The sequence below is a fragment of the Tyto alba genome, unplaced genomic scaffold, assembly GCF_018691265.1.
Source record: "Tyto alba isolate M040663 unplaced genomic scaffold, T.alba_DEE_v4.0 Super-Scaffold_26, whole genome shotgun sequence".
Taxonomy (NCBI): Eukaryota; Metazoa; Chordata; class Aves; order Strigiformes; family Tytonidae; genus Tyto; species Tyto alba.
Window position 1 is genome coordinate 12,152,872 of NW_024881300.1, and position 243,793 is coordinate 12,396,664.

The window sequence follows — 243,793 nt, forward strand, 5'->3', positions numbered from 1 at the left end:
TCTTGAGGTTGTAATTATCTCCCATGAGTAGTGCTGTCCTGTTTTGTCTATCAAGGCTGGCATTACCAGAATGGGTCTCCATTTTTTCCAAGAATACTGTGTCGCTTTTTAAAAATAAGTATCTCCCAAGGAGGTGAAGATACTGTTAGAAACTCCTGATAGCTGCACTCACCTTCTTTTTCCTTTCTGCTTTTCCTTATTTATTCATTTCCACAGTGAGAATGGCAATATTTCTATCTATTAACAGGTAGGAAGTAGGGGAGTCTGCTTCCAGAATCAATGGGAGGACAAGGAGGGTCACAGGGTCAGAGCAATATTTATACATATTTACAGTAATTTCTTGCTCTGTGTATGCATGAGTATGCATGTGAACTACATATATAAACAGTACATTTTTTCTCAGGTCAATGTTTTTCTCTACAAAGCCCAGACCCCACTTAGGGGAGAAACAAGCCTTGCCAATAACTGGATCCAATTTATAAGAAACTAGGTGGAAATAATGATGAGGAAATGAGAAAAATAAGCTTTTGATGAAATAATTAATGACTAGTTGTGACACAATCTCACAGCAGCAATCCAAGGCTCAGGGAGATCAGAGGAGCCCATCCGCTGCCAGACAATGCTTACCATGCAAAGCCAAGTAGACTCCTGTTTGCAATTTAAAATCATAACCATATACATGGACTGCAGTTGGTGGCGGCTTGTTTGTTTTAAGTTCTCTCCTAACAAAGTAAGAGCACTCCCTTTGCATTGGATCTGAAGGAGGAATGGATCAGTGGGTTCCAAGAAGTTATGTAGCATGTAAGACAGGTCCAGCTCTAAAGCAGCTAAAGCCAGGAAAGGAGCGTTTCAGCATGTGCGAGTATTCTACTGCCACCAAACTGAACAGAGCTCTGCTGCTCACAGATCTGGTCCAAAAGGCTTCTAAAGAGTCTACAAAAGGTACAAAGGAAAAACAAACTTTTGTCAGCAGGCTTGCATTTGCTATCACTAAGTACTCATCCCCATCTGCATTATTTTTATGAACCCACAAGCGGACAAAGTTGAAAAACACTTGGTGCGAAATATTTTTTGCAGAAGGCTCAATTCTACCCTCAGAGCCAGTGTTGCTTACATCATGCAGAGCTGCAGGTGAGCCTGCGCCAGTGGGTTGGTTCAGCTCAGGAGTCACTTTTGAAGGAAATATCCCCATTGTCCTCACTCACCTGATTCTGCTTGCACGGCAGTGTGGTCACAGCTGTGCAAACTGGATTGCTCTGCCTGAACACAGACGGGCAGAGTTGCTCCAGGAGTGCACCAAATGGGCTCCAGCTGCTAGTGGGGATGTTCAGTCCACACAGCCAGGCTACAGCTACCCCTGAAATCACTGCAATACAGACATGAGGATGGTCACACCATGTATTTCGCAGCACAGTCTGCTTCTTTGCAAGGCATTACCTGTCAGTGCCAGCAGAGCCACTGCCACCGTCTTTCACTCTGCTCCCGAGTTAAAGGCAGGCTGATTGCAGAGGTGCAGAGCCACCGTCTCCCTGCTTGGCTTTGGGGTTAGTTCTTTTCACTGGGGTGCTCTTCACATCTACCATCCCAAGCAGATTAGTGAGGGAAAGCATGATGGGAGACAGTCCACTCCTAATCACTTCCAGAGGTCCTGTTTCCAGCTTGGTCAAGGCACTGCTGAGTCATTTTCATGCGGAATGAGTTATGGCTGTGTTTAAAACCTTTTTATTACCCTTCAGTAATCCAGAGCTCAATCTTGCGTTTTTAATGTTGCTCTTCTAAGGGGCAGATTTTTATGTAAAACACTTTACACTTTGGTTTCCTCCTAAATAATAACTAACGTTGTTGTTCTGAGTGCTTTATGACATTAACTAACTAGTCCTGACAACACCCTGGTTTTCCATATGCACAGCAGAAAGCTTGGATGAGCTTCTTAAGTCTGGTGTTTTCAATTCTCATGATTTTATTGTGAGTCTGGGGTGGGCTTTTTCTTCAAGTCTCAGCTCCTGGAAGCACATGATCACATGACTCTCTCACTTTTCATTTTTTTTTAACAATAAATTTCTAATTCTTCCAGTTGCAAGGAAAGCCCAAAAATGTGATCCAAATGAATCCAAAAAAAGCAAGGCTCAGAAACCAGATGCCAAACAAGAAGCCAAATTGTGTTGCCATTTTTAAATCTCTGAAGTTTTAAGGCAATCTAAGTATGCTATGGGTTTTCACTCATGTTTTCTGAGTGTGGAGGGGCTTGGCAGTAAATAAAGCTTCACATTACAAAGAGGAAAAGGCAAATAAATTCTTCAGGGATGCTAATATTCTCCATCTCCCCTTTCTTTCTTGCTTGTTTCTGATTCTTGTCCTGCATGTCCTTTGCTTTCCACATTGTGAGTAGTCACGTTCTTCACAGTGGTAAGGAAAAGAACACAAGTAAATCTTTGCTGGAACAGAGCAAATTTTAAATCAAATCAAAATTTTACAAACAAATAAGATCAAGTTTTTAAACTCTTCCATCTGTTATTGTGTGCTTGTAGAGTGCAATGTGCAGCAGGCCAGGGCATACAGTTTGTCACTGTTAAGGCTACAACCACCATTACCGCTGCTGATGCAGCTACTACTACTACTAATAAAATAAAATTGTTAATTGTTAAGTAGAACTTGTAATTGTGATCATCCACTTAGAAAAATGCAAGAAAGTGTGCAGTAGACTTTTCTTGTACTGTGGCACTGTAAACCAGGTATTCCCATGTTGTAAAGGGAGCTGGACAACAAAAAAGTGATCAACATATTGATTTTGTGTCACAGATTTTGTGTTTCTTCTACTTCCTTATTGGTTTTACACTGGCCCATTTAATTTCTTCCATTATTTCCTGCTGACATGGTCTTAGACAGTAACTGGCTCACTATGGGACCGCAGTTTAGATTTGTCTCACTAGGTTTTTAGTCCTGAATAATACTTGCTGCTCTAAAAGTGCTGTTGCTATTTCATTTATACATTATGTATGGAAAACTAATACTATTTTATTTACTCTATGCATGTATTTTAGCTTTTAGAAAATCTCTTTTAGACTTCAAAGTCTAGAGCTTCCCTGAAGGAAATATTTCCCAGCCTGCTAGATCTTAGTGATACAAGATCATCTTGATATTTATTATAAAACATACTTTTCTTTGTTTTCCCCCATGGCGTCCAGACAAATATTTCTGTGGGTCCCTGAGCAAATCCCTTGTCCCTCCAAGTTGGATAGTTGCCTCCCTCTCACTTCTGCTTGGCTGAACAATATCTTCTTCTGCTTTAAGCATTTTAATCATGCTTTCTGCTTTTTAAACAATTCTCCCTGTTTGCTCACATGTTTACATGCTGGGTAGGAAGAAAAGTATTCCAGGTAGAATCAAAAGAAGCAATGGTTTCCATCTTGCGGCACACAGTTAATATATTACCGCACCTTTACATGTCAGACTGCCAGTAGAAGCCACAGAGGAGCTCTCCATGCCAGCCGCATGGAGCTCTGCCATAATCGGTCTGTTGTAAGAGCTGATGTGAGGGCCAATTGCTTGTTTCAAGGGTTGACCACAAACTCATTTAGACAGGTTTTGTCGAGGAATCTAGGGATTCCTGTATTGCGATCTTCCTGGGACCAATTCTCTGCCCACTTCCCCTAGAATAATTCTGCATGAGTAAGGTTGCTTTTATTTTGCAAATCTTTATTTTTGTTTCAGCTTGGAGTGTTCAGAGGCAGACAACTCTTGTTTATGTTTGCTCTTGTCAAAGGCAGTCCATGCTACAGGCAGAGCAGAGCAAGACCAACAGAGAGTGCTTCTGACAGTCCCTTTTAGAAATGCTAACAGAGAGCAACAATGTAAGAAAGCAACCACAAGATCTAAAGGGAACTTTTCCAAACACCAGAGCAGAGGCATACTAGGAAGAGAAGATCCTTAATATGTGAGTGTGACCTGGTCATGGTGTGATGCAGTGCCTTGGCAGTGTCTTTGCAAAGTTAGCCTCTGAGCAGGAAGCAGGCTAACATGTTTCTTGGACAATACAAGGCAAGGAGGGAGTAAATTTATATAGGGATTGTTTAACATTAAAATTAGGTATCTAATCAGATGGGCATTTTTTTTACGTGCATTCTAGTGTAGAAGGAAAGATGGGATATTAAGTCAAAAGAGTATGATGGTTATATCATATGGGCTGATAACAAATTTATAAACTGATAGATACATGTTGATATGCATCAGATGACTGATTGCTCATCTTTATGCTTTTATGTTCAGTAAGGGGTAAACAGTTTGAAAGACCAGTGGATGGAAATGTTCTTCTCCAGACCCAGACAAGCATTAAGTCTTTCAATAAGGAAATATAAAGGGGAAGACTCAGCTGGAGACAGGGCTGATGTTTAGCTGCCTATTATTTTGTTAACTTCTTAACTTTAGGCCTCAGTTGACTATATAAAATGGGGGATAATGTCAGTTCTGTATGTCACAAGGTTTCTAAAGAGAACCACATTAAGGGGTATGAGATGTATGAGCAGTCTAGTAGAGGAGGTGGTTTGCATATACAAAGTAAATAGCTAATGCAATAAGGTAATTATTCCAGCTGAACTGAGGCATGGGAAAGGGACACATACAGTACTGATTCAACTGGCTGTGTTCTTCTGTGACATTCCTTGATAGATTTATCATGCAATTTTGGTTTGTTTTCCCCTCTCCAGTACTTCAGAGAGTGATTCCTGTTGTGATGATTTAACACACACAATATAGCAACTCAGGACAGTGGATAGAAAGATTTATGTTGCCAATTCTGCAACAAATGCATCAAGTGCCAAAAGTGCTTTCAATAACTTCCTGCATTATGCTGAGATTAGTGAAAGACAAGGACAGCTCAGAGTCATACCTGGGCAACAGTTTGATCCACTGTGTTTCATGCACTTTTATTTTCTGCAGAGGCTGTTTGTTTCACTTACATCTTTGCTTCTCTGACAGCTATGAAGCAGTTTAAATGAGTTGCACTCCAGTATTTGGACATTGACCTGCTTTTTACTTGTTTGTTTAGTGAAACTGCCGCATAACTGACCCAGCAGAGTCAGGAGTTATAAACAAACTTTGACTGCAGAGTGTGTGTTTAGTTCAGCTTTCACCTTGACACAAAGCCTTTGCTTTCTGGAGGAGCACAGACACTATTCACAGAACATCAGCACAGTGCACACCAACTCCCCTCCAGTAAAACACAACTAGAAAAAGGCAGCAAAACCCCCCATGTAATGCAGGGTTTTTCAAAATAGAGTATGTGATTAACTTACAATCTATTTATGTTAATTCATTTCAGTATTAGGCTTCTTCACACTTTGGTGATATATAAAGCTGCTTTATAGATTGGTCTATGATCAATCTCAACAGATTGGCCTATGATCTCATTCATGTCACTGTAAATCCAAAGTAACTCACTTGAAAACAGCACTTATAGTAGGTCTCCATCAGCATCCCGAATAATTAATTTGTCCTGTGGTAGGCTTTTGTTCTTTACATATGAAAGTGCAAATCATCTTGTTTGTAATGTGTGATTTTTTTTTTTTTTTTGAGGCAGGATTATTTGCTAAGTCTGTAAATATTTATTTAAGTCCATCTAATTATTCTAGTATATAATTTCTGTTCTATTGAATATTTTAATCTGAACAGACACCACTTACCTTGAAAATGTAATATAAACTTTATAATCTCTAGTTTAAACTGCTAAAAGCAGTTAAACTAAAGTTTGACAAGAAATAGTTATGGTATCAATTCTGTGGTCTATGGCAAATAAGTGGCAGCTGTAATTGAATGGCTAATATCAATACCAGGAAATGACCACCATCAACTGCACAAAGTTAGCAATGCCTTTCAGAACTAAGTCTTTCAGGAACTTGTGGAGGCTTCTGGTAACTTGGAGGAGCTTTCAGCGGTGAGATGTCTGCTTGGACAAATAGACAAATCTTTAACACTGTATGTTTGCAGTAGTAAATTCATTCAGAGACATTTTTCCTAAAGGGATTCCCTGCAGGGGAGCTATTATACGTGTTCTAGCCTGAAACTTGAGCTGGCCAGAGAATGGAAATTGTGTTTCACAGACAATTTTGAGATTTTGAAATTTGTTTTCATTCCAATTCAGAACAAAACCTCAAAATGTTGAAATTCTCCACAAAGGAAAATTCCACAAAAATAAATAGTTTTGGCTTATTTGGATCAGTATAACTTTTAGAAACACATATATAAAATTTAAAAATCTGAATGTTTTATTCCAAAAATTGTTGACATTTTTTTCCTCAAAAAAAAAAAAAGGTAAAAATAAGTTTCACAAAGCATTTTGATTGTGACAGAATGACATTTTTGAAGGAAAGCTACTCCATTAAATAATTTTCCATCTGAAGTTCATTACAGTTCCTCTTGTTAATGTTATTCAGACCTTTTGCTGTAATGCAAAACCTCTACAAATAATCTAGCGCCAGAACCATAGTCTAGAATGCTGCTGCTTCTGGGCTTCTTATTGCATGTTTGTGGTATGGCAAGACCTAGAAGGTCTGCATAGATATCTCCTCGGCAAGGTGTAAGCAGGAAGAAAAGAGCACTCTTTCTGAAGAGAGCTCTCAAGGTGTGAGAGAATTGGCTTGAGGTTACTCTTGCTGTCACCAAGCCCCCTGACACAATAAATCCTCTCCCTGGCAAGGGAGCAAGCAAAAAACCCGGCAATCAGCACCAGCACTGGATCCTTCCAATTGAGAAGAAATGACCCACAGAAGGAAATGTGCTTCTTCTCCATCACTAACAGAGCAAAGTCCATCATGAACAGACTCTAGGACACTTAACAAATAGCAGTGTCAACAGCCTGCATCCCAGAGCTCAAAAGAGACAGTGGTGATGTGCTTTCAATGCCTCTGCTGAATTTTGGAAAACCTGTGCAGTTCCAAGACTATCTGAACAGAAGGGAGTTTCATTTTTCATCCATGTCCAAGTATGAACTATTTGACACTGTGAACACATGGAGGATATATCTCTAACTGAAGACTACCCAAAGAGGAGCTTTAGATAGTATGATAAACACTGGCCATACTGCATCGCATCAGTACAGCAGTAAGGGAAAGAGAAGTAATGAGGATTGCACTGTATTCAGTGCAAAGTCAGTGAAGGCAAATACTCCCCCTGTACTGGCTGCCCTCCCACATCTCCTTAGGGGCCTGGACAAAATGGATGGAGCTAAAAATCTTTACAGTTGTGGCTGCTGCTTTGCTCCCGATAAGCAAAACATAGTTGGTGTGTGTCACAGGCAATGACAGTGGTGGCTGATGAGGTTATTGGATGACAAACCTGGTCACACAGGTCTAGTGAGATTCTTGCCCTGCATGCTGTGCCCAACAAGGAAGAGCAGCATTTGGGTCCCTATTGTATGTACACAAAGCCAGCATGTTGTCTGCAAGTGGGACGTTTGGGCTTGGAGTGTAATTCTGGAATATGTTTTTCTCCTTGGGATATTTCTGAACTGCAGTCAGCATGCTCCCCACTAGAAAGTGACATGTAGGAGCCACCCTCTCTTGTTGAAAACTTGGTAGAACGTCTGTACAATATTATGGTCACCAAGCTATGTCTAAACCTAATTGGTTGCATGTGGGATTGACTGCTTTAATATAAAGAACTGAATGCATTGAAGACCTGCCAGAGGTTGTGGAAAAGATCAAAGAAGGTCAGATAAAAGGCCAAAAGTAGCTTTAGTGAGAGCAATTGTAATTGCAGCACTTCAGTGGAAGGCTCCTTCCAGCTCTGAGCTGTAGCTATGATCTTTTGTTGGGTGCGTGGAGATAGGCCTGAACAGGACCCACACTTGACAGCCATGTCCATCCTCTCATGGAAACATTATGGTCCAGGCAGCTGCATGGTTTAATCTTCAGCTGGAGCCAATAATTCAGTGTAAAGAGCTCAAAATGTTTCGGTCCTCTGGGATCTAAAAATCTGTCTTGAGAAATTTATAAATTAAATGCCTTAAACAATTGTCAGAAACTCCATAAAAGCATCAGGAGAGGCACCAACCTTCCTGGTAACACAGCCACCCTCCCATTTCCCCAAAGACTGTAACCACTGCAGAGCTGTTATAATCACGTTGTGCCCCCACACAGCGGCCCCATTGGAAGGCCAGGAATTCACTGTATTGCAAAGAGAAACCATTTCAGTTCAAAAACAAGCCCCCAGGGTGCAGAGCCCTCAGGCCTTGCACAGGACCTCGCTTACCTTCAGAGCCTGCTAGCATATAACCGCATGACAAGCTCCGCAGCACTGCTCTGTCAGGTGTAGATCCATCTGGGGAACAGACTCAGTGGAATCCTGATAGAATATTTGCATTAATGTGAGATAGGTTTCTAGGCCAAAAAAAAATGCCATGAATTTATTTTTCTATCAGCTAATTGTATCAGCTGTTCTTTGTTGGTTTGCTGCCATCTCGAAGTATGTAAAATAGTATAGCTTGGTGTTCAAAAGCAGTACGTTGCTGAGTCTGGAACAAGGATGGTTTCAGTGTTTCAGTACAGAACTTCAGCAGATGTCATGAAGGAAGAGAGAAATGTCAGCCCCTGCTGGGGGCACAGCCGGGAGAAGGTGTCCTCTCTGCAAGGCCACACATTACCTGGCCAATGGCTTACACAAGATCCAGTAAGCTTTTACCAGGCTCAATCTGTGTGACGAGAGATGCAAGATAGAGTTTATTAGGCAACATAAGATGTTGCCATTAGGCACACAAAATGCAAAGGATCAATTCCCACACTTGGGCTTGGTCTCCATTTAAATTTTTGTGGCCATAGCTACAATGGCCAGGAAGGAGAAAGGTAGCACACCTCTAAGCAACATAGCTATGCTGGCAAGAAGCCTTGTATAAATAGCTGAGACTCCTTTGTGTTGTGCACCCCTCTAGCAGACTGGGGACGGTCGCACAGGAGCCCTCTCCAGCGTGGCTGACTAAGCCTGTCCTTTCCAGGTTGGCATCTTCAAGCTTGCCAGGATGTCCCTAGCTGGAGCAAGGCAAGAGAGGGGAGTGTGGGGAGGTGCCACACTGAAAACTGGAGTGGCACTGGGCACCCTCGTGAGGGAGCTTGCCTGCATCTCTACTCCCACCTGGTCAGCAGTCACCAGTGAGGTTGCGAAGAGGCAAGGTCAAGATGCAAAAGCAGAATCTTGCCAGATGTCAGGTCTGCACCAGATTTCTGAAGGCTTTCGTGGCTGTCCTGGTTTTGGCAGGGATAGAGTTAATTTTTCTTCTTAGTAGCTAGAATGGTGCTGTGTTTTGGATTCAGTATGGGATTTGGTATGAGAAGAATGCTGATAATACACTGATGTTTTCAGTTGTTGCTAAGAGATCAAGGACCTTCAACTCCCCATGTCCTGCCCATGCACAGGTATACAAGAAGCTGGGAATGAGCACAGCCAGAGCACTGGACCCAAACTAGCCAGTGAAATATTCCGTATCATGTAACATCATGCTCAATACAGAAAGGAGTGTCAGCAGGGAAGGAGAGGGTTCTCTCTTGCTTCCCAGCTTCCCATCTGTACAAAAGGCTCTGTGCCTGGCCCTGGACAGTTTAGAGCTGGTCTTCCCTCATGGGTTCTGGGTGAATTATCCTCTCCTATTACATGTACAAGGAACTCTTGAGATATGCCTAAACACAAGCCCTGTAATTATGGTGCGTGTGTTAGCAAATTAGGCCAAACTGAGCCAAAAGGCCTTACCAAGGTATTAGATGACGCTATGTTGCATGCTTGATTTCTGCAGCTGCCTGGTCAGAGAGGACGCTGCCACAAAGTGAAAAGCTTGGCAGCATGTGGGGAGGACAACTGGCTTGTTGCAGTGTCTACATCTATGCCCAAAGCCCCTAGAAGTCCAGGGGAGATAAAGGTTGGATGGACTAAGGTCATTTAGACACAAGCACCCCTGACTGAATTCATGAGTACATTTTAAAGCCTTTTATTTTCTCAAATAACACTGTGTATTTAGACACCTGTAAAAGGGCTATGCCCAACTGGCACTTGCCAGCCTGCTGCAGCTCATTAAGGGCCTGCCTGGACTCCTGGCAGAGGTCAGGGTTGGTGCTGAACACTCCAGAAATTCCTCTCTAGCTCCAATTCTATTTGTTTTATCTACTCTGCAGAGCAAGCCATCTAAAAGCCACCTTCTGAAGGACCCTGTATTAAAAACCACCAAACACTCCATGGCGCTAAGTGGTGACTCAAACCAGTGTTATTTTTCCCCCATGAGGCACTTGGGGAAGCCAAGGCAGTGGGGCTGGAGTGTCCCTGTGTTCTGTGCTTGTGACTTTGAGTGGCTTTGACTTTCTCAGCACAGGGTAGAGATGCCAGTCCCTCTGAAGTGCTGAGAGAGAAGTCGATTATAAACAGCAGACATGAATTTGTTAGCCCTTTTTTAAATTGGTGTTTCATTAATTAGTACTAATTTAGCAAATGACTGCCATGATTAGATTTATTAGGAGTACAATGAAGAGGAAGGTTTGGGATATTGAGGGGTCTGCTCTGGTTTAATTGGAGCTGGGGATCTGCTGTCCTGCAGGGAAGGAAGATGCAGCCATGGGGCTGGCCTGGACAGGTGGGCAGGCTGCTGCTGTCTCTGCGGAAAGTAGCCATTCTTACCAAATCCCCAATGCAGTGCACTTCAGGTTGCCAGTCCTTTGCTGCAAGTAGAGAGGTCATGACAGATTGGTGTTTATGCAGAGCATGTTGAAGAGGCTGGCAGAAACCTGCTGGAGGGGATGAGATTCCTGCTTTTTACGGTGGGGCTAGGGGAGCCTGAGCCACTATCATGAAACTTTTGACTGTGGTGTCCCCTTGCAAAGAGGCAGTGTGCAAGACAGACACTTTCAGAGACTGTCATGGCAGCTGCAGAGTGTCCCAGTGGCATTCCTTGTCCCCGGTTTCTACATGCTGCCATCAAATCCCTGCACCCAGCCTGTTTGTGCCCTTGACGCAAACACCGGGATCCCCCCTAAATTCCCAGAGTAGAAATTTAAGTACAATAAGCAATTTTGCAATGGCCTCTTCCCACTGTGGTGCTTCCTGATTAGAAAAGAGGGCAAAATCTCTGCGCAGGAGCTTGGACACATCCGCTCCAAAATTTGGCCATGGAAACCTGCCGCTGTGGCTGGCGTGCTCCAGGCACCAAGTGAGGTAGCTGAGCACTGAGCTGGCACCCTGGTACTGCTGCCCGAGGGTGGCCCAGGCCCCTCCAAGAGATACAGCTCTTCCAGTGACACTAAACCAAGTCAACTCCCCTTGAGTAAATTTTCCTGTTTTCATCACAAAATGTTATTGCAGCTAAGAGCTGCTCGGTTGATGCTGCATGTATCTTGTGGACTGCTGCAAAGTCCAGTTAAACTAAGAAATTGCTAGCTGAGGTAGTGGTCCAGAGGAATCAGCAATTATGTATCTATTGTCTGATTGCTGCTTTTTTGCAGCAGGGATGACTCCTTGACATTAGGCCTATGGAGTCTGCCCCTTAATAGTAGTTTTAAATGGTCAAGAGGTTACAGCAGTAAGGAATGTTAGTAAAAAATGTCTCTGTGGAGTTTAAACAACCAGTATTTTAGGCAGGGCTTGGTGGGTTACTGTCCCTGCACAAACAACTAGAATGTGAGAGTCTGGGCTGGGAAATACTTAAACTGTTTGGAAAAACTTGTTTTGTGCAGCTTGAGAGTGTCCCTGGAGGCTGTGGCCCAATGCCATGACTCCTGGTAAAGGCTGGGCTGCAGTAACAATGAAGCTTTTATGGGGAAGCTGGAGTACAATCAGAAACTTTTTGGTCCCAAGGGATTATGGGGAGGGGAGTTCCTGGGTTCAAGATGTCTGGCACATTATGCACATTTCCACCAGGATTTGGGGGTGTTCTATGGCATGCAAGGTATGCAAATTGCTAAATGTGTTTTCAATTTTGCTGTGTTGTGCTGTCTTTGTTGGGTGATCATTTTCTCTTCAGTGTAGCCAGAAGACAAGATGGGTTCATAGCACGAGAGGAGAAGGGTAGTTGTCTCACAAGCAGTACTGACCTATGAAGAGCTTATATTTTTGATTCTTCAGCATGCTCCTAACTAGGTGGCAGCGGATTATTCACTGATTAAACTTCCTTTAGTAAGGAGAGTCCTGAACTGAAAGGCATCTTTGATGGACCACTCCTTACCAAAGTGATCAGAAGCATGCACATAGAAACTATCTCGTTCCTTTACTGTTACTTAACCTTAATCATTTGCATGCTGTAGATAGCAGGAGGTCTAGCAAGTTACCACAGTATCCACTCAGTCAGCGCTATAGTGCTTATTCATATTTTCTTCAAAGGCATCACACTGCTGCTAATTAATCTGAGGGCTTTGCTACAGGAGAGAAGGCATTTCCTGTTAGACATAGACTTCCATTCCTGATGGTGTTAACTGCTAGAGAAAACAGGTCAGGATGGGCCCTACAAACCAAAGGAGAAGATAAGGAGCCATTCCTGAGCTCTGAACTATCGCTGCCACCATACATCTGTTCCAGCATCTGGTTTGGGAACATTGATCTGAACCAATGCCCACTGAAATCAGTGAAAAGATTCCTGCATATTTTGGTAGACTGTGGAAGGGACCATCCAGAGGCTGAAGAGCAGCTAACCCAGCATCGCACGAACAGTTGGCTCCTCATCAGCCCGCAGTGTGGGATGGTGGCCATGCCCTGTGCCCTGCACACACGGCACATGTGCCACACACGCCCGGGCAGCGCAGGGCTGGCCAAACCCTTGTTCGCCTGGGCAAGGGAAATGGGCCTCACAAGCAGAGCCCAGGAGTGGAGAGGTTGGAAGTAAATGGTTTTTTTAGCTTACTGAAATGTAGTTACCAAGCTGAGACTGCCCAAAGATTGGATTCTAAGGTCTTTATTGCTGCTGTCTTTCTTTTCTCTGGAGTCTCAAGGAAGCAAACCAGTGATGAGGGGGCTGGCTTGCTGATGGGGTCCCCCTGCCAGGACCTTCTTGTCCCCCATTTTGTCTATCATCCCCCTTCATTTGCTGAGGTTTAACCTTGGGCCTGCCTCCAGTTTGGAAACACTGAATGGCCCTTAATGACACCAGCACAAACAAAACCCCATAAAGGCAGGATTTGTGATTTACATGGGGTTAATTACCACAACAAGCATGTTTATTCACTTCTCTAATAAATCCTTAAGACAGGAACAAGTACAAGCTTGACCAGATTCATCCTGTGCGTATATTTTTCCTGTAGCCATTTTTGCAAATCTCTATGTGCAGGATAGAAAGAGACAAAATATCTCCCATTACATAGTCAATAACTCATGAGCTGTGTGCTTTTCTGCCTGTAATGCCATCAGCATTTTCTTCAGATCTGGTACAAAATAGACTTTATCATGACTTTTGCTGTCTTGTCTTTTTTTTTGAAGGAAATGAGTAGATCATAAACGTATATTAACTAGCGCAGTGTGATCTATTGCTCTGACACCTGCTTGCCACAGGAGGAATGTGAGGTCTGCGTTTGTTTCTGCTAAACTAATAAGACCTGATCATTATATTCATGAGGTTAGAAACCTGCAGTGACAGGTACTGATGCATGTCCAGGCCCTGCAGTGCGGAGCTGTGCTTCTGTGAGGGTCCTACAAAGTCCATCATTTGCTTAAATATTACTGATGATGTCAAGGTGGAGTTTCACACCATTGAATAGAATGAATAGCTTGGTATCACCACTCTGATTTACAGAAGAGGTAACTGATGCTGAGAGGTGACCAGCGGCTTTGGGAGCCTCTGGTTTTAGGTGATAGATCACTTGAATGACTTCATGGGGACCAATATTATTAAACACTGCCCCCAATTCAATTGCATTCTGATATACACAGGTTGCAAAAAGGTTTTCTTCAGCTGCTGATTCAGCTTAGCTTTAGGCGTCTTCTAGGTTTTCAGTGGCTACACATGTATAGGGTTGACGGAGTGTCCCTGATTTGCTAGATGAGTATTTACAATGGCTCAGCGCTGTACCGGACAGGACCCCTGCCATTCCTTAGGAATTTGTGTCAGACAGAACATTTCGTAGAATGCAGAAGATTTGTCACCTTGATTCAAAGGAAGTGGTTTGTGTTAATGCTTAAAGGTAATGTGAGACAAGGCAAGCTCTTTACTTTAGAACACACGTTCTGCCATTGATGTACACAGTACAGTAAATATAACAAACAAAGAGTCCACTGTGGTATTTACACTGACCACAAATGTATTTTCAAAATAGGATTATTTTCAATCCAATAAAATAGTTCTGCTTTTAGGCAGAAACCCTGTGTGTTCAGTGAAGTACGCTCCTCAACTTTTCTTGCCATTTATCAACCCAACACGTTCCTCCCCATTTTTTTTAATGCCTTCCATTAATAGTTAAGAAAAAGCTAGGGAAAACAAACACTCTATTCCTGATTGTTTATTCACCAGTCTCTTAGGAACCATAATTACGTCTCGCAGGAATTGTGTGTTTTATCATACTGTATATCTTAAAGAGCCACTTTAGGTAAAATAACAAGGAGTGCCTTATGAAGGAAAATTGGATTCATTTTAAGACTTTTTTTAACCCTCCAAAGAATGGCTCTTTGTTTACTTCTTTAGTGCATGTGGCAACTTGCCCAAGTAAATACTATGCTGCATAAATACCAGAGATTGGTATTTATGATATTACATAAACATACTCTGAATAATGACTCATTGTTGCAGTGAAGAAGAACACAAGCAATATACATTGCAGTCAATGCACTATTTCTTGTCACAGTATTAAGTGGCACTGAATTGTTGTAGTACAAAATGATACTGAGATTGGAGAGGAAAAGTCCTATAGCATTCTTTAGCACATCTGAGTTTACTAAACAAAACAGAAAACATCCAAAACAGGAATGTGATGAGGATAAGAAACACAGCAGGTTAGTCATCAATATGCAGGAATCAGTACTTAGGTATATTTTGGGGTTGATCAGCAAAAGGTTTATTGCTCTTTAAACTAAAAACTCATCCAGCACATTCATACCACTGTTACAATAAGGAGCTCAGGCCTCAGGGTTCATACTCCTGGCTTGCAGTGATACTTAGGCCCACTTAATGGCAATAGGATGTTGATACCAGTTTTCTCTCATGGAGCCACGCTTTCAGGTGGCTTTGTTTCTCAGAGTCTTAGTTTATCTATCTACAGTTTCATTAAACATTTACCTGCATCTCAGCAGAATTATGTGTGTGCAAGGATTTGTGTGAACAAAAACGTCACCATGCCACACTTTGCATTACTGCCGGATTATGGCTTCTCTGCTTCATGGGGTTCAGATCTGAGAAATCAAAATCCCAAAGGGAAGATGTGTATGCCAGACCTTCTCTTTTAAAGCTAGTGGGATATTAACAAACTTTATTTTTCAAATCCATGGTTATAGTCTGTCTCATCCAAACAGCAAAAATAAAATAAACCCAAATCCTAAAAGGGTCACTGAACCACCCCTTTAAAAAGGATGATGAAAATTCTCACCCATAATAATGCACTAGCCTAAAAGTGTGACTTTTTAAATTCTTCTTTCCCTAAAGCAGCCACAGCCCTTCAGGAACAGCAGAAAAATCCCAAAGGCAGAGCACACTCACAAAGCTTTTATGTTGATCCTCCTAAAATGCAAAAGTTGGGGGGTGCTCTGTGCTGGGTGCACCCTACTTCATGAATGCAGGTTTGTGCATTGTGACAGAGGGGTGGCTTCTTGTGTTTGCTGTAGTTTATCGTCAGCAGACATTTCCTCCCTACATGTGAATAAAGGGATGAATTGCGGAGTACCCCTTCTTTCCTCCAGCTCTCTCACCTGAGAAGATAGCACTGGATGTTCCCACCAGCCTCGCGAAGTTCATGGGTTTATGGAAACCTTTGTACTACCACATGGTTAGTAGCTGTTTATTGTGGTTATTAAACTGTACCTTATTCCTCTAATTTTCACTAGTTCCTGGTTTTACTTCTTTAGTCAAAACCCACTGTGTTTAAGCAGAGCTGTGTTTTGATGTTGTCCTGGGTGACATGTGCTATTCCATCTCGTATGCAGGCTCTTACTGGATAAATGGAACACTCATTGGCTTTTTATTCCTTAAGCTTCACAGTTTTTGTACTGAACAGGAGAGAACACAGATGATAGGAAAATAGAAGATTGCTGGTCTGCAAGGAGTAATGTTTAGAGGATTTGTCCTGGGCCATGACCCAAATGCATGGCAATAGTTTTCTGAGGCCCTGCTAGCAAGCCTGGGAATGACTGTGATGTCCCCTGTGCCATTCTGGATGACAGAGGACTTTATGTCTGGGCCACCTGTGGGCAGCTGCCTGAAGTGCTGCAGGTCCAGGCAGAAAGCTACACCTTTGGGGTTTGTCCTTATTTCCTATTTTCCCAGACAAAAAATAGAGCAGTAATGTATATCAGCAAAGTTGAGAGAGCAAGAAATACGGTCAAATTTCAATCACAGTTCTTTTTTTTAATTATTTTTTTTGTTATTAAATCAACAGTACTGCCTAAAGCCTCCAGTTTTGTCATGTTTGGTGTTCTTCAAACATGTGCTGGGATATCATGCTGAGACATCACTCCTTTATTTGGATTTTGAAGCCATGCCTCACTACCACTTATCTCAAAACACGTACTGAAACCTGTCCCAGGCAGCTATAACCTGCATTCTTTCCTCATGTTGTTTGGGGTCTGCTATTCTCTCTTCCTGGGAGCCTGGGAGGTGAAATGACAGACTAAGGTCAGCACCAAAGCTTGGTAACAAGCAAGCCCCATCCAAGCCCCATGGAAGTCAGTGGGAAGGCTTGGGTGGACAGCTGTGGTTTTGACTCAGGCCCAGAGATACTAGAAAATAACAAAGGAGACAGAAGGAAATAGCTTGGTCAGCTTTGGGGATTATTCCTCCTGTCTTTTAAAAGGAATAAATATATGGTTTTAGTTATGAATTTCCCTGAGAGGTTTGTGCTTCTGGTCAGCCGTGCCATAGCAATGTGCCTGTGTGATGAAGGCAGAATGATTCTGAGCTTACAGGTTTAAACATCCTTTTTTCAGTATAGTTCATTGCAAGGAACTGTGAGTCACCAATCTCCTCTCTAACATGCTGGTCTGCTCTGCATAAAAGCCTACATACACTTTGCATAACCAGGAGGATCACACTGACAAAGAATGATAGCACTGCTTAAGTAGTTAAGTCAGTTATTTATTCATTTAAATGTATGTGGATCAAGACATTTTTCTGTGATCTAAAGCGGCTGCCAAACCTCTGATTAGTTTGTAACTCTTATTGTGTCTTGTCTCATTCTTTTGTTTCACACAAAAGGATGCAGACACAATTTCACTGACAATTGCTTTGAAAACGGCAGCCCTCTGTAGCACCTCCCAAAGAAGAAAACAGGCAAGAGACTGCAACTGCATTTCATTACTTTATTTCTGCATGAGTAAACTCGCTCACTGTGCCTGTAGAAATGCACAAGGAAAATATCGTTCTAGGTAAAATGTACATCTGTGTACCTAGTCCACAGGCAGCACTTAAAAATCAGGCTAGGTTTTGTGCTTTTCAGAAGTTCAGGCAATTATGTTTTGGCTCCTTCCCCTAACTATTGCTGCACAAGTGAGTACTCACATGATTGCAGGTGGTAGAGAAGGATGAGGCAAACTCAGCACATAGCATTTGTTGAAATTACTTAGAAAAGGATTTTATAAATTGAAGATGATATCACAGCCATTCAGTGGTAGTGCTTCCTTCTGCCACTCCCCACATATGCAAACAAAGCAATTTTTATCTCCCAATTTCACCCATTTTCGTTTGTGCAATGATTGGCATTTTTCAGGTATCTATTATTTTTCAAAGACCTTTTCTATTATTTTTGTTGATCAGAAAGAAAAAAAGTTAAATAAATCTTCAAACCAGACAAGGTCAAGTGTTAATTAAAGTTGTCTGACAGTCAGAAAGTTGTCATCCAGTTACCATGGCCAGTTCACTGACAGATTTTGGGGGGTCCTGAAAAATATAACTGCTTTGCAGAAGATATGTCTCCCCTGCACCTCAGCTATCCTGAGGGGTAAGAACGATTCAGGGTAAGGATTTTCTACTCCACAGATAATATTTGTTTGTAAATGTTTTAAGATTCTCAAGTCAAAGGGATATATGGACCACATCCACAAATATATTACATTAAGACACACAGCTATAGATGTATGTAGACAGGAAAATAACGCAAAATTATTTCATTGAACTTTGTACATTTCTGCACAGTGTTAAACCTCATTAAAATTTAAAACTGCATTTTAATTCTACAGTTCAGTATATCACCAGCAAGGCACACTTTGCCAGCACTGTAGTGTCACTAGGGGAGCTGAGAGTTATCTCAGACAGAAAGTGGTGGCTGCATAGGCAGTGCTGGTAAGTCAGATGGCACTGAGACTGGAAAGCGTACATGTATAAAAATGGGCTCAATAGGATCCTTACCCAAACACATGGGAACTATGCCTTTCTTGCCTCCTGCCTCAGGAGTCAGAGGACAGGAGAGTCACCATTCCTGCCACCCACTGCCTGAGAGAAAGGAGGGGCAGGGATGGCACCCGTCAGTATTCAGGTTTTGCAGTGGCATCACCCAGTTGTCACCTGCCCTGTTCCAGCTGGGACAGGACCCATTGAACCACGAGCACTTTCATGCTCAGCACACCCCGGTTCTAGCCGGTCCCCTCCATCTCTCAGTTCAGGGTGCCCCATCCACCACATCCCCCACAGCTCACTGAAAACACTTGGCCTTGGCTTCACATCTCCATGGTCTCTTGGCCCCTTTTATTTCAGCCAGATGTCTGCTTGGATGTAGGGATCAAAGTGTCTTAAACTGACCGTAGGTGAAAGAAAAAATTCACAAGAGAAGCTCCCTGAGGAAAGGCAGACTGCTGACTATTTTGTCTGTTGTATGTGTGTATACATATATATATATATATAGCTTTTCCTGACGTTCCTTCTAACTGCTGGGTTGTGGTAGGATTGTGCTCTTGAATTTCTCAACAGAAATATGCTGAAAAAGTTGCTTTTTTCACTCAATGCTGTGCAGCCTGTCTTTTCTGATGCAGATGTCTGTGAAATGACTTATGTACGTTTTAGCATAAGACCAGATAAAAGTATATGATTGTATACTTTCCCACTCTACAGAAGCTTCTGTTGCTCTGCACCATTCAGGATTTGCCCCACCTCTATGATGCAGCTCACCTGTCCAACTTCAATCCATGATAAGGAATTTACTGGAGATTATCTGAAGAAACTCTTAGTATCAGCACAAAAGATACTCAGTAGCTCTACAAGAGATGTGGTGTCAGAGATGTCTAAGAGCAGTCACAGCTCGATAAAGCTGGATAATAAACTACAACAATGTCCTGGGTTCCCCTTTGTTGACACAGTTGATATTGCTGAAAATACCAGAACCTACAGCCTTTGGGCAGCTGTACTCAGCAGTTAGATGCTACATCATGCATCAGTGGATTTAAGGGTAATGTGTTTAGTGTACTTAGGTGTGCTATCCACAGGATATTTTCTTTAAAATCAATAGTATAGAAGAGTTTATCTTAGAAAATAAATAAATCTCAAAGTTCTTGTCAGATACCTCCAAGTAAATCACTAGTTATTCCTGCTCACTGAAGAAGTCAACTGATTTTTTTTCCTATCTGCAAATGCTCTAAACTCAACCTGTGATCTGAATAAAATGGGCAGTGTACTTTCTTTCGTTTGCATCAGTGTGTTAATAAAGATTCTGCAATCGGATTTTATCTGACAAGATGATTAATTGCATTGCTGCACAACTGCAAGTGGAATTCAGGTCTATTTTCCATCCCTGCATTTGGCTCTCCATATAATGAAGGGGGTTTAGCTTGGTTGGTTGGTTGGTTGGTTTTTTTAAAAATGCTTGGCTTTTGTCAAGCATGAAGCTTTGACTTGAAACTGGGTCTGTTGATCGAGTTCCATTTTTTTACCACTTCCCTCCTGTAACCTTAACTACCTTTTTTTAAGAAAACTGTGATCAGCCTCATTGATGATATTATGTGAGTCAGAGACGTGTCAGAGACTAGAAGTGTGATAGCTGTTCTCCGGCAACCACAGGCATCCAACTGTTATTATTTATGTACCATCGACAATGGGACGTGCTCAGACTTGAAGGACTAGTGCTGACCTTCCCTTGCTAATCATTTATACACTCCTTGTTTTGAGTGCTCCACCTTAAGGTTTCTCATGACTCACTTTCTCTCTGGAGTGAACAAATAAATCCTGAAGGACTCTGTACACTTCCAAGTGTGTAACCTGTCCCCTCGTACTCACCTTGTTCTCAGCAACAGAAGCTCTCCAGGTGGCAGTGCTATTTGTTATGGTGTGACCTCAGAGCTGTAGGACTTAGTTGAGAGGATGGAGGATGGTGGTGTTCAGGTTGTTTTAAGCTCCTTCTGCTGAATGTCAACCCAACAGGTTGCTGCAAGGAAGGGATAAAGTGAGGCAGGGAAGTTGGACATTTATAATTCACCCTCCAAACAGGGAACCTCAAATCATATCATAGCATCATAGAATGGTTTGCATTGGAAGTGGGTCTTATGAGAGCAGAGTAGAGGGGGACAATCCCCTCCCTCAACCTGCTGGCCACACTTCTCTTGATGCAGCCTGGGCCACAGTTGGCTTTCTGGGCTGCGAGCACTTGTTGCTGGCTCACAGTCAGTTTTCCATCCACTAATACCCCCGAGTCCTTCTCTGCAGGGCTGTTCAGATAGGTATCTTGACCATAGTCAAAGGATTATTGAAACAAAATGAAGATTATATCTCATAGGGGTGTATATATATTATAATATGTAACATATGATACATGTAATATCTACAATATAATATACATTATGTTATTATGTATTTGCCCTTCTATCTTAGATATACATTATTCATTGCATGGGTATATATGTATGTATACCCATATATAGGCATGCATATCCATGTGCATATATACATATATATATGCATATGTATATACATATATCTGTGTGTATTTATAAACACACATGCATTTTTTAAACCATTTTCATTCATTGTACATGGTTGAGAGCTCTTAAGGTGACTTGCTGAATGAGCACTTGCAGACTTTTTTTTTTTTTATCTGAAGGGAACAGCAAATTGAGGAGACCTATTTCTGGGTTGTTCAGACCAACAGACCTCATGCTGGACACTCATAATGCTGAGGCTGCTGCTGCTAACTCCTGTCTTTTCTGTATTGACCGGTCCATGGGCTTAAGTGGGACTGCTAGTGCTTCTGGAAGAAATAAGCAGTAAGTAGTTGCAAATGCTTTGAACCTACGAAGTGTGTGCAAGGTTGAATATTATAAATGGTACAAATATTATGGAATATAACAACAATGGAAAAGCACCAATATTGTCATTATTGAGACATGCAGCAGTTCTCAAACAAGACAATGAGCTTGAGAAACTTCGCAGAGGCAGAGATGAGAGGAGAGGACATAGGTACAAGAGGGTGTAAGGAAATACCATCTTGCCTTTGTCTTTTTCTTGTGTTCCCCAAGAGGCATTGCAGGGAAGTGGGGTGGGTGGGAAGGGCCTCCCCAATGCAGGTTTGTGGGGAGCTTTGGAGTGAGCTAGTCTGCCTGGGGCAGGATTGGCGTGGCTGAGGGGTCAGAGGTGGAGGGAGGGGAGGAACATCTTTTGGCTTATGTTCAGCAGAGGCTGTGAGGCTGGAGCTTAATTGCAGGGGCTTGGGATAGGCCAGAAAGGGTGGGGGACACATCAGAATGTCATTGGAAAGAAGGAGGGAGGCTTGATCTAACACACTAAGAGCATTGTTGCCCTAATGGTCCCTGGTCGAGACACTTGTAATGGGATGGAGCTTCACCACAGCAGTCACAGGGGAGCAATGTTAGAAGTAGGGCACTATGGGTTGGTCCAGCGTGAGGGAGTAACTTAAACTGCAGGGCTATGATGCAGAGGAGGATGTGGTTCTTTTAATTCCTTCCCCTTGTCCCATTGTTTCCTTCCCAGACGCACACAAAATCTTCCCCTGCCCCTCCCTCCCAGCTCAGCTTTTCTCCTCTCTTTGGCTTTTTGTCCTTTCCCTGTTGTAGAGCCAAGCTCACCAGTATATACCCACACCCAGTGCAGTAGAGACTTTCCCACATTGAGTTAAATTTGTCGTCTTTTGACTATTTCTCCCTATCTGGGACCCATATGTTGAGCAAAACAATTGTAAATGGGGTTAGTTCATTACTTTGGCATGGGGTGGCAGGAGGCAAGGCCAGGAATGGGTTCTTCAGAAAAGGTTGTATTTCACATCTGTGTCCATTAGTTGTGCTGTGGGGACTAATTTTTTGTGAATTTACAGAGCCCAGTCACACCACAAAGCCCAGGTTATGAGTCTCCTCCCTATCAGGAAGGTGCTAAGACAGTCTGAGAGTCATTGGCGTGCAGGCAGATCTTGCCTGCCTGGGACATAAAGGACATGACCTGTCCTGCCATTAGCTTTTAGAGCTAAACTCTCCCTTGGCTTCGGAGGATGCTTTATGTGTGTGTAAGGAACCATGGCAAGGTCAGGGCTAGATTGCTTCACATCACCAAAATACGAATTCATACATTCATCCTAGAGCAAGGCTTGAGCAACAAGATGGAATAACATAAAAGCTGGGAGCCAGAGCACGCTGCAACATCACCAGAGAAAATACCCCAACAGCCCCACAGGAAAGCGACGCTGAATCTGCTGTCAGATTAATCAGGGCTTTTTTCTTTTTACCACAGACATGACCTTAAAGCTTTCCTGTGCATGCTAAAGGTGCCACCTTTGACACTGAGAGGTGCAATGCGGTAGAACTACTTCTTTTAATGGAAGTTCCCAGGCAACATGCCAGTACTCCACAAACATATAAATTCATGGTCTTTCAGGTACAAACAGGCATGATTTGTGATCCAGAGGAAGATGTGGTTCTTTCCATTCGTTCTCCCTGTCCCCTTCTTAGCCTTCCAAAGCACACGTGGGGAATGGCACAGCAATGTAATCTTCCCAGGGCTGGTAAACAATGTTCCTATTCTAAATTACATGAGTAACTTCACCAAAAATTAGTAAAATACCGACAAGTGCAGGCTATTAATCATTCTGCAGAAGACTACACTAGCTTCAGTAGGATAACTCAAAAGCCCAGCAACTGTAAGGTTTAGCCAAATCTCTGCTGCTGAATCTGTGTTCTTTTATTGCTAACTCCAATTTAAAACTTTGTAAACATTGAACAGTTTGTAATCTGGGAAAAATTCCTCCCTCCAAATTTGAAATGCATTTTGCCATACTGTTCTTGCACCAAAATAGGCAGTATTCACACTGGAAAAGGACCTCATTCTAAGTTCTTGTGCTGTGCTGAAAAAATACATCTCCGTAGACAGGTGCAGACAGCCCTGAACTTGCTTTGCTCATGCTCTGCGATGTTTGGATGCGTGCCGGCCCTACAGCCGTGTTACGCAGCACAGCGCCCGAGCCTTGCCATGTGCTCTCAGTAAGACCAGGCAACCGGAGAACAACATTTTTCAGAAACCTCCTTAGGTCTGAAACAACATTTTTCAGAAACCTCCTTAGGTCAGACAGTGAAGAGCATGACTGCTCTGTGGTCTTGTGGTACATGTGACAATATGACCATGCTCACATGTACAAAGCCAGCTGCCATACGGGTTGCAATAGTAAAAATAAAAATAAAAAAATTAAAGGCACATTATGTCCAGCAACAGATCCAAGGTGTGCTGGAACAGGTGTGCCAAATGCAGTGATTTATAATGAAGCAGCAAGTTATAGCCTTGTTCTTTTGACTGTTTTCTGTCAGGTAGCTCAGAGAGAAGTATTTGTGGCATTCTCCTTGAGCCCAAAGTTCCTGGCATTATTTCTCAGGGACTGTAAGTATGGGAGTGCTTTTCATATGGGTTTGGCTACTGTCTAAGTTCTTTTTTTCTGTAGTAATAATATAAAATCTCTGTGCATCAGGGACGGAGAGAGGAAGATGCAGAAACTGCTATATGCACAACAATATTTATGAAGTCTTGTGCTTAGCTATTTCTCTACCTGCCTGGTAAGATACTGTATGGTGTTGTTTGCTTCCTTCAATCAAGGATCTTAAAATGCCTAGTAGACCAAATTGGTGGGGAGCAGTAATATTTTTATTAGATCAACTGATAAACAAATAAATTGATAGATAAACAAACAAACATATTTTGGAACACAAAGGTCTGTTTCCATTCTAAAGTAATCTTCAACTGAAGCAGCAATTTTCAATGGTGAATACAGGCTAAGAGTTGCTGTGAGTTCAGGTAACCAGTGCAACATCCTTTGGTCTCCCAGGCTAGTGGGGAGGCAGCCAGTGTTGCACTGCTGCTACAGACTGAAGCACTTAGAGGTGGGTTGGCTTTCTCACGGCTCTGTGCCAGTCCTGGGAGATTGAGAAAGTCCTGATCCAGGACTCCCAGTCTTTACTGTCCGTAAAACCACATTCTCTCCTCTTGTGGCCAGTATTGTCTCAATAATATTTTTGATTCTGCTCATATAAAGCCACTTTTTCCCCTGGGATGTTAATGTTGGCACATAGGTGTTTTTTATCAACCTTCTACAGAAAATTTAAATTGTTCTGAAAAGGGAATTAAGTCAGGAAGATTTACTACAATTTAAAAAAGCCAGCACTTCAACGCACATCCCCGAAGGAATACTTTGTGATCCAAAGTATCATTGCATTGGCAATTCTTCCTCGGTCAAAGCCTTCCTATGTTTCTTCCTAGAATATTAACATGGATTTAATCATCAGTTAAAAATATCTAGTGAGATAAAACTTGCTTCTAAAGAAATGGACTGAGTGGAAGAGACATCACGTTATTTATCTTGCATTTTTAGTGGTATTTTTTTGAGTACTGATAGTTATGCAGGTTATTGGTTTTGCCTCCCCTTCAAAAATAAGGACAAAGTTTGCAAGTGTTTCATACTGGTCTTGGGTGAAGAAGAACAGGATGTGTTATTCCCTGTGTAGGATCAATTCTAAATTCATTGTTATTTCCAGGGAACCTCTTCATCTGGCTGTTTGTCCTGCTGTCTCCCTGGCTGTATGTTGTTAACCTAAAGATCATCAGAGATAGTTGCAAGGTGGCTCAAACTTTACCATCCTAAAACTGAGTTAATGGAAGTAAATGACACTTTTTCCAACTTTCTCAGCAGGAGTGCCGCTTGCCGTTACCACAGCTGGCTGTGTCCTTAAACCACAAACCAAAATATTTTGAGAGTCTGGCATCCTTCTTCAGGGTCTCCAGAGCCATGGCTGTGATGGCGAGGGCTGTTGCTCAGTGCTACCAAGCTGATGAAAAGCTGCCGATTGTTATCCCCCTGTACAGATGCACCAGAAGTTGGCTGTGAACGTGAGTGACTATCTCCGTGAACCCAACGAGAAATGTGAGTGAGTTTTGTGCAGGTGCACACCTCAGCAATAGCTGCACATCAGAGGTCTGCGGCCCCCCTTCCTAGTGGGGCATGGGATGCCCTCTAAATTCAGGGAACTCTTGCAATCCTGGCCAAGATAAGGCTTCAGAGTGGCAGATGTATTTTAGAAATATGTGTTTCAAATTATCGGTGAGCACAAATTTATTGCCTACTACCGACAGCCTCCTCTGTCACTGCCCGCTCTGAGTGCACAGAGCATTAACCTGGCAGGAGCAAGCTTGGGTCACGCAGGGCACTGTCACTGTCACAGTGTCCAAAGCTCTCCCAGATGATGGAGCAGGGCTCCTCTGCCCGCACTTACACTGAAGCTGTGGAGCAGGGTGGGCTCAAACATCATTTCAAGGGACATTTTTGATTCTAAGCGACCTGCTGTGGCGGCAGCTGTTCCTTCCAAAGCAAGCTTTTTCTGTTATGGATTTTTTTTCCTTTCCTTGTAGTCTAGTTAAAGTAACTGTGAATGTAAGTGCACAGCTGGCTTCTGTATAAGAAAAAACCACTCATTGCTGCAAGCAGGAGGCTGCCCTGTCCATGCTGCTACCCAGTGCAGCCGGGGCTGGCTCACCCACAGACTGGCACGTCCCCATGCTCAGCCTCGCAGCGGTGGAGCAGTCTGGGGTGCTTTGTGTCAACCCCAACTCCCTTCAGCCACTGTCAAAACCCTTGAAGGCCCAGTGCTGCCCTCGTGTCACGGCGAGAGCCCTCGGGGAGGTGGTCTCGGGCTGCCGGCGAGCGTCCCGGCTGAGGTGGCATCACCTGGCCGCCCGCCGTGGCCGCTGGGCGATTCCTGGCAGCGGTGACTCACAGGCAGGGAACCCTGCGAGGGCCCTGGCACATGCCTGCACTGAAACACTGCCTACAGCCTCCTGCCTCTGCCCAGCTCGCCCTTCCTGCCGCCTTTCCCCCGGGGTCCTAACTCCTGACTTTGTTGCTCTATAAACATAATAACAATAATTATTCTCTCATTGGACACATAGCCATATTCTTTGTTTGCAGGCTTAGATAAATATCATTCAAATCATGGAGTCTGATTCATGAGTCAGGACGATGGCAGCCCTCCAAAACCTCCTTGCCCATGGAGAGTGTGTTTGTGTGAGAGAGATAGAGAGTTTCACTGTATGAAGAGTAAGAAACTGGAAGCCAAGTGAATTAAATACAAAGCAGATAATTATGTGTAATTCATTTACTGACTAATGATTGCACCTGGTACGGAGGTTTATGAATTCATTTGACTCTGCATAGATTCTCAAAAACAATCTCCTTGCTACAAGATAAAAATGAGGCTGACATTTCTTAAGAGCCCAGTGTTTACATTAGTGTTACTGTAAGATTCTGCCTTTTTGGCTCATTTCGTATTTTATCTCATGAAATTTCACTTTTCCCGGGTTCATCTGGTGTTTTTTTGACAGTGACGATTGCTCAGTGCTGGTCAAGGATGGGTGTCACTACAGCATGAAGCCATCACGCTGCTCCTGAAAGCTTCGCAGTGCAAATAGACATGGTACTTATCTCCCATCTGCTGCAGCCAAACCTTGCCACAGGGACTGTGCCTTTGGCAGGGGAACGGCAGGTCAAGGCTCCCCTTCCCCCTCTCCTGGGCTCACCAGCAGGTTGGCACTCTTTCCATGGTGTCACCCAGTTGTCACCGCAGCCTGATGCCATCAGCTCCTTCCAGCTGAACACCAGCAGACAGTACCGACCTTCACCTGCTAAGGCCTGGGTTGGTTTCAGGTTGAAGAATCAAAGGCAAAGCCTTTAATGGGATGAAGAAGCTTGTGCTAACCCAGCGAAACCCGGCAGCGATGTCTCAGTGTTGATGGCAGCCTGAAGGCCGCAGCCTGTGTGCCACCGCTCACGCCCGGCACGCTCAGCCCCCGGAGACCTGGGCGAGCAGGGCCTGGGCGCTGCAGCTGCACTTGCAGAGCGGAGCTCCTGCCCTGCTGGGCACAGCGACGTGCCCGAGGCTGCGCTCAGCGCTTGCAGCAGCTGCGCTGCTACCCAAGGTGATGTTTGTACCAAGCAGTGCAAAGAGAAGAGCTTTTCCAGTTGTGTTCCCTGTGCAATCAACTGGGCGTAAGCTGGAGCCCCTCTCCCAGCCTGTTAATGTGCTAATGGCAGCTCACCTTAATCACCCCCTCTGCTCCCCCCAGATAAAACCATACACTCAGTTAATTGCTCAGGTCCTCTGTGATGGTGGTTCATCAAATCAACAATTACCTGTGTTTCCTGCTGAGACTGTCTGGACTATCATATGACCAGGATCCATTTTTTTATCAGTTTAAGCATAGGGTGCACGAGAGGTGAATGTACGGTGTTTGTGCATGGGGGGAGAGGGCTACATCTGCAGGCCCTGGGTGAACATGCATTTCTATGAATTGCCTTTTAAGACTGACTTTGAGAACTGACATATAAGGGAAAGGGGAAGGTATCTGCCAGTTTGAATGGAGACCATTTAATAAATCATGAGGTGATCACACTGAAGGAAGGAAACCTAATAAGCTGATTGCACTTACATACACTTTCTAGCATTATTTGCCATTGAGTGTTTACCGACGTGTGACACAGTGAAACTGAGCCCATGGCTGCCAGTAGAATAGCTGTAGTGACTGATATAACTCCCACTGCTGCAAGAGCACACACTCGGAGGTGTCTCCTTGGAGCTGTCCCCAGCCTCGGTGCGTGGTGACAGGAGAGAGCGACCTGCACTCACAGCGCAGCCAGCAATCCCTCTGCACGGCGCCGAGGCGGCCGGCCCCGCGCCTCGCAGTGCTCCTGGGCAAGCAGTGGAGCTGCTGCTTCCTCCATCCGTGGCAGCCAGGTAATGGAAACACCAGCAACAAAAAAAAAGCACCCCTATGCTCTGCTATTTTTGATTTGAGCAATTTGTAATTAGAAAAGCCCAAACCAGCTCATCTTGTTCACATGAGTATTCCCATTGACTAAAGTGCAGTCAGCGTGCGCTTTAATTTTGAACCTATGCAATCCTTTTCCGATGAAGATCTGGCAAGCCAGAACAGATTGCAGTCTGTGAGATACTTGCAGTATGATAGTATTTTACCTGTAGGTGGATCCTCATTTTCGATAGTGAGATGCAGAGCCAACAAGCCTGATTCACTGCTGCGTTACTCCAGTTTTTCAGCAGAATAACACCACTGAATCATCAGCAAAGTTGAAATAGCAAACGATAAAATGGGAGCATTGTATCCAAGTTTGAAGAGTGTGTACGGAAATGACTAGCTCCTTCTTGGAGAACCATTAACCTATATGGATTTTTTTCAGCTCAAAATGGATCAAGAATATGATAATGTGTCTAGGCTAGTTTTACATGTCAAAAAAAAAACAATTAAAATCTAATAAAACAGCTAGCATGGGATTCCCCCAGTATGTTGATGTGGTGATCCTTTTTTTTTTTTTTTTATTCAGGAAAAGAGGACTTTTGAGAAAAGAGCTTAAGCAGCTTCTGAAAAGACGCATTTCTGATGCAGTTCATTTCTGTGCACCAGAGAGGCACCATGTAAAGCTCAGAAATAGGGTAAGTTAAAAACCTAGTCCTGGTTTCTTTTCAATTTATTAAAATACTCACCAAGCAATTGAAAAGAACTGAGTAATTGTGATCTTTTTGCAAGTAATGCTCTAGAGAAGCCAACGAAAGGCAGTAAGCAAGCTTGCAATTAGTAGTTCTAATTATAAAGTGTATACATAAAACAATGTAGCATCATAAAGGCCAAATTCAAATGATGCAATAGGAACAGCAGAACATCATATAAAGATGGGCAAATGATCCAGCAAGAGAAATACTTCTAAATTGTCCATATTTTTCCAAAAATAGCAACAACAACAAAAAAAAGATAATAGTAGTGCTTTGTTTTATTGTGTGTAACTGTTACAATAACCCTGTCTCGGTGGCACCTGACGCTTGTGCTTGTCGCAGGCCAGAGCCTCCCTTGGGTGACGTTCAGCGTGCTGGTGTCAGACTGGCTGATGAGAGCCCGTCACAAGCACAGGCTGGTGCGGGAGCCTGTGGCCCACGGCGGGCTCAGATCACCTCAGATCACCTCTGTCATTTCTCTGTCGGGGACCACCTCATGACTCACTCCCACTTCCCTCACTGAAAGCAGCTAGTAGCTATCAAATGCCACAGCTTTTTTTTTTTTTGCCTTTTTTTTTTTTTTTTTTTTTTTTAATTTATTTGAGCTTGAGCCCTTATGCTTTCTAGGTAAGCCAGCTTTATGGCAATCGCAGGCTATGGAGCTTGAACATGGGCTGACCTAAGTACAAGGCAGGGGACTGCGCTCAGTGGCCTGTGGTACGTTCTGGTGGGTGCACACCCCCAGCTCCACCAAACCGACACCGCTTTCTGTACGACACGGGAAATGTGAAACTCCAGCAGTACGGAGCAGCATCACTTGTAGCTCTCCTCTGAACAAAGCATGTGCAATAGCAGAGCAGGATTACATGCTGCACTCCTTACAGACCTGCTCTCAAAATAAAGTCCTGGACGCAACTAGAGAAGGTGAAGAGACATAATACCTTAGGGAAATGTTTTTATTTATTCTCCTTGGGTGCATACATGGCAATCACCCATGCAGCATGATCCAGGATGTTGAAAACCATTTCATTATGTTCTATAAATAAAGGTCTGATGTGGTTCAATTGTATCAATTATGCAACTCTTCTAAGTGGTGTAGTCAAGGGTAAATGCAGGCGAAGGGCACTCTGGGTACCTCTAGTATTTACCTGCTCCTTATATACCACAGACAGATGAATCTACTCACTTTTATTTACTGCTGTACCACTGACGACTCTTTGATCGAGAGCTTTTCCTATGCACAGATGACACAATGAAATAGAAAATGTAAGTCAAGACACTGCTATGTGTTAGTCTGTTGTGCAAGATGTAAGTGTGGCTGTAGAGTAATTTCGAGCAAAGCATCGGTTTTAAACAATGTTTAAACTGACACCATTATTATGCAATATACTTAATTATGGCTAGAAGGGCATTTGAGGTTAGTTGGCGCTACCTTTGTCCATTTTATAATTACATCAAGAAGAAGATGACTAAGTTGTGCCTAAGCTAATTGTATCCATTTGGTTTTATCCCTCCTCTTCACCATTGTAAGCCACTTGCATTCTGAAGTGTAAGTTTTTTTGAGGGGTTTGGGTGCATTTGTGCTGAATACAATGGAGCTGAGCGCTGACTGGGCAGCCTCAGGTAATATTGCAATAATCACACCAACAATAGCAATAATAATTACAGCTAGTCAAAGCGATAAGTACAAAACAAATGTCACTTTTTTCCTGCCGCTGTTACAGTTACCTGCAAGAGATCTATCCTTATCTGCTCCTGCTCTCTGTGTTCTAGGATGTGTTTGTGCAGCTAGAAGGTAAAGCTTCGCAGCACGACGTGACGTCCTCCAGCCGCGCTGTGACCCCGGGGACACCTCCAGAGCGCAGCTGGGGACCCGCGGCAGAGCGGCGGGGCAGCACAGGCTGGGCCAACCCTCTTGCCGAAGGCGGGGCGGGTTCGGTATTGCAGGGATGCGCAGCGCAGCGCAGCTGCCCGGGCTGAGGGCGCTGGGCACCCCCGAGGGCCGGCAGCCTCCTGCTCCGCAGCCCTGCGGGGCCAGCTCGGCGCTTTCCACGGCGGGGCTGCCAGCAGGCCCCGGCCGGGGCTGCGGCGCTGAGGGGCACTGTGCGCAGCTGCTCCTCTGCGCTCAGGTCGGTGCCGGTGCCGGTGCCAGAGCCGCGCCGCGGACACCAGGATTCCCGGGCTCCAGAGCCCGGCTGGCTGCCACAAGAGCCGGCCGCCTCCGCAGAGTGCCGCGGTTGAGCCGGGGAGCTGCCCTGGCCCGGAGCTGGCAGGCCTTCGCGCACCAGCCAGACGAGCTGCCCAGAGGTAGTGGCGCGTAAACGGTCTCTTTTGAATGTTACCTGACAGTGTCGGGATTAAAAACAAACAAACAAACAACCACCACCAAAAAACCCCAAAGATTTATCCCAAAAGGAATTTGGTAACTCATGGTCTTGTTTGGCTACGACAAAAGGTTAAAGTCTTCAGCTGATGGCTGGAAACTGGATTGCACTTATGTAAAATAGAACTGCCTGCAAGGGTTGAATGCCGTAATTAACAGGCAGTTTTAGAAATTATTGGCTAATGCCCTTTAACAGAAACACTGCCAACTATTGTTGTAAAAACTTGGTTTGTTCCTTCAGTGGTAATATGACTCAACACAGCTTCACTGGGAAGAGATACCTTTGCCTGTTACATGTCATTACCTACATTTCTAGAGTGTTTTAATATGACAATACAAATTTTGAAATTTGAATATATTTCCCAAAACTAACTAGGTGGCCAACTGCCTCCTGAGCAATCGCAATATTGGTGATACAGCCTGGCCCATTTATTGTACCATGGCATTACTGACCCAGTCCCACTTCCGCGGCAGCCAGGGTAGCTTTTGCCACTGACCACGTTCAAGCAGTAGGACGTTTAAAGGTTTCTGTAACAGGTAAATATGTTCATGTAAGCTTGAGCAGCTCCATCTGGAGCATTTCCCTTGCAGTGTGCACAGTATCACTCAGAATTAATCCACATTTTTAGTAACAAACTCTCTGAACCCTACTGGAGAATACAGGTAGCTCTGAGGTAATGTGCTCTGCTCACGTGATGCAGCTTTTATATCACCTAAAATCATTTTCACACTGCTGCAATGGTGACTGAAAGGTTATTTCTCAAACCTTGTCACCCAGAAGGTACCACCTGAAGTGTTTCTGTTTGATTGCTAAAGAGTAGAAAGCAACAAATGAATATTGACAAATCTTAGCTGAGGCATGATGTGGATGTTGCACACCTCAGCCTAACGCCCACCTTCACTTCAGGGAAAGGAGAAACCAGACCTGCAGACATGCTAATCGCCTCCTGGTCTGAGAGTTCCCACTCACCTGTTTGGAAATGAACTCCAGAACCTCACTGCTTTCTATTTACAGCACTGAGAGCCAGTAATCACGTACTGCTTCCAAAGAGTCATTAATTGCACCCCTATTACAGCATTTTGTGATGCCTTTTAATGCACAGATTAAAAGAAAAGGCAGTCCGTGCAGAGATTGACCTTCCTGATACAAGAAGGGGAGGTAAAACCCTCTCTCTGTTCAGCTGGAAGTAGCACAAAGGTGAGGCGCCGCTTCTCTTTGGGAGGCTTGGCAGCGTGGGTGTCTGACCCACCAAACCAGGGTCGCCCCACGCCAGCGGCCGCGCTGGGCTCCCAAGGGCAAGGCTCAGGCAGTCAGACGGCGTCAGACCAACACAGCTCCCAAAGCCGGGTTTTGGGCTGCAGCCACTGCCGAGTTTAAGTGCACAGACTCTGAATCCTTTCAAGGGCGAGAGGCAATGCCCTTCCTGCGTGTCTCAAGGCGAGCATTTCAGGGCACGTGGGCATGGGCATGCAGTGGTGGTCAACACCTCCCGGACGCGGTGACGTGAGCAAGCCAGGGATGTTGCCAGCACCAAAGGGCTGTGGGTACCCCAGCCCACTGGCTTGCAGTAGTGCTGACCATGAGAAGCTCTCGGAGAACCCTGTGAAACCCATCCCGCTGTCCAATGCAGTTCCAGTCCCCTAAGCCGGAGTGCTGGCTAACACATATGTAACCTGCACTGCACCTGGAGCAGCTGTTCCACAGCAATCCCAGTCAGCAGAGCACAGTAACCTCCCCAATCCCCTTTTGCAGACCCACATACTGGCCTGCATACGGTCTCAGTGGGGAGCAGAGCCTCCCAAAAGGAAGGCTGGCCCCAAAACACACACACGGGTCTGGAGGGTGGGTAGTCCTAGCGCCAGGGTTGGAAATGAAACCGCTGCTGCAGTAAACACGCCAGTGTACAGCGTGGCTGTTGCCAACCTTACCCGCAAGCCTCCTCGTCAGCAATTGCCCCCTCAGTTGACATGGCACATGCCTCTATCGGATGACCCCGTGCTTACAGAGGTGGTGAAGCTGGTATATTAACAAGTAATATTGCATGAATTGATTTCCCCTTCCTGCATTGCTGTCTCTGCTCTGTTCCCTCCATTGATCTAGGAATAAAAGACAATTTATTCCCTTGTCTAGACCCCCATGTAGCATTGCATCAGGAGAATTCTTGTCCACCGGCTAGAAACACTGAAGATGCAAATTCACCTTTTCTTTTGAAATGTTACTCCATGCTCCCAGACCTCCTTCTCCTTTGCTAACGCCAGTCAGCCCAGGACCGACGCCCACTCTGATCCCAACTCACTGATGAACATACATGAAAACAGACCTTGCTAAATAGCTTGCTGCTCCTGTGCCATTGCTGTGTTTACAGGACTGCTTGGATATGACATCTGACCCGTAAATGAGAGCCCCCTGTGTGGGTAAGGGCTCTGGGGTGTAGCACTCGCTCCACGGAAGAGGCTCCTCACCACCACACTCAGCACCGCAGCTTTGCGGTGCTCCAGGACCTCAGGACTGAGCACGTGGAGGCTGCAGCTGGTCCTGCTGAGGCGTCTGAGACCACGCAAGGAGGTGAGCACAAGGATGTGCTCCTGAATGAGGAGGAGGCTGAACTCCCCCGGGGACCCCTGATGCCTCCCAGAAGGGGCCGCCTGGCAGCCGGCGTTAGGGCTGGAGCACCCAGCTGGGCGACTGATGGTGCGCAAGCCCCTCGCCTCCCCCCGCCTGCCCTCCCTCCCTCCCAGGGGAAGCCCTGCACGCCGCGGGCTGGGGCCCTACAGGCTTGGCCTCACTTCTCTTAAAAGCTTTCCACTTTGTACCAACAACCTCTTGCGAAGATGGAGGATGCTGAGCAAACAGGAAGCTTGGCATGGGACACTGGTGCAAAAGAGGTTTCAAAAGGTGAAGCAAGGAAAAGCTACTGAGCGCTGGTACTATAATGGCTCAGCACTGATGCCATAAATAAGAAGTGTGTTGGACATTTTATTTTGCTTGTTTGGTAAACTGTACAGTTAGAGTCTGAATAAATCTCTTTTGTCAATTTTATTACCTTTCTGATATAAAAATAAATAAACTTAAACAAAGAAGGAGTGGAGACCTGCCAAGCCAGCCTGGTTCACTAAGAACTGCACTGACAAGGCAATAATTTTGCCCTGAAGCTGAGGGGATAAAATGATAAGCTTTCAGGCGGGCAAAGCCCCTCCAAAAGAAGCTGTGTTTTACACAGGAGGATCTAGAATAAAATAATTAAAAAGGGGACTTCCAAAAGTAAAGGAAAATCCAAAATGCCATAACAGTTTTGCTACCAGAACCGCTTTCTAGTCTGATGGGAAGGCTGCATGCAAATAGCTGCTGAGAAATAGGAGCGTGGCAGGGTGATAGCAATTAGAAGCATTTTAATGATCATTAAAAAAAAAAAATCACAAGTAAATGATACAGTGTATTAAGTGTATTGCTAGGCTGAATATAAAACAGACATCAAGAAATCATTCTTTTACTTTGCAATTAATCTCAGAAGTGAGTTCTAGGCTTACCTCCTATGCCAACATTGGACCTTCCAGTAGGCAGCGATACATGATTACTGCTGGGCGGAGGCGGATCGACCCCCTTCCCTCATGAAGCCAAGGAGAGACCCTCAGACCATCTGCCAGAGGTGGGTGGTGGGTGAATAAGAGTGTTACTTTCTGCTAGACTCCAATCAGGGCACCACACCTTGTGATAGTATCTCTGTAATAAGCAAACAACTTTAAATGATATTGTGTCACTGCAGGAGGGTGACCCAGCAAGTCAGGTTTCAGTAACGCACGAGGGACTGCAGCGCACAGGTACTCACACTCTCCCCGGGGCCCTGGAGACCCCAGCCCGCCGCGCAGAGGAATCGAAACTCTGAGATTGCGTCTCCCTCACTGGAGACACACGCGGCTCCACAGCAGTGCTGCCACTACACAAACATCCTATTTGCTTTTCTGTGCATCACTGCTAGAAGTCTTCTAAAGTGCTAGTAGGGCGATTACAAACCTCAGTCCATCACAGAAACACAATCACATTAGTACAAGTACAACAAAAGATGATGGGATTACATATGTTTCTTCTAACTAGCAAGACATGCCCGACACTGCATGCCCATGTGCCCACAGAGCCGTTACCTCCCACCACCGCCGTGCCTGCCTCTCTCCTCCACTGCAAGCCCATGGTCCCGCTCCGGCCCCTGGGGACACGTCTGCCCTGCTGAGCCGTTCCAAAGCAGAGGCCCCGGTGAGCCCTGCGAGCCCCTGGGTGAGGCTGGCCCCCCGCCGGACCGGCCAGCACTCCCACGAGTCGGGGCGATGCCGGGGATGCACAGACGCCTCCCCGGCTGGGAGCAGGCGCCGTGGCTGCAGCCAGGCCCCCGCGGGAGAAATGAGCCCCGAGCCACCCAGGGCACCCCAGCTTGGCAAAGCGGCATTCGCCCTGCCCTGGCTCCACAGTCAGCTCTGGTGGCTTTCCAGCCACCTTCTATGGCAGTCTTGTACTTCAGACCCCAGTGAACCAAAGTTATACCTAATGAAACTCAGCTGTCTTCTGTGAATTCAAACTACTATAGGCCATTGTGCAAATGTGTATTTTGGCACGTGCCGAGTCCTTCCTGCTGACTGAACTACTCATGCTCTCTAGAAATGACCATGCCTGTCCCTAGCACTCCATGCAGTTGACCCTACCCCTTCATCTTCCTTATTTTTTCCTTTTACACAAAATAGTTGAATCCTTGCCAGTATCTGACAGTACCATACCCTACTGTCCATTGGCCTGGCAGCCTCATTCCTCCTCTTCTCCCATTTCCTCCCCTTATGGCTCCTGCCCTGAGGTAACACAAAGACCATGGCATAATGGCAAGAAGATTGTCCTTGGCAGTGAGGCTGTGAAGAAAGGGATCCCCAGTGGAGAAGAAATAGGTTTGTCCTGGTTAGGTTGCTTCTGGTCTGGTCTGCTCAGCCACTCCTTACCAAAAATTCCCTCAACCAACACTGCAGACTCATGCTGAAGGTCTCACAAACTCAAGACATGTAACCAACAGGCTGCTTCTGAAAAGGATTAGCCAAAGCATTAGCAAAGATAAAGATGGCTTATGTTATCCGTACCTTTTCCTGGGACTATTATGGAGCACGGCCACACAGAATCCACGTCCAGACACAAGAATGTTGCTAGGAACAGCCAGCATGGATCTACTACAGACAAAGGGTACCCAGCCAATGTGGTTGTCATCTGTGCTGGCATGATGGGCTGGATGGACGAGGTGGGGGAAGCAATGGATGTCACTTACTTTGGTTTTAGCGTGGCCTTTGACATCATCTCCCATATGGGTCAAACTGGGGTGGTATTGCCTGAATGGATGGACCACAACATGGCTCAGAAAAGCTCAAGGCTGGGCCATGAAGCTCAAAGGATAATAACGGTCAACAACTAGACACTGAATTGGTGTTAACAGATGGCATTCCTCATGTGACAACGCTAGGGCCAGACTTCACCAGCAACCTGGATGACAGAGCAGAATGGCTCCTCAGCAAGCTTGCGCATAACATCATTGAATTGAGGCTGTAAATCATTATGCCGCAGGACAAGGCAGCGTTCAGGTGGTCTTCAGCAACCTGTAAGAAATCTTCTGAAATTCAGCAAGGACAAATGTAAAGGCTGCACCTGACACAGAATAAACCTGTGCAACAGCACAGGCTGGGAACCGAGTGGCTACAAAGCAACTTTGCTAAAAAAAGGACCTGGGGTCCTGCTGGACAAAAAGCTGATGCGGAGTCGGCAGCGTGCCTTTGCAGTCGTGACAATTAATTGCACCCTGGGCTGTGTGAGCGAGAACAGAGCCATGCTCTCCACAGAGGTGCACAGCACAAGAACAATGACCACAAGTTGTGGCAGGAGAAATTCTGTGTGACATTGTAGAAGAAATTTTTCAAAATAGGAGTGGCTAAACTGGAGCAGGTGCCCAACGAAATCCTCATGCTTGGAGATTTCAAAAATTTAATGGACGAAGCCCTGAGCAACCTAAGCTAATGTTGAAATTAGCCCTGCTTTGAGAATGTTGGAGTGCAGTCCTCCAGATCTCCCTTCCAACTGATATTATTCTGTGGGTTGTTTTGTTGTTTGTTTGTTTGTTTGTTTTTTTAATAGCTGTTGATCAGGGAGATCTGGCTGGAGTTAATGATTCCTCAAAAAGAAGGGAAGCTGTTAGCTCTATAGCATCATCTGCCAATTATTTACGTATAATATGAATGAATTCTGAGTATGCATCACAAGTCCAGAAAGTCAAGAGACTTCACTTCAGAGGTTTTGACGTTTAAGGATCAAAGAACCAAGTTTTCTCTCTCAGATCTTCAAATTAAGCAGAAAAAGACGTCCTGCCATTAGCACACAGGAGTCAAATTTGCAAACAGTCCACAGTTCAGAACTAGCACGAGAAAGACTGTTTCTCAGCTTTGTTTTGGATATATGCAGCTCACACATTCTTGTGGTGGCAACTTAACGTGTTGAGAGGCTTTCTGATGAAACCATTGTTTTGGCCTGAAATGTGAAAGCAGTGCCTGAGATCCGGCCACCAAACTCAACCCCTGCCTCAGTATTTGCCTCCCACCATGATCTGTTTAGTTCAGATAGAAAACCACAGCCCATCTCAAGTCCCGGATCTACCCTGGCATAGGGGCACGAAGCAGCCTGTGTACTCAGGTACACAGGGGACAACCTTCCAGAGTCTGACACAATGCTGGGGGGGGAGTCTATAGACCAGGACACATAAAGAGTGCGTATGTGTGCAGTGCAACCCCACAGCACACACGGGTTGCTACAGCACAAGTGGCTGAGTCCCATCCAACACGCTGTGCTGTGCACTATTTATGTGCAGCCATTTGTCCAGCAGCCCAGGCTGCCAAAAATTCAGAAAACTAGTTAGCTGCCATGAAAAAAAGAAATCAAAGTAGGTTGCTCAGTCTCAGCAGAACCACACTGCAAATGTGGGGCCTGGGTCCATGAGACCATGGCTCCCAGCAGCGCTGGCTGCAGCAGCGGGTGTGTCAGCACAGCAGAAGCCAAGGACACAGCACTCCCTGAGACGGGCCAGGATATTTTTACCTGCCAGTCTCTGGAGAGACACAGGTCACTCCTGTGAGTCACAGCCCCCCACCCCCAAAGCTCTCCCAAAGCCCCCAGCCTCAGAACAACAATGGATGTTCAGAAAAGGCACGAGATTTATCCCTTATCTCTGCATCAGTTAGGTTCTGTGACACCAACAAAAAACCTGGGCCAAGAAGGAAAAAATAAACAAATATAATTTAAAACCCAAATGTATTTGAAAGCGTGCTCAGAAACAAACAAGCAAAACCTCTTATCCAAACAAATCATAGTTAGATCTTGGGTGAGACTGTGTTTATGAAGGTTTAGCCAAGAAGCTTGCTTGGAGATACCTCTCCAGCCTTAACATAACACTACCAGCCTGGACAAGTGCTACTAGAAAACACCTCATTAAAATGCTGTTGTGGTATTTATTTATAGATAGTAATTTATATCACACCCATCATACACACCGATCTGGCAGCTATGATCGGCAAATTGGACTGCTTCTCCCACAGCACTCCCTGTCCCAAATCCACTCCCTAATGCCCCTCACTCCCTTACCAACACAACTGCTTCCCACTTGGTACCTGGCACGTATTCAGCATGACAGCAGTGTTACTCTCAATAAGCCTCTCTTTGTCTGTATTTATCCAGCCCTGCAGCACTCTCCAAACAGGCAGGTGGGGTATCAAAGATGCAACAGCCCCATCAAGAGCCAGACACGCATCTGTGGTGCTTTGTAGCTAGGTATTCTTGGGTGCAGTCACCAGCCACTACAGAGCTCATCCCCAAAGTGGACAGGCAGCTGGCATCTGCATTTGCTGGAGGGTCCAAGCGGCTTTGGAGTGCACCAAGGATAATACCAGAGACGCTCATCTGCAGGTTGTAGACACCAGTGCAACAGGCAGTGTGATAAAACACCTTATAAGAAAGCATAGGATGTGCCTTCAGTGTTGGGGGGGTGTGTGTGTGTGGAAATAAAGAAAAAAAGGCTGGCAAAAAAAAGAGGTTAGATGAGGTAGCTGGGACTGCCGGGGGCAATCTGAAATCAGTTTACATTAGAGCAGGTTGCTCTTGATTTTGCTACAGCAGTTGTCACGCTTGGTAAGAATAACAAGCTATTCATACGGCAGCCACCATTGTGCAGCTCAGCACATGCAGCCTAGTGGAAACAAATTCAAGCAAATGCAGTGGCTAGGATGGGACTTCTTTTTTTAAAAAGCACATAAAATGGTTATGTAAATAAGTTTCCACTTCAAGAATCTGTGAGAACAATTGTTTCCCTGTAAGAGGTCTTTGTTACTGAAGCACCTGATGTTTTACCCTAAATCTGCACTTTAGATTGAAATGCTGGTATATACATCCCACTGCAACTCCTAGGTCCTTCCCACTGTCTGGCCCCTTCAATCTCCAACATTTTTTAATACTTTCAAGCTCATCAGCTATCTACAGTTCCACCTTCGTGCATGCCCAGAACTGCCCCAGTCCTGACAGGGCCAAGCAGCTCAGCCCAATTCACACCTAAATCTGATCAGGATCCAGAAACTGGGCGTTGCTTTGCCTAAATCCCCTGAGGGCTTTGATCGGGGATTATATGTTACCTGGTGACTGTTCCATGTAAAATGCATAAACAGTCCTGGGAGCAGAGTCCAGAATCTCAAACTCCCATGTGAATGCTCGAACCAGTAGGTAAGACAGCCATGCTCCCCCACGTGCACTTGCTTTCCAGCCCAATGATTCAACAGCACGTTGACGAAGAGCAGCAGATTCTCAGCAGAGAGAGGGCGAGGAGTGTCCAGCTCCCTGCCTCGTGGTTTGGGTGCTCTGCCTGAGGTGGCAGATGGGAACAAACAGCCTGGGGAGAACAGTGACCCTGTCTGCCACTTCCTGGTTGCTGGTAATCTGTGTTTCAGATTAGGCATCTTTGATGTGACAGCAAGGCTATCTGTACTCACCTTCCAGAGGAGCTGCTGGGCTGGGTCACTGCAGCAGCAGCATTTAAGACTTAAAATCTCCCTATTAGTCTCTCTGGCCACCACGCTGAATGTTTTGGTCCTTGTGTGAAAGTGAGAGGCTTGCCTTGGGCACGCTGTAGGGATTGCTGGCTCTGAAGTCAGAAACTGGACACTAGAAATGAAGAAACAGAGTTTAATACTGAGACATGAAAGTACTCTTGCGTATTACTTCAAAAAATTGTAGTTGCATCTGCAAATGGCTACACCACATACTTACTCAGCCTGGGCACTCAGGTCTACACAGCATGAGGAGTTTCATGAATTACCATGTGCTAAGGAAAGAAGCCATTGGGAAAATCCGTACTGCTGCTATCGCTACAAAGACACAAAGACTTCCCCTACCCCAGGAGCACACTGACTCCCTCTCTGATAATGCTCTCTCCCTAACATGCACTGATGCATTTGTCTCATCCAGTACCATTTGGGGCAGAAAGCTTTGTTTCTTTTAAAAAAGGGGAAAATTGTATTTAGATCATTAAATAGCAGAATGCTTTCTGTATCTATTTGCATTGCTCATAGATATCAGAAACATTATTTCATAAGCAGAATAATTGTTTTACCATACAAATGCACAAATGATGACATTTCTCTAAGGAAACATCCAACTGGACAAGCTTCCATTGGGACCAAATTAATGACAGCGTGCAGCTTGGTCTGGTTGTTTTCCATTTTTACTACACAAATTATATTTGTGATGGTAGAAATTGATAATTCTGTCCGTGACCAAATACACAAAAATGCTTTGGAAAATGCCATATTTTGCTCACAAATGCAAAGCAAAAATTGTTTCTAAATTTCACTTACTGCTGCAACTGTTCCACAGTGAATTTCCCTATTTGCTGCAGTGCTCAGAAAGTTCCTTCGGAGAGCACTCCGCAGATCCAGTACACACACAGAAAACGTCAGGAGAGAGTCACAGGCCAAGTCACTTCTAATAAATGCTCTCAGGCTTCCTCCTGTCAGATATGCCAGGATAAAGAGCAAAGCTGTTCACATTGCCCCCATGCCACAATCTGGGGGCAATACCTCCTTCTGATACCTCAGAAGAACGAATAAAGAAAGAGAAAGCTGGGAAAATGCTTCTGAATTATATACTTCAGCCGAAACAAGCCCTACTAGGTTTTTACCACTATTGCCACAGCTCATCTTTGGATTTCCATTGCATTCACCATCACAGACAACATTAGGGACTCTCCAGCTAAAAGCAGGGGCAGCTACCAACCAAGCTGTAAGGCATTACAGCTGCTGCTCTGAGACTTGTCTCCTCCACAGCTCAGCACAAAGCAGAAGCAGCAACACAGTCACTGGTGGGTCCAACCCCAAGATGACCATTAGCTGCAGAGGGCTATGGATACCGCAGGGCATGTATAAAAGGCTGACACTCATTGCCAGGAAGGTTGGTTGGTGTTTTTATTGTGTCACATGTGTGTGTGCATCGATCAAATTGTAAAGGTCAAAGAGGACAGCAGACAAGGAGCAGTGTTAGCACTTGACCCCTCAAATAGCATAGTCTTCGTGTGTTGATCTTGGGTTACTCCTGAAGTATAGCTAGATACCTGAGTATCTCTAAATGTATCCAAATATGACAGCTGATGAGCAAGACCTCTCTCTATTAGAAGGGCTATGGGCTATACAAACTATACAGAAGGCAGCCAGTGGGTAAACAAGAGGGGCTTACCTCTGCCACAGGCTGAGGTGCAGCAAACCACAGTGTTTGTGGGAAAACAGAAGAACTATCTCTGAGGCTGATGATCGCCAGATGCATGAAGCTCCGAGGTACAAGTTGAGGAAGCAGGTCACCACTCTATTTCCCATCAGTGAGGCTTGCTTGGTCCGGCAACAGCAGTGCAGAGCTCTGATTCACAGCACTGTTTGCAGGGCAATAGTGTGCCACCCAGCGCAAATCAATAATGGCTTCAGGGGAAAATTAACAGATGGTTGGGGGGAAAACTCCCAAGAGGTTTTTTTCCCCTCTCCTCTGTGATAATAGGCTACTTACAATTTTCTGAAACCACCTGCATATTTTCCCAGGCATCCTAGCTACTGGTTAGAACAGAATGTATGTCTCCACAGTGGTGTTGCAGCACTGGGCTTGCTTTTCATTATATGCCTCTCGTTTGTGTGCAAGAGACTGTACAGTCCAGAAGTTCACTGTCATGATGCCACTGAGGGGTGGCATAGCAGTGATGACTAATGCTCAGACTTGGGTTCACTGAATACTTAACATTTCCTAGCTAATCTCACTGCTTCAGGAGAATCACCTGAGATCCTGGTCCCCCAGTTTTCCCACTCCTGTAAGAGGAAGAAGTAAATCCTCACTGGTCTTCAGAGGAAGGATGAAGTGTATCAGTGTTAAAGACTCCTGCAACCCACTAGGCAACTCAGAAACAACAGATGTTACCCAGAACAAAGCGCAACAAGAGGAAATAGCACAACATCTAGGGACAGGAGCAGAAAGCTCCACCACCCTGGGTGTATACTACTGTAGAAAGGTGGAGATGGGCGGTAAATGTGTATCTCATGAGTAACAAACGTGCCTTTTCATGTGGCATCATTACTACGCTGCAAAGGCTGACAGCTAGTAACACTAACTGCTCTCCCTGACACAACGTGTGATGCATGGCATGGCCACATGCTCCTTCAGAGTAGCATAGAGGCACAGGAGCTAGGACTTTATGCTTCCATCCTCTTAACCTTGCTTAAGCTACAGGATATGTGCCCAGATCCCCAGCTCAGCCAGATTTCATAAAAGTGACCATCAATTCCACTGTACTCCCTGCTGCCCACACCAGGTGTTCTGGGATGAACACCCTGCACACACCAGATCAGTTCAAGGATCGGTGTGAACTGTACTGCTGGCCAACCACCCAGCTGCCACCCATCGTGCAGGTACAGACGCGGAGGGCAGCACCAGCCATGCCTGCTTCCCCAGGACACCATGTGTCCTCCCCTCCTCCCCACCCCTCCTCCTCTGGGCTTGTGTCAATAACAGAACAGTAAGGCAAACACAAGGGCTCTGGGGCATCCAAACTACCCCTTTCCTGGCAGCTAGGCACCACTGGTGCTGCCTTCTGATGTGTGTGAGCACTCAGCTGGATGAATCCTCTTTCCATCCCACTACAAAGACCCTACAACAGCTCCCACGTGTTCTTCCCTGTATACTACACTGTTTCCTCACATCAGGGTCTGCTGCTCAGCCTGTCTTCTGCCTGATGCCAGAAGGACAGCTCAGTAGAAAGCCATTCCTCCCCTTCCCTGCTCAAGTGGCCCTGCCTTGGATGGAGGCAGGCCCTGGTACCCTCTAAAACTACAGAGCTCAAGCAGACTCTTTGTTAGGGCTCTGGCACTGGAAAGGTTCTCTGAGCTCACAGCCAAACATGACCTGCTCTGCAGGGAAAATCTTTCTTCACCAACCTCTTTCTCTGCCCCTGGGTTAACAGGCAGTTGGGACTGCCAGAGCAGGGGTTGTTCATGTGTTAAAGGATCATTGCCTTCCAAAATTGCATTTCAGGAAGCTAGGAACTGTAGCTTGCAGTCTGCATGGTTTCTATTTCCAAAGGTGACCTCATGTATATGTGTGTACGTGTGTGCCCCTGCTACCTTCCTTCACGAAATAAGGCAAAGCACCCTCACAAACCGGAGCTGCGGGTGCCTGCCAACAGCGCCATGCTGTCTGCGCTTCGGCTACATCTGCTCTAGCACTCTGTACAGCACAGTCCCTATCTTGAGGATTAGATGTGTGCCTCAGACCAGTACAGTTGAAGGATGTGAGTACCAAGGGTTACAAATGAGAAGCTGTGGTTAGCTGGCAGCTGGCACAAGTATTGGTTTTTTGATAAGTATTTGAAGTGGGTCATTGATGGCAAAACCTTTTCTAGTGAATCCTACCTGCAGCCAGGAGGTGAAGCACGGAAAGACTCCAGCATTTTTCCAGAATACTGCTCACTGGCTAAAGACAAGCATTGCTTGGAAAATGACCTTTTTTTTTTTTTTTGCAAAAGACAATGACAGGGCAGGGGTCGCAATGCATAAAGTGTGCATGTGCTCAGTCACTTGGAAGAAGGATGTTCTCTAGCACCAATGTTTGAATTTTAACTATTGACTGTGAGCCAGATTCAGAGATGACGTAGGTGGTTTTGAAAGTTACACCAGTAACTTAGTGGGGTGGCTGTAAGCAGGCCAGCTACACCACAGCTCTTGACTGGCACAGTTCCACAGGGAAGATGCACAGGTCTGAGCCTAAAGGAGCATTTCCCAGGAGATAAATAATTCCCTATCTGATATTTCAACCTCAGTTGCCTACAGTGTCCTGAGACAAACACTGGCAAAAATATGGAAAGGGTTTTTTTTTTTGGTTGTTGTTGCTGTTGTTCCCTAGTTACAAATCCTTCCCATAGATTTGGAGATGTTGAAAATAATCTATGAGAATGTGGATTATTTTTGAATTGGTATTTTAGTCCAGAACTGGATTGGAAATAATGGTGAAAGCTAAGCCAGGCTGATTTGCTACAGTAAAGCTGTGTTGTACTTTAGATTACTTATTAACAAACAGCAAATGGGCTTCTGCCTTGACCTTTTTTCATTTGAGCAAATACACTCTTCCTGCCCCTTGTAAACAGCAGTTACTGGTAACTGAGTCACGTACCCCCTCACATCACTGGAGTTCATTTTTTTTTCATCTGTGGCAAGGATTTTAGTCAAATTGAATTTTGCCAGGCTCAGTAATGTTATTAGCAGTATTATTAGTCTTAATAATACCAACAATAATAATACTCTGGATCACCATAAACCTGAAAACATCTAAGTACTTCACAAATATTAATTAACAAAACTCAATAGGAGGTCTGAGAAACCAGCAAAAATTGTCAGCCTCACTTCAGAGCTGAAGAGCTGAAAACAGAGACACAGCAAACAGAAGTGGCTGTTTGCTTGATGAGTTTCAATTAATGGCTGTTCCATTGGTGTCATGAAATGCCAGGTGCCCAGGGCCTCTGACAACACTGCCAGGTTAAAAGCAGCAGCCCGCAGGACATATCTGGGGCAGCAGAAGTCAGTAGTAGGTTTGGGAAGTGGAGTCAAAAGGATAGGTTCTTCCACTGAAAGCTGGGCTGTCAGTAGCTGTGCTGCTTAGAATAAGACTATCAGATGTGCTCCAGGTGTCTTGTGCCTTGGGATCCATGACCAATGGTTCCTTGGGCATCTTGGAAAATCCCACTCCTGCCTATCTTCAGTGAAGTTGAAGACCAAGAACATGCCTAGAATCTGCACATGTCCCAACATACTATGGACACCCACTCCTATTTCAGCCTTTATATTAAACCCTTTTGAGTTGGGGACACAAATTCTGACAACCACAAGGAACCTCTCTGCAATAGCTGATGACTACTTTTCCTACCTAATTATTTCCCTGACTCTCCCTACTGGTATTAAAGCCCCAGTAGTGGCCAAATCATGACAGTGGCACCAAGGAGTTTGCAGCATTCATCTTGGTTGCAAGTTAATTTATCCTGCATATATCACCAAAATCCATTCTGAATCGCACAACATCAGGCACTCAGTAAACAAGGTGAACGTTTCATCTAGATTCTAAACCAGTCTAAAAGTCTTTGCAGCAAGGGGTAATTACTTGTACTAATTGCAGACTCCTCTAAGGTGCATTATGACACAGCATACAGAGGATTGGATGTATAAATTGGAGGAGTAACTTTTTTGTTTCTTTGATTTGTGAAAAAATCTTACCATTTGTAGGCAGAGAGAAGACACAGGCAAAGTCATGTGAGTTGTTTACAGTCAGGAGGATACAGCACCAAGAGCAACAGCCTCACAACTGAAAGATCCAGGTGAAGTTTCTCACTCTGACACAGACTGCTCACGTGATCTTGAGCATGTCACATAACTTGTCTGTCTCCATCTGTAAAACAGGGATAATAGTAGCTAGTTCATGTTAAACCCTGAAAGATGTCAAAACAGTAAGAATAAGGGAGGCTGTCTACACTGAGTCTTCATCCATCCGTGTCTTCTAAGAGTTACAGAAAGCACTGTGACCAGACTGACTCCATTTCCCTGCAGACTGATTCCGTTTCCCTGCCTATGATACAATCTTTGCCTGGTGGGCAATTGTTCACTCTGTGACTGTGCTCGCTCCCTGTGTTCTATGCCTTGTGAAGACATTCTCTGAGAACCTCTTCTCTTCTCTGGAAAGGTGGATGGCAATCAGATGCTCTAACTTCATACATATTCACCCAATTTACTCCACTTAACTCCTTCAAGTTCTTTACAGTGTTAGGTTAGATGTTCTCCAACTTCACACTGAATTTGAAGCATCTCATTTGCTGACAATAAATCCCAATGTCTCACATGTTCCTTTACATTTCCTGTGATATCTACTATAATTGCTCCTTACAAAAAAAAGACACGAGCCCTACTGCTTAAATTTTGTGAGGTGTTGCTTTTGGGGGCATGGTGGAGTTCATTTCCCTTCACTTCCCTTTGTCTTGGCATCCCCAGCACCAGCCATTGCTTTGCAGAAACACACTGGTGTCACAGAAGTTTTCAGTCATGTGATGCCTAGTAACTGTAACGAGAGTCCCATAGCTGCCATCCCACACAGTGCTTTGAAGATCCGGGCTCTGTGTTTCATCCCAGATAGACAGTCTATAAAAGTCTCGCAAACAATTCAGGCGCAGTCTCTGGCTTGGCCAGCTCTCACCACTGACATGTTATCCTACACCAGAAGCAGCCCCTGGGCTTACATTCAGGCAGGAATGGAAGTGATGCTGTGTCTCTTTGGGAGCCCTCCTAGCCAGCAGATCCTAGAATACACAACACAAGTGAAACAAGGCAGGGGTCCTCTGAGCAGCCCTCTGGTGTTGCACTCTCCAGGCATAACATTTGGCGAACATCAAAGAGTGGCAGGAAGAATTCCCCCACACCAGCTCCACAGGAGTTTTGGGGGTTTCCACAGAGTAAGGCACGCTCCGACGAGGCACACACCCTTGGCCTGCAGTTGTTCACAGAGCCATGGAATTATACAGTGCTTTCTGAAGAGCTTTTTCGACTGTGATGGGGGGGGGGGGGGGGGGGGGGAAAAAAAGCCAAAATGAAGGGAAGGCTGCTTGAGTCTGCTGAGAGCCTGAAAGGACACCTTTGCACAGGAAAGCTTCCTGTCCACAGGCTGGGGAGAGCTGTGTGGTGTAGCCTCCGCTTGCCACAGGCACAGTCACACTGGGTTTGAGCTGACCCGCCTTTCTCCTAACTGTCTCATCCAGCTGTGAGCTCCGTGCTCCACATGCAGGGCAGCCTTCACTGCCAGCCCCATTTCTCTCATACAGCAATCCCACAAGCAAGCGGGGAACAGGACCACAGTGCGGGACTACAATAAGGAAATCAGTACCCTGATGGGTTGCTGAGGTCCCAGATTCATGGGCACATGGATCCAATGCAGGTATCAAAGAGCAGGATCATGTCACCACGGCTTGCTGCATCCCTCTGCCTCACCTCCACGCATCCAGTTGCTGCCGAGAGTAGCTGCCCTGTGGGACAGGCCTGCTCCACGCCACCCAGCTGTACAGGAGCTGTTCTGCACCTGCAGCAGTGCAATGGTGAAACAGCTTGTGTCCTCACCTAACCCTTCCTACCTTGCCTTTATCTCAGACACCGGGCTTGTCCGTAGCTGTCTCCTTTACTGAAGAGCACACCCAGGTGTGCTGTCAGGTGAACAGGGACACAGGGAACAGCGTCTCACCATCACCTTGTTCTCCAGCTCCTGCACAGCTGCAGCAGAGGGTGTAGGATGACCATCCCTGGGACGAGCTCAGTGCGCAGCACCTCAGCCCTCTCCTTGTCTGTGGCTCCTCTGTGGAGGTCCCCCTCAGCAGTGCAAAGGGAACAGGAAGGATCTGGAAAGCTCTGTGGCTCTGTGCTGTTTTCATGTCTGTTTACACACATTACTCTCTGAATGGGCAGAGGTCTGTGAAACTGCTGATTCATTAACATCTTTGCCATCTGTGGCCTCTTCAAATGAGAGTTCACCCTGACCCAAGGATGATTTACTTTTCTTGGCTGTTCATCTCAAACTGATGCTGTCTCCAGTCCCTCAGACTTCGAGGGATTTGGGTAAAAATAAATATTATTGAATCTTTTGTGAAGCTGTTGAGTTAACTCTGAGCAGTGAAGCATTTGAGTCTCTGACAGAGAAGCGAAAAAAAAAGTTTATCCAAGAGTTAGTGCTGGGGGATGACTTCTCATCAACTTCATACCCCGCCATCACCTTCAAACCTACCAGTATCGGCATATTTGCAAAGTCTCAGTTTGGAGACCACTGAAGGATGAGCGAGAGCCTCTAACACTCAGTGGCCCTGAGCTGGGCCTGAGCATGGATTGAAAACAGAGGTTAAGCTGCCAAATATCGCACACATCCATCCCAGACAGGCTACAGTCACCTCCTGTCCCATCACCAAAAAAGCTTCATTTCCTTCTTCCTCATCCCAGCTATCATCAGCACCTGGTTTTTGCAGATGATTTCAGCTTTAGCCCCACTGCCTTTCCCTCATTTCTTTTCTCACTATGTTCTACCAATCTGTTGTTGCCGATCTACTTTCCCATGAATGGTCACAGTCTCATCAAACAGTGCAAAGCTGTGGTCAGTAAGATCTCCTGCCAGGGCATGTTATATGACACAACTGTGGCCAAGCAGCTGCCCCCTTCCTCCCCCCCAGCTACATCTTCCTACTTGTGAAACCATCCCCTCAGAACCAGAAGAACCCGCTCCAGGGTAAGGTGGCTGAATAGGGCTAGCAGGAATTGGCCCTGAAAGTTTGCTACTAGAGCTGACACCAGAGTCCAGAGAGGTGCTGCTCAGCTGCACCTCCCACCAACGTCACCAGCATGGAAGGTGTTTTGCATGCTTCAGTATTAGCCCCAGCGTTATCACAGGCCAAATCATAACCACCATAATAAAATTTTGCAATAACCTCAGTTTAATTAATAGTAAGGAGAAAAAAGTCTTGCCAGGCCAGATGGCAAATTCTTAGTTTCTCACGTGATGACTGTCAAATTACTGGCTCCACAAAAGAACGTCACAGAGCACATTTAATAAACCTTGGAAATGTTTATCAAAGCAGCAGTAAAGGTCCTAGCTGATCTGCCAGGATCTGTCTACATGAAGAAACCAAAAGCAGAGTTGGGTTTTAAGGAGTTACTGCCAATAAAGGACTTGAATGCATAAAACTAGACTTTAACTGAACTCAGGCACTGAAGTCCAGAGTCACAGGGGTCACTGTCTCTCAGCCACCTGCACTCTGTTGTCTCTCTTTGGTTCACACTCAAGTTTTCTGCTTCTGCACCTGCCCAGAACAGCATCTCCAAGGAGATAAAAGTTTACACTATCCTCCACAGGCATCTAGAGATGAGGCGCCCCTTCTCTGAATGCCCTAAGGCATGGGGTCTTGCAAAACAGCTCCGAGAACATCAAATGCAGCCTGAGGCTCCTCACACCATGAAGCTCTGATCACTTCACTCTAAAAGAGAACAGCAGGATGGGGAGAGCAAACATCCCATTAGTGGAAGGTATGGTTTCACTCCGAAGAGCTCCACCCAGAACAGCTGATCAGCCAGCAGTTAGACACTCTCATGGGAAGTGAGAGATGAGCACCCTCAGATTGAGGAACGCATTGAACCCAGGTCTCCCACTTCCTCAGTGAATGCTCTAAAATAAAAGACAGTCACTTAGAAGACAGACACCAGTGAGATGGAAGGAGCACTACTCTCTTACTTCCAAGGTTCTGCTGGCACTGCCCTTGGGGAGAAGCATGCCACCAGAGTCCTTACAGGACTCAAGCATGAAGTCCTGAATAACAATTCTGTGCTCTGATGGGATGGCAGGAACGTGAGAGTGGAAGAAGATTTCAGAAACACCTGTATTTTCAGTCTGCCCTCTAGACATCAAACATGCTCTCTGCTTGGGAGGAAGATGTCTCAAGTGTCTAGGTTAGGTCTGGATGCAGCCCTGATGTGAACAGGGAGAAAGAGGAGGAGGAAAGGGCTCTGCCATTGTACAGCATTTCTGCCCGGTCCCTGGGAACACACACTCAGCCGGACTGCCGTCTCCTCAGCCCGTCCCAGCAGCCTGGCCTGCTGACTCCTCCCCGTGCCTTGGCACAACGCTGCTTTTGGCTCCAGGGTCTGGCTCTTGAGGCTAGGGACGGCCGCACCTCCTGTTTGGATACCTGCGCCCTGTACTGAGCCTCATGCACCCTGACCCGCAGTCGGTTCACACTTCTACAACTTCAGGGGACCGGGGTGCCCGGGGGGCACTATTAGCACAAGGGTCTTTCATTTTACCTGCGCTCTTCGGATGATGTGGTTCACTGAAGCTTTATATGTCTTTTGCCTAGTGAATGGACATGTTCTGTGGGAATTTGCTTTGACTCTTCCATGGTTTTTGTCTTCTAGTGGGACAGAACACTTTGAAAATTGCTTGTCCCTGTTCTGTAGACAAACAACAGGAGGAAAAAATGACTTGATACTTCCACACTGCAGTAAAACACTCCTTGAAGTGTATTAAGTAAGTTCTGCCTCATCTGGGTGAAAGTGCATTGTACTTTCATGGCTTTATGTGTTATCTTGCAATAATAATAACAAGAAAACAAACCTTCCATATAAAACAAAGCAATTAAAGTGCATCAGTTTCAAGTGTTGGCTGTTAATTCCACGTAGAGTATTGTTAGGCCTGTCATGAAAAAAGGCAACATAACACAATTTTTGCAAGCTGTTTCTCTTGGCAGATGGCATTTCCATTTTCAGTGTAATTCAGAAGGCTGAAGTTACTGACACCACTCTTTAGTTAAACCCTACCATAGCTGCTGCAGCCACTGCAGAGTTCTGCTTTCATGTTGCTGCTAGTGCAGGGAGTTTCAGAAGAATTTTGGATTGGCTTGGATACAAGTCTAGCAGGGTGCTACAAATAGAAATAGCAGAAGAAGGTAGTAGAGTAAAAATATGCAGTGTTAGATCATGGGTAGAGAAGTAGCACAGACAGGAAGTTAATGAAAGGGATAGTCATGCTGTTGCTCTCTGGCACTTGCTACGATTTTGAATGCACTCCACTTCCAAATCCCCAACAAAATTCCCACTTGTATTAACCTTACCTCCCTCCATCTAATCAACATTAGTAGCCATTATGGATAAAAAGACAGCCACACTAGGAAGGAGAATGGATGCTTTTAAACCTGCCCGTTGAAAGCCGCCCTGTGCATTGCATAATAGTTCACGTGGTCACCACACTATAAAGTTTCATCTCAAAACAGGTACAGTGGGGCTGAACAAAGAACCCTGCACTTGAACCTTTCTGACCTTTGGGAATACATGTTTGTAGTCTAGGCTCAATCCATTCATATGGTGGCCCACATCTGCAAATCTGGGTGCCTGCAGCCAGGCTTTGTTGATGCACCTAATGGCCTGGCTTGTTCTCCAAGGTGCATCATGTCCAGTCCATGTCCAGTTCCTACTGACTCCCGCAGGATTCATCAGTCACATTATGGAATCTGAATATGGATTTAGGAGCCTAACTTTTGGCACTTGGGGTGGAAAACTTTAGCCAATAAGACTGCACAATCCTATTACCATGACAGCTCGGGAATGTGAGAACTCAGCAGTTTGGAATAAGGCGCCACATTAAAAATAGATTAAACTGAAAACAGCCCTTACGGCCTACGGCGCCTAGGACAAGTGTCTGCCAGCTGAAATGCCTCGTAGGTAACTGTTTGCTAGTGAATCAGGTGCTGGCTGAAGGTGCCCGCAGTTGCCTCAAGACACAGACAGATTTTTATTCCAGAGACACTGTATTATTTTTTTTTTAGCACCATATGAAACTCAGCAGCTCCAACCCTAAGGGGATCCATGCAAACCTCCTGCTTGTTCTGGTTCCCATGGCACTCACATCCACTGAGTTTCACTGAATTTCAGCCTCACAAATCTCCAAACTCAGCCTAGAGTAATAAACTGTGCCAAGCCTGGGCTTCAGCTATGGAGCAGGACTGCTCCCCTTTCTTATAACACTACTGTATGAAACAATGGAGAAACCAAGTTGCCCTACTGTGACACAGGAAAAATATGATTAGCATCCAATGCAAGGTGTTGGGAGGACTTACTTCCTGGTCCATTTGCAGCCTGAGGGTGAAACAAAGGGTGAGCTTGTTTCCCTGGCTGGCGCCTTCCTGCTAGCCAGAGACAAAAGTCACTTGTCCCTTTGGTTCTCTTAGATCTGTCCAGCAATGACCACAGAGATTTGCTGACCTGCTGGTGGGCACTTCTGACAGTTGATGGGGTTGCATTTCAGTGGCTCTGCGTTTTCTTCTCCAACAGCTCCCAGAGGACAGTGATTCTTTTATACTTAATATATGCTGTTATTTTGTATTATATCTTTTCTTTGGAAGCAACTTCATACATGACCAAAACAAAACACAGTCCCAAACCCCAAAATCCAAACACCAAAGAAAGCTGAGGAGTGCTGCAGACATCACAAATTAATTACTGTTCCTTCAGCTGACATGGAGTCAAAAGAAGCCATAGCCCTGCCTGCTTTACAAGAGTGATCTGCCATAGAGTGGTGGTTACTGGTCACTAACATTACTTCCCTGGATTTCTGCACTTTTTCTTCTCCAGTCCCATGATGTGGTGAGGCCCTTGATAGAGGCTTTTGCTGCTGTATCAGCATTTGTGGCATAAAAAAAAAATGTGACAATAGAGCAAACCTTTGGTTCTGCAGCTGGGTTGCTTAAAGACATAAATGACCACGCACAACCCCAGTGCCTAACTGTCCTCCTCCTCCTCCTCAATCCATCCTCCCATGCCTGACTCATGCAGCAGTCACAGAGTGACAGCAAGAGTTACAGTCTTGCATAAAGAACTGACAAATGAGTTGCTCAAAGCAAACTGAATGTATTCACATGTAATGGCTCAATGTGCTGGAATAATATTACAAGCACACTCTGTCCAATTTCATCTTCAACTGAGTATAGTAACTCACTGAATATTGCAATACACTTGACAGATTAAGAAACCTTTTTATTTTATTAGGTTTAATTCCCTGCATATCTCTATTTTCCCTGCAGGATTGTTTGGGAATGACTTACAGTAACAGGATTAAGAAAAGAACAGTATATACCAGGTATGTGAACAACTAACTCTGCCCTGTGATAAAAACAGTGCCAAAACTTTGGGGGGGATTTCAGAGTAATTCTATTTCTGTAGATACAAGTTGTCTGAAAACTTCATTGACTAGGTTCTGGTGTAATAAATAAAACCAGGTAAACAATAGACGGAAATATATCTCTCCCAAGCTCTGTGTTTTTCAAAGACTTCCCCTGCTCTCTACGCTTTACACACACTATACATTTTAAGATCCAGAAGGCACCTTTTTTCATATGTAACTTCAAAAATTTACACCAGGCTTTATAATCCTAAAATACTTCTGTGGCACAAAGCCACACATGCAATACGTGGGTGGAAAAGCTGTCAGCATAGCGGAAAAAATATTCTGCTGAAACTCAAAACTTTGCAGAAACAGCTGAGTCACTCTTTCACAGTTAAGGTAGTCTGGGCTTGTTACCCTCTTATATGCCTCTGGATGGTGTCTGGCACACACCCCCATCCTCTGACTGCCAGTGACTCCAGTACACCTCTAAACAAGACCTGCCTTGGAAGTATCGGGCTGACTTTCCTCACACAGGTGTATCTTGTCATCCACGCACGCAAACTGAATGCATGCTGACCGTCCAGGAGGCTCAAAGCCCTTGGGTACTACAGCAATGCAGGTAGATTTGCATTGGCCAATTCATATACCTCAGCTCTACTCTGGTATGCAAGACGATACTCAGCAATATTGCTAACTTACAATTTGATCAGAGTTCTCAAGGCAAACAATGGCTTCCTGACCTCCTGAGAATAATGATTTTTATTAAAAAGCATCAATCCAGTGAAAGTTTGAGAACCTAGCTCAAGTGCATTAAGCTAAAGGAGATAAAAAATTAAAAAAAAAAAAAATCTCCTCATTTACCGTTCTTTTCTTTTCCTTCTTCTTCTTTTTTTTTTTTTTTTTTTGTCTGTTTAAGTCTCCTGATCCTTCAGTCAGCATTATTGTTTTGGCTGGGAAGAGGGAGCTGCCTATGAGCCATTTATTAGCACATAAAATTACTGAAATTGCAAAGGTCCAGAAGTCGTAACTGCCAACAGATTATAGACTGTACTAAAGCAATCACATATGAAATCTATAAATCTCATTTTAAAATGAACTCTAGTACAGCCTATACATTTTGATCCCCAGAAAATATAATTTGGCTTGAAATCTTTTGATTCTTTGACCTGCATTTTAATCAGAATGCCAGATTTTCCTGAAAACTTGTATTTGTGTGTCTAAATCAGAAAAGTCTACATACGTGTGAACAACAGCTTAATTTATATATGTAACAATATGCCAGATTTCCAGCATGTAAGAATAATTTACATAGGAACTGCATCAATAATATATACTAATTAGCTGCACCACATGCACACAGACATGCTAATGCTCTCACTGGGATTCACAGTTGCTTATGGGGTAAGTCTGCCACTGTAAAATGGCATTATCAGAAGGTAACTTCTGCGTTTTAAGTCCTGTGATGACTAGAACACTCTAACTGACAAATCTTCCACAAAAGCCTGTTGCTCAGATTGGTGTTACATGCTAATATGATAGCTGCTAGCCAGTTTAACTTGCGTCCATGTGTCTCCTCCTCCAGTGGGAGGATATATTCCATATTGTACATCATAAAAGGGTGCCCAGGATGTACATGTACCCCAAACTTGAATTGTTCCCTTACCCTGCTCTCCCATCACACTGGAATTATGGGTGGGTCACTTGTGATAGAAGAAATGCACGGAAGGATTCCCCTATGTTTCAAAATCTTCTGAAACTTTTCTTGTTGTTCTCATATTTCACAAAACCCAGCACTCCTCCAGCAAGAGCACTTTTCTTTTCACGGGAAATGACTCTGACTGGGGCAAAAATATGCTTTTCTAAATAAACAGATTATGTTATATAGCATGAAATCTAAAAAAATAAAGTAGCCTCAGCACACCTACAACCTGCCTGCCATCACCAAGCACGCACACATGCCCAAGCTTTGGCTGGATACCATTTCAAGTGCTAGGTCATCCAAAAGCAGATGTCGGATTCTCTCTCTGGCCCTCTCTCCTTTTCCTGGATTCTTCTCCTTGAACATTTGCTCCCAATCCAGTTAAACACAACAACAGCCTTGTCTCCAACAGCCTTGTTTATGCTTCTGCTCATTGGTGGCTGCCCGTAGCTGGCCTGCAATGACCTGTGTTGTAGCACCCTCCTGAAGAAGGGAAACCTGCTCCCTTGGTCACATATGTTTTACACGCACAGCAGCACTGGAGACAGCATTGCTAAACTCATGTTAGAGTCTTGCAGTGCTCACTTGCTCAGCTCCGTTTCCGGTTAGTCCAGAGCACAGTGCCTGCTGCAGTGTGAACAAGCAGAGCTAGGACACTAGATGAGCTTGTCACCATCAACTGTGTGATTTGCAAAGGGAAAAGCAGACACACTGATACATAAACTTTCTATTAGCAGTTTACCCAAGAAAGAAAAGGTAGACACAACTCAGTGTCCTCCCAGGAAGCTCCCTTCGAGCCAACCAGTAATGCCCAGCAAAACCAATGAAGACACCTGTAATCCATACCGGACATGGAGCAGGCACCTTGCAGAGAAGTATGTAAGCCTTTAAAAACTATTGCTCGGTTATCAGCACGAAATACAAACATCAAAAGATATACTGTTCAGCTGAGCCCTAAAATGTTTTCATTACTTTAAATTTTCTTCTATTGGCTACTGATAGGGGAAGAGGAAATTTCACTCAGTTAAGTGAATACATGAAAACTCTCTGAGGCAATTGCTCATGAGCTCTTGCAGGGATGATCCAGACCACTGACATAACACTGAGGAATATATCCAGCTACTGAAAAAACGTCATGATGAACACCAGTCAAGTCAAGAAACACCTGTCACTGTTTAAAATTCTAAGTAAATCATCCATATATCAATTAGCTAATAAAAGTTAAAATTATATTAGATAGCTAAAAAATCAGATTTCCTACACCACATGGTAATCAAATTACAAAATAAATTACATGAGCTACATTAAAAATGTGAATTACATTCTTCACATATTATATAATGACCTATATATTGTTATGGGTGTCATGATATATCCACTTGGAATTTGCCTTAGCAAAGGCCACCTTTAAATTGGTTTTATCAACTCAGAATTCTTGATATGATATTTGCAAATGTTATTGCTCATAATGCAAACATAAAGGAGTATACCTAGAGCTTTATTTATTTACACTACCTACCTGCTCACTTAAAATCAGAACCTTATGCTTTCATGTGGTAATCATATACTGACTCTTTCAAATAAATATTGCCAATAGAGTTATTAGATACATTCCTCACTTAGCAAGCTAAATAACGCAGTGCTATTCTTAAAACTGCAGTCTAGGGGATCAAATCCTAGTTTTACTGCAGTCAATGCCAACCCCCTTCGCCTCCAGAAACAATTGGAATAAGCCAATTCTGTAACCAATAACAAGATAGGTCAAGAAATTTTTGGTATGAAAACTCTGACAATCCCATTCTTTTGATATTTAACATGAGTTCCAGTAAACACAGGAGGGTTGCTGACTGGAATGAAGCAAGCAGCACTGGCACATAGCCTTCCAAATTTTATACTATTTTATGAGAAGTCTAAATGCTAATTTGCACAATTATGAATCAACAACAGACACTCATTTCAGCCCCACTCTGTCATCAGTGTTTTAACTGAACTGGCATGTCAATAAAAAATGTGAAAATAACTTTTAAAAAGTCAGTGAGTATACATTCCCAGTCCACCAAACTGAACTTGGTTTCACCAGAGCAAATTAAACCCTAATGTATAAATAACAACATAACGAAAGTAGAATGTCCATGTGACAGAGATGACTATAAGCTTGTATATAAAAGCTAGAATACATGACACTTAGTGACCAAAGGCAGGTTTGGCATTCAGCCCTGATCTCACACTTGCTGGTTTATCTGTACTTACCGGTAGTTGTTTGTACCATCTCCTCTCCCTGAGGGACTTCAGTACAAATCACACGACGGAGCCAGTACATAGCAGCAGCCCAAGATTTGTTTAGTTCTTGAGGCAGGTCTACAGCCTGATGCATTAGAAGCTGTGGAGGAAATACCCAGAGTGAGAAAACCGAGGTACAAGAGTTCCCCAGTATTCAAGAAAGTTCTGAAATATTTTGAGGCATTTGTTCAGCCAAGACTTTCCCTGACTCCAATGGAATTTTGCCAGAGTGGTTTGAATGCCTAAAGTGGGGTTAATTCCTAAATGTGGTTCTTTATTTTAAATGCAAATCATTAGAAATCACAAAACCCCACTCAGAAAAGGTGCTGTGCTAATCCCTCTCTACAGTCGCTTGTCACTGACTCTCAGTGAAGCTGCACTCTGAAAAGCATCCATTCCTGCCTTACCACTGAGCATCCTCACATTTCAAAGAAGTCAAGTCATCAAACTAATAAAGGAAGGAGTAATGCCTAAAACTAGGGGAGGTCTTGAATCTGTCTGTTGACTAGGAACTGTTGTTAAAATGTAAGTTGCCCTGCTGCACAGAAAATACAGTCAGTGCAGGTAACTGGTGCCAGCTTCCACTGCTGGGCCCAATCCTGTTCCCACTGAAGTCAGTGGCAGAACTCCAACCTGTTTAATGGGAACAGCAACAAGCTTTCTATCTACTTAATATAAATGAAGATACACATCTCCTCTTTGACATATTTTGGGCTCAAAGCCATTGGCTGACACTTGTTTGGTTCTCTGCATGTATGTGACTCATGGGATAATATAATGCCTGATTTCCATTCTGCCAGACCTGTCTTTCTCCGTGGTTAACTATTAATTTCAGGGGCAAGATGCAATACTGCAGTAAAATAGGATGGTGTTAAACTAAGATAATTGCACTTAAATATTTTGAAAAAATGAATCGGATTCCCTTTCATGAGGATTCACTTCCAATTACAGAAGTATACCCACGTAGTCCTTAAGACATCAGCCCATTGCTCCTGCATAGAGAGGAAGTTTGTGGAAGTCTCTAGCAAAGTACTTGGCAGGCAAGGTAGTGTAAACACACTGCCTTTACCCAGCCAGAACAGCTTGAGAGGAAACCCGATAATGGAAATTACATTAAAAAAATCTGTATTCTAAATAGTTTATTTTTGTTTCAGACTACCTACACAGAACTGGGTTACTCTGGATATACAGGTGCTCGATAAACTATAAGCACATGCTGATTTTCCACCAAAGCTGTAAACTCTTTGGGATGAGGGCTGACTTTCTCTCTTTGGATCCATAGCCCAAGTTTGAGGTACTAAGTAGTACAATTAAAAAGGAAAAAAAAAATATTATTTATTATGGGCTGGAAGGAATTACCGGAACAGATTTTCTGATTCTTCTGAAGTTTCTTGTGATATGTTTATTACTAAGTGTTAGCTCAGCTTTAAAATGCAGTTACATCAGATATGATACAGCAAATCACACTGAAATAGATATTTCTGTGCAAAGTGTGTGTTTATATGCAATTTCACTTGTATAAACATGTATTTCACTACAGGGGAAGAAAGATGCCCAGAACCAGAGATGTCAATGTATAAAACATTATCTTTTACTTAATCTATTATACCAAGAGAGGGCAGTGGGCCTTTTCCTCCACCCTTTACTCAGCTAGACATTTGACATTCTTCTCACCACTGAATTGGGTCAAACCCAAATCAAACAGTAGATTCAAATCATAAGTGAAAAGCACTGAGAAGCATCTGCTTTCTCCTAACAGTGAAGTATCTTCCATTTCTTCCCTTCAGTGTGGAAATTCACATGGAGCACTCCAAAAACTGTTCCTATCCTCCAATCCCTAAAGCAGGTGGATGAGGCAAGCTCTGCAGGGGCAATTTGTTCGTCACAGAGGAAAAAAAAAAAAAAATCACTAAGAAATCTTGACATTCCTCTGCCACCCCCAACCTGCTGCAGGACTTTGCTATGGTTGTGAGCAATCTCTCAACTCTGTACACAGTGTTAGCAGACAACTACTCCCTTCCTCCCCAACATGTGATTACTCGCTTGGCCTCTCAGTCACTGCCCATCGCCATGTCTCACCCCACTGTGTCCCCAACCCCATGTCTGGGACTGGCGAGGGTGAGGGGTGGAGAAGGAGGAACTGCACAGCCACACTTGTGTGGCAGGACAGGCAGAGGCTGGCAGCATCACAGCAGTGCTGCGTATAAAGGGAACAGGCTCGGTGGGAAACTTCCAAAAAGCCACCCCGCGGTCGTGAAGACAAATGCTGCTGAATATATACACACCCACAGCACCCCACCCAGCACTGGAGCTGCTCAAGCCCTTGCCCAAGCCAGGCAAAATAGTCTTGGTGTGGGGTGCGTGTGTGCGGGGAAATGAGTGGGAATGCCACCGCCCACAGTCCTGCCACACTTACCTGCCCCATCTGCGGCAGCCTCTGCCCGCCCTCCTCTTCTGCAGCAGTGTGGACTGGCAGCTGTTTTCACGTGAGCGTGCTGGACTAGGTGGTCCACAGAGGTCCCTTCCAGCTCCAACTGTCCTGTGATATTTGGAGTAGACAGTGCATAAAAATCCCTTCCACCACCCAGCATTTATAATGCATGCCTAAATACTGCTGAAACAGGCAAGGCATGGGGTCACACATGAGACTGGAGAGTGGCGGTATTGCTCACATTGACCCTGGTGTTAAGGCAAACATCCCTGAACATGCTTCTGTGAGAACTGTTTCATCTGGGCAATGACTTATGGACTTGTTGAAGGCTCAGCTGTGTGCCTGGGTAAGGGTTCAGGTTGAGAGGAAGAGAAAATGCAGAGCTGCAGCTGGGAAGGGTTGGGAGGGGGCTGCCAAAGCAAAACACAGGCTGCAATGAGCACAAAGAGGCTGCAGAGAGCCCTGTGATGGGAGAACTTTTTTGTCTAGGTCACGGCTGGGGGCCTTGTCGAAGGCTCAGCCTACAGTTAGGGTTAGGATTAGAGAAAGCTGCTCACTTTGGCACTGTGTTTAAGGCATGTGTCTCTAAACACTTTTCTGCTATCAATAATTTACCCTTCGTAATATTCCAGGGCATGCTGTGTTTATATAACTATTGAAACACCTATGTGGTAGATAGGGGATCTTAATTTTGAATCATAGAATGGTTGATTCTTCTGCCACTGAAGACCTGTTTAATCTACAGTTCATTTAAATTAAAGGAAAAATCTGCTTTGTGAGGCCATAAATGATTTGCTGAAACCACACACACACATATAGTGAGTCACAGTTCAGAACATAACTCAAACGACCAGGACTGTATTCCCATGCTCTAACCACTAGATTACAGTCCCTCCCACATATACCCTGCAATAATCTTTGCTCAAATGATAACAGCGTTTCCCCACTTTACACGTTGGACAGCATTACTCAGTGAGGCACATCATACCCAACAGGAATACAGCTCGGCAGGGCTGGGGGAGGAAGGAAACACAAGTAAAAGTCATTATTTTTGCTCGACACCACTAGAACTTAACTCTTCCCTTGGAAAATTACCTGCTCTGAATTGCCTGCTTTACACCTAACTCAAAACCAAAAGTCTTAGTCGTGATCCACACTCATCTTTTACCTGTCCTGAGCAGTGAGTGCTTGCAGACCGACTGTCGTGGTGCATTTTGGAGGAGCGGCCTTACCTTTCCTCCATTCCGCAGACCAGCAGAGCCTGCCCGGGGGGGGGGGGGGGGGGGGGGGGGGGCAAAGCCCCTCGGCACCCTCAGAGCTGCCCCCACCGACCCTGTGACAGGGCCTCGCAGGCTGCACCTGCGCCGGGCCGAGTCGCCCGGGGAGTCCTTGCGAGGACACGGCCTGCCCCACGGCCTGGGCATCACCAGGTGAGGCACCCGTGGGTCCAAATCTCTCTCTTTGGGGCGTTTAATTTTTGCTGTTGATGTGCCACGCTGGACACGCCACGGGGCCAGGGAGCGATGGGGAGCTCGGTTCTGCCGGGTGGATTGCCCTTCGAGGGAAACGGCGAGCACAGGTGCTGCTGAAGGGAACGGGACTCGGGGCAGTTTTTCCTCACACGCCCGCGGCACAGGCCGCCGACCCGGCGGGCAGGCGGCGCGCAGCCCCGAAGCCCCGGCGGAGTGGGGGGAACCGGGCGGCGCCCGGGGCGCCCCCGCTGACCTCCCCACACGACGCCCGGGAACTCCGCCATAGGCCGGGCCGGGCCGGGCACCGCCTCGCGTCGAGGCCGGCCCGTCCCCCCCTCACGGCCGCCCCTTCCCGCCTCACGGCGCGGGGCCCTATCGCCGCCGGGCCTCGCGCCACCTCCCCTCCTCGAGCCGCCGGCCCCGGGGAGGGCGGGGCGGGGCGGGGCGGGGCCGGTCTCCCGCGCGCGCTGCTCCGGGCCGCGCCGCTGTCCCCGCCGAGGGGGCCGGCCGCCGCCGCCGGTCCCCCCCCGCGCCCTGCTGCGCGTCCCCACACCCCGCGGCGGCGTCCCCGGGCCCGACCCGACCCGGCCGGGGCGAAACTCCCCGGGGGAGGGGAGGGGCCCGGGCAGCGGCGGCGCTGGCGGGCGAGCGGGGCCTGGCCCTGCCCGCGGCCTCTTTTCGCAAGACACACACACATACACACCCCCCACCCCCCCACCCCCCCACACACACACCCCCACCCGCCGTGCCCCGGGTGAGTTTGTCGCCTGCGCCCCGCTGGAGACCCACAGCGGCCCCGGGACGGGGCGGCAGGCAGCCAGGCCGGACAGGGCCCGGCCCCGGGACCGCGGGCTGCGTGTCCTCGTCGGCCGGACGCCTCCCTTGTCCCTCCCGGCTGCCCCTCACCGCGTCCCCAGGCCCGCCGGGGACAGGCGGCAGGGCCCTCGCAGGCTGGACGAGCCCCCGGCCCAGCCGCGGCGCGGGTGGAAGGGTGAAGCGAAGGGTGACTCACAGGCACACATCTGACACCACAAGTATTTAGGAAATTGCCGTTCCCTTAAAGGCAACCGTGTATTTATTTCTCTGGGGCGAAAACGAGGGAGTTGTGCTCCACAAAGGCTTTTCGGTCACCGGTCCTGGCAGGGGAAGCGGGTGCCAGCGGGGAGAGGGATGCGTGGTCTGGAGGCAGAGGAGGGCTTTTGCACTCCTGCTGCAGGAAAAGCACTGGAAACATACAGAGAGGCAGATGGTTATGGTAGAATATATGCTGTTTATTTATGAACGTAACCAGGACTTCCGACAAACTTTATATGCTGTTCCCCCCATTCAAAAAAACCCCACCAATGTGTGTGCATATACATACATGTATACATACCCATACACACACACTGCATACACACATGGCACATGCGCGCACACACACACACGCACAGCACTGTGCTCCTTCTGTCACGCTTGCAAACTGCTTCACGTCTCCACCTTGGTCTCCTCTCCTGTCATGACTATTTCAACTGGACGAATTCTTGTGCAGCTACGACATGAGGAAGAAATGTTCTGCGTGGCTACCAGCGCTCCCTGGAAGGGGGCCTGTTTGTTTGTTTATTTTTCTCTCACCCTGGGTGAAGCTCCAGAGTCCAAAGGTGCCACAGCACCAAGGATGAGCCTCCTCACGCTACCGCAGGCGTCCTGCAGCTCCATGGTCTGCGCCCCCCCTGGCACCCCTGCCTTGGGGTGGGGAGGCAGCAGCCAGCCCAGGACAACGTGAAGAAGACAACACATGCTCACACTCATTCACCCACACAAATAATAAAATAACATTGCAGCACAAGGGCATAGTCTCTGTCACCAGATAAGAAAGTCGTGTGATGGCAAGGATCTAAGTAATGCAATAAAAATAAAGTGTAGCTAGTATACACAGAAAGGCTTTCACATTACATGAGGCACAGCTTGGACAGACAGAGACTTGGAGAGGAGCTCAATGTCCTGGAATAAAGCAAAATACACTGAAAGTTCATAGTAAATACCCGCATCAATAGGTATTTATTCATTTGTGCTTCGCCACGTCGTGACATACAGTACAAGACACTACTGCTCTTCCTTTTGATGGAGGGAGCTCACCACTCTCCCTCGCAAGCTGCTGCTCCGTCAGTCCCAGGCTGTTCATCGGCCCCGCAGCGGCAGCAGCCCCTGCCCCGCTCCCAGCCAAGGCAGGGGCCAGGGCTGGGCAGAGGCAGCCCAGCCAGGCTGGGACAGTCCTGGCAGCAGTCCGGCAGCTGCCCCACACCTCAGTGCTCCAAACGGGCATCAGGCACTGCACGTCTCAGCCTCAGCCCTCTTCTCCTCACCAGCCTCCCCGCAGCCGCCCCTGCCTGCTGCACCGCAGGCCAGCGGGGGGGGCCTGTCCAGCACCCCCAGACGCCCCATCACTCAAGCCTGCATGTCCTTCACCCTTTTCCCTCACACTCTGCGAGGCTGGGGGAAACAGAGAGCCCCAGAGCTCTTGCAGCCAGCTTTTAAGGCACATCTGGATCGCTACGTGTACTTTATTACTTTTATTATTACTGTTATTTACCCTGTGTAGACATGTGGGCTTTCTAATTTCTTCCTTCCCCTCACCTTTCTCCTTATAAAACCCACCATGTTTTCAGCTTATTCGTGTGTCATCCCTAAGGCACAAACCCTTTAATACTACAGCTGCCTGGCTTCTTGTATTGGTCGTTAATTTTTTAAAAAACGAAACGAAACAAAAAAAATAAAACAAAAAACCCCCAGCCCCTCCCCTCTCCCCCCCTCAAACAATCTGAGATCGCTGCGCTCTGGAACGCATAGTATCTGTAGGTGAGCGGGAGCAGCCCGGCAGCGGGCGCGGCGGCCCCGCCAGTCCCTGCGCGGCGCGGCGCTAGGCGCAGCTGCCCATGGCCTTCACCAGCGAGCTCTCGGGCAGCTGCCTGAAGATGCCCCGCAGAGTCTCCAGCTCCCGGGTGAGCTGCTCCACCCGCTTGCGCAGCCGCTCGTTGTCGGTGGTGAGCTCCAGCACCTTCTGCTGCGTCTCCACGTTGCGCTGCTTGGCCTTGTCCCGGCTCTTGCGCACCGCGATGTTGTTGCGCTCCCGGCGCACCCGGTACTCGTTGCTGTTCTTGTCCACTGTCTTTTTCGATTTGCTCCGGTGGTCCGCGGGCATCATCTTGAGGGCGCCGGCGGCGGGCAAGCCGCCGGGGGGGTGGGGGTGGTGCGGGTGGTGCGGGCTGGGAACGGGCGTGGGGGGCGGCGTGGGGTGCCCGGGCTGGAGGTGCATGGTGGTCTGGGCGCAGTGGGCGATCTGGTACTGCAGGTGGGACGGGTGCTGCTGCGGAGCGTGGTGGGGGTAGAGGGCCGACAGGGCCGCCGACTTGACCTCCTCCTCCTCGCGGGGCTCCTGCTTAATCACCAGCGGCCGCAAGCCGGGCGCGGCGATGCGCTCGTAGAGCGGGTCGAGCTTGCCGTCCATGTAGCCGGCCACGCAGCCGAAGAGCGGCTGCTGGTGGTGCTGCTGCTGGTGCCCCGGCGCCGAGGCGGCGGCGCCGGCCCCATGCATGCTGTGGAAGTCGAAATCCCCGGCCAGGATGGCCTTGGCTTTCTCCTGCTGCTTGCTGTGCTGGAAGAGGTCGGCCAGGAACTCGTCGTTGAAGGCGGCGGGGTCGATGTAGGCGCTGATGTCGATGGAGTTCTCGTTCTCGCAGATGTCGCCGAGCTCCGCGCCACCCGCAGCAGGTGCCGCCGCCGAGGGAGCCTCTCTGTAGCTGTAAGCGCTGCCGGGCAGGGGAGTCTGGAGCTGGTGGTGCTGGCCGCTGCTCATCGGGGGCCGGGAATCGACCTCGTAGAAGTTGGCTTGCTCCATGAAGCACCTACAGTCTGCCGGGCATGGTGAAGGGCTCCTGCAATCCAGGTTTCGGACGGGGCGGCGGCAGCGGCGGCGGCTCTACCAAGCCCGCGGCACCCCGGCCTTCGGTGGCGAACGGCGGCACGGCACGGCGCGGCGCGGCACGGCACGGCGCGCCCGGAGCCCGTCCCCCGCCCCAGCCCGCCCGAGCCCCGCTCGCTGCCTGCCTGCCCTGTTGCTAGTGGGTTGCCGCGGTCCTGCGTGCCGTATATATACACACCCCCCCCGCGGCAGGGCCGGGGATCGCCCTCTAGTGTCCAACCCCTGCTGGGAACCTTTGACCACCGCGCAGCCGGGTCTTAGCGCCCCGGCCCCGCCGAGCCGCCCGCCCGCCCTCCCCAGGACCCGCCGCGGGCAGAGCGGCCCGCACGCCCTGGGCCCCCGCCGCCCCGAGCTCGGCCCGGCCCCTGAGCGCTGGGCTCTGCCCCCCGATGAGGCTCCGCGCTGGTAAGAGGCCCGGGGAAACGGCGCGGGGGACTTTGCGCCTTCCGTGCCGGGGCAGAGCGGCCAAAGGCGGCCGGTACATTTCCACCGCCCGCTCCCACCCCTGCGCCGAGCGCTCCGACCCAGCGACTCCCCCCGGCCGCGCTACGGAGAAAGTTTCAAAGTTCACCATCACCCGCGCGGACTTGCAACTATTTGGCCAGTCGGGAATATTCGCCCCGCCGTGTTTGCCTGCGGGACGCAAGGCGCCGCTTCACCGGCGGCGGTTACCTGCCGGCAGCGCCCTGTCGCCGGGCGGGCTCGGAGCGGGGCGGGCTGCGCCGCGTCCCACCGCGGCCCGGCTTCACCGGCGGGACCCGCGGGGCTCGCCCGGCCACGGCTGGACCCGCGGAACCCGGTCCCGAGCGGCGCTAGGACCCGTCCGAGGATGGCTCCCGGCGGGCAGGGGCGAAGACCTTGGGGGGCAGCGGCGGCTCCCCGGCTCCGCTCAGCTCGGGGGTGAGCGGCCGGGGGGCCGCGCTCCCCCCTCCCGCGCTTGTTCTTGGTCCGTCAAGCCCGGAGGAGCTGCCCGCCCGGGACGGGACGGGACGGGCCTCCTGCGGGCCAGCGGCCCCGGGGCCGAGAGCCCGGCGCGGTGCGTCCCGGTGCGATGCGGTCCCGGCGCAGACAGCCCCGCGGCTTTCGCCCTACGCTACAAGGGTGGGCTAAACGCGCGGGTCACCCCTCTTGCCCCCCGCACGAATCAAGCAAGTACATTTAATTACAGATTTCCCAAAATGCACACACAGCGATCTCGACCAGTGTCGGGTGCGGACCGACGCCCGGCCTTTCCCGAGATACAGCCGGGCCCCGCTCCCCGCGGCGCGGCAGTAGCCAGGTAACCCGGGCGTGTGCCCGGCCGCCGGCGGCAACCTCCCCGGAGACGCTGTTTGCCTGCCCAGCCTCCGCTTCCTGGCGGCTTCGCGACGGGCGATCGGTGCTCCCGCACCGCGGGACGGGAGAGAAGAGCCGCCCGTCTCGGCCGCCGCGACTCCTCTCCCAGGGCAGCAGGGTAGGATCCTACAGCAGCTCCTGTGTAAAGCCACAGCCCTCCTCGGAGCCCCCGTTTCAAGCTTCAGCTCGGGAGGGGTGAGGATGCGCATAATTTCCATAGCTGCGATCCCTCGCAGTCTGCAGAGCAGAGGTAGCTGTCCTCCCTTGCACACCTCCCGGGCGCGCCTTAGGAAGCCCCACGGGCATTTAGCTCTGCTGGACCAGAAGGTCCCTTTGAAACCGGCATAGAGAGAGAGAGGACAAGTCAAGGCGCTGGAGCAGATACAGGCTTAAAATTGGTACGGGAAGATTTTCAGAGAAAATGATTCAAACAAAGTGATGGCTGGAGAAAAAAAAAAAAAACAACAAAAAAAAAAAAAACAAAAACCCCAAACAAACAAACAAAACAAAACAAAACAAAAAACACCAAACCCCAAACAAACATAAGTGCTGCAATTCTTAGTTCTGGATGTTCTAGTAAAACAGAAACTTGTGACAGGAAATTCTTCGCTTAGAAAGGGTTTGACAGATTCCTTGCAATTAAGAATCATTGACAAAGCCTTAAACAGGGAACAAAATTACAATGTACCAGGAACCCATGGCTTTGTATCGCATGATGCACAGGTGAACCTCTGTTTCACGAAAAAAGGCAAAGCCAGCAGAGTCAGTTGGCTTTTGCACTCTAGTATCCTCTTAGGAGAATGGATTCTGTAATTACAGCAGGGAAACATATTAATTTACAGAATACAGAATATACCTTTTACTTTTCACTATCAACAGAAGAAAAAAAAAAAAAGAGCAATCAATTCTTTTTATATACAGTATTTTCTAAAATTATATGTGTTGGCTTCAACGCAGCGGCAGTGCCACTCAGAGGTGCCTCAGTGGCCCACGGGGAGTTGCAGCACTGTCTAAATAACCAAAACGCTAGTGAGAACTCTGAACAAAGTCATGATATAGAGGAAAAGCCTCAAGTATGTGACAGGAGCGAGTTTTGGATGATTCAGAGCAGAGAGTAAAATGTCCCCAACAGTACCCAACTGTCCAAATTCTGCTTGTTCTATTCAAGTGAACCCGTTCCCAGAAAAGGGACAAACCCAGAGCTGGACTTTTTGCCTGCGGGGAGAAATATCGTCTGGAATAGTAGCTGGTAAGCAGTTTATACTCGGAGTTTTCGAAAGGCCTTATCCGATTCTGAAGTCAGCAGAAACAGGAATAGGCCATGGACATTTAAAATAAAAGGTCAGTGCTGCATAAAACAGCAGAAGCATATAACTAAGTTTGTCATTTAATAACAATACCTACGCCTCTGTAGTCTTAAAACGCTCTCACATTTTATAATCATTCTGAAATTAAGGCCTAACCACATATTAAAAGAAATTCAAAGTAAATCAGAAAGTTTAGGATCAGATTCCATTCCTAATTACTGTAATTAACGAACAAGTCCCCACAACTGAAGGACTGGTTTGCTCAGCATTTTTTTTTTTTACATAGACCCCTTTTATCTAAGTAAAGAACTTTTAAATAATCTCTTTTTACACAAAGACATAAATTCCTGTTCAGATTGTTTTAATATGGCATAAAATGAGTTAGACAAAGAAGGCAGTTCTTCATTTTTTTATTGTCCCTCCTTCTTTGAAGGCAAATGAAATGTTTAGAACCTGATCATCCCTCATACAAGCACAAATGCATATTTCCACATTCATAACAACACTGACTGATACCAAATATTTCAAATCTTATGTCAAGAGAAAGCTTTTGTTCTCATTGCTTCAGTTACATGTGTCAGGGAGTTAATTTAACTAAAAGAGGAAGGATGTGTGTTACATACTATGGATCCATGAAGCAGCGTTGTCAACTCTTGAGGGTGCTATTCTTCCATCTCAAAGCAGATCTGGCTGTCTAGAAGCTAGGGGAGGACAAGGCAAGTGCTACACAATTCAAAACAGCACCAAAAGTAATTTATACAAAGTCAGCTGCACTGGTTTCTGCTAGTAGGGAAGGACACTGAAGAGAAAAACATAATTGTGGAGGCACAGGAGTACCTATCTGCTTTGTATAAGTGAATTTTGTGACTGCTAAGAGTTTTTAATTGCAGTGGAACACTGAAGTCTCTTCATTTCACCTGACCTCATCTCCTGGCTGTTCAGGCCTTTGATTCCCATGGGCTGCAAAACAGGTTACCTGGCTACAGGATCCAGGCTGGCTTTATAGGCTGCATGGGCAGCAGAACGCTCTGCTTGCTGATCCAACAGCTCACCAGTATGTACAGATCACAGCATGCGGTTTCCCCATTAAGAATCAGAGTGCTATTACACATTTATTTTACTACCTTGTTAAACTACAATATTTCATTGCTACTGACAAAGCTCCAAAATGTCCTGTCTGTATGGAAAACTTCTTGGGGTGAATACCAGCATGGCCCAACCTCTCCTTTCTCCCACCTGCAGAAGGAGTGTGGGGGGGAAAGGAGACAGATTTGGCTAGGGTGGGGATGGGCACTGTGGAGCAGAAGGGACAGTACAGCTGTCCTGGGAGTGATAAGGGGACATTATCCTCAGCTGGGTGTAGTGTTGTGCCCAGGTGCACCTGGAGAGTAGGCAGGGATGGGGCAGCAGTAGTTTCCTATGCGAATAAAGAGCTGGCAATCTACCATCTTACTTGTGGTGTAATGAAACACAAACTTCTCCCCTCTCCTGTGTTTTCTGCCCCAGGGAGAGGAAACATGATACTGCACATAAAAGTTGCCACACGTGACAATTTTCAAAGGAAAAGGCTTTATGTGCCGAAGTCTTGGAGGCTGGTAGATCAGTATGCAGCATGGTATGACAAGTCAACCAGGACCTTCCCTTCAGCTGGGAAAGGCAGCTGGTGACTGATTACCATTTTTGATGTGCAGTTTGGTCCAACAACAGATGATTTACATACTTATCATTACAGCTTTTCTCCTTTGGAGAAAACACTGTTTACAACTCCAAGGTGAACCAACTCAGATCCATGCTATCTTCCTCTTCCCTTTTTGTACCACTCCCCTTGTCTTCAGGGTCGCTATGACCATGTCCTCAGCCCTTGTTGTCCTTGTGCTCTACTGACTTCTGGCTCCTCTCCTGAGAGCTCAGTCATTTGCAATTACCAAGCTAGCTGACTGGGAGCGAGCATTTTTTCACTTCCATTTGCCTGATTACAGCTCATCTCCATTTAAATGGTGCTCATAACCCAATCTGTTTCCAACTTGTCACCTGTAATAATGTGCAATCAGTCTGTGAACTTGTAAGTACCTTATGTGTTCACAACTTTTGCATGGTTAATGAGCCACTACATACATAGTTCCTCCCTCATAGTTAGGACCATATGTCACTGACCGTATTCATGGTGTCCAGAATATTCTGAATGCTTTTCAGATACAGGCTTAAGTTCTGTTCCAAGGAACATACAGTTGAAATACCACACACACACAAAAAGTGATGTGATAGTATTGCTCCTCACCTCTCATCGTACTGTTTTCTTCTGCAGTATTAGGCCATCATCTCTGTCTCAAGACTTCCCCGAATGATGTTTACAGTTCTCCTACTGGTATGCATCAGTTATCCCCTTGCTCAATATTTGGCCTATCCACAAATCATCCATTCTCTCTCTAGCCTTTTACCTCAGTCTAAACAATAACCTCCCTTCTTTCCCACCTGAATTTCCTTCCCAATCTTCTGTCTACCTTACAAACTTCAGTGGTTTCTCTCATCATGAATAGTTCATGATCTTTAATTCATTCATAGTTACTTCTCACTGGGAGGTGGAGCAGTGTTGTTCCTCTATTTCACAGCTATAGAGCTGGGAGATGGAATGACTTGTCAAGGCCACACAAGAAATAAGTAGCAAAGCTGAGAATTTAATCTCTCCTATGTCCCAACCTAATATCACAGCCAATGATCATGCAAAAGTTTGACTACTGCTTCCCTACAAATGAAACACTTTATTTTTCATATACTGCCCTGCATTTTTTAAGGGAAAAGTTAAATTAATTTTTACCTTGAAATGAATTTATTTCTGAAGTGAACTGCCAAGAAAATATAATTATTTTCTGTATGATTTTTTCCCTATACCCTAGCCCATGTCTATTGAATTGAAGACTCTTACTGATCTGAGTAGCAACTGCTGCAGACCCTTAGCTGGCATACATATCACATAGCAGAATAGTAACAGGGTAGTTACCATACTCCAAACTCAGTATCCCAACTCTGCTTTTAGGGGCAGAGTGTTCTCAAAATACTCTCTGAAGATTATAATTTAGAATATGACTGGCTACTTCTCATGGCATCATCCAAGATGTAATCCAAAACCAGAGATTTAACTACCTTGTAAATACAGAAAACTGGAACATAGCTTGCACCTGTGTTTGCACACAGGTGACACCAACTTCAGGCCTTTAATTTAGATGCTCTCAAAGTGCCTACACGAGCTATGCAGGGAGCTTAGGCTCACAAATCTCAATGTCCTGAACTACACCTAAAACTTCATACAGAAATAACAAGGTCTCGATAGTCTTATCATGCATACAGTCAGCTGGACTGCACATCTGGGTTAGCATCACTATTTAACTGAATCCTCATAGTTAGAGCAATAGCATCTCCTCACTTGTACGAGTAAATCACTCTGATACTCAAAGTGTATTGTGATTATCCTCCCCTTCTAAAAATACTAATTTGCAATACTAACTGAAGTAGCAGCTAAGGCTGAACATATATATTGGTAACTGTTCCAGAGCACACCTGTGTGAACATTGCAATGTAATACTGAATCACACAAGAAGAAAATAGCCTTGTTTATCTGTTATATATGTGTTCTGACTTTTCATTAATCCTTTGAAAATATTCATGTAGTCATCCTGTAACATTATTCACACCTGATATTTTAATGCAAACAGTAGTTGATTGGGGTAGGCAATGTGCGAGGAGGCCATGTATAGCCAATCTCAAATCATCTGGTTTTCAGAAGGTACATTTACAAAGATGGGATAATGCATTTTGAGAAGGCTACTTAAGTAATGAGGAACCTTGCCACTGACTTACATGTTACTTTTTGCTCATCTCAAAAGACTTTCAAAAAGAAAATGGTACAGCATGGCTCAGGCTTCATCACTCTTTTTAAGTAGTTCTTGTTTGCACTGTGAACATTACTGTGGGAGTATCTGCAAAAATATAAAAAAAATACTTATATTATGGAAATACCAAAAAAATGTTAGGTACTTTCCTGAAGTATAGAAAAAGACCCTTTGCTACACAAAGAATTTACAATCAGAAGAACAAGATATGAAAAGTGAGAGCGATGGGACTGGAAAGGAAGAGGAAGACCAGCTTATAAAAACAGTGTCATGCCATTTCTTAACTATGTATTTTAGTACGTGATACATCCTGTCACAAAACATAGTCCCTGACATGGACTAAGTTCAATGTTCTCATCCTCTTTAAATCAACTTATATCTAAATCAACGTAAATCCTCTCTAAATCTCCTCTTTAGCGGAGATTGTTACAAGGATCAAAATTAAACTAAAGAAGAAAAATGTGGTAAAAAGTTATGTTCTGTAGTATAGTATGGCTATGAAAGCCTCCTGCTGTCATTCCACAGCAGAACACATTGCCGAATCCATGGCAGACTTCAGTGGGACGAGAACTACACGAGGCCTTTCAGAGAACCCAAGGATCTGGTGGACTTGTGCACTTTTCTTACATCGAAGCTATTGTGTGATTCACAAGTCAGACAATGGGATAACCTCACTACCCAGGAGCTTAGAGTTTTTAATTTCTAGCCTACAAATATTCGCTGCTCAAAGTATCTATGGAATTAACAACTAAGACCTGGAAATATGAAGATAATACACCTTTGGTGCAACCCTTCTTTTATTAATGTCATAAAGCATTTGACTTCAGTGGCAGAAAGGTTTGGGGCCACAGTTGACTCATATTTTAAAATGTCAGGTTTTATAAGTATTGACTCTATACTAATAGAAAGCACTTTTACTGTTCAATGTGGATGCCATCTTGTATCTGAAAATTTGACCTCCCTGTTGAGCTAAACTCAGCTTTCTCTAATTATCCCACTGCCAGCCCAGGGATTAGTGGTATGAGTAATCTAAGCAGGAGTTGGCCTACTAAATGAAAAATGTCAAAGGCAGTAAGAGGGAAGGGAGTCACAAGGAAGCTCTGCAAAGTTCTCAGAGTCACTCGGTGACATCACCAATGAATCCAAACCGTGATCAAAGCAGCCGCCAGCACTGGGGAACAACAGACACACAGAGGAAGGAAGTAAGTCAGAGGCAATCTCAGTTTCAAAATGATTGCAGTTTTGTTATCAGTTTCAAGCTAATAGTGATACTTCTGGCATCCGAATTTCCCTGACTCTCCTAAGAATAATTGCTGCACAAAGATGAGACTTAAGAGGCAGCTTACACTTATGAGCTGGCATACAGTGCTGAAGTTCCCATGTACAGCTTGTTGACCCTGCCACAGAGTGATTTCACCTGAAGACTGACCATGCAGCAGGCTGAGGGGATAGCACCAGCTCTCCTGAAACCACTGGCAGGTGGAGTGAGACACAGCCCTTCACTCCCTGCAGACATTCCAAAGGTCATTTGAAAACATCCAGAAAAAGGACTTGCCACTCCTGCCTGCTGAGATAACACCCATTCTGCCTTCTAAGCCTTCACAGAAAGAGAAATTGCACACATTAACATTCAGCATGCCAGTCCTGTTCATGAAAAGGAGACATTATTCACTTCTGCATGAGTTTTACAAGACCTTCATCTTTAAATTTTTCTGTTCAAAGTGGAATCATATGCTTTACGTAAAACAAGTCGTAATCTTAAGTGCAATAAGAGTTAATCACAAACCAGCTGAGTCTAATGATCAGTAGATTTTTCCTGAAATGATCACAGTCCCATAAAAATCTACAAACTAACGTTGGGAGGTTACGAGGACATTTCAAAGTTTTAGAGGAAAACAGGACTGGCTACCTCATGATGCTTGGAACAAACCATTCCTTCTGCTTAGTTTTTAAAGGCAGCTGATAGCTGAACTACAGAGTGCTTTAAATAAATATCATCAAAATTCACATGAATAAAATAAGAAGACATCTTTTGATTGAAGCCATCATCTTTTTCATTCATTTTATGGAAGCATAAAAATTACATTTTGTTTGCAATAATATTTCAGAAAGTAAAAAGCCAGTGACAGCGCTAGGCTGTTTGCAAGATGTTTTGGTATTTAAATCTTCACAAAGCAGTGCTGAAAAGGCACTGCCCTTCAGCTAGGAGGTAGCAACAATGTCATGTGATTTACATGGCCATATAGTTAATAGTGGAGCCAAGTATAATCAAAGCTAATCATTCAGCAAGAGCCCAGGGCTGAGAAGTTTCTAACTCCAAACAAAAAGTCCTTGCAAACTACTTGTGTTTCTAAGTAAAAAACGAACCCGCTATCAATTGTGTTCCCATACAGCAAAAATATCTATTTTTTTCCTTCTACTGCTGTAATTAAAGATAGGAAATGGGAATAAGTTTTTGGAGTCTAAATTATTCACTTTGAATAATTCTTTCAGGCCTAAACAATTAAACTAGATGCTAATTTTATGCAAATCACATGTAATATATTAATATGAGCATAAATCCTACATTCCGTAACAAACCCCAACATTCTATTAATGAGGAATATGAGCAGTACAAACTGCTCACATTTATGACATAAATGTGGTAAACATAACATACAGTGGAATTTAACATGGCAAAGTAAAACTTAACTTTAGAAAAATAACCCATATATTATTTAAAAGCAGGCAAAAATTCCAGATTTTTAATTACATGAGTTGCACAGCTCTAAAAAGAATTCATGCAACATATTTTAGTGTTGGCTGCTACAGTACTGGATTTTATTTTAATAAAATATATGATTTTTAAATGATGATTCTGTGCTGGTTGCCTGCAATCTGACACTCAGCTGCCAAAAGAGAAGGACAGAAAAGTGTAACACATCACAGAACCCTGTTGCTCCCTGTCAGAGAAACAGTTGCTGACAGTTACCACAGCCAACACAGCTAGTATTTAGGTCGAATAAGACAGTACAGTTGATAATGGGTCAGTATTTTCCATTAAAAAAGGGGCTATTCCACACCAGCATGAATGTTCTGGGGCCTTTTAGAAAGGCTTGGTAGATGGAAGTATTTATATAACTAAGAGCAGGGCTAATGGATCATTTACATTCAACTTAAGTCATCAACAGATCATTTGCATCTATGGTAGGCTGTAGACCACATGGGAATTACTTTTCTCCTCTATTAATAAACTGGAATAAATATCACTTACCCAGCTCAGGATGTCATCAATAAAAGTCTGAGGCTCCCATTTCCTTCTCTTTTATGGAAGTGCAAGACACTGTGGGTCTCCTAACTACAGCTGTCTCTTATGCATAGCTGTACAAGCTCAGCTTCTGATTCCACTGGACGTGTAAAAATTGGTGCCTGTATTTTATGGAAGACAATCAAACCCTAAATATCTGTATTATGAGAAAATGCTAAATATTCAAAGTGTGGGAAATGCTGCAGGTAGACCTCGGATCTTCAGACACATCAACTCAAACTCAAGTCTTCAGGAAGCCAGACTTTGCCCCAGTGCCACTTGCCTATTTGTTTCAGTGGGCTCAGAGCTATTCAGCCAAATCTCCCTTACAGCACAGAAATACTTCTAAGTCCTTGGATCTACATATTTTGGTCAGGGCTAAAAAAAAATCCACCTGGTAGTAGAGTATCAGAACATGTGACATGTAGAAAAGTTTAAGCCTACTGAAAATCTTTCCAGAAATCTATTTAAAAATACTCAGAAAGAAAGAAAAAGCATGCAAACTCTTTAGTTTTCCCATACTTCAGCTACCAATGCTGTTATAGCATGAAGTATCTGAGGGCTGTGAACTCTCACTAAACCTGTGGCCACAGGTAGTGTGCCTTCACATGATGAAAGCCAAAGACATAAAGGCTGTTTCAGAATATGCTGCAGTATTCTCTCCTGATGCCATACACTAGTGCTGAATAAATGTCCCTACATTAAGACAGTGTTCACACAAATGAAATACTACAAACCTTTTCTGCTTAAGGCATTGTCATTTGTGCCCAAGGTTTTCCAGTTATTTATGGCACCAGCAAAGCACAGCATCCTGTGTTAGCTTGTTAGTGGTAAGGTAGTCTCTCATAGCTGGAGTTCTTTGGGACTGGCTACCTATGTGCATATTCCTGTGAGGAGTACACATATACCTGTGTGCACTCATCCTGTATTCACGTTGTTCGTAGGAAGGAAAAGACCACCATGTGCATTACACTCCTCTTTTTTGTCCCACCTGCCGAGTCCCTTAACTTTACACAAGAGGAAAAAGAGGATGTGAGGTAAAAGTGCATGTAAAAAACGTACCTCAAAGGATTTCATTTCCTGGTAAGCAAAGTCCTTTTCTCCAGCTGCCAAACCACATTTCCACCAGGATTGTGGGTGACTTCAAAGCAGTGCCTGTACTCCCTGGAGCAGGGCCTCAAAAACATGGACAAATGATTGTGACTTTTACCACATTCATTGTGAGCTTTGAAGGTTTCTACAGTTGTGTACACCTTGGTAAAGTCCTCTTTGGAAAATGTATGTTCAGCAAATATTGGGTACGCAGAGAAAGTTTTCAGGGAAGGCAGCAGGCTTTAGTAGAGAAAGTCTCAGTCTCTGCAAAGTGGCTGCTGGCATATTGATTGCAGTGCATGTGCAGCACTGGGAGTCCGTAAGAGCAGGTTCCACATGGTTTGAAGTGTTCTGTGTTCCCATCAACATATCCTTTGCATGTTACTCTTTTTTGTCCCGTATTTTTGCAGACAGACTTTTTCCCCTGTAAGTCACTGACATCAACCTTGTTGTAATATTGCTGATCCTGACTTCTTTCCTTGGGCAAAATTCCTGATAATTTCAGTTGGTGTATTAATTGTGTAAGAACTTCTGACCAAACTAATCATGCCTGATGCAGGAAAACCCCACATGACAGCTAAACATCTCAGAACAAGGAGAGTTTCCTCTGCATAGAGATTTGCTGAGTTGGCTTTTAAGGCCAGTGAGGTACAGAAGCATGACCTCAAAGGACATGCTAGTGATGGAGCACGCATAAAACTTCTGACTATCAGAAGGAAATCTGATCTAGTTACTGCCTAGAGGAGAGAAAATCAGATGAGCCCTTCTACGGTGACACTGCTGGCCCTGGGACATAGTATGAAAGTGGCTTTTTCCTATAAATTTGACTGCAGTGTTTATATTCAATAGAAATCTAACCCTAGATTGTGTCTGGTAAGTTCCCTCTGACAGAGATATTCAGGTGCCTGCAAGTGCAAATGTAATCGTTTTCTTCTTCTGGGAGTCTATAGCATGTTAGAAGGCATGCAGGGCCAAAAAGCAGAGAGCTGTGTCCCACTGTTTCTTTGGAATTTACTTCCATTTCAGGAGGCAAAAAAAAACCCAAAACAACCAGTTAACTCACCAAATGCAGAGAATCAACTTCCTGGAAGGAGGAAGGCACTGTTAAAATAAGTACTTATTTTCTGCTGGGGACAAGAGATAGACTATACTTGCCTGACGAAAGTATCACTATCACTGATTATCTAGCACAAAATTCTCCTAGATGTTAGCAGGACGTCAATGACAGACATGCTGTAGTTGCCAATACACCTTCTCAAATTGTCCTCCCACATATTTTGTATGATCCAGGCATAACTAACTAATTTTCTATTCACTTCTATGAACAGAAGGGAGGCAGAGGAAACAATCCAGTGGACTATCCCCTGCCAGGTGACAAGCTCTTGGTTTCTTTTTTCTTTTCAAGTGGCTGTTCACTGAGCTTTTAATGGTATTTCAGAGGTCCTATAGGTTGCAGGGAATAATAAAGACATTGATAAGAAAGAAGTTTGTGTCCTCATCCTCCCAACACTGTAAGACTGAAGAAGAAACAGAGCTGTGCCTCTCCAATTTAATTGCTTTTCTGGAAGGGTATTTATTTTAGGCTTCTGTTCTGAAGAACCATTTTGAAATCTGGATAAAATTCATGCCTAAAACTATTTACTCTTCTTGATATCATATGAATAAGGCAAAGTTCTTCAGCAGAGTATACCCCGTGACAAATAATGCACTGGTAATTATGGGTGGGGATTTTCATGTGGTGACTGATGATGCCTTGGAAAAGAGCCATGGCACTGTGCATTCAGAAGCTAAGCTATCTAAATCATTGCAGACCTCATTTATGCTTTTGGGAATATAGGACAGGTGTGGCAGTTACTAAACCTGGATACTTGAGAATTCACCTCTTATTCCCAGGTGTGGGCCATTAATTCTCGCTCAGACTTGTTCAGTCCTAACAAGCCTCTTTTGAACCAGATTTTATATGTGCACATATACACATACAATACATAGCATTTTCCTTTCAATCCATTTATCTACTTTGTTTTTACTCATCTGTAGCTATGCAGCCTCACCTCACCTAACATTTCACATAAACATGGCAGCAAACTCCAATACTGATCAGTGGCAGTCTACAAATCCTTGTCAAATTCTGTAAGAAGCTGTAAATCACAACCTCAATCACAGGTTGATAAAAACCGTCAAATCCCGTAAGAAGCTGTAAAGGAACATGGCACTCCTCCTTTTTGTTAGATGCTCCTCCAGAAATCTGAACACTTTGGGGTAATGTGACACACTTAGTCTCCTCCCAGACCAGGCATTCTTCAGGTATACATTTGATATTTTCAAACTCAAATTCCTCCAAGAAAGCTTCTAATTCCATATTCTGATATATCTATAGAAGGTCACAGACAGTAACCCAGCTGCTTTTCTCAATTAGAAAGGACCTGGGGCTACCGAACACTGATGTGTATCTGGTCATCTTTACTTAAAATATGCTGGTCATCTTCCAAGAAGTCCTCTGCAATACCATGAAGAGAGGGGATGATATAGTTTTATGTTACATTTTGAAAAAGCACACATTTTTGTGACAGTATTTTTATGTGCAGAGAATTGTCACAAGATGGCAAAGGACTTCTCGGGGTAATGAGATGGCCTTTTACCTTCATATCCCTCAAGAGGCCACTGCTGTAGCAGTATGCTTCTCAGATCAGAGTACCATCTTGTGAAATGAAACATCGGTCCTGGGGAACCTGAGCTGGTTTGGCTCAGCACAAATTCCTGATACCATGAGGGATAAGCATAGGCTGGGTAAGAGTTTCCCTAAAAAATAAATTTATCAAGTATTTTGTAGCTATGAAACAGAAGCCTCTGATATGTGACTGTTGAAGAACCCAATCTACTAGCCAGAATAACGTACAAAAAAGTGAAACTTGCCAAAATGGGCACATCTTTACCTATGCAGCTGGCTAATTCTAAAAGTGCTAGCTAAAAGTTTCTCATTAAAAAGATTAATTTCCTGATAACGGCATGAAACAAAAATATGGCAATTAAAGAATTAAATATCAGGACAAAACTAATGCAGATTCTATTTAGATGAAACCAGTCTATCAGGCATGAAGTACCAATCCTCCACTTAAAACTGCAGAGGAAATGGAAACATCTGTAGCTGGACATAAGTATGGCATGTAACACCTATAAAAGTGACAACTTGGGTTTCTAGTAAAAGCAATCATCGCCATAGTAATTTTTTCAGACACTAAGATTTCTGTGTTAGTCTGGTTCATTTTGCTGTCACCCAATAGCAAAAGAAGATGTGGGGGAAGGAACAGCTGTTTTTTTTTTTTTTTTTTTTGTTCTCCTCCATTTGAGAAACATTCCCTTTATTCTGCCTATGTAATTGAGTATGTAATCTCTTTTCAGAAACCAGTGTGAGTAACTCTAGATATCAGGGTAGCTATAATATTTTGGTAACTGCAAATAAGAGATGGAAGATGCAGAACTAGAAACTGGAAATAGTTGCAAGACTTAGCTGCATAAAGAGAAAGAACAAAGGCATTGGATTTTTCTTGTAAATGAACTCCAGGCAGTGTTACAATAAAATGAATGTTTGCTATTAGAACAGAATGGCTCCTTTCTTTACTTAGTATTTTCTAGAACAAAAGCACTGTAACTTTCCAAGGCTATAGTGAGTCAGTGCTAGAATTAGAAGTACGATCCTGAAATAACGGTCACCACTAAGCAATGTTTCCTCTCCTTTCTTTTCACCTATTCAAAAAGGCTACCTCTGACAAATCATCTATTAATAGTGAAGAGGGAAGACATATGGAAAACTACAGATTGTCAATAGAATACCTGCTTAATAACAAAAGAATACCTGCTTAATAGCTACTACGGCTATCAAAACTGAAATTCTCAGCTTCAATTGACAAGTTTCTATTATTTAAATTATTAAATTGGATTGAAAAAACACTCAAATTCTGTGCTTAACAAGCATAAGCTTTTTCAAACAAACAGAGGTATTCATACTGCTTTTTTTGAATTTTTATTTTTTTTTAAGTATAGTCAGATTCCTGAAACATGAAACTCAGCAATCCTTATACTTTCTGAAGCTTTTATAACCTCAGATCTGCAAAATTTAGATTTCTAACAATAAGATTTTGGTCCTGGTGCAGGTCAGTCCTGAATGCGAAAAGTAATTCCTGTAATACCAAAATGCAAGGAGTATTAAGAGAAGGGAGGTTTGCAATAATAAGATTAGGGAAAACCTCTATTACAGGCTTTGTATTTCTGGGATATTCTTGAATGGATGTCATCTGCTTGGTGATTGTAAGGAATGCAATCATATTCAGAGTCTATTCGGTTTTGGATAAATCTAGGTTGAGAGAATAGGGGTAGCAGTTACCAAGAAAATCTTTTATTTTATTATAATTCAGTGCATTTGTCCTCAAATACATTAACACATTGTTCATCTCAGCCTGAAATGGTGTGTGTTTACCTAAGGGGCCTATTTACTTCCACTTGTAAAATATATTTACAAATACATTTATTTTTCTCTCTTCTAAATCACTGGAAAGGAAATGACTGACTTCTCATCTAGAAGAATTCAAAGGCACAGATGTTAGACCATAGGGAAAAACCACACAGTAGCATCATGTGTGAAAAGTAAACCTTTAACATAAATGTGCAAGTCTGAAGTAAAAAATCCAGTGAAGCCTTATCCATGAGGGAAATAGAGGCAAAGAACTGAATGCTTACAGAAATTTTTTTTTAAAGTGTAGGTTGTAGTCCAGGGTGTTTGCATGATTTTTATTTTAACGGAAAGAAATAAATGCCCATGAAGACAGAGGTAACACACATAAACAGTGGAATCAGACACAACAGAAATGATTCAGTGACAAAATAGTTTTTACCCTGTAAGTGGAAGGCTGCAGAGAACTTCCTACATGTTTTTGTAACTAGTAAGGGAACATACTGAGTGGGTAATAAACACGGTCATTTACCCCAACAGGCTCCTTTCCCCTTTACACCTTCTGCCTCCAATTCCCACGGTTTCTATTTCCTCAATAGCCTTTCTGCCTCTAATTGTGATTTGCTGTAGAATACTTGAAGATGCTGAATACCTGTATAATTTTTTTCAAAGACTAAAGTCTTTAAAGAATCACGAGACTGGATCATGCACATGAAAATAAGATACTATTACAATATTATCTATAGTCATATAGGTAGACTGTTGCTATAGGAACACATCCAGAATCTGAATGAAAAGGACTCCATCTCAGCAGAGACCAGCCTGCTTGCGACACCTGACTCCAGAGCTACTGCACAGCTCACGTAACTTGTAAATAAGCAGGTGAAGTGTGTATTTCAATGTCACATCTCAAGAGCAGTTGCCCATATATTTCTGTGATTACTTTTTAGATCACTTCCATCACATTCTATTTTTATTGTAACACTGTGGGAAAAAAAAAATAATATCCTGCAAACACTAAAGTAGACTGTGTAATGGTTTTCTGTAATAGGATACAATGCCAACCAAGCACTGGAGTGCCTTATGTGCATGGAATTATGTTTGAGCTTTAATGTTTAAAATAATCAGACTCTATGAGAATAAGCTGGTCTGCATTTTATTTTCTTCAGCTTTCTTTGATGAGGATTAATGAATGAAAGGCCATGAAGTGCTCTAAAATCCTAGGAAAGCACTCTAAGAGCACACACTTACTTAATTATTGTGAGCAAATGATAATGTTTAATGCTTACCTGGATTTTAGCTCTAGCTATAGATGGATGAGTCATTGTCACAGAAAATGTAACAGTTTCAACTAAGAAACAGAAAAACATTAGAGATGTTAAAGTAAATACTTGATGACTGACAAGGAAAAGTGTCTTCATGGTAACGAGCTGAGTAAAACTGTTTGCCCAGACTAATCCTCAGAATTCTTCCGCAAATGTGGTTTATTTTCCACAAGGCTTTACAAAGACAACAACAAAACTCCCACACAACATCAGACAGCCATAAAAATGGCAAATACAAATAATTATATCTACATTACTGAGCTCTGCAACTGTTTACAAATCTGAATCTTCTCGCTTCTTTCACACATAGAAAACATTTCCCAAGCAGGTCGATGTGCTAAACTGGAGTAGCATACATGTTAGTACTACTTCTCTCTGCATTTAAACAAAACCTACTTTTTCTGCACTACAGTTTTCACTGTCTGTACACCTAAACTTGTTCAAAACTTGCTTACCCAATAAACTGATGATTTTCAGAACTGCCTACTGCAAATATGCACACCTATGTATTGAAGTCTTTCTCATTCAAAAAGCTATCAACACAGCCAGGACGTATACAATTTAAGAGATGCAAGCGTATCTATTTTCACACTGTGCTCATTTAGGCAGAACTCAGATGATGTGAACCAAAGTGTCTGGAAAATATTAAGGGCAAAAAAAATTATTCTCTACAAAAAGTTAAGTCTAATAACAAACATATCCCAGTGAATCAGTGCATAATCTTATGACATTTAACTTCATGATCTAGATGTTTCCTCATCTGCCACCATTCAGCTTTTTAAGAGCAAAATTAACTATTAATCTATGAAATTTAGGAATTTGCCATAATTTGTCAAGTGAACAGTTAACATTTTTATTTTATGCCTTTGGTATTCCTTCCACCCTATCTCAGAACATCCTAGAGAGGCAATCCGCACAACAGCTAGACCGAGATGGAAATACACTGCCAGGTGTTAATTAACTGCCCAGGAACAATTAAGAGACGCCAATCATTAGAGAAACCCAACACGACCTACTCAGATGCCCGTGGGGCACGGGCCAATTTCGTGCCAGCTACCCCCAAGAACGCACCCAGCCTGGCCCCGGCCGGCGGGAAGGCGGCAGCAGCCTCGGGGGGGGAGGGGGGGTCGAGACTGCCTTCTCCCTCACGCGTGGCCCGTGGGTGAGCGGTGAGCTCCCCGCGCTGCCTGCGAGGGGAAGTCGGCGCGGGTTCGGCTCCTTCCTCGGAGGCTGAGGGACGCGCGGGGCCCGGCCGCGGGGTCCACCGCGCTGCTGGGCCCGGAGGGCAGGGCTGGGCCCCCGAGGAGGCAAGGGAAGCCTCTCCGCGCCTCCTGCACCCTCTCTCCCTTTGGAGAGGGGAACATGGCGCCCGCAGGCAGGGCCGGGGCGCAGCCAGCCGCTCCGGGTACACGCGTGGCCGTGCTGCGCGTTTCCCTCCGCGCCAGCTGCAGCGGCACGGGAGCGCAAACCCCAGGAACGGCCGCCACACCCCTCCGGGCTCCCGGCACGGCGGGCAGAGCCAGCACCGCCCCGCGGGACGTGAACGTCCCCCGGTAGAAAAAAAAAAAAAACCCAAACAAAAAACAAAACACAAACCAACACCCCACCACACCACGGCCTCGCCCTTTAAGAGAGCCTTCGGCCTGATTGGCCGCGCCAGCTGCCAATCCGGGAGGCTATTGCATCATCCCGGCGGCCGGCGGGGTGGCGATTGGCGAGGGGGCGGGTGCAGCGGGAGGGTGTCGCAATCGCCGCCCGCCCGCCCGCCGCACGTTAAAGAAAGAGGCTCGGGCCGGCCCGGCCCCTCCCGCCGCCGCCACCGTCGCCGCCCGCTCGCTGCCACAGGTAAGCGCGGCCGCGCGGGGGGCGGCGGGCCGGGGGGCCCGCGCTGGGCTGGGCCGGGCCGGGCCTGGCCTCGCCTCTCTCCCGCCGTGTCGCGGCGGGCGCCGCGCATGGGAGCGCATGATGCAATCGGCGGGCGGCCCTGGCTCCCCTCCCCTCTCCTCCCCCGGTGAAGTCACGGCTTGGCAGCGCCGGGCACCCCCGCGCCCCGCACGGGCGGGGGAGGCGGAGCAGCGCGGCCGCGGACGGGCGGCCCCCGCGCCCGGGCCCGCCGGGGAGGGCGGTGGCGTCGCCACCGGAGGCCCACGGGAGGAGGGGGGGGCGGGGCGGGGCAGGCCCGGTCCCCGCGGTGGCTCCGGCCCCGTCGCCGGGGGAGCAGAGCGGGGCCGGGCCGCCCCCAGGTGCTGTTGACAGCGGGGCCGGGCGGCCGTTTCGCCTCGTCCTCCGTTAACGAGCGTGCCTGGGCTGAGGGAAAGGTCTGGAGCGGGGCTTCAACCCCGCCGGTGCCGTCCGGCCCGCTCCCGGGAGCGCGCCAGGCCGCAGGGGTCCCGGGGGCTGCCCCGGACCACGATAAAATGCCGTGCTTTAACAACTGGTATTCTTTTCTAGCTCCTCAAAGGAGTTTTGAGTATCTTTACAAATCTTTATGGGTCCCAACAAATTTTTGTAGCTCCAGATGCAACTTTTAAAGCAGACAGATCGAAGAAAGCTTGACGTTGGTTTTAGCTCTGACATCTGGTGGGAAATAGAAGTCATTAAGACAACTCAATACTCCTCTCAGTATTAGTGCTGTGCTGGTTATAATGCCTCTTCAGAATGTATAAAAATTTTCGGATTTAAGGAATTAGTTCATCTTTAGAAATCGCTACCTTCATTATAATTCAAAAGACAGAGTCAAATCGATACCTCCTTCCCTCCTGGCATATGGGATTGTTTGAGATTCTGTCATCAACGCTGCTAGTGCACAATTAAAATACATATTTTACATATTATGAGAACATTTTTCTTAAGGATGTTGGAGTGCATTTTTCTTGTAAGGTGACAGGAAGAATAGATTCTGAGAAAAATAAGACAAAGTGATGTATTCAGCTATAGCAACAGATGATAGGTTTGAGCTACCTAGTCCCCAAAAAGTTGTTGCCTAGCCCTCCGTACGTGAGAGTTACCATCAGCTCTTACTAACTTGCCTGTGAGAGTGTGCAGAAATCCACGCAGGAGTGGGCTCTCCCTTCGCACTGTTCAGCAAACATATGCCTGGAGTTTTAATCTGTCATCATTTGTACGGGGTCATCTGCATTTAGTCAGATATTACCGAGGTATTCCTACTGAAATCAAAGAGAAGGCAGGCCACCTATTGCTGTTCAGACTGGGACTGCTTTTGCATTAGACAAGACAGCTGGGTGAATTTGTGCATCCCGACTACCGATCAGAATCAACACAGTCACATCTCAGAAAAGGAGCAGAGAGAAGCGCTTTGTATTTTTTGCTGCTAAGTAAAGAAAATACTGATTTAATTAACAAAAGACATATTTTTTTTTTTTTGACAAAACAAACATTTAGAAATTTAAGTTTTTGATTTTTTTTTTTTTTTTGTGAAAGCAAAGATAATAAAGGCCTTGATTTGCTTGGTTGGGAGTCTCTGTGGTCCCCGAGGAGTGCTGTCAGTCAGTAAGAAACATCTCTCTGCTTGAGAAGACACCTCTGTGTTAGCAGCTGTTATGCTGTAGTGGGTGGTCAGTTGGTGTCCTGGGTGGCCAGTTGGTGGCCCATGGAGGAAACAAGGCAGTTCTAACTGGCCACTAGAAACACTACCATGTGCTGGGTGGAACCAGCCTAGGGCTGTCACTGAGCTCAAGCTAATGAGCAGCTTTATGGGAACAAGATGCTCGGAAACTCAGCTGGCTCTCCGAGGAGCTGGCTCTTGCTGGGCCGGGGCTATCGCCCATTCACAGGAAACCAACCTGTTTGCGGAGAGGAGCAGAGCTGCTGCGTTTGTGTGGCATGGTGTCTGAGAAACAAACTCTGAGACTCATCTGCCTCCCCACCCTCATGGCCTCATCCAATTACTGTGTCCTTTACCTCACCCTTCTTGAGAGCCCTTTCCATATGTCTCATACATGTTGCCTTTAAATCTCCTTGCAGTATTCCCTGAAGGATGCCCCATAGCACCTGTCACTATCCAGGATATCCTTCCTTCTCATCATTCTGTTGAAAAACTGACAATTGGTAATAGGGATCCAGCCTCCAAATAACCGGGGGGAAAAGTTAGTTTCAGGCCTCAACTGTTACCACTCCAGGGTTATCCGTGATGTAGTACGGTTAGTACTACTTGCTTTGCATAAATATTAGTTGGAACAGGACAAGAATCCAGGTATCATCTCTCTCAGATAAGGCTTCTGATCATCAGGCCAGATAAGAGCATATCTCACTCAAGAAACAGTTATTTCATACAAAATGGGTCAGTCCCAGTGGGAAGGAATTGAGGGAGATCTGTTCTAGCAGGGCTAGAACGCTTGCTTGAGGTGTGACACTAGTTCCTCTGCTCTGCTCATATCTCTGTACTGTCCAACTAAAATCCATTAAAATTCTGTTTAATGGAACAAATAATTTTTCCTGTGAATTACAGGGGAATTTGATAGAGATCTGAAGGGAATGTTAAATATGAAAATAGTTTCGATAGCATAGAGAGAAATAGCACATGGAAGCTGGTGATGTGAAGAAACTTGTTATATGTCGGGTGGGGTGCCTTCAGGGGCAGGAGCCACCCCTTCCTCTGTAGTATCTCATGAAGCACAAAAGGCAGATGGTAAAAATGGTATGGGTTATTTAACTAGGCTGTCCAGGTGAAGTTAGCAAGAACTGTAATGTGTTGAAATAGAGGGGACAGGAAAGCATTCTGTCTAACTTTGAAAAAATGCCAAAAATTCAGTTGTCAGAGGCAATCTAACAGAGCTGTGTAGTCTTTAAGGGCTACAGAAATCCTGTATTTGAACATAAAGCTGAAGACAAAGCCAGTATATGTTCCAAGAGGAGCATATACTTGCATCTTGACTAAAAATGTCTGTGCAGTCACACATGCACAGCTACAACTGGTCCTGCCTGTTTGGTATTTGTGCACAGGGACATCTTGTTAGCTGTATAATCATTTTAACTGCTAAACCAAATTGCTAATTCACTCAGTATCTTAAGATTTAATGTGATTTTCAAAAATCGCTTTAAGAGTTGAAATCGGGAGAATACTAGATACACAGGTTAGGCATGTAAGTATATAGATTCAGCTATATAGATGTCAAAAAGAGTTGATGGTCTCCTTCTGCCTTGAAATACGAAAATGAAAATATTCGTTGATAGGAGGAATGTGGGTGTACTCACACATCTTCACTTATTTTAAGTGAGAAGACTTGGTGACAGAGAATGTTAATTTTGAATAACATTCAAGCTAAACTTACTAGGCTTTTCGGTGAATTTTACTGAACCACACTCTGCAGCTGGATCTTGTTTTGGCTCCCTCATTATGGAAGATTTGCAATTGATTTAGACAGTAGAATTTTAACTTTCTAAATGATGCCCTAGAAGAAGGTAAACCAGCAACTTGGACTTCTGAGAAAAACAAACAAGAACAGTAAACGTCTGATGAACCTGTGAGTTTGGAATGACCGGTGACACAGAGCAGTTCATTTACAAACATCTCACCACATCCATTCATCAGCTAGACAGATGTACTCACCCACCTCTTGTGCTGTCACTGATGCAAGCCATAATCCCTGCCTTGGACACTGCTGGTACGGGGTGGTTAGCACTGCCCACTGCTACCTTCAACAGCGTGCTTCAACAGCAGGTCCTCCTGAGGACGGGCGAGGAGGAAGTTGAACACTAGTGGTGTGATACTGCATGGGTGCGTGTGGCAGAGCATAGGGCTGCACCACTGCACTGCAGTCTGTCTTGGATTAGGATTGTTTTATGCCAGTTAGATAGTTTAACACAAGAAGAAATCAACACTTGTTTCACTGATCTCTGGGCACTTCTGGAGCCTTAGGTAGGTGTTTTAGAACAACCCTGTTGCCCTTCCCCTCTCCCCTCCCAAACTTCCCTCCCAGATATTTAGGAAGTCATCCTGTGAGATGGGAAGAGAAGTGGAGCAGCTGCTAGCCTTGCCAGGGCCATGTCGGCGCAGCAGCTGTGGTGGAGTCCTCCTTGCACCACCAGTAGGGTCAGGAGCAGGCTGACCCCAGCAGCAGGAGAACGTGAGTCAGGTGTGAGGGTGTCCTGCTTGTCAGGCCTGTTTGTCTGCTGGAGAGTGGACAGTGACCAGTGCAGGACCTACAGCAGGGCAACATATCTTGTGGATGAGTCAGCTGTGGCTGCTGTCTTCCTATGGGTGGCAACAGTCCCCTGTCTTTGCCATGTAGTGCTTCACCCCACGTTCCTGTCCCACCTGCTCGTTACAGTACTGTTACAGGCTTAGCCTGTCTTACCTTGCTTGTGGTTGAAGAGGTTCCTTTGATGACGCTCAGTCACAGCCTTCTCAGCACATGACCTTTTCCCACTCAGTACTAGTGAGACCTTAAAACAGTCAACAGTTGTGACATCAAAAGCAAGTACTGTAAGATGATCAAGGAAAGGTGGACAGTCTGAGCACCCTCACTCCAGAGAAAAGAAACTAGGGAGGAATTTCTCTGTGCCTACACCCAGAGGGATGGTCTGAAGAGGACAAGGATCAACTATTCCTGTTGGTCAAGAGTCAGGCTGTTAATAGGTTTAAGCTGCAGAAGGAAAACTCCGGTCTGAAAATTAAGAAAATTATATAACTGGAGGAAAAGTTAGACAGTGGAACCTGTTGCCAAGACAGAGGTTGTGAAACTGGAGATATTCGAGGCTAGGCTAGACATCCATCCATCAGGGATGGCTATGGAATAACTGAATAAAGCCAGTGAACAATGCAAACAGCTTGACTAGATGACCCAGTAACAGTCCTTTCCAATCCAAATACGTTTGAGAGGCTTCTGAAATGTAGTTGGCAGCTTGTCCACTTCCAGTACAGTTGTGATGTGTTCTTGCCAGATGTACCATCAGTACCTTATGCTAAAGCCAGTGATGTATAAGACAGTAGATGAAGTTGGTGCCTTTAATAACATTTTTTTTTCTTACTAGGTTCACCTTGCCCTTAATTCATGTGAAGACCTGTTGGAAACACCTTCTAGAAACGTTAACAGTTTTCAGTCTCCTAATAAATTCTCTTGTGTCCAAGAAGAGCCTGTCCAAATGAGCAAGACATCCCAACAGAACACCGCTACAGATGCGAATGGAGTAAGCGTGATTCACACCCAAGCACACACCAGTGGTTTGCAGCAGGTTCCCCAGCTGGTGCCCGTTAGTCCTGGTGGTGGAGGCAAAGCTGTGCCTCCGAGCAAACAGGGAAAGAAAAATTCCTTTGTGGATAGAAACAGTGATGAGTATCGTCAGCGCAGAGAACGAAACAACATGGCAGTGAAAAAGAGCCGGTTAAAAAGTAAGCAGAAAGCCCAAGACACGCTGCAAAGGGTGAACCAGCTCAAAGAAGAAAATGAACGTTTAGAGGCAAAAATTAAGCTCCTGACCAAGGAACTGAGTGTACTGAAAGACTTGTTCCTCGAGCACGCGCACAATCTTGCAGACAATGTGCAACCTGTTGGCACTGAAACCACCACAACAAATCCAGAAAACAGTGGACAGTAGACACTGCTGCAGCCTTACGAAATGAACTCTCGAGGTGCAGCTTGTCTGCAATGCCCATGCAGTAACCAAGCAAAAAACTGTTCTTCTAACCATCATTTTGTGGAGATTTTCTTCTTTTTAGGTTTAACACTGAGATTTGATACAATTAAACCAGAAACTGCTTAGGGTATTTGTTTTAAATATTTTTCTCCTCTAAAAGATTTACCGAATAAATGCAGATCTAAATTCATAGTTAACAAGGAGCTTAGTATTGAGGAAATAGCATTTTCACAGAAATGTTCAGTTTGCATACTGGGAGGAATCCAACAGGATGGTTCACTGTAGTGTCAGAAATTTGTAATGGGATAAAGTGTCTTTTAAAATAAGACCTTTTAGTATATTTAAGCCCTATGTTTTCTCCATTACATATTACAAAACTGTAAAGGCTCTGTAGGGTGTTGGCTTTCCTGTTTGGTGGACTACTTTAAATCCGTAGAGCAAGTCCTATAAAGCACCATTTAAGTCTTTCCTGTCCAGTTATAGTTAATGGGGAGGGTGTAGTAATAGTGAGCTGGGATACTTACTGATGTTTTCTAGAAAAATAGCAATACACTATGATGCTATATACAGGCAGTTGCCTTGCAAACAGTAAGTCTGAAGCATCATGTACAAGAGGTAAAGCGGCACATTGACAAAGCCTTTTAAGCCTGTGTTCACATTGCTCACATAGTGACAGGGCCTTACAAGAAGAAGATTTTGGTTTTCAGAAAATGTCAAAATACTACAAAAAATCTGTGCTCTGCAAAATTGCATTCTTGCTGGGGTGCAGGTATCAAGGAGAACAAAATGTGCAGCTCGGCTAAGCAACAAAAGGGGTGTTCAGCCAGAATGTATGACTCACTGCTTGTTGACATTCATTTTCATGGCTGTTCAGATTTGCAACCAAGATCTTACAGAAATTCAGTGATTTTAAAAACTAATGGCCCTCATTTAAATAACTGATTCAGTGGAATTTCTATAGCCATCATACAGTTGTGTGAAGGAGTATCTTTAGCCTTGTTTTCTTTTCAGAAAAGTTTTTCTATAGCAACTTTTTAAATGCTAGTGCTAAGTCTTTGCAATGATCCATAATGCAGTTGTATGTACTATATTGAGGATTTAAACAATAAAAGTAAAGCAGGAACTTTGATGTAACCTTAATTTATTTTCATTTTAAAATATTTCATTGACAGTATGGTTGTGTTACATTTAACCTGTGTGTCTGGCTAGTGGATTATTACACTGTCTTAATTTCCCTCCCACACTACTTTTTTCCGTAGATTATTTTGTAGGAAGCTTGTTTGCCTTGTATCTGTACCTAGGAAGAGAACTTGGATATTATCTCTATGAAGATGCTGTTAGAAAATGAAATCTTGAAAAGTTCTTTTTGAATTTAAAACTTTTAATACATGTGGAAAACTTTTATGGATTCTTTTGGATTATGGTAGTCTTTTTACAAAGATATGTTTTTTGGTTCTAGCTGCAGCTTAAGTAGGTAGGGTTGAAATACCAGAAGCTAATAAAAACCTTTTGCTTCTAGTGCTGGCGTCATTCTTCCTCTCCCTTTTCTATTTTCCCTCAAATGCAGAGGTGCCCACCTCAAGCTGTTATCTTTGAGAAATCAGTGCAACAGTCTCCATTCCTGTCTTCCACTCAGGTTTTTACTCATTGGAAAGAATCAGAAACTCATTACAGTTTTGCCTGAAATCCTAATGTAACAACAACAACAACAAAAAGACTGAAAAGGTATTGCAATTGGAGGAGGGGAGGGGCAAGGAGGAGGAACAGAACACCAAAAACAACAAGGAAAAAGATGACCTGAAAGCATCTCATTTGTTACCTGTGCACCTACTCTGGTGCAAAAGGCAGGAACTAGTCTCCTTCCTGGTTGTCTGCTCTGTGAACTGGGACTGTATGGCCCTGTTGTCCTGCAGCTGGTTTGATAGGTTGATGCGGTGTCCTTCCCTCATAACCAGAACAGGGGGCTCCAAATCTATGGTATTTGTTTCTGGTTTTGGTGAATGTGTCTTCTTAAATCTCTTTGAGTGGGAATAATACCCTTTCTGATGCCCTGGAGGGTGACTTCTCCACCTGTTACTCCTGACAGCTGATTCCACTTCTTGTTTAAAACAAAATCATTGAGTTATGAAAAGTGATTTGTTTGCACGGTGAAATTTCTGGCTTAGCAGTCTCTGCACTTGCTTTCTTTGCCTAGGGAAGCACGTAGACTGTGTGCAGCACATCACTTTAATATGTGAAGCCATGGACCCAAGATTGTAACAAATTATTATTTTAAATCTACCCTCAGTGAGAATTTAGTTCCAAGAAAGGCATTAGTCTATCATTCTAAGCCCCCTCCTGCCAAAATAGCTGTTTTTAACCCAGGAGGAGCAAAGGCAGGGTGAGGCTTTCCCTTTCTGCCCCAGGGTGGAACAGCCCCTGGTGTGTGACAACAAAATGTCTCAATCTTACCCTCCACTGCAAGGCACAGGAGCACACCTAGGTGACTTGGACGATTCTCCTTCCTAAAGAAAGGCTGGAATAAATATGCACCTATACAAGAAAATTTCAGCATAGGCCTATAAAAGTAAAGGTTTTATTTTTGACACATTTTTCTTAACAATTATAGTCTGTGACAGAATACCGTGCCTGTCACTAGGAGAAGGAGCATTACAGCACTATACATTTCAGCAGGAAACCTTATGCCCATGTTCTCACTGTAGCACTAAGAGAACAGCTCTACTCTAGCCTCCACGAGCACCAGGAGGCTCTACCGCTCTAACTATACCCTGTAGCTGCAGCAGCGTAATTGGCGTGGCAGATAAATCCAGAGTGCATCCAATCCCAGGGAGCTGAAGCAATTTCAATTATATCAGTTCAGAAGTGCTTGGACCCTCCTGAGCACACAAGCTTGCTCAACATAACACTGTTTTTCTGTTATTTTGGTGCCACTCTATTCGAGTCTGTCTGCACCAAGGGGAAAAGGCATTTGGGAAAACATGATAGCTAACATTCTAAAATACCTTAACGCAGTCAAAAATAAAGTTTGCTGTAACCTGTGTTTTACCCCCATTAATACATTTAAAGTGTATTAAATAACATTTTGCCTTTTTTTTAAAGGCTTACTTCCCTACCCCCTCTGCTAATTTAGAGAAAAAGTTCTAATTCACTTTTTGCCTAAGTGGAAAAAAATTATTATAATTACAGAACAGACTTCTGGAAGGAAGGATGAAATTTATATTCACCAAGTTCATGGGCCTGATTACGAAGGAAAATAGGAGATGGTGCACCATCCCAGACCGAAATGCATCCATGTCTCAGGCAAGCAAAACAACAGAAGCTGGTTACGTGAGCAAGCACTTTCCCCGGAGAACTCTCGGTAGGGTTCGTTTGCTGGTACGTGTCGAAGCAGAACCAGTTCTGCCTCCTGCAGCACGCCAGATTGCTCGACCTGTTCTGCAGCAGCAGAGCCTGGTATTTGCCAAGATTATTCATAGGCAGGGAAAGGCCTATTAACTAGATTGGGGTTACAGCTTAGTTGAAACAATTCCAAAACTCTCTTTTTTTTTGAAAATCTGTGAAGTGTTACTTTAAAATAGTAACTGCTACTGAACCCAAGCAACAGCAGGTTTCAGAGTGCCCAAAGCAGTGAGCGATCCCATGGGTGTGTTCAGAGCATGCCACAGGAAAGCACTTGGACGTGGAAGGAACAAGACTGAGGCCACAAGCACTGTCATGCACTGAAAAAACCTCCCGAGTTTTAGGGGTAGATGAGTCTGGAGCAGTGCCAGCTTAGTTTCTGTGTTCACATATCTGCAGAGCCTCCAAAGCAAAGCCTGATGTCCTCTGCACAAGTACTACATTTCAGAGGTACAAGCCTTTTCACCACAGAAGGGAGCATTAGCACAGTCGCGCATACAAGCTGCTGATCTCACACCCTCCCCTCCTCACCCCTTTGCAGTCGAGACCTCCTGCCCTAGCCTCTTACAAACCAGTGCTGAGCAACCTTTAAAAAACATGTAAATAGGCTCATTTGTTAATAAAGTGACATTAAACATAAGGAGTGAAGTCCCCTGGATTATTTCACAATGTGTTTCTTTAGTCTCCAAGATGAAGTTTCCTATTTAGCAATGGGTCACCAAGCTGTTATGAATAAAGAGCAGGTTCTCGTCACCCAGATCAATCCAATTAGCCAAAAGAGCTCTCTGTAGAGCAACACATTTGACCACTTTTAAGGAAATTATCTCAGACCTAAATCCAGTCCCAGGTTGGGGGCACAAAGACAGCAACACAGTGGGTTTTGTCACCACCCCAGCCCCTGTTGTGTTGCATGCCCCATCTAAGACAGGCGCTTGCAGGCACTGAGAAGCTCACAGTTGGTCCCATTGCCTGCATGCCAGCTCCAGGATGTGAGCAACAGAACCGAGGTGATGAGATGATCAGGTCAGCCAATCCCTTCACAGTGGGAAAATCCTCATCTGGCAAGCAGTAAGACCCAGAAAGGCCCTGACATCTGCTGTGACTTCAGTTCCCCCTGACATGGCAGAGGGATGTTCTGAAGTGGCTTTGCAGTCACACTGTGCAATGGAGCCTGAAGACCAAACAAGAGTTTTGATGTGTTCATAAAGTGAGCAAGGTTATTTTTATGTAGTTACAGTAACTGGTGCTACTTTATGATGCAAGAAACGTATTTATTCTCCTGCAGGCTGATGAACACCTACAGTAAAGAAAGGCTTCTCTGGGTAATTTAAATCCTGCATGAATGGAAAATTATTTTATGATTATTATTAATATGTTTGTGGTGTATCCATATATAAAATTTACACTATGTCGCTCTGAACTGGCTAACACCGGACAGTTAAAAATAACTCTCATTCTGCATAGCATATGCTGCTGAATGACCCTGAGCCCTGCAGCAAAGATACTCCCTTCTTGCAATTTTTAAGAGTCGTGAATACCATAGCAATCTGTGTTTTTAAGGAACAAATAGATGGACAAATCTAATAAGCATCACAGGCTGTGTGTGAAGGATCAGTACACCCACTACCCAGAGCAGAAAAATCTGGCTAATGAAGGGTCAAAGTTTCCAGAGCACAAATTGGTAGAAAGGTCAGATAAAGAAGCAGGAATGGGAGCAAAAGAGCATAATGATCACGAAGTTGTGAGCATAAATGATGCCAAGGATTAATTTTAATAAAAATTTGATTCTGCTTACTCCATTGACACTGAAATAAGATCTGTAAGAAAAATGTAAGTGTAATTATGTCCACTGAGAACAGCTGATTTTTCATGTTTTTTGCAGTACTTGCGATGTTTAAAAAAAGTCTTGTATTGTTACAGTTGCGAACAGTATTCCGATAATCCATTTGGTTATTTTAAAGAGTCCCAATCATCAAAATTCATATTTAATTGCAAGATAGTCTGATCTGATATGTGACAGAAGTATAAGCCCCGCTGATAATGCAGCAGGGTTATTCAGGTTTACATTACTTGGTAACGTAAACTGCTGACTGCAAGCAGCAGCATTTGTGTTACCTGGACATCAAGTGCTGAAGCCTTCTACCTTAATTTTTAATGAATTAATCATTCCAGCTAATAGCCTGCCTGCTTCTCTTGCTATTAAGAATTGGATGCACTTTATTTTATATGCTGCAGCATTAAATCAGAACGATGACTGATTAGTGTGAGACAGTAAGTATCATCCTGAAGTTTACTGCTTTTGGCTGGAGAGGCAGTCAAATGACTTGGCACTGCTTTGGCCTTCTGCCATGAAAGCCTCTATTTCTTCAACAGTACGTGGGACACACGTTAGCAGCTCCATTCCACTGGCTGTCACTGCAATGTCGTCCTCGATCCGGACCTGTTACAGAGAACACGTGGTTACCGAGGTATTGCAGCTGGGGAGGAGAAGCACATTGGGCAGCGACAGCACAAAGCGCGTTTCAGTCTGGTCCTGATGCAACACCAGGCAGGGCAACATACTGGAAGCACCCAAATCGCCCAGCACCGCGGTGCTGAGCTCTGTAGGGCCCAATCCCCCTTGGGCCACCCGGCCCCTGCCAGCCTCCTGGGACCACGCGAGCCCCGTGGTGCCCCCTGGCAGAGCAGCCCCGCGGGAGGTGGTGGCTCTGCTGGTGACTCGGGTGCTGCCTCTGCTGCACCGGGTACAGCAGGGACAGGCTGAGCGAGATGCTGCATCAGTGAGCTCATGCTGCGTAATTACACGGGGCCAAAAAATGTCAAGCCCCTGTCATCACGAGCAGCAAAAGGAACATTCTCCCCTGAATTTGCCTCCAGCCTTGCTAGCACATGGCTTGCTAGGGACAGGTTCAACAGCAGTGCCTCCTGACGCCCAAAATGCTTGTTCTCGAAGTGGTCCTGCTGCTGAGCTGCAGTTAGCTGCTCTTTGCACTTAAATATCACATTCTCTTTTCTCTAAACTCAATACGTTTTCAAAAGGAGGAACTGCAACATGAAATAGCTTGTATAGCTGATATTCAAAACATTGAATTTTGAGCTGATGGAGAAAGTCCTAAGCAGGTCAGATATTCCTTTTAAAATACAATCACTGCATTTCAAATCATGCAAGGAGAAAACACATCATCTCAGTTTTCCAGCTCTTGTTCTGTTAAAATGAAAAGTATGCTTCATTTCTGTTTGACTCTAATCTCTTCTTACCAGGAAATATGTCTACACAGTCATTTCCTGTTATCTTATCAGAAAAATGTTAGTAAATTGCTAAGATGCAATAAAAGCGATTTTAGTAAGGTGTAAATCCAAGAGAACACAAACTCTGGGGACTCCCACCTTACAGTTGCTTTAATTGTTTCTGACCTCCTGACATTTTCAACTAAAAATAAAGCTGGTTAACATTTGTACTTCTGATTGCAAAATAATGCATTTGTTCAAACAAAATGAGTCATCCAGTCCTTATTAAATCGTTTAATGAGGTCTTTGCCAGATTATTTCTTTTACTTGGTATCAAGTTAAGTGTGTTATAAAGCAGAATTAAATAAACAAACTCCATTGAGTTCACACATTTGATTTGGACAGCTGTAAATTTGAAAGCCGTGAGGATCTTTACACTCAGTGTGCCTGAAAGGCTGGTGCCTTACTGCAGAAGAGGAAATCAGCAACACACTGAATTACTCTTATGCACTTGAACAGCTTTTACCAGTGTGGATTTTTTGATTCATTACTTCGAATTTGGCCAGCTGAGCAAAAAATCACCCAAGGATTCAGCAAGACAGTTGCATTGCATCTCAAGGTGAATCATGCTCTCTGCCTCACAGCAGCCCCCAGCATCTGTCCTGCTGGGTCTTGGGGCTGGGCACAGCCTACCTGGATGGACCAGCCCCTGCCAAAAACCTGCTGCTACCAGGAGAGCCCTGCAGAAGTGCCAGAATCCAGGGGACAGATCTGGTGACACAGTAGAAGCCAAAGCATCACATTGGCAAGCACACCAGTGTAAATGGAGATGGGCACAGCATTGATGTGGAAAGTAAAAATGTCAGTGCAAAAGTAAGTCCGAGAGCAGGGGGGAGGCCAGCCAAAGCTGGAGCTGACTCTGCCTAATGGAGGGAGCCTCTTCCCGAGCACTGCCAGCTTCACAAACCTTCACCTGCTTGAGCTGAAGTGTACATGCCTTCACCAATACCTCGACACTCTTTGAGAGGATAGACTGACTTGAAAGCAGAGCAGATGAAAGCCAGACTAAGAGGTGAGAGGAAGAACAAGTGGGGCAAGGTGTCTGTCAATGCTGTGCCCTATCTAGGCCACAAGAGAAAATCAGGATGGGGAAGGAGCTGGAAAATGGAGCTAGAGTGATGAAAGGAACCAGGTGAAGGAATATACAGTGAGGTGAGACAGGATTGGCAAATAATGGACAGAGAGATATGGAGCTGGCTAAGGAGTCCAGGAAGGGAGATCCTGGTGGAGATGAGATGTGAGACACTCTGAATGAGGAGAGCACAGGGGGTGCTGGAGCCCCCTAAGCCGGGGAACGGAGAGTTACCAAACAGGGGAGGATGGGGAAACCCATTTGCTCAGAGTGCCACACTCAGCAACTCATTGTATAAGAGAAACATCATTAGATCATCTAATCAATCCACAGCTGTAGATAGCTGTGGAAAGCAGGAGAGCCAGCACTGTCACACCAGCCTGCTCACCATCAGCAAGTCCAAACAGTCTTTGGGCTGTAGCTGGAGGTGCACAGACTCGGCGCTCCCCTGGGGCCTCACCCATCACTCCTAGGAAAGCTCCAGCTCTTCCTCCAGAATCTAACCATTTCTCTGCTTGGATGAATATCACCTAAAATGGGCGCTTGCTGTAACAGAGAAGGCAGACTTCTCACTCTCAATGCACACTCACATTTTTTCTTTGCCTAAAAGCAACACAAGTACAGAGGAACAGAGGTTCTCAAGGGGGAAGAAATGTTTGCATTCACTCTTTTCCTTCACACCCTCCATGCTTCACCCTGATCTTAAAGTCAGCAGCAGCAAGAAGCAGCTTTACAGGACCTGCAAAACCTTCCCTACAGGAGAACCCGGCATTTGGTCTTGTCTTCTGTCCAAATGGACAAAAGATGCTGGATCTGTCTGGCAAGGCTCACTGGCTTGGGACTGCCTTTTCCAGTGGGGGACAGTGGTTATGAAACTTGCTCTCAGAGCTGTCCCTGTTTGCAGGCTCTTTGTTCAACAGTGTTGCTTGTTTCAGGGCTACAGAGTGGTTTGGAATCAGACACAGCTTAAAGGAACAGCAAACTGAGGTGTGAGGTTCTCCGCACCAGCAGCTTTCAAGGTACTCTGCAAACACCACAGGGGAGGCTTTGCTCTTTTGGTGTGAAATGGCATGCTTCGAAAAGCACTCCTGCAAAGCTGAAGTGGCCAGGAATGCCAGGACTAGCCCTAAAATGCCTTTTTCTTATTAAGGGTAGTGGCATGATCTGTCTAGATAGACCTGATTGCACAACTGCCTAACGCCAGCAACAGGCCATCATATGGCTCGACTCAATGGACCCAACTCTGTCCCAAAGCAGGGCTGTGCAGGCATAGCAAGGACAGCACAGGAGTTAAATACCAGGGCTGCTGTCAGCTGTATATACAGCCTCGCACTTTGTCCTGACTTACTAATACAGTCATGCTCCCCAGAGCCTCCTGTGTTATCTTCCAAGGGAAGGGGGTTGTAGCACTCATTCATTTCTTTTGGATGATTATATATATATATATATATATGCATAAAAAGACTTCTGAGAATCAAGAAACGATTTTGGCCAATTAAATAGTCCAGATTTGCATGATGACAGATCCCAGATGTGATTAAAAAAGACCACTGGTGACATGTCTCCTTTTTTTCTAATCTATTGAGCATTCATTTGATTATGGCTGTGGAAAGCAGCAATACTATCACTGTAAGATCTTAAGAGTGGGAGACTCGCCTGGGAAATGATGACAGGACGTGGGCCACACATGCTACCCCACAAAGTAAATTAGCACATGTGCTTCTGTCTGGCTGAAGGATTCATGTGTCTGTTTTTATAGCTGGTATCCTACAGAGACAGATGCATGTAGCCAAGGGGACTTATTTTGACTCAGCCATCAATTCACCAATAATTTTTAAAAGAGCAAACTTAGCATGTGCAGGGTTTGACTTCTGTATTTCAGGGGGACTGGCTAGGAAATAGAGGTGTCCTTAGTCAAACCCAGGGACAGGTGGGTACGTTGCAGGGCTGGGGAAGGCACTTTCCTGTTACCATGTTTTACAAAGTGACAATGCCAAGATGTTTTCTATAGAGGCTAATAGGTTCTGTGCTACATGCTGACTCTCATCCCACCCTGCCAGTCTTCCCTCTTCTTATTCACAAGCAAGTCCTCATGGCAGGCACACTTTATTTTAAAGGTCCACATATAAACATTTTATAAAAGAGGATCAAGATTAGTAGGGTGAGGCCATGTATTTTATTAGATCAACTGATATGGCTGGAAAAAGAAGCTGCAGGCACACCCCTTCATCCAGGCTCACAGAGAAGCAATAAACTGTAAGCTAAATACAGGTTTGAAGCAACTGCTCTTACTTTAACCTAATTATGTTAATTAGACAACTTAAGAGAAAAGGGTTAAAGAAGGTTTATAAGCAACTAGTCGCTGGTTTTGGGTTGCCTACAACTATCACTTCTCTTACAAGAAGTTTAAAGAAATCTATATGTTTCATTAGGACAACTGCTTTTCTATGAAAGCTTTTTAAAAAATTGCTGTATAGCATTATTACTGCTGCATGATATGAAATGTTAAAAAGCACATGAGCATGTTTATTGCCTAATAAACTATTTCATTCTATAACACACATAGACCATAAACCCAGAAAGAGAGCTCAACGTTCTGAATATATAAAAATCAGGACAGACAAAACTGCATGGCTCCATGAACAAAAGGTACGCATAATTAAATATCCTGCTTTTTGTTTGGTTTAACATTTGTTTCTGAGTAAGGGAAGTACTATTGTTTTGAAAAAAAATGTAATATTAGCAGAGCTTCAAGGTCCTGGGCTTTGTAAATCTATTTAACTTTTAAATGAGAAAAATCTGCAAATGAAAGAAATTAATGTATTTAACATTTAACTGTCTTTCAGCATCTTCTTGAAGTTGCATAGCATTTTCACGTATTAAGTCTAGAGCTAGTTCTACAAATCCTAGGGAAAAATAAAGCCTGAACAGAGACTGAATATTTAAGGCCAAAAAAAGATTGAATGGTTTTACTGGGTCTTTGAGAAAACATCATATGAACTGCATGAATCAGTAATCAGCTTATGAAGAATGGAAATGTCAAACCCTAAAGGGCAGCATTTGGAGTCAGTATTTCCCCTTCCCTGAGGAATTGGTTGCTTTTCCTGAGCAACACGCACAACCATATACACATACCTCTACTTGCACATCTATGTTTATTTATGAGTGTGGCGTGGGCAGAGTCCAGGCAGAGCCGAGGTGCCCTGGGACGAGCACTGCGCCAGCGCCCGATGGCAGCCCTTGCCCCACAGAATTTATGACCTCGGTAAATTGGACCTTACTTTTGCAGAGGGAGAACTGAAATACATGTGACTGAGTGACTTCCCAAGACTAGCTGAGGAAACTTGTGAAGGACTGAACTCAATGGCCGTCAAGTAAAGAGTTTAGGGCTTCAGACAGGGCAGCCCGTGCTCTCAGAAGCAGAACCCCTAGCAAAACTTATTGTCCCCCTCCAGAGGGATCTATATTTAACCCAGAACAGCTCATGTTTGGTAAAAGCCCAAATGACGAGGTCCCTGAGCAACACTGAGTGGGTGAAGGGAAACCTCCTGTTGTCTCTCAGGCTTTCCTGCTCTTGCAGATTTTACAATCTCCTTATGGCTAATACCAGGCAGCATAAATTACAATAACTGGCTACCATCTTGCCCTTTTTGGCACAGGAAAAGAGCTTTCCTTCTCAGTGCAGAGACTTGTCACAGTCAAGAAAATTATCCAAAGTGCAAAAAAAGACATGAATTCAAGGTGAATTCATTAAAATCCACAAGCTTCCCTGTGTGGACAGTCTTACTCGGAATTACAGTGGCGTTACTTCAGTTAATGTAAGTTAATTTTTGAAGTGAATTAAGCTAAACCAAATTATGAACATTTTAATTAGTGCTGAGCTCTGCAGATGAAAATGGACTACTTATTTCCTTTTGTAGATTTTTTTTTTTTTTTTAAACTTAGAGGAAGATTGGACTGGCTGTAGTGAGCTCTTTAGCTAGAACTGACACCAATACTAACCCCTCTACTATTAATGTTTGTCAGTAAGAACACTGGACTTCACAAGATCTTTTTTAATCATGTAGAAAGAAAGTTTTCTGACATACTTTTGAGAGAAATACTCACTCATTCTGGATAAACTAGAATGAACCAGCATGTAGATAACTAAGCACTCTACAGAGCACAAACTGCACCTTCTATTTATGCAGAATCAAGTCAGAATTGTAAAGATGGAAAAATTAATTTTGATTGCATTATAATTCAGCTTTTGTGTAGATTTCAGAAATATTCAGATGTACTTCAGCCTCAGATTTTATTTTCATTCTTCTTCTGGACAAAATCAAGTGACAACATCTGGCTCAGAGTATGTGCGTAGTATTATTTTTTTTTTTCTCTAAGTAAAATGTATTGTTCACAGGGGGATCGGAGATTTAGATTTTTGCTCAATCGTTTTTGGGCAGCTCCCCCTTTTAGCAAAGTTTGCTGGCTAGCTCTCCTTACAAGTCATCATTACAGGAAGCTAAGCAAAAAACAGGGGAGAAAGTTAGACTTTGCTTGAAATCTCTGGAACAAAAGTGCCTGATCCAGCAACTTATTACCAAGGTAGAGATCCTGTGCTGTCACTCCTATTCCACACAAACACAGACATCAGGTGAGCCACATGCATGCCCCAAGCTGCAGAACTGGAGTGGGCATTCACAAGTCATTGAAAAATGTGGGCTTTGATGAGTGTTTCCAGAGAAAGCTCACCAGGAAACAACTCAACTGCTGAAAAACTCCCACAGAGTGTTTACAAGGAAAGTGAAGATAGTTAAACCTGTTTTCATTATGGTGTCAAGCTACACAAGTGCATTACAGCGTTCCTTTAAAATATGCTTCAACAACGCAGTGCCGTATACATCGTGCTCACAGTTGGAAAATGCAGTTAGCTACCTTTCATTTACCACTACTTCAGTTGGCTGGTGGCTGGCAAGTCTTGATAAAGAAACACCACAGAGACAGGTAACATCCCAAACCTCAGCAGTGGATTAAATACCAGCGAGGGTAAAGTCCTGTGTCTCTCAGTAAGGCTGCACACACATCGTATGGGGAGCACTCACGGGTGGCCCCCAGGAGCCCAGCTGGTTCAATCGACTGGTGATGGCGCACACAACTTTTCTGTTGGGGTTGGTGGTTCAAAGCCAGCTCAGACCAAAAGCATTACAGTAATTACCCTCTCATGGCTGGCATAGTGATAAATTAGTCGATGGCAGCAGCAGACAATTCCTAATGAGTGACTTTTCATACCAGAAAATCACCGCTGTTGCCAATGATTGTTAGCTTTGTTGAGACTTAGCAGAAAAGCTATGAGGAGGATGGGGCATTGCAGCTGCCTGCTCTATCTTCTCTGTGCATGAATACGGAAGCTCCGAGAACAATGCGGCACCCTTCAAATGCTCGCCCTGCTAAAATGAAAACCCACTGGAAGCCACTGCAACTGCTAAACACTCTGCAAGGGCGGTGGCTTTGAATGGGAAATATGCCCTGGAGAGCCTGGAGAAACAAGGCCCCTCTACTCGCACAGCAGCTGCCTGCATGGGAATGATCACCCAGATCACGGCTACCTCCCGAGCCAGCCAGCACTGCTGCCTGAGCCTGCGACGTGATACCTCGAGCTCAGGTGCTCACGAAGACCATTGGCCATTCCCTTGAAAAACCGGGGAGGCTTTAGATTCATAAATTTTGTGCTGTTCTGGCATTAGTCCAGAAGGGGGGATTATTGATGTTTTTCTCTACTGCCTCCTTGCCTTAAACAGTGTCAGGCTCTTCTGCCCTTGGAGGGAGCACCGGACTGTGCTGCTGTCAAGGAAGCTAACTCTAGAATATGGATCTCAGTCACGTATTTCATAACATCCATATTTCACACATTAGACAGAACACCTACCTGGTACAGTGTTGTACTACTGTACAGTGCTGACAGAAGGTATTTCGATCAATGGAAAAATACGGGTCCATTGTTAATCAGATATCACAAGTATAAAACTGCATTTAAAAATAAAGAAACCCCTCCGGTTTGTCTGCAGTGTCAAATGGCCCAAGGCACTGCTTCAGGAACAGCCCTATGTACAATACAACTTCCAAAAGACTTCTTCTCAAGTACATACTAAAGGCAAACAAACAGAAAACCAACTTCAGAAAACCATCTGGTTAAGAATTACTCACCCCACCAAATCCTCTAAAGCGCTGCAGGACATTGTTGTTGATGAAACAGGACTGTGCAGGATCACGGAGGGCTTGGTCCAGGAGGTGGTCGATGAAGTAGATGCCCGGCTCGATGGTCAGCACCATGCCCTGCTCCAGGCTGCGGGCAGTGCGCAGGCTCCTGAGCCCCGGCAGGTCAATGCGCTCCACTCCCTGTAGAAGAAACATTGGCTCTGACAGACAGAAAGGCAATCTGTGGTGACCTTTTATCAAGACCCTCCTAGGCTGACTGCTCCTTAAGAGATCCAAAATACAAAAGATAATCAGGAAGTAGAGGACTGAAACCATCCTGTGCAGTTACCTCTCTCTCGTCAGTCCCTCATTTAGCATTCGCATACAGCGATGACCAGCTTTCCCAAACTGTTTTCTGCACCACTGAAATCCTGGCTCTGGATATGCTTGGTACTGTCACTCTCTACCTTGGGAGAAGTACTACACTATGGATAAATAATAAGTACTTGCACTATTTCTTTATATACCCTCCCTTGTAAAGCACAGTATTTTAAGCGACGTGCAAATCTTGAAATGCCCCCTCCACGTCATGGCTGAAATAGCTGAACTATGCAGCACAGAACAATTTCTCCAAGGATATGCAAATACTTATTCTCACTGAATGTTATTAAAATTACACATTTATGATCTTGATTCAGGAGCAATGAGTCTACACATGACCTCATAAAAGCAGCCCATTTAAAACTAAACTTTTGTCAGATTCAGACTTTCAGGCAGCATGGTGCTGACTGATATTATTAAAAACTAAGTCAAAACAAGTCCTGACTAGCAAAATGTTCTCTTCTTCCCAAAAGCTGGTAAAGTAAAATGATATATGAGGACGTGCTTAGTCAAGGAATTAGAAACACTGCAAAGACTAGTTCAGGATATTAATTTTCCTCCCCCAAATGTGCCAGGTATTGCAACATCAGAATAAATATATCTCAATCCAATTAGCTTTTTGAAAATTCTTTGCAACTGTAGCAAAATTTCAGCAACAAAATATTGTGATGACCAGCAAACAGCTCACAGGCCCACTAGCTTGCAAACACGCACATACACCGTGCCCAGGATCACTCTCCCGCTTCAGCCAGTAAGTCAGAGGCCAACAGGTCTGCAAGACCAAGGCGTTATATAGCCACTCTCCACGCAGCATTCCCAAATCTTGATTCTGGCCAAAGTCATGGTAATTTTCCTTGCCAGCAGAAGGTGAGACTCCTGTCGGGATCACCAGCAGCGTGACTGGTCTGAGGAGGAGGAGCCACCCCCTTCCTCCCGGACGAAGCGTGCTGCCCAGCGTGACCCTTGGTGTGGGGCCGCAGGGCAGCACGTCCGGGCACGGCGGCGCCCGCGCTCTGCCAGACCGCTGCGGAGGGTGGCAGGAGCATACCCTGCACATTAGCCACATTTTTGTCTCACTGAATCATTTGCTCTGCAATCTGTGTACTGTGTACAGTACCACAGTACTGTTCGCTCCTGAGCTCCACTTTCAGTTCAGAGAAAGCCTATTTCACAGAAATCCTGCTTGCAACAGCCACTCAGCAGTGTTTGCTTTATTCTCACTGGTCACCCAAGCAATACTGGGGTTGTTTTTTTCCCTTTGCAGAGCTTCTGTCCCAGTGCACAGCATCTTACTTACAGCAGCCAAGATTTTCAGAGCTCACCAGCCTGGACATCCACAGGTAGGTATGCCCGTTTTTCAGAGATGTGGAGAAGTTGCTTGCCCTCACGAGCCAGCAAGTGTATCCTGACCATTTTCACTGTGTATCCAACACATTTTATTTCATGTTTGATCTGAATTTTGCACAGCAAATTCAAATTTTATATCACAGTAAAATAAGAAAGCCTGATTTTGTTTTACCGAGGCTAGGAAACAAGCATACCCTGATACTAAGTAAGGCACTTCACATTTATATTCTTATCAAAACCCAAAGAAAATCAATATAATTCTAAACTTGAAACAATAACTGCACTGAAATGGAGCCATTTTTCTTTCTGCTGCTGCCCCATGGGGTTTGGCATCTCACACATTCATTGTAATGCGTAAAGGAAATGAGGGCATCCAATCTTGTGGATTAATCTCTCCATGAGCTGTAAACAATTAGATTAGTGTCTGGACCTTTTGGTGTCTTGCCAACTATCTATCGGCTGCTTTACAACAAACAACCCATATTTGTTTTTTAAGTACACTTCTCTTCAATTCTACTTGTAAATGCCTTTTCTGAGGCAGTCAATCCAAGACAGATGCTAGAAAGATGAATGCACAGTGAGGAAAACAATGGCAAACATCCTCTGAAGGCAGTCCTGGCACAGCGTCTGCATTTTTTTGCCTTTTCTTAAAACAAATGAGGTTTACCACCAGGTGTGATGATCAAGCCTCGATGCCCACTTCAGATACCTCTGCACAGCCATTAAAGCAGTAAGTAGACATTTTGTGTTGACTGCTTGTAGTGTGATTCTGTTTTTAATACTTCCTCTGAGAAGCTAACAACATGATTAGAACCCAGGAGCAAGACCCCAGGATTCACGTTTGGAAACTTCCTTCACAGCGCAGGCTCCCCAGGCTGTCAACAATGCAGGGCGGGCCCCCACAGCACCTGAATACTCCCGCTCCCCCAAAAGTAAAATTTTAACTTCTGTAGAAGGAATTCACAAACTCTTTTTTCAATCTCAACTCTAGGTTGTGTAAGCTCTTGGTTTCATCTCCAGATCTTCTGATTTTGAAGGCACTGAAGTCCCTGTGTAAATGGCAGCGGCTACACCTCTACCATGAAAGCGTCTCTAACGGGCCTTCAGAGAAAGGGTAACACTGCTCAGCTTTTCCAAGACAGCAAGCAGGACACCAGTGGGTGGACTTATGGTGAGGAAGCCCTACACTCTCTTTTAATGAAGGCTAGAGGTGAGTGTAAATGGATGGAGAGAGAGACAGGTAGGTTCTGGCTATCGCGTGTACATGGCTACACATCCCCTGAGTGGAGGACAGCTCCAGTCCAACTGGCTGCAAGGCCGAAGGACAATGAGAGCTGGGAGAGGGAACGAGTGGGGTGGGGGAAGGTGGCCAAAATTTCTTCTTTGAGAACAGCACTCTGTTAAAATGTACATCGAACGATGGCTTCAGCACCCCAAAAGACATCTGATCTCTGGGCACTCGTGACCATCTTGGAAGCCATCACAGTTATCAGGCCCAGCAGCAGACTGCTTCCTCTGTTTATGAAAACTAGAACAAACTGAGGATTTTATTAATGACTGAAACACCACCACCCTGCAAACAGAAGGTGACAGGTCTGAAACAAGGACATCGCCATTTTCCACCAAGTCAAACCCTGTTGGGAGCAAAGCCTTGCACTGTCATCCATCAGTATGAATCTTCTGACATTAATGGATTTTCTTCTTTGTAAGGAGGAAGCTTCCCTGTATTTTGCAGCTAAACAACTAACGCCTTGTTTTCAACAATAACCATGATGTTGTTTTGTAGTTAGATGAAATGAAGAGTAAAAAATGTGAATGCTGGCACAGCAGCTGTGTGGGTATCTGTTTCTATTACTAGTATATCCTGGAGGCCTGGCCATGGAGCAGGACCGTCATACTCTGTGCTGTACAACTGTAAAGCAGAAGCTGGTAATTTGCCTCAGAAAAGTGTAGACAATAATCTAGAAAATATTAACACCTAGGCATCGAAAAGGAGACTGCCAGTGAATGTCTGGGAAAATTACTTTTCAAAGAACTGTTTATTTTCCTGTATATTGCAACAACAGACTATATCTGAAATTGTTTTCTGAGACTGATCTTATTTGGAGGTTCTGCTCACATTTTAAAATTGAGACACTCCCCCCACAGTAAGCACAGATGTATGACACTGTCATTTGCGACTGTACTCCTGCCAAGAACATCAGATTCCAATTAATGGTTCATGTAAGGTAACAAAAAACAGCATGTCTAGGCAATAAGGACTGTCAAGGGAACAAGAGAATTATTATGTAAACTGATTTCATTACTATGTAAGCAAAATAAAAGTTCAAATTAAGTTAAATGTGCAGTAATATAAAATATAGATCTATTTTTGGATTAAGCAGGGAATTAGGAAGTATGCAAATATGCCTATCCCCCAGAAAAGTAGCTGTGGAAGACTAGAAGCTGCAATATTCCCAGAATACCTCAGTATAAGGATGAATTACTGCCTGCTTCTAAGCAACTCAATGGTTAATGATGGTATACGTTGCTTTTTCCATGGAAGAACTGCAGTGTGTATCATGCTGGATCTTGCCCCACAGACACTGGCTACCAGGCAAAGCGATCAGAAGCAGGTCTTTAGTTCGTCCTTGGATCAGGACAGAAGAAAACCACAGGTAATGTCTCTGCTGGCTGGTCATTGCCCACAGGGCCATTACACCAGCTAGGGATGCACAAGCACAGAGATGCAAGGACACCCTCCCTCCTGAAACCAGGGGCTGCAAAGCTTAGCTGGCATCACCTTGAAGTTTCCTTGAGCCAGCGACAGCAGCAAAACAGGGCCACAGCAGAGATCATCAAAGCTACTCATAACTGCAAACACTGAACCACAGTAAAAGACTAATGTAGTGACACAAACTAGTCTTTGGTACTTTTTTCCAGTTAGATCATCACAGAACTTTTTTGAGCCTCACAAATGGACTGTCCCAGCTGGACCACATCCAGTACAGTGAAGTCCTAACCATTTTACAAAGCTAAGTTCAACTGAGTATTTAAATTAGTCAGAATACTAACATTATATTTAGATTATATGAAATCAACACTGAAGTAAAATTTCAGCTCTTTCACTCTTCACTATTTTCCCACCGTGTATACCCAACATCTAATTAGCTCATTTACTGTGAAAAGAATGGAGCCCTATGCAGCTAATAAAATAAAATGTCTCGAATTCCATTTTACTTGTCTCCTGGTCCCTTCTCTCTAAGCCCTTGTTTCTCTTGCTGAGTGCTACTAATGAAGATTAGTTTATTCAATCTATCCCACTTTTTCCCATCAGCTTGAGCTGCCTATAGTCACCTGAAGGAACTTGCCTTTGAAATCAGCAGCAGGTTACAGGATAACATGCCCCAAGCATCACATACCACTTGTGGCATTTGCAAGTCAAAGCTTCCACTTCTGCAGGAGAATCTAATTACTAGCTGGAGCTTTTGGGACACAGCTCAAAGTTAATACTGGGGGAATGGAGGGCACATGATGTTTAACTGGCTATTTTTATTTCAAACATTTTTGTCTTTTCCTAGGTATTAACTGTGGTATCAGGTTTAAGCTGACAAATAACTTTTCTGTTATTGCAAGGAATGAATAAGAATTGCCTGCCACTTATTTGAGGTACTGCTGCCTGCCCTGAGTCAGATGAAACTGAATTTCAATCCATCGCTGCAGTGTGATTCTGAGCATAGCCTCCCACGTTATTTTTGCTTCTTGATCCTCAGGTGTTACCAAGCTCCATTGTTATCATAATGGAAATAATAAAACATGCAGGCTATATTTTTTCTTAATACCTAACCACGAGGGAAAAAAAAAATAGCATGGAGCAAAAATCACTAGGTTGACAATTACAATGTAAACCTGGAAGATAAGGACAGTATTTAAATAGAGAATTTGTAAGACATGGGATAAAGAATTGCAAAAGCTACCAGAAACACTTTTAAAATGAAATCAATGACAACTGCTGTTTAAAATCTAATGGACAGGTTTTCTTGTGACACACAGAAAGCATACAGAAGTGATGGCCTTAAATCAAAGGGCTTTTTCTTTTGTGATCTTTTGATATTAATATTAGTGGAAATTTCATAGCAAAACCTCTAAAGTGTACCTGTGATACTTTTTATACCTTACTTTCACATATAATTGAAAGCAGAGCCATATTATTTTGTTTTTTCTCTCCTCCTGAGCCTAGAATGAATTGTTCAAAAACACACAAGCTCTGCTAGTCTCTGCTAAAATTTCAGAAAGATCTGGACAATAAATATTCAGATAAAAACCCTCTTAGCACACAAAGTCTTTTGCAACAAACTCAGCAAGTAAAATAATCATAAGCAAGTACCTCCTTCAAAAAATTAACCAGAACTAATGAAAGCCAAAACAAGCAACAAAAAGGAGGGGAGGCGGGAAACCCTGTGGGGTATGACAGGGAACGGTCTGCACCATGGCACTGCACTGACACAGCACCTGGAGCCATCCCTCCTCTTTTGCCTCTGCTCAGGTCCCGTAAACATCCAAACTCCAGTATCTGTCCTCACAGGGAAAAGCTGATGGGAACCAATCACAATTTTTCTGAGCACACGTAAGATGCTGCAGCAGGGTAAGATCTATTAACCTAACTCTGAGAGGGGTTTAAAATCCCACAGGAGAAGCTTACACTGAAGGAAACTCTCCTGGTTGGTGTTCGACTCAACAGGTAAGAATGAGCACTATGGATTTCAGTGCTGCTCTGCATGGAAATGCTGTAGAATTGAAAGTCTTCACCAATTTGTTTCTTGCCTGCACTCTGCCTGCTCAATGGCCCACACAACCTTATATTTCTGCTATACAGGAATTCAAATAATCAAAAAGAAAGTGACTCAAAGGGACCCCATGAAGTAGAAACTGCAGTTTTTTTCTCTTAATCTTTTCTCAACGTGTACAATCGCTTACAAGAACAAAATCTAGAGCTAAAACTGGTGAAAGGCCCCTTTACTATTTGCTCATAGCACCTACCATACAGGTTGTTTCATGTTTGCAGTTCCTGGCTATGCACAGCTAGGGCAAGGCTTTGCAAGGTTATGACCAAGTGAAGCAATTTGCATCACTGGGGCTCTACATACCAGCTTTAGGCTCCTTGGTAAATTCACCTCATTCTCTGTTTCTTAAAGGAAAAAGCATTAATGCATCATTTGCAATGCTAACCACAAAAAAATGAAATCTTCTGCTTCAGCATAAAGTAGGATACATAAGGAAAATAATTTTTGCCAGAACAAGAAAGGGAACAAGATTATTCCTGTATTCTCTAGTAGGTTTGGTGACCTAAATCCCCAGACAGTCATCTGGGAGCAAGATTTCTGTTAGAGCCAGACACAGCTTGTACACCTCTCTGAGCAGCAGAGATGTTCCCCAAGTGTGCACAGTAATGGAAGGACATGGATAACTCCAGGATCAAAACAAACCTCTAACCTTAATTTGCTGATGCGGAATAGTGATGAAAGGATCAGCTTTTCATGAGAATAGAGAACTGAATTAAAACTTTAAACTAAGGCAAATCTTGTAATTTTAAAAGACAAAACAAAATGAAACTCTTAATTCACAAGATGTTAAAATCACACTAGTTATTAACCTAACTTAAATTAACTGGCTTATTATTATAGAAAGTCATCAAATGTGCTTAGCATTCTTTAGAGCCTTACAGTCAATTAATATAACATGAAATTGAATCAACTCAAGCATCTAGAGACGCAGAACCTAGATTTAAAGCCCCATCTACCTCAGGGTCTGAAAATTTGGGATCACCTACCACATTTTCCCCACTGCAACAGGCACAAACCCTCATTTATATCCCATATCGAATTTACCCAGAAACAAATGAAAGAGTGTGGGAAAACCATCTCCATGATTAAATTTTACAGCTGAAGCTAAGCCCAGTGGAGTTTTCACCCTTTGAAGCTAGCTCTGCCTGACTAAGGGCCAGATTTTCTGAAGTGATTAGTACCACTGGGGCTGAATTTTCAGAACTGCTCAAGTTGTAGTTAGACCCTTAAAAGAAGCAGACAGATTTTCAAAGAAGTGTTCGATGCTTGGTTTCCCCACGAGGAATACCATGGTACACTGCAGGAGACCTGATTCCCAAAGGAGCTCTTGACTGCTGAGTACTTCTGAAAATCAGGATATATATTTACGTGCTTCAATGGGAAACACTGCTGGTTACGGTCTTTTAAAAATCTTGCCCTAAACACAGTTGTTAAGCTGCATTTATTGCTGGCCAAAACCAATTATTCTTTATCATGGCAAAAGAAAGGAACGAAAATTTTATATTTTTCTAATATCCCAGAGTATCCTTTTCAGAAAATGTGCAAATTTTTTACAGTGTTTGTCAAAGAGGAAGAAAGTGCTTGTTCAATGCTGCATGTGAAAGCAGCTTACTGGAAAAGATGAAAACTTATTATTGCCAATTTTGAAAAAAGAAATCTTTGGCTACTAATGAATAACTAATCTAAGCTAACAATGTCTGGAAATAGTTTTTTTGGAACACACAAGACTTTGTGACGGATAAAAATTAGGAAATTAAAGCTTATTGTATTATTCCAAATGTAACTGTTTACACTTGAGGAAAAATAATGGAATAATATCCACTTGGAAAGTTTTTATTTTTAAAAAATCCTTTGTAATACTCCCAGAAATTCCCTTGGCCAAAAGCAAGTAACTTGCTTCTTAACCAGATAGAAAAAAGCATGATACTACAGGCATGGGCTCAGTGTACAATAAACACACAAATGGCTTTATGAAATTCCTTGTGAAAACCTTCCTAGCCGTTAAACATTTAAAATGCACCAAAAATCTCTCCATAGCATACTAGATGTCTTCAAAATGTGTTTTCTCGTGAAACAACGAGGCACAGATGAAAAAAAACCTTCTCCCATTTAATACAGACATGTATCGCACTCACATGAGAGATGCCCAGTTGCTCGTGTTTAGGTTTACCTGGGGAAAGCCACGTCTCCCTGAAGCTTTCCAGTGCCTGCCCGGATGCCCACAGCCCTACGGCCCTCTCCTGCTGCGGGCAGGGACCGTGCCTCCCATGACAGCTTCAAGCCCGGAGAAACCTAATGAACTTCACCCTGTTGACAGACTTTGATGTGGGCTTTCCACCATCAGGTGCTTCAATGCTCAGGTACCTCACCTTAGTCAAACGGCACAATATAAAGAGCCTCATGCTTTGGGTCGGAGAGAAGTGATGGGTCTAACTGAGGTGGAATTCATGCTGCAGAAGGAGTTTAAAGGGGCTGCTCTTCTGCAGAACCCCGAATTAATTATTTTTCAAATTAAGCTGATGCCACACACCCATCTATATGCACATTTATATGCAAATACAGGACTTCAGCTATTTGTTTGTGAGCTCACATACGTGCTTCCCCCACATCCAGCAAATTTGTTATTTAGGATTGGATTTTGAAAGTAAATTAGCCATGCAAACATTCTTAATATAAGAATGCAGCTGCAGGTCTACACAAACAAATAATTTTAATATTTGCAAGTATTAAATTCTCTATCTGCACAGAGCTCTGGTATTTTTACATGTTAAGGATGAAAGTGGAGACCCTAACTGATTTGACAATACAATCCCTATATACATTTTTATCCATAACAGGTTGCTTTTTCAAAACTGTGGATAGATCAGGCTGCTTTCAGAAAAATGACCCTTAAATTATATAATATACTGGGTAATTAACAGTTACAAATTTGGTCATATGTAAATAAAAATTAGTTTAGAAATCTGATTCTGTAGCTCCTATCCACACTAATGAAACCTGCTGAGAGATATAGGGTTGGTTGCTCTGTACTCCCCCAAAATCAGTTCCAGAAATCTCCCTTGAAATTAAGGTACTTGCCCTAAGCTTCAAAGCATACAGTTTCTAAGTAAAAATCAAGCATGGTACTTTTAATTCTCACAATTCTCACTGTTCCTAAAATTTTGTTATCTCTTTACCCTACCAAGTCTTAAACATGTGCTCCAGTTTATGCAAGTCCACCAAATTCAGAAAGATTATTCACAACACAAGCAAAAACAATCTAAGCAAAGGCATGCAACATTGGGGTCCTGCATTTTTAAGACCAGGATCTCTCCAAGTAATCACATCCCTTGTGCTTTGCTGAATGCCTGTATTTGTACACAGAGAGAATGCACTTGGAAGAGAGAGAGGGGCAAACATCCATCCTTTCTGTATTAGCTAGTGAAGAAACCTTAAAATTGGAATAGGGTTGTTTTTGATTTTTGTTTCATTTTTATTACATATACGTTTATTAGCTGATGCCAATACACTGTCATCACAGTATTGTGTCTCAACAATAATTACATTGTGAACATAATGAGCACCCTCAAATATTATATAGTTTCTTCCCTGCCTGCTCACCCAACATAAACAAGCTCCAAAATATGCTTAAATCTTACCTAAAAAGTTCCGAGTTTCTTTTTCAGGTTCTTGTCAAAGAACATCATACATAACAGAGAAGGCAAATGATCCATTTTCATACTGTATTATTGAAAACCCTTAAACAGTTGGCATCAAATAGCCAACACCTAACCCACAGAAAATCCTTCTGAAATCTTTCTGAAGCTGCTGTAAACTTTCTTTCTTTATTCAAAACTTAAGTTCAATTTCCGTTAGAGGGTGTTTTAATTTTTTTCAGTATTATTGCAAACATCTTCCCATTCATTGGTTATAGAATTTTACCCATTCTGCTTTCAGACCACAGTCATGAACCATCATGTTAATTCAAGGAAGAAGGTAATCATTCTGTGTTTTCTGAAGAAACTTGGAATACAAGAGGTTATGCTTTCATATTTGCAGAGACTGGAAGACCCAATGGATTTTCTTTCTTTTATTCTCATTCCAGGACAACACTTCTACATTGATCTCCAGTGTCAACATGGGCACCAAAGTTCAAGACAGGAATATGAGCCAACTTGTTTCCATATGACACAGCCATTGGGAATTACTAGCCCAGGTGAAGCAGTGGACTCCCACAGCTGTCTCACATCTGGAATGGAGCAAGTGAGTCTTCCACTACAGGTCTCAGGTAGACAGAGATGCTCTCTGCCACAGCATAGGGTATGCTTGAGCGATATATGTTGCAGCAGTGACTCATGGAGAAATAACACAACGCATGCAGAAATTGAACAGATTTAAGCATGTCCCAAGGGTGACATCAGTTGACTTCTCCCCATAAGCAATTTCTGTTTTAATGAATTAATAGATTCCCTTAAAGTAAACTCCATAAAATATCACATCCAGAAAAAGACACACTTAAATGCACATCTGTTCCACCTCTGAGAAGATGTGACTGGCTACTCATGCATAAACTATGAGAAATGCTGATCGAATTGAGAGGGGTTAATCTGCAAGGCAGTTGAGGATGGACTAACACTAACCTCTGGGTAGCCTCCAACGTCATGCACATCGATTCCAAGTAGATGTCCAAGTCCGTGTGGCATAAATATTGCACCCAGATGAACCTTCACCATGTCATCCACATTGCCTTTCAGAATGCCAATTTTAGTCAACTCCTCCAGATGGACTCTGTCAGCCAGACGGTGCATATCAGGCCAGGAGACCCCTTAGAGAACAGAAACAAGCAGCTGAGTTAACTATTGCTAAAAGCTTTTAAAGACGACGTTCAAAAAGCAGATGTAACATACATGCCCTTTGTTTATATAAAAAACAAAGGTGAAAAGAGCAACTACATTGGCACAAAAATACTTTAAAGAAGACAAAATTACCTTAATATATACATGTGAAGCACAGAAAACTACAAACAAAAGAAACAACAGCATCTTATAATCCAGATCCTTGTGAAAAAATGTTAAGGCACTGTAAGAACGTCTATGCAAAGGCAAATCTATCAGTGAGTTTTCTAAAAGAATGTCAACTGTAAAAGGCAGTTACTTAAAATGGAGAGCACAAAATATTACTATCCCATTACTTTCAGTAATGATCATACCCATTTAAAACATGTGAGATGGACAGTACTTTTCTACGTATGTAGAAGATTTAAAGCCCACATCTTTCTGGCAAAGACGCTCTCCAGAAATTAATGATTCCCTTGTGTTAATGGGCTGTGTAAAACACAAGTCCTCTAATACACGTACTAAAACAGCATTACAAAATACCATTGGTTGACTAGAGACAGAGTGCCAGGATACATTAGATTTCTATTATTTTGGTATAGGATACAATTTTGTTTGACAAACTGCTGGGGGGAGGAGGGAGGAAGAAAGCAGCTCTTTTGTTAGTAACACAGTACTGTCTTAATTAGTTCACCATGGCTTTGAGTCATCATCAACAGAGTGGTTGCAGAGTCAAGACAACTAGGGCTAAGGTACAGTAAAAGAATATTTTCCTTGTTCAATTTTGGCATGACTAAACAAATAAAAAATGAGCAATTTTTAAGGCCAAAATCCCACCAAGTTCCATTTGCTTTAATCCAGTTAAACATGAAGCTCTAGGGTCCTGTGAACATGAATGTCCTATCATAATTACATTAGCACTTTTTGCTGAAAGTACTGAGGCTTCAAAGGCTGAAATAAAATCATCCTATGGGAGTGCTTAAATAAAATTAATTTGCCTTATATGTCTCTGATATAAAGGTCAGAAATAAACTGAAGAGCAAGTGGCTGCTCTGTCTTGCATGCTGTCCACACAGAAACACATGCACCTTTATGCTCCCATTAACACTGACTGGGAATCAGCTGTGTAAGTTAGTGAACAGGCAGACTCCTTTTCCCTACCAGATTACTCAGAGATCAAACTTTTTAGCCTGTTGAATGCATGTAGTTGAAGCAGCACCTTCGTTGCCCAAGCAAGACCACAAGACAGAGGTGTGCAGCACAATACGCTGGACAAACTCTCTGTTGTTGTTTCCTCACAAAAAGTAACAGTTCCCACCTACAAAATGTATGCAGTCTTCCTGTTCAAAATGTGCTATTTTTGTGTTTTCCCTCCTTTAAAAAGGAATTTAGATTTTTCTTCCAGTAAGAATTAATACAACTATAACTAGTAGTTCTCTAGATTCATCTGTGTTTCACAGCTATCTCACATTTGGCTCCAATCTACTGCATGATAAATTGAAATAGTTACAAACTATTGCACTGACATTACAGATATCAAACTGGAAGTATTACTGAATCACAATTGCTTTCCTGTTTTTTTGTTTTTTTTTTTTTTGTAGTAGTGGGAATACAGAATTTCTGTGTGTAACTCCCAGTTCAGCTTCTGCACTTTGCAGTCAACTCTAACTGCTCTGAAAATCTTTAATATTCTTTCTGGGGACACTAGATATTCTTTCGAGATCTCTACCATGATTTCTTAGCTGAGTATTACTATAAGTCTTCTATTTTCATCCCTGTGACTGCAAAGCCATATGTAACATCTGACCCTGGTCAACTATTTGAAGCCTCACCTTCTCTTGATATAAGCAAAGGTCAGAACTCCATTACTGTAAGACAGAACACAACCATATCCCGGATGCTCTGAATCAACTGAAGATGAGGTGCCTGAAAGAACTGAAGATGAGGTGTCTGTTGTTTGCAGCACAGCTTCCCTCTACAGCTGTGCTGGCACTATTTGTTTCAATCCAAACCCACAGTCTCCACTTAAAGAGATACAGCGACCTTTATCAAACTAAGGAAGAGATACAAAGATTAAACCGATCAGAAATAAAACCACCCAAAACACATATCCATTTGTCTGCACAAGTTTAACAGAGCAAATGAATGACTCTACTGCCCTAACAGAAAAGATTGCTGTGGTTGTAAATCCTGAGTACTTCTGGGCACTGAGCAAATCCATTAGAGCCCCTTCTTCCCTTGCCTCTACTTTTAAATTTTTCCCTCATTGAGAAAAAGCATGACTATTTCCCCTCTCTGCCTGCCCAGGGCTCTGCATTCTCCATCTGTTTTGGTTTTTATTCATCTTATCTGTTTCATTAGAGACTGAGAACAACAAAAAGCTCCACTGTGGAATAAATAATGAGGGCTGGATGGAAAATCTGTAGCTCTGGGCCCTCTCTTGGAACAAGGGCAGAGTTTCGGACAGAGCCCAGCAAAACGACTCTGGACCACTCTTTTATCATCTAGTCAGTGCCATCAGTTTTGCTGGAGTTGGGATGTACTTTAGCTCCAGCTCTCTCATGCATGTTGCAGAAGCTGCACATAGCACTACGACAGCTCTGGCTGGAGGGAAATTAAGCTACTGCTGAAGGTGACCCACTGAATAGTACAAATCTTGTTTTACAAGTAAACAGGTATTCAAATAGTCTTAATTTAAAAAAAGTGTTTATGAATAGACTCATTTTCTATTCTATTGTCTGGCCTCACATTTTATTCTACTATGACTACAGTGTGGTAGTATTTTGCACTATTAGGTCACCACCTTCCAAGCCACTTAACCTACACAATGTGTAATACAGTTAAACAGACACAGACTATTACTAGTGTGCTAAGACAAAATACGAGGATATTTCTGAGCTGACTAGAGACAGTGAACTAAGTGGAGTGACCTTACTGGTCTTTGCTTAAAAAAATGGTGATATCCTTGCCTTGTTTGATATGAGCTGATTCCCTTTATGCTAGGAATAAATTTTAATAATAAGGTACAATCAGGTTTCCCCCCTGTTTTTAAACAGGCAATTTGACAATCTTAAAAACATGAACTTTGTTAAGAGAAAGAACTACTGTACAGTAATAAGGCCCTTACTTAAAAGAACAGAACACAATCTATTTAAGAAAGGAAGCCATCCCAATTCAAGAAAGATCTCTTAGTCCATTTTTTACATAATGTATATTCATATGTTGTATACATTTAATATACAGTAAACAGAAGTATACAACTCTTCAAATTTACTTTTAACCTAGAAGTATATTAAGTTTATCTGGCAATTGGAATCTTTATAATACATTGGCCTCTGCAAACCCAGCTGTCTCTGGGACTGGCTGGCATGTCTGCACTCAACTGTCATTTAAGTTAACTAGTAAGTATACTTGAAGAGCAAAAGTCCTCAGATTATGCTAATCTAATTTTCCTATGTCCATACTCCAGTAATTGCAGAAAGCAGAGAAGGGATGAAAAATGAAATATCACAGCTAACTTGACTAGGAAAGCCACAAACCGAATTTTTCGGTACTCTCACATGATGTGCAATTCAACAATCTGGACGTGTCAGAAGGATTTGCAGTGAGAACATGTGAATCTTTGTGTTAAAGGACTGAGATATCTATATTCTGTTCAGATGTCTGTGCAAACATCTATGTGTGGATAGCTTTATCATGTTAAAACAAAGAAAATGATAATAAAGAAGCCTCTGTGCAGGCAGCCAGGGAACGATCTGCCCAACAGGACAGCATTTGCAGATGTGAAGAAAAAACACTAACTAAACAATGCTGAACGAATAATATGTTGTACAAACAATCCTTAATTCATGGAGGTTACTTGATGTTCAGGCACTTCAGATTTTTGGATTACCTGTGGTCCGGTGAGGAGCTCTGTCACCTGCTGCAAGCTGACACAGCAGAAGTCAAACACTGTATTAACATTCTTGTAGTGAGAAAAAACAGTTAAAAACCAACTAAAAATTACAACAAAACAACATCTACACAAGTGGCTCTAACATCAGTTATGTGAATTACTGCAATGGCTGATGGTTTTGCAACACCAGCCTGCCCTAACCTCCTACCACCAATGACCCACTAGGATGTTTTACTCATAAATTATTCAGGACTATTATTTTTAAGCTTTCGCGAAGTTTACAATAGTTGCAGACATGCTTTTTGTGTAAAAAGGTTTATCATAGTTGCAGACAAGCTTTTAGTGTAAAAAGGTTAGTTCCATTACTATCTTTAAGCCAATTTATAAACCAATTATAGTCCACCGACAGATGAGGTTTAGAAAGCTAGATTGGAGGGTCCTTGGACTTTGACAGCTTGTACCAAAGTGAGTCTGCACTTGGGAAAATCTGCTGATGATGTGTCTGCTCCATTCTTAATTCTCTGCCAAACGAGATACTGGATAATACAGGTCACTGAACCAGCGGCTGGCTCCCCAGGAAAGCTCAGTTACCAAGGCTCATTAGGTTGCGATTCGTTACCTGCCATGCAGCAAGTGCTTGGGTGAGAGGCCAGGACAAAAAGCACCTTATACAGCAACCAAAGCATTTGAGATCCCTTGAGATAAAGAGTGAATGAACTACACAGCAACGACCAGGCAGTGGATACTTCTGATAATTAAATGTGACAGATTATGGATTAATTAAACAGCATATAACTATGGAGGCTGTTGATTTTCAGACACCAGGCAAATGGTATAGCAGAGGTTTGCAGATGTGTGAGGTACTATGTTTAAAAATGGCAAATTTAATACATTATGTTTACTAAAAAGGGTTTTTAAATATTCCCACCAACCTAAATGTTATCTGATATTTTCAGATATTATTGTGACAGAAAAGAAAAAGATAAAATGACTATTTTTTATTTCCTTGAAAATATTTCCTAATTATCTGTTTGCCAACACACCGCCGATCCCCCCCCACACCCCTAAGTTTCAGACAAAATATTTTTTAGGGACTCAGAATCATCACATAGAGATCTCTGCAATAATCTGTGACCTCTTTGATCACACCATTAATAGGGAAGATTTTTGTTCACAAAAAAAAAAAAAAAATGCTTCTAGTTAAACCAGAAATCAAAATCATCCCTATCTTTTAATGAACATACCATAACGTTTTAAACAGTAGAATTAAAAAGATGAGTTGCTATAACATATCACACTATAAACCATTCCTCAGTTGCTGTTAACTCACTGGTATTTTCATTCCAGTGATTATTTTCTGAGGTTTTATTAGAAGCTATTCAAGAACATAAAGTAGAAACAGCATACAAAAGTAATTTAGAATTACTGCGTGGTATTTAGCCACTTTGGTTGGAAACTGCTCAGAAAAGGTCTAACAGGATTTTTTTGGCCACTACTTAGGGTACTTTGTGGTTGTAATGTGACAATGATTAAACCACAAATGATTTAGCAGGGTTTTTTTGTTGTTGTAGGGTGGGGTTTTTTTTGCCAGCACAGATGTCACAATCTTACTAAAAAAAATTAGTATGGCAAGGTTGTAGTAACTTCTCCCCAAATTGTGCTAAGGTTAAGTTACATTTAATTTGAGTGTCCACAGACAAGGGCAAAAGGCCCAATGTCCCCTGGCAGTGCCACTGAAACACAGACATAATGCAATCCCTGTCCAGCCAGCAACTCACTGGAACAGATTAAAATCTGCCAGTACACAGTGACCATATCAGACATAAAACAATAGGTCCTTAAAAATTCCAATCAAATCCAGTTTAAAAAACAAACCAAAATATCATTTAAAAACTAAAACCAATTACTTCTCTTCATTTGGGTGCTAGAGAAGAATTTGTTGTATTTCTGATTTTCATGCTTTGCTTTTGGCCCACCAAATGAAATAGTAGTTGCTCAGTTTTTGAGCTTGTTTTTTTGCTGCACCAGATAAGGCAACTGCAACTAGACAAGGAATCAGTGAGAAACCAAAATGCTGTACTCGAACAATGTTTGGGCAACAGTGAAGCTGTTCAAAGCTTCATATACTGTGTAGATAATTACCCGTAAGCCTCACAGAGTCAGCATCTGATGGCTATACGGATGCCTAATTCAGCGATGCAATTTTAGACTGTATTTTACAGCAGTGACATGGCTGCAACTGGCTGCCATATAATAAGAAGAGCTTGTTAACTTTCCCATTCTAAAAAAGTGATGGGAACTATATTGAATTTGCTGCTGTGTCATACCTGCAGATACCTGCAGTACTGACTGCAGGGATTACGAGACTTCAGTCTGCTCTGTGCCATGACTCCCAGTGCTCCAGCTCCAAATGAGGATGGGCTCCTTCAAAAACCTCAGCTCGCCAGTAAGATGCAGCTGCCTGACAGGAGCAGGAGTTACTGCAGAGAAACAGAGATGACTCTCCATCACCTCCAAAATTTGGACCTCTACTTCAAAAGACTGAATAGCATTGTGCTATTCGGTTGTAGTGTGATATTTCTTTTGCATCAGTATGATGGAAGCTTTAAGTGGTAAACCCATTCTCCCCATTATACACCCTGCACACGATGATCTATAACACATCAGAGGCAAGATCAAGATAACAGACAGTCATACTGAAACCTTGAGAAAACCAATTTGAGTAGATGCAGATGTGGAACAAGAGGTGGGATTTTTTCCACATCTGGAAAGATGCAGCACTGGGATTGAGAAGCGCTGGTAGACACTATGGATTTTACTGCAAGTTCCTTACAAAAGGTGTACATTGAAAAGAAGAGGGAAAAGATTGGGGGAAGGAGGGAAGTGCTTGGAGGGAGTGATTGGGATATGGAAACTTATCAATCTTTGAAGCTTAGAAAAGACTCTTTAGATAAGATTCAGGGCAAACAGCATAATCTATGTCTAGCAGGTTTGCACTCTGACAGCTACAGCTGATGCAGTGTCAAGATCGAAGGACTCACGAACTTTGTACTTCAACTCAAATTACAATGTGTAATGAGTGCATTTCCTGAATACTGAACTGGGAGAAAATCAGTGCACATCAGAACAAGTAAAAGCAGTGTATACCCCCCAAAGTCACTATTAAAATTAGAACTGTACAATATTACAACTTGTTACGATTAGGAAAAAAAGGATTTAAAAAAAAAAAAACAGCCTTAAACCAAACCCCATTCAGTAGAGAAAGGCTAAAAAACCTGTAGCTAGTTTAGGCTCTAAGTCTGTAAAGACTTCTAAATGTATTTGCTTTGTACAAGCAGCACCTTTGAAGAACCACATAAAGTTGTGGAAAAACCCAAATGTGCAGTTGGGCTGGAAAGCTGCAGGTTTGCCCCTGAACCCCGGCAGCTCCCAGAGACACCTCCCCCAGAAAGGCTGCACAGAGACCTCCACACAAGAGGGACTTCAGGGCAGAAAGGCCCAACTGTTCTAAAGTGCCTGGTTTTATACACTTGGAAATAACTCAGCATTATTTTAGTCTTCCTAACATTGCAGTGGTCACTGTATGCATGGGTCAGCTCCTGTGCGTTAGTCACAAGTGGGGAAGAGCAGCTCCCAGAAGGTTTGCAGTCAGACTTGTAGTCTGAAATCCTGCATTTCAACAGATTGCTGATTGCACAGAAGGACTGGAGGATTTGCTGAATTTGACAGAAAATACTGCCTTTTTCTTTCACCTCTTGCTGTAGGTTACGTGTCCAACAGTGAGAGCTCCAGTAATCAATGACACCATTTTATTTAATAATATCTTGCAAGAATCAAGGATTGCAACTTGATTGTCAGTATTGTCCGTGCATCCTTTAGTTCCTTCAGCTTTTACTTCCCAAGTGGTGGCTGATGCTTTAACCACTTACACTGACAAAAACGTAATTAACTTACCACAGGAAGCTATACTAGCTTTTCTGGGTCAATCTCAGAGAGTTAGTATTCAAAGAGAAACTTATTTATGAACATTAATGATAGCAAGAAAAATACAGCCAACTCCATTCAATAGAGAAGAGAAAGAGCAGACTACAAATAGCTTTTTAAAACATATATTGACAAGATTTACTTTCCAATCTGTCTTTAACACAATAACACATTCTTAACTGCAAGGGGAGAAAAAATAGTACTGTGGTGTCATTCAGAAGGATTTGTGAATATCAAGTATTGGTTGCAACATGGCCTGAAAGCATTTGTTCTTCAGAGGAATTAGTATAAAATCTTCAACTTCTGTCATTAATGTTTTATTTCTGAGAATAATTGTTTTGCTTTGGATGTTACAGCAGATTAATAATGATCAGCAGCACTTGGCCTAAAATATGACAATCTGAATGGGAATAATTCATATGGGCATTCTGAAATTATACAAACTGTAAAATAGATTGCGCTCCCACACCCTTCCCTGTTGTGCTATTGTCAAAAGGTCCAGTTTACAGTCCAATTTCTTTCTAAAAATTCATCAAAATTAGCTACTGTTTTTATACAGCACAACAGACAAGCGTGCCCACATGGTGTTCTACTAAGTACAACTCTGGACTACATAAAAGAAAACTCAAATGACTTGCATACAAAAAATTCCAACTGCATGTGAATGAGAACTCAACTCAGAAGGAATAAATATTAATAACAGTTCCAATTAATTTCTTTACATATAATAAATTTTAATCCTAGTTGCATACAGTGACAATTACTCTAAACCAGTATTCAAAATAGTAGCAAACAAAAATAAATTTGAATTTTAAAGAAATTACAGAATTGTCATGGACAAAAAGAAGTAGTAATCTGTGAAGTTGCAAATTTTGAATTTGCATATGTTCCTAAGCACAACTTAACAGAAACAACTGCCAGTAATACAATCTGCTATGTCAAATACTCTAGCTATTAGTTTCCAATTAAACAGTTCTTTAATTATTTGGGTTATTCTAATCCCTGGTTTTAGCACTGTCATATGTGAGCTAAATTCTCCACTATAATTTTTTTGTTAGAGACACATTATTAGAACATACTGCTACTCTGAATCCAAATCACAGCATTTTCTGTTGTATAAAATACATTATTTATGAAACTGACTTCTTCACTGAACCTACCTCCTCCTCACAGTCTCACTGAAAGAACCATGCCTCAATATTTAGATACCAAAATGTTTTCTGGAGTATGCACCATCCAAAGTTTACATTCTGCTGTACAAAAATACAGACCATTCACCCTCTAAAGTCCCTGGGCTTATATCTACCTGCATGAGCTTTACTTCTTGAATCCTTTAGCAGCAGGTAATCAGGGAGGAGGCAAAACATTGGAAAATAAAGAAACTGCTTTGGTTTGTCCTTCTAATTGACAACATTCCTTGCAGTGATGTACATTTGGAAACTAGCTAAGGTGGGTCCCTCCATTACAAAGTGGCCCAATGAACAAAATTTGAAGAAATCAGGAGAAAGACAGAAGAAGTGGGCACAGGGTTTCACACAGCTGCCCAGTAAGACAAAGATCAAGATCAGGTGGGATTAACTTTGTTTAGCATCCTGCTCCTACAAATACACAAGGCTTTCTTTGATCCTCTGCCACCAAGGCAAAACCAGAAAGAGGAGTGGACAACACTCAAACCCTAAGCACAACTGTAGCAGCAACCTAAAAACTAACATGCTGAGCCTGGTTTTAAGGTTGTGTATGGCAAGCGGTGCACCATGGAGTTGTCACTTTTCATCCTAGGGAACTCCTGAAGACCTTTTTTCCTGGCCTTTAAAGGAAGGCCTCAGAGTTAGACCTACAGGAGGTTCTAATGCTTTTCTCTGAATCATTCTGCACCTCGTGCAGTTTGGCCCTAAATTTACTGAACACAATAGAGAAATGCCAGAGTGGAAGGGTTACTGCTAACTTGAGAAAAACACCTTGAGACACCTACTCTCAACTGCAAAATACAAGACTCAACCTGGTGAGTCAGCTGGAGCAGGGACAGAGGAGGGACCTTCACCTACAGAGAACTTTCTGTATAGCAAGCCAGACTGCTGCTGGCCTGCGCTCACTGGTTGTTTGCTTCAACCCTCCCTCTTTGGTCTCTTTACCTCAAAAGACCTTAGGCTTTTTTGGGAACTAATAATTCTTTGCATTTATTCAGCACCTATAGCAAAAGGGAACCGATTTCTGGTAGGTTCTAAGGATCAGCTGATATCTACATGATTAATAGAAGGATGTTTTACTTGCTTGACATGTGGGTTTACTTCTTTGCCTGAAATGTTTTTGACTGTACTGGGGTTTGAATGGTTTTGAAGTGTACTTGACTGTACTTTCTTGCTCAAAGATTATATGGCAATCCTGGCATCAATGAAATCTGCAATGGCTGATCTTTGATCCTGAAAGCAAGGATTCAAGAGCTTAAAGACCCCATGTCTTTATGTGAAACTTGAGTTCTGGGAAAGTTATGAACAGGCAAGGAATCTTCCAGCCCTAGTATGGAGAAACCTCCATCTTCCATTATCAGAGATGTTAGTCCTGGGACAGAGACTTCTTTCAAGATGTTCCTCCACAGCATTTATCAGAAAAGCAAAGCCTGAAAGCCAGAGGCAACACAATACTCACTCTCCTGGATAGTAAAATACAGGACTTGGAGATATGCATATACCCCTGAGCATGAGCTCCAACTTGAAAAAATGCAGAGGTCCAAATCCTGTAGGGAGACCCTATAGCAATGTCATCATCCCAAGGAGGAAAGCTTTCACACTGCACATAAACTGACTTGGTGAACAACAACTTCTGTGCATATTTGGAACTATTTTTTATTTTTCATTTTATTGAAACAAACAAACATCAATCAGCAAATATTCCCAGCTGTGCAGCTAACGTCTGAATGTAATTTCAGTTCAATAGGGACTTGGGATATACAAGCTTTTAAAATCATATAAATGTAGAGATAGGGAACTGAGTGGCTGCCAATCTGGCCTTACTCAACTGTTCCTTGGGAGCAGTTTGCTAGACAAAGAGATCTTTTTTTTTAAGCTGGAATTTAGGACAATAGACCCTACTGATCGAGGTGGTTTAATTCTTTCTCCCTCTCCCCCTCAACATTAACGTGTATAACTTAGAGATTGAAAACATTTTTTTCTGTTCATTTTTTTAAACATACACAAGTTTTGCAGTAGTACCAGGAATTCTAAGCACGGCAAGATCCCTTCCTTCCCCTTCTCCTGTGGCTTTCCATTACTCTATAGAGAAGACAGGGAGGAATGTTTGGAGGTCCCAGTGTGCAAAGGGATGAAAATGGAAAGTATGTGATTGCTCCAATATTTAGCTCATTAATCTTAAAGACTCTGTTTATGATCTAGTGCATTAATCCAAAATAGCTTTAATTGCAAAGCTTAAAGCATACTTCCTATTTCTTCTCAACACAGTAGAAGATTTAACACATTTGCGAAACTGCAATGTCTCTATAAATAGAAACTGTATATAGAAACTCCCTATACGTAGAAACCATACTGTCCACATCAACTAGTAATTACATTTGTAGAACTCTAATTATTAATATTCTCAAAATGCTCAAGATACCAATCCAAATAATAAATAGCAGAAATCACTTGAGAGGCAGGACATGGTAGAAATACACAGACATTTGCTAAAGAATAAAAAAGAAGCTACTCCACAGTATCCTCCCAAACACCACTGGACTTGCATGAATCACTGACAGTAAAACATCCATATGAGAACATCACTATCTGTTGGTTTGCAAAGTACTACCTCCCCTGTTAAGAGCTAGAGTTGAACACACGGGCATTGATTGTCATCAACATCTCTTTTTCTTACATCACTGACATTTTCATTTGTACATTTCAGAACATATTTAGAGCCATGGAGTGATTTAGGTTAGGAGGGATGCCAGGAGGGTATCTGGTCCAAACCCTGGCTCAGAGTAGGGCAAACTTCAAAGCTAGATCGTGTTTCTTCAAGAAGTTGTTTTCTAGAAGTTTCAGAGAGGGACTTTCAGCAAAACCAATTATTTTACATGTTTCTTCAAACATATTTGTATTAATGACAGAGAGCAAATAATACTGGTCTCCCAGGTGTAACTTATGACAAATGATGGTTAATAAAGCTGTTACATTGACATTGGATCCAACTTATGCAACTGGGATAAAGAATGGAGTGAGACAGAATTTGGGAACAATGCACATGTGCCCTTTCAAGTTCTTCAGATCCTTCCACTACCAACAGACATGTCAAACTTGCTCACAAAAGGGTCTAATCTACCTCTGCAGTTCAGGCTTTCAACTGCTACCAGGACAGTTGTCCACTGGAGGTACTACAGACATTAGAGTTGAGACCTCACACTGTGCCATTAACGATTACGCTACATAGACTTATGCCTACTGATGTTGTGCTACACAATACTTTTTTTTTCCACCACAGTTTGCTTTTTTAAGCCTGGGAAATTACAGGGGTAGGGGAGAGCTACACTAAAAGCAGTATTTCTATGGTTACATCATCAAGGACTCCAGAGTTAGGCAGCATCAACTGATGCTGCCTGTGCAATATTTACTTGGACCCTTAGTGCTGATGTGTTATGGTCCAGTCCTTTAGTTACATGACCATCTATTCCTTTAGATGGGATTTCAATAGTAGCAAGACTGTTTTGGTGATGCTGACTTTTTCGGTCCTACAATAATACATTTAAAACTTTTTGGAGATTTTCAATGACACTCACCAGAGGAACAGACCCAGCACTACATTTTGTAATGTCGGCAGCTGGCTAAAGGACAAAAGCCCTGATGCAAGCAAAACTGCAACATCCATTCATGAGTTATTACAGACAGGAGAATGCACACGGAGGATAGCCTCAGAAGTACCCTCAGCCCAGTGGAAAAGCTTCCATCAGACCAACCAAAGCTTCCTACCAACCACAAGATGCAAATCCACAGGAAGCCCCAAGCTCATTTAGTTCTAGGGCTACCTTATTTCCAGAAGACTCTTAACTCCAAGACAAGCACAGGTCCTGCTAGACCACTGAAGATATCTGTTCCTCATATAACTCCTCTTCCATCTGTTGCAAAAGCTGAAAGTGTGCAGGAAAAGTAACAAGACACCTCACAAAAAAAAACAGTATGGCAAATGCACCTGAATGTTGCCACTGGTAATAAGCAACCATTCTTGCCTCAGACTCCCAGCAGGATGCTAGAAAACTTGCTTCAAACACAATTTTTTATTTTTACTTATTTATTTTACATTTGTTCATTAATATTTTTCTTTCATTTTAACAGTGTCTGGCTTGACAATCTGGAGTCTGATTTGCAGAAAGGCTGGGCACTCACAGCTGTAACAGAGGTCAAAACAGCTGAGGTTTGAGCAAGAGGAATGTTCAACTCCCTTAAAAAAAAAATCTCAAGTCTGATGAATTTCAATCTTGGAATCCCAAATGAGTCAAAAGCTTTTATGTTAGCTTCTCCAGCCTGTCTGCCATTGCTTGCAGAAGTGGAACTGCTGCACATTTCCACATCACTAAGATGAAGTGCAAGTGAACTTACTGCCTGACAATCACCTGCAAACTGTTTATGGAGAGCACTCTGAGAAAAACTGGTGAGGATGCTCATAATTCTGGATTCAGAGCAGGTTTTGAACAGTAGGCAATAAACAGCTCTAGGCCATGCATGGAACAAAAGGTTAAAATAAAATACTAAATAATTGCTCATTAGCTCAGCTCTTTCTGTTATATGTATTGCTTGAAGGTAGCAGAGGGAGAAACAATGGACATATCTAGAAGAAGATTTTAATTCCAATCATGCTTGGAGGTGAAATCTCTTGGTTGTCCCCACTTACTATGTTTTGGTTTACACAGTGGAGTTTTGAAGTGCATGAGCCGAATTAATTTCAGATGAAAATAAACTGGGAGATGTGCTCCAGGAGTGCACCTAGTATGCCTCAACCAATTTAGTAAATCTAATGAGATTAAAAAAGAATGCAGAAGTAAGACAAATTAGGACACTAACTTCTGGGATACTCTAAGTCTGGGATACTTGGCTTTACAATTTCACTCTTCTTTAACAATTCTTTTTATGTAGAATATCTACGTAAAGACAAATTGTTTCTCAAATCACTGTTCTGAGTATGAAGTAGATGATGCAGACACCAAAGTGAATGGAAGTGTCAATATTCTGCACAGCTGCCCCTGCTTTATAGTTCTGTGGTAGAATAAATTTAACCCAGATGGACTTGACACATTAAGAATATCCCCTAAATAGAAATGCAACATTCCTCTGACATTTTGGATCACGAGCCTGACTTTGTAGGAAAGAGACAATTATTCCACTGCCACACAAGCATGCCTTTTTGACTCTTTCACTTCAGTGACAAGCATTGCTGTCTTCATACCAGATCCATGTTCAGTAGTTTCAAAATCGCTGCTTATGCAAGACTGAATGTCCTTCTCCCCTTTTATTTTAAACAGCTATGGTTTGTGGCAGGAGTTGTGATGACTGCACTGAATTTAGGCTACAATCCCACAGAGAGCGTTTCTTAACTTTCAGAATATATTATTGGGCTCACAGAAGGAATTCTGTTCTTTCAGTTGGAAGGTAGGGAGACCGATACATGTGATTTGAGCTGTTTGCATGTGTGGACCATGCACAGGATGTAGTCAGATGAATGCTTTTCTACAATAAAACACAATGTTTTGGAGTATTCTTAAAATTATGTCAAGTGTTTGTATATAGAAGTATAAACAAAATATATTAGGAGGTCTGTTGTCTCTCAGAAGGTAACTTCACTTGAGAGTCAATTAGGTTCATATGACAGCCAAACTGAAAAAAGAAGCGCAAATCTCTGAACTACACACATCTATATAAAATGTTTAAGGTTGCTAGTAAATGTGTGTCTTTCCATAAACACAGTTATGTAACCCAGTATTTGGTTAGTGACTCTCCCTAAAGTACTCGCTCCCTATCTTGCAATGAGAAAGACTCCAGGAATCATTAACCTTCTGAAGACAACAACTAGATGTCCCCTCTGACCCTTTGCCACAAGGAATAATTAAGGCCCCAATTCTGCAGCTGGAGAGAAATACTATTTTCTACAGTTGCTGACTCTGCTGCGTACACTCTTTCTGCACAGCCTGTCCACGAATGGTTACTGCCATATCAGCCAAGTCACTTGACTGTCTTTGATCTTAAGAACCCTAGGAAATGAAGATAAACAAAAATAATAGCAAAATGAACAAGGGCTCCATAATTCAGAAAATCTGACTAAAACATGACGGGGCTGGGTTTTACATTTAGTGCCTCTAAACCCACAAGCTTTTCTGCCTCCTTTTTCAGAGATCTAAAGTATTAACTTTCCATCAGATAGGGAGAAGAGACACTTGAGAGCTGATTTCACATCATCCCTTCCTGCTCCCCTCTGTGACAGTACCCGGCTCCCCCAGGAGCAGATCCTGGTGCTGTAGTCAATGAGCTAAGAAATTAGATTTGTTCAACGAGACAAATGAGGCTGCAGTCTCTCCCACAGAAAGAGCTTTCTCTGGGCAGCAGTAACAATGCATTCAGTTTGCATCCACCCCTTCATGGGGTTCTGGGGTTTCTCAGTAGCCTCAGAATTATGTGACATTAACCATGCTATGAAAGTCAGTGGTTCCATTTCTTCTTTTTCTACAGCAGAATATTAGCTTTCCAGGAGATCCAATGGCACTTTCAACTAGCAGTCCAACAGTATAGGACATGGCAGTTTTTCTGTCCATCTCAGTGTCTAACTAAAACAACCAAAACATTTTAAAGGAATTTGGTGGAAGGTATGAAAGCCTTTTACAGAAATGTCTTATCTCCTGTGTCCCCTTTAGTAAGATAAGGGGTGCGACTGGAAAAAAAATAACTAAGTAGCTATTTGAAGATTATCTGATTTTAAAAATTATTTAAAGTCGTATATAAAAGAGGATATCTATTTAATCCAACTCATCATTTCAGTTTGAACTGTCTTTAGAACACTGTAAATTAATTTCAGACACTGTAAATACCTCTTTGTCAACTACTTATATTAAGTGTTTCATACCAATTTCAGTAGTAAAGAGTCTTTATCCTTTGGTGAGTTTCTGAAAGGTCATCAGATGAAAATACAATAAAATTGTCAGGTTTTTTGCATTAGTGGACAGATGGGTTAGAAGTTGCAAAAGACTAGGGTACGAGACATATGGACCTAAAAAGCACTTTTCCAGGTGGTTAAAATTTTTGCACATTGCAGGACTCTACCCAGATCTGTAATTCAACAGAGTGCAAAAGGTCCAGGTTGCATTTCACTACACAGAGGTACCAAATGAACCAAACCAGTGAACCAGTCCACAGAACATGTGTTTAACTTGTTTTCTGTAACCAGAAAATTCACTATTACTAGTCTCATAAACAGCACAAATGCATTTGCACCATTCTTCTAAATGGGCAAGACAATGAAATCACAGTGAGAACATAAAGTTCAGTCCAATCTTCTGCCCGACATTAAGAATGATTTCTCTGTCTACGACTCTCAAACTCCTAAGGCTAGTAAAGGATACTTGCAACTACTTTTCATAAATACTTAACTTAGTATGTCCTTATTTTTTGACACTATAAATAAAGTGTTAAGTAAACTGAGGAGTTGTCTACACCATCCTGAGTACAGCATCATACTATCTCTCAAGTTCTGAAGATAGTCCACAACTTATTAGCATGAAATACTGCCAAAAAATGTTACATGAAATTAAAGGTGGCACTGAAATGCAAAGCAAACTATGAAGAAGAACAGGAACAAGATTCTTCAGGGGAGAAACAGCAGATGATGGAGAATGCACATTGTTATTAAAATGGGAAAATATCTAGTCTCATTTTGCAGATAAACTTCAAGTGTTATTCATCCCTTCCAAGCTGCTCAAATGAACAGTGCTGCTGCCAGCTTGTGTAACAGGAAAATAATGTATGTTCTGACTGGCAATCCAGAAAGCTCATGCACTCAAGACCTGATGACTGAAAGCTAATACAGTTAATTGAAAGGATAACTGTGCTTTGTGCATTAAGCACATTTTTCTCAAAGCTGTTCCATTAGTAATACTAATACTCAGAAATGCTTGAGTTGTTTCAGCTATCAAAGTGTATCCTTGATGAATTAGCTTGCCTGCTAAGACATACAGTGAAGCACTCGATAGCCAGTGCTTTCTAAGGCTAATTGAGTATCTTTCCCAAAGATGCACACTCCATCCTCTTTTTCAACAGAAGGTTTCTATTGAGCTTACATATAAAATACAGAAAACACTTGAAACAAACCGAAGCATGGCACATGTTCACACAAACTCTGACTTCAAACTTTGATATAAGCTTCTTGAAAAGATGGCTGCCAGCATAAACAAACACTAGAGTAACAACTGCCTCCACTAGATGAAAGAAATTTTAAAAAGTGGAAGATTAAAATAATTGTCTATGTGTTATTTCTTTAAAAGCGTTGTATGAAAAATGTTGTGTGTCCTCTATGTCCCATAATGCCACAAAATGTCTTCCTCTATCCTCCATTAGGAGCTGCTTAAACATGGAAATTAATTTTGTCATCTTGCTCTTTTCCAGCACTTTCTAAATGCGAACATAATTGTTTTGACAGCCTGAATGCTGCCATTAAGCTTGTCAATTCCTGCTGACAGGTACTGATCTTTTTACCTGGCTTGACTGCTTTCATTACAGCCCGCGATGACTTCAGCACTGCTTCATAGATAGCCCTCTGGTCAGGAGTGAACTTTCCATTTGCAGGGAAGGTGCAGGTGATGTCGGAGCCATAGCAGTAATACTCTCCTCCCATGTCGAAAAGGCTAAAAAGGAAACAGAGGGGTAAAAATGAAAGTGTAATTCAAAAGAAGTGATAGAACAGAAGACACTTCTCTTGCTTTGCTCTTGAACAACATCTGCTTTTTGGTAGTTGGCCATATAATCACCACTTGAATGCTGTTCGTAAGTCAAATGAGATGACAGTCCCTTGGAGTCTCATAGCAGAAGGGTATCTGCACTACATATGCCTTAAATGGACATCCTGATGGGCTGCACTGGTCCTGGATGGAAACACTAAGAGAATGCATGAAGGAAGTTAAAAAGTGCAGGAATCTACTTCAAGCTCTTCAGTTCCAGTTTCTAAGACCTCTTCTCAGAAGAAAAAACACCTCTTTTTTTTTCTTTCCTGAGAAATCCTAGCACCACCTAAAGGGCCTAACGTCAAAACTTAACAGAGAAATGTTAATTAAATTATGGCTTTTTGCATCTAAGTGTCAAAATACATCTGATAGTTTAAATAAAATGTCCTCAATAAAGTCTGACTGCTATTGCTCACATTACAAACTCTTGTTTAAGACAAACTTGCCTAACGGGGATTAAAGAATCAAGGATTATGGAAAGATCCAACCAGAAAAGAACATTTAGCACAGTTTTCTGCATCAGAGGCAGAAGGAAAAAAATATATTTAGTGCTTTCTCTTATGGGGATAAAAAACCTGGTCTACCCTTGAGAAGCATATTTATTCTATACACAATTCAATGATACACCACTGATTGCTCAGCTGCCAGAAATCAATTTACAAGAATCACAAGTGGGTCTCTACACTTTTGTGAGAACCAGGTTAGACATCTGCACTACTATGCTTCTTGAGCTTACCTGATAAGGCATTGCACTGGTTTCAGCAGGCTCAAAAATCAGCAAATAAGCAAATAATCATTTGGACCAAAGAATACTTGAGCAAATAACCTCCCTAGTTCATCATATACTGATTACAAGAAGGCGTATTTTACATATGATTCTGATCCTGACACACAGTATTTGTGTGACCTCCTGATTTCTTAGGTAATGAATCAGAGTTGAAATCTATTAAGTCTTCTTCCACCACCTCAAACAACTGTACAAGACTCTTATCATCATAAGAAATATAATTTTCCTTCACTGTGTGAAAACCTAGAGTTTTCTTCCTCTTGCTTCTGCTTCACACTAGGGTCAATCAGACAACACAAGCAGAAGGAAGGCCGCTCCACTTGAGGTACTCTCAGACACTGAGTCCTAATTACAGCAGTAATTAGGAAAACTGTAGCATAGCTCTGTCCCCAGCCTGCGTGCGTGACGAGGTAAAGATAAGTGTAAGCTACCACAAAAAGTGCTACAGCACTCAGCTGTAAATGTTCACCATTTCCAACACAACTGCCACTGAAAGCAACAGACAATAAGTAAATGAAGGCAATCATGCAAAGCTAAATAATATTTCAACTGGGCTGGAACTCTTCTTGCTGCACTGCATACACAGACACATGCTCATGAAGATTTAGTCCAAGAAATTTTAAAATCCACCCTACAATTTCCTCCGTGGACAAATCTTTGCACTGAATGCAAGCCCTGCTGAAGTCATCACCAGCCTCCCCAAACTGGGCAAGGTTCACCTGCAGAGAGACTTGCAAGACTGGAACTTCAGGAACAAACCCAATGGTTTACAGATGTGGAACTGCACCAGGCTTAAAGCTACAGGAGCAAACTCCTTAGGAAAATATTACAGAGAACTGCAAAGTTAGACATGTAAACACAGAGCTAATACAAACACTATATACATTCACTTAACTATGAAATATGGTATGTTAAAACAGAAAATTGCTAATTGAAAGATAAACAATAGAGAGCAAATATCAGACCCACAGGGTAAAAACCCCATGGTTTGACACTAACATAGCAACTGTAAAACAGCCTAGCCAAACCTCAAAATCAGAAAACCTATCAACACTGCCTGAGCTTTGATTTTATGGTTAGACTTGCTTCTAAAAATAACTAATGCTACACACAGAAAACCTAAGGATACAGAAAATTAGTTGCAGCAACCAAGAATCATCTAAGAAGCCGCTATGCTCTCTAACATGCCAACAAGATACAGATTTCAGATTAGTTAGAAGTCTTTCAATCTATCCCAGACTGAACCCTGTCAAAATCACAAAACAAGTTTCATGGTGCTTTGTGGGATTTAGAGCAGTTTTGTGGCCTAACTCTGTTGTGTTTACAAGTGTCAGTGTATATTCAGCATGGTGACAGTAAAGCTGTGACCAACAACTGCCAAACTCCCTGTCCACGTCTACCAGAAGTTGCTATGCCTTCTGCCTTCTATTTTACTGGGAAAATAGTTATTTTGAACCTACCACTGGCAAAATTTTAGCCATGTCTTTAACCTTACAATTATCAGCATTTTCTCAAACCCATTCATCACATGGTGGTTGTTAAATAGTTTTTCCAGTTACTGGAGAACTGAGTAAAGGTAAAAAAAGAAAAATCACAAAGCTGATGGTACACCAAAACAAAGCTCACAAGCTAGGAAGCATTTGTTCAGGTTTCTTGGCTTCCAGAGAAGAGGAGACGTGAGGGAAGATGATCTTTCAAATTCCACCTCAGAGCACAACACACCATCCAGCATGTATGCTTCAGTGAAAAAGCATCCAAACCAAACTGTACGTTTGGGAGATATTTTGGCTCTTATTGGGAATTCTCTTCCATTTAACTTCAGTTGGGAACATATCCATTAGTTAAAATGTTGCCCAAGACATGGAAATAGCCCAAATATTGTAGTTATCCTGAGGAAATAAAGGGAGACTGAGAAGATCCCAGTTTCACATCTTTGTTTGCCAGGCAAAATAAGCGGTGATGCACATTTAAGTAAAATATAATGCATGTGAGCTACTATTTTCTCCTGTTGACTAACTGAAAGATGTTTCTAAATGAGAAGTTCGTTTAAACCTGGTTCCTTAGAAAATATATATTTATTTTACTCTGATATTATATGGTAACTGCTAGTAAAAGAGATATTATTAATGTATTTTAGTATGTTCTCAATTGCAGGTACAAAATTACCTGCCTGATAATGCAGTCTGACAAGGCTCATGTACTATTTAATATTAAGAACTTAAGAACTACTTAATATTATTTGGACTGTTATCAAATGTAGCAGCAATCTAAACAAATTAAATGCACAAATGAAAATAAGTCTTATAGGCATCTTGACCTATTGCTTACCTTTTAAGAATGGCTTAATGTAGAGTAACATATGCAATAACATAACAAAGTATCTCCAAACTCTAGATAAATTGCTACACATGTAGCAGAATCTGTGCCTTGCCTATTATAAAACTTAATTGTGAATTCAGTTTTCCATTGAATGAAGAAAAATTTAACTTCAGAACAATCCTCTCTCCCCACTCCTTTTTCAGCAAGGATGCAATTGCTAATTGCTGATTTCAATGAATGCAGAGATGAGGCTGTCAAGGTTTCCGAGGTGTCTTGAACAGGAAGGTGGCCAGAGAAGGAGCATCACCCATCAGAGAGGGGCACATGGTTGTATGTCAAAGTTCTCACTGATTTAGCTTGAAACTGATGAAGTCTTTTATTCAATCTCTTTCAAAACCTTCCGAGAGAGAAACTGATGTTGCTTTGCATCACTTTGTTGGGAGAAAAAGCAACAAAAAACTATCTGGCTTTATTTCAGGGTGAAAAGTGCATGATGTATACAGCAGATTTAACAGTCAAAAGACCTGAGCACCCTAAAAATTCTATATTACAGTTTCAATTTATTTTCTAGAATTAATAAGAAGCTATACCACATGTAAAAGACACATAGCAAAAATATTCCAAACTCCTCCCTGGAAGCACAGATCTCCTAAGTGAGACTTCGGTTCTGTGTGAGTATATATATGATCTTTCCTCCCAAACATATTGCAAAATGCCATAAACATTATAAACTGAAACTGAACAATGCAAAGTATGAGAAAAATCAGATAACCTGTCAGTTGCTCTACTGATAGAATGACTTGCTTATGTATCGTTCATATGTTAACCAACAGCATCAAAAAAAAGTTCCCTTCTGCATCTGTTTTAGAAGTCACTTTCAAACATGACTATTTCACTCCTTTCACATGGAAAAATCTGACACCACGGCGTAAAGTAATTTTGTACATAAAACGGTATCAAGGTGAAAAGAAATAGCAACACATGCCACAGCTTTGCAGAAAGGATGGGCTGGATGTGGCCCTCCTTACAGGAGCTTCCCAGCCCTTCCCCAGCAGGTCACCGGTGCCACTGGCAGTGTCCCTTCCATGTCCGACCAAACTGGGGTTGTGCTCCCTGTGCAGGAACCCCGGACGAGAGTTTGGAGAAAAAGTTCCAAGTCCCATTCATTTTAAAGTCAATACAGGCAGGTAAGTCAGTACTCTAACTGAAATGCGACATGACACGATGCGCAAAAGCTCTTTTCCCCTCCCATTCCTCTGAAACAATACAGATGAGTAAGACATGGCCATGTTACTTCCACAGAATATTGGCACCACAAAATTAAAATTTATAGTTATATTTTTGGCTTCCAAGCCCAGAAAAATAATATGAATTTTGATATCAATTTTAGCTTTCTTGACCTCTGACTGTGAGGCATCACAGAACACTCTGTATAACACTCTAGATTTGAAAACTGTGGACTATAAACAGCCATGGTTCTTTTCTTCATAAAGCCACTGTATACCATTTTTTTAAAAAATAAAGCATCATCTTCCTCTAAGCATGTGTTTTACTTTTATAGGCTTGCTGACACTTTTATTGTCAAATAATTTGAAACTGCCAGGCAATGAAGCAAATTATGGCCAATATCACAATGGAAAGCAATACTTTATTTGGGATATCTGAGCCATATGTATGAATCGTTATGATCCAACCACCAACCCAACCCAAAGACAAGCTCTCGCAGGCATTTCTCAGGAAGCCTACAGCTACTCCCACGAGTTAACACGTAAAGCTGTCACCTTCCTGCTCTACAGATCTGCTTGGTCTGTACACTCAGAACTGGATCTCCTCACGATAGTTATAAAAACAAATTATTCTTCTGCAGTTGTTAACGACACAGAGTGATGACTGCAGTGAAACCCAGGTGGATTTCCTCCTGGTGCAATTCACTGCAGCACGGGGTTGTACTGAGCGTCACCCGCCTGCAACCCACGTCCTCTCCAGCTCCCTCAGGACAAAACCTTCCCTTCCCCCGAGTGGGTTTGCAAGACCAGCAATTAGAAAACTGATACCGCCGTATCTTACTGTGCCCTCCTCGTACCTCAGGTTAAAGGTGAACAGGTATGAATACTGATGCACTTTACTCAGCGACGTTTACTGAGGTTTTAGGGGTTTGAGCCATTATTAACCAACGTACCTATGAGCAGCCACACAGATGAACTGGTGCCAGCCCAGTCCTAGGACAGGAGGAATAATGGTACACACAATCTTTTCCTCCTGATATTGCAACAAGACCCAGTCATCCTCAGCTGGAGATTTTACTCTGTGTGATCTTGCCATACTCTGCTCCGAGTTCACAAATCACACTCTATGTTTTACACTTTGTGCAGCAATTAAATCTTTAAGTATTCATGCACTAACAAAATCTGACCATTTGTTTGGTTAAACTCTTCTAGGGAAATTTCAAGCTTAAGTGAGCTAGGTATCAACATTCCTATGAGATACATCTTTGGAAACATGCCAAGTGATTTGGAAATAGGGTGGTTTAATAGCAGACCACAAGAATGAATTATAGTAAATGATATCACATGTAAGAAAATGGAGAGTTAAGTGGCACACATTCTCATCCACTTGCATCCTGACTAGCCAAGAGTTATCAATTAGAAAAGCCACACTGAGTAACAAACTCCAACAGGGAACTGGAACAGTATAGTGTAAAGTTCTACCATGCTCAGGAAGGTTTGTTTTTTTTTAAGAGGTGCCCTGCTGTGACCAGCCTCCATCTGACATGGTACAGAGAGAGCCTGTAGTGGATCTGTCTTGAAGCCAGGCTTGGCTTGCTGATTTAAGGCCAGCTTTTTGTTGTCAGCACCCCTGGAGTCAAGAGTAACCTTAGAAAAATGCTGGAGAATGATTTTTGTGTAGGAAATAGGGTTCTGAGTGTTCACAAGAAAACATGAAGTTTTTGTTTAAGCCTCCTGTTCAAAAGAAGATCCTGCAGCCCACACAGGTAATGCAATTATAGAGACATAGAACAGCTACATGACTATTCTTCACCTACCTGTGATTTACATAACCATGTGGCCCCATATGTTCTGTGTTTGTCCTCAACCGTGTCTTTTCATCTTGTCTACCTTCTCCATTAGTTTCCCATCTTTGCTCCTCTTGTAGCACTGTCTCACTTAAGGCTTTCCCAGACTATTATAGATAATGGGAGGCTTGTCTCAACCTTCTCTCAAAGATGACAAGATATGCCACTAAACTTTGCTCAGAAAGGAAGTGGGTAAAAAAAAAAGATTTAAAAACCTGCCTAAACTGAATTTTGCAGGAGAGAGTATTGCCTGTCTGTACCTCTAGAATGCCAGCTACAGAGACTTTAGTGGCTATAGCAAGAATATACAAAAGTTTGAGCTGGCTGGATTAAATAATAAAGAAAAAGAGAGCAACCAAACAAAAAAACCTTCTCCGGGTGCTTGTGCCTTGCACTGCCCAGGGTTTCCTCCCTCTGCAACAGACACAGAGACACTGGCTCGCAGCAGCAGGGCAGCAGCGCGATGCAGTGACGAGCAGCAGTCGGTGGGTGTGCGCTGCGCTGCCCCGCCACCCCAGGAAGGTGTGCCTCTGCTCTGCTGCTCCATTCCTGCTGCCAAGAAAAAATGGTTTCCTCAACCAACAAAAGTGTGTGGGAGTGGCCTCTCTCACAATGATTTCAGCCAAGTAGAAGCACTTCAGATCCATTTATCTCACACGATATGAAGTCTCAATCTCACTGAATTCACCTAATGAGCTGCAGTTAAGAGTTGGTTCAGTAAGTATCCACGTATTCTAGTATGATTTTATGTGCTATTTTCACACAGAGGTTAAGGAGGAGTCCCTTGCATAGAGTATTTATCTCTTGAAGAAATCCAAGACAACAGCCTTAAGCTTCTGAGCTAAATACATTGATTTCCATGATCGAGTATAACCCCCATTCAGTTCGCATTAATGCCTTATGAAAAATGTTAGGTTTGCCAGAGAAAAAAAGCCAAAAACCTTCTGATTGGCTTGTTCGCAGCTAAATTCGCCCCTGCTTACCATCTCCCAGTGTTTCTGGTAAGCAGAGGAATGTCTCTAATACAGAACTGCTGCATACAAATAAAGAATTGGGAACACCAAGCTAGCATTGCTGGGCTAGGAGAAGGAAGTGGCAGCACTGGAGGCTTCACAAGATGCAGAAGGTAAGGTGTCAGCACTGACCGCTTAACACCTCTGCCAGACCCATGCAGGCAACATGCCAGAGATCAGGAAAAGTCTCAGGTGAAGTTCTGACAAAAGGGTTACCTGTTTGACTTGTCTTCTTGCTGAATGGGTGATTTTTTTCTGGCTTTACTATCCTAATTATTATCCATTTTTAATTGGCATATTTAATAAGCAACAATACTCTCTTTAGCAGAGACAATCCTTTGCTGAAGTCAACCTAACAGAGATGGCAGCAAACCCCAAGTTTTGGCCAGTTTCCATCCGTTAGGAGCCTCCTCACTGGAAAGGCGGTATCTGGGGCGTTCACAGCTTTGGCTGACTTGCCCAAACAAGGAGCAAGGGTGTCAGAGCTGCAGGGAAGAGAAAGGAGCATGCAAGGAGAAACCTGTATTGGCAGCTGAGCGCCTCCCAATCAAACCAAGGACAGCAAATCTCACTACCTTTTCACCGGAATGTGAGATACCAGCACGGGGTAACAACAACACAGCTACATTTTCAAGTTACTGAAATTTTGCAGTTGACTAAACCAGTCCATTTCTAGATGTCTGCTGAGAAGTGGAAGGTACCTATTGAAAGTGAATTGTAGAAGTTTGATCCTTCTAATGTAGGCCACCATTCTCAGGTGCTAACATCTGGACTTAAGTAAGAGCCTTAGCTTTCAGCAGCTGTGTTTGGATATTCTGACCTGTGTTCCCTAGCCTGGACAAACCACCAGAGCTCATAGGAGTAGGTGAAGTGTCAGACCTTACTTACTGATTTTTACTGTAAATACTGTCAAGTTTTCTTATGTGTGTACGTGCATGCTCACACACACACATGTCCATGTAAGTAGAAGTCTAACACTTCCAATTTTTTTCCATGATGAAAACTGGGACAGTGCCCAATGGTACAGGTTCGTTTAGTTTTTTAGACATTCTATAGTTGTTCTTGGGGTTGTTCAAGCAACCTCTGAGTTATCAGTTTTCAAATGGAATCCACCAGACAGGGGTTTCAGAGTACTCCACAGAAGATGACAACTGAATGCAAAAAAACAGACAAGACAGTTGCTAGCCTTTCCATGGACAGGTCCAAATGTTTAAGCCAAGTGCACAGTAATGAAGGCAGCAACTAGTATTTCAGAAAAGGAGGCTGTCCATTCCCTAGCCAAGCATGCTCTTTTGACAGTAAGAATATTTTTTTCCTGTTCAAAAGAAATACCTACTCTTCATGGCAGCACCTAAAGTCAAAAGTATAGTATTGCAATGTACGACTGAAATCAGAAATATTCTTGCCTTAAAGACCTAAACTGGCTCAACCTCGATGTGGAGCGGTATTACACTAGAATGACTCCTCCTGAGGCCCTGGCTCTGCAAGACTGTGCCTCTACCCTGGGGTAACAAGGGGTTCTCTGAACAGACTCAAGAGAAGACCCAACACTGTCCCAGATATAGGGACCGGGAATTACATCTGGTCTGGGGGGATATACAAAAGATGTGTTGGAGACTAACTGTGCCTTCCCCCTGAGTCATACAACGGTTTAGAAGCCAGGCAGACTCCCTCTAAAACTGTATTTTGACCTATACAATTGAGTTCCCCATACGAAGAAGAAGGAGAAAGATTTTACTACTGAAATCCATCCAAGATAAGCAACATCCGTCTAGGGTACTTCTATTATACTTTATGTGTATCTGTATTAACAAAGACCACCATAAAAGTGGATTACACTAAATGGCATTTATAAATGATCAATATTAAAGCAACAGCTATTTAAAAAAATACTAGGTTTTACCCTGCTTGTTTTCTTTCAAGAGATGAACAACCTAGTCAAATCAGTCCAACAGCAGCCAAAGCAACCTCATGCTCCCAGTTTTTTTTCAGACAACACTGGGAATACTAAGGTAAAACTGATAGATAAAACTCATTTACAGGTGACAATTGAAAAGACATTTCACATACACTATAGAGAGCATAAAATTAAGAGGCAGACCGTAACACAGCACTTAAAGGAAAGCCAAAATTTGTTAGAGCAAACACACTATTAATACTTAGTGACCTCTGCTTTGGCTAAAAGGCTTATACATTTCTGACAGTAGGCAACCTCATAGCCTAAATTAACCAGTACTAACAGAATACATATTCAATTAGAGCAAAATTATTGTTATTTCTGGCAAATATATTTTTGAATTTTTAATCAAATTAAATTTTTCTAGATTAGCATAAAATTAATATAGTCTATAGGTACAACAAAAGGAAAAAAACCTACACTTGATGAAAATAGTAAATATTAATCAAACCAGAGGAATCAAGCCAAAGGAATTATTTCAGAAATGGATAGCCAGCTGATTTTGCAATCAACCAGTAAGTAGTAGCAATGTACTTCATATTATTATTAGAAACAAAACCATAACTAACAACAAGTTATTTCAAAACTGCAGACTGAAAGGTTAAAGCTAACCATAATTTTTGCATATTATTACAGCATCAAATTTCAAAATGCATAAAACACGCACGAGCCCAAACGAAAATACTAGTCTCACCCACATAAAATAGTTGAGCATTTACATCTGACACATTAATATCCTAGGATCTTAAAAGCAGCGCTTTCAAGAAGTAATAAATACAATATTTTGTTCCGTAGGATAAATTGTTTTAATAGCAGAAAATGAAGTACTTGGAGTGGAAAAGAGAGGACTTCTATTATCTGATGCAAAAAGATTGGTCAGTTCCTGCTTTTTAATGCAACATTGCCCCCACCTGGACAAATGAATTTTGGTTTATAGGTTGACATTAGTATCGTCAATCTTGATAAAACACAGTGCAAATTCCAAAAAAGAGTTTGGAAAAGAGTCACAACAAATTTCTATCACCTTCTGTAGTATACTTTTTTCAAGCTCATCTAAGTATTTTAGTTGACTCAATGAACACTTTCTCAATATTTTCCTGAAACAAATGATAGCCATTCAGTACTCATAAAAATTCCTTTTATATTATACACTTACTCATTCCTGTAAAAAAGAGAATAGTGAATTTTCTACAAATAACACTGTATAATATTAAAATAAATATAGTTTCAATGTAATATGTATACTGCATATGCATAGTGTGTATATATAAAAGATAAATGCATATAGCTTATACAGAAAATGACAAATCTTTTGATTGTAGAAAACCATATATGATGCTTTTAGATCAAAGAAGTAAAATTAGCAGAGTAACTTCTATTTTACTTAATAAAAGGCTTAGCCTTCATGAATAACCATGAACAACTGAATTTGACCAGTTCTTGCAATAAGCAACTTTCTTTTGCAATGTTCTTCACACACCTTGGAGTGACCAAGAACTCCAGGAAGCCTGAAAACAGTCTTTCGTCTCTTTTGAGTAATTAAAAAATAAAAAGCCCTGAACACTTAACATCTTTCCTCTCTGTTTCATCCAAAACAACCTTTCGCAATTACCTGTACTTGCAGTCAAGAAAAACTCCCTGTGATGAACAGAGCTTCTGAGATGACATGAGGAGGAGCACTAGAAGTTAAACAAGATCTTCTGACAGCACCAGAAGTTATAATAATAAAAAAAATATTAAGAGGTACATACCAGTGCTAAATGGAAGGAAACAAACCCAAGTTTAACACAACTTGAGTGGAATGCACATTATACACATAAAGGCAGTGCTCCTGGAAGGCTGCTGTACCTTTGCTCTGGCAAGTACAACACATTACCAATATAAAAACCTGGGACAATCATCATCTCCTTCCAGACAGCACTTATTTATTTTAGTGCCCCCTGGTGTCAATATTATACTGATTCCTTAAATTTGCATTAGGATATTAAGGAAAGAAACGGAAAGTAAAATACTCTTGAGTTAAATTATTCTGATAAAGTCTTTTTGCAACACTAGACTGCTTTCCATATCCCCCACTTTATTACTTGACTAAGCAAATAACAATACCTGTTAATATAGCCAAGATATATTTAAAATATTTAACATAGGTGCATTATGCTAAGATTGTACTTTTATGACAGGACATGTTTGATTTTGTGACACTAGCAAAACTTCCTTAGTGCTTAAAATCTGTTACTGGAATGCCGTAACTACTTGCAGGTAAAACTTGTTTTACCATCATCACCAGCAGGTTGTGGAAACAGCTGGAAACATCCTGCTTCACCAAGAACACCGTACGCTTCCCAAGACTTCCACTGAAATCAGTAAGCTTAAATCCAAGCGTGTTAAAAGAAACAGTCAAATAAAATGAAAGACATCATCTGACAATCCAACCTGATTCCATTTAAACTGCTAAAGTTATTTTATAAATAATAGATAGTCCCACTGTGAATACAAGGTTAATGGTCTCTCTCTCTGAGGTCTGCTGCACTGCACAAGCAGTCAATGCTCTACTCCCCTTATTTATGCTTTCACCCAAGCCCTCTTAGTAAATTACACTCTGGCCCCCACTGCAGGGAGGACGAGTATCCCCTGCTAATTTGGTACTTGCCCATGCTGCAGCGGGCCGTGGCCCCGCAGGCGGGGGTCCCAAAGCACCCCCCCCTCCCTGGGGTGCAGGAGCGGGCGCAGCAGAGCCGCGGGCGCTCCAAGGGGGACCTGCCCACCTGTGGGGAAAGGAGACGGTGCCGTGCGTCCAGCAGACCTTCGTTAACGTTGTGACTTAGGAGGATATTTCAAAATGTTCAAAATGCCAAGCGCTTCAGCAGAATAGACAATTATTTGCAGTATTCTGCAGAGCCAGAATAGACCAAGTAACCCCCCCAAATGTCATCAAGTGCTTGAAGGTCAGTGAACCTGCCAATAAGTGTTGCTTACTAAGTGATGAATTTTCACTGAGACACATTTGTCAGATGCCATAAAAAGACCTAGACCTGCAACTCGTGACACCTACAGAAAACCATCTCAGGTAATAGCCATATCTATTTCAGTGACATCTGGGGTCAGGCTTATTTTCTCACGTTTCTATTATTTAAGTGTGAGCCTCATCATGAAGAATCAATCTTTATTTTAAGATCACAGAAGCATTTTCTATTTGTCAAACATTGCAGGAGCCGTGATGATCAACTGCAATAAAACAATCAACTCCCAACATCCCTTTGGTGCATGGCAATGCCAAGAATCCACAAAGGCAGGCTGCATGAACTGCTAGGCAGCAAATTGAATGCAATAAACTATCATTTTCCTGAATACCTTCTCAAAATCAAAATGTAAATTACACAATTCAGGTTCAGCAGCTCTACAAGAAACCACCGAACCACAAAGGTGAGAAGAGACGTTTGCCTTGCCCCAGGTTTCTTCTGCTGCACCCTATCTAGTGTGATGGCCAGTCTTCTCCTTCCCCGACAGCCATGGTGCGGCTCCACGCTGCAGCACCAGTAGGGCAGGGGCAAAAGACAGAAGGGAGGACCCAAGGGGATTTGCTTCCTCCATTTTTAAGAAAGCAGATGCTTTCATTTTTCAGAAGGCAGATGCTAATTTGTTGAGCCCAATCCTTTCTGCAGAAACACACCGGCTTTGAACTTTTCACAGATGCTATTTCCCAGGGTCAAGTCATAACTTCCAGCCAAAGTCAGAGATCAATTTGAGGAGAGCTGAAACCAGAGATTTCCGTCTCCCACGAGGGCTCTCTAGCCACTGAGCCAATCTCTTTTCCCAGTGCTAACAAAAATAAAATAGCTGCAAAAGGAGAGATTGTGAGACAGTTGCTCAGAAAGACTGAGTAACGCAGAGGATGATGTTCAATGGACAGGAGCTCGAGGTGCTCATTTGCTCTTGAGTTTTGCATAGTGGGGAGTCAGATCTCTTTGAATTTACTTGTTTGTTTGTTTGGTTTTTTTTGTTTGTTTGTTTGTTTGGGGGGTTTTTGTGATTTTTTTGTTGTTGTTGTTTGTTGTTTTTTGGTTGGTTGGTTGTTTTTTTTTTTTTTTCTTCTTGAGCACCAACTTTTATTTTCATCCTACTCCCCACCAAACTTTGAAATACCTTTGGTTATCCAATCTGAACTGTGGGGGCTGGGAGGGTGGCTCAAAAACCCCTGGAAAACTTAGTTTGGTTGCTTTCTGGCTCTGGCCTTGATGGAGGCCTCTCATGTACAGGGCAGGAGACTGCAAACTACAACAAGCACTTTGGCTTATGACTCCACTTTCCAGATTACAAAACATAGTTATAGCCTCCCTACAGAAACAGCAAGCGTCTTGGCACACAATGAGTAACGCAATACCTTGGGATAATGCAGTAAACCTCAGTATTGGGCTCAGTTTCTATCCAAGCTGTCACAGATTTAAGACAACAGAAGAAAACCAGTATTTGTACATTAGTCTGGCTGTACGTCATCACTGCAAGCCATGATTTCCAACACTGTGAGTAGAAGATTTTATTTAAAGGTAATACCAAATGAAAAGGTAGAGTGCCTAGAATTGAGATTCACCAGGGTTGTCAGATTACCCATTTGTCTGCATGACCTTTTTGGCCATGGAGACAATAGACACTTGATTAGGAAAAGTGGTTTAGATCATGTTGATCATACTATTTAAAAAATGTTCAGCACATAGATGCTGTAGTACATTAATTATTTATATAAAACACTGACTTGCTGTTATTGCAGTATTTACTTTGAATATCAGTATCATTTAAGTGAACTTATCTACCGAATACCTAAATTTCCCTAAAAATATTGATTTCTATGTCAATCATGTTTCATGTTAGTTAGCTATTTTGGTTTTAATATTTAATAGCTGAAAATTACAGCTCTGCTTAGCAATACAGTCCATATTAACAAGAGGTGTCGGAAATTCTCTTTACAGTCCTTGCCTTGCACTGAGATCTTCTGGCACAGAAACTGCACCTTTAAAAGTGGATTTTACAATGCAGTAGCAGAGATGTAATTCCATGCCAGTTTCTTACAGAAGCAACAGAACCATTTGATGCAGATTAATTTTCAAAAATGAGCATCATAAACCCAGGCTGTTCTAAACTTGCCACGGTTTTTAAAGGAGTCGTCAAAATAACAGTCTTAAAAAAAAATTTAAAATGCAGCAGCACAAGTATTTTTTCCTATGATCTCTTGCTGATAACACCAAATCCTTGTAACTCATATTCTTAAAGCAGCAAACAAAGCATGCACTTGAGTGTTTCAGAAGCAAAGCATTAATCTTCCAAATGTATTTTTTCTAACATTCAGGTGCTTTGTTGACTTATTTACTAACACTTATTGCACTGCACCGCTTTGTACATAAAAATCCTGAGCAGCACATTTCTGCAAAACTCTTGCATGTTAGTCATATCCACTAAATAACATTAAGAAAAAGATACAAAATTCTACTGAATAATTTAATAGAAATCATACCAAGTACCCAATTTTCAGATTCCATTACATACAAATATAGGAATTGTTAGATTAGATTTATACCACAATACTGGCAGAAGCAGAAATAATCCTTAGAACACTTCTAGCTCTTTTTCACCAAAAGTAAAGCCATTTTTTGCTATGTTCAGGGCTTCCTAAGATTATCCAACAGAGGGCTCCCAGTAGCTATTAAAAACCTTAATTGAGAGCCAAATATATGAACTCTGACATATTCATACATATCATCACACTGTCATTTTAGTAACCTGTTCTGTATGCATATACATGCATACCTATACCCAACTTAGGTATAGGTATGCATAAAAACATACAGTAAAACCACACAGGTAATGATTTGTCATTATATGAATGCTGCTAAAGTACACTAGCTCAACATTTTTTCCAAAACACTGTTTTTAACTGTGGAAAACAAGTGTATTTTTAAATAATCTTTACACAAATGAAATTACATTTACTGAGAATTTCTTTACTCCCACCTGAGAAAAATACTAAGAAAAGCAGATGGAGCAAAGTTTGACTGCTGCGTGAGTACCAGCCGGTGTGAGGGGCAAGGACAGAGACTGAAACCTGGGCAGGCGCTCGTACACACAGAGCACTTAATTGTTAAAGCCAATCTACACCTGACAAACTTCACCTCATCAAGACAAAGACGCAGCTGGACCATTTCAGCAAGAGGATATTTCAAACTCGGTAACACTTTGTTCTCTTTGCTGAGATGGTTAGAAAGTGCGTTTCAGAACAGTAGTTTTGAAATGCTTAAGTAATCAATGTACTTGGTAGATTATGCTTTTCTGACATTCAGATATCTGAGTCTAATAAAGCCCAAACATTTTTTTAAGATTTTGCCAATACAGCAGGAAATCTTTGATTGCAAAGAGTCTTGGTATGTGCTCTCAAGGTTTAGGAAGGACTTCAGCCATTCACTAAACTGTCTTCAGAGACCGTAAGTGAAAGGGTCCTATATATACCCTTTACCCTGAGGTGTCCCAGTAATACTATTCCTCTCACCATTTAAATGCCTTATTTTTAAATACAGTATGTCATAGTGCATTGTGGATATCATCTCTCAGTAACATATGCTGAGATTTCCTGTAGGCTGCACACTTTTTTTTTGAAAATTTAATCTAATGCCACAGCTGATACAGTATTATGTTGGTGTGTCCTGTCTGATCAAGAAAACCTCACAGCACTTTATCTACTCAAACACAATGAGATCATAAGTCATTTTCCTGCAATAAATTAATGTCAGTATTTGATGGGTTTAGCAAGCTATTCACCACAGATGAATATATAAACTATTGTCCAAGAAGCTTTTAAAGAAGCTTTTACAGTACTAAAAAGAAATCACCTATCTGTAGTTCAATAAGTTCATTCTACAGCACCTGCAGATGTGCCCAGAACATTAGCCAACAAGGCCTATTTTTTTACTTCTGAGATTCAATTTGTTTTCCATAATAGTTTTAGAGCTTATCTATGATAATACTAATTTGCTTTCCTCCACACCTTTACATTCAACTGTGAAAATACATACCTCCACCCTTTTTTTTTGCATGTGCTACAAAATAAATCTGATAGAAATCCTCCACTGAATGTCGGTGATTAACTCCTCCAAAAGCAATTCTGCTCTATTATAAACACAGGTTTTCTGACCACAGTCTTAGGAAGTGAAGTACAAGAGCTATATTCTGCTGTGTCACACATCGCACAATTAGGTTTGTCTTTCAATTTATATCAATGTATTTGGAGATTTCAGTTACCCCGCTTTTATCTGCAGTCATACTGCAAAGCATGTGGACATGTAATGCAAGTAGAGAAAAATCTATGGTATTTGTAACTGTATTATGGCAGTGCCAAACGCTAAGTAAAATCTTTTTAGAAATTTTTGGCACAATACAAAACTAGAAGCACCCTGCCCTAACCTGAACTGAGATGCATTTGATCTCCTCACACATTCAAAAGTCCACTTTCAAGCTGGGGTGCCCAGGTGCACATAAGCATTTGGAAGATCTAATCTGTATTGCAATTTGATGCAATTATTTAGAAGTAGACGACACTGTCTCAACCTTCCACCTCATCATCAGAGCTGAGGTTTGGATCTGAGGTTCACGAGCAAACTCAGATGCCAGTTTTTGCAACCGCCCTTGTACTTAGAATAACAACCATTTCTTCAACTAAATTATAAGTGCCTTTGGCACAGAAGCGTTTGAAAACAATCTCTCTCTTCCCTTTCAACTGGGGATGCAGGTATACAGGACCTTTGGAAGAAACCTGAGCAGTCTGGAATGCAACATTACATTATCTTTTAAAAATCTGGACTTTCATCATTATGCAGCCATCGTTTTACTAATTAAGTTCAAGAGTACATATAATGCATGTATGGAAACAGCAGTAGTGTAACAAAAATATCAGATGAACTCTAATCCTTGACTTACCACAAGTCTCCATCTTCAATAGTCTTATCATTTGGGGCTCCAGCATGGCCGTAGTGTAAAACAGACGAGTTCTCCCCGCTGACAGGTGAAAAGAAAATTCAGCATGATTAATGGAAGAAAAAACATTAATGCACACAACATGAGAAGGAATATAGTAAATATATAACATTGTAAACATCAGTGTATTCATATATTACACATGAAATTTTGCAGTCGTTGAGAACTGCCATGGGTCGTGCCCCGACACGGGCTGTAACTGCACACCCTGCAGCCTGTTCAGCAGAAATGAGTACAGAATGGCCATTTTGCTATTCTGGCTGCAAGATACGACCTTTCTGCAGGAAGAACTCAGAACAGTTCATATAAATACTTCCCATGTCCATGACAGTGTTAAGGAAGCAATTCTGCAAGAGGAATTTTTCCAACCTATATCCATTTATTTCCTCCTGGATTTTTAAAAATTACTAAGTGATATGTTTCCCTATGTAAGGTTAAATATCCTGAGCCATAAAACCCAAACTTCCACTGGAGACATAAGTGACCTGTTTGAAACGCTCTAGGAGTCACTGGGACTAGAAAAATTCAGCTGTCCAAGTAAACAGTCCCAGTTCACCTCTGGCAGGGCAGTGCATGATCTCTGTTGGAGCGGATACACTGAGCGCTGCTCAGGGACCATTCGCAGTGTACAATGTCAGCAGCAGTAACCGGCACGAGAACTGTCACTCTATTCTTGCATCTTATTAAAAAACACATTACAAAGGTTTTCATTCCAGCAAACCTTTCAGACTAAATTGCTGATTCACAGGAATAAAACATCTCCACAGAAGGATGGACCCTTGTTCTGCGCTTCTGAAGCTCCATGATCCATTCAGTGACCTATATTTGTGCTTGGAGTCCTCTCTTTCCTGCTGATATTCCCCAGGTCTACCAAACATCATTTAAAAGACGGGTAAAGATCTCAAGCTTTACCTATTTTTCTTTTACTAGTCTCTCTCTCTTCTTCCCTTCAAAAAGCTAGAAGAATTGTATCATATCCAAAAATACATGTGTTGGGACAGGGTTACTGCAGCATCTCCCTGACCTCTCCAGCTGACTTGCCAGTCTGTATCTCACCTTTCATCAAAACTGTATTGGTCATCCTGCTCAAATTTAATTCTTTCAAGTTGTGATGGTGGAACAGCTTCATATGTTAAGTGAAAGGAATCTGAGGTTCAATCTCAATTAATCCTTTGTTTTATCTGAAATAAATGTGCCATGTGACATACTTCTCATATTAGGCTTCTGGTATGTGCAATTACAAAAACAGTAAACATGCACTGTCTCCAAAAAGAGATTACCTTCAAGACACATTAAGTACTTGTGATCAATTAGATAACTAATAGATCATTCATCATTCAGATATAGTAGCTCCATAAGCAATGATCATGGAGGAGAAAGCAGATGGTGCCTTAAGTTTCTGAAGGCTCTCAATCTAAACAGCCAGATCATGTTGATATTTTGAAAGCAGTAAGCTTTTATTGTCCAGTATTTTTTAGCGTATGAGAATCACGAGGTAATAAGGCAGTGAAGGACAGTGTTTCAGAATCATGGGAATGATTTTCTGATACAAAGTGTATTTCTTAAAATTATACACATTCCAAAGAGAAAAATTAAAGTTGTAAAATCAAGAGTTTAAAAACCGTGCAGAATTAAGGCTGCAACGATTTTGTGCTGCTGGTCCAATGGCTTAAGCACAGTTTTACAACCGGCTACTAGCTGGCTGCTTTTGACTTCCTGGATACTTGATTTGGGAACCTACACTGTTGTACAGAAAACTAAAAGCAGCCCCATAAAGCTTGCACACAAGATGAAGACAAATGTGAGCTTCCTTCTGAGATGTCATGTCTCCTGAGCACTGGTGGAATAGTTCCTTCTGGCCACACTTCCAGTTTTCTACGCCAGGACACTTTCAGACTTAGTTTGCTCTGTCTGGAAAAAAGAGATCTGTAACAGGGCAATGGATTGTAATCAAAAGAAAAAGGCCTTCTGTGCCAGGCAATGTGTAGGGTGGGAACCATGTTTCCAGCCTCAGCCATCCCCTTTCACATGCAGGCGACAGCAGCGGAGCCTGCTCCTACCCCTGCGCGGGACTATCAGCGTGACAAGAAGAGGCAGCAGCATCATTTCCTGCCTGAAGAAGTGTTTCCCAGGTGGAGGGCTATGACTGGGGGTGGGAGGGGGGGCACTTGGAAGCAACTGGAATGACCTTGGTGCTATGCATGACACTGTTTGTGAACCTACATGCTCAGTGTTTAAGGAAAAACACAAAAATAATAAAAAAATCTCAATACCTGACATGCACACACACATTCCACAGCAGTTTTTCAGAATTTTAGCTGCAGATACTACTCCTTATCTCCTTCTAAAAATGGGGATAAAGCAGGAGAAGCAAATAGCACATGCATATATTTATGGTCAACTTTTAAAAAATTATCATGAAGCTTAAGGGCATGACTCCATGCTAATGTATTTGCAGATGGCTTGTTTACTTATCATCATATGCTAGTACCCTTGGTGTCATATACCATACCAGCTGCATAAACAAGTCATATATTCAAATATGAGCATTGCACAAATGCTTGCAACAATAGACATTGCAAATACAAAGATGGGGGATTTCTTTTGCACATTTTAACGTAAAGGGTTTAGTTTACAAAATATTTCTGTAAGGTTCAGCACCAACTGTTACGGAAGATGCATGCAAAATCTGTTTTTCAGCACTGTTAGTGAAGCGTTAAGCAGCACACAATCTTTCTTGGCATTTGAGACTCCTTATCTGTCACGCACATCTTGGCTCTGTTGCATAAACGGGATTGTACCACAGAGAGCACAGTTGGTGCTGAAGACCAGATATGCACACCACATGTATTTCAGGTTTTCTGTCTGTTTGAAGTGATTGGGGTAAGGAGGTTTGCTCACTTGGGACTGGCTCTGGGCAGGTCCCCCAGGCTGAACACCCATTAGCACATCAAGGCACAGCAGACGTGCTCCTGAAAGCTCTCCCAGCTGTTTTTCACCCAAAAGACATCCAGCACGTGCATCCAGGACTGTTCACTGGCTCTTAGCAAAGCCCCGCAGCTGGGGACAAGCGGGAGATCTTGCTTCAGAAATGCACTGCTGACCTAAATTAAAACACTGATGTGGACAGACCTCCAGCCTGCTCCTGCCAAGAGGTGCAAGTTCAACCTTCCTCACAGGAAACATCTTCACCACCGTCCCAAGATGAAGGCAGGAAAGATGCTTTACGAGCAATGCTACAGAAGTGATGTGTACCCACAAGGCAAATGCTACAGCTAGTCAGAAATTGTTCATAATGATTCAGTTAGACTTTCCAGGTGGCTTCAAAACAATATAAACAAAACCCCCAGCCACTGGCAAAGCAAACGAGCCTGCCTGTAGAAGCTATTTCTTTCCTTCCCAAGGAGGAACAGTTGAATGGTCTGGCATTAGAGCGCCGAAGTCGGGGTTTAAAATGAAGGACTGTGGGGAGGTGCGGACCACTGGCAGCTTTGCTGCCTTCCTGGTGGTCAGCACCTCTGAAAACCACCACATGTGGGGGATCATGATGTCTGCCTTCAGGCAGTCAACCTGAAAAATTTTCCAAGAGATTTCTGTGCATCTATTTTTATTCCTTTAATAATTTGCCTCTAACTGGTGCCAAAGACTTGTTACAGAAAGAATTGCGTGAAGTGGCGGAAAAGCTGCAAATTAACACCACTGAGAACGCAAACAGTACGAAGAGAGTCAGATTACTAGAAAAGGAAAAAAATCTCCCAAAATACATTTTAGGCCAGAAAACACCCTGAAAACAAATAATTACAAGAAAGAGGAGGAATGTCAGCAATATTTTAAGAACAGGACTAAGCTGAGCATCAAGCATTACAAAAAGTGCAGCTATTAGCTCTACATTAAGAACATCTGAAGAAAAAACAACAGACCATTAACTAAAACAGCAAACTATTTTCATCATTATTTAAATATTAAGATCAATGCAGAAGGAAGCACTAACAGCCTTCTCCCCACTTTTTCATCTAAGAGATGAAATCTTAAAAAGTTGTATTGAAAAGAAAGAAATTAAAACAGATTCAGTAAGTATCCTAATCTTACTCAAAAAGCTTTACTTATGGTGATTCTCAGACAGAGGAAGGCATTTTACTGCACTATGTTATTCTTGTTCACTGGTATCTACTGAGAGCTGTCAGCTGCCTGGAGACATCTGTCAAGAAGATCTGTCCCTAAGTCTAAGATGCCGCAGTATCAAGCAGCAACTGGCCATGGCTTCTGTGGTGGTTGCAGAGATACTGATGCCTCCACCTCCACCTAACTCCAGTTGGAAACTGTGCCTGGTTACCCGTGGATGCCATCCATTGCAGGGTCACCAGGACATACTGTGCGTGTAATTTAACCTTTGTGTTCCCCTTTGTAAAAATGGTTACTTGGTACACTGGGACAGTGCAATGAATAATTCATTAGCATCTGAACACTACTTGGAAGTCAACACTTCGTAGATTGGTGCTAAATATATCCAAGTACGTTTATCAAATACTACCATTCTCATTTAATTGCACTTATGTGACGTCTGTTTGCGCTTCAAACCACCTACAAGATGACAGTGTTTGAAAGCATCGCTAACTACAGGACTACACCCGCTATGTGACACCTGTAATACTAATATATTTGTGTTATTATTCTCAACTGATTGGAGAGTGAATACATGCAAGTGAATACATAAAGCATATTTGGTCACACCAAATATTCATTTACCATCTCCTGAAGAGTGTAACATTGGACAGGGGCAGCAACAAATGCATGCACTCAACGTGAGCCAAGTCATTTATTTCTGTACTGAAATACAGTATTGATTACTCTTGATTTCCAGCTTAGTGAGCATCTTTTCCAAAATCAGAATAACAAATTTGTTTTTATTTAAAAGCATGATTCCCTTCTACACAAATTATTATCAGGCCTATAATCTAAGAAGGAAAGATCCTGTCAAAATATCACAGTTTTAAGTGTCAGGAAAACAACAAAACTCAGCATGAATAGAATAAAAAATAACTGGTCAGAAATTCTAATTGCAAAAGCTATTTTTAATCATAAATGTAGTTAAGTGTAATATTTACAATGCATGACATTTTCATGGCAACAAAAGATGCCTATTATTTTTACCATTATTATGTTAACTGAATTCATCAAATAGATCTACTTACATTCATTTTATTAGGACCTAACTTAAAACTGTTAATATTATTCATTCTTACTTCATCACTTGTAGTCAGAATATAGAAATTTATGGACAAAGGCTTTTGTATTCTACCTTATGTAAAGTTGTTTTTTTTTTAAGTCAAGTTCGTCTTCACTTTTAACTGTAGTGGTTAAGATACAATGCAAGCTCCCAACTACAACAGTGAGTCACAATACTGTTAGGGTCTTCTCCACGTATTAAATTCCCCAGCAGTTCAGAGGCAGCTCAAACACCACTCCCACACCCTGCTAAGCCAGTGTGGTGGGATGGGACACCCAGGAAGCTCCTGTCATGATCCACTTCTGAACTACTGTTGGGGCTTTCCTCCTCCTGTGTTCCCCGAGTCATGGGACGCAAGACCTGGGGTTCTGAGTCCTGTGGAGAGTTTAGTCTGTCTCCTCAGGGTCACAATGACCCACTACACAAGTATACTGTGGACATTTCTATAGGTTTAGCAAGGCCACTGATGTTCTATAGCACCCAAGTCCTGCAGCACAGGTTCCGATTTACTGTAAGTGAATGTGAAGTCCGCATGGCTGTGAAAAACCATACAGAGACAGCTTGATTTTACCATCACAGCCTGTGACAATACCATAGACATGGAGTCTCATTTCAATGGGATGTTAATTCTCAAGTTATATGATAGTACTCGAACCAGGAAACTTTTCAGACAATTTAGATGCACAATTTGCCATAAAACTGCTCATGCTTCTACTGCAATTTTGCATATAAATTGGAAAAATGCATTTACAAATAAGCAATTGAGTAAACAGCAGAAAGAAGCGAAGATGCTAATTGTACTTATCACCTCCAAAGCAATATAATATTATTGCCATAAACGTAAAAATTATTTTTTATAAGCGTACGTGACTTTAATGTAGGGCAAATGTTTGTGAATAGGAGCAGATCTGCAAGTGGGACATATATACCAATATATAAGACCCATCTAACTGCCATATATCTCTGATTAGATTAATTCTACTGACTAAGTAAGATTAATCTCTCCACAAAGCACACATCTGTCCTTCAACATGTATCCTATGCTATTCTCTTGAAATTCTGCAAATTAAAAATGTGCATTTCTACAAAAGCAGGAAGAACTTTTATAATACTTTCTCAAATACAATACCTTCAACACTAGCTGTTCATCAGGAAAAAGAGAGAGCAAAAAATTTCCAAATTCCAAAAAGATTAGTTTAATCGCATCCTAACCTTTGAGTCAAAGAATTTTGAGAATGATATGAAATACTTAAGGTGTATTTCAAAGAGAGTGATTTCGAGCAACAGAGAATAGCTCTAAAGCCCTTCACCATAATGCTATTTAATAAAAAAGCCGATTGCAGCACAGATGTGAGCATAAACATGATCTTGGCAGTAGCAGCAGTCATTGGGGAATCTCTTGAGTGTAGCAGAATCTGTTACTGAGTTATTTCTTTAAGACACAGCACTAGCCACCTTTCTTTGGCTTTTCCAGAGGAAACAGTTCAAAACTAACTCTGGTGGCAATTGCAAACATATCATGTGCCTAAAAGGAACAATTTTACAAATATCTAGTGGAAAGCTGACCATAAAGACTGCAACAGTTCAGTATAAACCATCGACTTACCTGCCACAGATGCAAGTGTAGGAAGTGTGGCGCATGCCACCTCGAGCATAGCAGTAGTGCTGGAACAGGCTGCAAAGAAGGATAGGTGGTAATTAATAATATACCACTATTTATACATTAATAATCAACACAAGACTGGGAGAAAAGCAAGTCTTGCTTGAGTATAGCAGTGCTGGTGCAAATCCCAAGCTCCCTTGATGAGGCTCTCTGCCCATTTCTGCTCAGATGAGCACTCAGATTCACCCACATCCACATCTCTGCAGTCCTGAGGAGCATCATGAGATTTTCACAAAGCCCATTAAGCAGCTCTGTAGCAGAAAAGAGGGGCTGGAGTGCACCTTGCTAACTTCCAACGGCAAACTGCCTTCCTTAACAACTCAACACAGAAAGGCAAATTATTGTTGGCAAAAGGTAGCTCATCTGACATCAGCACAAACAGGATGGTAACAGTTAAATGCTGGAGCTGGCCAGACTCTTTAAAGTGGAGGTGATAAAACCACTCCTTCCTGCATTTCATGTACACAATCATGTCCACGATCCTTATTTTCATTCCTGCTGTATGGCGTGTAGATTCAGCAAAAGTGAAGTCCAACCAATCCTTCATGGGGAATGAATTCGCCAGACAGGGAAAAAACTCTTCAAAATAATTTCAGCAGAAGCTCTCTTATTCTTGCCACCTCACTGATACCCTCTGCTGAAAGCTGAACTAAATATCCCTATGTATTTGTGAAACCTGAATCACACCTGACCGTGCTGTACACCCTCCTGTCCGGACAACCCAGCAGAGCTCTCCCATTACGTCAAGCCAGGCACTTTCTGCTAGCACCACAGTCCATGCTGGAATGGATAATTTCATGTTTTCTTGTCTGTAGCACAACAGACACAGAGAAAACATAAGACTATTCAATTTCACATTGTGGTACCTAAATAATACCTCTATTATCGTCCCCTAAACAAACATGGAAAAAAAAAATAACACAGACTCAAAGCCAACAGCAGGAAGGTAATGCAGTAACATTAGGCTGAATCCTCAACAACCTGTAAAGAACATTACAACACAAGGTTGTTTGCTTTTGTATATGTGAAGGACAGGATGGAAGGGAACAGCCCCACGCTCTCCAACAGTACTCCTCTTGCACTGCTGTCCTGCTGGAGGAGCTGTTTGGCCTCAGCAGCATTAAAACATTTTCATCTTCACTGTCAAAGTCCCCTTCACATGAGGGCAGATGTGCCCAAAGCACAATTAATATAGGATTAGGTGCTTTAAGAGCTAAGCACATATCATGGATCCTTTTATTCTTTCTGAAATACGCTCTAATTACAATCCAATTCCCTTTAATACTGAATGAATTTCAAAACCTCATTTGTTGTAATACTGAAATCATTTCATTAACACAGAGTGATAATGGTGCTATTCAAAGAATAGAGATATTGTGATTTTCTCCTTCTGCAGCAGCAATCCACAGAATACAATTCAAATTCTTTGAAGGATATTAAAGACATTACACGCTTCGAAATCCAAACCACATTTTAAAATTATACAAAATGACAGTATTTAAAGGGAAACAAAACAAAACATACAAATTAATCACACAAAGAAAAAGAAAAGCCTGCATTCAGAGACTTAGTAGGAAGACCCAGTTTACAAGATCTCTTCTGCTCAAAAATGCTGTGGTTTTACAAAGTAAAAATACTAATTTTGTACTGCCCCAGAAACCAGTAATGGCAAAGAGTAGGTCAAATGACAGAGAAGCTAAGGAGAAACTGTGACATGGTAAGATCACAGGAGAGATATCACTAAATTGAGCTAATAAAATTTATCACCTAAGCTGTCATTTGCTCTGATGCAGACATTTTTTTCCACAAATGGACATTTCATACAGAAACAAAGTTACAGATCCACTCTTCCCTAGCATGCTCACAGGCAAGGTTTACTCTGTTAGACATGACACTATGCACAAACATTTTGCACAATTACATATTATACTGTTACATATGTATAGTTACATTTTAAGAAGCAACTTCTAGCGTATTTTATAGACCCTTCAGCTTAAATGATTGAATAAACTATCTTCTCTAGACAGTGACTTTCAGTAACCTTCTAAAGAGCTTTAAAAATGAAGTAATAATGGTTGTAAACATGTTTCCATCATCAGTGATGCAGGGATAGCAGGGTTTATCTTTCCATAGGACAACTGATCACATATTCATGGTTGCAATTTATAAGAAACTGTGCAGCCGAGTAATAGTATTCACCTTTTGCTGTACTCCCCGATCAGCAGTAAGAAGTCGTAAATAAATTAAGACAGGCTTCGTATAATCCACCTGTTGCCTGAACCTGATTGTTTCATCAAACGTTATAGACTTTCTTGTAAGAGTAAGAAGTGGTTGTTTATGTGACTAAGCTGAAGATAGTACAAGTTTGCCAGGTAATGAGTTTTCTGCTGGTAAAACTACTCACATCAGTTTTTTGGTGGTTTTGTTTGTTTGTTTGTTTGTGGTTTTTTTTTTTTTTGTTGTTGTTGGTTTTTTTTTTTTTGGCTATGACTCATTAGAAACATGTTCATGCAGTTGGAAAAAAAATCCATTTCCATCAGACACAGCCAAGATCCTTGTATAATACGTCTTAGATAGGTGAAGGATTGCATATCCCTTTAATGGCAAATGCTGGCTTTTCAAAGCTGAAAATGTATATATAGAATTAGAGAAGCTGCCAATACTTTGTAGTTAAAATCCTGGTTCCACTGAAGTTAATGCAGATTTTACCACTAGACTTCTTCACACCAGGATTTCACTGTCTACACACTGCAAGAATCTTTATCCAAAAGTGCGATACAAAAGTATAAAGTCTGAAATAGTTGGATAGAATATCATTTAATCTGGCACTCAACACAGATTGCAAATATCACATCCTGAACTTTGCCTGGTCTTTCTGATTGGAGGATATGTCTGTTCAGGCAGTTTTATGTTGGTGCTGGTTGCTCTGCTGTGAGCTTTCAATGCAACCAACACAGGTACAAATTTTAAGTACCTCTTTCTCTTCTTCTTTCACGGGTTACAAAGCCTCCTGTCATGTTTTATGCAATATTTCCCTGGAGGGGGCATGTAGTACTTACCATGCATGTACTACCCTGGTGGTGTATACAGATCAGCCATTGGTGTATTTGCATGTCAGATGTTACGTTTTAAATTCATGCTGCTTTCTTTGAGCTGGCAAAGGTTTTGCATTGCTTTTGAAACAAATTTTTTTTTTTTTTTTTTTTTTTTTTTTAACGTAGAGATACAGTCCTGGGTTTGGTGCTTTTTCTTTTTGCCAAAAACATCAGCTTCTTTAACTGACTGACAAGATGTGGAGGTTGAAGGTCATTTTAAAAACCTCAGTGTTTTTTCCATTAACTTAAAAAAAAGCAAGTATTAGCCACTCTCAAGTAAATCTGACATGAGTGCACTTGCCCCCAACCCTTGCAAATTTGCTGAGGCAAAAGACAGCGTTATCCCTGATGTTCTGCTGAGTCTTGACTACCTTACTGACTATACTGACCTGAGAGAGAAGTAAATTCCGCTTTCAGAAACAATAGATTCTTCAGCATTAAAAATAACAGAAAAAGTATATGCTTGCTATTTTTGAGATCTTACGGAATACTGCGTACATCCAAACATAACTCCAGAATGCTTAGAAAGCCTCAACTTCAAAACAGCCTAAAAAGCCACTGAAGTAAAACCTGCTACAGATAGCCTTTCTGACCAATCGTAAGAACCACTCTGACAATGATGCTTCTGTCTTATGGTCATCTCTTGTCCAGTTTTTACTGCTGTCTAATGCACACTGACAATTACAACAAGATCTGTGCTGTAAATGTAAATTGGATGAGATAAAGTAGTTAAATGCTAACAGTTTTCCTAACTTAAGTGGATTTATGGAATAAAGGCACTTAAAGCACAAGGGATATAAACTATCCATAATGACTTCCTTCACACGTTTTGCTTGTTTTCAGATCTTCCTCATCACTAGAATACAACATATCCACACACACTCAGCAGAGCGCAATTTTTATTTCCCAAAAGAAGTAAAGAATTAATCTCTAATTTGAATTCTTGTCATCAGCTCGTTTTGAGTTATAACAAATATTTGTAAGAAAACCACATTTTGTTTTCCTCAGCTATTCACCCCTGAAACAAAGTCACTTCTAGATCAAAAAGATTAAATTTCTAAATAAAAAGCCAATTGTATTTTGGCCTGTATCTTACAAAACAGGTAAAAACTATAATTACAGAAAATACATTAAGTATGGAGAAAAGAAAGATTAGAAGGGAACAAAAAGTGGAAAGATTATCTAATAAAAAAAAAAAACACAAAACCAACCAACCAACCAACAACAAAACCGCAACGATTAAAAACTTATGCCAAGTTACTATACCACTGCCTAATATATTCCTCAGTGGTATCTTCTGATGGTCCCTCTACCCCAGTCCCACATCCTCAGTACACTACAGAAAGCGCTGCAGAATGAGACATGCACATTGCTTTGGGATGGTGGAACAATCACTCATTTCAAGGTTTCCAGTGAAGGAGGACCAAAACCACTGAATAACCATGTTCCATATTCCCAGATACCAGAGCCATATCAAGATAACCTGCTGGATACTGGCAGGTCAGGAATCAGGTTTTTAGACCGTGTATCAGAGTGTATTAGACCGTTCTATCTGCTGTAGAAATGCAACTTGCCTTCTGAAGCATACCATGTACAGAAGAGTCAAGGACACTCATGGGTCAATATCTCATTAAGGTGTTTACATTGAAAATATATTTATAAAAAAAAAATTTCGCACTGGATCACTCACTGGTTTGAAGATACTTCAAATCTACAATCATTTCTTCAGTGCACCTTTGAGGAAGTTGCCTCCTAATAAAAAGGAACCTTTACACACTTCAAAAATAGTATTCTTTGAACACAGCCCTTGAGACTTGCCTTGAAATGCAAGCAGGTGGTTTTTGAACTATAAATTGGAAACTACAGCAGCTTCAGGGAGTTCTGTACAGAACTTGGAGGATTTTCTGTAGGTTTTTTTTTTGGTTTTATGAGTACAGTTGGAAGATGGAGGTGAATATCTATTAGTTATCTGTGCACCGAATTACTTTTGAATTACAACTAGAACATGCCCTTTTGCTTTTGTACTGTGTAAATATCAAGCATAGCCATGAGACAGGCTAAAACGCAAAGCTTTTTTAAAGAATTCACAAAAGGCCAAATTTTCCAAAGCTGATCTCTCTATTTATACCAGGACTGAAAGCCACTGTTTTGATTATTTAGACACATACATATCTTCACATGAGAAAGCTATAATGTCCAAATAACACAAAATTGTTAAGCCACATAAATGTAATTTGTCCATGTTATCTGAAGTAGTTATACTTAACATCAAACTAGGCTGGAAGGACCACGCACACAGAAAAGAAGTGTCAGCAACAACCCATCAGTTGCTATCTGAACGAGGTGAGCAGATATCTGAGCAAGGTAAGCAGTGCTTCCTTTAATGCCACACTAGACACTGTGAGGTTCTTAAATACAGAGCATTTTTCTTTGTTAATCAATTTACTTTGGTAATGTCATTTATTTTCCATACACAAGTAGATGCTTTAAGGCTTAGTTTATCTAATCCTATTTTCATTTAGTTCGCAACACAAGATTGCAGTATTGCAAAACACGTATGAGGTTGTTTTGATAGTACTTCATTGCAAAAGAGTAAAGAAGGGGAGTGGAGAAGAGTAGGAGAAATAATCTAGTTTATTATTAATGAACAAATGGTGGGTTACAAACCTGCACCAGAACAAGAGAATTAGCACTATGATGGACAAAGATTTCTTCTGTGTCTCAGAGACAGTATCATTAAAGACCTAGGAAAGCAATGTTATTATTTAAGTGGTCTACATGACTCTAAACTGTTTAGAACAGAACTTACTGCTCCATGAACAACAGGAAACAAAATCACTTCTATGCATTGACTTCTTAAACATTAGACTTATCAAACAGGGTAAGATTACCCCAAAATGCAGATAATATTTTACAAATACAAAATGACGCAGATCAGAAGGAACACCATTCCTTCAGGAAACAAAGCCCACCAAGGCAAAGCCATTTCACCAGCCATTAACGATACCTGGAAACCAGAAACACATTAAACAAAGTCAATAAATAATACAAAACTCAGCACTGCAACATATGTCATACGTGATTTGCAGTGATTGTAGGTAATTGATAATGTCATTTCAAGAATAGGGAGTTTAGGTGAGGGGTAATTAGCATTTTAATTGCACAGTTGGGAATTATGAATTACCTGTCTTATGTAAAGAATAACTGAAGAGATTATATGACATTAGCTGATATTTCACCTTTTTGGCTAAACTACACAGGTTGGTGAATTTCGAGAATCTGGAATTGCATTTTCCTCACACACACACGCACATCCACATTTCATTTTGTTTTTTAATTTCATGACTGTCCTTTTATGACCATAGTTAAATGCTCAACATGAAACAAGTTTTCCCCCATCATTTCCAAACCTAAAATTTTTGAATAATTTTTGGGACAGAGAACAAAGAAACAACATGACTCTATGAAACTACAGCAGTCAAAGATGCGTCTCAGTTAAATTCCTTCCCCCCCCCCCAGCATGAGGAAAGGGCAAGAGTTTTAACAAATGCAGTTTTAAAGAAGTTCATATACCTGTTCTCACTTGATTTGTCTTTCATTTAATTCTACGCTGGTGTGACATTTCTGTACCTCACTCCAAAAATTCATCAAATTACGCATTTTCACAGAAGTTCTGCTAGCCCATTTCATTACCAACATTCAAATGCAAACAATGATTATGTAAGTCAATAACCTCATACTCAGCTGCTGCTTTTCCAGAAGCTTGGCAAGACAACTAAACAGGTACCCTAGAGATAGGACAGTTGCCAGAGTGCTCTGTAAATACACCTTTTCAATAAGCCAGTCTTTAGTCAGAAGCCTTTTAAGAAAGTCTTAAAGTATGGTTGCCAAATTATTGTTTTCCTGAATCTCTTAACTCTACTCAGAAAATTCACTTATCATTTGTCAGAATTGTTTGATTCATCTGCATAAAAAATGGTTGACTTCTGGATTCAAATATTATGACTACTGAACTACTGAAATCCTTACAGTTACTGTTTCATAGCAATTAAGCTGATTAAGATATTCATAGTACAAACCTGCAAAGATTTTAATGTTAACTCTGGCAAACTTGCATTCAATGCCTACCTCACTTTCTGTTTTTTTCATATGCAGAAGCTCAACCAGCAGTAAGCATGTGCTCTGCCAGCAGAGGAACATCCTCCTCCAGAGCTGCCAAGCCTGCCAAGGGGCTGCTACTGAGAATACAAATAAGCTTTACCCAAAGGATTGCATCAGAGCTCCAGCGAGTCAAAGAACCGCCATTAAGTAACTGACAGAAAAAGCATAAGTGGTACAAGAGATTGCCATCACTGAGACTCCAGTTATAATGAGACCATTGCAAGTAATGAAATGGAATTGATTCGAATAACTGTCCCTGCCACGGACAGAGGTCACGGACCCTGTGTGCAATTCTGGCGTCTGCTGCAACAGCAAGTAAAACATTCCATTTTCAGCTGCCCTCCAGCTGGGGGGAGCAATACTGGCACCAGGGAGAACACTGCTGTCGAGTATGTGTTTTAAGGTGGGAATTTGTCCTTTTATACTGTGGTAACATCCCCTTCTGTAGGTGCTCCATGCTCCTGCTTGTCTGTCAGTCTGGAGCTCCCCGCCGGCTGTACGTGGGCAGCTAGCACAGCAGTGGGACCTCCTCGTGCACTGCTCCTGTACAGCAACCTGGAAGCTATAAAACCTTGAATCCAGGACTGTTTTTCATCCATTTTCTACAGCAGATGGATTTTTAAATGAGTTTTCAATCTTCACTAAATACATAAATGGAAAACAGGTCCCACTGCACAGTACAAAGCAACGATCATTAGGAAGGGTCTCCTTTTTATTTCTTCAATTCTAATGTCCACTTGGAGTCATGTCCATTACTAACAGGAAGAACTACATTCTGCACTGGTCTAAATTTCATACGTAATCTAATATTATGGAAAGAGATGAAATAAATTTTTCTTAGATTCATTGCTCCATTTCTAGCTCTAATAATTCTAGATCTCAACTGCCATATTTTAAATTAAATTTTTTGTAGTTTAAACCTATTTATCAACAGCTAATTAATGAGGTCTAAATCCTTTGATGACAGAATGATTAAACTGCATTTTAACTAATCCATCTTTAATTAAAATGCTGCCAGCAAACCATTTCTGGATGTGTAAAAAGGACACATTTATAGATGCTCACTCTTTAACTATGCATTATGTAAAGCCAATAATTAGAAGAACTCATGATTTCAATTATATTTTAATTACTGTTACATATAAAACATGCTTTAATAGATGTAATGCAATACATTTTCTTTCTTTACAACCCACTAATCATTCCTATTGGGGTGACAACCAAATAAAGGAAGTTTAATATATGCACTAGTACAGGAATCTTGTTTTAGCTTTGAGCCAATTCTCTCTCCATTTCTTCTTTGCAGCAGAAAGGTACTTAATTATCTCCAAACCTAAACCACAGATGAATCCCTATAAATCCCTGTTAAAACTCTAAAAGGAGATTAGCAGTAACTGACCATTATAAAGAGAAACGCTTATCCTCATTATTACATTTGCATGTCTTTGATTTTCTTCAACTCAAAACACCTGCCAGTTAAGGAAAAAATATTAGGTGACATCTGTACCAATTCTCCTACTTCTTTCCTTAACAATTTTAGGAAACAACACAAGCCAAGAGATGCTTCAGTTATTGCAGGAGCCATCAATTTTCATTTATTTAGGGTATCCCTTTGCCTCCGTCTGGGAGGGGAGGATGGTAGATGAACATAACGTGATGACTGCAGCCAATTCCCTATTATCTGCATTAATAGGTGGCTGAGACTTATAAATACGAAAGTGATGGAAGTTTAACTATTCTTTACTATGGCTAAGTCAGTTTTTAATGCAAATGTGTAACAAATTATTTCGTTCTGAATCACAGAGATTACAGATAGCCGGTCAGGAACACTCAATACCCTGTAGCAATCCAACCTTTAAAACTGCATGTTGTTACAATAGGTATCTTTTGCCGAGAGAACCTAACATTCAATAAATTACAGTTATTAAATTTGTTTCGGAACTCTGCATGTTCCAAGTAGTTGTATAACACAGAAAATTCGGTTTTAAGGGTTTCACTTCTTTCAGTGATCTGAATCTGGCATGAGGAAACTGATAAGCTTATGGCAGAAGCTTATTGCTTAATTTACCCATTACATTGTACTTTACTAATATTCAAAAAGGTGTATTATGTTATTTCTACTGACTCAGATATGTTAAATTTAACCTTCATAAGCTGATTTCTACTGATTGGATAGATTAATGAATTTGCTGATATTTCAATTTATTTCAATTATTCTCTAAAAAATATTTAGCACTTAACAAACTCTGATAGTAAGATGCTTTCACATCACAGGCAGCTATGATGAAGTCACTGACTGTACTAATATTGAAATATCTGCACAAGACTTAAGGTGCTGCATAGTTTGACTTACATAAATCCTCCCCTCTCATTTCCCTTTTTGTCTATTCCTGCCTATAGAGCAAACTCAGGGGCAAGGTGTATATTTTACTATCTTATAAAATGCACTGTCCATTTATATTCTGATTAAATAAGAAGAACAACAGTTTATTATGAAGACTATATGAACTGTATCTTGGAGAGAGAGAGTGAGAGAGCGCATATGTGGAAAGGTAATTTTAAATATTTAAGTATTCATACTTAACAGATGTCAGCAATAAATGCTGATGTGACAACATGCTTTATCAAGGTTTATTGAGAACACTCCTTACTTTTTAAAAGTTTACACTAAATCTATCTTGGAAAAAAAAAAATCACACAAAAATTCTAAATTTCTTATGTATGGCATCCAATTGCTGTTCCACTATGTCAGGAGTCTTGTAGTGCCAACACAAGTGACAAGCAGACAAATGAGACTGTACTTCCTCACATCACCTGTCCTCCCAACCAGGTTACTGTTCTTATTGTCTCATGTGGTGCCTCCCACTATGAGGCCAAGGACAAGTAAGTTTAAGGACTGCATGTACAGTAATATTAAATAAGAAGAAATATTCAAGAACAAGAAATATTTTAGCTGTTAAAAGTGATGGGGAAGAACAGTAATAAGGCCAATACCAGAAATAACACGATCATAGAGGCTAATCAGATATATATAGATGAAAGCAACAGCTTGTCTTACTTACAATTTAATTTCCTGGTGTATTTAAATGCTAACTATAGTAACTGGTTTTGTTTTAAGATGGCACTTTGGCCAGTAAGTGCTGTGATTCCCTTCTCTGTCTACAGAGAGACTTTCTACTGAAGCAAGGACACAGCACACAAATGCCAGCTGCCTAATTGCTTTCACGCCGAGCGGGTCTAGTACACCAGAGTAATGCAGGAAGGGAGAGATGACCAACATTTTCTCGGGGGGATACTTTTTTGGAGGAGCTCATGCCAGACAATTTTACTTCTCAGAATGCAGAACTCTGCAATCCTGCTTGGATATCCCAAACACGTTCTGGAGTAATGCAGTGCATGGCTGCTTCCCTAGCAGAGAACATGCAACTAGATACTGAAAATCTGGTGACGTATTTCAGAATCATCTAAGTTAACTCCAGAACGCTATCCAAACTTTTCTTAAAATTGCATCTTCCCTGCCCCCAGAAGCCTAGAGTAAGCTGGTGTGTTTGGCTGGGTCTGCTCCCAGATACTGTATTGCCAAAAGAAAAGAAAAGTTTTCCTGGCTTGTGCAGATAAATGACAGATCAGACATGTCCTTCTCTAATCTTTCTGACCATGTTTCAAGGGTCCTGGTCATATAAAATGAGTGAATAGCTGCCCAGAGGACTACAGCGTTTACCACAAATTACTTCTTTATGGAAGAATCAATTTTATAGTCTCCTGAATTTCAAACACTTGCCTCTTCAATTCAGCAGAATTACTCTTTTGAGAGCCAAGCCTGAGATAGATGACTCCAAGGATCTACTCTTGGGGCTATGAACTATCCGTTATAAAAATCTAGAGAGGACTTATAAGTCTTTGAAAAAGACTCCCAGTAAAGAAAACATGTATCAACACTTTAACATTATATGGCTAAAAGTGTCCAGATTAATCTGTTGCGTTTCCAACAATCTTCTGTCCCAACAGACCAGAAAGCTAAATTCAAGTCAGCCTAATACAACAGAACCAGAAAGCATTTTCACGAGACAGAAGAGGCTTTGCTCCCCTGCATGTTGTCCTGGAAACTCCAACATGCGTGGTTTTCTGCTCATGCAGAGAGAATTCATATTAAATAATTTCAACTCCTAAGAAGACAATATGCAACTTCCAAATCAAACACCATTGCAAGACATGGGGAACAAAGTGAAATGCATTCAGCAGAGATGACTCCAACAGTTCTCAGGCTCTTGCAGTCTCAAGAAGAAATCCATAACACTGATTGTGGTTCCCTTAGTCCACGCCGCAGAGTACGAATCATCATTCAGGTGAAAGTGAAGGGAAAGTACACCCTCAGCAGAACTTTCAACAATTCAAGCTGTCATACAAGGCTTGATAAATCCACTTGCCTGCTCATAAGTGACACACAGAAAATTGCCCAGCTCAGCGCTCATCAGTTTCTGCAGATCTACTGCTTTTATTAGGAAGAATTAAAACCATAAGGATTAGAAAGATGACATCAACCAACTATAAATGAACCTAACATTTCACTGCACGCCTAGAACTCAGGGTGCTTTGGTTACTCCACTCCTGGCATTGCAGAGCCTTCACTAGCAGCAAATAAAACAAGAATCCTGTAGTTGGCCAACAGTAAAATTTTTGGATCTGTCAAAAAATTAAAGAAAAAGTTTTGAACTGATGCTGCACATATAGCTAGGGCTCGAAACTGCTCGTGTCAAGATGTGAAACTGCACAGTAAAGCCACATCTGCCAGGAGGAACAATCATGCTCTTGCACCAAAGTGGCATCATCTGTTGTCTCTGTGTAACAGATTTGTTACCCACCAAGCATGGCCCCTTCTCCCTGAAGAAACACAGGAAAACAGGGCACCCTGATAGAGGCAGTACTTGCAGGACAACAGCTCCCTCAGTAACCCCTCACAGTCTGCAGTGCTTCCTGCTGATGTAGATGAACAAGCAATCACATCCCCAAAGACAGTGAAAAAAGATCTACATAGTCACACTGCCTTAAAGTATGCCCCAGGGTTTAATGCCACACCCAAGCAGCAGTGGGTTGATGTATAAACTTCTCAACACTTATTTCTTAGCTTGCAAATCTCTGCATCAGGGATGTGAGCAGCTCCAACAGACAGTCCAGGATGCCTACAAGCCATAAGCCCTAACTTTGCCAGGAATATAAAAAGTGTTTTAAATACTTCTTGATTCAGTTGGCAATTATCTTTTCACTAGTATATTATGCCTTTCACCTCCTTCTGGAGGTGCCTACACACAGAACAGGTAATCCTCTTTCACTGAATTCAGTAAACTTACAAGACAAAGAGAAATAAGGGCTTTATCTGCCATTCCTCACTGATGAAGCAAGGGCTGAAGCCCCATGAGCAGGCTATAGAAGCAACCACTCTTAGTATCAGTTTTGACACAAACACCCCGAGTGCCAGACAGAGGACCAAGACCAGGGGGCATGTTAGAAGACCAGGACATGTTGTTGAAGACCATGGCACGTCAGGGAGAAGTAAGGGCTGCTGAATTCTCTGAATTTAGGGTAAAGTTTAGGAAACATTGACTACTGTTTGATCAGACACATGTGTTTTACATTTAACTTGCCTAAGTCCTTAGAGAAGTCTGCCAAAATAAGCTGGTTTCACATTTTAAAAATGCTGATTTTGTAAACAGGTAGAATTCACCATTTCCCTCGTTTATGGTTTATATCTTACCTATGTACCTCATTTTCTATTAAAGTTTGTCTGGTTTCACCATGCAGCTACTAAACACACGGGGGAATTTTGTTTAAGCACTTGAGTAGCTCCCAACACTACCTGTACAGTCTTTAAAGGATTGCCTATATTTACCAAAATGACTGTTCTTGACTAATGCAGTGTGTAGGCATTCTGATGTCTCAAGGAAAAAGTTCCTTGCCATCACTTTCAAAATGGAGCTGACGTCAGAAGACATTAGCTGTGACTTTCTACACAGACATCAGATGTAGAAGTACTATAGAGATTTTAAAAACCTTACCTTGGACTAGATTCATTCCCCCGAGGTGATTAAGCCTTTGTTCTGTTGTATATACAAAAATCTCATTAGCTGTTTCTGAGAGTTTCACTACTCAGAGGACATGTTCAATTGTTTGCAAACTCTCATGTCTAAATTATTTCCAGATCACAAATCCAGTATTCTCTAGCTTTCATCTAAATTCTTTCTTCTTAAACTCATGACCCCTCTCGTCTGTATTAAAAAATTTTACATTAACAAGCTTAGCTGATCAAATGATCCAGATCTTACTGCTCAACCTTCCCATCATTTTGATCACCTATTAACTCTCAAATGTCTACATCTATATGATTTATTGGGATCTAGAAATTACTTCTAGAAGTCAAATACCATCAGATTTAGTATCAACTCCTTTGTAACCCCACTTGTTTAAAAAAGAACAAGTGTTAGAAGAACTCGTTCCTGACAACTACTTCTGTCAGTTAGCCAGGTTTTAAACCATTTAATGTGTACCTTATTAATATTGTATACAACTAATCATAATGTTGTGTGATAATAAGTCAAATGCATTACTGAAGGCTAAGTATATTACAACCATGGAGTGAACTTTATCAACTAAATAATCTAATTTAAAAAATTAAATCTAGGTTTCTTTAATAAGATGTCCTTCATAACACCACATTAACTCAAATTAATTAAATACTTGTCCTTCATTACTGGAACCTCGTATCAGCACTGTTATATCTGACAAATAAGCTTCCCTCATCAGGAATTGAACCTAGCATCTCCCATAACCCCAGTCTGCACCTACTGGTTGTTCCCTTTCCCCCTGCCCCAAGTGTAAATCAGAACCAGATGATCTGCTAAAATTTAAACCACTTTTTAAACCTTCTCTATTGCATACACATACTGGTATTAAAATAGTTAGGAAACAGTAACAGCAAACAAAGATAATTCATCTTCTCATGAAGTGAATGTGCAGTTTTTCACTTTTAATACTACATCCACCGGAGAAGAAATGGAAGTGTTAAATGAGATCCATCTATATCATGGATTAATTTAATAAAGTTAATCATTATATGATTTTTATATTCAAGAACATGAATGTGATATATTAAAGCAATTGACAGCTAAAAATCTCATTTTAATTCTTCATTTTTCAAGTATATTTTAAACTGTATTTTTTGAAGGACTACTTATTTAACTACAGATGTCAGTTGGCTGGTAATTCTACCAAATGAATGACTTTTCCCCTTCATTTTTGAGTTCAGTTACTTTTATTTGTCCCCAAGTATTCAGCAGAAACCAGTTACATCAATAAAAAATGTCAATTTTGATCTGCCTCGTGAAATGCAACAGCTCCAGATAGATTTTCAGTCAGAAGACAGGGTGCCTAGAACAGCTATTATTAACAGCCTTTAGACAGAGTGGCAGGACCAGAAGACAGGTCCCTAGATTTAGGCCGGATTAAGTGGATACTGTACGCAGACAGATCTTCAAGCACTGTAAATAACTTTAAAACTCTAACCTGTGGTTGAACTCTGCTGACAGAATTGGTTAGGTCACATCACATGAGATGGTTTAGAGATGTTTTACAGCAAAGTGACAAGCACTTTGCTAAATGGCAAACTGTATATGGCTTATCATAATAAATTAAAATTACTTAATACAGGTACTTGAGCAAAGGTCTACAAGAATGAGTGAGGTAAAGGAGATTTTTTGACATAGAACCAGAAAATCACTATAGGAAAGGAGAAAATACAGCAGATTTGCTAGAAATATCACTGGCTTTTAAGTTACATTTTCTGCTTCTCCCATGTGCTATCAAATCATGCTTTGGTTTTATGCCATCTGTACTTAAAATGGACTAGTCAAACAGAAATAATTTTTAATTGGGCAGATGCCCAAGTTTCATGACAGATAAAGCATCATGGGTAAATACACAATTTTCATGAGCCAAAGACAGGACATGGACAACAGTATTATTCATACTAAGAAAGGAATCAAAGCAAACCTTTGCAACTAAGATGTTAACATGGCAGTTCTTGATTTTGTTTAGTAAAATGCGTAGTGATCATGACAGCACTTAACTTCCCTTTTCCTGTCATATTTGTTTCATTTTGTTTCTGACACTTTTGCCACCATCCATCTCAAAAAAAACCCAACAACCAAACAATCCAACCCAAACCAAATAAAACTGCATAAAATATACAGCAATATAAAACTCAAAAGGACTCCAAACCCAAATAAACTTAACCCCAAACAACTACTGCAGAAGGGCTCAACTGACCACAGAAATGCTGTAATTTCTTCTTTATTATTAATATGTTCAAAGTTCTCCTTACTGATCTCTGAAGCTCCAGGTTTGTATTCTGTAGCACTGCAGCATTCGTAATAGAACAAACAATCGGAAAATTACTTTTATTCAAGTATTTTATGCTTTTGAACTTCAAGAGAGACCACTTTATGCAGCATTCTCCTGGTGCCAGAATCCTGCTCAGGACAAGAGCCAGGAGTGGTCCTTCCCAAGGTCCTGCCTCTGCCTCTGAGCTGCCCTACGCTCACTCTACCAAGTCGGTGACCTGCATGGTGCAACTATGCTGCTGCTCACCGGTTTCTTTAATGTGGTACTAGGGAAGAGGACAGCAAGCAGACTGCACAAAGTTCTGCCATTCCTTTTTGACAGGAGCATCTCTTTTTGTCCCCCCTGGATTATTAATAAGGCTTTTAAATCAAGACTATCTGAGAAGATACAAGGTCATTTCAGAAAATATCTAAATATCTTGGAAATTTAAGTCCACATCCCCAAAATGCTAAAGCACTGATTCACACTCTCTGCAAAAAGATACACTTGCTTTTAAAAATCCAGCCTTTCAAAGCTTAAATTCTATTGAAAAGCCACTATGGAAGCGGGACTACAGCACTTTTCAAAACTGAAACCAAGGTCTTCCCTTACATTAGCAACAGCTCCTTTGATAATCTAAACTGAAAGGCATCCAATATAATTTTTACTTTCTAGCCTTACTTTTAATTTCCTGTTAGCTTGGATAACAAAAACAGATTAATCCATTTCACCTGCAGCTTCTTGTGCACCAGGTGAGCTTGCCAGCCCCCAACACAAACTGAGCCTGCCTGGGGGAAGGCACATCTCCTCCAGGCTTCTTCAGCTAAGTGAACTGAATTATTTTTACCACGCTTCATTAGAAAGAAAGGGAAAGGAGAGGCTTAAGGATAGCATTTAACAATTGCAGCGACTCTGTGGGAAGAACACAGAGTTTTAATTTCTCTTTTTGAATTTTTAATAATTGCAACTGAAAACTGACACCTTTGTTAAAATGCACACAATAGGGAAATTAACTGCAGATCTCCAAACTTCTTTGTTTACTTTCCCATAAAATAACCAATGCAATAAGAGCTCTTTAAATTGCTACAATTGGTCTTTTCCAAGTGAACAATCATTCAGATTTTCCATCTTCTTGATCACAGCTAGTCAAAACACAAGACCAAGATATACAAAGCTCACCTACAGATAAAAAAAAAAACAGAAATGATATTTTTTCTTTGTACTACTACTACTATTTTTATAATACCTTTTATCATGTTCTTCGAGTGAATTTTCTACATAGTTTTACAAAACTCCTTTACAAATACTCCAACCTTTTGGCGGAGAATAAAAAGTTTCACCTATTTAGTCCACTTGCTTTTACTACTTGCAGCAATACCACACTAGGGTGAACTGCAATTTAGAGACTACCCAGACTCATGTTCCTACTCCATCACTTACCAGCAGTTTAATTTTGTTCTCCTTATATTCACTAACAGTGTTACGAATCTTTAAAAACAAGTCTACCACTACGTTAATTAGTATTTTCCCTAGTTGTATTCTGCTTTTATTTCACCTCTTAATGACTAACAGCAACAAAAAAACCTTGTAATAAAAAAAAACCTGATTACCTTAACAGAAAATTGGAATTTGACCGTAATCTACCGAACAAGAATAACTATGGAAGCTATATATTGCATTTGAAAGGGAAGTGGGCCTTACAGGTTGCTTTTGGGGCACATTTGAGTATTATTATCACAGAGGAGTAAGAGATCCAGCTGAGATTGGCCATTTGCTGTTACAGGTCTCATACAGAGAATTGGAACTTCTGCTCTATCTCCACAGAGGAGAGAAATAATGAAAGAAAGAACATAAGGTGGTCAAAGAGACTTGTTTAGCATCTCCTGGCAGAGCTCAGGGCAGAAACACATTTTTATCTTCTGTTCCAAGCCTTAGCCCCTGGATACACTGATCCTTGTCCCAGCTGGTCAAGTTGGCTGTGTCTCAGCTGGCAGCTTTCTTGACTTCTGTTATTAGATGAGCATTTATTATAATTCTAGTTTTCTGTTCTGTACTCATATGACAACTGTGGTACAAGGCAAGTTCATCTACCCCCATTACTGAATTACCTGTATTAACAGTATTAAAAAACCAAATATTTTCATATCATAGGATATATAGGGGGAAAAACCTTCATAAGGCTATGCATTGTCACACTGGCACTTAGTGATGCTTTGATGCATTCACACCCAGTCAACAGCAGTCTTTAGCCTCAGCGATAATCATACTTTTACACCAATATGTAATTCATTTACTAGGGATTCTCACGTGCAATAAATCCTTTAATAGGAAATACCACTAAACTTCACAAAAATTTGATCTAATACAGTCTCCTAGTTGGAAAAAGATAAAGCATACAATATTATGTGAACTGTCTATTTTTATTCAGAATAAAGATAATTACATGACACATACAGCTTCTGAGTTTGCTATCTACAACTACCAATCTACTACCTCTCTTTGAATCTTCTCGGAAAAAAAAGGAGGAAAAAACAAATAAAAAAGCAAACAACATTTTACCAACCTGATGAAATCCTAATGGCTTCTCACACTCTCCAAAATGAAATGCTATCTTTTTGCTTCCCATTTCCCACTCTCCTTTCCTAAAAACCCTGTTAACATGAGCAATCTGGTTTTGTTTTTACAACTTCTTCATTTCCTCTACATGGAACTTTTCCAGTAACAGCAAGTTCACGTAAAACTTGTCTGTGTAGATTCTTTGTTAACTAAAGATCATGCCTGTATTTTATTGTACTGGATATTAGGTTTAGTAGCCTTATAAGCATCCCTCTTCCCTAATCCCTTTGGACTTCTACATTTTTCAATAAAGTCTCTTTGTAATCCTGCACTCCGACTTAGAGCAGCATTTGCTTTCACTAATCACTCTGAAAATCAAGACCTTTGAATGTGATTATAGATACTGTTTTTTATATTGCCTAGACTTCTATGACAAGAGATCAGAACTATAGACCAAATCCCAACTAAATCTTTGTGTGATGCTGAGGAATTTTCCTGCAATATATCGTTCCCACTTGTATTTCCTTATATTGAACGCTGGGGTGTGCTGCTTGGTTCTTACTTCAGTGGTCCTCACCACTGTGCTGCAAGAAACAACTGTGTTCATGGGTTGTATATGACACATGTTTTTTGCAGACTACAGACGTGTAACAAACCCTCTGGTAGGACTGAAGTATCGTGGCAATGGCCAGACTCACTGTCATTTTCCTTCCCACCTCTGCAGATACAGATGTTTAAGAGTTTAACAGTTACTTGCTAGACTCATGAATGTAGATCAGGAGGGATAAGTGGGGAATAACAGGTCTTGCCAAGAAAAATTTGGCAAAGTGCGCGTGTCTTCCCTCCCTATAACTGCTGCTGTAGGATTGGGACTGTAGGAATCTTCAGAAGCTGCTAATAACCCCACAGGGCACTGCCGCTCCAACCGCCTTTTGAGAGAAATGTGTTTCATACCTGTAACGACAACTCCCAAAGCTGCTAAATCCCCTAAGACATTGTGCTCCATCAGGACTTCTTTAAAGCAATTTTAAGTATTATACAGTGAGATAGATGTGTGTGTGTACGTTCCCTACAAAGTGAAATACATACAAATAATATTTTAAACATACATAGAACCTGGCTAGAGTACTTGAACTTCATTCTTCTTTCACCCACACAGACTGTTTCACTACATCATCCCTTTCAGACTTTCCACGATCAGTATTTCTAGTAACTTCACCAGTGATGAGAATGCATTTTGGAGGCTAACTAGTGCTATTTAAAAAACAGCGGTGTTCCTTTTGGTCTCTTTCCACCCAACTGGTATAAACCCTCATTAACAAAGGTTGTGTCAGCCCATGTATTTGAGGAAAGCCCTCCTGAACCTTTCTGCACTTTGCAATATTGATCAGAGCAAGCTCTGTGCCAAGTACCCGTACCTTGAAAACACTCCTGACAACTTAATTTCTTTCAGAATTTAACCATTCAAAAATTACTGATTTTCAGCTCTTAAGAGGTCTTAAAGTCTACCTGCAATAACAGACTCTCATCATTATATTTTTGGAAAGAAAAAATGTTGAATCGGAACAAACAAAAGATCAAGCTGATAACAAGCAAAATTCTAGCTCAGGTATTTTTAATTTCTACTTTGATCTAATTTTTTTTCAGCTTCTCTACTTCATAAATATTATCTTTTTTATCAAAATCCTTTCACCATTATTTTCTGAACTATCCTCTCTCAGGTTCATTACTGCCTACTATAATCTGTCCACAACATTTCTATGAAACATGTATCCCATATATCCCAAACAGTGGGACAGATACTGCAAGACACCTTTCATTGTTTCAGTACACTGCATGTGGCTGAAGAGAGACTAAAAAACATTGAAAAGACACAAGTGAAGAGGGAGGGAAGGAGGAGGAAATAAAGATGCTTGCAGACTTGCTCTCTAGTGCAATTTAAATAGCAAAAAGGGAAAGAGGAGTAAAAAATAAAATTAAAAAGAATAAATACCAGTTATTAGGTTGGTTCTTCTGAAACAGCATGTCTCCATAGTAATTTCAGAAATGGCTGCCAGCCAAGTATTTTTAAGCATTTTCAGAGAAACAAGATAGGAAAACAGAGATGGTATAAATGAAGCTGGAAATTTGAACTGATGTCTAATCCCATTACAAAGTCTGGAAAGCAAGAGAAGCTTTTGTTTCAGCCATGATTCTTCACTGGTACATGTGTATTACCAAGGCTCTGCTCTCTGCTTCAAACTCTTTGTTAGCAATTGAAAACACAATTGTGGTTGGTACAAAATTTTTATGTCACCTTTCCTATTCATCCCATTCAGAAAAGAAGCAGCATGTAGCATGCACATAAAAAGCCGTATTTTGAATTTTGAGCAATGTACATTCAGTCCAGTGTGTAATATGATTTAACATGTATTTTTAGAGGAATATCTTGCAAGACAACAGTTTGAAGTATTGGTTCAATGAAACATTGTTCCTATCAACAGTCCTATTCTTTGGACAATCACATCAGACCATTCTTTCACAGCAAGAGGTAACATGAGAGTTTTAAGGCAAACACTTTTTGCTGAGTCTTCTGCATAAGATCAAGTCTGTACTGGAAAAAATTACAGCTTTTTTTCCTCCTCCCAATTCTTAACAGCATTCTTTTTTTTTTATCATTATTATTATTCCTTAAATATGTTCCTCCACACAGATTGAAAGCTTATGTTGGTCATACTCAGACCAGCATTACCATGCAGGGTTTATAAGTATATCTCAGAGAGGCACACTTCTAGGGAGTTTAACAGATACTTTGTTGTAACAATACAAATCAGCAAGAATAGTGGCTTTAAAAAAGTATTCTTGTTAGCAGTATATTGTGTGAACATTACTTTTATCAAAACCATGTGCCAACTCACCCTACAAATAAATTGCAACCTCATAAAATTGTCAAAATTGTATCCCCTAGGAACAACAAAAGTTTGATTCACATGCACTTTCTGCATTGTAAAATATTTCATATTTTGTTTCTCCTATGTAAAGCGTAATAGGCTACATAATTTGATTTATACTTTGGGGATCCAGTACATCTATTAACTATGTAAAAGACAGCACACCAAATACTTCACAGTTTATGCTTCAAGTTTCAAATATTCCTGATACTGAAATAATGAATGGGTGCAGGCAAGAAAGCATTGGGGAAAAAAATATAACCCCAACAACAAAAAAGAATTGTCTGTTGACTATTGCCAGCCTAAATAATTATAGAGTAAAGCAGGAGCCAAACTGGGGAAGCATTAAGAGCTGAGAGAACAAAAAAAAAAATAGCTTTCTAATGAAGTAGTAGCTTTCTAGTATTGGGATAGGGAAACATTTTCATTTGTGCCTATACCATCATTTACACTGAAATTAATATTCCTGTGTGAACTGAGAAAAAATAGTTTATTATTAATAAACCGTAATTGATTAATTTGAAATATGAAGAGGAAAAAACTCTAGGTAGATTGTTACTATGAATGAAAACCTTATTTCAGTTGGCAAATTACTGATTTTGGAAATAAAGAGTATATATGCAAGTTAGTAGCCACTTTTCAAAAAAATCCCTCAGATATCCTTGTTAAAAGTCACATCAGAAGAGTCTGTCACATGCACCAAAAACCCCTGGCATTATGTGCACATTAATATAGAAACAATGACAATGACAGCACTCTGTGCACACAAGAGTTAAACTGTACTTCTGAACAATTCTTTTAGTTTTTCAAATGATGAAAACACGAGTTTTCTGGATTTTAACAGTAAATAAATTGTTCTGAGTAGTGGAAACAACTGCTATAATACACATATTAAAATTTTAAGATCAGAAAGATCAGATCTTCATTATGTCCAAGTTTCACTAATATACCAAAAAAAGTCTGTGCACGTGAAGAGTAAACCCCCAGGCCCCCAAACAATAGCATTGCCCCCCAGCTATAAAAATGACAAACTACATCCACAGTTGCAGTATACCCAAACTCTGTAACAGGTTAGATTTAAAAATGAACAATGCACTCAGGCAGCTATTAGTCTTTCAACTCAAGTGTCAACTTCAAACACATTAACAACCAAGCAGTCTCAACCAAATGGTGTCTTGACAATTACAAACTGCATTTTTAAATCCAAATTCCAGTGCAATATTCCTAAGTAAGTTTTCTGAACTGTAGTGATTTCTTGGGTAACGAAATACTGCTGCATGTGGTTCTGAGATATTCTGCAAGCTATCACATCCACTTCACCAACCAATTCTTTAATGAAAGACACATACTGGAGATAAAAGAAAAGGAGATCAGAGGAGGAATTTGATATACAAGAGCTGAAAGTTACATCACATGTGCAATCCTTGCCAAATTCCTCCAACTATACCCATCTGCACAAAATGCATAGCTAAGATGAAACTGAATGTTCTCCAAGAAGCAGCACGATGTGAACCATATCTCAGCTTGAATCTACAAAGGAATTGACCAACAGTTGAGATTTTTGCACACTATCTTCCATTTTCAGCACACACTCTTGGAACTAGAGAAGACGGGTAAGCAGACAGTAACAACTAATTGTATGGCCCTTCTCTTTCCCCTAGAGGTTTTTTTTTTTCTCTTCAAAGCTTTATAGATAGATTTTAAATCCATGCTGTAAATCAAAAGAAAGCCACTACTCATTACCTAGTTAGAATTTCCTGGGCTCTTACTGTGAAGCTATTTCTCTGCTGTTTGATCTCAAGGCCACCGGCAATGTCTACAAGCGCACTACCTATCGTGGCAGCTGATACACGTTTTTTCCCAGATCCCTTTTTAGCAGCTTGATGAATTTCCACCAGCTTCCAGTTCTAAAGAGAACCACCAAGATAAATGATTCATGAATTCAAAATACTTGTTCAGGTTGAAAAAAAGAAAAATACATGTAAAACCAGCTAGGAATGACTCAGAGTTAAAGAAAATTGAGTGCATGGTCTACTGGTGTAGACCAACATGCCCAGCTGTGATTGTCTATACTCCAGCTGAAAAATAAAGGAAGTAATGCTTGCCTTTCTCCCCCCCCCCCCACCCCCCCCCGAAAATTAAGACTTAAAACTACTCCTGCCACTGTAGAAGTTATCTCCCAGAAAGGAAAAAAACATAAAAAGACACATGCTTCCTGCTCATCCCTATCAGCTTCTAAATTTCTTCCTGATGTATGAAAGACGGCATGGAAAATTTTATTTTTTGGGTTTTTTGAGTTTTTTTTTTTTATCTCTGAAATACCAGGAAAGATCAAGCCTCTTCTTTCCAGTTTTGCTGGAGGGCACTGCTCAAACAACCCAATTCTCTTTTTCAGTCCTTCAGGAGGCCACAGCACTCAGGTTCTTTCTAGATAAAAAGCAAATACTTTAAGCCAGGTTTTCACCAGTACCAGATTTGAGAAGCCCCATGCCTCTTCTTTTAGTACCATCAGTGCATATAGCCACAAACGGCAGGTCCCTGCCAGCAATCCAGCCCACTGCAGCATAAGCCCTCGCAGCTGTGGCTAGGGCTGGGCAGCACCAGCCCTGGTAGGATGCAAGAGCGTTTGAGCATATCTGTCGTTTCAGAAAACTCTGTAGGAGTTTGAGCGTATCTCGGGGTCCTGGGAACTTGTGCTGCGAGGGGCACTGGATGCTAGCAGAGGGCTAACTAGCAGGTGTGGAAGCAGTGAAGGAAGATGAATGGCACCTGGTAATCAGCTGGCACTTGTTTGGAGTGACAGAGGTGACAGCGGTGACTTGCCATGTTTTCTACTTGGAAGCCTAGAGCCCCACACCCCATTGAGGTGTTAAGGACCAATGTGAGGCCACCAGCAGATTGTCAAGATGAACTTGGTGCAGAGTGCTGGCCGGCATGGAGGAGCAGGACCCTGTACTTGAACTGGTCCCACTAGCACTCTACATGCTCCCCACTCAGCCCCACTGACAAGCAACATGGCACAGTTCAAATGTGTAACACGCAGCCTTTACCTCACACACTGAAAACTAAAATACTTGAACAGTCTCTACCTACACATGCTTACACCCATTTATTTTTCCAAGCTGTCTTTAAAGAATCAAAACAGTGGCAAAGGGCATAACCATACCCTTCCTCTCTGCGTCACCTCACCAAACAAGAGGAAAAAGTGGAGCAAAAGACTCTTTATAGACTGAACCTTGAAGGAATAAATACACCTGGCAAACAGCAAAATGATTTGTCTAAAAAAACCCACACAGGGATCCTGCCTGCAGATGTAGGTACAGCCAGGGTGCCTGTACAGGAGCATTACATTTTGCACAGAGCAAGTGGGACAATGTGCAGGAGGTTACAGAGCTCTGTGTAAGATCTGGCCGTCTCAGCTGAGCTCCATAACATGGTACATTATCTCAGGGCAGTGCATTTCCCCGTAGTATTTTGGAATAAACTTTCTGATGTTTGCCACAATATTTTGGAATAAAATTTTGAACTGTTGCAAGGCCTCACAAAATCTTTTAAAATTACTGCTTCATACAATTATGCACACTAAGCATAGCAACCAAAATCTAATGTAACTTTCCTCAAATTGTCAAATTTCACTGGAAGTTCTACACAATAGCTAAAAGATATCACTTGTGTCTGCCCACACAAATGAATCTATATCCTTTAGCATGAGCCCAACACAAAAACTTCTCCATTTTTACTTGCAAGGTCCTCTCTTCACTTCTCAAAAACAGAAGTTCTTCCCTTAATGTCGCCTGAGACTATTTTCAGTATCATCAGTATTTTAAATTTAGAAAAGTACTACAGAATGTGATAAATACAAATCACTAACTGAGAAAAAAATAAAAGCACAAATGAAGGTGACGTTCCTGTCCTAGGGTTGGTATATTAGGGACTGATTTATCTTTATGCTTCACTGCAAAGGTGCTTCTGTCTATCTCAGGCTTGAACTTCAGAGACAGGTAGCATAACAGCCCTCTTAGCATCTCACAACTACCTTCACTTTGCAAATGTCTTTGAACACATGATGCAAGTTCTATCCATTTCATTACAGCTTTATCACAGTTAATGACCAAACTGTACTCAATACCAAAGAAGATACATGAGAATAATAGAGAGGGATGGGGGAAAGAAATCTGCTGGGTTTGGATCTGCTATTCTAAGTAACAGAAAAGTATTATTTTAATTTCTGCTGGGAATAATGTACATGCTCTGATCGAAAAGACTTAAACAAAAAAACACCAGAATTAAGGAACTGAAAATGCACACGTTGCATCTCTTCAAAAAGAAGCAGATTCCCCTGAAGGCAAGCATCAGCTCCTGCTACCCACTGCTTTCCACAGACCGATGGCTGGAAGATGAACATATCGCTCTTGTTCACCAAAACATTTCACTCAAGCATACTGAATATTAGATGCTAACCCGTGTTCCTAAGCAACCCCACGCTCACTCCACATTCTCTCCCCTCTGCCACTGGTAGACAAGAGGTTTTAATCATGAATTCACACTGCACCCAACATGCAAGAATCCCATCACGAGAGGCTTGGGCACAACACTGCATTAAGCAGCATCAGGCAGCTTCAGCCCCTGTTTTGTCTTCACCAAGGCATGCAGACTATAACTAAAAGACAGCATTGTTACGTTTAAGTTGTTTATAAAGACAAGTTTTTAAAAAAATCCTGACTTGAACAGAAAATGCTTGCAAATATAAGCTAAAATTTTATATTCTTACCAGCAGGTATGGAAACATTTAAGGCACTGAGGGTTAAACTTTTTTCTGACATTTATAATATTCAGTGCTGGGGAAAAAAAAAAAAAAAAAAAAAAAAACAACAAACCTCTGCAAAGAATAATTGCTCCCACAGGGACCAATCCATGGGTCACAGTTTTTTGCACTTGACGGCAACAGAGCCTTGAATGAGATTTTCTATAAAACCTAGACTTAAGCTTGCAGCATAATCACAACGTTTGCCCTAGCTCTAGAAGCTGAACTAAAGCACCACTTCTACACTGTAATTATTCCACATATGTTCCAAAAACCCATGGGGAAATTTTATTATTCAGAAGAATAAATAGGGTAAAAATAAATGGTTTTTAATTTCAGCCAATTTTTACACTCCTTATGAATTTTCATTTTTCTTATGCAAGTTTAAGTCCATGGGAGAGAGGATTTGCCTTGAAGAAATAATTAAACTTTCATCTTCAGTTATGCTTCTTAGCAAATACACAGCCACCCACATAGCACATAACATACAAGTGCTATTCAGTGACACAGAATGGCAACATAATCACCAATGCATCATAATCTTCCTTTCAGTTTCAAACTGAGTATTTGAAGTTTGAACTTCAACAACACAGAGTAAGCAGAAGCGCAGTAAGGGCTTAGGTTAGAGAGGTTGGGGTCCCAACACAGAGCTTATTTTGCCCTCGATACTTTTTAGAATACTTGAACTATTCTTAGAGAATAATGTAGTAATTTGTCATATGGGATATGTAAATCTACTATCTTAAGGATAATAAAAGATTATAACACTCAATTTATGATGACAATGCCTGTACCAGATTTAGTCAGCTGCAGAAGTCAGAATTTTTCTGGGAAGGGAAGCTGAGGAAGCAGGACTCCATCTGGTTCAGGAAGATGCAGGCACATTTTGCGACTTAAGTCTACCCATGACAGCTTCTCCAATTCCTGGGAACATTTCAGCACTCCTTTCTTAATGCAGGGGCAAAACAAATCACTATACAGGTGCTCTGCAGGCAGGTCACAAAATCTGCACATCCCCAAGTCCATTTGCAAACAAGCCATGCCCTGCTCATGGTGCACCTGCCTCAAGCCACACACCATCTCTGCAAGTGCTGCTCCCTTCTACTAGAGCTCAGGCTGTTTTCCAGCACCTGAGCTGGCTGAAGGGAAGGGCAGAAAGACCAAACACCAAACAGTGGAAATCAGAGGTTTATGCACACTGATGGACTGAAACATAAGAACGGACTAATTTTCAATGCTTATTCTAAAGAGCACTAGGGACCTAAGGAGCAGCAGTTTAGCAGTCATCCTGAAGATGCCAAATCTAGCTCCAAGGGTCTATTGTAGGTGGTAAAATCACTACACCTATCCCAAGTGCTAAAACCAATATGAAAATGAAGCACAAAGTAATACAGAAAACTACCAGAAAGAAGATACAACACCCATTCAAGAACTCTTTCAAGTATCAGAGACCTCCTTGCCCTACTGGCCCCAAATGATGAACAAGCTCACCTGACCCAAACGAATTCTAAACCCCGTTGAAAGGTCGTATGGACAGAAGCCTCTTTGATCTGCAACAGCCACAGAAACAGAGTTGGCCAGGACCCTCTTCGGATAAATAGTTTCCTATCATACGATACTCACTTCCTTCTCACAAGGACAGAATTTCTCACGAAGACTAGATGACTCCTCCCTCAACACAAACACCATATTAGTCACAGACATGTTCTGCTCCCTCAAACATACAACAAAGAAAATATGTTACCCTGGGGAGTTGACCCAATCTAATGCGTTACACCCAGTGTCAAACATTCCATTATAGAGCAAATCTAGAGGTTAAACAGGCAAAAGGCTATTAATAAATCACATCTAACATCCTAAACTTCACACAGTCCTTACGTTTACAGCCTATAGGTACACCTTACACCCAAACAACACAATTTTTACAAATTATCTGCTAACCAGAGACATAAGAATGTCTATCCACCTCTGCCATTCTGTGCTGAGGTTCATTTTGAAATAAGAAAGAGCAGAAGTCCAGTCCAATACTCCTGAAAGATATGGCACTTTACAAGAAGATTTTACTAAGTGAGAAGTGATGGCAACTATATCTCACACTAACAGATTAACTTGTGGAGCCTTCAAATACCACATATTTTATTGGTTCTTTTAAATTTACAGGTTTCAATAGATGAATCAGAAGACAGAGTCAGTTGTCAGCAAAGCTCTTCCTATCTCTCACTTCCTAAGACCGCCTCAAGGCTCAATTTGATCTGCTCAGGAAGAGCTGTTGAAAGCAAAATCCAAGTAACCCAGAAATAATGTTGAGTTTTGAGGAGTTCCCAACAGGGGCAAATTCCTTTTAGCAGAAACATCACCTCTACTGTCTAATATGATTCAGATTCCTCCCCAATCCTAAATTCCACTTAGAGTTCATTTTCTATCATGTTTGCCTGGCAATTCGACTGTTCTGCTCTGCTGTACGACTCAACTGTGGATATACATGCTGTCTTCAACACTGCTTGGACAGCAGAAATGTGGCACAGTTAGGCCTGAGGAGTTCAGCACTAAGCAAACTCCAGTACTCTTGCATCTCTCAGTATAAGCAACCACCGGCAGCTTTGCCCTTTGCTGCCTTCACTGATTTCCCATACATGTATTTTTTCAATTATTGTTTGCAATCTTAGACTTTAGTAAGCATCAAGTGACCTAAGCCTACCATCTCTGAACAACACTTAAAATCCCATGACCAAGACCTAGGTCAAAAAAATTAGAACACTTGAGAGCAACACAACATTCTGCAAATGAGAGCAAGCTCATCTGCATGGAGAACCAAACTAAAAAAGACTATCGCATATCATCCTGTAATTATAATCCTGACCTTGTGTTTTTCAATACTGCTGGTAATGGGTACAGTGAAAAAACTACCATCTGCCAAAATAGTACACAGTTCTGCACAATTCTTCCCCTAGAGAGATGATGCAACAACAGAAAATCAAATAAAAATCAAACAGAAAAGAAAACCATCAGGATAGGTATTAGAAATGCTGCTTAATAAGCTGGACAGTGGCACTTGCATGCTATGGTGATGAGGATGCTCAAAGAACCAACTTGGAAAAGAATTTATACAGGGGGCATGCCAGCAGCAAGGAAGAGAATCTGCTCATTTTCTTTTCATCTATGTAAAATGGTTTTCATTTTCAGAAGGTCAGTGTGCGACATGTTATTAATGGACAGCCTTGGTATTCTACCCACTTCCTTCAAGTTGGGCTTCTAGTCTCTGAGCATGATCATGCAGCAGTTCTGGTTATCAAGAATGAGGGCCAATGAACACAAAATTCTGATCTCTCTGCTTTGACAGTAATTAGCAAAAATTATTGAACTAAAGCTCACAATGCAGATAAAGCCTCACATATGGTAGAATCTTAACTGTGGACTTGTCTGAACAAGCATGAACAAAATCCACAGCAAATAATAATCAGTTCAGCCTGCTGTCTTTTACAACAAGTTCTGTTTCACATATCTCCAATCTTAGCCTGTCATTAGTAATGCTAATTAGTTCACTATCTCAATGCCACCCCAGATTCAGTTAAAACTGAGATCATTGCTAATCTGAGAAGAAAGCTTGTTCTTTCCTTAAAATAAATAATAGTAATAGCCACTCTACAAAACACCCGCAGAAATTAATACTGCTTGTAATTTTCAACCAGATCCAAAATTTAAATAGAAATCACAACTACCTTTTGTCCAAAAAGATAATAAAAGGGTAATTATGAATTATAACAGCACTAACCAGATTAACAATCCTGTAAGGACATACAATGACACAGCATTTAAAGTTGGGTTCTGTCTTGCTATGCAAGCAAGCCCAGTTCTGTACGCATGCACGTTGCATATATCCTTCCACAGCTCTCTTTCTGAAGGGAACCATTTTCTAATACCAGCATGGTAACTGTTCTTTGGTATCTCTGGGGGTTTTATTTTAAAGTTCTCACATGGTCTGATTCCACAGTTTTTTCTAGAAGATAAAACCCAATTATGTGGAACTTCAATCACAAGTCACAAAAGAGACCTGTGCAATTAAACAGCACTCTTTTACACAAAGAGCTAATTAAAGTGACATCCAGGAGGTGAACCAAGCTGTCCTCTACTGAAAGTGAGAACACACAAGCTTATCACTGGACCTCCTGCAAAAGGAAAATGCTGAGAGGTTACTGGGAATATACTGGAACTGCTTTGCTCCCTGCCAGCAGTTAACGAAGTCCACCACCTACCATGACCACACAGATGAGCAATTCAGGCAAATCAGGTCTCAGAGGTTCCAGTGACCCCACACTCCCCTCCTCAGGATGTTTCTGCTCCCTACATTTCTCCTTTCAGCTGGGGAGAAGGGGAGAGAAGGGTGACTAGAAATGGGTACATGCATTTATACCTTGGTGTGTCACAGAAAACGAACAATGCTTGGGGGTTTTCTAAACCAATTTTAAAATTCAGATTTATTTTAAGACTATTTACAACCTTAATTCAACTGGATTAGGAAATCAGTGGAAACAGTCTAATTCAAAACATCAAAGGACCAGCTGAGGGAAGGTAGGCAAGAAGGGGAAGGCTGCAGGAAGTGTCCTTCTGAATTCAGTTGCTCCTCCCAGCAAAAATACTGTACCTGACTTCCCTCTGGGCACTGGACACCTGAGATTCAGTTGCTCACTCAACCTAAGCAATTAGCAACTACTGCACATACACCATGAGAGCTGCTCTAAGCTGCCTACCTGGCCCTGACCACTGTAGGTCATTTTGTATCACCGTTTTTAGGGAGTTCTGGGTGATCCTGAGCTGCTGTCTCCCACCAGGAGCTCCCCCCGGCATGGCTACAAACCCACCAGCTCAGCTGGTCACTTCCCCACTGGCCCCAGTAGGTTCCCTGTTGAACAGAAGCTCCCGGGCTGCTGTGCAGAGCAGACATTTTGCCAAAAAACCAAATTGCTGCTGATCCATTCCTTCCTTCAACCATTCTACTAGAACTAGATATAAAGGCAAATAAATAATATTGGGTACAGGATTGACTTAGTAGCAAAATGCCACCCTGACAGCAGGCAGACACATACACCAGTCCTATCACACAGGTGTGCAGAAACAAAGGAAAAATTAGTGGCTTTTTTTTTTTTTAATGCAGGGAAAAGTAACCTTCCTTATCCTCTTTCAGATGTTTTTCATGCATTTTAAAGTTTTAAATCCAGTGTTTTGATAGAAGTAACCTACATTTAAGACCCCATCACCTCTAATTGTGATGCAGCTTTGGGAAACGAGGGAGTTAAGCCACTTTCAGGCTAGCCAACACTACCAACTGTTTTAAAAAAAATAAAGGAAAAGAAAATCACATTTCAGTAACTGAGCAGACTGACTTGCTGCTTGAGATTAATGGAGTGCTGGTCTCTTGTTTAATAAAAATAAATCCTATATACAAATACCAGTAAGGGTCATGGCACAATTCAACACCATTCCCATGCCAAAAAGCAGCTGTGAAGAATTCACCCATGTATTTTTGTCAGCTGTGATGGTCATTCTTTTTTACTATCCACACACACTTATGCAAAGGACTTACAAATGCCATGCTTGAGCTGAAATTCTAAATATAAAAATTGGATCATGAAAAAAATAGAAATATTTTTAAAGATTGTTTGCTGCAGAAGTCAGTGACTTTCAAAGAGCAAAATCTACCAGGAGATGGTAAGTGGCAAATCCTGATTAGCTAAAATAATCAGCATTTCACTAAAAGGAAATACCCAAAGGAAAAGAAAATTATTCTGGCTATTTTCTCTTTTCTAGTGAAATAACATGTATGTTTTATTTTCAGTTTGTTCCACTGAAGCAGAGAAGAGAGAGATAAATGAAAGATGAGAGCCATAATCCATGAGAGCGTTCTTAGACTTCCACAGATACTGAAATTTAACATTGACAGATATGACAGCAACTCAGAGTCTAAGCTCTGCTTTGGAAGCAGGGACAGCACTAAAAAGAATAAGGATAAAGAACTCATATCAGCCTCAGCTGGTAAGAGAGGCAATGTGTAAAAATAGTCTGTAAGCATTGTAAACCAAGAAGGAAAAACCTCTATAGCTGCCTTCTTGCCATTTTATTCTTTAAATTGTTGCTGTTAAGCAGAGTGGAATTTAAGTTTAGTATTAACTACTACAAAATCCCTACAATTATTTGTATGATTGCACGGACCTAAAAGATCCACTGCATGATATACAGAGGGGGAATCTGTACAGCTGGACAACAAGTCCTTGACCTGGCTGGCACATGCTCCGAATAAACTCCAACTCCCCGCTCTACCACCACATCCGGAGAACCAGTGTCACACCCAGGAACCTCTCCAGCTGACTGGTGGTAACTGGCTGCTGTGAGACTGTATGGAACATATACTGCCCTCCACCAGTTGTACCAACCTTAGCACTGAAGCATTTAAAGTTGTAAGAAGAAATGCAGGCAAACCTCGCAGAGAGGAAAGCAGCCACGTGGAGATTCAGTGGCTTCCCCTAGCAAGCCAATAATAAAACTAACAGTGCCTGAGCAGTGCTCAAGAGCTACAGAATCACATATCCTCTGAGCAGGTATGGTCAGATTCTTCTTACCTTGCTGCTTTTACTGATGGAAATAACATGCAAGTACTTTTACCCACCTGACACCGCACATCACTCTACCTGCCCTTTACACAATCTGGTTGCTCCTTTGTTTTAGAAGAGCCTACTCCACAGGATCAGTATCCAAGTTTTTGGATCCTAGGTACTGGAATCACAGTTACCTGAATGGTAACACTAAGGTGTTCCTGTCTTCAGCAGCTGCACAGGGTTTAGAGATAGTCAAATAATCTAGGGAGATCTTGGACAAGGGAATAATCATTTAGGCCTGGCTTAGTGCTGCCCAGCATCATCAAAGCAATAATGAATACATTATAATTTAATTAATTAATTCAGGACTGTGCACACACTCCTATCACAGGGCCTTCAATGCTATTAAGAACAGGATTAAAAAAAAAAAAACAAACAAACACAAAAATGGGCAATTCGTACAATAGCCACGTGTCCAGTACTCTATGTAGAAAGTTGCTCTTCTGTTGCTACAGCATACACTTTCACGTCATTCCCCAATCAAATCAATAATTCCAATAGCCATCCTGATCTTAAAATTGTTCTCTTCAGTAAAAAACGAACAAATGAGAAAATGTAAAGAAGATTCAAAACTTCATCAGGTAAATACTAAGCAGATGGCACTACAGAAATTGATAAATACTGATCTAGGGAAGGTATCTCCAGCACTCTAAAGCATCCTGATACAGATGATTGTAGGTCCTAATTAGTACTTTCAGTGCGTATGTATGTATCTGTATATATGCACAAAATATTTTGTTTATATAGACACACTTAAAACAACTTAGCCAAAATCATATTTTTTCACACACTTCTCGAGCTGAAGAGATTTATCATTTTGCTGCATTTTAACAATATATTCACTACAGAGCAGTTTCCTAATTAAAAGCCTTTAATTAAAGAAGATTAATTAAACATGAGATAAGCACAAATACTAAACAAACTGCTTCAGAGAAAATCCAGAATCTGACCTACCAAAATGACTTTATATGCAATTACACATGCTGTGAATTACTGCTTGTAGATAATTGCCTTGGCTGTCTCCTTAAAGTCAATCGACCACATATTAAAGTTAAATAACATCAAACCAAAAAAAAAAGAAGTCAGAGCTGATTGGATTTGCAGTTAAATGAATTTTTTTTTTGTTGTTTTTTTTTTTTTTGGTTTTTTTTTTTTTTTTTATATCTCAGCATTAATGCATTACTGGTTCAAAATAATTTACCAGTGAACCTTAATCATAAAGAATACTTCCAGCATATTTCTGAAGCCAATTTTCAACCCTCAAGATAAAAGGTCTTATCCAGAGATTTCTCTGTAATTTACTTAATTCCTTCACATTACTTTTTAGAGAATAATCCCAATCCTAGAAATATAACCAGTTTTATATATTGTTGACTCTTAGATACATTTTCTAGAGTATTTTAACATGTTCTTGCTGTATGATACAGCAGAAGTGATTCATTATTTGTAGGAAGGTGACTTAACCGAATGAACAAAGAAAAGGCAATGCTTAGGTCCCACATGCAATAACGGAAAATTTTAATTGCTTTTGGGATCTCTGGAATTATTCTTCCTAGGAGATAGGGTCAGATCAGCTTTGTACCCAAAACCACACATGCTATACTCCACAATGTCAAAGAATGAAGTAGAGCAATATGAAAGGGGGTTTATTTTCCACATTTCAAGAGATACCTATATTAATTTCAAAAATCCGCAATTTCACAGCCATCAGTGGGAACTGCAAATGCACCTGGGGAAGAGTGTCACACAATTCATAAACTTTCACAAAGGAAGTGGAAGTCCTAGAAACATCAGAAAATGAAAAACTTCATTAACTCCTAATTGATCTCTTAAATACAAGTGTGAATACTTTTGATGAATCTATAGAGACTAAGAATTTTGGTTCTCTGCACCTTTAGATTTCAGATGTACCAAAGCTGCTGAATGCAAGCTATCTAGCCTGTTGATAAAAAAAAAAAAAAAAAATCTAAAACCTCTACTATTTCAATTGTCTGATTTTGGATCTTACCTATTCTTAGGTCTTTGAACGTTCCCTTCTTAGACTACATTAATGGCGTTATCTGCATACAGAGTAGAGATTTCCTAGACTGTTTTCTATCTTCATTTATAAACATCTTAACTACACGTCTTGCAAGAAAGATGTGGAAATTATAGGTTTACATTTTTAGGACCCTTTTTCCCTAAGCAATAAGGGAACAGAAACCAGAGCTGGGATGAATTCCACCAGCAACAGAAACTGAAGTCCTAATTATAGTCTCCAAGGCAGTCACTACATAGGTAGCCTGCCAAGACCTCTTTCATTAGTGAAATAACCTCAAACTCTTTCAAGAAGTGTAATCTATCAAGACATATGGAAGAACAGAAGGCAATTTTAAATAGGTTTAATAGACAGTTGCTTAATTTATTTTTTTTTTTTAATTGAAAGACACAAATAATCTTTTCAAAAGGTTGATGTGTATGGAAGAAGCTAGCCAGAGAAGAAAGTAAGTCCTGGAGTGAAAATGCAATACACCTCATAAACTTACAGAAGAGTGTATATTTAAGTATTTGTCGCATGACATTTAAACCAAACTGCCAGGACTGTGACATTTAAAACCACATGAGTACAAACTCTGCTCTATAGAAACTTTTGATTACTATTGACTTCCAGAGCCAAAATTTCACTATCAGCATGTATAGCATGGGCAGTGAGTAAAATGAACACAAACATAAGGTTCATTAATAAAGTCAACAGAGGAATGAATACAACATATATTTTTCCCGTTACCTAGTGATATATGTAACTGCAATTGGAAACACAGTCAAATTATAGGCATGAGCCTATACAGTCTGTAGAAACTTCAAGTGCTTAAATGTAACATTAGTTTTTCCATACTGCATATGTTCTAAGGGCATTATTTCTTTTTTAAGCTACCCTGAAATCCTAATGACAAATACTGAGGTTGCTTTATTTTCCCCTCACTGGGTGACAAATTAGACGGCTTACTAATGTTTGAAAAATTACTGTTGAGAAACAACAGTAACTGAGTATTTCTCACTACTGTTTTCTATTTCTCCATTATGCAAATACTTTGAAAATGGAAAATACTGTATATGAGCTAAAAATAAATGGACTTGGTGATCAAAACCATGCTTTATAACATAGGCTGATGATGATCTAATGTAAATATTGATTCAAAAGAAGCAATGTTTTCCTTGTATCTAGACACATCACTACTGTATCAGTTAAGAGCAGCCAATCCTTCCTGTATATGCCTGTACAGCATGCTTTCTTCAACATAAGAGATATATGCTGTATTCTTATTGACTTCTTAACAGCTGTAGTAACATCCATTACATTTGTGAGATGAGCTCCTTGTATCAGCTAAGTACAGGTAACGCCGACTTGCAATTGCAGGCAAAATGTAATTGAACGCAATCTTTTACAAGATTCTTAAACACTCATACATTCAGTCTTCTAAGCGCAACAAGCATAAGGGCAATATTTATCCATAAACACTATTTTATTGGATGGCTTCAAACAATAACAGCAGCTATTTGGTAAAGTTTCTGTAAATTACTAAAACTCCAGAAGAGAATTATGCTACACTAAACCATCACCACAAAACAATCAACCATCATCAAATGCATATTTGGAACTGATGAAGTACCACCTCAAAATAATAAAATAATGCTTACAACAGTCTTCAAACAGTGATGAGCTCTCAGTCTCAGCTGAATCACTGGTACTGCTTTGCCTCAGCTACTGCTTCTACCCCTACTACAGACTTCCTCCTTTTTATTACAATTATTGAAAGAACTCTTACCTCTCCATCTCGTATTCTTTCATACCTGCTTTTACTGCCTTCATTACCTGTAAGATACACATTAACATGAGACATTCATAGCAGGAGGGAATCTCATATTTATAAATTTATGATTTATGACTGAGTATCTCCAGAGGAACCTATATTACAAAAATATCATCTGTACTTCATTTAAATTTACATTAGTAGATGCATTTTAAAACTATATTAGAAATCAAACTCTTTTTAATCCCTCTAAATGCCTGCAGTCTCCAGCAATAAAGCAAGTTTAATTGCCAAACTACTATATCCTAATAAAGTACAGCTCATCAAAATACCAATGCTTAATTCTGAAAGCTCTGGTGAACTTGGCAGCAAGTCCTTTTGTTTTACTTTTATGAAACACTAGCAAAACAAAACCGTGAACTGGAACATACTACAATGGGAGATTCTCTTTTATATTTTGCAAGCTGAATCAAGAGAAAACTACTAGAGTTAACAATGTTTTACAACCCATAAGTGATTTCTGTTCTCAGATTTTCTGAGAATGTGCACCAGTTTTATTCCTTTGCCTGTTTCTGTATTATAAAAGTTCTACACAGCTGCTTTATGGAAGAAATTCTCAGATGTGATAAGATTATTCAAGGATAATGAAGGACCAAGGAGAATGAATGCAAATTACAATCTCTAGACTTTGCAATTTTACAATATTAATTTTAAAATATTTTTACACTTCACAGTTCAGAAATCTGAGGAACAATAGCAAAGACAACAGTTGAGTCAGTAACCTCATAAGCTACATTTACCTAAGCTCCTCCTAGTCATTGCTCAGAACTCATGGCATCTCTGCATCACTATATGGACTACAGGATTGACACCCAAGTTAATTTTGTCATCAATACCAGTAGAGCAATATGAGTCCACTAGTACAGGGCGAGGTCCAACCTCAGTAGCCCTGCTGAGATGCTGGATTTTTCTTTGCCACGCTGCTATGTCAACAGAACAGCATCATGAAACACCATACTGGGGGACACACCCATCTCTGAGGAGCAACCTCAGGAATCCTTGTGCTATCCTCCACTGTGCATGGAGACACTCCTTCAGTTTGTAAGGATCTGGTGAGATTAACATGATAGTTCAACTTTTCAGAGCTGCACGTGCTGACATGGGCCAGAAGAATAATCTTCTTGATCTCTTCTGTCTCCATCACTATACTGGTATTTGCACATACAGGACAGATAGATCACAAGCAGGTCACCTTCTGCCAAGGCTCCAGCTCTTAACCAAAACCACACTTCATTTCTCACACATCACAAATGCACCAGTGAGTTCAAGGACAATGCAAGGTATATTACTGGGCTGTAATAGGAGGGATATTATCCTCTTATTTCTATCCAGCCTTTCCATTACTTTATTACTAAGCAATTCAGGGTTGCTGGGAACATTTTCTGAGTACCACTGCTACACTAAGAGCAAAAATTATTAACAGTAAAGGATCCATTACCTCTTTATGAGCTTCACTGGAGATTTTATTGGTGTAGCGCAGAACTTCCAACTCCATGTCTGTCTTAATCACACGACTTAAAGAAAAGTAGAACAGATATCAGGTTAGGTTGCAACTTCACAGCTTAAGAATACAAAAGAAAAAAACCTGAAAATAATATGTATCACCTATGGTAAAATTTGATCAAGTACACTTCAAAGGAAAGAGCTATTACGGTATTCATGACAGCGAAGTTTTTTTGGCATTGATTCACCATTAGCAAAACAATCTTACAGAAGGGAAGTCACAAGCATTTCAAACATCAGCCTCCATTATTTTAATACTAGTAAACAAGAGGTCCAACCAACATTGTTTCTACTCATTCTGCAATACACTAGGAACAAAATCAATGTATTTCTGCATTTGTCATGGCTCAAACACTACTTCAAACGGAACACTTCTACAAGCATACTTGATTTACTTTTTAAACCTAATTTGAAACTAGTTTACGTAACGAAATTCCCAGAGCTCCAGAATTTCTATTCAGCACAATCCCAGCTCCCACCTATCCCACCTATTTTCAATACCTCAAAAGGTGCTGGTGGGGAGGAATGAAGAAATACTAATTCTGTTTGGTATTAAAAAAACCCCAAACATGAAATTCAGAAACCACAGCAGCAATAATTACAGCCATGATGTCTATTCTCTTTCACATGCTCCCTGAGGGAAAAAAAAAACAAACAAAACAAACCTACCCCCCCAAAAAAGCCCATCCTGTTCTTCATGCCTTATGAGATACTGAATTTGTATCTATTTATGAGCCTTGATACTCTGTTCTGAACTCATCTCAAAATTTACCATTAGGCTCTTACCTACTTGCACTACATTCTACCATGTATTTCAAATAAAAGCAGCTATTTAGTGGACATGAACAGGGAAGCAGAGATAGTTTCATACTTTCTATTAAAAATCACTGGCTCTTTCCACTGCTACACATACAGACTTCCTAATATTTCTCATGCCCATAACAAAGGCAGTCATGAAGTACATACTTACTGTTTACAATGCACAAAACTACATGTATTGAATTGCATGAAAATACTTAAATTGTATTTTCCAGCTCCAGTCCAGGGCTTGCAGCAAAGTACCATCACTGTTACATTTTGAAACTGCCACCAAGACACCCCTTTTTTATTATAACATGCTCCTACTCACAATGCTGTAGAAAACTATTTACTGTATTTCTGCCCCTGTAGTTTTTTGTAATGAGTCCAGAAACAGGTTTCTCAGCCATGAGTGCCTCTGATGTGTGACAGCATTTCCCACAGACAGCGATTGCATCGCCACGCGGCACAGCCACTCCCCTTCAAACACAACTTTTCTGGCAAGAGTAAAGGTACCTTTGTAAAAATGCTGCTATCAATCAAAATGCTCTTACAAACAGAAACACGATAGAGGAGAATGGATTGACATTCTTAGTCAATTGGAATATGACACAAAATAATAATTATGCACACCGAGAATGATAAGTACAAGGTTTTAAAATGCACACCAATGTGAAAATCACACTGGGATGGTGTAATCTGCTCACCGTGGGTGAGGAAACAAACTTCTGCTTTGGCCTTTCATCCAAGACATAAAGAACAGTAGCTCAAACATGCTAGAATGAAGTAGCAAAGGCTTATAGATTTTTTTTTTTTCCTTTTTAAAATCCTCTTCTTTGGAAGACTGCATGTGCTAGCAGGATAATTTAATACTTGTTTGATGTGCCTTTATATTACTTTCAATATGCAGTGCATATCTCTGATCTGCAAGTGCCTGAAAAGTAGGTTGTCTCATAATTCAGTTGTCTAATCTCTTTATAGGGATCTGCTAGTAATACAAGTTAGTAACTGCTCAATGGCAAATGCAAACAGTATTAGAACCTATTTTACTTGACTAGGTCATAAGGCTTTAGGGTCAAGGTATTTATTTTAGATCATAACTTCTCAGTTACTCTTTGCATATACAAATTCATGCTTCGCCTCAGACTTTTTACACAATGTATCACCTTCATTTAAACAAGGTCAAGCAATGAAATGTTTTACAGAAAATGTTTAGTCATTCTGAGACCAACAAAACCTGCTACCCAACCATTATTAAGGAAGAGAGTGAGGATGTACAACTGTGCAGGCAACACCATCAACTTCACCTTCCACTAGATACAGAAAACAAAAGGTCATTGGGCTTGCAGTATAACTGCGTTGTCTGCAGTGCTACTGTTGATGGACTTCCCACCAGCATATTCGGGTAGCAGAAGGGCATGTATTTCACCACCATCTGACTGTTTTGATGGCATAAAAAGCAACACTCTCCCGAGCCAGGTTTAAAGCACTGCTAGTCAAGCACTGTGGTTAGCGCTGTAGGGCAATCTTGTGGGTGAGGAGTGGTCCACAGTTCTCATTATGTTTTCCCCCCTACTTCTGAAGTAAGGCTAGGAAGAAAGTCTCATCCCTTTATTCACAAATGTGAACTTCAACATTCTATTAAAAATGGCTCTTGGACCAGTTACACACTCTGCATACGTTCATTACTATTTTAATGGGAATAAACAATTTCCAGGCTCCAGTTAATGCAATTGCAAAAATGTACAGATTCAGCACATATCAAGTCTCCTACCGTCAGGATTGACCTATAACTTTTAACTCCTTTTTTTTTTTTTTCCTTCTTTCCCATTTTACCCGTGTAAAAACATTTATTCTTCCTCACACTTCTCTTTTACATACATTTTGTGATTTTATTTGCACTTGCCACATGGGCAGGTGGTCTTTTCATGCATGCCAGTCATCCAACAGAAGAGAGAAGCTTTAAAACTAACAAGTATTATTTCAGTCCTGAAATAATAGTTTGAGCATTTTAAGTGGCTGGATACCAAATTTCATGCACAACCTCTTTTCAATTAATCAAGTGGTCAAGACCATACAGAATTCAAGGCAATTATGATGCTGAAACTTGCGTAACTCAGCTACATTTTCGTAAACCAGTGCTTTCCTCAAAGATACGCAAATGTTTGCTTCTCTATGTGCATTCACCATTCCCGATCATACCATCAGAAGTATTTGTTCCCAGTTATCAGCTCAGTGTTTATCAGCTGTCGTGTTTTGTTGGTTTTAGCACATGTGCAACCTTAATGGCAGCTTTCTGTGACACATGTGGAAAACATGTGGGTACCTCCAGTCCTCCTTGTCCTTCTGGAAACACTATGTTTACAGAACACCTAGTAAGTATAGATGCTGCCCACACAGACAGACTCTGCAGTCCTGTCTTGTCCTCACCCTTTTTCACCTCTGCTGTTACCTTTCCACATTTTATTTGTAGCAATTTCTCTACCATAGTTGATATAGTTATGCTCTTCTGTAAGGCTCTGCATAAAAACTTGCTAACTGAAGTAGCATCAAAGCCAGTAAACATAATAATGCACATATGCAAAGGAAAACCATTACTGTACAATTCTGAAACACAGTTGCATGACCACCAAACACAGCAGTTCATCTTGAAACAGTCCAAAAAGATGTTAAGAGGTTTACAACATAAATAAAAAGACCTCTGAAAACACAAAATGCATATGCCCATCATGAAGACATTAACAGATAGACCAGTTTCCTCAAAGAAACAATTATAGCTTTCAGTTGAAGTAATACAAAATACAGAACGTATGGAATCTTCCACACATAGCTATCAAATCATGTTTTCACTGAGGTTACAGGAAAACACAGTATATACAGGCACAAAATGAGTTGTACATTGCTGAATGTTTATCTTCTAGCACCATCACGATTATGGTAGACAGACATTGGTATACTAAAGTAACAAAAGGCCATTTTGCTAAGTGCCAGCATAGAAAAATTTCCTTCTGATTACTAGAGAGATAACCTGGACATGTTTGGAGTTTGTCTTCTGTTAGATGACACTTTCTTTTCAAAAGATTGAAACCAATTAATACTTAGCACATACATTTGGTATCAAATTTGAAATGGGAGCCCTAAAATTTAAAATGAAAATGTTTAAATGTGTTTGGAAACTCATTCACTCCATTAAAAAAAAAAAAGTTAAAAAAACCTCTGCAAACTGCTGAAATGAAGTATGGGATCAAATTGTTTTATGTTTTACCCTTAAGTTTCATAGCAAGTCAGAAAATGTTGAGATCTTGAAAAAGGATGAGCAAGCAAGGGAGGCAACAGATCCTTAATCACAAACATTTAACCCCTCGTCCATGTTGAACCATTTTCTCCGCATTTTATTAGAAGACTATATAATACTAGAGTTGCCTTTTGTAGCTCACAGTTCTTCCCCAGCTGGTTGAGAAAGCTTAGACATTTCACCACTTGCTGGCAGTTTTGACAGCATGGTATAGATCAGAGTTTTTCTGACAAATATGTAAAACAGAGTAGTTCAGAGCTTGCTGAATTTGAAATTATATGCATCCATGCAAGCATACAGTTCAAATGAAGCAATTTCCTATCCTAGAATATAAAAAATAAAAATTAATCTTCCTAAATGAAAAATATTTTTAATTCTAAAAATATTATTGCTTTCAAAAGAAAGCTTCTTGGGCAATAACTTGACATTCCAAGGAAATTTCTACTTTAGGGAGTTTTAATACACATAGCCTGTCATTCATATATTGATTTCACCAGACACTTCAATCCTAACAATGGTCTTTAACATACTCCTGACTTAAAATGAAAGCCACCAAAACCTTTTAAAACACTTTTGAATGCAAATCTGAACTTTGGCTTCATTTAGAATTCCCCTTCCTTGAAAGCCAGGTAGAAGAAAGGTGCATACCAAGCATCTCTCCCCGCTGAGATCGCAGGAAGGACAAAATCTGAATTCCAGGCTGGCACTCACAGTTCACAGAAGAGATTCTCTCTACACCAAAATGAACAGCTCTGAGGGCTGCCTTCCTACTGCCTCAATGCTCCATCTATCTCAGTACAACCTCAGGGCATAGACCTTATGTTTGTCCATCCCTGATCTTCCTGAAGAAGATTTAACCCGCCAATAACTCAAAACACAGAGGAGAAGTTTATCAGGTGAATGAAAGCTAACTTGGGAACAACCTTGTAGCCCTAGTCCAAAGCCTTCTCCAGCTAAAATTGTCATCTCTCTCCCTGTTGTGCTGCTATATCTACAGATCAAATCTTGGAAGTTAGACCAGGCCCTTCAGATCCCCCTTCTTGCCCCTCGTCTTTCTCTGCTAACGAGTACAAAAAAAGCAGGCAATTGAGAGGAACACAAAAATGACACTTAGGTTAAACATGTAGCTCCCTGCTCTGTTCCTCCAACAGCTTGTCAGGTCAGTCAGGAAAATTCTCCTCTGGATGCCGGACATACAATAATGAAGTGTCAGAGGCTGAAAGTTCCCAGTTTCTTAAACAACAGAAAAACTCCAAGCCCTACACCAAACCAAACTACTAGAACCCAGGACCAGCCACTTTCACAGGAATTATGAAGAACTTCTAACTTGACTTACCCTTTCTCTTATTTTTGTAAGCAACGTAGGATAGCATCAGGGGCCTCAGAGCACATGTGAATGTTTCTAGATCTTCCCAATCAATATCTTTAATGACAGGAGCTTGACTAATGTGTTGCGTTTGTGTGTGTGGTGGGGTTTTTGGTAGTGGTGGTGGGAGGCCTACCGCAGTGGCCCCCTATGAGAAGCTTCTTGAAGCTCCCCCGGCTCTAAGTCAGACCCACCCAAGGCCAAGCTAGTTAGCGACAGCAGCTGTGACTCTGTGATAACATTATTTAAGAACAGAAGCCTGAGAGGAGGAATTGGAGTTGCGAAGGAGACACCTATGTGAACACCGAGGTCAGTGGAAGAAAGGAGGGAGGGGGAAGTGGGCCAGAGAAGACACTCCTCTGCAGCCTGTGGTGAGAGGGCAGGCCGCCCCCCTGCAGCCCATGGAGGTCCACGGTGGAGCAGACGCCCACCCGCAGCCTGTGGAGGACCCCGACCCCATGCTGGAGCAGAAGACTGTGCCTGAAGAAGCACGGGACTCTGAGGGAAGCCCTCAGTGTTGTAGCCTGGCACTGGTAGGACTACAATGCATGGGAAGAACCCATGCTAGGGCAGCTCAGGAATTGCTGTAGCCTGTGGGAGGGACCCATGCTGGAGCATTCCAGAGAGGACTGCATCCTGTGGGAAGGACTAATGTCAGAGAAAGCTTGTGGAGGACTGTCTCCCGTGAGAGGGACCCTATGCTGGAGCAGGGGTGCAGGGGAAGAACGTGATGACTACTCCCCTCTGAGGAGGAATGAGTGGTGGGACTGACCTGATGCTCCCACACCACATCCCCTGACCCCTACACCAGTGGAGGAGGGAGGAGGTAAAGAAATCGGGAGCAAAGCTGTGCCCAGGAAGAAGGAAGGGGTAGGGGGAAGGTGTTTTTAAGATGTGGTAATACTTCTCACTGTTCTGCTCTGTTTGTTAAGTGTTGTTGTTGTGTTTGAATTAAATTTATGTTCTTTATTTTCTTCCCCTAAGGAGTCTGTCTCTTGCCAGTGACCATAATGGGTGAGTCATTCCTTCCTGTCCCCATCTTGATCCTGGAAACTTTTGTTGTATTTTCTCCTTCCCATTCCTGAGGGGGAAAGGGTGAGCAAGCAGCTGCATGTTGCTCAGTTGTCCTCTAGGCTCAAACCATGACAACTAATTAAATGCTTATGGTATTTCCAAAAAAAGACTAGGTTTTGATAAGCTCATCCTCTACCTAGTTGTGTTTAATTTGTGCATTTGAAAAGCACATCCCTATACATCAATTTCCAAGTTTGTGTTCTGTCTACATTATTCAGAAACTTTGCACCTCAAAGGCTGCACCAACTCCTAAATTCACAAATAAGTTCTATAAGGTAACTTCTTTGGTTTGGAAAAGGAAGGGTCCAAATTCTAGAGAGACAGAATATACAAGATTTAAAAACTGGTACCTTGAGCTTTCTGTGTTACAAAGCACTCGCATTCCCCCTTACACTCATCAGCAGGATTTGCAAGTCCCACTGCTATCACATCTTCAGGTCTATCCATGACTCAGTGGTGCAACAGTGTCTAAGCAAAGCTTCCCCACTTCCCACATTGTGTTTATAACCTTTTTTATGTCATGCCAAGCAATGAAAAATGGCTGTAACAACAGAAATGTGACCCCGTAAAAATTCTACACATTCTGAAATCATGTTGATCTTCAAAAAACATCTTCACAGTTTTTATGATTGCAATTACATGCAGATGAAGACAGCAGAAGATTGTTCTCAGCATATGTGCTAATAATAAACATTAAAAAGAACAGTATATAGTAGCATATAATACAATAAGCTACAACAGTGGTAGTAAGAGTGTACACTTCTCTGTATTTTACGATTCTGAGCTTATCTGTCTTAATTAAGGATTTGCTTCCTCATTTCTACATTAATACACTGAAAAAGCTTAGATAATTCATTAGCAAAAATCCACTACATTGTTTCTTCAGTTAATTTCCTAAATGGAAAACTAGAACGCCCTAGTAATGGAGCAATCCTGAGGACAAAGTCGGCAATGCTGACCAAAAGAAGAAAACTGGCAAAATGCAGTAGCTTTGCAAGCTACTAATATACTTAGTCACACTCTCTAATTTTGTCTATTCTAGATAGGTTACAGAAGAATTCCCCTAGAATTTCAAAGTATAGTTACATGAATAATAATTCAACAAAATTAATGCTGTTAAAATAAATCCTAGAGAAATAATAACACCTCGTTAAATATTACCTGTTCAGACAGTTTTCATCTACCTTTGACTTTCGTTGCTACTATATGAATTATCCTCAGTTCTTTTCCTATTCATACAAATTCACATCTACACAAATGTGACTTAATTCCTAACATTCTATAATAATGTTTATCCAGACACAATGCTTAAGAAATGTTACATAAATTCTTCACTTTTCAATGCTGTTACCTAGACCTGGCTTTATTTTTGTACATTATTTCTACCCCATAATGTGAAATCAGCTTAAAATTAAAACTCATATAGTAAAGTAGGAGGTTTCTGCTGAGGGAATCTCTCTGAAGGAATGGTACAGAATACAAGCATGTTCAACAGTACTCAAAGAGAAAGATTTTATGCTACTCACCATTCTGCAATTTCAGGATGGAGGATTTTGTTGTTCACATTAAATCTATAAATAAACAAAATATACAAATATTTAAAACCAGCAAGACACACAAGAGCAGAGACTACATATTTACCAGGGTTGGTTTGTTTGTTTGGTTGTTTTTTTTAAACGTGTCTTCTCTGAGGATGTGAAAACTTGTGAAAGCAAGTATTGTATTGGAATGCAGTACAGATCCCAGTGAGGAGAATGCACACACTCATCTTAACTGTGCAAGTATTTAGTTTTGAAATACATGAGACTAAACCATATACATAATTTTAACAATGTGCAGAAACCAGAGTAACAGTTTTCTATTAAATCTCTATTGACAAAAATAAAATGTTATCAATTCACTGCTGTGAGTGTGGGTTGGACCAGATCGACCTCCAGAGGTCCCTTCCAAATTGTTCTGTGATTTTAACTTTGTTCCTCAAACACCCTTCAATGAAATTAAACACAGTGAAGTGATAATTTCATCCTTTGTTTTATGTTTTCCCACTTTTGTATGCACAGAATGTGACATGTGATAAACAAGCTTGCTTTGAGGACTGCGAAAAGGAAAACAACCCCTGTCTTTTCCGAACTACAGAAGAGGTGCAAAATCTTCCATCTCACCTTGGACTCAAACACTTAACTATTTTTCTGTTTATTTTCTACATTAACAATTCATGTATTGTTGGAACTATTTTGAGGATCTGTAAACAATAACATTACAGTGGCCAATAGAGTAAGAAGCTGAGTAATTAACTGGAACACAAATGGATTTTCAAGCATTGTTCAAGGGGTTTTTTGCTTACAATTTAAATGCCTAAGGAGTGTTCTGCATCAAAGATATTTTTGTCTGACTCAGGACTGTTGGCACTTCAGTTAGGCCATTTAAGAGAATTAAAATGCTCCAAGGCTCCCAACAGATCTTCAGAAGGATGTTATAAGGCAACAATTCATTTTCCCATATTTTTGACAGAAAAATTAAATCTATTCCAGGTTATTAACCATTCTTTATACCCCAGAAGAGACCAACTAAAGCACAAATCCAATTAAAAAAATTATTTAGAAGTAACCTCTAATTGTACCAGGGTCTTCCTGCATCCTCAGATAGCAGAAAAAAACCCCTATGTTTCTCTTTTTCAGAAACATAAAATTACAAAATCCTAACAAGGTGAAGGTTAATAGCTTTGTGTTCCTACTCCAAGATAAAAAACAACTTATCACAACATTGAACAAGGACAAGTTGTATGGTATTCAGTATTATGGGTATTAAATAGAAACCACTGGAAAAGCAACACAATACAAAAAGCCACAAGTCACAGAACAATGCATCATTATAGAATGAAGTTGGTCACTTGGAAACAAGAGTGTCTCGTAAAACCGGAGAAAAATGGCACTTTTTCAATTTAATCACCACCATCCCAACAACTACTACCTATGTACACCAATGCAGAAATAATTCTGGAATGGAAGGGCCAGTTAAACACAAATTAATACAGAAGAAAATATACAACTGATATAGTAAAATCAATCTATAAAAATTCTAAAAAACCAAAAGTCTGAGCTCCCTGTTTGGCTGGAAAGCATAACAACCAACACCACCATAGAAAACCAAGACATGATAATTAAACTGCAACTGCAACAGACACAAGGACCTTCAATAATGGTCATCAGTATGTCAGACAGAAAACAGATCAATGAAGGCAAGTATAAGGAGATACTGCAGCACTGCAGAAAGCTCCAACACCAGCTCTATGCTAATAAGACAAGTATAAAGTATGGATACTATGAAGCAACAAAAGAAATAAAGGGCAGGGAGGAGCAGGTACTCAAGGCAGCTGACTTAAGACTCTGAAAATTCACGTCCCTTCTCAAGAACCTGACATGCTCACTTTAACCACAAGCACAAATGGATGAAACCAAAAGCAAATGAAAACAAATGAGCCAAACATCAACCCCACAACACAAGACTCATCTGAGCAGTAAAAAAAAAAAAAAAAAAAAAAAAAGCATAGGGGGGAGGGGATGGAAGTTGTAAACTTATAATAGTAGACTCAAATAATGCTCTTTTAGAAAAGTAATTCCAGCCGAGCGATGTACCATCTCTGTTGCAGTCCCTGGATTTTGCCTTTCCTGGCCCTAAAGGCTCTTCTTGAACTGTCTTTCTCCTGCTAGAAATGCAAGTCTTTCTTACTGGCTGGGACCACCTACTCTGTGGCAGCAAATTCTATTTGCTGTCAATTGGGGAAGCTAATTAAACCCACAGAAAGGCAGTAGGATTGAAACAAGAGGGTGCTGGGGGGTGGTAAAGAGGCAGGAGCTCATCAGCTAAACAGCAGTTTTATTTCTAACCGAAAGACAGACTTTTTGATATAATACCAAGTATAAAACAAGATCTTAGACCTCTGGGATACAGCATCAATTCAGATTTGGAAGAGAACGTGATCTATTGTATGTAGTTTTTGAAGGAAGCCAATGATTAAGGATTGAACTGTCTCAACTCTGCCTAGCTTGAGATAGCTGTGGGTCCTGTGCAACTAGCCACAGGGCCACCTGTTTATGACTGCTAGACTTCTAAAACTAACAACCCAAATTATGCTTCATTTTAGTTATAAACAAGGCAACTAAACAAACCAAATCTTAAAATAACAAGCTCAAGGGGAAGAGCTTGTCATCACCAATAGGAGTACACAAATGGTCTTTAATTCACATAATTTGTGCATCATGTCCTACATAAAATCACCCTACCTTGTCCTCCCAGCAAAGTTTTGATCCTGCTAGACAATAAACAACTTTTAAAAAACACATACTGCCCTAACGATAAGAGGATTATATAGAGCAATCCAATTCTACATTTGCCTGCAATTTGCAAATTGACAATACTTAGATGATGAGATATGTGGTCTTGAGGAAGAAAACAAATTGACATTTTGCTACAGTTGCAATCTGTAACATATTAATGCTCCCATTTCATCAGCACAGAACTAAAAAATACTACACTGAAAGGCATGTCCAGATTGATTTCATACGCAGTTGTCCTTTAACATGCGAGACAATTTCATTAGTTATAAAAAAAAAGCTAGAAATCTACACCTCCTGTATAATGACATTGCATAATAAGACCCTTTTCTGTCAATTTAACGAATACACTTTGGGTGTGCATGGTGATAAAAATCTGAAACATATTCACACACAATGTTGGAATTTTCTAATCTTCTTCAACACGGAGAGTCTTTCTCCTAACGAATGACTTTGCTATGCAATAGGGAAGAGATCATTTAGATGGTCTTCACTGTTGTACCCAACAAGTGCAGTTCTGAGGGAAAGGAATTCACTGAAAAACTTTAAACATTAAGTACAATTGATTGAACTGTCCATCATTCATGTCAATCAACTGCGAGGATGAAAAAAAAAAAAACCAAAACACGACACAGCAAGCAAAGATTTATTCAACAGTGTTTCAAAATATATGGCATGATACTGTTCATCCATACATGGCTCAAAATCCATTTTCTGTATGGTGAGACACATCATCTCAAATCATTTTTACAAGTGCTACATAACTGGCACATGATTAGATTTTAAAAATTCCTGCATATTTACCAGTCTGAAAAATAGGTCCATGAATTAGAAAACAAAAACAAAACAAAACAAACAAAAAAAACACACGCACAAAAAAAAAAAACCAAACCAAACCAAAAAACAGAACAAAACAAAACAAAAAAAAACCTAAATCCAAAATGGAACTAGCCTTTATTAGCAAACAGAAATGCGTATTTCTAGAAAACAATTCATTAGAACTATTCTAAAAACCTGCCTTCTACACTTAGGCCATCTGAAGCAAGTGAGAGCAAGTCAGTTCTGTAGGATTCATACCAGCTGTACACAAAGCTGACCTGAGGGGAGTTACCAGGAGCAACATGAGTAAATGGTCCAGGTCTGCCTTAAGTCCCCATCCCAGACTGCTCCCTCCCCTGAACCACGGTACTACCACCCCTCAGCAGGCCGACCTCACAAGTACTGCCATTCTCCATTTTTACAGATTGCAGCAACACACCAGCTTTTTTTAGTACAGCATACTTTCCTATATGAGAGAGCTATCTATGAACTAATGGAAACCATGATATAATTCACTATTATGGGCTGTATTATCAGCATAAAAATCAAGCTTGATCATTGCTAGTAGGACAAAAATAACTTAGGGGTGATTGTCAGGGTGAGCATAGAAATAACCTATGACCACAGTAGTCATTTTGTCTCAAATGACTATTTATTACAGTGGAAAAATTAATCAAATAGTTTAGGTAATTATTTTCCAGAAGAAGTTCAAAAGGTTCAAAAAGTAAGGCAGGGAAGCAACATCATTAGGGCAAGAAAAAGGCAGCTTCTGACAGGAGCAGATGAACAGCCTGCAAAGAGAGCAAGACTCAGTTTTCTCGGGAAATGATACATTATTTCTATTATTATCCATTGCAAAAAAAACCCCAAAAAACAAAAAACAAAAACAACAAAAAAAAACACCACCAAAAAAATGACCAAACGCACTGGGGGACAATCTGTCTAGGAGAAAAAAAGACAAATGGGAGCAGGAGGAACACAAAAGGGCCTTAGCAAGCAAATACATCTTGGCCAGGTAGCCAGAAAATAGAAACAAACAAGAACCCAAGAATAAAATACAGCATCATAGCTAGGGCAGAGCCGGGCCGAGCAGAGGACAGAGCGTGCCAACAAGGTGCAGCCATGGGCAGGCTGGAGGGAGCGCAGTCTGAAGAAACAGACTGGTTGGTATAAGCTCCATGGTTTTAGTCCTCTTGGAAGTAATGCATGCATCCAAAATATATGCATTTCTATAAAGGAAACATTTGATACAGGAGAGGTAGAGAAGCAGGAAAGCTGAATTTGGTTTGGGTCTGCTTTGAAAACAAATGTAAAATGGACTGATTTATATACACAGTTAAAAAATCTGAGGAGAGCAGAGTTTAAGAGGAAACTCACTCCCTCCTCCACACCCTCAGTTAGCAGCATTCACTCTCCGCATGAGGACTGCCTGCATGCCAACCAGGCATGCTTGCATGAGAGACATGACAGCCCCAGAGAAGACAGGAGTCAGGGAGATCAAGGGAAGGCTGGAGTGACAAGTGGTTTGAGGGCATGGTATCTGTCAGAAGAGAGGAGTGGAACTTCAGCGCATCCAAAAACAAAATCAATGTGTGCTCTTCCATACTGCGAGCACGGGAGGGGAAGACACCAACCAGATCTGTCAAAGGCAGCAAAAGGAACAACTTGGTGCATAGAGGTGGAGAGGGATGAGCATATCCCGGGTCTCAAAGGAGAAGAATTTGCTGAACAGCTGGAATTGCCCCTGAAGAACGGAGAAGCACTACTCCCAGAGTACACCGACAGCATGTTTACCACAAACCAGGAAGAGAGAAATAAAATATCATTAATCCCTTTAAGTGTTGCAGGAGACATGCTACTAAAATCTCAAATCAAGTGCTAAACGGAGTGGCTTTCTAACTTAATGTTGACCAGTAATAGAATGTGTTACTAATTAAACTCTAGTGAAATTCAGGGGAAAAAAGGGCTTCTTGGTACTTCAAACAGACCTTTATACATCATTCCCGTAAAGAATTACTGCTGGAGTTAATAGCTGTTTATATTTCATGTGAAGGTATCTCAGATAAAACTGGAGGTATTGCTCCACACAGATTTCAGAGTCCACCTGTACCTGGAAAGCGTAAGAGTATCTACTTGGTCAAAGAAACAGAACATCATAACGCTGTAACAACAGAAAGGACACCAAATATTCATTAAAAAGTTTGCTTATATTCTGGAATAGCTTCTATTTAACTCATTGGGCAGCAAAAGATATCTAAATGTCTGCCACCTTGGTCCCCAATATCCCTGACAATCATTAAGTTTCCATTTAGGTTGTAGAGGGGAGAACAAAGTAATCATGGAATCAGATTCCAGATTTCAGTTCACATGACACAGAGAAAAGATGATTCTAGGAGAATCCATTCTCTTGGGCTATACAAATGAGCGCCCAGACTTGCAGCAAATTTTGTGCATTATGATCTTCACTACAGAATTAATATGCTGTCATCAGAGGTGGATGGAGAAAAATACAGCCTTGACTGGGAGTCAAGTATCATAAAAAAAAGGCCACCTAGTCAACATCTCAGCTTGAGTGTTTATTTTAACAGGCTTTTTAATGGGGGGGTGGGGGTGTTTCTTTTTTGCCATGCACTTCTGCTAAAATGGAAAACGATCTCATTTTAGGATATCATAACAGATTAGACAGTTGTATTTCATTAAAAATTGAGGTCATCATGCTCACATCCCAGAGCAGACTGTGATGTATTTTTATTTACTGTCTTTTCAAAATACTGCTTGCAGGAAGACATCTTCACCCTGCCAGTAGTCAAACTTCATAAAAAGAAAACAGTGAGGGACGCTAAAAGATCACATCTAGACAGAAAAGTGATCTTTTATTTTACAACTGTAATGCAATACCTTTTCAGAAGATTGTGCATAACAGAACCCCTAATAGCTACCTTAATACTGTACCAGGAAGCCAGTAAGAGAAAGAAGCTACTCTTAAAGATTAATGTTTCTGAAATCTGAAAACTAAATATTCCAATCTCCAAAGTGGAAATGGAGGTAAGGGGATGGGTCTATTTGGTTTTAGATACTTAAAGCAAACACAGAGAAAGAAACATTGGATTAGCTTAGATGCAAAAGACATTTCCAAAAAAAACCACCACTGTGTTTCACTTCATTATAAACATGTCGAACATTTTATTTCCACAGAAATATTGATACATTTGATCTGCCATTCAACATCCTGCCATTAGGAAAAAAGCCCATCATGTAATGTGAAATATAAAACAAATTCAACATAGCCATGCAACAATTAATATATTAAAAAGCCTTGTCACTTACTGGCTGATTCCCTCAAATGAAGCTTCTTTGGAGACATTTCCACTATCAGTATTAACACCGCGCTGGGAGAGAAAAGATTAAAAGGACTGTGATTCTGAGCCAAACACAAGTATTTAAAATTTAAATCATGAGGAGAACCTGATTGCAGTAAGTCTTTAGGGAAGCATACATAAGTTTACTTGCATCACTACAAATAAAAAAACCCAGGCTGTTTGTTCAAATGCAGACCAATATTAGAAATCATCAGTTTCACAGGAGACCAGCATAGAACTCAGGTGAGGATATGCTGCTTAGGAAAATGGCAAGCTTTGATTTCTAATCCCCTTATGTCTTGAGAGGGAACTAGAAGACCTATATATTAATAAAGTGCAAGAAAATAACAAATGGGCAAGGTTTCTTCTAAAGTAATTTAATTTAAATATAAATTATTATGCACTGTTTTGGTAATGCTTACTATTTAAACTTGCATGCTGCTCCCGTACAGCTTTCTATTCAAGCAAGTAGCACAAGCAAGAGTATTTTGGCTGCTACACAGCAGATGAGCACTTTTGACATGTGCCTGGGAAACCCTGTGGAGCATCATTACAGCTCTGTACCTGGAATGAGACCACAGGAGAAGAGGACCATGTTTCCATTCAGCCAGCAGAAAGAGAAGTGCTCTTCCCTTCTCTATAATTTTTCATGGCAGTGGAAAGAATGTGAAAGCATCACAGCTCCATCCTCTCAGCCAAAAATTAGGTGAAAATTCTTGATTACAACAAGATGCTTACAGAGTGACAACTACTCAACAACTCAATGTGCAGAAATGCACAGTAAGAAGCACAAGATGGTCAAATATTCCCTTTCCCACTCATTTCTCTTAACACGAAAAGAGCTACAGGGTTATCTTTTATATGTGTGTCTATATAAATGTAAGTGGAAGAAAGACTGAAAACTATTTAGTGCCTCTGATCTTAATGGATAAAGAAATCAGATCTCATGCTATGTGACTGCTTAAGGAGGGTTTTTTTCTTAAGACTTCTGTCTGGCAACTGTCATGGGAAAACGAGAAATCCAGGAGCTGCCACTGCATTTGCTGTAAGGGAAAGCTCAGAGTCAGCAAATCATTTCTTACATAGATTGGAGACAAGACGCTCTTAATAGTCAGAGGTTTACAAAACATCTGTCAAGGAAAGCAACTGGGGGAGAGGTGTCTGGGAAGAAGAAACCTGAAGGCTTTACCTCCATTCATTCATCCTTCTTCCAGAGAAATAAGCAAGTACCTTTCAAAATACTGGGCAAGAATCTGACATCACTCCCTCTGTCCAGAAGTTGTTCTTACCAACCTTCTCTATGCAGAAAAAATACTCCCCGAATCCTTGTGGGATTCCCACAGAAAGGACCAAACATGCTCATGACGTAACCAGAGCAGCATAAGAGAAAAAAGGAGTTTGGAATCACTGTACATAGGCTGGAGGATAGCACAGTCAATGTTACATAGGCTTGTCATGTTTCACCACAAAACAGATAAAGCTTTTGGCAGAAAGAATATAGACTGGAAGGCCAGAGGTTACAAATCTTGAGATCATGGAGGGGTCAGCAGACTAGATGACTATACACAAGTGGGCTCAAATTCAGCAAAGACGGGGAGGAAAAGTGCAAAGAAATGCTGAATAAACTGATCTCTTTATTGATGAAAATGAGTAGTTATTCTTCGGAATAATACGACTCACCAAAGTAAGGAGCACAGCAGGTTTTTTCGAAGCCAAGACACTGGATATCTGAAAAGAAGTTTTAGATTACTATTACTTTTCATTTTTTCTTCCTCATAATCACATTGATACCAATTTCATCAAAATTTACTGCATACAAAATAAACGAGCTACAAAGACAAAAATGCTCTTTTGATATCTATCAGATACTGTAGTATGCCCTGAGACATGCAACAAGTCATTAGATATCTAGACAGAAATGCAGTCCTTAAGTTAATGGTGTCCTTTAAAGACACAAATACCAACTATAACGTAATCCTAAATCTCCTGACATAATTCGAAAGACAGAGGCACTATGAGCAAAAAAACTGTAATGTCACACAGAAATAAGGAACAACAGGGTACTCTATCCTCAGTGCACTACTGCATAGAAAACACACATGCATTAATATTATTATGTTACAGTGTGCTAAATACTTAGTAATGAAGATTTACTGCTATTCTCACTGGGTCATCTTTTACTGACTAATACTTCTAATAGGCTCCTTCAGTATCCTTCAAACATTGACAAACTGAGAATAAAATCATTGGGCTTGTTATGAACTGGGCTTTCAGAGTAGCTGCAGAAAGGTACGTGCTGAGCACAGTTCTACCAACTTTAAACCAGCTTAATAGCACACTAATAATAATAATAAAATAAAGCATATGGCAGTGAGGTTTAAAAATACAAATTTCACATTTTAATTTTCTTCCCCATGAAATATCAGGATTATACACTTACACGGGTTGGTCATTTGTTAACATAAAACTATTCTGTAAATAAGGCCCCTAGAGTCCTGATGGTAGAAAACCAATTCCTTGTCAAACCAGGCAAAAGTTATAGAAAGAACCTTTGAAAGCTTAACAGTTTCACTGCAAGCTTCAACAGCTTCTAACTTCAAAACATGAGGTCCGGGTGGAAAACAGCCTTTATGTTGGGACAATTCACTGCTTCACATAAAGAGCTCTTTTTCCCATCAATGAGGTTTTTAAACAGTAAGGAAGCAGAGAACAGAACTGCAATAAAGGCATTTGTTGATGGAAAGTGACCCAACACGACTAAGGTAACTGAAAATAAATGTGATTTTTAAAAATAAAACCTGTGTTTTCCACTCGCAATTTTCACCATGTGACAGATGAGAGTCGGAGCAGCTGTACTCTACACGAGTCCAACTCATACACGTGAAAAAGCAACCTCTCCACAGTTTCCTCCACCCCCAGCTACTGAAATACAGGATCAAACTTCACTTCATAGCCGGACTCATTATGAAAATGAAATGAAAAAACCTCACAGCTGATGAGAGCAAAATTCTTGGTCTAGTGAGTCTGAGTTAGTGCTCTGAAGGAACAGAAGTATCAGGGTCTTTCTTTTCAAGCTGCTCTCCCTGAAAATCACCCACAGAGCTTGGCAGGAATACTGCCCTTACCCTGCTGAGCTTTCCTACCACAGAAAAGATAACTGGCCAGGTACACATGTATACAAACATCTGCTCTGAAATTAAATGAGAAACCTAACTAAGTCACACTTGCGTTTAAAAATATGCATATATTTGCTTATTCAAATATTAGAATGATTCAACATAAACTAAGAGCAAGGCAGGCAGCCTTTCCTCACAGCTCTTTGGAGGCATACAATAAATGTAGGCTCCCAAGTCAGAGCTAGGGCATGCAACCTCCCTGACAGCAATCTCCTCAAATCTCCAGGGCACTGCAAAAAAATGTATTTAGCAACATGCTTCTGTTGGATAAAGACACAGACTGACAGGTCTCATGATGCACAGAACATGTTTATGAGACTGTTTTTGGATTAGGATCTTAGTGTTCAGCTCAAAATGGCAATCTCTGTAGAAAAAGTAAAAATACAAAAGAAATTACAAGTGCTTTATAAGAATGAAGGACACTTTCCAGTAACTGGGGAAGGCGGGGGGGAGGTCCCACCAAGTCAGGAGACATCCAGTAAGCAGAGGACTAAAATTAAGCAGAATCATTGCCACATATTGATTTTGTATTCATAGAAAAATATTCAGAAGCAGAGACAACTCACCTCGTTCACATAGTGGACTTCATCCACAGCATATTTTTTCTTGAAGAATTCAGGGGGATGAATCCTTTGGAAAACAACAAAAAGAAATATTTGGTTTTAGCTCTACTGTTATATTTAATATTGCCACAGACAAAGAAATAATGTCCTCTACTATCACAATAGAATCAGATATGAGGAATGTTTTAATAATCTTATCCTTGACTCCATTTCTCAAAATAGGAGATTATACAGAAAGTTGCCATGGCTACAAAAATCAGTGTGCTTTAATCCAGTCCATGCTTGATACTTAGATTTCATGGTCTCCTCCTGAATTAAAGGGTTTTTTCTCTCATGAACTCTACACAAGACAGTTTTGTTAAAGATTTTTGCCATGTCATTTGTATACAACTTTCCAACTGACCAGACATTGGAAGGCTGTGGGAAGAGCAAAAGACTGATTTGCCCTGTGTTATATTCAAAGAATGAACGAAACATTCATTTTCTACCTTAGTAGCACCTCTGATGTGAACATGAAGCAGACTGAGGGCTATGGGTTCTGCCACCTCTATTTCTCAGAACACTAGAGATCCACTCCTCTAACCCAACAGGGTGTGCAACTTTACATGTCCATGTCCGAAACTGAATCACTTCTGGTGTTTCCTCCCAATACCCAACCAGAGACTTTTTCCCAAATGCAAGAGGAATGTGAAAGATCTGCTGGCAGTCAGTTGGGGCAGATACTGGCATGGTCCAGCGCTCCAGGGATCCCCCGCCAGCCCCCAGACCAGCAGCTCCAGCATTGTTCATTCCTTCACTTTATGGTAGCAGCCAGTTATTCACAAGACTTTAGTCTCTGATTACAATCTCTATCCGCCCCAGCTGAAATAAGTATCACCACTGTCATTCTGAAAATGTAATCTCAAAAGAAAAAAAGAAAAAAAGCCCATCCATTTTACATTCTTCCACAGAGTAAAGAAAACAGGAGAAATAAAATGTGGTTGGAAGAGCCAGAGTTTGGAGGATGCCACGCAGTTTGCTTCCTGAAAGACAGCAGGAGAGCAAGAGGTGTGCACAGGACTGAATTGTCAGCTGTTTAAACATTAGACTACAAGATCATGAGACCAATTTAGGAAAGAATAAATTAGGCTGAAGGCTGAAAAACATTTCTAACCCTTGCAGCGAGGAAGAAGAGAAGTAGTGGGACAAACACCTCTGCATCTTTAGGAGGTGCTCCATAACAACGGCATGTGCCATAGCTGCCCACAGTACCAGGTGACTAGAGCTCTGATTTACGTCATTTTTTCAATCTTGTGTACTCATTTTTCATTTCACATTCCTTTATGCTCCAAATAGTACTGGACTGAGGCATGAATGACAACACGTAAATGTTTATGGTGTTCTTAAGCAGTGAATCACTGATTTTTAAAATATTTATTTATCTGTGAAAGTACTACTCAAAAGTAACACAAGAACATCACATTGTAAGTTTCCTTTTGCAACACTCCTTTTGTGGGCTCTTCCCATCACTGTTGGAGATTTCAAAGCAATTATCATTTATCTTCTCTCCCTGGCTAATTTCACGTATAATTTTAAAAAATCACTACATTCTCATCCTTCTATTACCTGTATTTTATAGTTCCCTTACCTCCAACTTTTGCATACTCTGTTTCTCCAACAGGCATCTCCTTTTCCCCTCCTTCACTCCTCACACTCTGAAGTACTTTAATATTCCAGAAACATCGTGAACAGATTTAGCACTTTCTGGTTTTGTTCTCTTTTACAGTTTCAACCAATTCATCTGGTATCGGAAGAATCCCAACTGTAAAACCAGCTAATTTATGACCAACAGTAATTTATGGTAATATATGCTTTTTAGAGCAATACCTCCAAAGCATGATTTACAATTAGTTGCCTTGTTTGAAGCAAAGAACTGTTTCTTGTGAAGTAAATATTTCTTAAAAGTATGCCCACAAATGTTCTGGATTTTATTCACTTCATTTAATGCAATTTAGTAAGAGCAGGTTTCATTTTCCAAGACACCAATAAGAAAACTTCTGTCTTTTCATAAACTGCTTTTCAATTCTTCTTTGTTTGTTGCTTTGGTTTGTTTTGTTAGTTGCCTCCTATAATTGTGTGGTCTACAGCACACTGCTGCTAATTTAGTTCTTTGGTTATGGCTAATATTAATCCATTATTGATTCTATTCCAGCTGTAATCCCTCCAACATCTCTTCTTATGTACACTATCACTCTTTTGAGGAACAGAAGTAGCTCATCATCCTTTCAAGGCTGAGGAGTTTTTCTCTACTTTGAGAGAAAGAGAACAGCAGCTTCCCACAATCTTCCATTCTTTCTCTCAGTCATTAAACTAGGTCATCTTCCAGTTACTTTCAACTCCATCACATCTAATGACAAGCTGCCACATTTCCCAGAGGTGTGCCTCCTTGCTGGTCTTGTTCTTGCTACCTTGCTCAGAAGTCGGCAAGACTTCTTGAACTAAGTAGGAAGCCAGACTTCTCAGCTCCTCTCTGAAGCACTCGGAGCTCTGCCTCGGTTCCTTTCTTCAGCCATTTAGCACCACTGACTAGATGGTAAAACAAATTCACATACACTTCCCACAAGCTACCATCCCCTACCCATCCCACAGGAGCCACGATGCTTCAGTGATGAAGCCACCTCTCCCACTGGGAAGATTTCTGAAAAGACCTACCCTACCGCAGAACCATACAGATGGAAGGAAAAAGTACACATGGAAGTCTGCATTAGAGTGGACAAATTCTTTGCTGTCACATATAGAAAAGCTGTATGGAAGGAAAACCAAAAGCTCAGGGAGAAAGAGGAATAAAGATGATCCTTGTTGAGACCTTTCCATATTTTCAGTCTCTAATTTTTTTTGCCAGTTTAGCAGGGATCTATGAAAGATTATTATGCACCAACCTTGTAATTGCTGTAAAAAAAGTAGCAGTGCAGAGTTCCTTAGCAGATAAAAGGCTCAGTATTCATTTTAATCCAATTTAAGTGCAAAACAGGCTAAAGTCTAGCACTAAACATCAGTGTAACAGGGAATGGCACCTTTCACAGAATGCTTACTGGCATCATGAAAATCAGAAGGTACATTCGTTTAACATAAGCTTGAGTACTTCTGCTACATCACAGAGATGAGGAATACCCCTCTCTACAAATGACTCTTAGGCAGGTAGAATAAGTTAATTGGTTACAATTTTTAGGTTTGGCTTTGTCTTTTGTAATGTTGCTATGGGCTGCCACTTTCAAAATTCTGATTAATCACTGTAGAGACTGCACACAAAAAACCCCACAGCAAGTCATAAATTAATTAGAAGGGTTACCCAAGTGGAAGATATGATCCCAGATATTATTGAATCATGTCTCTCCTTACCTATCAAAAGAAAAAAACAAATCCAAAAAACAAACCCCAAAAAAACCCTTTTGTAAACAGATGTGAACAGAAGCAATGGCCTAATTTTGACAGGCTTGGGGGAGGTGGGGGCGGGGGGGGGGAGAAGTGTGCAACAATTTTTAGATTCCCTGGCAACATAAATTAGCAAAAACCTACAGAGAATAATGCACTTGGGTCCTAAAAAGGCTCAACACCCTTACCCCATAGTTTTATAACTCCAGCCAAGCAAATACCAGCGTTCATCAGAAATCTCAACAGCTAGCTTCCAGAATAGTAGAAGTCATCATTTATCTTATAATGTAGATAAGCAACTCCAGGTTCCTGGAACAGCATTGTGCCCAAGTGCTAGGCAAAAATCTGGCATCTCATAGTTTATGGTCGTTAGAAAGAAAACATAAGAGTCCAGCCATTCTATTTATTTACAAGAATACAGTCCTCATTTTTTGTCACCAAAGGGTCCTTTAAAGAAGAGACAGTCTCTAGTTCACCACTTACAATTCATCACAATTTTCAGTCCAGTGAAAAAGCTTGGATTTTTGGGTTAAACATCAAAGCCATTTACATTCTGCTGATGCTTCCTACGTAAATCTTCTCTTTTCCGTGTTCTTCTACCCTACGTAGTTCACCTACTTGGTTTCCTACTCTCAAGATTTTCATAGCAATTGGGAAATGATGAAGATGGCCTAAAGATGTGAAGCTACATTTTAAAGATAAGATTCGAATTCTGATGCACTGCCTTATTTTAACAGCTAAGGCTTTATTAAAGCACCAAATATTGAAAATTCACCTTTCAACTATAACAAGTGACAACTTTATAATAAACAAAATTCTACTGAGGTAGCAATGGGAAAAAGAAGAAGAGGAGCAGCAGTAATACTTTCACTATAAAATACAATGTGAAACATTAAGTCAGACAGTAAAGTAATACCCCACGTTAGCTATATGTCATTCCTCTTTTACATTGATCAAACACAAAAACCACCAGCAAAAAAATAAGGGACCTTAGTATTAAAAACTGGTAACCAGGAATCCCAGTCAATCAGCTGAGTGAAAACTTCCAAGTTAATTCTAAACTTTTTTAACTTAATTCACAATGGTACATGATGGCATGTTTAAAAACCAAGATGCTTCACCAAATCACAGCCTAATCATGCCAGTGTAGATTTTGCCACTAACTTTGACAGTATTGACCACATTACTACCACTGGCTCCACTTTGATGTGATCCTTCAAACAACAACGTAATACTGACACCTCTATTTATCCAAGAGTAAGATGAACAGCTCTCACAGCCTATCTATAAATACATCAAAAAATATATTTTGAAGTTTTTATATAGTCAGACAAAATTCAAAACTCTTTTCTTTTTTTTTTTGTAATATTTTATTAACCATGTTGTATTTTCACTTTAAACCTAATAAAAACTTGGTCTCACTGTCTAAAACCATTTTAAAGCTGTTGTTCATTACATTGCACAAGAATTCATAACACCAAATCTTAAGAGATTTGTACAAATTTGACATTACCGTAAGAATTCCATTAAGCAACATTTCTTTGTATTCTCAGGGACTCTGGAGGAATAGCCTCGTAATACCAACACGATAAAAGAGTGTTCTAGTTTTCAGAACTGCATTCAGACCAGAGGTACAAATGAGATGGATCTAAATCACAAATGCCAAAGATAAACTGTGAACAGAATTTATAACAGCTGATAGCTATTCCTGAAAGAAATGCATCTAAGCCAACTGCTAATATATTTGCAACCTAATTGCTAATATACATTCATATGTATATGTTTTCATTTGCATCTAAATGTTCTTCCAGACAATCTTCAATATATATAACAACTTTTTCCTACTGGTCGCTTTGTATCTGCATTTTTTTAAAGCTTCTAGGACAGATTTTTGGTTTTAGTTTTTACAGTGGATCAGATCTAAAATTAAATTCAGATTTTCCTGAAGTAGTCCAATTTATCTTTCCTTCAGCATTTCAGTCAGAGTTCCTCATTCAAGATTACTTACCTTACTTTAGACTAGAATGTAACGTTATTCCTGTTGGAAAAAAATATTCTTAATGGTATGTTCATTACAAAAACTTGAAAAATTCTGGTTGAGACAAATTTCAAACCATTTTCTACACATTCTACTTTATTTTACTAAATGATTACAGACACTCACTCAAATAGACATGTACGTATACACCTCAGAAATGACCTGAGCAGAGCAAGTCAACAGCAGGAGGTCCCAAGCTTCCTTAAGTGTGGCAAGTTGAAGGCATCGTCCCCTCTAAAAGTTGCATAGGATCCCTCCCTCTCCACAATACAGATTAATCAAAAAGCTTTAGCTTTCTGCACCCTGTTAACACCAAGAAGCCACAGCATTCACTGCATCAGCCAGCCTCGCACCAGTCTGCTAACAGACATTTGGTCTAATAAAAAGTCCACTGAACCGCAAGTTCCCTCTGCAGAGCTGTCCTAATTTCAGTTCTACTTTTACACACCATACATTTCCTAACATATCTGCAAGTGATTCATAGATTATAAAAGCCAGGAGAGATCAGAATAAGCACATGTATTACATTTTTATTTTGATTTCTAGTTGCTTTCATTTTTAAATATCTGATATTGTAGCATGTCCTGCTGTTAGATTTTGATAACAGCATCCTCTCTCTCTTCCCTACTCAAATTCTTACAGCAGCCTGGAGAAGCCCTTGGTCAGCTCTTTTAAAATATTTGGATAAAACCACAACCTTTCTCTAGATTTACTGCTGGAATAGAAACCAGTTCATTACCATCACTTCGTGATGCTTCACATTTTTTTGTTTCACTCAAATACAGAATGAAAGTACTTTATTGAACATTTACCCCAATAACACTGCAGAAATGGCAGATGCGCCATCTTCATCTACTAGCAGAAGCTGTTTGAATTTTAACTGCCAGTTTTGCTTTCTCTTTCCTGTTGTACCAGTTCTTTGCCTTAAGCTTGTCCTGTCATCCACTCGGGATCATTCAGTGCCCCCCATTAGCTAATTTCTCTTGTCATCAGCTTGTGAGAAAAGGCAGACACTTGAGAACTATCAGCATGCTTAAAAGTATTATAGGTTTTATGTTCACTTATACATTACAAAAAATAGTTCATTTCCGTTGCTTTACACCTACACAATTTATAACAAACCTTTAAGATTTGAATAGTTTTGCAGAATTCCCTAAGTCTTCACAGTTGGCCTTGTTTGTGTTTTGAACCTATTCTGAAAGAAGGGTGCCTTACTACCTTGTTACAATATAAAAGAAAGCAATAGGTATATCCTAACATAAGCTCCAATGTGAGGTAAGTGTTCTCCTGCAAAAGGAAATACTAAGTTAATACCACATGGCACAGACAACAAAGCAGTATTCTTGTCTGACCACACATGCTACCAGTGGACATGTATTAGGGCCAAATAATGAGAATCACCTGCAATTTCTAAGCACTGGATCTGGCTTTAGCCAAAAAAACACATCGGCATTAATTTCATGTAATCTTAAAAAAGATGAGTAGGAATCTCTAAATGAAAGTCAACAACCATTTTGAGGATCTCTTAGTATGTCAGGGAGGAAGACAGCAAGTACTGACACAAAGCAAGACACGCCATACTAAAGAATATCTCTTACAATTAAAAATACAGATCCACAAGTCTTGTCCACTACTTATTGTCTTTCAGATACACAGCTCCTGTCAGTTGCCAGAAAGTGATGTTCCTACAAGCAGTAATTAAGAGTAAGAATTAACATAGTTGGAACAGTAGCAGAATAGGCAAAAATCAAAGACTGTTCATGACAAAGTCTGAAGCAAAAGGGTTTCTACATAATAAAGTTCAGGGTATAGTGTTCTCTTAAAAGGTCCTACAAGTATTACTGACTAAAATGCATGAAAAACTGCCCAAGCTCATATGAAAAAATCAGAAAAGGAGGATTCTTGATGCAGTGAGACAGAAAAGCTAAAACTAGCAAACTTCACAGTAAAGCTTTCTGCTTTACAGGGATACAGCAATATTGCTTCCTCCATTCCACCCTAACTTCCACATTCAGAGTAACAGATATAAAACATCATTTCACAGCAAATTCACTTTGTCTTGAGCTAATAGCGTCTACTAAGCAAAGTAAATGCCTACATTAGCCTGCACATAGTGCCCGTACGTGGCACTGTGGCATGCCCGCATTCATTGCCAGCAAGTCATGAGTTACATTGCATTTTTCCTCACTAACATGGGGGGAAACACATGCACAAGTTGGAAATTGGACAAGCGTAACCTTCAGCAACTGAAGTTCTACAGTCAAAAACTCACTTCTCAGGCCTTGCTAGAATGAGCTTAAAGCAGACTAAAAGTTTCAGTGAGACTGCATACAAAGAATAAGAAAGTTGGCAAAAATGAACCAGATGAATAGAACTACATCAGCAAAGCACATTGAGCTGAAGGAGGGAAAGGGATACAAAAGCAGTGTTTTAAAGCTGACAGAGATTCACCAATAAACTCCCTTCTCATTACAGTATCAAGTTAACAGATGGCAAAGCATTAACCAAACAAGAGGGTGTCGAGAACTGCTATGAAGAACAACACAGGAGGCTTTACAAGATACTAGCAGATGTTCCTGACTTTGTCCAAATAATGCAATCACCTACATATCCAAAAGGAATTTCATGATCTCAAACAAGAAGATTAAAAGGCATCAAGCTAGATTTGAAACAGAACAGTACTAATGGGCTCACTGGTATCACAGGCAGCCTCCAGCAATATTTTGACTACCTTAATATTACTTCCTTTCCACATTTCTCTAGATTTCTGTTTTATCCGTTGAAAGACAGGAGTACCTGCATATGCGTAAACTCAGACTCCTTGCTCCTTTTGCTACAGTCTAGAATAAGATAGATTTTGAGAAAATAACAGAATTTAAAAGAAATTGAACTGAAGATGAAGACTCAAGCTGATGTGACTGGAAAAGGTAAGCTGGGCAGTAAATGAAGCCATGTCTAGCAGAGGGACAGAAGCGGTAGAGTCCACATGCATGATGCTGGACACAGGATGTTGGGTATATGACACTGGACTTCCCAGTGCTATACACAGATTATGCAGAAGCAGAGTAACTATGAGCAACGTACAAATGGTTGGACTTAGAAAATCAGAAATAAAGTACTGAGGAGACTCTCACAGTTCTTCCTAATAAAAGCCAAGCTCTGAACTACTATTTCATCTACTTCAAATATACAGTCTCACTGTTCCTGCTCAGCTATTCCCACCACAGGCATTCCCAAAAGATGAAAAGTTCTTTAGGCTTTCTATAAATTCTACCTCAAGAGGCAGTGCCTCAATTAGACATTTAAGAGATACTATCAAGAGCTACCCCCAAAAAAAAAAAAAAAACAAAAACACAGAAAACTTGCAATTGGTAACCTTTGTTTTATTTCTCTCTGCAAATAAAATTCTTCCTTGGAGGGAAGGGCTCTATACTAGCAAAGAAAAAAACTGTAACAAAGGAAATGTTTATACACAGAAATCCCTTAAAGATTTCTTGTAGCATAAGACTGCTGACAAATACTCATAGTTCTCTCCCCCAAAAAAGAACACAAAAAGAATTACAATGATTAAGAGGGTAAGTATAATTTCTAGGTCACTATATAATAACAGTGTTCTAGTGGTCTCAATTCATGCTGCTTAACTGAGAAAGTTAGACAGTGAATCTGTCAATAGCAGATGTTCTTTCACTTTGGAAAAATGCCTATATTGGGGGGGGGAATGAGCAATATTTTATGTCCCACACATAAAATCTCTGTAGCAAGCTCTGGAATGTGTGCAGCATGTCCCACAGCTCCCATATTAATCAGTAATAGTATGAAAGAAAGCAGTACTGATGTTTACAGCGGCATTAAGATGACCTGAACAGCTTTAAGAAGGGGATAGCGATACTCCTATCTTACAACTTGTAAAGAAAAATAAACCACAAACAAATCAAGGAACTTGCCACAGGAACTCACTGGGCACAAAGAAAAGGCAGAGCCTACCCATGCAAACAGTGCCCGATCCACTACGCCACGTTGCCCCTGTAAGACAAAGAAGTATCTGGCATCCCTCACAACTAGGGTCAAGGCCACATGCCCCAACACCCAGAGCTCCAGCAAGTACACAGGGCAAAGGGGCACACAGCAAGTGAAACACAATCTGCCTGGTTTTCACTCACATTTAGCTTTTAAGAAGCATTGATATTGATCATACTCTTCCCTATCCTATTTTAGCAAAACAGCTGGGGTTGTTTTTTCCTCTTTGTATGTTTCTCAACAGAGACAACACTTTCAGAGCCCTTCCTGAGCATACAGACAGACACAGCACGGGTCACAGGGAATAAAACACCTAAAGAAAACAGTTAACATCAAGAGCTGCGAACATGGAATTTTAAAAGTGCAAGAATAGAGACACCACTGTAGGTATTTTGAGTTTTTCTACTGAAGTGCCTTCTCAAACCCAGGCCGCCAAGCAGCAGAGTGCTCTGCACTCGAACCGGGCAGCTGCAGAGCAGAAGGCAGCGTGGCGGTACGGAGCCCTGTCCGACTGAGCACTGCTGGAAAATCCCCACGGGCATTTCTTCTGCTGCAGCTTACCTTCCTACCAGCAGCAGCCGAGCCCTTGGAGGAAAAACACATGGCATGCCTGATCGAAAGAAAATTTGGATTCTCTGATATTTCAAAATGTTATCAGGAGTTTATACTACTAAACTTAATACTAGCGCATTAAATAAAGTATAAAATAAGAAATGCCTGGTGGGGGTTATCAACATTCCCTGTTGTGCCACAGAAAGGAGACATGCATAGGCAACATTTTACTTTCTTATGCTATGGGTTGAAGCCACATCAGGGTATTAAAAAACTTTGGTACAGCATTGTCAAGCAGATTTACTTAGCGCTGGTTCTACTTCTCAATACACCCAAATCAAAAAAAAAAAGGAGAGGATGAAGAAGCACTTTAACACTTATTAAATCACCAACTTGTGCATCCAGTTAAAGGTGTGTGCTGGTAGAGATAGCAAATCAATGGACTGATATAAATTACTATTGTTTTTTAAAACATTCTCAACAAGAAAAACAAGGAAACTTAAGCAGCTAGAAAGCAAAGATTTATAAAAATAATTCCTGAAGTAAAAGTCATAGAAAAAATACACATTCATCCTGGACCAGAAAGGCTCCTGGACCACTAGAACACTGGGACAATGACTAAATTGATCATTTGAGAAGTCAGAGCATTCGAGCAGCTCTGTTTAGAGAAAAACAATCATCAGGAAAGTCACAAGAGCAATCCAGACACTAATTATTCTGTAAAAGTAATTTTTATCCACAGAAAATACCATAATAAATGAATGGGAAACAAGAAATGGAAATCACTGTACTATGGAGAGAACAGGAATCATGGAAAATAAGCAGCATGGGGAATTGCACAAGTAAGTTGTGTCAATCAAAAGCAAACAGCTTTATTGTATGTTTTGAAAGGATCAGATGAAGGGTAAAGCAACAGATGTACTATCTGAATAATAGTAAAATATTTGATAAAAATCTCTCTCAAGACTGTTACTCTCCAAAATCAACTCAAATTGGCTTGGACAGGAACACTACAATGTGACCTGAAACCCAATGACTAGTCATAATAAAAAAGTGAAAAGCCTAAAGCAGAAAATAAAAATATATAAATAGATAAAAAGATGAGCTTCTCAAGGGCTGGGAAAATCTCCAACTGACACACTGAAAAGTGCTGTATCAATTTAGACTGATATTCTCAGAAGTTAAAGTGATAAACAGAGATGGACTTCAAGTCTTGATGGGTGGGATACTGCAAAGACTGAAATTAGTTCCGATGCTATTCAGAAACAGAAGCAGGACTGAATACGTTCATGAGATCCACAGATGGCATTTGCAGGTGGTAACAAACCGCAGATAAATTGCAATTGCCATTTGGTACAAAATAGTAATAAAATGACCTACAGTGATGAAAAACTGATTTTTTTTTTTTTTAACAGCAAAATAAAGATTCAGTGGGTAGGGGAAAGGGACAAATGGTGGGAAGAGATTAAACTGGTAGAAAAAGAAAACACTAAACATATTTCATTTTAGAGAAAAAAAATAGAAGAAAAAATAGCAAGGGATGATATGGCAAATCAGTTCAGAAGGAAAAACCAGAGACCCTTCTGGAGTATACCATCTAAATACACAGCTCCAGAGCATGCTACAAAGAGGACCTGTACGCACTACATCAATAAAACTCATCTAGAAAATGGCCTTTATTCCTTTAAAATCTACACCAAGAAGAACAAATAAGGTGATTCAGAGTTTGTTCCCTTCAGCACCCACATACACTCCATCACCTTTTCAAAGAGTTGTCTCCAATTTCATCTTGCATAGAATGGGCTTACTACAGACTTTGCCTTCTTGTAGCCAAGCCTAGGACTAATTAATGGACCAGTCTCAGCCACCATGTTATAGTCAGATAAACATACCATGGTGTACACAATTTAATACTCACAGTTATTCAAAATATAAATGCCACAAAATTTCACCAATCCTCGTTAAGAAAAAGATCAAGAAGGTAACTACTGAGCTTCTAATTAATTTTCATGGTCACATACAGTTGGGGCAAGGGGAATGGGGAGATAAAAGCCTACATAGCCTGAAAAGCTCTAAAGCTCTTTTTTTACAAAAACACTAGGGGAAAAAAAGCAAACAAACAAAAAAACCAACCACATACTTCTGCACTTCTTTCCAAAGGCAGTAAAACTTCTCAGCTTTGCTCAAGTCAGACAAGTTCAATCACAAAAAACAAAAGTTGATTTTGGTTGTAACCTACTTAGAAAATGATGACGATTTTTAAAAAGCGCCCTCATTAGGTTACTGAGAAATTACTAATATTTGCATAGCATTTCATTGTGCTTTACTACAGCTCCAAAGTGCCACACCAGGGTTGAACTTTGCAAATACAGATAGCTTCCAATCACATTCATGGAAAAACATCACTTACAGTGGATGCAATGCTAGATTAATGTTGTTATACTTACCAGTCAGCCAGCAGGGCTTCAAAGAAAATGCAGTAAATTGCACATAAATATTGCTCTGTCCCATTTAATATGTATTTCTAAAGTTAAAGCATGAAAGTGTTAAATATTTTTGTTTTCCATTAAAAACATTCTTTACATGGTAAGGCAATTAAGTTATTTTGGCATACGTTCCACATAAAGCAGCTGCTGTACAGTATGTTTTACTTTATAAAATATCTTTAATCAGCACACTGACTAGTTCTGTCATTTATAATTAAGGAGGTAAATGGCAGGTGCAGCATTAATTAGTGAAACTGAAGTCTCTGTGCAAGACATGCAGTCATACCAACTTAATGCTTCCTAGGAATAGAAATGACTGCTAACAGCTTTGCACCACAAACTTCACTAGGTAAGACCATGCCGAGAAAGAGGGGCATTTACAATAGTTATGCTTCTGAAGCCTTTCTCTTATATTACCAGATTCATTTCTTAAACTCTTCCTCAGAAATTAAGAATAGAAAAATACTTCAGGAGCACAAAAGCCCATGCACTAAGCCATCCTATAAGCGTCTTTGTTTCTGCCTTACAAACGACAGGAGGGCAGGGGCAGAGGTACAGATCAAGAGATGGGCAAAGTGAGTCTCTTAGTTGAAAAGATTTTCCCAGCCAGCAACTAAGAAATGGGCTAGCCCAACACCTGGAGAAATGCCCACACTCATAATTTAGAAACAGAATGACTGTTGTTTCAATCCTTTCCCAATGTGAAAATAGGATCACCAGTCCTACAATTACCCCCATAACAATTCTGTGATTGCCACTTAAGAGGTTGTGGGTGTTTTGGAGAACGTCCATAGTCTATGAGTCAAATTAAATCTCTCCGTTTCAAAACTGCAGAGGTTATGTTGGCTTGAAGGACTTCTGAAAGTTAGCTTTACACCTATTTACCAATCTTGAGAGCATACACATTTAGACAGAAGTCCTACAAGATGAGTAACACTTCCGAAGAAGTGGAAGTCATCCTCAACACTGGTACTATGTAATGCTGGGTCCTTGGCAGACCACAGCCCAGGGTGGTGCATTCATCACCTCCTTGTTCACCTCTTCTGCAGAGGTCCCAGGCACCACCTCAGCATGCAAAACTGTTCATGAAAACAAGCGCAGTGGGTGAGATTAAAATAATTCCTCTGTTCATGGTCTCATTTGCGAACTCACAGTCTGCTCATATCTAAGCAAATGCTCTCAGATACTTCACTGGTTTTGGGCAAAATAAGTCTGTGATTTGAAAGAAGCCATGAAGCCCCACTTTTGCATTACTTCAAGGCAAAAAGGTTAACCCTTCCAACTGCCACATTACCTAACCTGCATTAAGAAAACAACTCATATACGTGACCTTCAGAAGTGAAAGCACAACAGTACATCAAACAATACATTCAGTAATACAGTGGTAGTAAAATAGTAGTAAAGAGCCTTCTGCGTTAAGAGAATCTATGCACTTCTGCCTAAACTCACATAGCAGATTCCCACATCTGTCTTAACAAGAAAGCAATAGAGACACCAGGCAAAGCAACTGCACACTGTGCTACCAACTAGAAGACCAGCTGTACACCTCTGTAAAATATCAACCTCGCACATATCGTACACTGCATTGAATTGATTTGTGCTTCATTGATGTTAAATTAATGTTTCTTCAGCAGGTAGATAGTGCCTTCCACATGCACAGAGGCATGCACTTTCAAGGCGAACTATAGTACATAAACAGCGGTGGATAGAAGGCAAACTTATTTGTGTTTTTCTTTCAGTGATAATTTTGACTTAAAATTGAGTCTTCTGGGAAGGAACACAATCCCTAGCTGTGTGCAATACCCCCTGCCAACCGACTTACGAAGCAGAACTGCTGCTGACTCACAAACGAGTTATTCATCCATCCTCCTTCTGACAAGCAGAAAAAGTACATGACCACGGCTGACAGAAGAGAAAACAAAGATTCAAACAGAGGGATTCAGGAAGGATAAGGAGGAGAATTTAGAACACAAGGATACTGTGATAAAGACAATTTGTTATACTCTGCAAGAAGACACAATGACAATGAACCACTTTTAACCAGACTTGGAATTCTGTAAATGAACCAATAAGGAGCACTGCACAAGCAAATCAAAAAGGCCATTTATAAACACCACCATATTTTGTTTGAAAATGCAAAATGAGACAGTGGAATTTCAATAATATTTTTAAGCCTTTTCAGATTAGGCACAATCAATGTGGGTATGAAAAAGCTGATTTGAACTAGCAGAGGACAACTTAGGGGGAGGAAAAAGCTCTGTCTGTAAATGTGAACAAGCACCACTAGAGAACAGACTTTAGAGTACATGTGGGGGTTAAACAGAATCTACCCTCCCAGACAGGTGCAGCTCTCAGCTGAAATATTCCAGACAGCAGTATTCACATTTTTATGCTATCACAAACAATTTCAGTTCCCAGGCAGGTCTAAGACAGTGATATTCATATAAACTCTCTGAGAAGACAGCAGCCATGCCCTACCATATGGTCTGGCACAGTTCAGCATATGGGATTGGTTGCAATTGTTTTCCTTTTCCCAAAATTAGCATTAAAATATAAGTGATAGCTTCAATTAGCAGCTAAGCAACCTGAGCTCAAAATATTAAATTAGAAGTAATCCCATGTTCTTAGACCATGCAGACAACAAAAAAATTTACAGTTTGTTAGAGGGTATAAATACAATTAAGTCTGAGAATACAAATGAACACATAAATAAATCAATTCCTCCACTACTATGGCACTGAGCAATATTTACTACCAATGTGGATAGAAAGAGATGTTTATGACATACTCACAGAACAGAATTAAAATCACATTCCCCAGTCTGTCAGTTCATATAAAAAAAAGTATCGGAGGCTTAACTACTTTCTGCCATTCAAAAAGCTTCATTAGCTAAGGCAGCTGAAAACTGGTAAAGCAACTTTAAAAAGCCTGCTTTACTATTTAACTTGTTTGGTCTTAACACGAGACTTCTACTTTTCTTTATGGTTCAGCTTCATTTCACGGATACCATGAGATCCATGGGTTCCAATTCTAAAAATATTCTCTACCAAATTCTGGTGGATCATTTCGTATCATATGATCAATACCAACTGATGGCATTTTGTGTCATTGTATGTACATATTGCTACAATTCACCCCAAATGAATTGGTGGAATCTGATTAAAATGAGATAGCATTCCAGCTCTACAGACAGTTACATGAAGTACTCAGATACATCGGAACACGGTTAAAAGATTCATCTTACTTTCCCATCCAAACCGCATAGCTTTCAGGGAGTTGTGGAACAAAAAGCATGGATCTTCCAGTATCAACATCTACTGCTCCAAAGCAGCCTGCTTCAGTTACTCCAAAAGTCCAGTGAAAGTAAGATTCCTAGGTTAAGACAAAATATATTCTTAGAAGAAAACCCTCACTTCTATCAGCTCTAAAAATACACTACAGTACATACTAATTCCTGCTTCCATGTATCTGAAAGATATCTCCCTTGGTTTTGGAGGGGGGAGAAGTGGTTTAAGTCTGAAGTTTTTCAGACTGTTTAGTTTTAGGTTACAATAACACAAATCCCTATGTTGGCAACTGCAAAGGATCAGCAATTAATAAACTACCAAAAGAAATAAACAGGTCAATTCAGCACAGTAAACATACACCACACAATAAAATGCATTCTTCCAATCTAGAATTACAGAACATAGTATCAGGAAGAAACAATCATGCCACATGAGACAAGGCAAGAGCAGAGTGCAGATTCACTGAGCTGTGATGGCAGAGTGATAAAGTGAAGACCCAACCTCCCCCAGAGAAGAGGAAGCTGCACTAGGAACAGCCTTTAGCCAAGGGTTATTTTAAAAACAAGTAAGCAAACAACAAAACACCTAACAATACAGAGATTAATTTGGTAAGGACAGACATATGCTCTGATACCCTGAAAGGTGCATCTCCTCCAAAAACAGATCAATAACTACATTATGATGTGCGCTAGACTAGGATTTATTTGTTTTGTTTCTTCATAACATACAACAGCTCAATTAAATTCACAAAACAAAGTACTGTAGCAGCCATGCAAAGTATGGGGTATGCATAATTAAGAGTTCTGTTACATCAGCTTCCCCAAAGACTAAGAATGGGCTCGGCATGACATTAACAAGTTATTAAGTCCTATTTGTGACAGAAGAACACATGGGTACTTGAGGAAGAGTCTAATTTGAGAAGACATGCTGTAAACTCTGATACATCCTGTTTTGTGGAATATACTATTTATAAAAGCTTGAAATACACTTTTCCATTAATTAAATCCATTTAGGTCAACTGTAACATGTTTCACTACAGAAAGAAGGTTATTTATTTTTCACTGAAAAAACTAAGAAATATTCCATTGCTGTCTTTAATATTACATTAAACACTGATAGGCAGTAGGGCCTTGAACAGGATTAGGCCCTTTAAACCAGATAATGAGCCTACATACTGAAGCACTGAAAGAGAGAGTAACTTGAGGCTGAAGAGTCAATGTTATAAAGAAGTCAATTTATTTAAGTGAAGCAAGGCAATGCGCAGATGAGAGATAACGGGAAAATAATTCAAAATCGTTTAAAAATTCATGTAGTTGAAGAGAGTTTCTTAATTTGATTTGAAATTTTGATTCAGCTCTTACCTGGCGAAACAGAATACCAGTATCAGTACAGTATCTCTGGGTTTCTTCCCCACCCTGCAGCAGAACAACCGAATTCTTCTGGATATCCTTATTCTGTCTCAGGCGATCACACAGTCGTCTTCTATTCAGGGCAAAGAGAGCTACAGGCACTTTCAAGGTCTCATTCCCCAGCCAAAAGGAGGATCTAGAAAAGATTTTTTTTAATTGACAATTAATAGAAGGCAAAGACATTGGTCAACATGATTCAGACACACAGTGTTTTTACTTTAGTCTAGAACAGAAAAGAAAGTTTAGTTCAACTCTACGAACAAGACGCTAATCGCTCGAGAGGAAGAGATGCTGTACACAAGCATGGCTCTTGAGCAACAATCAAACATTGCTCATACAAGTACCAAAGGAAAAAGATGGCAACAGAAGACAGGCATGGCTGCAGCTATGGCCCACAGCATGACACTTGTTACATTCCTTTAGGTAAAGAAACATGAAAAATAGATGCAGAAAGTGACAACAGCCTCGGTCAGCTGAGTAAAGGCAAACCAGGAAAGAAGAAAATGAGTCCCGAGTTACTGAAAACAGAAGTGGAATGTTACATTAAATCTGGCAAACTTCAGCAAGTCCTTCTGGGAAACACTGAGTAGCTGAAACAGGGACTGGAGAGAATAGATGACAGATAGCAGACACAGGACAACAGCATTTCCCATACTCACAGTATCTGCAAATTTCTTTTCTATGTATGTATGTTTATTCTTGCATACATACAAGTGGCTTCAGCAGGTGACTGAACTCACACATGTGGCCCCAGGAGCATGTCCCAGGTACCAGTGACCTCCTGCCACACACCGCCTCCCGCCCCTAAGGCAGCACAAACATGCTGAGACAATGTGGAAAGTTTCTGAAAGACTGTACTCAACAGAGCCACAACTGGGAGAATACTGTTTAAAAGTAGATAGCTCGCTCTTAAAATAACCGGTTATTTTAAGGTGTTTAAAGTACTTCACGAATATATTGCTGATTCCTTCGCATTTGTTATAGGTCATACCTGCACTTTTTGGAGCTTTACCGGTAGAAGCATAGTAGCTTGTTGAAGGATTATTTTTTTTTAATCAGATGAGGAGAGAAGAATCTAAGAGCATTCCCTTTTTTTTTTTTTTTCGTATTTTTAATACAGCAAAGCTGTGCTTTAGAGCTTCAGTATTACAGATGAATACTGTTTTATCAATAAAATCCTATGATTTAAGCCCAGTTTCTCCCTCCACCTCAGCTTATTGAAGAGTGACTGGCTGGCTGGCTATTTTCTATCAGATATGCTTGTAGAGGAGATGACAGAAAGGTACAGTTAAATTGTTACTGTGTTAAGATGACAAGAAATGAACCACTGAGGGACTTAACCTTAGAGAAGCAGAGCTCCACATCTTAATTATTATATAGTTTTCATAGGCAATCTGAAAGGTAACCTTTGATTTATAGCTGCATAAAGTAACCTCCTGAAAGACTTTATCAGCATCAGAAATGTAAACCCTGTAATTTCTTACTGCAGACACAGCATAAGAGAGCTAATAAAATATTTTATTTTACTTGTTTATAACTACTTGATATAACAGCATAAGTAATTTTAAAAGGTGAAAGACTGCTCTTGCTAATCCAATTTTCAAACTATCTGCCTAGGTGTTCAGCTGATGGTGCATAAAACCCACATGTTTACTTTTATTACTTCCCACACACACCTGATAACCCAGCACCTTGGCAGGTGATCATTACAAGGGCTGCACACTGACTATTGCACCACATCAGCATAACGTGGAAGAACAGCATAAGCTTTTGCTTTGGGGTACACATGCCTGTAGGAAGAATGAAGCAAGTTTACACAATCCTAGCAAAAGCTACTGAAAGTTTTAAATCAGATAGCAAACTAAGATAAAAAACCTAAATATGGGCAAGGCTTTTTGGGTTCAGAGCTGTGGCTCTGCAACTCAGCAATGCACATGAGTCTGAAAACACTGTTATCCAAGCAAGATCACCCCCTGGAGAAACTACATGCAGAGGCCTGGAATTCAGATGTTCACCTTACTACAAGTATAAAAGGGAAGAGAGAACATAATCAGACACCTTTATGCCATAAGTTGCTCTTAGACCTTTATATCTGCTGATAAAAAAAAAGAAAAAAAAAACACCCACCAAAAAAAAACAAGACCAAAAAAACCCAACCCAAACCAAAAAAAGGCAGAGATTGTAGCACAACCTGTCTTCTACTTTGCTTCTAAGGAAGGAAGAAAGTAAGTCACCGTCATCGTAAATTTAACCTCTTTACAAGTTTATTGTTTTGTTTTCTAAGATTTAAAAGAAAAGAAAAAAAAATAAGGACTCTGACCTTTCTCCTTCTCCAAGACTATTCCTATGCCCCGGAGCTCAAAGGAAGCTGCTACAAAGTCACATTTTCATTTCCATTAAGTTTACTATTAATACTTTTATTGCACTGAAAACCTCTAACAACCAAAATGAGACTCAAGGAGACATAATGATGTCAGCCAGCAATTCGTACTGGTAGTCTCACTAAGCCACTTCAAGAGTGTCTTTTACTGTGATTTTAACACTCGACCTGAAATGCATTCTGGTGCAAAATGACAGTTTGTCTGCACATTTTATCTAAAAGCCCATGGCAAAACTGTGTTTCTCTTTATATATAACAGATCCCACTTTATCTGCTTTATCTGCTTGAATTTGATGCCACAATGTTAATCAACAGCAAAATTTGGCCCTGTACAGCTGTTTTAGACTTGCATGGTTCTATCCCAGGCATGGCCTTTGCTCTCTATTTTAAGGCTGCTGCAACAGTCACAGCAGCTGAGCACGCTGGACCCTGCAGCAAGGGCTGCAGGACACAGGCAGGCTGGGCTGAGCATTGTTGCAAATACCGCTCTGTTCCTCGGGTTCTGTGCTGAGCACTCCCATGTTAATTCATGCCTGGGACAGTACAAGCTTAACAGGCAACAGACCTACTTTCACAACTGAAATTCTGCAGAGAAAATCAACTAGGTTTCAGAGAGGGCTCAACTCTAAGAAGTTTGTTTACTCCACAGTCTTTGTTCTTTCCTTCCTCCTGCAAGCACTCAGATACCAAACTGACAGCACCCTCACAGATGGACTAACAACACAGCAAGACACCCACAGGTGCTGCTTTGCCTGCGGAGATTGGGTAACTCCACATGCATGAGCCCAGCACAAGCTTTCCACAACTTACATAGAGAACTCTTTTCAGAGACTAGCACTGACAGAGGAATTTAAGTCTTAAAAAAAGGAGTATGTCTGTACACCTGGCATTCTGTTGCAAATAATGATTTGGGAAGAGAACTCTCACAGTACTCAAGATCACAAGAAAAGTCTTCACACACAGGACTGCCTGTGTAACCATCGCTCTGTTGTGACCATTGCTCTGAGACTAAGAAATACATGGCAGGTAAGTAGGTAATGACTGGCCTGGTCTTTTTTTCCGTATTCCTTCCAGACCAGCTGTTACAAATCCCTGTAACTACGCAGTACTGCCTATGCCATGACTATTTAGCACTTCCTCAGTTTCAAATATAATAAGTCATCGCTATGCCATTTGTACTGAGTGGGTACATGTATGTAACTGCCTCACATGTGTATCAACCCTGCAAATACACATGCCATTACAGTGTAATCAATGTAAAATTCTCTGTTATTTGCCACCTAACAATATTACCACAAAGTTCTTTCTGGAGAGGGAATTACAAGCTTTCAATAGTGGTCCATGATCTCTAATAACTCAGTTTATAGCACACAAGATACACAAATATCAGAATTTAATTACTACAATACATTGGTTAGTCCTTCAACATCTGTTTCTTCTGCTAGTGCAAGGACTCTGGAGTCTCCAGCCATGAACTCAACTCAAAATCCTCATGCAGAGTTACACATCTGATAACGAACCATATTTAATGCAAGCACTGCTTTGTAGTGCATGCCCTTCTGAAGCTATGCAAGCTTCTGCAAATTAGCATTAGTCAGTGTCAGAAATGGCTACCTGCAAGACCAGGACAGGACAAGGGAAGCTCAGCTGCCTCATTGTCTCTAGTCTGGGACCAGAATTCAGCCATCACTTAGCCTGGTAAAGGCCTCCCACAGCAGCTGACAGTTTCCCCATTGGCCATCACACACAATTTTTATGATTGCCTAGGCCCAAGCACACACAAGAGCCCTTTTATTTTATTATACTGGAAGTGAAATGTAACTAAGAATATTAAACTACATCTGTTTCTGTAAGGGATTCTTTTGACTAGAACTGTTGATTTTCAATCCTTATTTCATAAGTTTCATATTTCAGAGAGTTTACATTTTTCCACTGTATAATCCATCTAATGTTTCAGATTTGAGGCAGACATCAGAACACACCAGTAACCAAAAATCCTAGTTTATTTCTGGTTTTCCCACAATTTTTCAGTTCTTTGTACTTCTGGTTTCAGAAGAAAATTAATGGGCTGCCATTTCTGTTCTACTGAGGTCACACACACAGGACCCAGATTTCCATGAAGATGAGAAACCACTGAAACTACTTTTCAGTAAGTTATTATTTGTTTGTTGACTGGGCCTTATTCATTTCTTTTGAGCAACACTCATCAACATCAGCCTTAAGTCTAGCCATTTTTTAATGCTTCTACACCACATATGTGAAGTGCGAGAGGCCTATGCTAATAGCAGCACAAGCAGGTAAGTGATCCAAGGGAGACAGTAAAAGCAACCACCACCGTTTAAGGCATAAACTGTCTATTTTCTTCACAGCAAACTCACTGCTCCTTGTAAATAAGTCAACGACTTGAAGTCCCGGCCCCGTTTGATGTCCCACCGACACACCCCAGCCCAACCTCTCCCTCAGCGGGCCGGGCAGGAGGGTCCGGGCACCGGGAACACCCGCTCAGAGCCGGGGGAAACCAAGGGCAGGAGAGGACCTCGCAGGGAACAGCCTCTGCCCCCAGGGGAGTCACAGCCAAGTCCCAGCGTGACCTGCTTTTAGTAACTATGAAAAGTATCCCCCTCGTTTTGATACATTTTTAGTGGCATGTTCTTGAAGCATCGGAAGGAAGGGCTGAATTTAGCTACAGAAGGTGAGAGAAACCCTGCGCTAAGCAATGCGGAACCACCTTTGAGCACAATTTCCCAAACCTAACGCATCGACAAGGATAACGCGCGGCTCGCGAGAAGGCACTGCCGCGCCGACCCGGCGGACAGGGTCCTGCAGGACCCCCCACGGCTCTCTCGCCGCCCCACGCAAAACCCGCTTCCACCTCGGGGAGCCCCCGCCCCAGCGCTGGCAGCCCGGCCTCCCCGCAGGCTGCACCCCCGGGCCCCTCAACGAGACCCCGCCGGCCTGGCGGGACCGGGGGAGCCGGGAGGCCGCGCGGCCGCGGCGCAGGGCCCGTGAGGCGCGGGGCGCGCCGGCGGCAGCGCGGCCGAGGAGCGATGCTTACCCCGCCGCCGCGGCCATGTTGCCTCGCCGGACTTCGGCTGTCACGTGACGGCGGGGCCGCGCGGGCGGGGTGAGCCCCGTGAGGGGAGCCGGGGCGGCGGCGGGCTGCGGCCCGGGCCCTGCGGCAGCGTCGGGCCGCGGCTCGCCCCGCTCCTCGCCTCGGGCACACGCCTGGCAGGAGAGAGGCCCCGGCGGCGGACGGGACTTGCGCTCTTTGTCGCTTCAGGGGCGGCGTTCATCGGGACGTCCCAAACTGGAGAGCTGGCTCTGTAACCATCGCCTCATGTGTTGGCATCCTGTACAAGAGTCCTCGAAGCTAAAAGCTGTGTAATGCAAATACAACCTCTTGCAGGGATTGCTGTCTTTTACAGCAGAGCTCCCCTAAATAAATGGTTGCTCAAAAGAACCATTTAACGTGCCATGCTGCTATGATCCCTGTCAGAGACGCTTTCCACTTGCACGTTGAAATGGAGAAGCTGTTTAACAACAGCCTTCAGACATGGTCCCATGTAGCTAACTCCAGTCCTTGGACTCGCTCCACTTTGTTCAATCTTGCTCCTATCACACAGATTTCTCCAGAACTCCAGTTGACTTGTTCTTGCCTCAAAATTCCAAGCTACCTGAAGAAACCAACAATTCATAGGTCGGGGTTCATGTGGTCAGTAACTGCCATGCAGCAGCAAAAGAAAATACCTAGAGGCATGAAATACTGGGTGAAGAATGAGAGGCAGGAGCTCTGCTCTGTAACCTGAACACATTGTTTTGCTGCTCTGTGCCTCAATAAAACAGTGGTAAGTACTGCTCGAGCTGGCAGCTCATCCCAGGTACTGCTGCCCTCCTTTTCTGCAAGGAAAGCGCAAGTCCTCACTCTGCTGCTGCTGAGCAGTGCCACTTCTCTGTTGTTCTGGCACTGATCTCAACAGTACTGTGATATTGCAAAATATTTGGATAATGCACCTGGAGGGTCCGCTTCCACCACAAGCGCTTGTGAATGTGAGAGGAATGCAGGGCAGTGAGAAGAGGGGGCAGGAGGAGGATTGTAAAATACATGGAGCTTGAAGTTCATATTTGTTACAACAAATCAGTGCACTGTTATTAAGAAAAGTGCATGATTGAAACTTTTTTTTGATTGGCCAAATTGTCCACTAGAAGTTGGGAGAAAACTGCAGCTGCTCATGCACAACTGTCTCTGAAGTGGTGTGTGAAAGCTGCAGAACAATCACAGGGAAAGATTGATTTTGAAAGTCTAGAGCATGTAAATTAAGAAAACTAAAAAAGTCAGTTAGTCATCCTCTAGCTCTTCACGCTTTCATGCCCACAGATCACAGACCTTTACTACAAAATATACAATGAAAGAATCGGAAGCTTCTTTCATGGACTGCCCATTTGACAAGGAAGAACACTTAATCTTGTCTCCAGATTAAGGGATAAGGCCCCATTTCAGACAATATCATCGATAAGCTGTTGAATTTCAAGGCCTTTCCTTCAGGTCATGCACACTGAAAAAGGTTTTTAATGCAAACCAGAGCAAAATTTTACTGCTTTCAGTCCTCTAGTGGTGGTCCCTTCTGCTTAAGACTCCAGCAGAATTACTGGGAGGAGGCAGGGAAGCTCACTTTGCCTTTCCTTCTGCTGTTAGGAGTAGAGAGAGACTAGAGCTTTCAAAGCACTCTTCCAAATACTGTCATTAGTGGCTTTGGGCATTCATCCTTCCCAGCTCCTCTTTGCCTACCCAAACACTTGCCCTCCTTAGAGAAAAGGTCTCCTTCATTGTAGTATCTGCTCTCTAAAATGGGTTTTCTGTGTCTCTCTGTCCTGTTTAATTTCCTCATCTCTTCCCTTGGTCATTTCGCAGACTTCTAAAAACAATCACTGGGATTTAGAAGAGTTACCTGCATTGTATTAAATCTCAGCAGAAAGTAAGACTCCATTCCTTATGAAAACAAAACAAAAAATGTTTTATTTTGTTACCTAAAATATACTGTTCTCCTGTCTCAGGATTTGAAAGAATGAAACTTCTGCACTATGCACAAATTAAACTCATTTGCAAGATGGCTATACTGGCAGCCAGTTGAAATGCCAGCCACAGGGATGATACCGGCAGCCAGACTGGGAGCAAGACCAGCTTTATTGCACACATAGATAATTCTGATTCTCTCTGCACTGCATTTGACTCTGCAGATAATGCAGGGGTAGACTTCAATATCTGAGACACTAGTTTTCCTCTAAAACAAGGTTCATCTGACCATTACTGTCACTTATCTCCCAGTAGGATTTTTCTCCGTGGTCAAGAACATCCTCTCTCATGTTAAAGGACTGATTTTGCACCTTCAGCATCTTCAGAATCCCCACTGTAGCAGTCTGGGTGTACAAGAGATGCAACATTGCAACATGTGATGGGATTCTGCACTGGCCAGATTCTTCATTAAAAGTCTGGTTTAAATCTGCCATCTGAGCACACCAGAAGCACAATAAGGACTCTCAATCTTTAACTGTTAGTCAAATACTGAGTAGAACAATATGCTGCTTAAATAGGGAAAATTCGAATCTGCAGAATGAGACAAAGCAAAACAAAAAAGCAGTTGAACACCAGCATCCCCTGGCCTGTTGTGTCCTCGCATTGGGGAGGGGGGAGTAACTGCAGTCCTGCAGTCTTGCTCTGAATCCAGCCAGTGTCTTTCTGAATTATATCCAGCCATAGACAGTTCCTGAGGGTCCCTAGGAAAATTTCCTTGCCCTCACCTCTGAGACTCAATTGTGTATCTCTGCCCAGCTCCTACGCAGTTTGTACTCCTTTTCCCTGTAAGACCCTCTGTCCCTTCTCAGGCTATGTACTAGTTAGCCAAAAATAACTAAATTGCATAAGAAGCTCTTTTTATTCTTATTATAAAGATCTAAAACAATTCAGATTTTTTTCACACAGACATTCATTTGCCTGGCAGAAAATACTTTGGAAAAATGAACAGAAAAGTAACTATAACAATTGGTCACTTTACACCTAGACAAGAAACCAACATTGATAAATTGGTACCAGTACTTTTCTATTGCTGTTAATCTTTCTGTCTTTTAAGTGTTTATACTGCTGTCTAGGCAGGATCTTAGACTTCAGCACCATCAGTAGTGCATTTATAGCTTCTGTTATCCCAGCTGAAAAGAAATAATGCTAGGTTAATAAACCTTCCTCTTATTATATGAAAATTACATAACTGCTGTGAATACAGGTAAAGATATTTTCCCCTGATTTTGCATTACAATAGATGAAAATCCAAAGTTATCAGGGTCAGATGTAGTCCAAATGAACTAGGGGAAAAGGAAGGATGCTGCAGCTGTGACGACAGAATGTGCTAGGGGAGCATCACCCCTCCCTTCTGCCCTCCAGCCCAGGTTGGGTATCAGAAGAAGAGCTAAATACTCTCTGACTGCTGCACAGCTTCTTTCCTGCTTTGGGAAAATGTAGCTGTGGAGAGGCCCCATCATCCACGGCTGCCATGAGGGATCACAGAGCCACACTGAAAACATGGTACCACAGTAAGAAATCTTGAGCTGCCAGTGTCATGACATGAAGTGGGGCACAGGGTCTAATGCTGACTGACTAAGGTCACCATAGGCCCTCCTTAGTAAATACCTACCTGGATATATGATTTCACTACAAGTTTCATCTGATTTCCTAAATATTTTAAAAGCTTCCATATTATATGTGCCATCACAAAACCAGAAATAACAGGAATGCTGATTTATCAGCACGGAAATTTTTCTAAGTTCAGCTTGGTCTGGTTTTCTGCTGGTTATTCCCCAAAATTTTTGGAAGCTAAAACACTTTTGGCTGAGATGCTCTGTGACCTTCTTCACTAGGATGGGAGAGCAGTGGCTAGGCAAAGAACAACAGAGAAAATTTTTATGTATATGAGCAAAAGTATTTTACACATTGTAGAATCTGCTGTTAGTCGAAAGCAATTATACAGTTTCCTATGTTAAAATGTGTTAATACTATCTTTTTCATTGAATTACTATGCATAGATCCCTAGCATTTCATCACTGAAAGATACATGTGCTGCCTTTGTTTGATACAATGACCACACATCTTTACCTTGGAATTAAGATTACAAGGTCCCTTCAAAGTAATAGATTGAACAAAAGAATCTGCCTTTGGCATTTTCATCATGAAACAATTTTGAGTAAATTTTCCCTCAAGCACTAAATGTATACTGCTGTATTGATCTTCTGGATCTTGAAATAAAAGTGCGATTTTCCCAAAGCCTGCTTGAACTAAATTATTATAAAAGACAAGAAAGGTAAAGCATTACATTGCCTCATTACTCTCCCCATTGACTTTCACTTCAGAGTAAGAAAATCTAGTATAGTCAAAATGTGTCTGTGAAGGATCGGACAGTCTAAGGTAGCTTCTCTGGCTGTTGATTGATCTTTATAATTTTATTTTTTGGGGTGTTTTTTTGCAGTTCCTTAGTATAGACTGTCACTGTTTCATTTAAATCAATCTACCCATCTGTATGCATAAGTTGCTGCCACAGGAACTATTAGTTCATAAAAATGTATTAAAACAGCACTATCAAAACTGCTTGGAAGACTTCTTTTTTTAGCAGGGGTTTTGGTTTGTTAGGTTTTTTAAGAATTAGTGGCCAATGTGATGATCTCTGTAATGTTCCTCTGTCTGGCAGCTTGAAAGAATCAATTTTTGTATATTGCAACATATTGTTTTCCTTCAATAAAAGAAGACTTCTCAATGATTTTCAGTCCGTTTGCTCATATATTGTTTTTTTCTTTTGCTAACCCATGGCCACTAAGGCACAGTTTACACCTGTCTGTGTGTCCTTTGCATAGTGCTCAGCACCATAAGTCCCCTTTTTTGTCTTTCTAAGAGTTGTGTGCCCTTGGACCTCATAAAAAATGTGCTGTGTGATGTGAGTGTAGTTCAGTCACAGCTAATTGCCAGGTATAAGAGATAATACACTATCCTGGTTTTCTTTTTTGTAACTGTTACAAGTTAGTAAGATAGATGGACATTTTTGTTTATTCTACATAAATTTTACAGAAAGTACTGTAGTGAAATTTTACCACACTGGGTTTAGGACACGAATGTAGTTAAGTATCACTACAGCTGTTACCCCAACAGCATTACCAATATTAGTGTGGACACACCCGAGAACAAAATTTCTTTGCATTACTCGTGATTTGTTTCCTTAGCACTTCTCATTTTCAAACACACAGCCCTTTTCTACAAAGAGGAGTGACGCACTGGATATATTTTGAAGGGCAAAACCAAAGGTGCTTTGCACTATCTTCTAGAGAAGAAGTGTGGGAAGAAGCTGATGAAGTTCCTTTACTGTGTGACAGAAAATTTCATCTAGCCTGCACATATGAACATACGTCCAATTGTACAATGGGAAAGCATTGGTTATCATGCAAGTACCCTGGGGTACTACAAATTTACCTGAATACTTGCAATATATTGTACAGTTATAATACAGAACATGTTTACAGATCTTATTTTTTCTTTCATTACTGTCTGCATAATATACTCTCCACCCAGTACATAACAAATCCCCAAACAAGCTTATAATATGCTTATGTAAATATTTCCTCAAAAGATTAATGCCTTCAGGTTTTTTCAGATTATGAGTCATATCTTCACACTGATTTAAAGTCAGATTTCCCACTTCTTTTGGTAAAAAAATCTTTAATTATTTACTGTTTATATGGAAAGTATTTTCCACTCTGAGATCTTGCATTAAAATTTGAAGCCACTAGTTTATCAAGATCTGCATTTTGTTGATGATGAAGAAATTGCTTTCTCCTACACAGATGTATTAGTTATCTGTAATTAGTTCTTTCAGGTTTTGCATGGGCAACATTTCCTTTTTCTGCTTGAAACAGTCTCACCCTCCTTGCCAGGAAAGGAAGACCTGCTTCTTCTGATGCTGCCCTCTAATGATAGAAACCACCACTTCTTCAGCTTTTCCTTTCTTACACTATTCTGTTGTGTGGCAACAGTCAAAGAGGGCCAAGGGACAGCAAAATTACCAGGGAGCCACGTCTGCCACCGCCACGAGCTCGGTGGTGCAGCTGTTCCTGGCCAAAAGTCATCAGTGTTCCTGGCCCAGAGTGACTCCCAGGGTTAACCCTCAGCACCAAATGCAGAAGATGAGATGCACAACTTTCTATTCATACCAATCACTCATCTAAACTCTGCATCTGACTGGAAATTTAACCCAGCTGGCTCCTGGCTTCGATTTAAACCAAAGTGATAAGCAACTGGCCATCAGATTATCTAATCTTATGTCCTGTGACTGCAGCACTGTTTCAGTTTGGTCAGACCACTTACACTACCCAGTGTCCAAAGCCCACTGCCATAAGAAAGCTCTAACCTGGGAACTTAGGAAGGAACAGAGGGGATTGTGCAATAACATGCTAGAGCACAGAGAAATAAAAACCAAGAGCTTGTGAATCAGGGAATTCAGTTATCTTTTGAACTGTAAAAGATGGCTATTTTACACAACCACTCTCTCCCCAAAAGGCAAAATACAGCTTTTCTCCCAGGTGGCAGAAACTGTGACAAAAGTACAAAGTGCACTAAGGATGTTATACACCCGTTGGCCTTTTAATGAATCAACTGATTAGCATTTATTTTAAAAATGGGTCATATTTACAGGCATTTTTCAAAGACTACCAGTCTGCTAAGAGTGAGATTCGGTTTACTGCAGAGACACTCAGCCCTTGTGTGCACAGCGGCCTCATGCTGGCAGCCTCCCTCCAGAAGTTACGCTGGGCACAAGTATCTACAAAGTGACTTGGATGCATGTATGAAAACTAAGCTCAGTGAGATTCAACTTGAGCAACAAAAATAGTATCCGCAATTACCATCCTCTGCTGCCTAGACTCTAAATTCAAATAGCATTGCCTGGTTTTAACCTCACAGTCACGAATGCAGACATGATTTCTAAGAAATGGCTATTTGCTGTCTAAAAACTGTTTTGCTGAACTGCCCTTTAGTTCTGTACAAGTTTAAACTATTGTGAGGACAGCTTCACTTTGTTTCCATCAGCATTAGCAGTGCTAATGTAATTTGTGCTAAAGACATTCAGAAAGGAAGCTCAAAGAATGTGTGAGGTTTAACGGTGTGCGTGTGGTATTTTCAAGCATCCCATGTTTCAGGTGGCATCTGTCAGCATCCTTGAAAATAAAAAGACTCATACAATTTCACTAATGTGGTGCTACAGCTGTGCCATTTTCTCCCCCCTAAGCCCTGACAGGCATCTTTGGCTGTATGCAGGGGCTCTGTTTGAACTGTTGCCTAGTGTCCTTGCTTTGCATGCTGGCAGGAAAGGCCA

At 41.6% G+C, this 243,793-nt stretch overlaps 3 protein-coding genes across 3 annotated transcripts; 1 reads left to right on the plus strand and 2 right to left on the minus strand.

Moving 5' to 3' along the window:
* Positions 1-62,927: 62,927 nt before the first annotated feature.
* Positions 62,928-65,744, minus strand: CEBPA (CCAAT enhancer binding protein alpha). The gene has a single exon (XM_042797803.1). It carries the CDS (start codon positions 65,552-65,554, stop codon positions 64,577-64,579), a length of 978 nt encoding a protein of 325 aa, XP_042653737.1. The 5' UTR covers positions 65,555-65,744; the 3' UTR covers positions 62,928-64,576.
* Positions 65,745-84,022: 18,278 nt separating this feature from the next.
* On the plus strand, positions 84,023-91,431 carry CEBPG (CCAAT enhancer binding protein gamma). The gene is made up of 2 exons (XM_032987173.2): positions 84,023-84,162; positions 89,311-91,431. Exon 2 carries the CDS (start codon positions 89,422-89,424, stop codon positions 89,872-89,874), a length of 453 nt encoding a protein of 150 aa, XP_032843064.1. The 5' UTR covers positions 84,023-84,162; positions 89,311-89,421; the 3' UTR covers positions 89,875-91,431.
* A 3,633-nt stretch (positions 91,432-95,064) lies between these two features.
* On the minus strand, positions 95,065-236,556 carry PEPD (peptidase D). The gene is made up of 15 exons (XM_042797725.1): positions 236,449-236,556; positions 230,966-231,149; positions 229,562-229,689; positions 213,817-213,880; positions 211,755-211,802; positions 210,043-210,104; positions 203,089-203,133; positions 194,965-195,040; positions 193,482-193,528; positions 157,050-157,118; positions 150,160-150,237; positions 132,807-132,955; positions 115,017-115,201; positions 103,856-104,047; positions 95,065-95,752 (listed from the first exon to the last, which is right to left on the minus strand). The coding sequence occupies exons 1-15, from the start codon at positions 236,463-236,465 to the stop codon at positions 95,603-95,605; spliced, it is 1,494 nt and encodes a 497-aa protein (XP_042653659.1). The 5' UTR covers positions 236,466-236,556; the 3' UTR covers positions 95,065-95,602.
* Between the last annotated feature and the right edge of the window lie 7,237 nt (positions 236,557-243,793).

Excerpts from the sequence above, each read along its gene's own strand:
- CEBPA (XM_042797803.1), bottom strand. The coding sequence starts at position 65,554 with ATGGAGCAAGCCAACTTCTACGAGGTCGATTCCCGGCCCCCGATGAGC.
- CEBPG (XM_032987173.2), top strand. The coding sequence starts at position 89,422 with ATGAGCAAGACATCCCAACAGAACACCGCTACAGATGCGAATGGAGTA.
- PEPD (XM_042797725.1), bottom strand. Across the intron at positions 210,105-211,754 it reads CTGCTGTGCTCCTTACTTTG|CGCGGTGTTAATACTGATAG; the intron begins GTGAGTCGTATT and ends TTTCTCTCCCAG. Across the intron at positions 203,134-210,042 it reads TCATTTGAGGGAATCAGCCA|ATTTAATGTGAACAACAAAA; the intron begins GTAAGTGACAAG and ends GTTTATTTATAG.